At 42.3% G+C, this 288,358-nt stretch overlaps 1 protein-coding gene and 1 pseudogene across 1 annotated transcript; one reads left to right on the top strand and one right to left on the bottom strand.

Annotated features, from left to right (window-relative positions):
* Positions 1-47,552: 47,552 nt before the first annotated feature.
* LOC139410049 (contactin-associated protein-like 4) lies at positions 47,553-247,195 on the top strand. The gene is made up of 24 exons (XM_071155484.1): positions 47,553-47,760; positions 83,711-83,821; positions 108,298-108,491; positions 110,888-111,035; positions 139,150-139,359; positions 153,557-153,738; positions 154,784-154,924; positions 159,230-159,530; positions 159,785-159,934; positions 160,880-161,051; positions 184,696-184,802; positions 189,434-189,553; positions 195,921-196,118; positions 197,205-197,361; positions 199,902-200,029; positions 200,985-201,155; positions 204,289-204,510; positions 226,096-226,335; positions 227,459-227,689; positions 233,479-233,612; positions 237,350-237,437; positions 242,609-242,827; positions 243,304-243,375; positions 245,626-247,195. Exons 1-24 carry the CDS (start codon positions 47,676-47,678, stop codon positions 245,823-245,825), a joined length of 3,981 nt encoding a protein of 1,326 aa, XP_071011585.1. The 5' UTR covers positions 47,553-47,675; the 3' UTR covers positions 245,826-247,195.
* An 18,649-nt stretch (positions 247,196-265,844) lies between these two features.
* LOC139409694 (piggyBac transposable element-derived protein 4-like) overlaps positions 265,845-288,358 on the bottom strand; it is a 24,179-nt pseudogene continuing 1,665 nt past the window's right edge.

The following is a 288,358-nucleotide window of genomic DNA, read 5'->3' as shown; positions in this document are numbered from 1 at the left end:
TTATCTTGGCAAAGTCGCAGTTGTAAATGAGAACTTGTTCTCAACTGGCCGACCTGGTTAAATAAAGGTGAAATACAATTCAAATACTCTGTTATTTTTTGTTATTTCCTTGTTCATTTTAATAAATATGGACACATACCACACTGGACATTGGTCCTCACCTTCTTCCACCAACAACGGCCGTTACATCCGATGAGAAAGATATACTTTTCTCCCGGGAACAGGCCCAGATCCACTTCATTTGCGTGAAGAAAAGACGGAGGACGCAGATCAGGCTGCCTTTTGAGAATCCATAGGTGAGCGAGTAAACTCCCATTGGCATCAATTCTACTTGCTAACATGCAATCATTGAAAAATAAAAAGAATGACCTACGATTACAATTATCCTACCAACAGGACATTAAGAACTGTAACATTTTATGATTCACAGAGTAGTAGCTGAACGACGACACGGACAAGACCTGGAGGGGTTTTCAATGCAATTGCAGAACAGAGAAGCTACGTCTGGTAAGACGAGGGGTGGGGTGTGTCTTTTAGTCATTAACAACTGGTGAGCAATATCAAATATTAAAGAAGTCTCGAGGTATTGCTCACCTGAGGAATAGTACCTTACGATAAGCTGTAGACCACACTATCTACCAAGAGAGTTCTCATCTAGACTCTAGACAACCTTTACTCCACACACAGAGATGCATACTAAGCTCTCCCCTGCCCTCCATTTGGCAAATCTGACCATAATTCTATCCTCCTGATTCCTGCTTACAAGCAAAAAATAAAGCAGGAAGTACCAGTGACTCTTTCAATACAGAAGTGGTCAGATGGCGCGGATGCTACGCAACAGGACTGTTTTGCTAGCACAGACTGGAATATGTTCCATTATTCATCCAACGGCATTGAGGTGTATACCACCTCAGTCATCGGCTTCATCAATAAGTGCATTAATGACGTCATCCCCACAGTGACCGTACATATCCCAACCAGAAGCCATGGATTACAAGCAACATCCACATCGAGCTAAAGGCTAGAGCTGCCGCTTTCAAGGAGCGAGACACTAATCCGGACGCCTATAAGAAATCCCACTATGCCCTCAGACGAACCATCAAACAAGCAAAGCGTCAATACAGGATTTAAATTGAATCCTACATCCCCGGCTCTGACGCTCGTCGGATGTAGCAGGGCTTGAAAACTATTACGGACTACAAAGGGAAACCCAGACGTGAGCTGCCCAGTGACGCAAGCTTACAAGACAAGCTAAATGCCTTTTTGTGCTTGCTTCGAGGGAAGCAACACTGAAGAATGCACGAGAGCACCAGCTAATCTGGATGACTGTCTGATAACGCTCTTGGTAGCCGATGTGAGCAAGACCTTTAACAGGTCAACATTCACAAAGACGAGGGGCCAGATGGGTTACCAGGACGTGTACTCAAAGCATGCGCGGACCAACTGACAAGTGTCTTCACTGACATTTTCAACGTCTCCCTGACTGAGTCTGTAACACCTGCATGTTTCAAGCAGACCACCATTGTTCCTGTGCCCAAGGAAGCAAAGGTAACCTGCCTAAATGAATACCGCCACGTATCACCCACGTCGGTAACCATGAAGTGCTTAGAAAGGCTGGTCATGGCTCACGTCAACCTCATCCTCCCGGATACCCTAGATCCACTCCAATTTGCATACCGCCCCAACAGATCCACAGATGACGCAATCTCAATCACACTCCACACGGCCCTTTCCCACCTGGACAAAACCTATGTGAGAATACTGTTCATTGACTACAGCTCAGCATTGAACACCATAGTGCCCACAAAGCTCATTACTAAGCTAAGGACCCTGGGACTAAACACCTCCCCATGCAACTGGATCCTGGACTTCCTGATGGGCTGCCCCCAGGTGGTAAAGGTAGGCAACAACACATCAGTGTGGCAGATCCTCAACACTGGGGCCCCTCAGGGGTGTGTACTTAGTCCCTTCCTGTACTCTTTGTTCACCCATGACTGCGTGGCCAAACACGACTCCAACACCATTAAGTTTGCTGACGACACAACAATTGTAGGCCTGATCACAGACAATGATGAGACAGCCTATAGGGAGGATGTCAGAAAACTGGCTGTGTGGTGCCAGGACAACAACCTCTCCCTCAATGTGAGCAAGACAAAGGAGCTGATCATGGACTACAGGAAAAGGTGGCCCAAACAGGCCCCCATTAACATCAACCGGGCTGTAGGGGAGCTGGTCGAGAGTTTCAAGTTCCTTGGTGTCCACATCACCAATGATCTATCATGGTTCAAACACACAAAGACAGTTATGAAGAGGGCACGACAAAACCTTTTCCCCCTCAGGAGACTGAAAAGATTTGGCCTGGGTCCCCAGATCCTCAAAACGTTCTACAGCTGCACCAGAGAGCATTCTGACCAGTTGTATCACTGCCTGGTATGGCAACTGCTCATTATCTGACCGTAAGGCGATACAGAGGGTAGTGCGTAAGGCCCAGTACATCACTGGGGCCAAGCTTCCTGCAATCCAGGACCTATATAATAGGCAGTATCAGAGGAGAGCCCATAAAATTGTCAGAGACTCCTGTCACCCAAGTCATTGACTGTTTTCTCTGCTACTGCATGGCAAGCGATACCGGAGCCCCAAGTCTAAGACCAAAAGGCTCCTTAACAGCTTCTACCCCAAATCCATAAGACTACTGAACAATTAATCAAATGGCCACCAGACCATTACATTGACCCACTCCTCCGTTTGCATTGTACACTGCTGCTACTCGCTGTTTATTATCTATGCATAGTCACTTTACCCCTACCTACATGTACAAAATACCTCTAACCTGTACCCCCACACACTGACTGTTTGTTTGACTGATTGTTACGTTACTGTGTTACATTTTATAATTGTTTTACTTAAAATGTTTCAAGTTTCATGATCTGAAATAAAAGATGCCAGAAATCTACCATAAGCTACAAAATCTTATTTCTCTTCAATTTTGTGCAAACATTTCTTTACATTCCTGTTAGTGAGCATTTCTCCTTTGCCAAGATAATCCATCCACCTGACAGGTGTGGCATATCAAGAAGCTGATTAAACAGCATGATCATTACACAGTTTCTTGTGCTGGGGACAATACAAGATCACTCTAAAATGTGCAGTTTTGTCAAACAATGCCAATGAGAAGGACAAGAAAGTAGTCAAGACGACTAATTTGATTATAAGCCTCATCCATGTATTTGTATTTATTAAGGATCCCCATTAGCCAAGACAGCTACTCTTCCTGGGGTCCAGCAACATTAAGGCAGTTGTATACAGTTTAAAATATTACAGGTGTATTTTTATCTTTTTTTTTTTTACACCTGATTCTACTGCTTGCATCAGTTACCTGATGTGGAATATAGTTCCGTATGGCCATGGCTCTACATAGCGCTGCATGCCTCCCATAGTCTGTTCTTGACTTGGGGATTGTGAAAAGACCTTTGGTGGCATGTCTTGTGGGGTATGCAAGGGTGTCCGAGCTGTGTGCTCGTAGTTTCAACAGACAACTTTGGTGAATTCAGCCTATCAACACTTCCTACCAAAACAATTAGTGATGAAGTCAATCTCTCCTCCACTTTGAGCCATAGGATATGTACATGCATATTATTAATGTTAGCTCTTCGTGTAAATTTAAAGCCAGCCGTGCTGCCCTGTTCTGAGCCAATTGTAATTTTTCGAGGTTCCTCTTTTTGGAACATGACCACATGACTGAACAGTAGTCCAGGTATGACAAAACTAGAGCCTGTAGAACCTGCCTTGCTGATATTGTTGGTAAAAAAAGATATTATGGACAGACTTCTCCCCATTTTAGCTACTTTTGTATCAACATGTTTTGACCATGACAGTTCCTCAACCTGCTCAATTTCCACATTACTTAATACAATATTTAGTTGAGGTTTAGTCTTTAGTGAATTGGTTTGTCCCAAATACAATGCTTTAAGTTTTTGAAATATTTAGAACTAACTTATTCCTTGTCACCCATTCTGAAACTAACTGCAGCTCTTTGTTAAGTGTTGCAGTGATTTCACTCTGTAGTAGCTGACGTGTATAGTGTTGCGTCATCTACATACTGGGTTTATTCAAGGCCAGTGGCATGTCATTAGTAAAGATTGAAAAAAGTACAGCTGACCTGGGGAAATCCTGATTCTACCTGGATTCTGTTGGAGAGATTTCCATTAAAGAACACCCTCTGTGTTATGTTAGACTGGTAACTCTTTATCCAAAATATAGCAGGGGGTGTAAAGCCATAACACATATGTTTTTCCATCAGCAGACTTTGATTGATAATGTTAAAAGCTGCACTGAATTCAAACAAAACAGCTCCCTCAGTATTTTTATCATCAATTTCTCTCAGCCAATCATCAGTCATTTGTGTAAGTGCCGTGCTTAAGAGTATGAACTTCCCTATGGGCCTGCTGAAAGTCTGTTGTCATTTTGTTTACAGTAAAATCTGTTATTATCCAAAAGCATATTCAAAAGGATCCACCTACCTTTCTGGTCTTTATTGTTAATTAACATCACCCCTTTTGAATTTCTTTGCCCATGACAGACATACAGTTCTCCCTCCCAATCCCTTTTCCATACATCAACATCTATGGCTGTAGACTGGGTTTCCTTTAAACAATTAGTATTATATTCCTTCTCTTTTAACCAAGTAAGGACTGATTGTCTTTTTTATAATCTGCTAGACCAAATCCTTTTTTCTGAGTAGACCACACACAGCTCTCCCCATCCCAGTAAGGATGCATCATCTGTCGTTAATACCCTCGTAAACCCTCTGCAACAGCAGTCGCGGGTCCCTCCAAGGAGTCAATAACCTTAGGCACGACAGGGATACCTTGAGCAACCGATGGCAGTGGCAAGATGCGTCCAGATGCATAGCAATCACCCTGCACTGAAATAGACACATGAACAGAAGTCCCAGATGCACCACAGATATCATACAGGCCATCAGATCCAATAACCACAGGCACAAGAGAAAAGTGCCCAAACTGAAACCGTGACAGACAGAGCTGGAATGTGACACTCCTCTTTTGGGACAAAAACGCATGATTCAGAACTGAGTCCAGACAGAGACCGAGTGACATTGAATGCGCTGAGCCGGAGTCAAACAACTTTTCTTGTGATACACTATGAACCCCAGAGACTGAATATGGGAAACCAGTGTGGCAGTGTGGAGCGCCACCTGTTCCCTCGACTCCACTATGACCAGCCAATCGTCCAGATACAGTATGCCAATACTCTGATCCCCTGGCACCACACCATTTAAAAGGTGCGGGCGATAGGGAGAGCCCGAAAGGCAGGACCAGAAACTCATAGACCACAACCTTTAAATTAAACCTCAGAAATTGTCTGTGGAGGAGGATGTATAGCCACATGAAATTACGCATTCCTTCAGATCTATGGACATGAAACAATCGCTGGGATGCACCAACTGAAATAGCCAGTGAAGTGTGAGCACTGAAGTGTGACAACTTGCAAACCTTGAGGTGCTTGATTAAAACACGCAAGTCCAGGATGGGACGCAAAGTTTCATCACTCTTAGGAACTAGCTAAGAAATTATGGCCGTACCAACTGCTCTGATGCCTGCTTTTGAAGGAGAGAGGACCTCGGGGACAATTGAGGTAATGACACCATGAAAAGGAGGAAGCCTACAGCAAACTGCAGTCCATACCCATTTGTAAAACTGTGCATGCCCACCACTGGATAGAGTACACTGCCAGTCTCCCATACATTATCTCCTGAAGGGGCAGAGCACCACACTGAGAACTGGGATAATTTGTTTTTACTGTTGTGGTTGTTTTCATATCCACCACTCTTGACAACCGTGTGTCTGAATGTGGGGAAGAAACTGTGTTTACTATGCCCCCGCCTGGACAATACCGCACTCTCTATACCCCTGAACACAGAGGAACCTTGGTTAGAAACAATTTGTGGTACCGGCGTTCTGATACCCGGCCCACACCGGGTTTGGAAACTTTGGCAAGCAGTAACTTGCCCCCATTGACAGAGTCACTTGGGAGCACTGTTGCCATAGTAAATGCTTGGGGAGCAGGGCCCAGAGAACACGCCCCCTTCCCCGGCCTCCAGATATGGTCACAAAGTCTGCTTCTTCCCCTGTGCTGTGGAAGAATCCGCTTCCCCCCCGCTCTCTTTTGACCCAGCATGGTGTCTGTGCCAAGACCTCTGCCGCTGCCCAGAAGCACTAAGGTGGTTAAAAACAGTCCTCTAAGGCGCCTCCTGGCCCGGGGCAACCCACCTCTGGCCTGGACCCTTTCCTTCCTAAACCCCGCAAAATATTACTGTGGGAAAACGACCTGTAGAGCTGCGTCCTGTTTTTCTTTCTCCTCGAAACGGGCCTGTATAGACCTCATAGGCAAGCCAAGCAACCTTCTTGGCGAAACTGGCTCATCCAAATCAGTGGAGGCTGCTGAGAGGAAGACGGCTCATAATAAATGGTGGGAATGGAGCTAATGAAATGGCATCAAACAAATGGAACCCATGTATTTGATATACACTGAACAAAAATATATGTAAAGTGTTGGTCCCATGTTTCATTTTCCATAAGCACAAAAAGCTTATTTAGCTCAAATCTTTTAACATTCCTGTTAGTGAGCGTTTTCCATCCACCTGACAGGTGTGGCATATCAAGAAGTTGATTAAACAGCATGATCATTACACAGATGCACCTTGTGCTGAGGACAATAAAAGGCCACTAAAATGTTCAGTTTTGTCACACAACACAATGAGACAGATGTCTAAACTCTTGACGGAGCATGCAATTGGCATGCTGACTGCAGGAATGTCCATCAGAGCTGTTGCCAGAGACCTCCACATACGGCTTTTTCACCTGAGGGATCGTCTGAGGGGGAGAGTATTTATTTCTCTAATAAAGGCCTTTTGTTGGGAAAAACTGATTCTGATTGGCTCGGCCTAGCTCCCCAGTTGGTGTGCCTGGCTACCAGCACTTTGTCTCCTTGAAACCGGAGACAAAGGGCTGCGATACATAGGTTTAGTCCTAGACACATGAAAAGTGGGATGTATACAGAGAATGTGGGCCTACAGAAGTTCAACAGCAGAGGGGCTAAGGACCTTAGAGATAGGGAAAAGGTCCAATAAAATGGGGGGGAGAGTTTGCGGGACTCCACCATGAGGGGCAGATCCCGAGTGGACAGCCATACCCTCTGCCCAAGATGGTAGCGAGGAGCAGGGGTCCAGTAGTGGTCCACCTGTCATCGATACCTCTCTTCTTGAGAAGAGAGGCCGGGGCTCTCTTCCAGGTACAGCAACAGACTAACATCCAGGCAGAAGGTATGCTGACCTCTTCCTCTAGGAAGAGTGGGGGATGATATCCCAGGGAACAATCAAAAGGTGAGAAACATAACATATTCCACACCCAAGAGTTGCTGGCTCCAGGTGGTGGGATTGGTGGAGATGAGGCAGCAAAGAGTCGTCTCCGGGTCCTGATTAGCTCGCTCCGACTGGCCGTTAGACTGGGGATGAAAACCAGAGGACAGGCTGGCCTTTGACCCAATGAGGGTGCAGAATGCCTTCCAGAACCGGGACGAGAACTGAGGACCGCGATCGGAGACCATGTCAACCGGCGGTCCATGGATCCAGACCATGTGCTGCACAATGATTTGGGCATCTCCTTAGCTGAGGGCAACTTAGGAAGGGGAAAAAAATGGGCAGCGTTGGACAACCTGTTGCCATCTGACGGAGGGAGGCCCATGACGTAGTCCAAGGATATATGGGACCAGGGGTGGTGAGGGACAGTGAATGGTTGAAGGAGGACAACCGGAGCTTCTGCAGAGTCTTATTTTGTGCACACACAGTAAAGGAGGCAACGAACGCAGAGACGTCAGGAACCATTGTGTGCCACCAAAAATGTTGTCGCACGAAAGTCCAGATCTGACAGGAGCCAGGATGACAGGTGTGTCTCGAGGAATGTGCCCAGAACAGGAGCACGGTAGAGTCCGGGACAAACATCCGGTAGTAGCGGGACTGCACAAACGTGAGAGTGCATCAGGCTTCACATTCTTGGATCCCAGGCGGTAGGAGATAGTGAAATGGAAACAAGTGAATAACAGGGCCCATCTAGCCTGCCTGGAGTTGAGGCACTTGGCGGGGTGGAGATATTCCAGGTTCCTATGGTCCGTCCACACCTCCACTCCTTCAACACCATCTTGACAGCGAGTAATTCTCGATTTCTCACATCATAGTTCGTCTCAATGGGGTTAAGGCAATGGGAAAGGAAGGAGCAGGGATGCATCTTCTGGTCCTGGGCAGAACACTGTGACAGGACAGCCCCCACTCCGACATCCGAGGCGTCAACCTCTACCATGAACTGATGGGAGTTGTAGTGAATTGCTGCTTGAGATCTGAGAACGCCCGGTCAGCTGCTGGAGACCATATGAATGGAACCTTGGGAGAGGTAAGTGCAGAGATGGGGGAAGCAAGGGTGCTGTAACCCCGAACGAAACAACGGTAGAAATCGGCAAACCCCAAGAAATGTTGCAGCTGCACTCGATGTGGGTTGAGGCCAATCCACCACTGCTCTCACCTTGTCAGGGTCTATCTGAATATTCCCTACAGCGATGACGTATCCTACGAAGGAGATGGCGGAGCAATAGAACTCACATTTCTCCACCTTCACGAAAAGCTGGTTCTCTAGGAGACGCTGGACCTGTCGGCCATGGAGGACATGCTGTTGAGCTGACTGTGAATAGGTGAGGATGTCGTTGAGGTAGACAAACACAAATCAGTTCAACATGTCTCGGAACACATCATTGACCAGGGCCAAGAACACTGCGGTAAGATTGGTCAGTCTGAACAGCATCCCCAGGTTCTCGTGGTGCCTGCTAGCTGTGTTAAAGGCAGTCTTCCAATCATACACTTCCATCGCTTTGGTCAGGGAAAAAAGTTGCCCCCGAGGTGGTGTGGTGCCCAGGAGAAGGTGGAAAGAAGAGATGTGGCAGAGTTGAAAACCTCCTGTAAGTTCTGTTTTCCACGGGAATGGAGGAGAGGAGAAATCCAAGGTTTTTCTCAAGCCAGCAGGGAGACGTCCCGGGGCAGGTGGTGCCGACTTCAGACAATGAGCATGGCAAAACAGGCTCCAACCCGTAGCCCAGTCGATAAGTGGATTGTGCCTCTGGAGCCATGAAAACCCCAAAACCATGGGTACATGAGGTGACTCCAGGATCAGAAACTGCATGGATTCAATGTAATTGCCTGGCACTCGCAAGTGTATAGGAACCGTATTGTGGTTGACTCTTCCAGTAGAGAGCCCATCCAGCGCGCTGATGTCCAACGGAATGGAAAGGAATTGAGTGGAGATGCCCAGCTCCGACACCAGTGTAGTGTCCATAAAGCGCTCGTCACCCCCAGAGTCAATGAGCACCCGGATGGATTTGGACTGGCCTCCCCACAAAAAGGGTAGCATAGAGGGGGTTACGAGTTCCTACTGATGAGCCTGGTCTTTTATTGGGCAGGTAGATAAGAAATGTCCCTTAGCTCCACAATACTGACAGCTCTTGGTGTTAAGTCTGTGTAAGTGCTAAGCAGGAGACAATCTAGCCCTGCCCAGTTGCATGGGTTCCAGAGGAGGTGAGTCGGCAGCCCTCTGTGATTCCCAAGAGAACACGGGTGACAACGGATTCACTCAGCAATGTAGACTTCTGGGATTTCAGGGATCCCCCTGAGGCGAGGTGGAAATCGAGGATGAGAAAGGGCGACAGGGAAGATATTCCTGTAGCCGCCCATCGATCCGGATGGTCAAGGCTATGAGGGAGTCGAGGTCCATGGGCAGCTCCCGGGCAGCGAGCACCTCTTTATCACCTCTGATAATCCGTGAAGGAACATGTCGAACAAGGAGCAGCTTACAAGCAGCCTCTCTCCCGGACAGCGGAAAATCGAACACCTTATGTACCTCTGCCACTAACTCCTACAGACTGAGGCAAATGGAGGACTCTTGCTCCCACACTGCTGTAACCCAGCAAAAGGTAAGTCATGGCAGGCAGAGGGTCATAATCCAAATCAGAGCCAGGCAGGTACAGGACAGCGGGCATGGTCAGGACAGGCAGAAAGGTCAGAACTGGGAAGACCAAGAAAAAAAAACTAGGGCACATGAAACAAACAAGGGAACACGCTGGTAGGACTTGACGGGACAAGAAAAACAGACAACGCAGGTATAAATACACAGGGGATAATGAGGGGAGATGGGAGACACCTGGTGGGGGGTGGAGACGAGCACAATGACAGGTGAAAAAGATCAGGGTGTGATACCAAGTTGTTGGGACTATATGTCAAATGACATGGTACGGGCACAGCCATGGGTGTGCCTGGGATGCAGGCACACCCATGGCTGTGCCCCTACCATGTCATTTGAAATTCATAGATTAGGGCCTAATGAATTTATTTCAATTTACTGATTAATTTATATGAACTGTAACTTTTATGAACTGTAACTCATCAACATCTTTGAAATTGTTGCTTGTTGCGTTTAAATTTTTGTTCAGCACATTTGATACCACTCCACTCATTCTGTTCCAGCCATTACCACGAGCCCAACCTCCCCAATGGTGGTATTTTGGTATTTTTAAATCACTGATGAAAGATCTTGAGACTGATTCCCTGACCTGTCAATGTTTTTAATTTACTGTTTTTGATTTTGTTATACTCTTGTGAATTGTATGGTTTTTAATAGATTACTTGTAGTTTTTCATGTTGTTTATGTAATATTTTATATATATATATATATATATAAATTAAAACCACCCTCCTCCTGTGATCCAAATACAGTCGAAGTCAGAAGTTTACATACACTTAGGTTGGAGTCATTAAAACTCATTTTTCAACCACTCCACAAATTTCTTGTTAACAAACTATAGTTTTGGCAAGTCGGTTAGGACATCTACTTTGTGCATGACACAATTAATTGTTCCAATAATTGCTTACAGACATGTTATTTCACTTATAATTGACTATCACAAATACAGTAGGCCAGAAGTTTACATTAACTAAGATGACTGTGCCTTTTGTCGTGGAAATTTCCTCTATTTACCAAATCATGAGAGCAAACCACACACAAGTCAGAGTTAGTTATCAAAGTCCATCTTTAATTATATGAGCTCTATCACAACCCTGTGACTCTCAGATCAATTCAGTGTCTATCAACGAATTCTCTGAGAGTCCCTTACACATTGCAACTGAGATCCTTTAATTAGCAAAGACACACACATAGCCAGACAGCATAGGCATAACTCATCGTTCAGCTTTGTCTCCCAAACTATGCTCTTCTCTCAAACTCAGAACCATAAACCAATCCTCCATATCAACAGGCATATATCAAATCCATCCTATCTTGACAAGATCACAGAGACACACTGACTGGCACACAGACATCTCCCCTCTCTCTGGCCCAAGCAACTTAGTCTTGACATAAAACAGATGCTGCAACCCCGCCACAGTATTATACAAAAATAACATTCTGATGAGAAGTAACTTACAAACATATGATGAATATAAAACATCTTACCTATGTTACCAACCAATTCTGATTATTCCCCAACACTTTAAACAGCTTGGAAAATTCCAGAAAATGATGTCATGGCTTTAGAAGCTATAATAGGCTAATTCAACCCAGTGCACCTTTGCTTGATACCATGGGAAAATCAAAAGAAATCAGCGAAGACCTCAGAAAAAAAATTGTAGACCTCCACAAGTCTGGTTCATCCTTGGGACCAATTTCCAAATGCCTGAATGTACCACATTCATCTGTACAAACAATAGTACGCAAGTATAAACTCCATGGGACCATGCAGTCGTCATACCGCTCAGGAAGGAGACGCGTTCTATTATTGATGAATGTACTTTAGTGTAAAAAGTGAAAATTAATCCCAGAACAACAGCAAAGGACCTTGTGAAGATGCTGGAGGAAACAGGTAAAAAAATATATCTATATCCACAGTAAAACAAGTCCTTTATCAACATAACCTGAAAGACTACTCAGTAACAAAGAAGCCACTGCTCTAAAACCTCTATAACAAAGCCAGACTACGGTTTGCAAATGTCCTGGTCTGATGAAACAAAAATAGAACTGTTTGGCCATAATGACCATCGTTGGGTTTGGAGGAAAAAGGGGGAGGCTTACAAGCTGAAGAACACGATCCCAACCGTGAAGCATGGGGTGGCAGCATCATGTTGTGGGGGTGCTTTGCTGCAGGAGGGACTGGTGCACTTCACAAAATAGATGGCGTCCCAGGGAAGGAAAATGATGTGGATATATTGAAGCAACATCTAAAGATATCAGTCAGGAAGTTAAAGCTTGGTCGCAAATGGGTCTTCCAAATGGACAATGACCCCAAGCACACTTCCAAAGTTGTGGCAAAATGGCCTAAGGACAACAAAATCAAGGTATTGGAGTGACCATCACAAAGCCCTGACCTCAATCCCATAGAAAATTTGTGGGCAGAACTGAAAAAGCGTATGCAAGCAAAATGTCCTACAAACCTGACTCAGTTACACCAGCTCTGTCAGGAGGAATGGGCCAAAATTCACTCAACTTATTGTGGGAAGCTTGTGGAAGGCTACCCAAACCGCTTGACCCAAGTTAAACAATGTAAAGGCAATGCTACCAAAAAACAATTGAGTGTATGTAGACCTCTGACCCACTGGGAATGAGAAATAAAAATAAATGAAAGCTGAAATAAATCATTCTCTCTACAATTATTCTGACATTTCACATTCTTAAAATAAACTGGTGATCCTAACTGACCTGGAATTTTTACTAGGATTAAATGTCAGGAATTGTGAAAAACTGAGTTTAAATATATTTGGCTAAGGTGTATGTAAACTTCCGACTTCAACTGTACATCCGCCTGTCCCGCTCAGGAATCCGGGACAACGTCAGAACATGCTTAAGGGCGTTGACTCCTTGCCACTCCCAGTAGGGTCTGTGGTGCAACAGCTAGAGCCCTAACCCTTCTCCGTAGGGTTTCTGTTCGCCTCAGAGCCTATCAGCAGGTTGTGTTGTGCACCTAGCCCTTCTCACTAGGTTCAGTGTGGTGTGCGCCTCAGAGTACCTGGAACACTAGAATGAGGTCACAGTGGGTTAGTCGCTCTGCTGAACGGGCCGCTGGCTGTGATGAATTACTGGTCCGGAGGGCCAATGCCATTTTTCCCTTCATGTCAAGGCCTGTCAAGTCACAGACACAGGCTGTTTATTTAGCATCCCACCAACAGTCTGGAAGGTGGATTGTGGCTTAGCTGACCTGAGGCTAAGCTGTGGGAATGACTGAAACTGGCTGCTAACAGGGTGTTCTCATGATCAGAGCTCACAAAATCTACTAGACAGGCCATTCGGAATGGTTATAGAGATCAATATCTTTTTTGACTATTATTGTATGCTGTTCTGCTACTTTTGAAAAAAAAAACCTCTTCCATCCCCAAACACAATATTTCTCCAAATATTGGTACTCTGACACATACTAAGGCTTTTTAGTAAAGGGAAGTGTAGGGTAACACTGTATATTAGCTTGATGCATAATACATTTGAAACACCTGCATTTTTTGTAAATGGCTCCTTGCGGTACAGTACATTCACAAAAGTGAAAAAGCATGTATATTCCAGTATCTACAGTGTAATGAGGCCGTCACTGTCGGTCATCATTGTAAATAAGAATTTGTTCTTACTGACTTTCCTAGTTAACTAAAAGTTAAATAATTTCATTTAAAAAAAAGATCAATAGGATACCTTTGAGGATATTGTATTACTCAATGGAGGTTGTGTACTGCACTTCATTGGCACAGTATATACTGTACTTAGTTGTGCTCGGTACCTGTCATAATTAATGCCTGCTAAAATTGAGAAAAACAACTATTAAGACTATATCTATATCAACCAGACTATTTTTATAATTGAAGTTAAATGCAGTGTTAATTTTGCCACTATTTTTGTCATTTGAATAATTATTGAGTCTAGGTATTGTCAAAATTACAAAAACAGTCGGCCATTTTAGTCCACTACTGTAAATGCCCTTTCTTTTTAGTCATATTTTAGTCACATTTTTATGGCCTCATTAACCTATTACATGTAAATCACTGACTTCCATGTGCAGTAACATGCCTTGTCCTATCAACATATATACATCTTATCGCAAGATTGTTTTCCCAACAGCCACATAAGCAGAACACATTGCTCTATAGCGGATTAAAAAAAATCACAACTTTGACAGGTCTCCAGGCTAACATTTTCCCAAGTGCCACCAACATTTTCAGTGGCACCTATTCAACACTTTTATAAGCCATAAAATGTGTGTTCTGCCTACTTCCACTAGAGCTACAACCAGCACTGCAATGAATGAGTTGGAAAGTGTATCGATAGGCTTGCATTGTTGTTGTTATTAGCGGCTTGAATATTTCACTCTCTCTGGTCATGGGAGTAACAATTTTATTTTATTTAACCTTTATTTAACTAGGCAAGTCAGTTTAAGAACAAATTCTTATTTTCAATGACAGCCTGCCCCTGAACTGCCTGTTCAGGGGCAGAACGACAGATTTTTACCTTGTGTGCTCGGGGATTTGAACTTGCAACCTTTCGGTTACTAGTCCAATGCTCTAACCACTAGGCTACCCTGCCTCCCCCATGAATTTGTGCATGAGGCAGAAATTGAGTTTTGCCATCAGCTGGAAGATGGTGTCCATTTTTGGTCAGTGTCTGCTGCACTTTGCCTCTGCTGAGACTGACTATCAGATGCAGGTTCCATCAGCCCAGAAAAAAGGCGAATTATTTAAATATATGCTCACTCAGCTGTGCCTCACAAGTAATATAACAACTGACCAGTGTGATCATATAGCCTGAGATAAAACAATACATTGGCAAGGCAATTCAAGCAAATCCAATGATTTGTTTAGGGCCTACTCCACAAACTTCATTATAAAAGTACTGTTTTAAACAGGTCAATTTTGCACATTCTTACTTTTTTTAAAGTCTTGTTAAAACTCCTTATGACTGCAATCCCGTAAACAGGAGCGATATGACAACAGCCAGTGAAAGTGCAGGGCGCCAATTTCAAAACATCAAAAAATCTCCTAATTAAAATTCCTCAAACATACATGTATCTCATACCATTTTAAAGCTAATCTTGTTGTTAATCCCACCACAGTGTCTGATTTCAAATATGCTTTACAGCAAAAGCACCACAAACGATTATATTAGGTCACCACATAGCCACAGAAAAACACAACCATTTTTCCAGCAAAAGATTTCAGCCAGAGTCACAAAAACCACAAATAGATAAAATTAATCACTGACCTTTGATCATCTTCATCAGATGACACTCATAGGACTTCATGTTACACAATACACATATTATTTTGTTTGATAAAACATTAATATTTATCAAAATATGAGTTTACATTGGTGTATTACATTCACTAGTTCCAAAAACATCCAGTGATTTTGCATAGCCACATCATTCAACAGAAATACTCGTCACAAATGTAGATAATATTACAAGTTATACACATGGAATTATACATATACCTCTCCTTAATGCAACCGCTGTGTCAGATTCTAAAAAAACTTTATGGAAAAAGAAACCCATGCAATAATCTGAGATGGCGCTCAGAAGTAAAAGTCACAATAGCCGCAACGATGGCGTCAACATAAACAAGAAATTACATGCTAAATATTCCCTTACCTTTGATGATCTACATCAGAAAGCACTCCAGGAATCCCAGGTCCACAATAAATGTTTGTTTTGTTTGATAATGTCTGTTATTTATGTCCAAATACCTTCTTTTGTTAGCGCGTTTGGTATACACATCCAAACGCTGATTCTGGTCAGCTTTACATCGGACAAAAACTTCAAAAAGTTATATTACAGGACGAAGAAACATTTCAAACTAAGTACAGAATATATCATTAGGGTGTTTTTAACATATAGCTTTAAAAAAGTTTTAATTATTCCTTCGTGTCTTCATGAGCAATGGAACGCAAGTGAATACCATGAGGAATGCGCGTGATCAGAAAATGGCTGACTGCCAGACATCTGATAGATTCTGCTCTCATTCACTCCCACAACACCGTAGAAGTCTCATTCAAATTTATATTGATGGTTGACATCTAGTGGAACCCCTAGGCAGTGCAACATCAATATCTCAAGGGGATTTCATTGGGGACTCTGGTGAATACATACAAAGCTCAGATTTCTCACTTCCTGTTTTGATTTCTCCTCAGGATTTTGCCTGCCATATGAGTTCTGTTATACTCACAGACATCATTCAAACAGTTTTAGAAACTTTAGAGTGTTTTCTATCCAATACTAATAATAATATGCATATATTAGCAACAGACTGAGGAGCAGGCCGTTTACTTTGGGCAACTTATTCATCCAAGCTACTCAATACTGCCCCCCAGCCATAAGAAGTTAAAAAGAATCTGAAACGTAGATCTCAGCTTGCTTCTCGACTCAAAAGGTTGGTGACCACTGCTTTAGACTGTGTAATAGACTAATGAGATGGTAGGCTGTTCAAAAAAATACACTATATACAAAGTATGTGGACACCCCGTCAAATTTGTGGATTCGGCTATTTCAGCCACACCCGTTGCCGACTGGTGTATAAAATCGAGCACACAGCCATGCAATCACCATAGACAAACATTGGCAGTAGAATGAACTTACTAAAGAGCTCAGGGACTTGGCAGCGTCATAGGATACCACCTTTCCAACAAGTCAGTTCGTGTCAGAGGAAGGCCCTAAAAATTATCAAGACTCTAGCCACCCTCGTCATACTGTTCTCTCTGCTACCACACAGCAAGCGGCACCGGACCGCCAAGTCTAGGTCCAAGAGGCTTCTAAACAGCTTCTATCCCCAAGCATATAAGACTCATGAAAAGCTCATCAAATGGCTACCCAGACTGTTTGCATTGCTCCCCCCCCATGCTGCTGCTACTCTGTTATTATCGATGCATAGCCACTTTAATACCTCTACCTACATGTACATATTTACCTCAATTACCTCGACACCGGTGCCACCCGCACATTGACTCTGTACCGGTACCCCCTGTATATAGCCCCGCTACTGTTATTTACTGCTGCTCTTCAATTCATTTGTTATTCTTACCTCTTACTTTTTTAGGGATTTTTTAAAAATTGCATTGTTGGTTAAGGGCTTGTTAGTAAGCACTTCACTGTAAGGTCTACTACACCTGTTGTATTCAGCGAATGTGACAAATACAATTTGATTTGTTAAGCTCGCTGCCTCTGGAGCAGTGAAAACGTGTTCTCTGGAGTGATGAATCACGCTTCACTATCTGGCAGTCGACGGTCAAATCTGAGTTTGGAGGATGCCAGGAGTGTAACGGTTTTCTTCCTGGGAAGGAGAGGCGGACCAAAATGCAGCGTGGTTATTTATAAACATCTTTAATGAAACATGAAACCGTGAACACTATACAAAATAAGAAACTGTGTAAAAACCAAAACAGTCCTAACTGGTGCAAACCACAGAGACAGGAACAATCACCCACCAGATACCTAAAGAATATGGCTGCCTAAAACAAATCAAAATAAAATCAAATTTATTTATATAGCCCTTCGTACATCAGCTGATATCTCAAAGTGCTGTACAGAAACCCAGCCTAAAACCCCAAACAGCAAGCCTAAAAATGTCAAAAAATGGTTCCCAATCAGAGACAACGATAAACACCTGCCTCTGAATGAGAACCACTCCAGGCAACCATAGACTTACCTAGAACACTCAACTGAACACAACCCCATAGACTACAAAACAAGACACATAAATCACCCATGTCACACCTTGGCCTAACCAAAATAATTAAGAAAACACACAATACTAAGGCCAGAGCGTGACAAGGAGATTGTGCAACATATGCCCATTATTCTTTTCAAATGTCTTCAATCTCTGTCAAATTGGTTGTTGATCATGGCTAGACAACCATTTTCAGGTTTTGCCATAGATTTTCAAGTAGATTTAAGTCAAACTGTAACTTGGCCACTCAGCAACATTCACTGTCTTCTTGAAAAGATACTCCTGTGTTGATTTGGCTTTGTGTTTTATGTTATTGTCCTGCTGAAAGGTGAATTCATCTCCCAGTGTCTGGTGGAAAGCAGACTTACGGGTTTTGCTCTAAGATCTTGGTTGCGCTTAGCTCCATTCCATTTCTTTTTTATCCTAAAAAACCCTCGTCCTTAACGATTACAAGCATACCCATAACATGATTCAGCCACCACTATGCTTAAACATATGAGGAGAGTGGTACTCAGTAATGTACATTGTGCCCTTGGCCTGAAAGGATGGAACTTCGATATGTAGCTAGATGTAGAATGCTAATGTTCAATTCATGCATTTAGCTGTTGAAATTCCTTTTTGGGTGCGGGGAGAATGCCCTCGGACCCCCTATTGGCTTTCGGCTAAGCCGCCAATATCTTCATATCCTAGCCCTTGGTGTTTCGCAAATATTTTCATCACTAATTTTAGTTGATTGATGAAATTAACACTGAAACAATACAGTATTTCTGTACTGTAGGTCTGTGCTCTTAGTTAGTGCATTACTTTTGACCTGGGCTCATGGGATCTGGGACTCTGGTTGAAAGTAATTCACTAGGGAATAGGGTGCCATTTAGGATGCACATACATCTTTCCATACTATACAGCTGTTGCTTCTCCATGTTGTTCCTATTCTTGGCTAATCCCTACAAAATATTCTCTACTTCTCTCTTTCAAGAGTAATGTTCACATTGCAGGTGATACTTAGTTCTAGCCTGGTCCAAGGTATGTTTGTGCGGTTGGCAAAATTGTCATAACAATGACCTTAGTAGTTGGCAAGACAGTACAAACAGATCTTGGACCAGGCTATGTTAGTTCACTGTAGGAATAGGAAACTCCAGGTAGATATTGCAATCTACTTCTATTCAAAATACCTTTGTGATGAAAAGTTTATTTCCTATGCTGTTGCTGTTTTCATCTGTGAGGAAAGAGAGTTAGTAGTCATGGACCAGAGTGAGGCTCAGTCTCGCTCTGGTGTCGGCTAATCCACGCTTTAAGAGTGCTAATCCTTGACATGGAGAGTTATGCTAGCCTCTTTGGCGTGTTGAATCAACAAGTAATAACATTGTTGAAGGGCTTATATGATTCTGCCAGTTTGTTGAACTCCTGCTAAAAAAGTCAAGGGAAAATTGGAAAGTAAGAGACCCCTAGCAACACAAACAAATAGGATTACCTAGGGGTGTTATTTTTTGGGGGTAAATATCACGGTTGACTAGTTACTGTGACTTATGATTTCAAAGTAGAGTTCGCTAGACAAACTCTTAAGGATATCAAGGTGGTTAAATGAGAAGCTGGGAACAGGGGTTGTTGGTGGCTGGGCATCATGAATACAGATTTCCCTTTTGTAATAGGCTGTAACCCCACAAGTGTGTGTTTTTTTCTTTCACAATTAAATCTTATCATTGTTGTGCTATTGCTGTCGATTGCTATCCACTTTTGTTACATCTGACAACCTTTTTACTGGTCAAGCACTTAATCATGGAGAGGTATCTTTTTTGGGGTAATTTAAATATTGACTAGCTTTCATCAGGCTGCCAACTCAAGAAAAAGCTTAAAACTGTAACTGATAACTGCAACCTGGTTTGGATTATCAGTCAACCTACCAGGGTAGTTACAATGCATTTGAAAAGTATTCAGGCCCCTTCACTTTTTCCACATTTTGTTACGTTACAGCCTTATCTTAAAATTGATTAAATTATTTTTTTTCCTCATCAGTCTAAACACAATACCCCTTAATGATGAAGTGAAAACAGGTATTTCAATTTTTTTGCACATTAATTACAAATACAAAAAATAAATACCTAATTTACCTAAGTATTCAGACCCTTTGCTATGTGACTCAAAATTGAGCTCAGGTGCATCCTGTTTCCATTGATCACCCTTGAGATGTTTCTACAACTTGATTGGAGTCCACCTGTGGTAAATTCAATTTATTGGACATGATTTGGAAAGGTACCACTTTTGACAGTACATGTCAGTGCAAAAACCAAGCCATGAGGTCGAAGGAATAGTCCATAAAGCTCAGAGGCAGGATTGTGTTGAGGCACAGATCTGGGGAAGGGTACCAAAACATGTGTTCAGTATTGAAGTTCCCCAAGAACACAGTGGCCTCCATCATTCCTAAATGGAAGAAGTTTGGAAGCACCAACACTCTTCCTAGAGCTGGCCACCTCAAAATGAGTAATCAGTGGAGAAGAGCCTTGGTCAGGGAGGTGACCAAGAACCGGATGGTCACTCTGATAGAGCTCCAGAGTTCCTCTATGGAGATGGGAGAACTTTTCAGAAGGACAACCATCTCTGCAGCACAACACCAATCAGGCCATTATGGTAGAGTGGCCAGACGGAAGCCACTCCTCAGTTAAAGCCACATGACAGCACGCTTGGAGTTTGCCAAAAGGCACATAAACAAGATTTTCTGGTCTGATGAAACCAATATTGAACTCTTTGGCCTGAGTGTCACATCTGGAAGAAACCAGGCACTGCCCATCACCTAGCCAATACCATCCCTACGGTGAGGCATAGTGGTGGCAGCATCATGCTGTGGGGACATTTTTAAACGACAGGGACTGGGAGACTGGTCAGGATCGAGGGAAAGATGAACCAAGCAAAGTACAGAGATCTTTGATGAAAACCTGCTCCAAAGCTTTCAGGACCTCAGACTGGGGCGAAGGTTCACCTTCCAACAGGACAACGACCCTAAGCACACAGCCACAACAACACAGGAGTGGCTTAGGTGGCCTAGCCAGAGCCCAGACTTAAACCTGATCGAACATCTCTGAAGAGACCTGAATATAGCTTTGCAGCGACGCTCCCCATCCAATCTGAAGGAGCTTGAGAGGATCTGCAGAGAATAATGGGAGAAACCCTCCAAATACAGCTGTGCCAAGCTTGTAGGATCATACCCCAAGAAGACTCAAGGCTTTAATCACTGCCAAAGGTAGTTCAACAATGTACTGAGTAAAGGGTCTGAATTCTTATGTAAATGTCATATTTCATTCTTTATTGTTTTATACATTTACAAAAAAATCTAAAACCTGTTTTCGCTTTGTCAATATGGGGTATTGTGTGTAGATTGATGAGGATTTAAAAAATATATATTTTAGAATAAGGCAGTAATGTAACAAAATGTGGGAAAAGTGTAGGGCTCTGAATACTTTCTAAATGCACTGCACCAACAGCACAGTAATGAAATCCTCAACATGTATTGACCACATATTTTCTAATGCTGCAGAAATGTGCTTTAAAGCAGTATCCAAATACATTGGATGTAGTGATCACAATATAGTAGCCATATCTAGGAAAACCGAAGTTCCAAAGCCTGGGCCTAATGTAGTGTATAAGAGATCATAAAATACGTTTTGAAGTGAATTCTATGTTGTTGGTGTAAATACATTTTTTGACACATTTATGAAAGGGCTTGTCCCAGCTACTAATAGGCATGCACCAATTACGAAAATGACTGTTGAAATGGCTAAATCCAGGGGATTGTTGAGGAAGTGACAAATTGCATGGTTGAGAGGGACGAGGCAAAATAAATGGCAAATAAGTCTTGCTTATTATACACAACCGATTGGCAAACATACTGCAAATTGAGAAATCACGTGACTAAACTGAATAAAAAGAAGAAACTACGCTATGCAAACAAAGATAAATAACAAATAATGATAGTAAAAAGCTTTGGAGCACCTTAAAGGAAATGAAGGTGAGTCAAATTGCTCATTCATCACAAAACCCACTGATATTGCCAACTACTTTAACTATTTTTCATTGGAAAGATTAGCAAACATTGGCATGACATGCCAGCAAAATATTCTGACACTACACATCCAAGTATAACTGATAAATTAGGAAAGATAAGCATTTTGAGTGAGTGTTGGAGAATTGAAAAAAATATTGTTCTCTATCATAAATTACTAGCCACCGGGGTCTGACAACTTGGATGGAAAATGACTCAGGATAATAGCGGATGATATTGCCACTCCTATATGCCATGTATTCAATCTAAGCGTACTAGAAAGTGTGTGCCCTCAGGCCTGGAGTGAAGCAAAAGTAATTCCGTTACTGGCTCAAATAGCCAACCAATCAGCCTGTTGCCAACCCCTTGTAAACTTTTAGAAAAATTGTGTTTGACCAGATACAATGCCTTTTTACTGTAAACAAATTGACAACAGACTTTCAGCATGCTTATAGGAAGGACATTCAACAAGCACAGCACCTACACAAATGACTGATGATTGGCTGAGAGAAATTGATGATGAAAAGATTGTGGGAGCTGTTTATTTAAACTTTAGTGCGGATTTTGACATTATTTATCAAGACATTTCTGTGTTACGGCTTAACACCCATTCCTTTTATAGTGGATAAAGAGTTACCTGTCTAACAGAACACAGAGGGTGAATCTGTAATGGAAGCCTCTCCAAAATAATCCAGGTAGAATCAGGAATTGCACAGGGCAGCTGTCTAGGCCACTTACTTTTTTCAATCTTTACTAATGACATGCCACTGGCCTTCAGTAAAGCCAGTGTGGCTATGTATGTGGAGGACTTAACACAATACATGTCAGCTACTACAGTGAGTGTAATCGTTGCAACACTTAAAGACCTGCAAATAGTTTCAGAATGGGTGGAATAAGGAACAAGTGAGTCCTACATATTTCAAAAAACTTAAAGCATTGTATTTGGCACAAATCATTCACTAAACCATAAACCTCAACTAAAACTTGTAATAAATAATGTGGAAATTAGCAAGTTGAGGTGACTAAACTGCTTGGAGTAACTCTGGATTGTTAACTGTCATGGTAAAAACATGTTGATACAACAGTAGCTAAAATGGCCATAATAAAGCGCTGCTCTGCCTTTTTAACAACACTATCAACAAGGCAGGTCCTACCTACAGCCTCTAGTTTTGTCACATCTGGACTACTGTTCAGTCGTGTGGTCAGGTGCCACAGAGGGACCTCGCAAAATTACAATTGGCTCAGAACTGGGCAGCACGGCTGGCATTTAAATGTACACGGAGAGCTAACATTAATAATATGCACCGAGGTGTCTGTTTAAACTACTTGCACACAGCTCGGACACCCATGCCACCAAAGGTCACAATCCCCAAGTCAAGAACAGACTATGGGAGGCACACAGAACTACATAGAGCCATGCCTACATGGAACTATAAGTCACATCAGGTAACTGATGCAAGCAGTAGAATACACCTAATGGAACAGCAGGGACTGTGAAGAGACACACACAGTCATACATACACATGATAAGACACTCACTCCACACACACGTACATATGGATGTTGTATTGTAAATATGTGGTGGTGGAGAGTGGCCTGAGGGAACACACTGAATGTGTTGGGTAAGGTGTTATGAAATGTAATGGCATGTAATATTGTAAACTGTATGTAACTGTCTTATGTTTCTGGACCCCATGAAGAGTAGCTGCTGCCTTGGCAGCAACTAATGTGGATTCATAATAAATACAAATGGAGAGAGGAACCATAAGCTGACCAACCTCACTGGAAAAGAAAACCCCCTAACTGTACCGGTGGATCCATTTCCTATGTTGAGTTATTGATACCTTAACACAATGATGTGGAGGCAACAAATACAGTCATATGGACTATATCCCGCTAAATCTCAAAAACCTTGTACAGTGGCCTATAGCACCATCATCTAACAACTATACCACCAAGAGCTCTGGACCTCCTAGGTCAGACATGTCCAATTCAATTCCTACTGTTTTGTCATGACTCCTGTGAGGTTATAGTGGGTCCGCGCTACAGTGCCCTCTCTCCATCTCACAGATGGGGAAAGGAAAAACTTTGAAGTTTGTGGAAATATTAAATTAATTTAGGAGAATGTAACACATTAGATCGGGTAAAGATAATTTTCATCATCTTTGAAATGCAAGAGAAAGGTCATATTATATTGCAGTTTAGGCGCAATGTAGATGTTGGCCACTAGATGGCAGCAGTGTGTGCGCAAAGTTTCAGATTGATCCAGTGAAGCATTGCAATACTGCACAGTATTTTGTATCAAGTCGGCCCAAATGTGCTGAATTGGTCATTTGATATATTTTTAAGTACATAACCATAGAGAACATACAACAATGATATGGTAATAAAACACTTAAGTTTACACACTACCAGGAATGTCATACATGATGGATCATTAGCTTATAGACTTATAACTTTCACACATCTAGATGGCCGGGTGGGGTGGGTGTGGAGCCAGAGACAGCAGGGGTTCAAACTGTAGAACCCAATTCCTACATTTAAATATAAAAATGAATTTTATCAACAAAAAAAAATGCAACATTTTATCTCTGGATCCCTCAGGATGACAAATCAGAGCAAGATTACTGAATGTAAGTACATTATTTACCTTCAGAGGTGAATGTATCCAACCAGTTGGCGTGATAAAAGTGTTTTGTTGTTGTGCACTCTCCTCAAACAATAGTATGGTATTTTTTCACTGTAATAGCTACTGTGAATTGGACAGCGCAGTTAGATTAACAAAATGTAAGCTTTCTGGCCATATAAGACATGTCTATGTCCTGGAAAGTTTGCTGTTACTCACACCGTCATTCTAGTCATATTAGCGCAAGTTAGTGCACGTTAGCATCAACTGTCCCGGTATAGGGTAACCGATCTCGTAGAGGCTAGCTAGCTGTGTTTGCTGTACCTAAAATGTACTGTAGTCTAGCGTTATAGCTAGCTAACTACCCTAGCGAGCCTCAGTGCCTCTCATTAGGAGAAAAACTGGATAAATGTTTTGATGATGGCAGAGAGTAAAGGACTGACATAGGCTTGATGACTCATTCATCTTAGAGTAACTATACCTTTGTTGTAGAGCTAGTTAGCTAGCTAACATGTGTCTGTGCAATGTCTCATATTCTACACCATGCTGCTACAATTCACTGCACACTTTTCAGCTGCTAGTTTTGATAGCTATGTCTCTTAAAGTAAACAACAAAACAACTTAGAAGATGGCGAATGGTGAAGCTTCTTTGGTTTTGTTCAAGTGTAAGTAGGTTGTTCTCCTTAATGATCACAACTATTTCATCGTACATCTTTGAAAACAGATTTGCAGCCTGCTGGCGTGCCTTTAGCTAGCTTATGTGCTTAAGTAGGACTAGAAGTTATAATTGTTAGAACAGTTCTGTTATCTACGGGGATACTTTCTGTTGATCGACAACTAACATTAGCCTAGTTAGCAAGCTAGCTAGGTTTATTGCACATAACCTTTTAATGTGAAAGTAATGGTAAGCTGCGTTCATTACTGTTTCACTTTGGCACTCCAATTTAATAAAGTATGTGGCAGTCTAGCTACAGAAAGTTCACACAACTCTACTTTGGTAATGTTTTGGTTAATGTTGTACTTCATCTTATGTCTTTTCAGGATCTACGTGTAGGAGTGTGAGCAGGAGGGGCAGCTGTCACCTGCATGGGTGAAAAATAAGTGAGAGAACTCTAAGCATGTATGTTATCTTGATATTTATTGCTGTGCTTACATCTATTTCCTATGCTTCACTGGCACATCCATGTAAGTGTCAACATATACATGTTAGAAAGGTACAAGTATTCCAAATACATTTACTGCAATTGGCATAATACCTTTAATAGGGCTTTACATGTAGTAGGTGTGGTGCTGAAAGCTATCCTTTTCCTCATTTTTCAATAGTTGAAAGCTCCCCCCACCAGAGTCAGCACGGAGAGAGGGGAGGCCACAGCCACATCCTGGATGTGTGATGGACGAGGCGCTGCAAGGGCTGCCACTCTATCACACCACTAGTCATTATCTCCTCATCCTCCCAAGGTGCAGCTGTGGGCTCCTCTCCCTCCCAGAACGGTCAAGATATGGATGGGAGAAGGAGGTGACTGCCACATTGAAAAGTGTTTCTTGTTTGTAATAAACCTTTCAAACCAAGACGATTGTCCACCAACTTTAGCATCTGGCCAACTTTTTGCAGACTTTTCTTTATATATGAAAGGTATTGCCAGCGACAAAGCCTGTATTATTATTTCCAACAACTGACCTAGTCATGATTGCGGTAAAGTTCTGCCTACGGCATAGGATGAAATGTAGCCGTAATGCTGAGGCGGCATTGGCACGCACTACGCTCTTAAACTCTTGATGGTTGCGCCCACCACTACTATCCTTCTGGCAGTTCTAAAATTCACAGTTCTCAACCACAACTGGATGGATCAATAAAGAATAACTGAGGGAATAAATTAAGAAAATATTGGAATAAAGTAGGCTAATGCAATTGAATGCATCAAATTGTTGCTTACTGGTACTCCCAAAGTCATCCTTTTGATATTGACATTTGAAGCAATAGCCTATCCTCATGTGCTCAAATATTTCAGCACCGTTTTGCGCTACTTTGAGACAAGTGTGAGGACTTCATTGATAAATCAATCAATGTCAGCTATTTCTTGGATATAATCTCTGTTTCGATATAGGTTAGGTTACAATTAGACTGTGGAAATGTTAGCTAAATTGAGGTGAGAGCTGCTCATTATCATCTTGTCTAGTTGGCTCATTTATTAGCACTGATCAGAACATTTTGCCAGCATGTTATGTAGCTTGGCAAGTGGATTATTTAGCTCTTTACACGCAGTTGCTTAGTAGCCTAGGCCTACTCTCGACCAAAAGCCTGTGACTTGTTTTAATCAATCAATATGATTTGGTTTCACTGAATCTCTGTCTGTATACAGTGCATTCGGAAAGTATTCAGGCCCCTTAAAAATGGTCCACATTTTGTTACATTACAGCCTTATTCTGAAATTGATTAAATTATTTCTCCCCCCCTCATCAATCTACACGCAATACTCTATAATGACTAAGTGTCACAGCTTTCTTCCTGGGAAGGAGAGGCGGACCAAAACGCAACGTGGTTATAGTTCATGGCTCTTTAATAAGAAAACTCAAACATGAACAAACTACAAAACAATAAACGTGAAAACCATAAGTCCTAACTGGTGCATAAAACACAAAGACAGGAAACAATCACCCACAAAATACCCAAAGAGTATGGCTGCCTAAATATGGTTCCCAATCAGAGACAACAATAAACACCTGCCTCTGATTGAGAACCAATCTAGGCAACCATAGACTTACCTAGACAACTAAACTGAACACAAACCCATAAATGTACAAAAAACCCTAGACAAGACAAAAACACATAAATCACCCATATCACACCCTGGCCTAACCAAAATAATAAAGAAAACAAAGATAATTAAGGCCAGGGCGTGACACTAAGCAAAAACAGGTTTAATATCTTTAGTATTCAGACCTACAGCCTCGAGTCTTCTTGGGTATTATGCTACAAGCTTGTCATTAATTAAGATGGCGACGAAGAGGATGGCTGACATTTTTGCATGCTCCTAACCAACGGTGCTATTTTGTTAGTTTTATTGCATTATTTGTAACTTATTTTGTATATAATGTTGCTTCTACTGTCTCTTATGACCGAAAATATCTTCTGGACATCAGAACTGGGATTACTCACCTTGAACTGGAAGAAGCCTTCTGAGAATTCTCAGGCGCGCAAGAGTAAACTCCCACTGCTATCCGTTCTATTGGCTAACGTGCAATCATCATTGGAAAATAAAGTTGATGACCTAGATTAAGATTATCCTACCAACGGGACATTAAAAACTGTAATATCTTATGTTTCACCGAGGGGTGGCTAAAAGACGACACAGATAATATAGAGCTGGCGGGATTTTCCATGTACCGGCAGAACAGAGAAGCTACGTCTGGTAAGACAAGGGGTGGGGGTGTGTGTCTAACAGCTGGTGCGCAATGTCTAATATTAAAGAAGTCTCGAGGTATTGCTCGCCTGAGGTAGAATACCTTATGATAAGCTGTAGACCACACTATCTACCAAAAGAGTTCTCATCTATATTATTCGTAGCCGTCTATTTGCCACCACAGACCAATGCTGGAACTAAGACCACACTCAACCAACTATATAAGGCCATAGCGAACAACAAAATGCTCATCCAGAAGCAGCACTCCTAGTGGCCGGGGTCTTTAATGCATTCAAACATAAATCAGTTTTACAAAAAATTTACCAGCATGTCACGTGCAACCAGAGGGGAAAAAAACTCTAGACCACCTTTACTCCACACAAAGAGATGCATAAAAAGCTCTCCCCGTCCTCCTTTTGGCAAATCTAACCACAATTCTATCCTCCTGATTCCGGCTTACAAGCAAAAACTAAAGCAGGAAGTACAAGTGACTCGCTCAATACGGAAGTGGTCAGATGGTGTGGATGCTATGCTACAGGACTGTTTCGCTAGCACAGACTGGAATATGTCCCGGGATTCAATCAATGGCATTGAGGAGTATACGACCTCAGTCATTGGCATAATCAATAAGTGCATCGATGATGTCGTCCCCACAGTGACTGTACGTACATATTCCAAACAGAAGCCATTGAGCTAAAGGCTAGAGCTGCCACTTTCAAGGAGCGGGACACTAATCTGGACACTTATAAGAAATCCCGCTATGCCCTCAGACGAACCATTAAACAAGCAAACCGTCAATACATGGTCACCGGACTATTTACATTGACACCCCACCAGTATATAGCCTCGTTATTGTTATTTTATTGTGTTACCTTTTATTATTTTTTGATTTTAGTTTATTTGGTAAATATTTTCTTAACTCATCTTGAACTGCACTGTTGGTTAATTCTTACGGCTAGGGGTTACGCTGAAAAGGCAGAGCGCGAGATTTAAAAATATTTTTTTGAAATATGTAACTTTCATACATTCACAAGTGCAATACACCAAATTAAAGCTTAACTTCTTGTTAACCTGTTTGGGATAGGGGGCAGCATTTTCACGTTTGGATGAAAAGCATGCCCAGGGTAAACTTCCTGCTACTCAGTCCCAGAAGCTAATATGTGCATATTATAAGTAGTATTGGATAGAAAACACTCTGAAGTTTCTAAAACTGTTTGAATGATGTCTGTGAGTATAACAGAACTCTTATGGCAGGTGAAAAGCTGAGAAAAATCCAACCAGGAAGTGGGAAATCTGAGGTCTGTAGTTTTTCAACTCATTGCCTATCAAATATACAGTGTCTATGGGGTCATATTGCACTTCCTAAGGCTTCCACTAGATGTCAACAGTCTTTAGAACATTGTTTGAGGCTTCTACTGTGAAGTGGGGGCGAATGAGAGCTGATTCAACCAGAGGGCTACCAGAGTGGCATGAGCTGATCACGCGCCCACACGTGAGAGCGACCTGCGTTCCATTGCAATTCTAAAGACAAAGGAATTCTCTGGTTGGAACATTATTGAAGATTTATGTTAAAAACATCCTAAATATTGATTCTATTTTGACATGTTTCTAAGAACTGTAATATAACTTTTTGAACTTTCCGTCTGAACTTTCGCCTGGACTTGCCTGCGCCTCGTGAGTTTGGATTTGTTTCCCAAATGCGCTAACAAAATGGACTTTATCGAACAAAACAAAAATGTATTGTGGGACTGGGATTCCTGGGAGTGCATTCTGATGAAGATCATCAAATGTAAGTGAATATTTATAACGCTTTTTCTGACTTTTACTGACTACACAACATGGCGGGTATTTGCATGGCTTGTTTTTGTGTCTGAGTGCGGTACTCAGATGATTGAATGGTTTACTTTTTCCGTTAAGCTTTTTTAAAATCTGACACAGTGTCACGTCCTGACCTTAGTTCATTTTTTTATGTCTCTATTTTAGGTTGGTCAGGGCATGAGTTGGGGTGGGATTTCTATGTTTTGTTCTATGTTTGTATTTCTATGTGTTTGGCCTGGTATGGTTCCCAATCAGAGGCAGCTGTCAATCGTTGTCTCTGATTCAGAACCATACTTAGGCAGCCTGGTCTCGCCCTTGAGTTGTAGGTAGTTGTTTTCTGTTTTGTATCTGTACCAGACAGAACTGTTTCGGTTTCGTTTATTCACGTTGTTGGTTTTTGTATTTTTCAGTGTTCTATTAAAATATTATGAACACGTACCACGCTGCACCTTTGTCCTCACTTTCTTCCACCTACGATGATCGTTACACACAGCGGTTGCATTAAGGATAATTATATCTATAATTCTGTGCATAATACTTGTATCTTTTATCAAAGTTTAAATTGATGTGGCTCTGAAAATTCGCTGATGTTTTTGAGGCACAACATTACTGACCATAAAGCACCAATGTAAACTGAGATTTTTTGATATAAATATGAACTTTATCGAACAAAACATACATGTATTGTGTAACATGAAGTCCTATGAGTGCCATCTGATGAAGATCATCAAAGGTTAGTGATTAATTTGATCTTCTTTTCTGCTTTTTGTGACTCTCTTTGGCTGGAAAATGGCTGTATGTGCTTTTGTGACTAGGCTCTGACCTAACATAATCATATGGTGTGCTTTCGCTGTAAAGCCTTTTTGAAATCGGACACGATGGGTAGATTAAGGGCTTGTAAGTAAGCATTTCCTGGTAAGGTATTCGGCGCATGTGACAAATAAAATTTGACTTGATTTGATACCTGAACTTGGGGAGTGGTCCTGAGCGCTCTGGAGCAGGTTTTCATCAAGGATCTCTATGTACTTTGCTCCCTTTATCTTTCCCTTGATCCTGGCTAGTCTCCCAGTCCCTACCACAGAAAAACATCCCCACAGTCCTTTAGGTGCCTTTTGGCAAACTCCAAGAGGGCTGTCAAGCGCCTTTAACTGAGGAGTGGCTTCCGTCTGGCAACTACCATAAATGCCTGATTGGTGTAGTGGTGCAGAGATGGTTGTCCATCTGGAAGGTTCTCCCATCTCCAACGAGGAATCTGGAGCTCTGTCAGAGTAACTATCGGGATCTTGGTCACCTCCCTGACCAAGGCCCTTCTCCCCCGATTGCTCATTTTGGCCAGGTGGCTAGCTCTAGGAAGAGTCTTGGTGGTTCCAATCTTCTTCCATTCAAGAATGATGGAGGCCACTGTGTTCTTGGGGACCTTCATTGCTGTAGAAATTTTTGGTACCTTTCCCCAGATCTGTGCCTTGACGCAGTCCTATCTCGGAACTAGCAATTAAATATTCACTTACTTTTCTTATCTTCCTCTGATTTGTCATCCAAAGGGTCCCAGCTATAACATGCAGTGTCATTTTGTTAGATAAAATCCTTCTTTATATCCCAAAAAGTCAGTTTAGTTTGCCCCATCGATTTGAGTAATCCACTCGTTCAACGTACAGAGAAAATGATCTGAAAATCTACCCCTAAACTTTGTTTCAACAAGTCAAAATATGTTTCTGTTTACTCATCGGATACCCTAAAATGTAATCAAACTATAATATTTCTTACGGAAAGAAGTATGTTCAATAGGAATCCGATTTTAGCAGGTGCGTCCTGTCTTCATCGCGTGCGCACACAAATTTCCAAGACTGTGTCCCTGTACTAAAACTGATATTTCTTATTCCTTTTGGAAGTTACAAGCCTGAAACCTTGAACATAGACTGCTCACACCCTGTGGAAGCCATATGAATTCATCGGATGGGGCCACAGTGTCTCCTGACCCCTCCTGTCTCAGCCTCCAGTATTTATGCTGCAGTAGTTTATGTGTCGGGGGGCTAGGGTCAGTTTGTTATATCTGGAGTACTTCTCCTGTCCTATCCGGTGTCCTGTGTGAATTTAAGTATGCTCTCTCTAATTCTCTCTTTCTCTCTTTATTTCTCTCTCTCGGAGGACCTGAGCCCTAGGACCATGCCTCAGGACTACCTGACATGATGACTCCTTGCTGTCCCCAGTCCACCTGGCCGTGCTGCTGCTCCAGTTTCAACTGTTCTGCCTGTGATTATTATTATTTGACCATGCTGGTCATTTATGAACATTTTAACATCTTGGCATGTTCTGTTATAATCTCCACCCGGCACAGCCAGAAGATGACTGGCCACCCCACATAGCCTGGTTCCTCTCTAGGTTTCTTCCTAGGTTTTGGCCTTTCTAGGGAGTTTTTCCTAGCCACCTTGCTTCTACACCTGCATTGATTGCTGTGTGGGGTTTTAGACTGGGTTTCTGTACAGCACTTTGAGATATCAGCTGATGTACGAAGGGCTATATAAATACATTTGATTTGAATTGCATCCTGGGAGCTAGAATTCAGTATGCCCCTATACTTTCCATTGTAAGAGTATGGGCTCTCTCCCCCAAAATATTCTGGTTGGTTTTTCTTTGGATTTTCTACTACCATATCTATTGTGTTATATTATCCTACATTATTTAAAAAATTCTACAAACTTCAGTGTTTTCTTTCCAATTGTACCAATTATATGCATATCCTGGCTTCCAGGCCTGAGCAACAACAGTTTACTTTGGGCACGTCATTCAGGCGGAATTTGAGAAAAAAGGGCCTAGCCCTAAGAAATTTTAAGGGGTAACATTTAAATGTCTTGGAATGGCTTAGTCAAAGCCCAGACCTCAATCCAATTGAGCTGTGGTATGACTTAAAGATTGCTGTACATCATCCAACTTGAAGGAGCTGGAGCACTTTTGCCTTGAAGAATGGACAAAAATCCCAGTGGCTAGATGTGCCAAGCTTATAGAGATACTTTCAGCTGTAATTGCTGCAAAAGGTGGCACTACAAAGTATTGACTTTGGAGTGGGGGTGAATAGCTATGCACGCTCAAGTTTTCCGTTTTTTTGCCTTATGTCTTGTGTATTTCACAAAAAAAAAATTGCATCTTCAAAGTGGTAGACATGTTGCGTAAATCAAATGATACACACCCCTAAAAAATCTATTTTAATTCCAGGTTGTAAGGCAACAAAATAGGAAAAATGCCAAGGGGGTGAATACTTTCGCAAGCCACTGTCCGAACATGAGACTCACATGCTTTGAAAATATAGATTTCTATTATTTCTATCAATATCATGATGTACTGTAGATACTCACAATATAAGACTCTACGCCTGCTCCATAACAAAGCGGAGTGGAGGTAGAAAAGAGATGAAACGTTGATCAAAAAGGCATACGTTTGCCTTGGGCTCTGTTTCAAAACATCACATATGACAGCAGTTCCACAAGTTGCTGTGACAAATGTTTTGTGGGAAAAAATATTATTTGTGTTTTATTATATGTCATTATGTTCTAGTCAGGGTGTCTTGTCTGTTTAATTAACAAAATAACTATCCATTTCATTTGCATGGCACAGCCATGTATCCTAAAAAATATGATATGTTTTATTAATCTAACAATGTTTCGAAGGACCTGCCTAAAACCAGTCAACAATAGATTTATTTTTGATGGTGTATAGTCTATGGATTTATTTAGATAAACGTCCTTGGCCTCCTGAGTGGCACAATAGTCTAAGGCACTGCTTCACAGTGTTGCAGGTTCGGGTGCCATTACTTGGCTCATTGCGCTCTAGCGACTCCTTGTGGTGGGCACCTGCAGGCTGACTTCGGTCATCATCTGAAAGCTGTTTCCTCCAACACATTGGTTAAGTGGGCGGGTGTTAAGAAGAGCAGTTTGGTGGGTCATGAGGAAGTTAGACTCGACCTTTGCCTCTCCCAAGCCCGTTTGGGATTTATTTAGTTAAGTAGAGTTGCTGCGATGAGACAAGTTCATAATCATGAAAAGAAGGGTGTAAAAAAAAATATTTTAAAAGTATCATAATAATAGACATCATCTCCCACTCCTAAACTTGCCCGCATGTGCACGAAAGATATAAAAGGCGAATCCTGGCAATGTGGTAAAAATGGGACTTTTTGATTTTTTTTTTCTTCAGGAAACATATACCGTAAAGTCTTTCTGTAAATGGTTTAATAAAATGAAATATTTGATACCGGTACATCCACTGTTGGTGTATTTTACTTTCAACATTCAAAAAGGCACTCACTCATCTGAGCTATTTTGTTTCAGGTGCATGGTAACACAATTAGACAAGTTGAAAGAAAAAAGAAAGCTGCACACTGCTCTTGCTAGTATAACTACTTCATTGAAGATCAAGTGTCCGCCGCTTGGCCTTCGTCAGAGCTTTATACTCTACTTAACTAAATAAATCATATTTGGTATAATAATGACTACATTTCTGTAGCATTTTTTAAAATAATCTCAAAGCGCAAAAGCCAAAAACAAACAAGCCATACACAATCATAAGTAGCCTAGCTCTAGTTGGCTACAGCCAGCAGAGACCAAGTCTTGCATCCTCCAAAGATGCAGAGGGAGAGTTCATGGTTTGATCAGTGGAAGGAGGTCAGGAAGATGTTCGATGAAGATATAGTCTAGTGACAATCTTGTAGATGCCTAGCTACTCTGGGAACCAGCCTGTGCCGTGTGGACACTGGACTTCTCCTTCACAATGTATGGCACCACTTGAGTGATGCCTCAGCACCTCTGGGCACCAGAAAGCTCTTCATTACGACCCCTCTGCCCTCAGCACTGCATTCCTCTACTGCATCTCCCATTCCTCTCCAGCCTCAGGTGACTCTTCAATCAATACATGCATAGGCCCCACGGTAATGTCCTAATTTGGAGACTGTTTTTTCAACAAACAAAAAAAATGTTTGTGTGTGAGTGGAACAGCAATTTACACCACTTCTGTAGAATCACCCGTATCACTTTCCTGTAGAATAAATATTTTGTATAGAATACACACCAACACAACACATGTGTACATAATACATATGTTTCTGTATTACAGTTCTACCAAGTATTCATACCACTGATATACTTTATGAGCTGTTTTGACTGAAAATAAGCATGTAAGTAAGGTCATTTTGATTTTGTACACAGTCATACCTAGTTAGAACCAGTTAGAACTATATATGAGTACATAAGGGGCTTCATTTCTGCAGATCATCTGTCTTTCTGGTCAAAATCACTGATACAGGTCCCCTTCCATCTCTGAGGATATGTATAACGTTTAATATTATATCTCCAGAGACAACCTGGATTCAAATCAAATCAAATCAAATCAAATGTATTTATATAGCCCTTCGTACATCAGCTGATATCTCAAAGTGCTATACAGAAACCCAGCCTAAAACCGCAAACAGCAAGCAATGCAGGTGTAGAAGCACGGTGGCTAGGAAAAACTCCCTAGAAAGGCCAAAACCTAGGAAGAAACCTAGAGAGGAACCAGGCTATGTGGGGTGGCCAGTCCTCTTCTGGCTGTGCCGGGTGGAGATTATAACAGAACATGGCCAAGATGTTCAAATGTTCATACATGACCAGCATGGTCCAATAATAATAAGGCAGAACAGTTGAAACTGGAGCAGCAGCACGGCAAGGTGGACTGGGGACAGCAAGGAGTCATCATGTCAGGTAGTCCTGAGGCATGGTCCTAGGGCTCAGGTCCTCCGAGAGAGAGAAAGAAAGAGAGAAAGAGAGAATTAGAGAGAGCACACTTAAATTCACTTAGGACAGGAGAAGAACTGCAGATATAACAAACTGACCCTAGCACCCCGACACATAAACTACTGCAGCATAAATACTGGAGGCTGAGACAGGAGGGGTCAGGAGACACTGTGGCCCCATCTGAGGACACCCCCGGACAGGGCCAAACAGGAAGGATATAACCCCACCCACTTTGCCAAAGCACAGCCCCCACACCACTAGAGGGATATCTTCAACCACCAACTTACCATCCTGAGACAAGGCCGAGTATAGCCCACAAAGATCTGCCAACCCAGACAGGAAGATCACATCAGTGACTCAACCCACTCAAGTGACGCACCCCTCCCAGGGACGGTATGAAAGAGCCCCAGTAAGCCAGTGACTCAGCCCCTGTAATAGGGTTAGAGGCAGAGAATCCCAGTGGAAAGAGGAGAACCGGCCAGGCAGAGACAGCAAGGGCGGTTCGTTGCTCCAGAGCCTTTCCGTTCACCTTCCCACTCCTGGGCCAGACTACACTCAATCATATGACCCACTGAAGAGATGAGTCTTCAGTAAAGACTTAAAGGTTGAGCCCGAGTTTGCGTCTCTTACATGGGTAGGCAGACCATTCCATAAAAATTGAGCTCTATAGGAGAAAGCCCTGCCTCCAGCTGTTTGCTTAGAAATTCTAGGGACAATTAGGAGGCCTGCATCTTGTGACCGTAGCATACGTGTAGATATGTACGGCAGGACCAAATCAGAGCGATAGGTAGGAGCAAGCCCATTAAATGCTTTGTAGGTTAGCAGTAAAACCTTGAAATCAGCCCTTGCCTTGACAGGAAGCCAGTGTAGGGAGGCTAGCACTGGAGTAATATGATCAAATGTTTTGGTTCTAGTCATGATTCTAGCAGCCGTATTTAGCACTAACTGTAGTTTATTTAGTGCTTTATCCGGGTAGCCGGAAAGTAGAGCATTGCAGTAGTCTAACCTAGAAGTGACAAAAGCATGGATTAATTGTTTTGCATCATTTTTGGACAGAAAGTTTCTAATTTTTGCAATGTTACGTAGATGGAAAAAAGCTGTCCTTGAAATGGTCTTGATATGTTCTTCAAAAGAGAGATCAGGGTCCAGAGTAAGGCCGAGGTCCTTCACAGTTTTATTTTAGACGACTGTACAACCATTAAGATTAATTGTCAGATTCAACAGAAGATCTCTTTGTTTCTTGGGACCTAGAACAAGCATCTCTGTTTTGTCCGAGTTCAAAAGTAGAACGTTTGCAGCCATCCACTTCCTTATGTCTGAAACACATGCTTCTAGCGAGGGCAATTTTGGGGCTTCACCATGTTTCATTGAAATGTACAGCTGTGTGTCATCCGCATAGCAGTGAAAGTTAACATTATGTTTTCGAATGACATCCCCAAGAGGTAAAATACACTGCTCAAAAAAATAAAGGGAACACTTAAACAACACAATGTAACTCCAAGTCAATCACACTTCTGTGAAATTAAACTTAGTTTAGTTGGAATAGGGTCCAGTATGCAGCTTGAAGGTTTAGAGGCCATGACTAGAAGCTCAAAAGACGAAAACGTCTTCTTTCTTTTTTTTTTGTAAATTGAAATTTGCTATCGTAAATGTTAGCAACACCTCCGCCTTTGCGGGATGCATGGGGGATATGGTCACTAGTGTAGCCAGGAGGCGAGGCCTCATTTAACACAGTAAATTCATCAGGCTTAAGCCATGTTTCAGTCAGGCCAATCACATCAAGATTATGATCAGTAATTAGTTCAAATTCAAATAAATACTTTTTTAGATTTGCCTTAGAATAACTACTTTTCAGAAGATACATACCAATACAGCTCTCTGTGTAGATTCAGAGCATATCTGAGTTCTGTATTGCAGTTCTATCAAGTATGTGTACCATTGACAGACTTTTAATACCATATGCACAGACATAAGGTCATTTTAGTTCTGTACACATTCATACAATACGTGGTATAGAAAAGTACAATTTTAGGCGAGTACATGGGGAGCTATATTTGGTCAAAATCACTGATACAGATCCCGCTCCACCCTCTGGTGGTAGGGATAACTTGTTATTTATTATGTCTCCAGAGAAATCTAAATTCAAATAAAGGTCCTATCTATCAAATTACTATAGAATGATTTAGGGGTTTTTGGCTGCGGTCAAAATGACACTAAAGGACACCATTTTTTTCCGAGTCAATGTTGATACAGAAACAATAAACAATTATTTATATTTATTAGGAACAAGATGATTGACAAAGTCAAGAAAAATGTGAAGAATAAACCAACTTTGGGCTATGATCAAAATATGCAGTCAGTAGTATGTGTCACACCCTGATCTAGTTCAACTGTTCTTGTGATTGTCTCCACCCCCTCCAGGTGTCACACATCTTCCCCATTATCCCCTGGGTATTTAAACCTGTGTTTTCTGTCTGTCTGTGCCAGTTTGTTTTGTATGTTCCAAGTCAACCCGCGTGTTTTTCCCTGTGCGCCGCCTGCCTTTTCTACTCTCTTTTGCTAGTCCTCCCGGTTTTGACCCTTGTCTGTTTTCTGGACTCTGTACCCACCTGCCTGACCATTCTGTCTGCCCTGATCTTGAGCCTGCCTGCCACACTGTAGCTCATGGACTCTGAACTGGTTTTGACCTTTTGCAGGTCCATGACCATTCTCTTGCCTGCCCCTTTTGGATTATTAATAAATATCAAAGACTCAAACCATCTGTCTCCCGTGTCAGCATCTGGGTCTCGCCTTGTGCCATTATAGTATGAGGGTTAAAGAGGCAATCTGAGATAGGTACATCCTTTTTTTGATTGTTCAATTATTTATATATAGCCATTGATTCTTGAAGGCTGTAATGTAACCCCACCAGAACCAAAAATATAACCTTGCTTTATGCCATTGTAAGTAATTGTAAAGCAACTATAATTTTGATCTCATGGATGGCCAGCCTCCATATGTGAGAGTCCTTGCATCTATGTATTTAAGAGTAAAGGTATCCCATAATATGACTTATCTTATAATTATGACTTATCTCAAAATTATGACTTACTATCTATTCGTGGTCTGATTTTTTATTTTTTTTGTGATGGGGGGCAGTGGAGGGAACGGGCTTCCATAGATCTCCATGGCTACAGTACCATGTACAACCCATACAGAGCAGCAGCTGTGCAACAACTACTTCAAACTCTCTCACTCTGACTCCGCAGGTCAAGGTCATGACCTTGGGAGAAACAAATATTTAATGGGTTATAAAAGGTTCAGTAACTGTTGTGATTCTGTTTGAGGACTTCAATACGTCCTCTTGACTACCCAGGTTCACAATAAAATGGTATATTTTCATACACAGTAACGTACACAGAAATTCACTCGTGGCCAAAAGCTTTGAGAATGACACAAATATTAATTTTCAGAACGTTTGCTGCTTCAGCGTCTTTAGATATTTCTGTCAGATGTTACTATGGAATACTGAAGTATAATTACCACTATTTCATAAGTGTCAAAGGCTTTTATTGACAATTACTTGAAGTTGATGCAAAGAGTCAATATTTGCAGTGTTGACCCTTCTTTTTCAAGACCTCTGCAATCTGCCCTGGCATGCTGTCAATTAACTTCTGGGCCACATCCTGACTGATGGCAGCCCATTCGTGCATAATCAATGCTTGGAGTTTGTCAGAATTTGTGGGTTTTTGTTTGTCCACCAGCCTCTTGAGGATTGACCACACGTTTTTCAATGGGATTAAGGTCTGGGGAGTTTCCTGGCCATGGACCCAAAGTGCCAATGTTTTGTTCCCCAAGCCACTTAGTTATCACGTTTGCCTTCCATCATGCTGGAAAAGGCATTGTTCATCACCAAATGGTTCCTGGATGGTTGGGAGAAGTTGCTCTCGGAGGATGTGTTGGTACCATTCTTTATTCATGGCTGTGTTCTTACGCAAAATTGTGAGTGAGCCCACTCCCTTGTCTGAGAAGCAACCCAACACATGAATGGTCTCAGGATGCTTTACTGTTGGCATGACACAGGACTGATAGTATGACACAGGACTGATGGTAGCGCTCACCTTGTCTTCTCCGGACATGCTTTTTTCTGGATGCCCCAAACAATTGGAAAGGGGATTCATCAGAGAAAATGACTTTACCCCAGTCCTCAGCAGTCCAATCCCTGTACCTATTGCAGAATATCTGTCTGTCCCTGATGTTTTTCCTGTAGAGAAGTGGCTTCTTTGCTGCCCTTCTTGACACCAGGCCATCCTCCAAAAGTCTTCACCTCACTGTGGGTGCAGATGCACTCACACCTGCCTGCTGCCATTCCTGAGCAAGCTCTGTACTGCTGGTGCCCTGATCCCGCAGCTGAATCAACTTTAGGAGACAGCCCTGGTGCTTGCTGGACTTTCTTGGGTGCCCTGAAGCCTTCTTCACAACAATTGAACCGCTCTCCTTGGAGCTCTTGATAATCCAACAAATGGCTGATTTAGGTGCAATCTTACTGGCTGCAATATCCTTGCCTGTGAAGCCCTTTTGGTGCAACGCAATGATGACGGCACGTGTTTCCTTGCAGGTAACCAAAGGTTGACAGAGGAAGAACAATGATTCCAAGCACCACCCTCCTTTTGAAGATTCCAGTCTGTTATTCGAACTCAATCAGCATGACAGAGTGATCTCCAGCCGTGTCCTTGTCAACACTCACACCTGTGTTAACGAGAGAATCACTGACATGATGTCAGCTAGTCCTTTTGTGGCAGGGCTGAAATGCAGTGGAAATATTTTTTGGGGGGATTCAGTTCATTTGCATGGCAAAGAGGGACTTTTCAATTCATCTGATCACTCTTCATAACATTCTAGAGTATATGCAAATTGCCATCATACAAACTGAGGCAGCAGACTTTGTGAAAATGAATATTTGTGTCATTCTCAAAACGTTTGGCCACGACTGTAGACCCTAAAAGGGTTATTCAGTTGTCCCCATAGAAGAACCCTTTGAAGAACCCTTTTTGGTTCTAGGTAGAACTTTTTTGTGTTACATGTAGATCCTTTTCCACAGAGAGATCTACATGGAACCAAAAAGGGTACTTTAGGAACTATTTTTTTCTAAGTGTACTGTATACTGTAACCATAGCTATTGAACTTCACTATAAACCATTTATCCCACCATTTAGGTCTATCTTAGATAAGGAAAGTATATGAAAGTGAGTACATTTGAATATACAGCCTCATTTAGAGTGAGCCTTCTATAGAGTTTGAGGGGGAAGTTTGTCAGGGCTCGTTGCTGTAAACCGACTGGACCCCACTGCTCTAGCTAAGCATCAGCTGCTCAACTACCTAATCTCACACCCCCCTCTCCTTGAACAGCAAAGTAGCGTCATAAATTACTGTACTAGATTCCTCTGGCTTTATTTCCTTTCCTTGTGTTCGCTGAATTGTGGTCCCATGAATTTATTAAGCCTGTAAAAGGCCACATTCAGTTAGTCTACAAATTGCAGACAGTCTCCTTCTCGCCATACATTTAGTGGTTCTCTGCCCCTGACTGTCTCTTATCAGGTCACATCACAATGACCTCCCCTGTTGAAATAAAGCAGTTAATTTACAGTACGTTCGGTAAAAACACAAGGACCTTCGCTTCCAAACCCATGATTTACTCCTTATTGTTCCTGAGTTCCGACATACCGAGTAGAGGTGCTAGAAACGCCTTGATCTCTGAAACTCTACGCTCTTACAGAAATGGATACTTTTCAGCTAACTGGCTAAGCACATTCTTCTATGTCAGTTCATAAATATACAACACAGTAACAACACAGGACAACTGCACAAGTCTTTGCCAGGGTGATACAACAAAAACACAACAATACACAGCACAGCACAGACTAGCTGGTACAGAGAGGGGATGTGAAGCAGAATAAGTGTGCATCGATCGTCATCGATCATAGAGGGGTTCAATTTAGTATGCAAACAAAGACAAGGTTGAAACCAGTGGACTGCTTTAGAACAGCTGCCAAGCCAAATGACTCATTCACTAAAGGAAACAACCAAACTAACTAATGGCAAAACTAGCGTCTCTACAATGCGTGAGCCTAATTTCCGCTTAATTATTCCATAACAAAGAACTCCTTCAAATTATTGTACCTATCATACTTTTGTTGATTTTCTTTACATGAACTCACGTTTCATATGTGAAAAGACCTTAGATCCGAAACATTTGAATACATCATACAAAGGACTTAAACCCGAATCCTAACATATTTAGACTTCTGATAGCACACTACATGAGGAAGGTGCCGATAGGAAGTTTTGCACTGTCTGATTTGCATTATTGCACTCTGAGCAAGATTATGAGTATTTTTATGGTTATTCGCAAAAAAGCTACCAGCATAATCAAGCAGGCGGGATTACTTCTAAATTTGTAAAGATTTGGAAGTACTGTATGCTATATTTGTTTGAGTTTGAAGGCATTTTGTCCAAATGGCTTAGCTGAAGAGCTTCTTTAACAATGTTCTATTGAAGAAGATTTTGAGGCACAAATCTACCAACAAATCCTGAGTAAATGTTTTCTGAATGAATATTCAATTTCATATGTAAACTGTTCCCAAGTTTACATTTATTAAACTTGTGTGAAATGTAAATGAGTAGAGATGAATGTAGGCATACCAAATGTAGATCAAAGACAACATTTGGATGTATACATATGCATTAGCTACTGTATGTTTTCTCAGAGATATCTCCAATGCAATCTTAGAGATATTTTCTGTCTTTGTTGTCCAACTTATTTTACAGAGCAAAGCCGTTTCGTATAGCAACCAGTTTTCCTTCCATTCCACAGAGTTTAAACAAAACTGCTCCATACTCCTTGTTACGAAACCATTTAGCCTCAATTACTAACACTCCTAAAACTAAAGGTGTGTGTATATTGTCCACTATAACACTCCATCTTGCCCACTCTTAGGCAGAAAGCCCTTTACTAATTCACATTCTACTCACATCTCTCTTTTTTTAGGACCCTTTTCAACATCTTTGTTCTATGGGATGGGGAGTTACCATGGGAAATGGACATCTGAAGGTGAAAAAACAACAACCTTGATGCCGAAAACAAAGATAGGCAGCCCAGTATGTACGTATTGTTACAGGACTCACTTATTTTAATTCCACCAGTTACTCTGACTGTTTGAGTAGGAAACTCCTCCATTACCACTTGTATGAGTGTGCATTGCAATTATACACTGTGATACATTCACAGTGTGGCTTTAAGGCATGCAAATAGATATCAATAAAGAGATTTGATACTGCTGTTTGTACAAATGAGCCTTGTTGTTCTCTGAATCACCTTAGCATTTGTTGTAGTGATTAATTTATTACTAAATCAACTACAGGCAAACGATTAGGAACTCAATGTAAATATCAATATCAATGCAACAACACAAGCTGAGACACAATATCTTAGAAATGTCCTGGATATTGTCGACACAGGAGGCTGGAAAAGGTTTGGATTTAATCTAGTTGAAAAATAGAAAATTAAATGTGTATTGAGCTGTATATAAATATGTTATACATTCTACACATGAGTAGAGAGGTTTTCCCAAGCCAGCTACAATATCTTGCTGGAAAAATCGAACCCTTTGGGCTTCCCAGTCTTAGATTAGAAATAGTGGGTGCATCCAAAATGGCACCCTCTACCCTAAGTGGTGCACTGCATTTGACCAGGGCCAATAGGGATGCATCCAGTGACTTGTACTCACACCCACAAACATATAGTCTACACAGATTCCTCATACTAACCTATATTGCACATACAGCCAATGAGGTGCTGCTAGTCACATACAAGGTAATATGAAACTAGAAAAGGGAATATCCTCTACTTCCAAAGCTGATTTTATATCTCCCCAACATTCTTTCCCAGGTCATATAAAGGAAATCCTACATGGGGAAACAAGATTTACACGGGGTTGAATCAAGAGAGTGGAATTTTTAAACATTTCCGAGGCGTATTTATCCAAAGATGGAAGTACTAGTACCAAATAGATAGACAGAGCTGCATCATGAAACAAGAGACACAAACATTAATCGTCAAGTGATTTCCCACACCATGGTAATAAAAGGAGAGTTCTGTCTTTGAATTGACAAAAGCTGGTCAGTATAAAGGCGTTTTGGTATTGTGGAGGCACGTCACTCAAACACAGTGATGCGTTTCCATTGACATAATTCAGTCTTTAGTAAGTACAGCAAATGGCTGGAAGCTCAGGTTCTCCCTGTCCGTCAGTCAGAATCCCATGTATTGTACAAAAGCCTTTTACCTGCCAGGACATCCGATACGGCAATTAAATAGCCCAGTGATTCCTGTATGTAAGTGTAGTCTGTCAGCGGTGCAATGGGGTGTGATGATTAGGGCTTGTGTGTGCGTGTGTGCGTGTGTTTGAAACCCATCCCTCCTAGGCAGCGGCCTCAATACAAAAGGTACATTATTCCGTGTCGTCTTTGTCTCAGTGAGCTCTCAACATAACGGTTTATTGGCCTGTATTATAATTAGTTAGTCTATAAATACGTTATGAGTTTGTGTAACTCCTTTGTGTGTGACGAATTCAAATGTTTTGGATGCAAGCCCTTTAAGTCTTTTACCCTTTTAACATATGAACTGTGAAATCATGTGAATGAAACCTGAGGAAAAAATGGTTCAATGGGGGAAGCAACAGGCTTGACCTAAAAGTACAATACTACAAATTGTCTTCATCCCAACAATACAGTGTGTTCTCTTTTATGTCTGTGGGTGTAAGGCGTATACAGTTTGTAGGCTACTGTCTGTCTGTTTGTGTCCATGGGGGTTGGCTCTAAGGCACATTTGCACAGCTATATTCCATACGTCGTCTTTCAGTATATCATCTCCAAAAGAATGTGCTGGAGGTCTTTCTCAGATGATGGATGAACTATGTGGCAGCAAAGCAGTGTCTTTACCATTATTACCATAGAAATGCTACTTGATAGCATCTCTCCCACCAGTGGAATTGTTGTTTTTATGTTAGATGTAATATGACAGGGGTGGAGTTGTTGCTTTACAAAGAGATGGAATATATACAGTATTATAATCAAAGGCATAAGTGCTATTGCTGTGTGTGTGTGTGTGTGTGTGTGTGTGTGTGTGTGTGTGTGTGTGCGTGCGTGCGTGCGTGCGTGCGTGCGTGCGTGCGTGTGTGTGTGTGTGTCAAGTTTTGGTGCAGGTGGCCAAAAAACGCATTAAACGGTATTATGGATGACCCAGCTAGGACATTTGTTTTTTTGAGCTGGCTGCAGACAATGCATTATGTCACTGAACTATTCTCCATGTCCTACAAATTAACGGTAAAATTAAACAAAATAAATATAAATACTTACTTTGTTTGTCCTTACAGTTTTAGAGGTGTTCATGTTTCCTGGTTTAGTTGGAGAGTGAGGGGATTCGATTAAGCTATCCGATTAAGCCGCTGGGTTATATTGTGTACAATGCAGCAGGGTGCATCGTTCAGAAACATACAACACATTTTGTCCCATAAAACACACTGAACAAAATATACACTCAACATGAGAAGTGTTAGTCTCATCTACCATGAGCTGAAATAAAAGATCCCACAAATGTTCCATGCAAGCAAAAAGCTCATTTCTCAAAAATGTGTTTACATCCCTGTTAGTGAGCATTTTAGAGAATTTGGCAGTATGTCCAACTGGCCTCACAACCGCAGACCACGTGTACCCACGCCAGCCAAGGATGTCAATGGTGTGAACGGACTGACCCATGGTGGCGGTGGGGTTACGGTATGGACAGGCAAAAGCTAAGGACAATGAACACAATTGCATTTTATCGATGGCAATTTAAATGCACAGAGATACCGTGATGAGATCTTGAGGCCCATTGTCATGCCATTCATCTGCTGCCAGCCATCACCTCATGTTTCAGCATGATCAGTGGTGTAAATAACTTAAGTATAAATACTTTGAAGTACTACTTATGTTCTATTTTGGGGTATCTGTACAACTTTTACTTTAATGTACTTTTTACTCCATGCATTTTCCCTGACACCCAAAAGTACTCGTTACATTTTGAATGGCTAGCAGGACAGGAAAATGGTCCAATTCATGCACTTATCAAGAGAACATCCCTGGTCATCCCTATTGCCTCTGATCTGGCGGACTCACTAAACACAAATGCTTCTTTTAGAAATGATGTCTGAGTGTTGGAGTGTGCCCCTGGTTATCTGTAAATAAATAAAAACTATAAAATGGTGCCATCTGGTTTGTTTAATTTAGGGAATTTGAAGTAATTTATACTTTTAATTTTACTTTCAATACTTAAATATTTTAGCAATCACAGTTACTTTTGATACTTAATTATATTTAAATCCAAATACTTTTAGATTTTTACTGAAGTAGTATTTTACTGGGTGACTTTCACTTTTACTTGAATAATTTTCTATTACGGTATCTTTACTTTTACTCAAGTATGACAATTTAATACTTTTTCCACCACTGAGGATGATAATGCATGGCCCCATGTCACAAAGATCTCTACACAGTTACTGGAAGCTGAACATATCCAGTTCTTCCATGGCCTGCTTACTCGCCAGACATGTCACCAATTGAGCATGTTTGGAATGTTCTGGCTCGACATGTAAGACACTGTGTGCCAGTTCCCGCCAATATCCAGCAACTTCGCACAACCATTGAAGAGGAGCGGGACAACATTCCACGGGCCACAATCAACAGCTTGATCAACTCTATGCCAAGGAGATGTTTTGCACTGCATGATACAAATGGTGATCACACCAGATACTGATCCACAAATACTATTTTGTTTTTAAGGTGTCTCTGACCAACAGATGCATATCTGTATTTCTAGTCATATGAAATCCATAGATTACGACCTAAAGAATTAATTTCAATTTAAATCTACTGATTTCCATATGTGAACTGTAACTCAGTAAAATCTTTGTAATTGCTGCATGTTGCGTTTATATTTTATTTTGTGTATATGTTCAAATTTTCTAACTAATTGTCATTGGGAAGGCAGATAAAGGGGTTTTATGAAAAGCAATCACTTTTGCATGTGAAAACACAGAATCTTACGTTACTCCACGTGCTTAACCCAGCGTCGCCTTCCGCCAGAACTGGGCACCCGGCTCACCCCCAGGAGGTAGCTTGAATGCATAATTTGTTTTAATGCCGAGCTAAATAAGGCAATATCGGACCTCTAATACAGGACTAGTAAAGGCCCAATGCACTACTTTTGTCATAATATTTGTATTTATTTATTTTGATTTATGTTTTATTCCTACCAAGACAACATTGAATTTAACTAGTGGCCTAGTTACATTTTTGTCTTAAATCGGTTTGAAAAAAATCTATGGCAAGACTTGAAAATGGCTGTCTAGCGACGATCAACAACTAACTTGACAGAGGTTGAAGAATTTTTTGAAGGATGTGCAGATATTGTACAATCCAGGTGTGCAGAGCTCTTTGAGACTTACCCAGAAAGACACACAGCTGTAATCGCTGACAAAGGTGATTCTACTGTAGCAGTATTGACTCAGGGGGGTGAATGCTTATCTAACAAAGATAGGTTAGTGTGTTATTTTTCATATTTTTTTCTGAGTATTTTGTGTGTGTCGTTGACAACAAAAAAAGACAATTAAATCCATGTTAATCCCACTTTGTAACACAACAAAATTTGGAAAAAAGTAAAGGGGTGTGAATACTTTCTGAAGGAAATGTATACAAAAACCGTCCTCCATGCCTCCTCACAGCCACCGCCCAACTCTCATTACAATAACAACTCATACAGTAGTTCAGGCTAAATGTTGGGCTAAATGATGTCACCATACCTGTAACTGAGACGCAGCGCCAGAAGTTAGTTAAATAGAAGGCAAAATTCAGCCTATGAATTTTTGGTCTTAAAGGCATTGCTTAGTGGACACTTTAAAAGCTGCTGACTTAACGCCAACAGAGGCTGGGGCTGTAGAGGTGTGTCTCAGCCTGCTCTCTCACTCTCTCTCTGAGCACTCCACAAGGAATGCATTCAACTGTTCCTCCTCGAGTCGGACTCGGCAGCAGTTGGATGGCGTGAGCAGCAGAGAACTGCACAGGACAGAGCAGACGCACAGGCAGCAAACAGAGGCGCGTGATTAATTGACGAATCTAGAGGACAGGACAGGGCTCTGTCCTCCAGTAGCATCCTTTCGTTTCAAACATGGATTTGGAGACCAGAAGACACACTGAAATGCTTTTACAGCTAGCAGTCCTTTTCTGCTGTTCATATGGGGCAATTGGAAAAGGTGAGCACCGTGTGTTTTCTCCACACACGCACACACCGTTGCCGACCTGCTGCTTGAGTGCATGGAGAGGGATGGAGTGGAATTTGCAGTATTGGCATTTTAAAGACAATACGTTTTTTTCTCAGCTTTGTGTAGCCTACTTTGCATGTATGTAGTCCGTGTGATTTAATATAGTGGCTTATGTTTTACTTTCATTATGTCTACCTTGACGAGGGATATTCGCCAAGACTACTTTTTTTGACAGATTGCCACTGTCAGCAGTGACATTATTGCTATTTATTCGTTTGGACACCCACAATCCTCTGTAGTTAATGTGTTAAACCTCTTTTGCTGAGTGCTTAAATATGTTTTCCAGAATAATTTATTGCCCACCCTGTCATTGATTAAACTGAGCTTTCCCCTTAGCCATGTGTGTAGGATACCGGCAGTTGATGATGATGCTGCTTTCACTTGACAGAAATGCGCAGCAAGCACATCCCGTGTGTCAAAGCGAAACATGGACTGGACTATCCGAGTTTGCAGTGCAGGGCAGAGCAGTGTACTACAATGTAGTAGCTGTTGTTATTATTATATCCCTGTGGTTAAGTGGAATGGTTATGGTATCAGTGCTTACTCACGCAAATTGTACTTGCTACAACAAATACGCCAGCGGGTAGGCTACAACTAGACAGTTCAGGATATACCATTCGATAAAGACTAATTTCACAAACATGGCAAATGCACATAATAGCCTATAGTTTGAGTTAACCAACATCCATATGGGAAATTGATGTATTATTTTCACTTTATAGGCTGGATTTTCCAAATACTGCGTAAAATGCACTGAAGAAGGTATTTTGAACGGGTTTCCACGGAACGGTGTGTGTGTGAATAAGAACGAACTGGTCTAGTAAACTGGTGCGTAAACGAACCCTCTCTGTACACCAGTGCCGAGCACAGCACAATGTGATTCCGGCTGATTCCCTTCAAAGGTGGATGACTTCACTGAAACCAGTGCTTTGGTTTTACGGGCATGATCCACAAAATGTGTGTGCGTGTGTGTGTCTCTCTCTCTCTCTCTCTCTCTCTCTCTCTCTCTCTCTCTCTCTCTCTCGCTCTCTCGCTCTCTCTGTGTGTGTATATGTTTGTGTGTGTATACCAGATTAAGCGAGGGAGACATGTTCATTGCATCAATCTTAATGCATTACAGGATGTAGGCAACTACAGATGTCAAGAAAACAGAATTTCAGAGACAATGGAAGATACAAAAACATTTGTGTGTGTGTGTGTGCGAGCATGTGCGTATGTGTGTTTGTGTCTGTGTCTGTGTGTTTACGTGCACACATGTGTGTGTATGAGAGAGAGAGAGAGAGAGTTTGGTGGTTGGAACTGTAATGAGATGCATCTGTATTGTAATTGGAGCAGATGGTTGTAAACTTTGCAAGCCCCTGGCCCTCCACTTCGCTGCCCGCACTGCTCTGCTACTCAGTGCCCTCATGTCCCAAATGGCACCCTATTCCCTATATAGTGCGCTACTTTTTACCAGGGCTCATAGAACTCTGGTCAAAAGTAGTGCAGTATGTAGGAAATAGGTTGTCGTTGGGGACACAGAGTCTGCTGCTGTTTCACGGACACTGCCTGATCCCCCCCCACACACACACACACACACACACACACACACACACACACACACACACACACACACACACACACACACACACACACAGGCCTATTATAAGGGGTCAAACATAAATGACAAAAATATTAGTGACATTCTAATTTAACGGAAATACACTTTATAGTGATATGCAACTTTGTTCTGCCTGACAAGTGCATATGTTGATGCTAATTACTCAACTTTGTCCTCATTTTGCCTCATGCTTTGCTTACAGTTGAAGTTGGAAGTTTTCCTACAGTTAGGTTGGAGTCATTAAAACTTGTTTTTGAACCACTCCACACATTTCTTGTTAACAAACTATAGTTTGGGCAAGTCGGTTAGGACATCTACTTTGTGCTTGACACAAGTAATTTTTCCAACAATTGTTTACAGATAAATTATTTCACTTATAATTCACTGTATCACAAATCCAGTGGGTCAGAAGTTTACATACACTAGGTTGACTGTGCCTTTAAACAGCTTGGAAAATTCCAGAAAATTATGTCATGTCTTTTAGACGCTTCTGATAGGCTAATTGACATCATTTGAGTCAATTGGAGGTATACCTGTGGATATATTTCAAGGCCTACCTTCCAACTCAGTGCCTCTTTGCTTGACATCATGGGAAACTCAAAAGAAATAAGCCAAGACCTCAGAAAGAAAATTGTAGACTTCCACAAATCTGGTTCATCCTTGGGAGCAATTTCCAAACGCCTGAAGGTACCACGTTCATCTGTACAAGCAATAGTACGCAAGTATAAACACCATGGGACCATGCAGCCATCATACCGCTCAGGAAGGAGACACGTTCTGTCTCCTAGAGATTAATGTACTTTGGTGCAAATCAATCCCAGAACAACAGCAGAGGACCTTGTGAAGATGCTGGAGGAAACCGGCACAAAAGTATCTATATCCACAGTAAAACGAGTCCTATATCTACATAACCTGAAAGGCCGTTCAGCAAGGAAGAAACCACTGCTCCAAAACTGCCATAAAAAAGCCAGACTATGGTTTGCAACTGCACATGGAGACAAAGATCGTACTTTTTGGAGAAATCTCCTCTGGTCTGATGAAACAAAAATAGAACAGTTTGGCCACAGTGACCATCGTTATGTTTGGAGGAAAAAGGGGGAGGCCTGCAAGCCGAAGAACACCATCCGAACCTTGAAGCATGGGGGTGCAGCATCATGTTGTGGGGGTGCTTTGCTGCAGGAGGGACTGGTGCACTTCACAAAATAGATGGCATCATGAGGCAGGAAAATTTGGTGGATATATTGAAGCAACATCTCAAGACATTAGTTAGGAAGTTAAAGCTTGGTCGCAAAAGGGTCTTACAATTGGACAATGACCCCAAGCATACTTCCAAAGTTGTGGCAAAATGGCTTAAGGACAACAAAATCAAGGTATTGGAGAGGCCATCACAAAGCCCTGACCTCAATCCCGTAGAAAACTTGTGGGCAGAACTGAAAAAACGTGTGCGAGCAAGGAGACCTAGAAACCTGACTCAGTTACACCAGCTCTGTCAGGGGGAATGGGTCAAAATTCACCCAATTTATTGTGGGAAGCTTGTGGAAGGCTACCCGAAACGTTTGACCCAAGTTAACAATGTAGAGGCAATGCTACCAAATACTAATTGAGTGTATGTAAACTTCTGACCCACTGGGAATGTAATGAAAGAAATAAAAGCTGAAATATATCATTCTCTCTACTGTTATTCACATTCTTAAAATAAAGTGGTGATCCTAACTGACCCAAGACAGGGAATTTTTACTCAGATTAAATGTCAGAAATTGTGAAAAATTAGTTGAAATGTACACTGCTCAAAAAAAATAAAGGGAACACTAAAATAACACATCCTAGATCTGAATGAATGAAATATTCTTATTAAATACTTTTTTCTTTACATAGTTGAATGTGCTGACAACAAAATCACACAAAAATTATCAATGGAAATCAAATTGATCAACCCATGGAGGTCTGGATTTGGAGTCACACTCAAAATTAAAGTGGAAAACCACACTACAGGCTGATCCAACTTTGATGTAATGTCCTTAAAACAAGTCAAAATGAGGCTCAGTAGGGTGTGTGGCCTCCACGTGCCTGTATGACCTCCCTACAACGCCTGGGCATGCTCCTGATGAGGTGGCGGATGGTCTCCTGAGGGATCTCCTCCCAGACCTGGACTAAAGCATCCGCCAACTCCTGGACAGTCTGTGGTGGATGGAGCGAGACGTGATGTCCCAAATGTGCTCAATTGGATTCAGGTCTGGGGAACGGGCGGGCCAGTCCATAGCATCAATGCCTTCCTCTTGCAGGAACTGCTGACACACTCCAGCCACATGAGGTCTAGCATTATCTTGCATTAGGAGGAACCCAGGGCAAACCGCACCAGCATATGGTCTCACAAGGGGTCTGAGGATCTCATCTCGGTACCTAATGGCAGTCAGGCTACCTCTGACGAGCACATGGAGGGCTGTGCGGCCCCCCAAAGAAATGCCACCCCACACCATGACTGACCCACCGCCAAACCGGTCATGCTGAAGGATGTTGCAGGCAGCAGAACGTTCTCCACAGCGTCTCCAGACTCTGTCACATGTGCTCAGTGTGAACCTGCTTTCATCTGTGAAGAGCACAGGGCGCCAGTGGCGAATTTGCCAATCTTGGTGTTCTCTGGCAAATGCCAAACGTCCTGCACGGTGTTGGGCTGTAAGCACAACCCCCACCTGTGGACGTCAGGCCCTCGTACCACCCTCATGGAGTCTGTTTCTGACCGTTTGAGCAGACACATGCACATTTGTGGCCTGCTGGAGGTCATTTTACAGGGCTCTGGCAGTGCTCCTCCTGCTCCTCCTTGCACAAAAGGCGGAGGTAGCGGTCCTGCTGCTGGGTTGTTGCCCTCCTACGGCCTCCTCCACGTCTCCTGATGTACTGGCCTGTCTCCTGGTAGCGCCTCCATGCTCTGGACACTACGCTGACAGACACAGCAAACCTTCTTGCCACAGCTCGCATTGATGTCCCATCCTGGATGAGCTGCATTACCTGAGCCACTTGTGTGGGTTGTAGACTCCGTCTCATGCTACCACTAGAGTGAAAGCACCGCCAGCATTCAAAAGTGACCAAAACATCAGCCAGGAAGCATAGGAACTGAGAAGTGGTCTGTGGTCAACCACCTGCAGTACCACTCCTTTATTGTGGGTGTCTTGCTAATTGCCTATAATTTCCACCTGTTGTCTATTTCATTTGCACAACAGCATGTGAAATGTATTGTCATTCAGTGTTGCTTCCTAAGTGGACAGTTTGATTTCACAGAAGTGTGATTGACTTGGAGTTACATTGTGTTCTTTAAGTGTTCCCTTTATTTTTTTGAGCAGTGTTTTTGGCAAAGGTGTATGTAAACTTCCGACTTCAACTGTATCTTGTTAGCTGTATTCTAAATGTATCACCTGGCTGCTATCACCAGTCCATGGCCATCTGCAGATGGAGAAGACGTTTGCGTCACAAGGGTACCCTGTAGTGCACTGCCTTTGACCAAGGCCCATTGGGTTCCAGTCAAAAGTAGTGCACTATGTAGGGAATATAGTGCCATTTGGGACATAGCCCAGGACTTTGATGTTTGATGCGTATTGACAGGATGTATCATCAAACAACTTGCTGGCTCATCATACACTGCCTGCATATGACTGAGTAGTCCGTTCAGTAGTCTGTAGTTTTCATGAGAGGGCCGGCCCTCCACTGTGAATTTAAGGCCCTGTGTGGCTCAGTTGGGAAGAGTGGGTTGCTAGCAATGCAAATGTTTTGGATTAAATTCTCGTAGCGATCACATACACATATTGCATGAGTAGCTGTTCATTTCATCAGAGGGTCTGTATACTGTACTGCCTGTTGTGTAAGGATGCATATCCCTAATATATTCTGAGGTTATTTCATGAGAGCATCTGCCCTCGCCCTCCACTGTCAGGTTAAGGTCTACTATATGCGGTTTGTGAGGTTGTCCATATTATACTGTATGCTGTAGAAGATGCGTATCTCTAAAATATTCGGAGGCTATTTCATGAGAGCATCTGCACTCGACCTCCACTATCAGGTGAAGGTCTCCCTGGCTGGTTATGCTGTTTATAGGGAAGTTGGGGGGGGGGGGGGGGGTACTGCACAGTGTACTGTGTATTGTATAAGGACTAGAGTATCCCTAAATTATTTCTGAGGCTACCCTCTTATCTATGAGAGCATCAGGCTTAATCAGAGCTCTGAGTATTTTGATAGAAACCCCAAGACGAGAGAGAACACTACATAAGCAGGGCTGTAGCCTCTGTAGCCAGGGGTAGAATCTAAGTAGTTCTCAGCTGGGGACCCACAGTTGACTGTTTATAGTTCACTCGTTCGAGTGACCCATTTTCACCCTGAATTTTTTTTTTATGCATCTACCCAGCGTCCTTTACAATTAAGAGCCCAAAACACAGCTATGTGAATCACTTCTATTCCATATGGGATGAATAATTAATGAAGTTGATGCACAACTCAAGTTTGTTTTTTATATGACCCAATATATAATACGGTAAACATGAGACAAGTTCATATAATCACAATAATGAGTTGAGAAGGTGGACTTCTCTGCATTGCCCTGGTGATAAACCATGCGAAGAGCCTCTCGTAGAAGCATTGCTCTGTTAGCAGTGGTGGTACAGTACATTAGTTTACCATCTGTGTGTGTATGTGTGAGAGACAGAGAGACAGAGAGACAGAAAGAGAGAGATGGGGAGAGAGAGAGATGGAGAGAAAGAAAGACAGGGTGGGAGGGACAGAGAAGGAGGTAGAGAGAGAGAGAGAGAGAGAGAGAGAGGACAATATCTCCTAATCTCTTTAACAGCTCACAGTAAACAGACAGAAAGTGATTGAGAGTTGATAATCCTGCATCTCTCCTCTCGTTAACACAAAACTCATATGAGCGCCATCATTTTTTCATGGACAGATATAAAGGGTCCGTCCATCGATACAGAGTCCGTCCGTCCGTCCCTTCCCCTCTGTGGATCTGGAGTCAGTGGAGCACTCCTCCTAATCATGGCCTAATGGCAGATTACACCATCTCACTTGCCAGACTCATGTCGCTCCAGGGTCTTTATTAAGCTTCATAACTGATGTCGGTAGACTTTTTCGTCAGACTATACAGGCAACATAATGAATTACAGTGGACCAGCGAGGGCAGGAGCATACCATTCGCGGAGATGCCTACTTTGGCTGTGAGTCAGCTGAATGTGTCCCCAAGGTGCTTAGGAACAAGCAGAGAGTTTGGCTTGTGATTGAGGCTGCAGGGAACTTTTTATTTCTCTAATTTAGACTGTTAGCATCCCAAATGCTACCCTATTCCCTATATTGCATTACTTTTTACCAGGGCCCATAGGGCTCTAGTCAAAAGTAGTGCACTATGTAGGGAATAGGGTGCCATTTGCGACAGAGCCTTAGACTTCAGGCAATGACACCCTCCTCATCCACTCTACCTCGACTATTTCCCACAGACAGGGGTTATTAATCAATTAAATAAATATGCCAGGATTGGAAATTATGTATATTTGACCAGTAAACCGACCATCCGGGTGCTTCATAGCTTCAAATGCAGCACACAGCTCCCTGCCTCATCGGAATTTATTAACTTTTCAATGAGCTGGTTGTTTGTATTGTGAAGAACATAAAGCAGGGAATAAAAGCAATTTGGTGCAAATGTCTGTGTGACGTACATATTTCCCTGAAAAGCCCATTGTCCATTATGATTCATGAGAGAGGTGGCGTCTTATAGAGGCTGAATGACAGAAGGGGGAAGTGGATAGCGAGGAGAGAATAAATCGGCCTCATATTTCTTCTTTACTGTAATTTATGAAAATGCGTGTTGGAGAAGTCGAGGCATGAATTGGATCTTATGAAGTCAAGGTTGCACAATGGTAGCGGCGGGTAGCGCTGGTCGTTTTTACCGTGTGAACTTGAGGCTGGCTCTGGCAGTCATGAATCTAGGTTATTAACGGCGAGAGTAGTGTTTAAGCAAGGAAATTGACATAAAACGGCAGTCCATCTATCTTTGATTCTGACCCATGCAATTCTGTATTAGCTCAAGGCATTATTCTTCAAAAAAACTGGAACCCTCAAAATGAACACATTCATCACACAGCCCTCATCATCGTAGATGAGTTGGTACTGGACCAAATATCTGTCACGGTGGCACTGTTAGCACATGGTGTGTCCCAACTGTGCTCTCAGCTTATGTTAGCTTCAGTTCTACTTTGCAGTCATAACTAGAATATTCAACCTTGCTTCTACAGATTAGGCTGGATTTGTTTCACATTCATACAGTTATCATTCAACACCTGATTTGCTTAGGCTTATTTTCCATTTTCAATCATGTATGTACATTTGACAGGGTATGCTTTCTAAATGGCACCCTATTCCCTATTTAGTGCACTATTTTTTAACTGGGCCCACAGGAATAGGGTGCTATTTGGGATTGGGACACTGAGACAGGGATAAAGCACGGGTGTGCTATCTCCCATTTAGCCATTTGCTATCATTCACCTACCGTTCACCCAGCAGCTATCAGTACTACACTCCTGTATTTGCAGTTGAGCTAGGTGATGTAATTTGTGGAAGTGAACCACTGTAACTATAATGAACCTGTGGCCAGAAAAATCTTTCAATCATCTTGTGTTCAACAACAACAGGGCTATTGTTACATAGCTGATATTGTTCTTGTTGCCTGCTGTTGTTTGCAATGATTAAAGCATTGACCTTAAATGTCATGTCCAAGTCACCTGGCAGAAAGACATAGAATCATCAAAGTAATGATCAGATTGACAGATAAGTTCCTGATACAGTATCTGTTCTGTCATTTCTATTCATTATTGTAGATAATTCCCACTGGCAATGGTGCTGTTCCACTGTTATCACATCTCACACCTTACTCCACACATTCCCTGACATTGGCAGAGAGACTGAGGGATCATAAATTGTGTCCCCAAACTCCCAGTGACCTCTGTGACCTGGCCACTGATAGGTTGCTAGGGTCAGGTGGTTGCTGGGAGCCGGACAACCGACAGTACTCTGACCTGCTCAGGTCACACAGCCTCCTCAGTTTCTCTTCAAGTGGACATGTGTGATGGAGTGTGTGGACAGAAGTGAGTTGGTGTAACTATTGTAACTTGTGTGTCTATTGTTTACTGTTGTAACTATTATTAGTTGGTCATAGTAGTTGTGCTTTGTGTTATACAGTCCTTGCTTATGCTATAGTTTTATACACTCCTTCATTTGTCAATACCATTATTGCTCTCATTGTGCTATCATATTGTGTACAGACTATTCATTGCATTCATGTCCTCGGGAAATATAGTTCCTTAATGTGCGTAACTCTCTGCGAAGTCGCCTTATTCCTCTGACCGGGAAACATGTCAGTGAGTCACAGACCAGCCCAACTGGAGAGCCCTCTCTTTCAATTATTTAGTTTAGTCATTCGTATTAAAGGCTACAGTCAGGAGCCTTATGTAGAGAACAGAGTTTGACGTCCGAGGAGGTGTCGTGGAAAGACAATTTTGCAGCTCTAGGAGGACAATGGAAGATAATAGAAATGCTTCTTTATTGTTAAAAGCATTGGTTTTAACATAAAATAAGCATTTTATGAAGTTCCACTGTTGAAATAGTTGTTGAATTTCATAATATAATATATGCCATTTAGCAGGTGCTTTGATCCAAAGCAAAGTGGCTTAAAGGCGCTGCATAGGCAATGCGTCGTCTGCATTGACCATGCAGCATTTGCGGTGATACGGCCTCTGCGGAAGTCAGGGCAGAAGTTGAGCAGAGCCGTTGTGAAGGTATTTGTCAAGGAAGTGTGTTTGTGTTTATGCAGGACCTCCCATGTCAATGCGGAGCTCTACGGAGCCCTCCACATTGTTACAAAATTTGTGAGGCGCACGGCGATGCGGTACAGAGCTCCATTTGTCTTCTGTCGCACACAACCCTTATGGCGCCTCCGACCATGTTTTCAGATCAAGCAGTCATGCGTGCAAACATTTTACGCTCAGGTGGTCTCAGGAATCAAACCTACTATCCTTGCGTTTGAAGTTGATAAAAATGTGTTTTTGGTAAAACCAACACGCTTCGGGTCCAAAGTAGCGGCACTGTTCCTTTCCCATTGAGCAGTTGTATTGGAAAGGGCAGAGAAGAAGGAGAATCGGCAGAATGCGAATTACAGGGAGGCCGGGGGGGGGGGCGGGGGGGGGGGGATAAACCCCCCTGAATGAGAGATGAGCTTCCCTAAATGTAACAAAAATCTAACATAGGGGGTGATCTCTAAATAATGTTATTATTTAAAAATTATAATTTTTTGTTAAAAATACATATGAAAATAAAAGCTTTTTCCAAACTAAACGAAAACCACCCACCTCTGTGTCATGTGTCTGCATTTGTCATCTCCGGACAGTCCCATATTTCAGCTCCTTTTCAGGTGTCCGGACTTTTCTTCCTACAAAAAAGGTCCCTTTGTCAGCAAGACGCATCAGTTAATTCAGGCTATAAGAGTGCAGACCCCAATGACAACTGCCAAATGTCATTACACTTTTTGGTGTTTTGTAACCGATTTCTCCTTCCATTCATCAAATGGTGTGAGTGCAAAGTGCACTGTCTGGATGCTGGAATTATTTTGGAGTGTACGAACAGGCTAATAAAAAAAAAATTAAGTGATTTGTTTGACAATAAGATGAAAACGTCATGACTGACAGTGTTCATACCTGATTAAAAGGTAATGCATTTTTTTTACCGGTTAATTGCATGTCTTTACTATACGGCCATCACTATAAATATAGTTAATTTGCACTCTGAGAATCGGTCAGCGCATCTTGCCTTGCCTGGTGGTCACCCTCCGGCTCCCAGCCCTTCACTGACACATTCTGAGCTCGTACCCCCATTTCACTCCCCAGTGGTTCCCTCGGGAAGCCCAGGCAGAAAGGCTGACCCAGTGCCAAATCTAGGTCAGAACTTTAAAAAAGGAACCCTCTTCTTCCAGCTCTGTTCTCTTCTCTTCTCTTGAGTGCTCTACAAGCTCCTGGTGCTAAAAAGGTCAGGGGACTTCCAGATACATGGGGCCCTGGCTACCAACAGTTGGTTAGGCCTGTCGATTCTGCTCATTGCCTGAAACTGTTCAGCATGTATTCTCTGTCTACACTGATGTGGTACCTTTACTGTCTTTGTTGGACCGTCTGGGTGAGAGGTTGGGGGTTGGTAATGTGGTTTAGTAGAATGAGGTTGGCTCATTAAAGAGAGAGTCAAATATCCTCTCCCTCTCCCTCTCCTATTCTCATCTGCTCAATTCTGAGCATTCTGTAAACCGTATCTGAACACACCAAGCCCAGGTGTACCACTGCTCCGTGTGGAGGGCAGGCACCTAAATATTTTATGAGTTACCTCAGGCTCCCCAAAAGACTTCATTTGTAAACATGACTGGGCGGTGAGTTAGTCTGACCTTCTGATGAGATTTCCGATCAGCATCATCATAGGCTCAAAGCTAAGCCGTGATCATGGCTACAGATAGAAGCAGGGTTGTGGTTCAACAAAGACTCTGTGAACCGGTATCTTCTCGATCCCCTGAATACAAAATAACCGAAGGTAAGGAGAAGAGGGCGTACAGTACTCAGAGAGAACTATCGCCCATTGACTGACAGTCAGCCACAGTCTGTGCACCCGTGAATTCATATGTGTGTGTATTTGAGTGTAGTCTAGAATTGCCCCATATAACCAAGTGATGGATCTAGAATTGGTTTCAGATTAATTAATTGAATACAGGGCATTACTCCCTGTATTCACTCCCGGGGTCCCCCAAACCCCTTCAACACATGCACTCTCCATTCCTCATTAGCTCTGTGCTAGTATAGTACAGTACAGTGGAGTGGAATAGCACATCCAGGGGACCTTCTGTTTTAATGAAAGGCTTGTTCTGGATTCTGAATAATAACAAGAGACTTGCTTGGGCCTAGAAACACGAGCAATTGACAATAGTCTGGTGGAAATCTGTCCGTTGGTCTGATGAGTCCAAATTTGAGATTTTTGGTTTGATCAACCATGTCTTAGTGAGACGCAGAGTAGGTGAACGGATGATCTCCACATGTGTTTTTCCCTCGTGAAGCAGTGAGGAAGAGATATGATGGTGTGGGCAAAGGGTGGCTACTTTGAAGAATCTTGTTGAACACTTTTGGTTACTACATGATTCCGAATGTGTTATTTAATAGTTTTTTCTTTACTATTATTCTACGTAGAACATAGTAAAAATATATATGAGAATCGAGGACCATGATCAGAGACAATGTCGATAGGGAGTCCATGGATTCGGAAGATGTGCTTCACCATGAGCTTGGCCGTCTTCTTGGCTGAGGGTAACTTGGGGAGAGGGATGAAATGGGCGGATTTAGAGAACCTATCTACAACCATCAGGATAGTGGTGTAGTCATTAGATGGTGGAAGCCCAGTTTTTCAAAATCCAGGGAAATATGGGACCAGGGGCGATGAGGAACAGGGATGGATTGGCTGAAGGAGGCCAGACGGAGCTTGCCGCGGAGTCTTATTCTGGGCACATACGTGCATGCGGCGATGAAGGCCGAGACGTCAGGAACCATGGTGGGCCACCAGAAGCGTTTTCGGAGGAATGCCAGGATTTGACGGGAGCCAGGATGACAGCTAAGCCTTTCAGAAATGAGCCCATTCCAGGACCTGAGACCGGGCTGAATCAGGGAAGAACATCCAGTTAGCCGGGCCCCCCACAGGGTAGGGAGGATGGTCTCAGAGTCAGAGGGTGTGGCAGTGGAAGTGTAAAGGCGAGAGAGGACGTTCGGCTTCACATTCTTGGACCCTGGATGGTGAAGTTGAACCTGGTGAATAACAGAGCGCAGCAGTCCTGCCTAGAGTCAAGGCGCTTGGCTGTGCGGAGATATTCTAAATTCTTATGGTCAGTCCACACCAAAAATGGATGTGCCCCTTCCAGCCAGTGCCTCCACTATACCTAGCTCAGATACCAGAGTAGCGTCCATGAAACTCTCATCAGCCCCAGAGTCAATAAGCACCCAGAGGGATTTAGACCCACAGCAGGATAACATGAAAGGGAGTACGAGTAATGGGAGTTAGAACATTCCCTGTATGACCCACCATGGTACTCTTACCTAGCTGATGAGTCTGGTCTTTCACTGGACAGGCAGATTTGTAATGCCCTGTAGCACCACAATACAGGCAACTGTTGGAGGAGTTAAGCCTCTGTAGTTGTTCCTGAGGTGATAACCTAATTCTACCCTGTTGTGTAGGCACCGTAGTAAATGAGTCGCTCGTTCCTGTAGATTTCCGAAGAAGCTTGGGTGCCTTTGGATCCTCCCGGAAATGCAGGCCTCGGGGACTTCCGGGATTCTTTGGGGGCGAGCAAGCAGTCGTAGACATACGAGTGGAGCCGAAAAACAGACCTCCTCTCTCTCCTGCGCTCCTGTAGACGTCCGTTGATCCTTATTGTTAAGGCTATGAGGAAGTCGAGGGGTAACTCCCGAGCTGCGATCTCATCTTTAATCTCCTCGGATAGTCAATGAAGTATGTATCGAACAGAGAATCCGGGTTCCAGGCACTCTCGGCAGCCATGGTGCGAAAGTCTACTGCATAGTCTGCCACGCTAATGGGGTTCTTGGCGTAATCTGAGTATCTTTTGGGCCGCCTCTCTCCCAGAAACCAGAGAATAGAATACCTTCCTCACCTCCGCCACGAAATCCTCCAAACGAAGGTAAATGGCAGATTGTTGCTCCCAAACCGCCGTAGCCCAGGAGAGCGCCCTACCATACATTAGCGTTTTAAGATACGCTATTCTCGAACGGCCAAAAGGAATTAAGAGGGCTGCAGCTCAAAGGTGAGGGAGCACTGGGAAAGAAACGCCTGACAGGTTCCAAGGAGGGCGAGAACAGGCAGAAGTTCATTAACCAGGTCAGAGTCCAAAAGATACAGGGCGGCAGGCAGGCTAGAGGTCAGGGCAGGCTGAAGGGTCAGGCAGGCAGGCTCAGTGTCAGGGCAGACAAAAGGTCAGACCCGGAAAGACTAGAAAAACAGAGACTAAGTAAAACACGCTGGTTGACTTGACAAGACGAACTGGCAACAGACAAACGGAGAACACAGGTATAAATACACTGGGGATAATGGTTGACACCTGGAGGGGGATGGAGACAAGCACATAGACAGGTGAAACAGATCAGGGCGTGACAGGATCAAGATCCCTGTTGCCTAAATTGGTATTTGTGCACTTCCGGTAATACCGTATACCTCGGTATGGTACAGAAACGGTATGGTGGTATGAAAATCTGGATACATCCTAACTCTAGTTTGTTTGCCTCTGGTGATTATCAGTTGGTACACAGGCATATCTCAACACTGGAAAAACACACTGACACGGCAACTGTACAACACATGAAGCAAGATGGATTACAATAAAATGCATTAGATAAAATATGCACTTAGATGAAAAATATGAGAAAGTGCAGCTTGAGGGAAATGTGACATCTTTGAGGAGAAGGGGGGAAAAAACATGCCAAATATTGGTGGAGAGTGATGGCATTTTCCCCTTTACTGTATTAAATGTTACACATACGATATGGAATGCATTGACTGTTTTGTGTGATGGTATATGATCGTCATTTATCCCTTTGAGGCTTTACTGCTGAAAGACCCTATCAGTGCCAGACCCGAGTTCAAATACTATTTGAAGTCTTTCAAATACTACTGATTATTTGCTTTAGCCTGCCTGGCGTGTCAGGTGGTCGGGGTTTGCAGTTTTCAATCTTTTCTATTGATTCTATTGTAGCAGGAAGCGAGCTCAAAAAAGCACATTTAAAGTATTTGATGTATTTTAAATAGTATTTGAATCCATGCAGGTCTGCTCATTGTGTTTTGTTTAGTTGCTATCCCAGTGCTCCAGCCCTGCAGAAAGACTGTGGTGTCAGTCACGGGGGATAAATTATCTTTTTAAAGCAGTAGTGCTAATAGTTTAGTACAGTGGTCACCAACCTTTTGTCAAGATTTTTTCTGAGGCAAAATGCAAGCCGAGATCTACCCCTCTTTTTTAAACATGAATTAAATGTAAGCCTATGCAACATTAACCAATTAAAAACAGTTCTGTAGCAATGAGGTTTCTGCAGTAGAATATAGGCCCAATACATTATCGCTACACTACAGTTGAAGTCGGAAATGTACATACACCTTAGCCAAATACATTTCAACTAAGTTTTTCACAATTCCTGACATTTAATCCGAGTAGAAATTCCCTGTCTTAGGTCAGTTAGGATCACCACTGTATTTTAAGAATGTGAATTGTCAGGATAATAGTAGAGATAATGATTTATTTCAGCTTTTATTTCTTTCATTACATTCCCAGTGCATCGGAAGTTTACATTCACTCAATTAGTATTTGGTAGCATTGCCTTTAAATTGTTTAACTTGGGTCAAATGTTTCGGGTAGCTTTCCACAAGCTTCCCACAACAAGTTGGGTGAATTTTGGCCCATTCCTCCTGACAGAGCTGGTGTAACTGAGTCAGGTTTGTAGGCCTCCTTGCTCACACACGCTTTTTCAGTTCTGCCCACACATTTTCTATAGGATTGAAGTCAGGGCTTTGTGATGGCCTTAAGCCATTTTGCCACAACTTTGGAAGTATGCTTGGGGTCATTGTCCATTTGGAAGACCCATTTGCGAGCAAGCTTTAACTTCCTGACTGATGTCTTGAGATGTTGCTTCAATATATCCACCAAATTTTCCTGCCTCATGATGCCATCTATTTTGTGAAGTGCACCAGTCCCTCCTGCAGCAAAGCACCCCCACAACATGATTCTGCCACCCCCGTGCTTCACGGTTGGGATGGTGTTCTTTGGTTTGCAGGTCTCCCCCTTGTTCGTCAAAACAGAGCGATGGTCATTATGGCCTCAAGTTATGTTTTTATTTTTGTTTCATCAGACCAGAGGACATTTCTCCAAAAGTACGATCTTTGTCCCTATATGCAGTTGCAAACCGTAGTCTGGCTTTTTTATGGCGGTTTTGGAGCAGTGGCTTCTTTCAGGTTGTGTCGACATAGGACTCGTTTTTACTGTGGATATAGATACTTTTGTACCTGTTTCCCCCAGCATCTTCACAAGGTCCTTTGCTGTTCTGAGATTGATTTGTACTTTTCGCACCAAAGTATGTTCATCTCTAGGAGACAGAACGTGTCTCCATCCTGAGCGGTATGATGGCTGCGTGGTCCAATGGTGTTTATACTTATGTATTATTGTTTGTACAGATGAACGTGGTACCTTCAGGCATTTGGAAATTGCTCCCAAGGATGAACCAGACTTGTGGAGGTCTACAATTTTTTTCTGAGGTCTTGGCTGATTTCATTTGATTTTTCCATGATGTCAAGCAAAGAGGCACTGAGTTTGAAGGTAGGCCTTGAAATACATCCACAGATACACCTCCAATTGACAAGAATTATGTCAATTAGCCTATTAGAAGCTTCTAAAGACATTATATAATTTTCTGGAATTTTCCAAGCTGTTTAAAGGCACAGTCAACTTAGTGTATGTAAACTTCCGACTTCAACTGTATGGTTGAATTGCCCTGCCAGTGTTGTTCTTCTCAGGCCATTTTGAAATGATATATGTATAAAAAATGGTTTATGATCACACTGGTAGTAGATCAATTGTTGTATTACTTCTGAGGCACATCTAAGTGAGCAAAATATTATGCCCAGGACGTGAGCAGAGCAACAGGCCCAACCCCCACTATTTCACCCGCCCAATCGCCAACCTGCGACCTAAGAGGTATGTATCAGATGCTCAATGTGCTCTATTCACACCTACTGGGACGGTCTGGTCCCAAACCACACAAAAACAACATTATACAATATGGAACACAAAGCTTTGACTATTTCATCCTGGATATGATATATAAAAGGTCTGAGGTCATCTGTAGTAACCATAGTTTTGATGTCTTCATTATTATTCTACAAAATAAAAAGCCTTTAAAGAGCAGGTGTCCAAACGTTTGACTGGTACTGTATATATACTGCTCAAAAAATAAAGGGAACACTAAAATAACACATCCTAGATATGAATGAATGAAATAATATTTTTAAATATTTTTTTCTTTACATAGTTGAATGTGCTGACAACAAAATCACACAAAAATGATCAATGGAAATCAAATTTATCAACCCATGGAGGTCTGGAATTGGAGTGGCACTCAAAATTAAAGTGGATAACCACACTACAGGCTGATCCAACTTTGATGTAATGTCCTTAAAACAAGTCAAAATGAGGCTCAGTAGTGTGTGTGGCATCCACGTGCCTGTATGACCTCCCTACAACGTCTGGGCATGCCCCTGATGAGGTGGCGGATGGTCTCCTGAGGGATCTCCTCCCAGACCTGGACTAAAGCATCCGCCAACTCCTGGACAGTCTGTGGTGGATGGAGCGAGACATGATGTCCCATGATGTCCTAGATAGCATCAATGCCTTCCTAATGGCAGTCAGGCTACCTCTGGCGAGCACATGGAGGGCTGTGCGGCCCCCCAAAGAAATGCCACCCCACACCATGACTGACCCACCGCCAAACCGGTCATGCTGGAGGATGTTGCAGGCAGCAGAACGTTATCCACGGCGTCTCCAGACTCTGTCACATCTGTCACGTGCTCAGTGTGAACCTGCTTTCATCTGTGAAGAGCACAGGGCGCCAGTAGCGAATTTGCCAATCTTGGTGTTCTCTGGCAAATGCCAAACGTCCTGCACGGTGTTGGGCTGTAAGCACAACCCCCATCTGTGGACGTCGGGCCCTCATACCACCCTCATGGAGTCTGTTTCTGACTGTTTGAGCAGACACATGCGCATTTGTGGCCTGCTGGAGGTCATTTTGCAGGGCTCTGGCAGTGCTCCTCCTGCTCCTCCTTGCACAAAGGCGGAGGTAGCGGTCCTGCTGCTGGGTTGTTGCCCTCCTACGGCCTTCTCCACGTCTCCTGATGTACTGGCCTGTCTCCTGGTAGCGCCTCCATGCTCTGGACACTACGCTGACAGACACAGCAAACCTTCTTGCCACAGCTCGCATTGATGTGCCATCCTGGATGAGCTGCACTACCTGAGCCACTTGTGTGGGTTGTAGACTCCGTCTCATGCTACCACTAGAGTGAAAGCACCGCCAGCATTCAAAAGTGACCAAAACATCAGCCAGGAAGCATAGGAACTGAGAAGTGGTCTGTGGTCACCACCTGCAGAACCACTCCTTTATTGGGGGTGTCTTGCTAATTGCCTATAATTTCCACTTGTTGTCTATTCCATTTGCACAACAGCATGTGAAATGTATTGTCAATCAGTGTTGCTTCCTAAGTGGACAGATTGATTTCACAGAAGTGTGATTGACTTTGAGTTACATTGTGTTGTTTAAGTGTTCCCTTTATTTTTTTGAGCAGTGTATATACACTACCGTCAACAGTTTGGGGTTATTTAGATATTACCTTGTTTTTGACTATGGGATGCTAGCCTCATAGGCAGAGTTCCTCTGTCCAGTGTCTGTGTTCTTTTGCCCATATTAATCTTTTATTTTTATTGGTCAGTTTTTAATTTCATCTTTATTTAACCAGGTAGGCTAGAACAAGATCTCATTTGCAACTGTGACCTGTCCAAGATGTAGCAAAGCAGTTCAACACATAAAACAACAGAGTTACACATAGAATAAACAAACATGCAATCAATAATACAGTAGGAAAATCTATATAAAGCATGTGCAAATGAGGTAGGATAAGAAAGGTAAGGCAATATATAGGCCATGGTGGCAAATTAATTACAATATAGCAATTAAACACTGGAATGGTAGGATGTGCATAGGATGAATGTGCAAGTTGAGATACTGGGGTGCAAAGGAGCAAGATAAATAAATAAATACAGTATGGGGATGAGGTAGATTGCATGGGCTATTTACAAATTAGATATGTACAGGTGCAGTGATCTGTGAGTTGCTCTGATAGCTGGTGCTTAAAGCTAGTGAGGGAGGTAAGAGTCTCCAGCTTCAGAGATTTTTTGCAGTTCGTTCCAGTCAATGGCAGCAGAGAACTCTAAGGAGAGGCGGCCAAAGGAAGAATTGGCTTTGGGTGTGACCAGTGAGATATACCTGCTGGAGCGTGTGCTACGGGTGGGTGCTGCTATGGTGAACAGTGAGCTGAGATAAGTTAGGGCTTTACCTAGCAGAGACTTGTAGATGACCTGGTGTCATGCCCTGACCTTAGAGAGCCGTTTTATTTCTCTATTTGGTTAGGTCAGGGTGTGATGTGGGGTGGGCATGTTATGTTTTTTATTTCTATGTTTTGGCCGGGTATGGTTTCTCAATCAGGGAAAGCTGTCTATCGTTGTCTCAGATTGGGAATCATACTTAGGCAGCCTGTTTTGCCACCTTAGGTTGTGGGATGTTGTTTTTTGTTAGCTCTCTCCTACAGAACGTGACGTCCGTTGTTATTTTGTTTAGTGTTCTGAGAAATAAAGAATCATGAACACGTACCACGCTGCACCTTGGTCCACTTCTTCCGACGGGTGTTACACCTGGAGCCAATGGGTTTGGCGACGACTATGAAGCGAGAGCCAGCCAATGAGAGCATACAGGTCACAGTGGTGGGTAGTATATGGGGCTTTGGTGACAAAACAGATGGCACTGTGATAGACTGTATCCAATTTGTTGAGTAGAGTGTTGGAGGCTATTTTGTAAATGACATCGCCAAAGTCGAGGATCGATAGGATGGTCAGTTTTACGAGGGTATGTTGGCAGCATGGGTGAAGGATGCATTGTTGCGATATAGGAAGCCAATTCTAGATTTAATTTTGGATTGGAGATGTTTAATGTGAGTCTGGAAGGAGACTTTACAGTCTAATCAGACACCTAGTTATTTGTAGTTGTCCACATATTCTAAATCAGAACCGTCCGGAGTACTGATGCTGAACGGGCGGGCAGGTGCGGGCAGCGATCGGTTGAAGAGCATGCGTTTAGTTTTACTTGCATTTAAGAGCAGTTGGAGGCCACGGAAGGAGAGTTGTATAGCATTGAAGTTCATCTGGAGGTTAGTTAACACAGTGTCCAACCAAGGGCCATTGATGTATACAGAGAAGAGAGTCGGCCCGAGAATTTAACCTTGTGGCACCCCCATAGTGACTGCCAGAGGTCCGGACAACAGACCCTCCGATTTGACATACTGAACTCTATCGGAGAAGTAGTTGGTGAACCAAGCGTGGCAATCATTTGAGAAACCAAGGCTGTTGAGTCTGCCAATAAGAATGTTGTAATTGACAGAGTCGAAAGCTTTGGCCAGGTCGATGAATACGGCTGCACAGTAATGTCTTATCGATGACGGTTATGATATCATTTAGGACCTTGAGCGTGGCTGAGGTGCACCCATGAAAATAAAAGAGAGCCGCACACTCTAAGAGCTCAGATGCAAAAATGTAATACCAACGTTGACAGTCAAGCTGTCTTCATCAGGGTATAATCACAAACACTGCGGGATGACTCGTTTATATAGTGTCAAAAGACACAGGTGTCTGTAATCATGGCACATGAGGTGCACCCATGACCAGCTCGGAAACCAGATTGCATAGCGAAGAAGGTACGGTGAGATTCGAAATGGTCGGTAATCTGTTAACTTGGCTTTCAAAGACCTTAGAAAGGCAGGGTAGAATAGATATAGGTATGTAGCAGTTTAGTTCTATAGTGTCTTCCCCTTTGAAGAGGGGGATGACCGCAGCAGCTTTCCAATCTATGGGAATCTCAGACGATACGAAAGAGGTTGAACTGGCTAGTAATAGGGGTTGCAACAATTTCGTCAGATCATTTTAGAAAGAGAGGGTCCAGATTGTCTAGCCCGGCTGATTTGTAGGGGTCCAGATTTTGCAGCTCTTTCAGAACATCAGCTATCTGGATTTAGGTGAAGGACAAGTGGGGGAGGTTTGGGCGAGTTGCTGTGTGGAGCGCAAGGCTGTTGACCGTGGGAGGGGTAGCCAGATGGAAAGCATGGCCAGCCATAGAAAAATGCTTATTGAAATTCTCGATTATTGTGGATTTATCGGTGGTGTCAGTGTTTCCTAGCCTCAGTGCAGTGGGCAGCTGGGAGGAGGTGCTCTTATTCTCCATGGACTTTACAGTGTCCCAAAACTTTTGGGAATTTGTGCTGCAGGATGCAAATTTCTGTTTGATAAAGTTAACCTTTGCTTTCCACACTGACTGTGTATATTGGTTACTAACTTCCCTGAAAAGTTGCATGTCGCAGAGGCTATTCAATGCTAATGCAGTACGCCACAGGATGTTTTTGTGTTGGTCAAGGGCAGTCAAGTTTGGAGTGAACCAAGGCTATATGTGTTCTTAGTTCTACATTTTTTGAATGGGGCATGCTTATTGAAGATGGTGTGGAAAGCACTTTTAAAGAATAACCAGGCATCCTCTACTGACGGTATGAGGTCAATATCCTTCCATTATTTCTGCCTCATGCACCAATTCATGTTGTTACTCCTATGACGAGAGAAAGTTTAATTTTCCACAATATTAAAAAAGACACAAGTCAGTAATAATAACAATGCAAGCTTATCGAAAACTGCTATACTCAGTCATTGAAGTATGAGTGGAAGTATGAAGAAGGTGCATTTTATGGCATATAAAAGTGTTGAACAGTGTTGACAGTGCTGAATAACCAAAACACGAACGTACTAATAAAAACAGCATCTCTTTTGTCACGTTCGTTATAATGATGATACCAAGGCCCAGCGTGGTATACGTACATTCTTATTTATAACCTCTTGAATCTAGGGGGCAATATTTTCATTTTTGGAAAAATAACGTCCCCAAAGTAAACGGGCTATTTTGTCAGGACAAGGTGCTAGAATATGCATATAATTGACAGCTTAGGATAGAAAACACTCTAAAGTTTCCAAAACTGTAAAAATATTGTCTGTGAGTATAACAGAACTGATATTGCAGGCGAAAGCCTGAGAAAAATCCAATCAGGAAGTGACTCTTATTTAGAAACCTCTGCGTTCCTATGCGTCCCTATTGAGCAGTGAAAGGGATATCAACCAGATTCCTTTTTCTATGGCTTCCCTAATGTGTCTAGTGTCACAATACATAGTTTCAGGCTTTTATTTTGAAAAATGAGCCTGAACGTCAACATTGCGTCAGTGGTCAGCTGAAGTCTCTCAGAGTGTTTTGTGCGTAAAGGACAAATGCATCCATTGTTTCTCTCGCGCCTACTAAGAAGCCACCAGTCCCGGTTGATATATTATCGAATAGATATTTGAAAAACACCTTGAGGATTGATTATAAATAACGTTTGCCATGTTTCTGTCGATATTATGGAGCTAATTTGGAATATTTTTCGGCGTTGTCGAGACCGCAATTTCCGGTCGATTTCTCAGCCAATCGTGAAGAACAAACGGAGCTATTTCGCCTACAAAAATAATATTTTTGGAAAAAAGGAACATTTGCTATCTAACTGGGAGTCTCGTGAGTGAAAACATCCGAAGCTCATAAAAGGTAAACCATTTAATTTGATTGCTTTTCTGATTTACGTGACCAGGTTGCCTGCTGCTAGCTAGGCATAATGCTATGCTAGGATATCAATAAACTTACACAAATGCTTGTCTTGCTTTGGCTGTAAAGCATATTTTCAAAATCTGAGATGACAGGGTGATTAACAAAAGGCTAAGCTGTGTTTCAATATATTTCACTTGTTTCATGAACATGAATATTTTCTAGTAATATTTATGTCCGTTGCGTTATGCTAATTAGTGTCAGTTGATGACAACGCTCCCGGACCCGGGATGGGTAGTATCAAGAGAATGAACACTGAACAAAATAACAAAACAAACCGTGAAGCAATCCAAACGAGTGCTGACAGGCAACTACACGTAGACAAGATCCCACAAACACCAAGGGGAAATGGCTACCTAAATATGATCCCCAATCAGAGACAACAATAAACAGCTGTCTCTGATTGAGAACCATATCAGGCCAACATAGAAATACAAAACCCCCTAGACCACATATGTCAGAGTCAAGGCCCGCGGGCCACATCCGGCCCGCAAGAAGGTTTTTTACGGCCCCTGGGATGATCTTGATTTATTATTAGAACCGGCCCGCAGCAAGCCGGCAGCCCGCAGATCTTTTACACGCACCAATACTACATTTCCCACAATGCAAAGGTGACGCACCGAGCAGTAGGCTGCTTCATTTCAATATTTATTGGCACAGCAGTCGTCAGCATCACAGTAAAATTAACTTTCAGATACCCATCAAAAATGGCAAAACGGAAGGTGGATACTGAGAACCGGGGGTTTCAAACAAGGTGGGAGTCGGAGTATATGTTCACGAAGGTAGCTGGAAAACCTGTGTGTCTTCTGTGTGGAGAAAGTGTGGCGGTACTGAAAGAGTATAATCTGAGACGACATTATGAAACGAAACACGCGGACAAAAACAAGAATATGGACATGGAACAAAGGCTACAAAAGGCAGAGGAATTAAAACGAGGCCTCAAATCTCGACAGGCTCTGTTCAAAAAAGCCAAATCACAAGGCCAGGCTGCTGTCAAGGCCAGTTTTATTTTGGCAGAAGAGATCGCTAAATCAGCCCGGCCATTTACGGAGGGGGATTTCATCAAAAACTGCATGATTAAAGTTTGTGACGAAGTTTGCCCAGAAAAAAGGCAACTCTTTTTAAATGTGAGTCTGAGCAGAAACACCATTGCCGAGAGAGTAGACCAGTTGTCCATCAATCTAAAAGAGCAGCTTGTGAAAAAGGGAAAAGATTTTATTGCATATTCCTTGGCTGTGGATGAGAGCACCGACATTTCTGACATTGCCCAGTTGTCAATTTTCATCCGCGGAGTGGACTCCAACCTAAGCGTGACAGAGGAGTTTTTGGCTTTACGTCCTATGCATGGCACAACTACGGGGCATGATTTGTATGAAGAGGTGTCAAGATGTGTAAATGAGATGGAGCTGCCTTGGGAAAAACTCGTGGGTTTGACAACCGACGGAGCACCTGCGATGTGTGGACACAGGAGCGGACTGGTGGCGAAGATACGGGAAAAGATGCAAGAGGAAAACGCGACAGGTGAGCTGACAGCTTATCATTGTATCATACACCAGGAAGCGTTGTGCGGTAAAGCCTTGAAAATGGAGCATGTAATGAGCATCATCACGCGCACAGTTAACTTTATCAGAGCCAAAGGTTTGAATCACCGCCAGTTCAAGGCATTTCTGACGGAGTTAGAAACGGAGCATGGTGATTTGCCTTATCACACAGAGGTGCGATGGCTAAGCCAGGGAAAGGTGCTTCAAAGATGTTTCGAGCTTCGTGAGGAGATTTGTCTGTTCTTGGACAGCAAAGGGAAAGACACAACACAACTCCGAGACGAAATGTTTCTGTGTGAAATGGCTTTTCTGTGTGACATTACGAGTCATCTGAATGCAATAAACTTGCAGCTGCAGGGTCGGGATCGTGTCATCTCTGATATGTACAGTACAGTGAAGGCATTTAAAACCAAACTGACTCTGTGGGAGACGCAGATGCGGAAAGAAAATTTGAGCCACTTTCCCAGCTGCCAGACCATGAAAGAGAAGCTCTCTACCAGTGCGTTCCCGAGCACACAGTTGGCTGATAAAATAGGTATGCTTACCACTGACTTTCGACGCCGATTTGCTGACTTTGAAGCACAAAAAAGCAGGTTGGAACTGCTCGGTAACCCATTTGCTGTTGACGTGGAAAGCTCACCACCAAACCTCCAAATGGAGTTGATTGACCTCCAATGCAATGATGCACTGAGGGAAAAATATGCGGCAGTGGGTGCTGCGGAGTTTGCCCGTTTCCTCCCCGGCACAATGCCCCAGCTGCGCATCCAGGCTGCTCAAACGTTGTCTATGTTTGGCAGCACATACCTGTGTGAACAACTGTTTTCTTTGATGAACCTGAACAAAACATCACACAGAAGTCGACTTACTGCTGAACACCTCCACTCAATTCTGAGGATTTCTTCAGCTCAGAGCCTTACCCCGAACATTGATGAACTTGTGGAAAAGATGGGACACCACCAAGTATCACCCTCAACCTCAAACAAGTGAACATTACTGTGCAATCACATATTTAGAGTTTTTACTCAGTTCAAGTTTAAAAGTTAAAATGTAATATTTGTTTTCACTGCATGTTACTTCTCCTTAAACAAAGTGTTGTTTTTGATTAATAGATTTTTGCACTTTATTTTTTTGTATTTCAATCCAATTATATTTTAAAAATATTTCAGTTGAGTGGATGATAGAAAATTGCTATTATTGTTTTTTCTTTGAAGTAAATTTAGCCCACTTTTGCTAAAATAGAAAATATAGTCTACTGATGGTGCCTTGAATACCGGTTTCTTTCATTTAATGTTCATGTTATGGGGATATTTATATAAAGGAAATTTGTCTTTTGTGTCTGTTGAAAATTAAAGATTACTGACAGAGCCATAAGAAAATATTGCTTTATTTATCTGATCATATTGTAATATATTTGTTAGGTTTTCAGTAGGTTCAATTAGGTTCACTAGACTATATGCGTCATTTAAAATTTTTTCAATGAACATTCGAACAGTCCGGCCCTCGTCTTGTAGCTGATTTTTTTATTTGGCCCTCCGTCCATTTGACTTTGACACCCCTGCCCTAGACCTACAACAGCACTAGACATACAAAAACCCTAGACATTACAAAAACTAGCGTATCTACCCTAGTCACATCCTGACCTAACCAAAATATAAAGAAAACAGAAATATCTAAGGTCAGGGAGTGACATCTTTACTGTATTCGTTGAGTCTCTCGCCTGTTATGATTTTAAAAGTTTTGAAATCTCACAATATCAACTTTGCTGTGCATTCAAGGTTTCTTTTTACAGTCAACGGCTTGAGGAAACTGTGCACACACAGTGATCTGAGCTATCGGATTGACCAGCACTAGGCCTATAGGTGCACTTGATTTGCTCTCTGGATCTGCCGGATAGGCAGAGTTCTACCTTCAGGCACATGAAATGCGCTTTCCTTCCAGGCGCAAGGGCCAATGAAAACAGCGCTAAATAATAAAAAATAAAACAATTAAATAAATAGGAATCGTTGTTTTTTCCACAGAAATGCTTGGTGATCGACTAGGAATGCCTTGGATCGACTGGTTGGTGACCACGGGTATAGTGTGTCCTGTGGAATAGACCTATACCTATCACCTGGATCAAAGCTGTCACTTCTTTTATGGTCACTCTGGAGAAAGTACACTGTTCACCCACACACCAGACCACAGTGCAGAGGATGGACATTGGAGGCTTATGTCAAATGTAAGCGCTGTAGTGGGAGAATGACTATATATCACAAGACAGGTGTATCTTCATGTCTTCTTCATGTCTAAGCCAGGCCCATCACAGAGGAGTAGAGGTGAAGGGAGGGCAGGACCCAGCTGGCTGCAATAATGGTTGAAAACATCTTAGTATGTTTCCCAAATGGCACCCTATTCTCTTAATAGTGCACTACTTTTGACCCGGGCCTAGGGCACTAAAGGGAAAAGGGTGTCATCTGGGCCAAATCCTTAGTCTCGTTGCTGGGTTATAGAGCATCTTAGTTTCTTTTTGATTACCCATTCTTGGTAACTATTAGCAGTGGTGTGTATTCATTGATGCCAAGGGAAGGCAGGCTTCCCCTCTCTTTATGTTTTATAATTTTCCTTGAATTCCCAAGAGGATTAATGTATCTCACAGGAGAAAGCATCCGAGTGAGCGAAACAGCTCCCTTCTGTCTCTCTATGTGTAGGCCATCTATCTGATGCTGTCTGGTCCAAACGAGTATGACATTGTTACTTCCTGTAGCATTGAAGGCAAGGGAAGCCAGCGAATATTTGGCCTCCCTTGATAAAAAAAGTATTAAAAAATGTGCCAATCAGCATTGAGCTAAACTGAGCGAGATTAACTGTGAATGGTCCTGGCGCACCAAAGGAAGTGTCAAGCCAGCTTGCATTGTTGAATTGTTGTGTCTCGTTGTGTTGTTGTCCTCCGGTGTCTAGCTAGCTAGTTAGCTAAAATGATCCCTTTCCTAAATTAGACATGGATGGAGATAGGGATTTGGACTTGTGGTTTTACTTAATTCTCCGTACTGGCTAATGATTATAACTGTGATTCTGATCCAACCATTAATTCATACATTGTTGTGCCCCTGGCCTGAGAGAATGGAGTTTCAACATGTAGCTAGATGTAGAAGGCTAATGTTAACTAGCTAACTTTGCCCATGAATCAAAGTTAGGCTAGGGAGCAAGCATTTTAGCCAACAACAAATAACATGTTTCGTTAACATGAAAGAGAGGAGGATGGCATTGGCATTTCTCTACAAGTAGGGTGAGTCAACATCTTTTTCTACTTGCACGAACACGCACACACACAGAAATCAGAACCATGGGCAGCCAGATCATAGTTAGCTTACGTTGATTGGACTCAATTGTTTTTGGTATCTTTTAGTTGTCAATGTATTAGACTAAGCAGAGGTGATTTGATGATGTTGAAATGATGGTGGAATAGTGGAGGCTGCTCCTGATTTCTTTGTGACTGGCAGTAACTCTCTGTGGTTCTAAATCAATAGTTGCTTAGTTGTTCAAAAATGTTGGAAACATTAACTTGCTTGACCATGCTGTGTAGGTCATGCAACTGTCTGTTACACACAATATGCTTTGTGGACTTCACTGGACAGAGGTTGCTATCCGGTTTTGTGATAAAACAAAGGTGTAGTTGAATTTATTATTATTGTCTCGGCTGCAAGGCATATGAATCAACAGGTATTGTTTTAAAGGGGGGGAGGGCTTGGCTTCCCTAGTGATTTTACCCCCACACCGCTACTGACTATTAGTATAAGGGAAGTTACCTGAATGATTTTTGCTGTAATCTTCATTAGCATGATAGCAAGGCAAAGTGTTGCAGTCAGTGAATGTTCCTTGGTGTGGCTGTTCTCTAATAATAAATGTGTTTGAACCCAATCACGTGAGTGACAGCCTTGCAGCTGCTGCCTGCTTGTTTCAACTCTGTGTCTGCGTGGTATTGTAAAGAGAGTTAAGACTGGCAGACTGACAGATTCAGGATAAAGAGTTTTAAAAAAAAATCATCCTCCCATTGATCGTAGCCCTCTCTGATTACATTTATCTTGGCTGTGGTCAACCTTAGTGCTACAGTATGGTGTTATTATTGTTTTCATATCATTTCAAAGATGAAGATTGCTTGTTTGGTGAACTGAGCATGGTTTATCCATGGATGTGGATAGCTATTGTCAGCTATTGTTAACTATTGTCTTGCTGCATTGTTTAACTGGATAATTTTGGTGGAAGCTGAAGTTAGGAGGCGTCACAAGGATGCCAGGTGTGTTTGCTGGAGGCTACAGCGATGAGGATCAAACACCTCTCTCTTTGTGTTTGTTAGCGCATCAGTACACACACACACACAGTTTGTTAGCGCATCAGTACACACACACACGCACACAAACATAGTTTGTTAGCGCATCAGTACACACACACACGCACACAAACACAGTTTGTTAGCGCAGTAGCAGAGCTTCAGCTTGCCATTTGACAGCTTCCAGAGAGGAAAGGGAGAGAGGGAGAGGGAGACAGAGAGAGAGAGAGAGAGAGAGAGAGAGAGAGAGAGAGAGAGAGAGAGAGAGGGGGAGACAGAGAGACTGCTGGGAGAGGTATCTGACTGAGCAGCAGTAAATGAGAAGTTAGAGGAGAGCTAGCGAACATTTCTGTCTATTAGTGCCAGTAACAACAACATCAGAGAGAGAGAGAGAGAGAGAGAGCCCTGTTTGCTTGCTCACAGTTACAGACACTCTGATTATGCTTCTGTAGTTTAGTGCAGCTATCCTTGTGTGTGTGTGTGTGTGTGTATGTGCGTGCACGTAACTGCTGCAAAGCAAATGACCTCTGAAACATAGCAGGGTTCCACTACAGATTGGAGAATTGGGGCTTGATAATGCCCCATTACAGGCTGCAGCTATCATAACATCTCAATGATTGGATAGTTTTGCTCTGGAGAGCCAGATCTTGCTTTTGTGTAATAGCAGTCAATGACAGTTCACAGATCACACTACAAGGCAGTTTGCAGGCCCATTAGTACATTATTTAATGCTCACTCACCACTATTTCTGCAGAGCCATCCTGTGCTCATGTAACAGTCCCTCTCCTCGCCCCAACCTGGGCTTGAAACGGGGACCCTCTGCACACATTGACAACAGTCACTCTATAAGCATGGTTACTTATCGCTCCACAAACGCCACGGTCTTTGCAAAGCAAGGGAAACAACTGCAGTACTTCAAGGTCTCAGAGTGAGTGATGTCTCCGATTTAAACGCTACTAGCGCGCACCGCTAGTTAGCTAGCCGTTTCAAACTGGTCACAAACATGCTGCAGAGAAAGGTACTGGTCACTCAGTTTTTTTTTCTTCAAAAGCCATAGACGGGATTAAAGTTGATTATCCATGTTTTTGACTAACTTGACTTTTGTGAACTTTTTCCCTTTGGAGAGCAGAAGTCATTCACAAACTTCCTCCATCGGTTCCATATTCAGACGTATTTTTTTCGAAATTAACTTCTGGCATTTTGTATTATTGTAGATGTACCAGTAGAGTATCTTTTGGGGCCAATATGTAAAACAAGGTCTAATAAGTACATTTTTATTATTTGGACATTTCTTTCCCTGTGGAGGTTGGTTATGCATGTATTTCACTCTACAGAAGCTTCTAGCTGCTCTACTTCCTGTGGCAGTCGGTGCAAATGTTATAGGATGTGTCCTATGGCACTCTCTTCCCTATATAGTGCACTACTTTTGACAAGAGCCTATAGGGAATAGGGTGCTATTTGAGATGCAAGTACTACTAACCACATTGTGCTAGCTGGCCACAAGCACAATCTGGCTCTCCCTCTCTCTCAATCTTGCCAATTCATTCCCTGCCAGAGGAACAAGCTAATTTACTGAAGCACCCCTGAAAAGTCACTACATTCAGTTAACAAAGGGGTCTGCACATTTTTTTTGCCCAGGGACCCCCACCCAGGTATATCAGCAACCCTGTATATATATTTGTTTTTAAGTACAAAACATCTTATTACCTGATGAATGATATTGGAAAGGAGAATTAATCAACATTTGGTAGATAGTTTTTCATAATTTTTACCTCCCGATATAATAATTGAAAGAGGAAGTGTTAACTCTAACATAGCCTATTAGCTAGAAATGTAACTCCTAACACATTTTTGTTAATAACCGCTGTTTAGCTGGATAAACAAAGGTTAGCTGTCACACCCTAATCTGTTTCACCTGTCCTTGTTATTGTCTCCACCCTCTTCAGGTGTTGCTTGTTTTGCCCAGTGTATTTATCCCCGTGTTTTCTGTCTCTCTGTGCCAGTTCGTTCGTCTTGTATGTTTCCAAGTCAACCAGCGTTTTTTTCCCATTCTCCTGCTTTTGCTATTTCTCCTTTTTCTAGTCCTCTTGGTTTTGACCCTTGCCTGTTTCTGGACTCTGTACCATTCTGCCTGCCTTGGCCTCGAGCCTGCCTGCCACTCTGTACCTCCTGGACTCCGATCTGGTTTTGACCTTTTGCCTGTCCACGACCATTCTCTTGCCTACCCCTTTGGATTAATAAACACCTAAGACTCCAACCATCTGCCCCCTGTGTCTGCATCTGGGTCTCACCTTGAGTTATGATAGTTAGCCAATTGTTGGGAAAATGTATGTCCATGTCAAGAAAGCTTAACAGCAGCCAGCAGCACTTGAAGCAACTGGTACTCACGGGTGCTTTTTCAAAGCCTATGTCAGGTACTCCAGTGAGTGTATTTAGCTCCAATTAGGGTAATTTTCTCAATATTAGCAGTTGAGAAATAAAATCATTAGAAAGAAGATATTCTCCTCCTTTCTACTGTAGGTGTGTATACTGAACAAAAATATAAACTTACAGTTCATATAAGAAAATCAATCAATTGAAATACATTCATTAGGCCCTTATCTATGGATTTCACATGACTGGGAATACAGATATGTTGGTCACAGATACCTTAAAAAAAGGTAGGGATGTGGATCAGAAAACCAGTCAGTATCTGGTGTGACCAGCATTTGCCTCATGCAATGCCACACATGTCCTTCGCATAGAGTTGATCAAGCTGTTAATTGTGGCCTGTGGAATGTTGTCCCAGTCCTATTCAATGGCTGTGCAAAGTTGCTGGATATTCGCGGGACCTGGAACACACTGTTGTACGCGTCGATCCAGAGTATCCCAAACTTTCTCAATTGGTGACACATCTGGCGAGTATGCAGATGGAAGAACTGGGCCATTTTCAGCTTCCAGGAATTTGTCTACAGAGCCTGCGAGATGGGGCCATAAAGGTGGCGGATGAATGGCACAACAATGGGCCTCAGGATCTCGTCATGGTATCTCTGTGCATTCAAATTGCCATCGATAAAGGGCAATTGTGTTTGTTGTCCGTAGCTTATGCCTGCCCATACCATAACCCCACCGCCACCACAGGGCACTCTGTTCACCATTTTGACATCAGCAAACTGCTTGCACACACAACGCCATACACGTGGCGTTCTGTTTTGAGGCCAGTTGAACATATTCTCTAAAACAATGTTGGAGGCGACTTAAGGTAGAGGAATGAACAGAAAATTATCTGGCAACAGCTCTGGTGGACATTCTTGCAGTCAGCATACCAATTTCACCCTCCCTCAAAACTTGAGACATCTGTGGCATTGTGTTGTGTGACAAAACTGCACATTTTAGAGTGGCCTTTTATTGTTCCCAGTACAAGGTGCACCTGTGTAATGATCATGCTGTTTAATTGGCTTCTTCGTATGCCACACCTGTCAGGTGGATAGATTATCTTGGCAAAGGATACATGCTCACTAACAGGGATGTAAAGAAAATTTAAAAAAAAAAGTTTTTTTGTGTTTATGGATCATTTCTGGGATATTTTATTTCAGCTCATGAAGCATGGGACTAACGCTCAGTCAGTGTAATTCAAAATTAATTTTCTGTATTTATAAAAGCATTTTAAGAAAAATGTACTTTTAGAGAAAAAAATAAAAATACATTGCGGATCCCCTGCAGTAGGGGTCAGCGGACTACAGGTTGAATACCCCTGGCACATTAGGTTGGGTGTGTGTAGTTATCGTTCTGCTCTTCAATCTGTCTGGAGACTGAGACTATAGGCCCCATGGGTCAAAATAGAGTGGAACCAAGTTGTGTAGAATAGAACGGAAAAACAGAGTACTGCGCTTTAGTTTGAATTGTTTGTGTTCCATGACCTAATTCCATTCCACAAACAAGCATTTTATTGGCCCTCATTAGGGTATATGTCTGCCAAATGCAGTATGGTCTGAATTGTTTTACATATCCAAAAGACACACAGTGAATATGACTGAACTCTTGGAGTCGTGGAGTTCAGTCCAGTGCCTTGCCAAGGGTATGGTTTCTTATCCATACTGTTTTTATATTTGTTGCTTGTGAAGGTGATGCATCATCTTCATCAGTAGTCACTCTCTATTTCCATCATCTTGACTGTGGGCAGATTGTTATTCCAGCAAAATGTGAAATGGGACACAGTAGATGTACAGTAGCCTGTCTCACTCTATCGGCTGGAGCTCCTGCCAAGGATCAGTCCTGTATCAATAGTGATTTAAACACTTCTGGTGGGTTCTGACGCCACTGACACTCCCCGAGAAGTACTACTTTGAACGAGGTAATGACTGCATCGCAATTGGCACTCTATTCCCTATACGACTTTTGACCAGGGCCCATAGCGCACTATATAGGGAATAGGCTGCCATATTGGGACGCACCCATTATCTAAGGTAGTAAGTAGTGTTATGTAGCGAAGCGTTATAGAGAATCCAGCTAATTATTACATATATTGTGTTTCTAAGACAAAACAAAACATTACCTTCGTAGTTAAGTGTTGTTTTGGGATAGAGCTAGCTGAAGGAATGAGGTGCAGTAGGCATATTTTTGCGAAGGTGGCTCTAGCACAAGGGATGGTGAGTTTTCCATCATGGATGCAAACAACCAGATATTCAGCATTTACCTACAATTTCTGACTCCGCACAACGGACGTCTGTGCACGACTGATCACAGAGTCAGTCAGAGACGTGGGTAACGGCACTGAAATGCCAAACTCTGAACGCCGATAAATGGCTCTTGTGTTTTCAAACGCTCTGCTCTTTCTGTCAAGTAGTTTTCAACGAGAACTCTCATTAGTGATTTTCAACTTAGCTTTTACTCCTCTGCTCTGTTCTTTGGAGTGCACTTTCCCATTTCCCACTCTAAAACACTATAATTGAAAAGCTTTTCACACTGAATACTCAACAAACAACCCTAATCTAGTCATTGAGAGACAGGGAATGTAGTTTGGTCATGAGGAGAGCATGTGTGCACTACTGATAAGAGGTTCGGCAAGCTGGTTTTTCTAGCATTATCTAGTTGAAATGTCATCATCTAAAATGCTATTTGGAGAACAGCAAAAACAAGCAAAACTTACCTCAGCCATTATCACATTGATTGAGGTGAGTGAAGCTACAGCAACCAATCTACAAAAACGTAGACTATTAGCTGTACAATTAGCCCCTAAACATTAACTCACATTAACTCAGCATTGGGTTTGAAAACTATAATTTAATAAGTACGTACATTAAGGTAAACAAATATGTTTGCTGTACATAACTTTTTTTGTTGCAGTTTTATATCTAATTTCCTGCAATTCTACATATTTGTGACCGACTGGCTCGAATCTGTCTTATGTAACAACATTTGAAATCGTGTTTTTTACATTGGATAAAAGTAGAGACCCAGAGCTAGGAAATGGTATATCATACACTACAGTTGAGGAACAATGGGAAAGTTATTATTCTTTGAACGTTGATAAACTTGTAATCCAACTTTTCAGAAAATGGCCCTTGAATATTTTGGTTCACCTACTGGAGAGCCCTTCTTTGTCTACACCCATTCAACATTGTTCACACCCTCTTAAGCCTTAGCCCCACCTATCTCTTTAAGGATTCACATGTGAGGGCACTCACAGAGTGAGTACAGTAGTGTACTAAACAACCAGTTTTCAAGACTAAAGATTGATGTATACTACGTCTATCGACATGTCTGTATAAAGTTGTTGCAGTGACATCATTGTTGTTGTGAAGAAGTATAAACACAAAAACAACAGATTGCATGATATCAGCAGCCTGACGGTCCAAAATAGCATAACTGGTGTATTTGAACACCAATAAACCGTTTTAAAAATGAATTTAGTTTACGTCAATCTAGAAAACCAGGCAACTAAAAGCAACTTTCTTAACAAAGTTTTGGTTTGTTCCTGGCTTGTTAGCTAGCTAACGTTAATTCCAAACACACCAAGACAGTTGCGAAGAGGGCACGACAAAACATATTCCCCCTCAAGAGACTGAAAATATTTGGCATGGGTCCTCAAAGGTTCTACAGCTGCACCATCGAGAGCATCCTGACGGTTTGCATCACTGCCTGGTATGGCATCTGCTCGGCCTCTGACCGCTAGGCACTACAGAGGGTAGTGAGTACGGCCCAGTACATCAGTAAATAGCCTAAAGTTAAGGCTATCTTTCAAACAAATGTAAAAGTATTTATTCAACCTTAACATGAGAAACACATCCGTGGCCACATGTTGAGGTTACTTTAAGTATACTGTAAACGTCTTATGTAATCGTAGAAAGTGTACATGTTCGAGATAGCATGCAAAAGTTCGCAGGTCTGTGGAGATCTTCACAATTGCTATAATAATCTGTACAGAATCTCGAACAACGTTGATCACTTGCACTATGTACTTTTAATGTATTCTCAAGTGCAATCCAGTTTTTTTTTGTTGTACTGTTGGATGAAGCACAATGATAACACATTAAGTTGTTGTATAAATCCAACATATCTGGCATTGTATTCCCATTTGAACTTGTGCTTTTAAATGGTTGAAAGTGCAGTGGTAGCACATGTATATGAAAACTAAGGGCTCGATTCAATCCGTATCACCAAAGTTCAGCGCTATAGCGCGATTGAAATTTAAAGGCAACGTTCCCACATTTGTGGAGACCGCATTCATTGCAAACACTCCATATGTCAGCTCAATCGGATATTACCTTTACATTTCAGGCGCACTATAGCGCAGAATTTTGGCGAATCGAGCCCTAAATCCCGAATCAGACATTGTTTTCCCATTTGGAATTTGGTTGTGCTTTTAGGTCGTTGAAAGCATAGTGATAACACATTGAGCATTCAACAAACATCTGGCTGTCTTTTTGAGTGGGTGAATAAAGGTTGAAATCTCATTGGTCAACATCTCAAACAAATATTACCCACATTTCCACATAGTCATTAGCATACCACCCTGCATACCACTGCTGGCTTGCATTTGAAGCTAAGCAGGGTTGGTCCTGGTCAGTTCCTGGATGGGAGACCAGATGCTGCTGGAAGTGGTGTTGGAGGGCCAGTAGGAGGCACTCTTTCTTCTGGTCTAAAAAAATAATATCCCAATGCCCCAGGGCAGTGATTGGGGACACTGCCCTGTGTAGGGTGCCGTCTTTCGGAAGGGACGTTAAACAGGTGTCCTGACTCTCTGAGGTCATTAAAGATCCCATGGCACTTATCGTAAGAGTAGGGGTGTTAACCCCGGTGTCCTGGCTAAATTCCCATTATGGCCCTCAAACTATCACGGTCACCTAATAATCCCCAGTTTACAATTGGCTCATTCATCCCCCTCCTCTCCCCTGTAACTATTCCCCAGGTCATTGCTGCAAATGAGAATGTGTTCTCAGTCAACTTCTCTGGTAAAATAACAGATAAATAAAAAATACATTGAAATTACGTGGTGTGACCAGAGGGATGGGACTCATGCACACATTTGTGAAGGTGTTGGAACATAACAATGTGATCTGCACTCTAGTGATTTTAGTTATTATTAGCATCACTTCAATGGTGTCATTGGTGCGTAGTATTGCTGCTGGCAGAGAGCAGTAACAGCGTGTGAAATGGTGGTCGACATGGTGATCAAATTGTGACAAAATGGAAAATAGTGTCTCTGAAATTGCTTTAAACATGGTTCCTCCCTGATGATGTTTTAGACTACACCTCTGAATCATTTGGAAATACTGTACTAATAATAACGTTACTAATAGTTCAGAGATCACCTGTGATTGTAAAACCTAACCCTGTCCTTTGTGTTTCCCTGTTTGCTTGACAGACAGCTGTGATGGCCCACTGGTGTCCAGCCTGCCCCAGTCCTCCTTCAGAAGCTCATCACAGTTATCCAACAGCCATGGACCCGGCTTTGCCAAAGTAAACAGGAGAGATGGTGAGTACTGGACTTTTGACACATTTGCCTGATATGGACACTGTATTGATTGTAGGATTCCTTAGTATCTCCACTGTTATTTCGAGCCTGTATTCCGGCCGTACACAGTGGGCTGCTGTGTTGTGGTGCTCAGATGCTCATTGCGGAGAGGGAGAGAGAGGGTTGGATTCCCCACAGGACTGTGCATAGAGAACATCAAAGGCAGGTTTCGTTTCAGCAGCAGCAGCAGTAGCGCAGGAACCAGATCCCTTTTTTTAACTGAATTCCCTTGCTGGTGACTTCAGTTTGAGAAAGGAAGGAGAGAGAGAGACAGAGAGCTGCTGTTACCTCGTCCCCAGCGGGTCGCCTACAGTAGGTAGATATTGGAATACTACATTACAAGCCCCAGTGCAAGGTCACCCTTCTTTACCTTTGCAATGCATCTGAATTCATCCAGAAAAAAAATCAAAATGGGATTGGTTGGTTTTGTTGGTTGGTTTGGATGCTGAATGCTGATAGAATGGTATCCTTTTATTGCTTAGACGGGAAAATGCTATCACGGTGGTTCTTTGTATGAATGTTTTAAAACTGGTAGGGTTGATCTATTTTGTGGTTTAACCAACCTTGAAAGCAGAAACTCAGATGGGAATAGGAGGGATTTTTAGCAGGCACATAACAGGATCTGTGCACATGATTTTCTTCAACTGTGAGACCAAAGCAATCTAAGCTTGTTGGATGCTTCTTCTAAGCTGTCTTTGATGGCTGTAGCAGTAAGCACACTGTTGGTTTTTCACTATTCCCATCTGAGTTGAGCTGAGTGAAGTGGATCAATAGGTGTCTAAAACTGTCTATGGTATTATCAGTTTGGTATAATGTATTTCTCTGTGTTTGACCATGATGAAGTTGTATCAGTCAGGTTAACTGTTTTTATTCATATCAGATAATATATGCACCAGAGCAAAGCTGTATGAAATTACTATATGTTGCTACACAATAAAACAGGTGGTTCTGTGCCAAATAAGGCTCTATAAGAGCTATGCTCATACAGTTTTAAACAGAACCTTTATGGTGCTATAAAGAACCCTTTCCTAATCCCCTTAAGGATCCAACCCTTTTTTTCAATTTTCCTCTAAAATTACATACCTAAATCTAACTGCCTGTAGCTCAGGATCTGAAGCAAGGATATGCATATTATTGATACCATTCAAAAAAGTAACACTTTGAAGTTTGTGGAAATGTGAAAGTAATGTAGGAGAATATAACACATTAGATCTGGTAAAATATGATACAATGAAAAAAAACATGCTTTCTTTTGTAAATAAAATTGTACCATCTTTGAAATGCAAGAGAGGGGCCATAATGTATTATTCTAGGACAGGAGCAATGTAGGTTTTGGCCACTAGATGGCACAAGTGTATTTGCAAAGTTTTAGACTGATCCAATGAACAATCGTATATCTTTTCAAAAGGCACATTTAGGCAAAAGACTACACAGATATGCCCCTTTTTTTTTATTTAACCATAATTTAACTAGGATGGTCAGTTAAGAACAAATTCTTATTTACAATGACGGCCTACCAAAAGGCAAAAGGCCTTCTGTGGGGACAGGGGCTGGGATTAACAAAAGATACAACACAACACTACATAAAGAGAGACCTAAGATAACAACATAGCAAGGCGGCAACACATGACAACACAGCATGTTAGCAACACAACATGACAACAACATGATAGCAACACATGATAGCAGCACAAAACATGGTACAAACATTATTGGGCACAGACAACAGCACAAAGGGCAAGAAAGTAGAGACAACAATACATCACGCAAAGCAGCCACAGCTGTCAGTAAGAGTGTCCATGATTGAATGAAGAGATTGATATAAAACTGTCCAGTTTGAGTGTTTGTTGCTGCAGCAAACTGAAAAGACGAGCGACCCAGGGATGTGTGTGCTTTGGGGCTCTTTAACAGAATGTGACTGGCGGAACGGATGTTGTATGTGGACGATGAGGGCTGTAGTAGATATCTCAGATGGGGGGAGTGAGGCCTAAGAGGGTTTTATAAATAAGCATCAACCAGTGGGTCTTGCGATGGGTATACAGAGATGGCCAGTTTACAGAGGAGTATAGAGTGCAGTGGTGTATCCTATAAGGAGCATTGGTGGAAAATCTGATGGCCGAATGGTAAAGAACATCTAGCCGCTCGAGATCACCCTTACCTGCAATCTATAAATGATGTCTCCGTAATCTACCATGGGTAGGATGGTCATCCGAATCAGGGTTAGTTTGGCAGCTGGGGTGAAAGAGGAGCGATTACGATAGAGGAAACCAAGTCTAGATTTAACTTTAGCCTGCAGCTTTGATATGTGCTGAGAGAAGGACAGTGTACTGTCTAGCCATACATAAGTACTTGTATGAGGTGACTACCTCAAGCTCTAAACTCTCAGAGGTAGTCATCACACCTGTGGGGAGAAGGGCATTCTTCTTACCAAACCACATGACCTTTGTTTTGGAGGTGTTCAGAACAAGGTTAAGGGTGGAGAAAGCTTGTTGGACACTAAGAAAGCTTTGTTGTAGATATTTAACACAGGACAGCGATCCTGTAGAGCAGGGGTGTCAAAGTCAAATGGACGGAGGGCCAAATAAAAAAATCAGCTACAAGACGAGGGCCGGACTGTTCGAATGTTCATTGAAAAATTTTTAAATGACGCATATAGTCTAGTGAACCTAATTGAACCTACTGAAAACCTAACAAATATATTACAATATGATCAGATAAATAAAGCAATATTTTCTTATGGCTCTGTCAGTAATCTTTAATTTTCAACAGACACAAAAGACAAATTTCCTTTATATAAATATCCCCATAACATGAACATTAAATGAAAGAAACCGGTATTCAATCAGTAGACTATATTTTCTATTTTAGCAAAAGTGGGCTAAATTTACTTCAAAGAAAAAACAATAATAGCAATTTTCTATCATCCACTCAACTGAAATATTTTTAAAATATAATTGGATTGAAATACAAAAAAATAAAGTGCAAAAATCTATTAATCAAAAACAACACTTTGTTTAAGGAGAAGTAACATGCAGTGAAAACAAATATTAAATTTTAACTTTTAAACTTGAACTGAGTAAAAACTCTAAATATGTGATTGCACAGTAATGTTCACTTGTTTGAGGTTGAGGGTGATACTTGGTGGTGTCCCATCTTTTCCACAAGTTCATCAATGTTCGGGGTAAGGCTCTGAGCTGAAGAAATCCTCAGAATTGAGTGGAGGTGTTCAGCAGTAAGTCGACTTCTGTGTGATGTTTTGTTCAGGTTCATCAAAGAAAACAGTTGTTCACACAGGTATGTGCTGCCAAACATAGACAACGTTTGAGCAGCCTGGATGCGCAGCTGGGGCATTGTGCCGGGGAGGAAACGGGCGAACTCCGCAGCACCCACTGCCGCATATTTTGCCCTCAGTGCATCATTGCATTGGAGGTCAATCAACTCCATTTGGAGGTTTGGTGGTGAGCTTTCCACGTCAACAGCAAATGGGTTACCGAGCAGTTCCAACCTGCTTTTTTGTGCTTCAAAGTCAGCAAATCGGCGTCGAAAGTCAGCGGCAAGCATACCTATTTTATCAGCCAACTGTGTGCTCGGGAACGCACTGGTAGAGAGCTTCTCTTTCATGGTCTGGCAGCTGGGAAAGTGGCTCAAATTTTCTTTCCGCATCTGCGTCTCCCACAGAGTCAGTTTGGTTTTAAATGCCTTCACTGTACTGTACATATCAGAGATGACACGATCCCGACCCTGCAGCTGCAAGTTTATTGCATTCAGATGACTCGTAATGTCACACAGAAAAGCCATTTCACACAGAAACATTTCGTCTCGGAGTTGTGTTGTGTCTTTCCCTTTGCTGTCCAAGAACAGACAAATCTCCTCACGAAGCTCGAAACATCTTTGAAGCACCTTTCCCTGGCTTAGCCATCGCACCTCTGTGTGATAAGGCAAATCACCATGCTCCGTTTCTAACTCCGTCAGAAATGCCTTGAACTGGCGGTGATTCAAACCTTTGGCTCTGATAAAGTTAACTGTGCGCGTGATGATGCTCATTACATGCTCCATTTTCAAGGCTTTACCGCACAACGCTTCCTGGTGTATGATACAATGATAAGCTGTCAGCTCACCTGTCGCGTTTTCCTCTTGCATCTTTTCCCGTATCTTCGCCACCAGTCCGCTCCTGTGTCCACACATCGCAGGTGCTCCGTCGGTTGTCAAACCCACGAGTTTTTCCCAAGGCAGCTCCATCTCATTTACACATCTTGACACCTCTTCATACAAATCATGCCCCGTAGTTGTGCCATGCATAGGACGTAAAGCCAAAAACTCCTCTGTCACGCTTAGGTTGGAGTCCACTCCGCGGATGAAAATTGACAACTGGGCAATGTCAGAAATGTCGGTGCTCTCATCCACAGCCAAGGAATATGCAATAAAATCTTTTCCCTTTTTCACAAGCTGCTCTTTTAGATTGATGGACAACTGGTCTACTCTCTCGGCAATGGTGTTTCTGCTCAGACTCACATTTAAAAAGAGTTGCCTTTTTTCTGGGCAAACTTCGTCACAAACTTTAATCATGCAGTTTTTGATGAAATCCCCCTCCGTAAATGGCCGGGCTGATTTAGCGATCTCTTCTGCCAAAATAAAACTGGCCTTGACAGCAGCCTGGCCTTGTGATTTGGCTTTTTTGAACAGAGCCTGTCGAGATTTGAGGCCTCGTTTTAATTCCTCTGCCTTTTGTAGCCTTTGTTCCATGTCCATATTCTTGTTTTTGTCCGCGTGTTTCGTTTCATAATGTCGTCTCAGATTATACTCTTTCAGTACCGCCACACTTTCTCCACACAGAAGACACACAGGTTTTCCAGCTACCTTCGTGAACATATACTCCGACTCCCACCTTGTTTGAAACCCCCGGTTCTCAGTATCCACCTTCCGTTTTGCCATTTTTGATGGGTATCTGAAAGTTAATTTTACTGTGATGCTGACGACTGCTGTGCCAATAAATATTGAAATGAAGCAGCCTACTGCTCGGTGCGTCACCTTTGCATTGTGGGAAATGTAGTATTGGTGCGTGTAAAAGATCTGCGGGCTGCCGGCTTGCTGCGGGCCGGTTCTAATAATAAATCAAGATCATCCCAGGGGCCGTAAAAAACCTTCTTGCGGGCCGGATGTGGCCCGCGGGCCTTGACTCTGACATATGTGCTGTAGAGGTTTTAAGAACTATTAAAAAAAGGCTCTGCTATGGTTACAACCTGTTCTGGTGCTGTTTAGAACCCTTAATGGTTATTTATAGAATTTTTGTGGATAATAGTTCTATAAAGAACCTTTCACAGTCTCAAAGATTCTACAAATAACTCTCTGGGTGTATCATGTGTCAGGTAAGACCCAAGTGCAGACTGTGTAGAAGTAACAATGTTTATTGTACCTCAGCCACGCTCAAGGTACTAAACGATATCATAACCGCCATCGATAAAAGACAGTACTGTGCAGCCGTCTTCATAGACCTTGCCAAGGCTTTCGACTCTGTCAATCACCGTATTCTTATCGGCAGACTCAGTAGCCTCGGTTTTTCGGATGACTGCCTTGCCTGGTTCACCAATTACTTTGCAGACAGAGTTCAGTGTGTCAAATCGGAGGGCATGCTGTCCGGTCCTCTGGCAGTCTCTATGGGGGTGCCACAGGGTTCAATTCTCGGGCCGACTCTTTTCTCTGTATATATCAATGATGTTTCTCATGCTGCGGGCGATTCCCTGATCCACCTCTACGCAGACGACACCATTCTATATACTTCCGGCCCGTCCTTGGACACTGTGCTATCTAACCTCCAAACGAGCTTCAATGCCATACAGCACTCCTTCCGTGGCCTCCAACTGCTCTTAAACGCTAGTAAAACCAAATGCATGCTTTTCAACCGTTCGCTGCCTGCACCCGCACGCCTGACCAGCATCACCACCCTGGATGGTTCCGACCTTGAATATGTGGACATCTATAAGTACCTAGGTGTCTGGCTAGACTCTAAACTCTCCTTCCAGACCCATATCCAACATCTCCAATCGAAAATCAAATCAAGAGTCGGCTTTCTATTCCGCAACAAAGCCTCCTTCACTCACGCCGCCAAACTTACCCTAGTAAAACTGACTATCCTACCGATCCTCGACTTCGGCGACGTCATCTACAAAATTGCTTCCAACACTCTACTCAGCAAACTGGATGCAGTTTATCACAGTGCCATCCGTTTTGTCACCAAAGCACCTTATACCACCCACCACTGCAACTTGTATGCTCTAGTCGGCTGGCCCTCGCTACATATTCGTCGCCAGACCCACTGGCTCCAGGTCATCTACAAGTCCATGCTAGGTAAAGCTCCGCCTTATCTCAGTTCACTGGTTACGATGGCAACACCCATCCGTAGCACGCGCTCCAGCAGGTGTATCTCACTGATCATCCCTAAAGCCAACACCTCATTTGGCCGCCTTTCGTTCCAGTTCTCTGCTGCCTGTGACTGGAACGAATTGCAAAAATCGCTGAAGTTGGAGACTTTTATCTCCCTCACCAACTTCAAACATCTGCTATCCGAGCAGCTAACCGATCGCTGCAGCTGTACATAGTCTATTGGTAAATAGCCCACCCATTTTCACCTACCTCATCCCCATACTGTTTTTATTTATTTATTTTTATTTTTCTGCTCTTTTGCACACCAATCTCTACCTGTACATAACCATCTGATCATTTATCACTCCAGTGTTAATCTGCATAATTGTAATTATTTGCCTACCTTCTCATGCCTTTTGCACACAATGTATATATAGACTCCCCTTTTTTCTACTGTGTTATTGACTTGTTAATTGTTTACTCCATGTGTAACTCTGTGTTGTCTGTTCACACTGCTATGCCTTATCTTGGCCAGGTCGCAGTTGCAAATGAGAACTTGTTCTCAACTAGCCTACCTGGTTAAATAAAGGTGAAATAAAAAAAAAATAAAAAAATAAAAATTGTAACAACTGGGGCAGGCAAACGACAGGTCAAGGCAGGCAGGGGTCGATAATGCAGAGTAGTGGGTCAGGGTACAGGATGGCAGACAGGCCCAGGGGTCAGGTCAGGCAGAGGTCGGCAATCCAGAGTAGGGGCAAAGGTACAGGACGGCAGGCAGAGTGGTCAGGCAGGCGGGCTCGGAGTCAGCACAGGCAAGGGTCAAAACCAGGAGGTCGAGAAAAGAGAGACTGGAAAAAGCAGGCGCTGAGACAACCCGCTGGTAGGCTTGAACAAACAAGACGAATTGGCACAGACAGACAGAAAAGACAGGTATAAATACCCAGAGTATCTGTTGGGAAGATGGGCGACACCTGGAGGGGGGTGGAGACAAGCACAAGGACAGGTGAAACAGATCAGGGCGTGACAGGTTGAACATTTCTCCCTCTCATGTAATGTTGGAGTATGTCATCGGTTGTTTACATGGCAGAGGTTACATGGTTGTTGCCTCTCAACAACCACTCTTCTATTTGACCTTTGACCACTTTTTAAGGTCACACTCTGTTCTTTATGTGACTGGAGGAGGATCTAGCATGGCATCGCAAAGTATTGAAACAGTGATGTTAATTACAAAATGCACTAGATGACAATATCCCAGTTGTTCTAAGAAGAAATCAATGAATCAATTAATGGATGCATCTAATTTACATCTCTGTCTGGAAAATGTAACACTCAGCATCCTCTAGTGTTTCTCAGAGGATATTCACATTACTGATTCAATTTGCTGACTAAATGAACAGTGGTAACTGTCAAAAGCTTCATAATCTTGCCCTCTGTTCAGTTCTACTGGTATAATATCTTCTCTGTTAATTATTAAGAATGGTCTTTTGTGATCTGACAACTAAGTTGATTGAAATAGTGAATGAAATACTTCCATTCACTAATTATAGTCAGAGAACAGCAACATGAGAACAGTGGTGATAGGATTGCATACAGTATATAGTCTGTAAGGTTATTGTGTATGAACATATCAAAATGGTCCATTGACTGATCCATGCAAATTATATTGTTTGTCCTCAGACTGTCCTCAGAGTCGATTGGTTGGTTCCCCTCTCTAGTCAATAATATAATATAAAAATACATTTAATTTACCAGACGCTTGTATTCAAAGCGACTTCCTGTCATGCGTGCCTACATTTTACATATGGGTGGTCCAGGAATCGAACGCACAACCCTGACGTTACAAGCCTCATGCTCTACCATCTGAGCTTCAAATTAGAATTAGAATGCTATTCAGGCCCACAATTCTGCACTTTCACTTACACACACACACACCAACCCACCAACTATTCTACACATGCTGTGATCAGATATGTGCCATGTCCATGCAATCCAAGGTTGTGTAGAAACATCAAAAACCCATTGAGATCCAGTCAGGATCAGATCTGGTTAAACCCGCTCCCTAGGGGGACAAGAACACATTATGGCAGGCCAGGTTTTGATCTCCCTCTGACTTCTATTTTCTCCCTGTCACGCTCTCGTTCTTTCCTCCAATAAAACATAATTTGTTTACTTAGTTCAACCCAGTTTCTCTCTCGCTTTCCTCCCCCTCTCCCTATATCTCTCTCTCCCTCTATCTATCTATCCCTCCCTCCCTCTCCCGTTCTCTCATTACCTTTCCATTCCCTCCCTCCTCTTCTCTCTTTCATACCTATTCTGCTCTCTCTCCCTTTCCCCCCTTCTCTCTTTCTAATAACTTTTCTCTCTCCTTTTCCCTTTCTCATTCCCTCCCTCTCATCATCACTGCCCTGTCCCCTTGAATGCAGCAACGGTGTGTTTAATTCTAATTATGAGTTACTCTGTCTCCAGTTTAAAAGGGAAACTTCACCACTAGACACTATTTGGGGTGTTTTTCCAGTATCCCTACATAGTTATGACTGACGAGAGGTGTTTCAGACATAATTAGGTACCATAGAGGTATTCTTTTATTTATGCGGTGGGAGACCGCAAAATGAATGGAGTCCTGTTTTGTAGCAATTATTGTGGGCTTTGTGTTTCACCGATTGCACGATCACGCTAGAAGTGAGTAGATATGGTTGTCCTTGTTCAATAGAGCCATTGGACAATAGAGCCATGGTTGTCCTTGTTCAATGGAGCCATTGGACAGTAGAGCCATGGTTGTCCTTGTTCAATGGAGCCATTGCTATGTGCCACGACATTGCAACGTATCTAGGTTGACTCATTTTCCCAGGCCTTGTAAAGACTACAGACTGACGGGAGTCCTGCTTCCTTTTCCAATTGTGTTCCCACCCGCGAAAGGCAGGCTTATCAAAACGGGGTCGGTATTAGTTTCACAGGTTCACGGGGAGCTATGTTACCGTGCACCGTCTATCCGAGATTGCTATCACTATCACAGTGCAGGTGCATTTATACAGAGACTTGATTACACACAGGTGGATTGTATTTATCATCATTAGTCATTTAGGTCAACATTGGATCATTCAGAGATCCTCACTGAACTTCTGGAGAGAGTTTGCTGCACTGAAAGTAAAGGGGCTGAATAATTTTGCACGCCCAATTTTTCAGTTTTTGATTTGTTAAAAAAGTTTGAAATATCCAATAAATGTTGTTCCACTTCATGATTGTGTCCCACTTGTTGTTGATTCTTCACAAAAAAATACAGTTTTATATATTTATGTTTGAATCCTGAAATGTGGCAAAAGGTCGCAAAGTTCAAGGGGGCCGAATACTTTCGCAAGGCACTGTACGTGTATCAAATGGTGACAGGTGTGTGTAATGATGGCTCTTGAGCGCCAGAGAGGGGGAGCAGGAGCAGGCGTGACACCTACAACATCAGTCTAACTGAATGTGGATATTATGTTGGCAGAATGTTTTAGGCAGGGTCCTGAATGTTCTTCAGCTGGTCTGGCAGAACTTCATGAGCTCCATTGACCTTGGACTCATAGACTATACACTTTGGCTCTTGCCAGCATTGTGCAGTCAAAGATGATTTAGACTAGTTCCTGGTGCTGCAGATGTTGATGGGATTGGACTCTGTAAATAGAACACACAGGCCAGTCACTTGCAGTAGTTCGCTAGTTAACGGTTAGATACGGTCCGGCGGGCTGTAGCTAACGAAATCTAACGTAGCTATCGTTAGCTTGCAAAGTAACCAATGGAATGTTACCTCAGCAGCCTGTGCTTGCTTGAGGTTTTCACATCCAGTTACTGAACACCATACCATGAATAAACTTTACAGTTGTTTAATAGTTCTTCGCAATCTGATGTTCTACTAAAGAGTGGCTGGTCCCGTAAGGAACATTAGCTACCTGTTGACTCTCATTCTCAACTGGAACCATCTTGACAGGGGCTGTACTACATCCTGAAATCACTATGAATTCTGGATATTGTGGTTTGCTTACAAGCAGGAAATGTAGATGGTCCATTTCTACCGGAAATGTAGATATTAATAATATATTAATGGAGATATACAGTGTCGAAGAATTTCGGACAACTTCAGTTCATGCCCTCGCCAAATATCCCCTCGCCAGGTAATCACTTTCTAAAAAGATCAAATTAGATTTTAAATTGAAATTAAAACCCATTCATTGAAATTAACTAAGAACTATTGGCTAATCACATATTGATCTATTTCCCACTCCTGTTTCATGGTCTGATGGTCTCTCCATGTATTTGGTCTGGTGAACATTTACCTTAACTGGCAGCTCAGCCAGATGCCAGCTTGGAAAGTCCTATCAGCGTTGTATTGGCCTAATTATGTTGCAATTAAACCTCCCTAATTCCGCCCGGTGTTTTCCCTCTGACGATCTGCCATGCTATTCATATGGCCATTATTGGAGGGTTTATGTCACCCAAGACCCCGCACCCTAAATGGTTCTCTATTTCTCATTAATTTGCTAGCAGGTGGAAAAACAGTACATAATTGATGAGAGAGTCACCCGTTCATTAGACACGCATCTGTTCTTCGCTAAAAAGCTGGTACAACTTGCCAAAGTCATGTCGGCCATGATTTCCCCATGTCTTCTCTTAAAGAGAGAGAGAGCAGCACAGACCAGGCCTGAAATAGGTTCTTAACAGAGCTGTGTGCATACCAAATGGTATCCTGCTCCCTATATAGTGCCCTACTCCCTATACAGAAGTGTCCAGTGCGAGAGAGGCAGGTTGAGGTTACCATAGTCAGAGTTGTACAGAAGGTGTTGTATGCTTAGGCAGTGAAGAAAGTAGAGGATTTTATTTATTTATTTATTTTACCTTTATTTAACTAGGCAAGTCAGTTAAGAACGAATTCTTATTTTCAATGACGGCCTAGGAACAGTGGGTTAACTGCCTGTTCAGGGGCAGAACGACAGATTTGTACCTTATCAGCTCGGGGATTTGAACTTGAACTTGCAACCTTCCGGTTACTAGTCCAACGCTCTAACCACTAGGCTACCCTGCCGGGTAAAGGGTGAGGGATCCTAAGAGGTTCCCGGTGAATAGTAAAAGTATTTTGCCAGTACAAAGTGATAGGCCTACGAATGAAATGTGCTTCAGTAAGATTGACTTTTTAGCATTCAATGCCATGGTTACCAACTGTACTGTAGAAATGGAACATAATTCACAGAAAAGGTGTTGTGATGGCAGCTGCAGAGAAGTACTTTGGTTTATGAGATTATACTGCAGACGAGTTACAGGGTGTGTTGAATGGTAGTGTCCCGTCCTCCCAGGCCGTTGACCTGGTGTGGGATCAGGTAAGGCCAAAGTAGTGGAATGGGGTGGTGGGTTTTTAATGAGTCTAGGGTTAGTTGGCAGGGCACTTTTCTTCATTTTCTCTTTTTCCTGTTTTTGTATCACAAAGTGTAAAGGACTTACACTCCAGTCCAGTTGGTGGCGGTAATGCACCTTTTCATTGCAAACCGCTATCTAAAAATCACAGAAGAAGACGCAAATAGGTTGTCATTTTGGAATCATCCCATAACAGGAAGAGAATGATTTGAACCTGTCATACACAACATAACCAAATCTAAAGAGAAAAGTATGAAGTGTAGGGATTACAGAGCTTAGCATGTCTTTCGAAGAGGATAAAAATAGATTTGGGCTTGGAAAAGTTTAATATTTTCAGAAGGAGTTGGGTAATTGGATAAGGGAGGAGGATGGAGGGACAGAGAAAGGAGGTTGAAAAGATTGAGGGAGGTAGCGGATGGGTTTGAATCTGTTGAAGCTAGCAATAACAATGTTCAAACAGAGTTAGCTGGTTGCCAGTTTTAGTTCAGGAGGTGAAATAGAAGGGGAAGAAAGTGTTGTGAGGAGTTTGAGCCTTGCATTGATGGACCTAGTTATGATGAAGATATGTTTGGTCCAGTAGGAGTGACATTTTTGGAGAAGTGGATCTTTGCCTTTTGGCAGATCCATTTGTGATTTCAGGGTGTGTGGGAAAGGAGCTGGGTGCACCTGTTGTGGACTTGTGATATTTGTTTGTGTTTCTTCTGACCAGAGGGAGGTAGCGGATGGGTTGGCAGACCAATCTGGACTCATCTGGCAGTATGTCCAACCCATCCTTTATCTCAGCCGATCATGGCTAGTGGGAAGGTTCCTGGCTTTTTCCGTGGCTATTAGACTTGTAATTTAACAATTTTATTTGTACTTACAGATGGCACACAAGCATACAGTGTAGATAATCCGGGTAGCCTCAGATAATATCGACATAAACACTGATTCGGTGAGTGAGTTTTTATAAGGAAGTGCATAGGAGATGTTGTACCCACCTTGACATTTAAAACTTACCCTAACCAGAAACCGTGGATAGATGGCGGCTTTCTTGCAAAACTCAAAGTGCGAACCACTGCATTTGACAATGGAAAGATGACATGGATTATGGCCGAATACAAACAGTGTAGTTATTCCCTCCACAAGGCAATCAAACAAGTGAAATGTCAGTATAGAGACAAAGTGGAGTCGCAATTCAACGGCTCAGACACGAGACTTATGTGGCAGGGTCTACAGACAATCACGGACTACAAAAAGAAAACCAGACACTTCACGGACACCAACGTCTTGCTTCCAGACAAACTAAACATCTTCCTTACCCACTTTGAGGATAATACAGTGCCACCGACGTGGTCTGCTACCAAGGTCTGTGGGCTCTCCTTTTCAGAGTAAGATATTTAAATGTGTTAACCCTTGCAAGGTTGCCAGCCCAGATGGCATTCCTAAGCGCGTCCTCAGAGCATGCGCAGACCAGCTGGCTGGTGTGTTTCCAGACATATTCAATCTCTCCCTATCCCAGTCTGTTGTTCCCACATACTTCAAGATGGCCACCATTGTTCCTGTACCCAAGAAGGCAAAGGTAACTGAAATAAATGACTATCGCCCGTAGCACTCACTTCTGTCATCATGAAGTGAGTGCTTTGAGAGGCTTGTCAAGGATCATATCACCTCCACCTTACCTGTCACCCTAGACCCACTTCAATTTGCTTACCGCCCCAATAGGTCTACAGACGATGCAATCGCCATCACACAGAACACTGCCCTATCCCATCTGGACAAGAGGAATGCCTATGTAAGAATGCTGTTCATTGACAATAGCTCAGCATTCAACACCGTAGTACCCTCAAAGCTCATCATTAAGCTAGAGGCCCTGGGTCTCAACCCCTCCCTGTGCAATTGGGTCCTGGACTTCCTGACGGGCCGCCTCAGGTGCTGAAGGTAGGAAACAACATCTCCACTTCGCTGCTCAACACTGGGGCCCCACAAGGGTGCGTGCTCAGCCCCCTTCTGTACGCCCTGTTCACCCATGACTGCGTGGCCTTGCACGCCTCCAGCTCAATCATCAAGTTTGCAGATGACACTACAGTAGTAGGCTTGATTACTAACAATGATGAGACAGGCTACAGGGAGGAGGTGAGGGCACACGGAGTGTGGTGTCAGCAAAAAGACCTCTCAATCAACATCAACAAAACAAAGGAGATGATCGTGGGCTTCAGGAAACAGCAGAGGGAGCACCCCCCATATCCACATAGACGGGACAGCAGTAGAGAAGGTGGAAAGTTCCTCGGCGTACAATTCACTGACAAACTGAAATGGTCCACCCACACAGACAAGTGTGGTGAAGAAGGCACAACAGCGCCTCTTCAACCGCAGGAGGCTGAAGAAATTTGGCTTGTCACCTAAACACTCACAAACTTTTACAGCTGCACAATTGAGAGCATCCTGTCAAGCTGCATCACCGCCTGGTACAGCAACTGCACTGCCCACAACTAAGGCTCTCCAGAGGGTGGTGCGGTCTGCACAACGCATCACCGGGGGCAAACTACCTGCAATCCAGGACACCTACAGCACCCGATGTCACAGGAAGGCCAAAAAGATCAGCAAGGACAACAACCACCCGAGCCACTGCCTATTCACCCCGCTACCATTCAGAAGGTGAGGTCAGTACAAATCAAATCAAATTTATTTATATAGCCCTTCGTACATCAGCTGATATCTCAAAGTGATGTACAGAAACCCAGCCTAAAACCCCAAACAGCAAGCAATGCAGGTGTAGAAGCACGGTGGCTAGGAAAAACTCCCTAGAAAGGCCAAAACCTAGGAAGAAACCTAGAGAGGAACCAGGCTATGTGGGGTGGCCAGTCCTCTTCTGGCTGTGCCGGGTGGTCGAATAATAATAAGGCAGAACAGTTGAAACTGGAGCAGCAGCACGGTCAGGTGGACTGGGGACAGCAAGGAGTCATCATGTCAGGTAGTCCTGGGGCATGGTCCTAGGGCTCAGGTCCTCCGAGAGAGAGAAAGAAAGAGAGAATTAGAGAGAGCATATGTGGGGTGGCCAGTCCTCTTCTGGCTGTGCCGGGTGGAGATTATAACAGAACATGGCCAAGGTGTTCAAATGTTCATAAATGACCAGCATGGTCGAATAATAATAAGGCAGAACAGTTGAAACTGGAGCAGCAGCACGGCCAGGTGGACTGGGGACAGCAAGGAGTCATCATGTCAGGTAGTCCTGGGGCAATGTCCTAGGGCTCAGGTGCTCCGAGAGAGATAAAGAAAGAGAGAATTAGAGAGAGCATATGTGGGGTTACAGATGCATCAAAGCTGGGACTGAGAGACTGAGAAACCACTTCTTTCTCAAGGCCATCAGACTGTTGAACAGCCATCCCTAACGCAGAGAGGCTTCTGCCTATATATAGACTTGAAATCATTGGCCACTTTAATAAACGGATGACTAGTCACCTTAATAATGCCACTTTAATAATGTTTAAATATCTTGCATTACTCATCTCATAAGTATATACTGTATTTTATACCATCTATTGCATCTTGCCTATGCCGCTCTGTCATTGCTCATCCATATATTTATATGTACAGTATATATTTCTATTCCATTCATTTGCTTAGATTTGTGTGTATTAGGTAGTTGTTGTTGAGCTGTTAGATTACATGTTTAGATATTGCAGCACTGTCGGAACTAGAAGCACAAGCAATTCGTTGCACTCGCAATAACATATGCTAACCATGTGTATGTGAGCAATAAAATTTGATTTGATTTGAAAGTTCACATGTTCCACATGTTTTTCTCCTGTGAAGTAGTTTCGTGCAACATACTGTATACCGCATGGCAAGCGGTACCGGAGCTCCAAGTCTAGGTCCAATAGGCTTCGAAACAGCTTCTACCCCCAAGCCATAAGACTCCTGAACATCTAATCAAACACCTACCCAGACTAATTGCCCCCCCCCACCCTCTTTACACCATGCTACTCTCTGTTGTTGTCATCTATGCGTAGTCACTTCAATAACTCTACCTACATGTACGTACTACCACAAACTAACCAGTGCCCCCTCACATTGACTCTGTACCGGTACTGACCTTAGAGATCCTTATTATTCTCTATGTGTAGTTAGGTCAGGCTGTGACTTGGGTGGGAAAATCTATGTTTTCTATTTCTTTGTGTTTTTTGGCTGAGTATGGTTCCCAATCAGAGGAAGCTGTCTATCGTTGTCTCTGATTGGGGATCATATAGAAGTTGTAATTTTCCTTTTTGGTTTTGTGGGATCTTATTTTCTGTATAGTTTATTTTTCCTTACAGAATTGTGCACTTTCGTCTTTGTTTGTTGCTTTAGGCATGACAAGCTTTACGTTCGGTTTATGTTCATTGTTTTTTCCCGGTGTTACGTTTTCAAATAAAGAGCGAATGTACGCCTACCACGCTGCACCTTGGTCCTCTCATTTATCATCCGAAGTCGAGCGTAACAGGTACCTGGTACAGGTACCCTGTTTATAGTCTCGCTATTGTTGTTTTACTGCTGCACTTTAATTACTTGTTACTTTTGTCTCTTATTATTTGTTTTTTTTAAACTGCATTGTTGGTTGGGGGCTAGTAAGTAAGCATTTCGTTGTAAGGTCTACTACACCTGTTGTATTAGGTGCATGTGACCAATAAAAATTTATTTTTGATTTGAGATTGACATTATAGAAATGTTACACTGTTTGGCTACAGCAAGTGCTGTAGGGTAAAATATTACACTTGTCACATTTTTTTGCTCACGGAAAACTTATGGTTAATTTAAGTGTTGATTTTAGAGAAAATATGATTTCCTACTGATATTGTTTCATGTGTTGATGTAAATGGGCAGCAGCACAGCGGTGGTTTAATGCCCACGTCCATGACACTTCATTAACCCTAATAACCATGCACAGCAGTGGTGGCCAGTGCCGTTTAAGATGAGGGAGGACGATATAACATTTTTGATGAGCATGGCCTTATTTCTACTACAGCATATTGGATGACTGCCATTCATATTCCATTCACCCAGCTCAATGTAACATCGATAGGTTTAGGCTACTACATGACTCAAATGTTCCTTATACCCATCATAAGATTGCTACAACCTAGCCTATGTATGAAAGTTTATAATTTAGGTGCAAATTTGAGTAATCAAGGTGACAGACATTGACATAATCTTGCCTGCATCTAGCTGATCTATGGTGTAATCATTAGTCCAACAGTTGCAAACGAGAGTTCTATTGGACAAATTCAGGTGTGTTTATCCCCGTTTCATTCTGTTTGCTTCCATTTAAGAAACTCTTTTCAACAGAATCAGCAGAAAGAATACACCCTTGTTCACATGCAAACACAGGTCACTTTCATAACAGCCATATACAAACAGCATGATCCCTTTAATCGCTTGATAATTCCATATCGCATCTATGCACTCTCCTCCTCTCACCTTTTCCCTTTGCTTGTGGATTTCAGTGCAGAACACATCAGCTCTCTGACCAGTCGAAAAAACCTTTCCAAGCTAAACCTTCATATCACAACCGCTAACCCTTACTCACAGCCTACATAGTTGTCACCATATTAGCTAACGTCAAGTCAACATAGCTACTAGAACTAATGCATTAGTAAACCCGCTACAATCATGTACAGTGTACAGTTAGCAAGCAGTTTAGCAGTTACACCGGTAGGCCCTGGTGGCAATGAATTAATAAAACCAAAAGCTTACCTTGACCTGGAAGAGTTTCCGTGTTGGATAGCCATAGCCAGCTAGGTAACATAGCATCTCTCTCTGATTTGAGCTGGGTGTTTCAGTAGGCTAAGCTGCATTCGCTAGCTAAGTACACTACCGTTCAAAAGTTTGGGGTCACTTAGAGATGTCCTTGTTTTTGAAGGAAAAGCACATTTATTGTCCATTAAATAAAATAAAATGGATCAGAAATACAGTGTACACATTGTTAATGTTGTAAATGACGATTGTACCTGGAAGCGGCTGTTTTTTTAATGGAATATCTACATAGGCGTACAGAGGCCCATTATCAGCAACCATCACTCCTGTGTTCCAATGGCACACTCTGTTAGCTAATCCAAGTTTATAATTTTAAAAGGCTAATTGATCATTAGCAAACCATTATGCAATTATGTTAGCACAGCTGAAAACTGTTGTTCTGATTAAAGAAGCAATAAAACTGGTCTTCTTTAGACTAGTTGAGTATCTGGAGCATCAGCATTTGTGGGTTCGATTACAGGTTCAAAATGGCCAGAAACAAATAACTTTCTTCTGGAACTCGTCAGTCTATTCTTGTTCTGAGAAATGAAGGCTATTCCATGTGAGAAATTGCCAAGAAACTGAAGATCTCGTACAACGCTGTACACTACTCCCTTCACAGAACACTGCAATCTGGCTCTAACCAGAATAGAAAGAGGAGTGGGATGCCCCATGAACATCTGAGCAAGAGGACAAGTACATTAGAGTGTATAGTTTGAGAAACAGATGCCTCACAAGTCCTCAACTAACAGCTTCCTTAAATAGTACCCGCAAAACACCAGTGTCAATGTCAGCAGTGAAGAGGCAACTACGGGATGCTGGCCTTCTAGGCAGAGTTCCTCTGTCCAATGTCTGTGTTCTTTTGCCCATCTTAATATTTTCTTGTAATTGGCCAGTCTGAGATGTGGCTTTTTCTTTGTAACTGCCTAGAAGGCCAGCATCCCGGAGTCGCCTCTTCACGGTTGACATTGAGACTGGTGTTTTGCGGGTACTATTTAAATTGAGGACTTGTGAGGCGTCTGTTTCTTAAACTAGACACTAGACACACAGTAACACTTGACATCAAGTCCAGATACATGTGTATACATGTCTACATGTGTAGTAATGTTGTAATGTTGATTATGACAATAGCAACATTGTTGTTACATAGGACTTTGGAAATTGCTTTATAATTGCATAATAATGGATAAATTACATAAGTGGAATAAGGAACAGTCACTATTAGCTCATTGCTTTGCAATTAAAATGCAATGACCAAAGTATTATGTAACAACATGCTAATAAACTTTTTCTCAAAGTAATTACAGTTTTATATCACAGGCACAACCACAGTTTAATGTTAAGTGTTACTGAGAATATGAACAGTTACAAAATATGGCTATTAAGTGTCAACAGGAAACTAAATATCCCAAAACTGCCTTCTTGAATCAACTACAGCCAATGTGTTTGAAACAAGAGCACTTACCCTCAGATGGAGAAGATGTTCAAAGTTGTTTTTCTAAGCATCCAACTTGCTGTTTTGTAATGTTTGCAAATGGCTTTGATTTACTGTGCAGTATGTTCAGGTATTGTAAAATGTATTGCAGCTTTTGACCTTTTCAATGACGTGTTGAAAGAGTCATGCAGTAGTTGAGCATCAAAACGTATTTATATACTCTACTAAAATATCAATGCAACATGTGAAGTGTTTGTCCCATTTTTCATGAGTTGAAATTAAAGATCTCAGAAATGTTCCATATGCACAAAAATATAATTTCTCAAATTCTGTGCACAAATTTGTTAACATCCTTATTATCATCCCTATTAGTGAGCATTTCTCATTTGCCAAGATAATCCATCCACCTGTCACGCCCTGGCCTTAGAAATCCTTTTTATTCTCTAATTTGGTTAGGTCAGGGTGTGATTTGAGTGGGCATTCTAGTTTGTCTGTTTCTTTGTTGGCTGGGTATGGTTCACAATCAGAGGCAGCTGTCTATCGTTGTCTCTGATTGGGAATCATACTTAGGCAGTCTTTTTCCCACCTCTGTTTGTGGGTAATTATTTGTTTTCTGTGTGTGTTTGTGTGCGCAACAGTTGCGTCACGTTCGGTTTCTGTTTACCTGTTGTTTTGTGAAGGTTTCACTTTATTAAAGATGTGGAACTACATGCACGCTGCGCCTTGGCTCATTTATGACAAGGAGTTTGAAGACTGTGAACGTGACACCACCTGACATGTGGCAAATCAAGAAGCTGATTTAACAGCATGATCATTACACAGTTGCCGCTTAATGCTGGGGACAATAAAAGGCCACTTAAAATATGCAGTTTTGTTACACAACACAATGCCACAGATGTCTCAAGTTTTGAGGGAGCGTGCAATTGGCATGCTGACTTCAGAAATTTCCAACAGAGCTGTTGCCAGATAATTGTATGTTAATTTCTCTACCATAAGCCACCTGCAACGTTGTTGTAGAGCATTTGGCAGTACATCCAAATGTCCATACAGCCATAGACCACGTGTAACCAGGACCTCCACATACGGCTTTTTCACCTGCGGGATCGTCTAAGGGAGGGGGAGGGGGTGTGCTGAGGATTATTTCTGTCTGTAATAAAGCGCTTTTGTGGAAAAAACATATTCTGATTGGCTGGGCCTGACTCCCCAGTGGGTGGGACTATGCCCTCCCAGGCCCACCCATGGTTGCGCCCTGCTCAGTCATGTGAAATCCATAGATTTGGCGCTAATGAATTTGACTGATTTCCTTCTATGAACTCTAACTCAGTAAAATCTTTGAAATTGTTGCATGTTGAGTTTATATTTTTGTTCAGTATACTTATCTTTACAAAATATCATTGGCTAATTAGTTTAACTTAATTTTGTACACCTGGGGCAATGGACATTAAAACCTCACATCAATCCCATTTTTCAATTTTTGCCTAAAATGACATACCCAAATCTAACTGTCTGTAGCTCAGGACCTGAAGCAAGGATATGCATATTCTTGATACTATTTGAAAGGAAACACTTTGAAGTTTGTGGAAATGTGAAATGAATGTTGGAGAAAATAACACATTAGATCTGGTAGAAGATAAAACAAAGAGAAACAATGCGTTTTTTGTACCGTCTTCGAAATGCAAGAATTTAAGCTTTCTGCACATATCAGACATGTCTATGTCCTAGGAAATGTTCATCTTACTTACAACCTCACGGTAATGACATTAGCCTACGTTAGCTTAACCGTCCCTTGGGGGGGGACACCGATCCTGTAGAGGTTGTTTAAGGAGAATTTATAAAATGTACAGATTGAAATGTATTGTGTAGCTCAAATATGATTGTCAGATAGATTGGAAAAGTTTAGGAGATTGTGTGTGCTCTATTAATTATATTTCTATTTTCAACATGACGTTCCAGATACAGCCCTGCCATTAATTGAAGGAAGCCAATCCAATAGTTTCAGAGAAGTAGTCACTTCCTGAGATATGTATTCAAATACTTTTTTTAGTTGTTACTTTCTGAGATCTTTATTCCAATAGTTTTAAAAAGTAGTAATTTTTGGGGATCTGTATTTAAAAATTTGTTGTTACCTCCAAAATAACTATTTGTTCCCCTGCAAATTTGTTTTACTTTTCAGAAAGTACAATTAAAACTATAGTTATCCCAGTTCTTCTTCCCAGCAGCCATGAATAGACACACGAGCCCTCCTGTTAAGAATTGCCCATTTTTAAGACAGAATAAAACACACGAATGTGTTAACTGCTTGTGAGAATGAGAGATAAAAACTGAGAAACGTGCTTCCAAATTGCACTCTGTCCCCTATAGAATGCCCTACTGTTGGTACTGTTGGTACCCTATACACTACTCTTGACCTGGGCCAGGGCCCATTTGGGATGAATACTCTGTCTTTGTCTTCTGTCTTTGTAGGTGGATTCCTTCCTGGTATTGTGTACTCTTCTACTCTTTGTTCCCCCCTGCATGTTGTCTATTCCATCGCCAGTATTGAGCAAAGGTCAATGTGTTTGCTCTCTGCCTCTCATCGCTGTGTCAATGGCAGCATCTGTCTGCTACTAAAGTTAAGTACTTATTCAACCTGGCCTTTCGCTGCCTCTCGTCCTAAATGCCAACACATACGGGCAGCGTGTTGTCTTGCCCCTGAACAGACAGACAGTATGAGTGGAACCAATAGGCGGTCATATAAACAATAAAAGTAGGATAATGAATATAAATAACTACCAACTCATTCACTTCGCATTCAGATAAGGAATGAAACATAGCTTAGTGTACAACATCTAAACATGTACATTGTGTGAGTGTATGTAGTATGTCCTAGATTATCTTTATCGTCCTTATTTAGTTTGCTGCAGGTGTGAGGTGCTGAAGGATGTAATTCAATAGAACCTTACATGTTGTCTACATAGTATGGGTATTGTGCTGGTGCACACTTTGGGAGAAGTGTGGAGAATCTGGTCCCTATGTCTCCTACCAGTTCCTGGAGAGTTTTTGCGTCAGCTTAGTTAGATGACATCGTCTTTGCAAATGTTAAGTGGCCTTTAACCTCTGTGTTTTTGTGTTGGTTACTTCAAAGGCTCTGTGTGTCTCTCTGTATAGAGTAAGGCCCACTGCAGGTTATTGGGACATTTCTATTCCCAGCTGCGGTGTGACTAGTTTCGGTCCTCTAGCTGTGTTGTGTCTTTGGGGCGGCCCTGCTGGAAGCCTGGGTACCTCCTCTAAACTCCTCTCTGCTCCCACTCCGTCCATCTGGTGTTGCCCGACTCAGCATTTTCTACTTCCCCTCTGTCACAGACATTAGCACACCTCTCATCCTGTGGTCCCTTCTTTCTCACGATGGTGTCTTCATTCTACAGTGCTATTTCATCACTCCTCCTCCTCCTCCTCCTCCTCCTCCTCCTCCTCCTCATGTCTCTCTTTGGCTACCCCCTCTCTCTCCCTCCTCCTGGCTCCTGCAGAAGCCAAAGACCTGTTCCTGTTCCACAGCCTGTTGTGTGGTTTCATGGAACAGGACACTTTGCTGATTCGATTGCTCTATTTTTTCTATCTACATTTACATTTGGTCGTTCAGCAGACGCTCTTATCCAGAACGTGCATTCAACTAAGGTAGGTAAGGTAAGACAACCATATATCACAGTCATTGCAAGTAGGGGATTGTCATTACATCTAGGGGATTGACTCTAAACCCTACTGCAGTCATACCCAGAGCTCCAGTTTGAGTGGTTACTTTATTTTGAATCCAATGATGTGACTTGAAATGTCACGGAGGACTTTTCTGCACATTTAAACCAGTCTGCTGCATCACTGGAGCTGCTCTGCTTTGTCATATGAATATAATTGTATCATGTGTTTGCTACTGGCAAATGGAGAGTGACTGCTTGCTCATATATGAGCCTTGAATACCAATGATACCTGAGAAGAATGTATCCCATGAGCACATCACCTGATGTTGGATCATTCTTCCTCGTTTTGCTACCAGCTCTGTAATGGATGTTGATGTGTTTAGGTTCAATGTCGTTGTGCAAGGCTGCTATATTCCCAGAGATGATATACAGTGCACTGTACAGAATCTGTTAATTGAATATGTACAGTGAGTATACAAAACATTCATTGACATAGACAGACCAGGTGAATCTAGGTGAAAGCTATGATCCCTTATAAATGTCACTTGTTACATCCACTTCAATCAGTGTAGATGAAGGGTTAATTGGAAAATCCGGTGTTTCTATGTCAAAGGTTTTTGTTATATTTCAGTCTTCTGTGATGTGTATATAAAGTGTAATATTGGGATGCAAACTAAAAATGGAATACATTTCAACTCTATATCTGACATGGTACAAGTGTCTTCTTTTTTTAAGCACATAACCACGTGTGTGAGGTGTATACTTTTGTTTTAAAGAAGATTTGTTTAAGACTACCAAGAAACACTCTCTGACCCTAATTTAGCACACTGCAGTAAAAGGTTATTAAAGTATGATTTTTTAAGCCTTGAGACAAATGAGACATGGATTGTGTATGTGTGCCATTCAGAGGGTGAATGGGAAAGACAAAACATTTAAGTGCCGTTGAACAGGGTATGGTAGTAGGTGCCAGGCTCACGGGTGCATTTTAATATTAGGAAGGTGTTCCTAATGTTTGGTTAATTCAGTGTATGTCATATGTGCTACAATACTATAGGATACTAGACTGCTACCAAACTGGAGTATGCACAACCTTATCGTATGCTGTTTGTGTTGACAGGTTTATCTAAAGCCCATTTGTTTCTTTTAAAAAAACGAAAGTCCATCCCCTGAGCTATAAGGTCACCCATATGTTAAAAACACACTTTCCCAAACGGTTTCCCTCAAAAGTGTATTGCTCCTCTCATAGAGTTGACAATATAATGATGGGCACCATCAGCGGGTTACCTGGCCTATTCACAGGGGGTCCGTGGGAAGACTCATAAGAATATAGACCTAACGATCAGTTGCACATGAGGGGGTACTTCAAGCAGAGCAAAATGTGCTTGGGGTAAAATGACCAAAAAACAGTTGAGAACCATTGAGTTATGTAATACTCAATGGTCACTCATAAACAAATACACATTATCACACTATCCTCCTCAAAGTTTATGCCTGTTCTTACAGGGTTTGTGATAACACTTTATTTTGACATGCCCCCTATGCTCAACAAACTACCGATAGACTATCATTGACAATAAGTTACATGATGTTGGATGTGTAACTATGCCTGTGCGTGTTCCTTCTGTCATAAGGCCGGTTTCCCAGACGCCTAGTCTTGGACTGAAAACCATTCTCAATGGAATCACCATTGGAAATGCTTTTAATGTCCACGATTAGGCTTAAACTTTGTCCGGGAAACTGCCCCTTTGTGTCTGTGTGTGTCTGTTCCTCTTCTCATAGAGTTAGTTTATAATGTATTGAGTTACCATATCTGGGATCCCTGTGTGTTTTTCCTTCAGGTGCCGGAGGCTGGGCTCCTGTAGAGTCTAATAAGTACCAGTGGTTGGAGGTGGACCTGGGGGAGCGAACGGAGATCACAGCCGTGGCCACGCAGGGTCGCTACGGCAGTTCAGACTGGGTCTCCTCCTTCCTCCTCATGTTCAGCGACACGGGACGCAACTGGAAACAGTACCGCCAGGAGGATAGCATCGGGGTAAGTCTCCGTGGGCAACCTTGACTAGTGTGCATTGTAGGTAATCATACCTGGAAGACAGTGTCAGGGTCAGGGGGCAACCTTGACTGGTTGAAGTCATTTAAACCAAGACAGCATTGGGGTGAGTCACTGAGCAAAGACCATATGGCTGCATCTGAAATTGCACCCTGTGGCACCCTTATGCTACGTTTGACCAGGGCTAGCCTCTGCTCCTAGGCTTCGCTCACGTTGTGGTGAGGTGAAAGCCTGCAGCAGAGGCTAGACCAGGGCCCATGGACTATGGTCAAAAGTAGTGCACTATATAGGAATAGGGTGCCATTTCAGACGCTGCCATGTACACCATGTAGCCAAACTCTCAAATAGCCTCATAAGCGTCCTTTCACTGTCAATGAATAATAGATGAATCACTGGAAGGCAGGAAAAGCCCAGCTTAGCTCTATATTGTTGGCTGAGAGAATTGTTGGATATAGCTGCATTTTAGTGGGTTGCCATCCTTGTTATGTGCTTTTTTTACTAAATAGCATTCTGTTAATTTTAGCTGACATGAGGAAGAGAGAATTAAAAAGATTGTCAAAAAGAAAATTCTGATTTCACAACATATGTGCATACAGTCCTCTTCTGTACTCACAGTTTGACAACGCATATTTTGAAGTACTTGGCATCACATTTCTACACATTCTCATCAATCCTAAGAACCTCTTAGAGGGTTTTAAACTCTAGTTGACAGCAGGAGTCTACTATCAGTACCAGTCACAAGTCCTGGTACGTGTTTTTTGTTTCCTCAGACCGGGCTTAATAAGTTTGAGTTTAAGGGATGAGTGTTATTCTCTTTCTCTTCTATGAGCGAAGGCTTGTCTGACGGGGGCAGGCGTTGGAGGGATTTGCACCTTGACTCAGGCATATTTCAAAGGGACACCTCCCTCCCGGAGCAAATGAGATGCACTTATGGGAACACACACACACACACAAATAAGATGCAGCTTACTGAGCTTTCTTAGCAGAAAACAGTGGAATTTGTTGGGCTTAACATTTTGCTTCACCAGACGCACGGCTCATCCGCTCTCTTCAAAGACGATGATGATGCTGCTTCTCAGCCCTCCAAATTATGCAACAACACTATACAGGTGTGACAAGCTTGTAGCGTCATACCCAAGAACACTTGAGGCTGTAATCGCTGCCAAAGGTGCAGAAAGTACTGAGTAAAGGGTCTGAATACTTATGTAAATGTGATATTTCAGTTTCTAAAAACCTGTTTTTGCTTTGTCATTATGGGGTGTTCTGTGTAGATTGATGAGGGAAAAAAACGATTTAATACATTTTAGAATAAGGCTGTTAACGTAACAAAATGTGGAAACTTTCCGAATGCACTTTATCGTCTCCCCTAGCCAACATGAAAGGGAGCTACTGGCCTGGCTCTTGTCTATCTCACAATAATAGTTAGGACGTTAACAGTGTTAATTGGGTATTTCACCCTTATTTTAGCGTGTGAACCACCAATTAACTGGAGTGTCAACTTCAAAGGTAGGATGGAAAACTCCTAGGGGATGAACCCATTATTTATCCATCTTAATGAGAGACAGGGGCTGTGTCCCAAATGGTACCATGTTCCGTATTTAGTGCACTACTTTTGACCAGGGACCATACACAGCACTAGTCAAAAGTAGTACACTAAATAGGTAATAGCATTCCATTTGGGACACGGCCAGGGAACAGGAGGAGAGGACAAATAATAGAACACAATACTGCTATGTAATATGTGCATGTCTTATTAGAAACATAAGTTAGGATCAGAGAGGTTAACGACGCTCATTACTCAAATAGTAGACCTAAGTATTTGCCAGCAAACATGAGACGGAAAGAGCATCAGTATTACATTTCTTATTAATCTCATCAGTAACAAACCCCTTTCAGAACCCACTTTATCAATGTGGCCACATGCTCTTCTCAATAGGTGGAGGCAAAGCTATTGGGAGCATTCATCAGTGTGGGAGTATCTATTTTTATTTCATGAAAAAAAAGTGGGTTTGCCAAAGCAGTGGAGGAGGGTGGAAGGAGCTGTAGGAGGACAGGATTATTGTAATGGCTGGAATGGAATGGTATCAAACACGTCAAACATATGGAAAGCACATGTCTGTCTCAGTTCCATGAATTCCATTCCAGCCATTACAAGTTGCCCGTCCTCCTATATCTCTTCCTACCAGCCTCCTCTGACCCAAAGAAGAAAAACAATCATATCATACAGTGGTAAATCAGGTAGTGCATATGGTAACTCCTTATTTGGATAGTCCCAAATAGACGGTTTGTAGATGTTCAACTAACTGTCAACAACATTTCAATGAACTATCCATTAACCCTAACCCTCTCTGTATATTTGTGCCCTCTTTGTGTTTCTCCAGGCATTCACTGGAAACAGCAATGCAGACAGTGTGGTGCAGTTCAAACTGCAGCAGCCAGTCTTTGCCAGGTTCCTACGGTTACTTCCTCTAGACTGGAACCCTAACGGGAGGATAGGCCTGAGGCTGGAGGCCTATGGATGCCCTTACAGTAAGTACAACCAGGGGGCGTGGACAGGACATCATTTCCTTATTGCAATGAGATTACTCTAATCTGGTTGTATTGATGTCATTGCAACCAGTTTTGCCCCCAGGGTATTTTTTCCATTATTAAACTAGGAAAGAAACTACTGTAGGTGTACATGTACTAACAGCTTTTTTCTTAAGATGAGCCAACAAACAATATGCGAAAGTTGAATCTATTTTATTTTCACTGTTGTCATTTCTGTCTCGCACAGACATATGCATACTCTGGCAGCTAGGCCTCTGTTTCTCCCTCAGTCCAACAACCTATCCCTGGATTGTTTTTTAATCAGTCCACCATGTAGAGTGATGATTTATGAGTTGTATTACATTAATATATGAATTGTTTTTTTGTTCTTTTTGTAGGTGGCACTAGTGGGAGGAAATGTATTATGAAATAAATGAGAGAGGACAGAGTGGATGTGTTTTGATATGTTATATTTTGTTTTGAATGAATATACGTGAGAACAGATGGTTTCACTCTCAAAACAATTAGTGTCCAGGGTTTGTTTATACTTATTGATAGTGAATTTATCTGACTTTTGGGTATGGAATTACAATCTGGAATTTTTTGTTTTAAACATTCAGTGAGTGCTACCCGTGCTATAATTGTTCTACAGCCCAATTCAAATAAATTGTTGTATTTGGTCATTTTTCTGTAATGACCATGTAATCAGTAACCATGTAAAGTAAATGCCAGGGAAGTAGCCTTGTAAAACAGTGTTACAGAAATTACAATATATTATACACTGAGTTTACCAAACATTAGGAACACCTTCCTATTGAGTTGCAACCCCCACTTTTGCCCTCAGAACATCCTCAATGTATCGGGGCATGAACTCTACAAGGTGTCGATAGCGTTCCACAGGGATGCTGGCCCATGTTGACTCCAATGCTTCCCCCAGTTGTGTCAAGTTGGTTGGATGTCCTTTTGGTAGTGGACCATTCTTGATACACACGGAAAACTGTTGAGCGAGAAAAACCCAGCAGCGTTGCAGTTGTTGACACAAACCTGTTTTGTCTTGTCCATCCATTTATCTCAAGGCTTAAAAATCCTTATTTAAACTGCCTCATCCCCTTCATCAACACCGACTGAAGTGGATTTAACAAGTGACATCAATAAGGGATTATAGATTTCATCTGGATTCATCTGGTCAGTCAATGACATGGAAAGATCAAGTGTTCGTATTGTTTACAGCAGTATACTCAGTGTATATTAAAGTATGTACGGCAGTGATTTGAACACCCCAGCCAGAGGCCATTCTGAGCCCCCCCCACCTCAAAATAATAGGGATTTATTTATAGTAAAGACATGTCATTGAACTGTAAAGTGCCATGAACATAACCAGTCATGATGTTCTCATCTGATTGTCAAACAAATCACTTCAGATCTCTTCGCACGTTCATCCAAAATAATTCCAGCATCCGAACAGGACACTGGCAAACTTTCGTTCAATTTGCAAGTGGCTGAAAATATCTCACCATAGAAAGCAACCGAGCAAGCGACACAGCACCCCTCTGTTTTATTAAATGTAGCCCATGTATCTGATGCTGGCTGGACAAAAAAAGTATGACATTTTTGGCCAGGCAGCATCCGATACATGGGCTACGCCAGAGTTCCCCAAAGTCGGTCCGCGGGACCCGAAGTGCTTGAAGAATTTTAAAAAGAATAATATACAAATATTGTACAATCCAGGTATGCAAAGCTCTTAGAGGTTTACCAAGAAAGACTCACATCTATAATCACTGCCAACGGTAACATATTATATTTTAAACATTTGCATGTAGTCAATCTAGGTCTTTAATGTCCTTGTTTTAAAAGAACAATCCTGTATATATTTCTTAACTTATGGGGTTGAATACTTATCTAATCAACATATATTCGTTTTATTTTTCATATTTTTTTTTACAAAGGTTGTATTTTTTTCCCCACTTTGACATTACAGCGTATTGTGTAGATCGTTGACAAAAAAATTACAATTAAGTCCATTTTAATCCCATGTTGTAACACAACAAAATGTGGAAAAAGTCAAGGGGTGTGTAACGGCAGATTTCCTCCTCTTCGTCTGAAGAGGAGTAAGGATCGGACCAAGATGTGGCGTGGTAAGTGTTCATGACGAATTTTAATAAGAAAAGCCTGAACACTATGAAATACAAAACAATAAATGATAACATGAAATAAACCAAACCGAAACAGTCCTGTGTGGCACAAACACTGACACAGGAAACAAACACCCACAAACCAACAGTGAAACCCAGGCTACCTAGGTATGATTCTCAATCAGAGACAACTAACGACACCTGCCTCTGATTGAGAACCATACTAGGCCGAAACAGAAACCCAAACATAAAAACACCGAACATAGACTGCCTACCCCAACTCACGCCCTGACCATACTAAATAAAGACAAAACAAAGGAAAATAAAGGTCAGAACGTGACAGGGTGTGAATACTTTCTGAAGTCACTTTGTCCTTTGCCTGTGCCTTGACAACGATGTCAGTATTATCAGCAGCACCTGTCTTTTTACTGAAGAAATGCGTATTCTATCCCCCTAAAGTCTAAGGGCCCAGGGCTGGGTTTCTAGTAAACTAGCATAAGGAATTGTTTTAATATACCAAGGATCATTTAGCTATTGAAATTTGAATGTTGGACCCTGTAGGTATACAAACTCGCTCTCTCTCTAATTCAATTCAATTTAAGGGGCTTTATTGGCATGGGAAACATATGTTTACATTGCCAAAGCAAGTGAAATAGATAATAAACACAAGTGAAAAAAAGAACAGTGAATGTTACATTCACAAAAGTTCCTAAAGAATAAAGACATTTCAAATGTCATATTATGTCTATACACAGTTTTGTAAGGATGTACAAATAGTTAAAGTACAAAAGGGAAAATACATAAACATAAATATAGGATGTATTTACAATGGGGTTTGTTCTTCACTGGTTCATACACTGCATTTGAGGAACAGTGGGAAAGTAATTCTACTTTGAAAGTTGATAAACTTGTAACCTCACCTTTTGAGAAATTTGCCCTATAATGTTTTGAGAAATTTGCCTTAAACTGGAGAGCTCTTCTTTGTCTACACCCATTCAGCATCATTCACACCCTCTTAAGCTTTAGCCCCCACCCAAACTTTGACCATTTTACTCGCCCTAGCAGAGCTGGTTAGGCTATTTTTATATTATCCAGAGCGTTGGTGACTGTAACTGTGCTGCTGGCAACAATTTAATTACGCTTTTTAGCCGACATTTACCGGCCACATTCAATGGGTGTTTAGCATTCATAAATGTATCAGTTAATCTGCACTCTGGCACACAGATGAGAGTGCTCTGAAATCGGAGTAGGTGAATTTACCAACGCACCCGAAATGGTTACTTGCATAGTGGAGTCTTTTGTTAAGACATGTAGCTAGCTAGCTAGCTAAACAATGAACCATAACCCCAACTCATGACATTACTACCCTGCATGAATTCTCAAGTAGCTAACCAACCAGTTTTAATGTTAGCTAGCTAATATTAGGCTATAATTAGCCAAGCAAATGGCTCTGAGATACAAATAATAAGACCATACACGTAACGTTAACTAGTGAGCCAGCCAGCTAGCTAACAGTCCACTTGAATGCAATCCGGAGATTAGTGTTTTCTCCATATTCTTAGCTATCATACTCGAATTCCACTTATTTCTACTTCCAGAAAGTGGAGAGCAACACAGTTTTACTACGCAATTCATTAAAAAAAGCTGCATTTTTACAGGATTACCAACACATACTGACCAGCTCAAATCCGACCAATCCAAACTCATCTCTCGGCATTTCCAGCCCACTCATTACCTCAGCCAATCATAGCTAGCGGGAAGGTTTCTGTCTTTTTCTGTGGCTAAACCAACTAGGCTCGTAATTTAACATTTTTTTTTTTACAGATGGCATACAAGTTTGTTATTAAGGCACATGAAAGTTCACATGTTCGAGAAGGCATTTCTGCCAAAAAACGCATTTGTCACATTCGTCGTAACAAGGAGACCAAGGCGCAGCGGGATTGGAATACATTCGCCTTTTATTAAAACGAAGAACACTTAAACAAACTAACAAAACAACAAAACGAACATGACACTATAAACAACTAGTGCTGACATGCAACTACACAGAGACAATAACCCATAAAACCAAAATGGAAAATGACGATAAACAGCTGTCTCTGATTGGGAACCAATTCAGGCCACCATAGACCTACATATACCTAGACATAACAAAACCCCATAGATATACAAAAAACCCTAGACAAGACTAAAACACACATACCACCCTCGTCATACCCTGACCTAACCAAAATAATAAAGAAAACAAAGATAACTAAGGTCAGGGCGTGACAGTATTTGGATTAAAAAAAAATCTCCAGGTTCTTTTCTCTGTAGGTGATGGCTTTTGGGAATCGCTTCCTTTTAGGTACTTGTAGAATTATGAAGTCTATTTTCTGGATTTTTATCATTACCGGGTATCGGCCTAATTCTACTCTGCATTAATTATTTAGTGTTTTACGTTGTACACGGAGGATATTTTTGCAGTCTCAATTTGGTGTTTGTCTCATTTTGTCCATTTTGTCCTGCAGTTCATTCAATGAAATTGGAGAATCCACTGGGCTCTGGTAGTTTTTAATAGTTGATTCTAAGACTTGTATTTGATCATGATATGATTTTGCTGTTTGTGCTTTGTTATAGAGCCAATAAGACTGGATAAGTGGTTTTTCCATACATCTGGATAAATAACTATTCGTGTTGTTTGTTTAGAGTTTTCAAATTTTTCAAATAAGTGGTTATATTCTATGGATTCTTCAATTACATTGACCTGATTTCTGACGTGCTGTTCCTTCTTTTTCCATGGTGTATTTCTGTATTGTTTTAGTAGTTCACAATAGTGAAGGCGTAGGCTCAGGTTTTCTCGGTCTCTATGTCAAATCATATCAAATTGTATTGGTCACATGCAGATGTTATTGCGAGTGTAGCGAAATGCTTGTGCTTCTAGTGCCAACAGTTCAGCAATATCTAACATGTAATCTAACAATTCCACAACAACAACCTAGTACACACAAATCTAAGTAAAATAATGGAATAAGAATATGTACAAATGAATATATGGATAAGCAATGCCAGAGCGGCATAGGCAAGATGCAATAGATGGTATATAAAATACATGGTATATAAAATACAGTACATACACTTCCGCTCAAAAGTTGGGGGTGACTTAAAAATATCCTGGTTTTTGAAAGAGAAGCACATTTTTTGTAAAATAATGACATCAAATTGAACTGCATTCGCTAGCTAAGTGCACTACCGTTCAAAAGTTTGGGGTCACTTAGAGATGTCCTTGTTTTTGAAGGAAAAGCATTTATTGTCCATCAAATTGATCAGAAATACAGTGTAGACATTGTTAATGTTGTAAATGACTATTGTAGCTGGAAATGGCAGATATTTTATGGAATGTCTACATAGGCGTAGAGAGGCCCATTATCATCAACATCACTCCTGTGTTCTAATGGCACGATGTGTTAGCTAATCCAAGTTTATAATTTTAAAAGGCTAATTGATCAATAGAAAACCCTGTTTGTAATTATGTTAGCACAGCTGAAAACTGTTGTCCTGAATAAAGAAGCAATAAAACTGGCCTTTAGACTAGTTGTGTATCTGGAGCATCAGCATTTGTGGGTTCGATTACAGGCTCAAAATGTCTAGAAACAAAGTTATTTCTTCTCAGTCTATTCTTGTTCTGAGAAATGAAGGCTATTCCATGTGAGACATTTCCAAGAATCTGAATATCTCGTACAACGCTGTGTACTATTCCCTTCACAGAACAGTGCAAACTGGCTCAAACCAGAATAGAAAGAGGAGTGGGATGCCCCGGTGCACAACTGAGCAAGAGAACATTAGAGTATCTAGTTTGAGAAAAAGATGCCTCACAAGTCCTCAACTGACAGCTTCATTAAATAGTACCCACAAAACACCAGTCTCAATGTCAACAGTGAAGAGGTGACTCCGGGATGCTGGCCTTCTAGGCGGAGTTCCTCTACCCAGTGTTTGTGTTCTTTTTCCCATCTTAATCACTTTTTTGGCCAGTCTGAGATATGGCTTTTTCTTTGCATCTCTGCCTAGAAAGTTGTCCTTGATTATCTTTTTGGCCTTTCTGTGACATTGGTGCTGTAGGTGTACTGGAGGCCAGGTAGTTTGCCCCCGATGATGCAGACCGCACCACCCTCTGGAGAGCCTTGCGGTTGTGGCTGGTGCAGTTGCCGTACCAGGCGGCGATATAGCCCGACAGGATGCTTTCAATTGTGAATCTGTAAAAGTTTGTGAGGGTTTGGGTGACAAGCCAAATTTATTCAGCCTCCTGAGGTTCTCCACACTGTCTGTGTGGGTGGACCATTTAAGGTTTTCTGTGATGTGTACACTGAGAAACTTAAAACTTTCCACCTTCTCCACTGCTGTCCTGTTGTGGATAGGGGGGTGCTCCCTCTGCTGTTTCCTGAAGTCCACAATCATCTCCTTTGTGTTGTTGACATTGAGTGAAAGGTTGTTTTCCTGACACCACACTCCGAGTGCCCTCACCTCCTCTCTGTAGGCTGTCTCGTCGTTGTTTGTAATCAAGCCTACTACTGTTGTGTTGTCTGCAAACTTGATGATTGAGTTGGAGGCTTGCATGGCCATGCAGTCACCCTTGTGGGCCCCCAGTGTTGAATATCAGTGAAGTGGGGCGGCCCGTCAGGAAGTCCAGGACCCAATTGCACTGGGTGGGGTCGAGACCCAGGGCCTCAAGCTTAATGATGAGTTTGGAGGGTACTATGGTGTTGAATGCTAAGCTAAAGTCAAGGAACAGCGTTCTTAATAGGTATTCCTCTTGTCCAGATGGGATAGGGCAGTGTGCAGAGTGATGGCGATTGCATCGTCTTTGGGGGGGGTAAGCAAATTGAAGTGGGTCTAGGGTGAAATGTAAGTTGGAGGTGATATGATCCTTGGCTAGTGTCTCAAAGCACTTCATGATGACAGAAGTGATTGCTATATGGCGATAGTCATTTAGTTGTTACCTTTTCCTTCTTGGGTACAGGAACAATCGTGGCCATCTTGAAGCATATGGGAACAGCAGACTGGTATAGGGAGAGATTAAATATGGCCATAAACATACCAGCCAGCTGGTCTGCGCTTGCTTTGAGGACACGGCTAGGGATGCCGTCTGGGCAGCGGCCTTGCAAGGGTTAACACGTTTAAATATCTGCCACGGAGAAGGAGAGCCTACAGACCTTGGTAGCCAGCCGCGTCTGTGGCACTGCATTATCCTCAAAATTGGCAAAGAAGGTGTTTAGTTTGTTTGGACGCAAGACGTCGGTGTCCGTGATGTGGCTGGTTTTCCTTTTTGTAGTCCGTGATTCTCTGTAGAACATGCCACATACGTTTCATGTCTGAGCCATTGAATTGCTACTCCACTTGGTTTCTAAACTGACCTTTCACTTGTTTGATTGCCTTGCAGAGGGAATAACTACACTGTTTGTATTCAGCCATATTCCCAATCACCTTTCCATGTTTAAATGCGATGGTTTGCTCTTTCAGTTTTGCGTGAAGTCCGCCATCTATCCACGGTTTCTGGTTAGGGTATGTTTTAATAGACAACATTTCCAATACAGTTCCTTAAAAACTCACTCACCAAATCAGCGTATACTTCAATATTATTCTCTGAGGCTTCCCGGAACATGTCCCAGTCCGTTTGATCAAAACAATCTTGAAGCGTGGATTCCGATTGGTCAGACCAGTGTTGAATTGTCCTTAGCGTCCAGTTTGAGTTTCTGCCTATAGGAAGGGAGAAGCAAAGTGAAGTCATGGTTAGATTTTCCAAAAGGAGGGCGGGAGAAGGCCTTGTGTGCATCGCGGAAGTTAGAGTAGCAGTGATCCAGTGTTTTACCAGCACGAGTGCTAAAGACAATATGCTGACAGAATTTAGGTAGCCTTGTTTTCCTATTTGCTTTGTTAAAATCCCCAACTACAATAAATGCAGCCTCAGGATATATGGTTTCCAGTTTGCATAAGTCCAGTGACGTTCCTTGAGGGCATGGTATCGGCTTGAGGGGGGATATACACGGCTGTGACAATAACCGAGGAGAATTCCCTTGGGAGATAATATGGTCGGCATTTGATTGTGAGGAATTCTATGTCAGGTGAACAAAAGGACTTGAGTTCCTGTATGTTGTTACAATTACACCATTAGACGTTAATCATGAAACATACACCCCCCATCCTTCTTCCCGAGAGATGATTATTCCTGTTGGCGTGTCGCACAAAGAATCCAGGTGGCTGTACCGACTCCGACAGAATATTCCGAGAGAGCCATGTTTCCGTGAAACAGAGTATGTTACAATCCATGATGTCTCTTTGGAATGCAACCATTGTCCTAATTTCGTCTACCTTGTTATCTAGAGACTGGACAGTAACGAGTAATATACTCGGAAGAGGTGGGTGGTGTTCGGCGCATCTCAAGTCTGACTAGAAGACCGCTGCATCTACTTCTTCTTTGGCGGCGTTGTTTTGGGTCAGCTTCTGGAATCAGTTCAAATGTCCTAGGTGGTTCGGACAAAGGATCTTCTTCGGGAAAGTCGAATTCCTGGTTGGAGTGCTGGTAAGTTGACGTCACGATGATATCCAATAGTTCTTCCCGGCTGAATGCAATAACACTTAATATTTTCTGGGCTAACAATGTAAGAAATAATACATTAAAAAAAACAAAATACTGCAAAGTTAGAAGTGAGGCAGGCTAGAAGTGAGGCAGCGCTCTTTGTTGGTGCCATCTTTTTGGTTGGATAGGTTTCTCAATTTCTTTCTCAGGTTTTTGCATTCTTCATCAAACCATTTGTCATCGTTGTTGATTTGCTTAGGTTGTCTGCTTGAAATTATGGGATTTGATAGGGAATCTGAGAGGTCAAATATGCTGTTTAGGTTTTCTACTGCCAAGTTTACAACTTCACTATTACTGTTAAAACTTTTGTCCAGGAAATTGTCTATTTGTTGCCTATTTGTTTTTTGGTAGATTTCCACACTATTTTCCTTCCATCTATAGCATTTCTTAATATTATTCAGTTCATTTGGCTTTGATACCTCATGATTGAGGATAGCTCTGTTCAAGTAGAGTGTGATTTGCTGTGATCTGCGGACTGACTGAATGCTTTAAGAGACGCTGAGTTGAGGTCACGGATAAAGTAGTCTACAGTACTACTGCCAAGAGATGAGCTATATGTGTACCTACCATAGGAGTCCCCTCGAAGCATACCATTGACTATGCACATACCCAGTGTCCGACAGAGCTGCAGGAGTTGTGAACCGTTTTTGTTGGTTGTGTTGTCGTAGTTGTGTCTATGGGGGCATGTGGGGGGGGAATCAAAATCAAATCAAATTGTATTTGTCACATGCGCCGAATACAACAGCTTACTTACAAGCCCTTAACCAACGATGCAGTTTTAAGAAAATACTAACAAAAAAGAGTAAGAGATAACAATAACAAATTATTAAAGAGCAGCAGTAAATAACAATAGCGGGGATATATACAGGGGTTACCAGTATAGAGTCAATGTGCGAGGGCACCGGTGTTGAGGAAATTGAGGTAATATGTACTTGTAGGTAGAGTTTTTATGCATAGCTAATATTTGAGAGTAGCAGCAGCATTCCAGAAGGGGGGAGGGGGAAATACAAATAGTCTGGGTAGCCATTTCATTAGCTGTTCAGGATACTTATGGCTTTGGGGGTAGAAGCTATTTAGGAGCCTCTTGGACCTAGACTTGGCGCTCCGGTACTGCTTGCCGTGCGGATGCAGTCTATGACTAGGATGGCTGCAGTCTGACAGTTTTTAGGGCTTTCCTCTGACACCGCCTGGTATAGAGATCCTGGATGGCAGGAAGCTTGGTCCCAGGGATGTACTGGGCCGTATGCTCTACCCTCTGTAGTGCCTTGCGGTTGGAAGCCGAGCAGTTGCCATACCAAGCAGTGACGCAACCCGTAAGGATGCTCTTGATGGTGCAGCTGTAAAATCTTTTGAGAATCTGAGGACCCATGCCAAATCTTTTCAGTCTATTGAGGGGGAATAGGTTTTGTCATGCCCTCTTTACGACTGTCTTGGTGTGCTTGGACTATGTTAGTTTGTTGGTGATGTGAACACCAAGGAACTTGAAGCTCTCAACCTGCTCCACTACAGCCCTGCCGATGAGAATGGGGGCGTGCTCGGTCCTGCTTTTCCTGTAGTCCACAATCATCTCCTTTGTCTTGATGACGCTGAGGGAGATGTTGTTGTCCGTGCACCACTCGATCAGGTCTCTGACCTCCTCCCTATAGACTGTCTCATCATTGTGGGTGATCAGGCCTACCACTGTTGTCATCAGCAAACTAAATGTGTTTGGAGTCGTGCCTGGCCGTGCAGTTATGAGTGAACAGGGAGTGCAGGAGGGTACTGAGCACGCACCCCTGAGGGGTGGTGTTGATGTGAGTCATGACCAGCCTTTCAAAGCATTGTGTTGAGGTTCAGCGTGGGTGATGTGTTGTTACCTACCCTTACCACCTGCAGGCGGCCTGTCAGGAATCCAGGATCCATTTGCAGAGGGAGGTGTTTAGTCCCAGGGTCCTTAGCTTAGTGATGAGCTTTTGGGGCATTGTGGTGATGAAAGCTGACCTGTAGTCAATGAATAGCATTCTCACATAGGCGTTCCTTTTGTCCAGGTGTGAAAGGGCAGTGTGGAGTTCATCATCTGTGGATCTGTTGGTGTGGTATGCAAATTGGAGTGGGTCTAGAGTTTCTGGGATAATGGTGTTGATGTGAGTCATGACCAGCCTTTCAAAGCATTTCATGGCTACAGACGTGACCTTAGTGTTCTTGGGAACAGGGACTATGGTGGTCTGCTTGAAACATGTTTATATTACAGACTCAGACAGGGAGAGGTTGAAAATGTCAGTGAAGACACTTGCCAGTTGGTCAGCGAATGCTCGGCGTACACTGCGGCTTGTGAATGTTGACCTGTTTAAAGGTCTTACTCACATCTGCTGCAGAGAGCGTGATCACACAGTCGATGCTCTCATGTATGTTTCAGTGTTACTTGCCTCAAAGCGAGCATAGAAGTCATTTAGCTCGTCTGGTAAGCTTCTGTCACTGGGCAGCTCTCGGCTGTGTAGTCTGTAATAGTTTGCAGGCCCTGACACATCCGATGAGTTTCGGAGCCGGTGTAGTACATTTTGATCTTAGTCCTGTATTGATGCTTTGCCTGTTTGATGGTTCGTCGGACGGCATAGCGGTATTTCTTATAAGCTTCCGGGTTAGAATCCCGCTCCTTGAAAGCTGTATCTCTACCCTTTAGCTCAGTGCTAATGTTGCCTGTAATCCATGGCTTCTGGTTGGGTTATGTATGTACAGTGACTGTGGGGATGACGTCCTCGATGCACTTATTGATAAAACAAGTGACTGGTGTGGTGTACTCCTCAATGCCATCGGAAGAATCCCGGGAACATATTCCAGTCTGTGCTAGAAAAACAGTCCCGTAGTTTAGCATTTGCTTCATCTGACCACTTTTTTATAGACTGGTCACTGGTGCTTCCTGCTTTAATTTTTGCTTGTAAGCAGGAATCAGGAGGATAGAATTATGGTCAGATTTGCCAAATGGAGGGAGAGGGAGAGCTCTCTGTGTGCGGAGTAATGGTGGTCAAGAATTGTTTTCCCTCTGGATGCACATTTAACATGCTGTTTCCCTGCAATAAACTCCCCGGCCACTAGGAGCGACGCCTCTGGATGAGTGTTTTCCTGTTTGCTTATGGCGGTATACATCTCATTGACTGTGGTTTTAGTGCCAGCATCAGTCTGTGGTGGTATGTAGACAGCTACGAAAAATACATATGAAAACTCTCTAGGTAGATAGTGTGGTCTACAGATTATCATGAGATACTCTACCTCAGGCGAACAAAACCTCAAGACTTCCTTAGATATCATGCACCAGCTGTTGTTTACATAAATGCATAGGCCCCCGCCCCGTGTCATACCAGAGGCTGCTGTTCTGTCCTACCGATAGAGTGTATAACCCGCCATGTATGTTCTTAATGTCGTCGATCAACCATGACACAGTGAAACATAAGATATTACCGTTTTTAATGCCCCATTGGTAGGATAAACGTGCTTTCAGTTCGTCCCATTTATTTCCAGCGATTGAACGTTAGCTAGCAGGACGGACTGCAAGGACAAATTTGCCACTCGTCGCCTGATCCTCACAAGGCACCCCGATCTCTTTCAGTGAAATCTCGGTTTCCTTCTCCAGTGAATAACAGGGATCTGGCATGGTTGGGTGTCTGTATTAGATCCCTCCTGTCCGACTCACTGAAGAAGAACTCTTCGTCCAGTTTGAGGTGAGCAATCGTAGTTCTGTTGTCCAGAAGCTCTTTTCGGTCATAAGAGATGGTAACAGCAACATTATGTACAAAACAAGTTATGAACAACGCAAGAAAAAAATAATAATTGCATGGTTGGTTAAGAGCCCCCTCCTGTACTCCCAGTTCAACCACGACTGCGTGGCCATGCAAGCCTCCAACTCAATCATCAAGTTTGCAGACAACACAACAGTAGTAGGCTTGATTACCAATAATGACGAGACAGCATACAGGGAGGAGGTGAGGGCTCTCGGAGTGTGGTGTCAGGAAAATAACCTCTCACTCAACATCAATAAAACAAAGGAGATGATCGTGGACTTCAGGAAACAGCAGAGGGAGCACTCCCCTATCCACATCGACGGGACAGCAGTAGAGAAGGTGGAAAGTTTTAAGTTCCTTGGCTCGTAATCATCCAGAAGGCGAGGTCAGTACAGGTGTATCAAAGCTGGGACCGAGAGACTGAAAAACAGCTTCTATCTAAAGGCCATCAGACTGTTAACAGCCATCACTAGCACAGAGAGGCTGCTGCCTATATACAGACTTGAAATCATTGGTCACTTTAATAAATGGAACACTAGTCACTTTAATAACAACACTTTAACAATGTTTACATATCTTGCATTACTCATCTCATATGTATATACTGTATTCTATACTATATATTGCATCTTAGCCTATACAACTCTGACATTGCTCATCCATATATTTACATATTATTTTTCCATTCCTTTACTTAGATGTGTGTGTATTAGGTTTTTGTTGTGGAATTGTTAAATATATTACTTGATAGATATTGCTGCACTGTCAGAATTATAAGCATAAATATTTCGCTACACTCGCAATAACATCTGCTAACCATGTGTATGTGACCAATAAATTTGATTTGATATAGGTAGCATACATGAGGAAATTGTTCTCTGTTGAGATAATTTCCTTATTCATTTCTAGCCTGATGTAAAATGTTCCTCTTTTGATTAATTTAATACAGTGGGTTATGTCTGCTCTATTCCAAATTAGCATACCCTCTGAGTCTCCTCTGTTTAACACCGGGTAGTTTGGTGGATGGGACTTCCAGCTCTCTGTAACTTAGAGGGCAACCAGTGGGTCTGTCTCCTTTAAACCATGTTTCTTGTAAGATAACAATGTCTGTATTTCAAATTTCTTTGAGGAAGTCTGTGTTCCTGCTCTTTAGGCCAAAGGAAGATGACCTTGTATATTCCAGGACGAGATTGAAACACAAAGCTTTTACTTAGTGTCTGGTATTGTTTTTGTGTGGTTTAGGCCTGGACCATCATAGTAGGTGTAAGCAGATTGTGTTGAGCATCTTAGGTCACCGGATGGGGCTTGGGCGGGAGTAATAGTGGGGGTTGGGCCTGTTGCTCTGCTTACGGCCTGGGCATATGTTCTGCTGTCATATTGAGGTCCTTGTTGCAGGGGCGGGGTCATGGGGTGGGCAGAAGGGGCATTGGTCTGATATGGGGACTTATATAGGGTGTGGCTAGGGTTTGCTTGGGGTGGTCGTAGCTGGTTTTGGATGTGGCTGGTGATGCTGTGGTCTGGGTGTAGGTCCTCTTGGCGTGGGTTCTCTCGGTGCAGGTCCTTCAGGAGGGGGTCTGGCAGGTCTGGGGGGTGTCTCGCTGGTCTGAGCGGGGTGTCCGTTGCTCTGTTGCTCCAGTGTGTGGTGCTGGGGCTAGGGTTGAGGGTGACTTCCTTCAGGGTCCTGGCAAAAGTTGGGATTGCTGCTTTGTAGAGGTGGACTTGGTCGTAAAGGCTGTTCAAGTCAAGGGTGGAGTGTTGGGCCAGGTAAGATTAGGTTTTGAGGTGCTTGCGTTCACTCGCCTTATGGTGGCAAGGTGAAAGTATTTTTGTGGTAGCAGGGTGGAGATAACCACTAGTGCATTGGGGAAAGTGGAAGAAACCTTTTCAATCACTCCCTTGAGTGCTTTTGCCTCAATTTCCTGCTGGGCCCTCAAGTCATTTGTGCCCATGTGAATTATGATGTGGCTGGGGGACCCTAGTCTGTCCTCTGATAACAGCTCCAGGCCATGTCTAATGTTTGGGCACCAGAGTTTAGCCACTTTGTGTTTGGGAAAAATAGTATCCTCTTGAATATATTTGCCTTTTGAATCCATGAGGAACACAATCTCTGGCTTTTGTGTGTCCTCAGTGGATTTATTATTATTTATTTTATTTTTTTATTGAACCTTTATTTAACTAGACAAGTCAGTTAAGAACAAACCTTAACCCAGGTGATGCTGTGCCAATTGTGCGCCGCCCTATGGGACTCCCAATCACATCCGGTTGTGATACAGCCTGGAATCGATCCAGGGTCTGTAGTGAAATCTCTAGCACTGAGAGGCAGTGCCTTAGACCGCTGCGCCATTCGGGGGGGGGGGGGGGGGGGGGACTATGCTCTCTGTCATACCTCAGCTTTCTGATCTTGTCCTTCAGTGCCATGTGTGCCTCTTCAAGTTCTCTCACCTCAGTCTGTAGAGCATCCATCTCTCTCAGACAGTCATCCATCTCCACCTTCTGTCCTCCTGGTCTTGTTAGGGGGTGTTGTTGTGCTGGTCTGTTTTGTGGGCTTGTCCTGTTTGTATTGTGTGGGCTAGCTCTCTGAACTCCACCATGTCTCTCTCCAGCTCTGTGAATTTATCTCCTCACTGATGGAGGAGCAGTGCAGTTATGGGACCAGGGTGTGTTCAGTGCTGGGAGGATGACAATCCTCGTCTGCAGGACAGTTTGAAGAGGTGTGATCAGACTCACTCAGGATGGGGGAGTCATCACAGAGAGAGAGCTTTTCCTGCTGTGCTCTCTCTTTAATCCCATAAAAGTTCTGCTGGAACTGCATGAGGATGCCCTGCACCATTAGTGTACCAGACTTGTACACATGTCTGGATTGTCCTTGAAGAGCTTTTTTTTGCAGGGATATTTTTAATTTCCATGAGGTACTGCATTGTAATGACCTCTGGACATGGATAAGCCATTGGGGCTTCATAGGCCTCTACATTTGGGCAGGGGGGGGAGGGGGCTAAGAAACTCTCCTGCCATTGTGGGGCTCAAGAGTTTACACAACGGACTTCACACTTCAGTGCTAATTGAAATTGCTGCTGGGTCTGTTCTGTCCTAGCAGCTTGGTAGCTTAGTATACATATTTACTTAGCTTTATGTAACAAAATGACCTACTCTTTGGTTTCAGAAGTAGCTTCAGACTGAATATTACTCACTCAGTTTTGTGTTGGATGGTATTTCCAGGTTCCGCTGTGTTTCTTCTGCAGTTTTTGGTTTGTTAGAAGTTTTTTCTTGATAGTCCTTGGTAGTAATAATCCATTTAGCACATTTAAAAAAAAATCAAGGTTTTAGTAATGGAATTTTAATATGGATTAAAGGTTTTAATGTTGAGGTTAGTATCCTGTATAAATCCTTCTAAAAAAGGAAAGTTTATCTACATTTATCCAACTCTAATTCTATCTTCTTTGCAGAAGAACTCAGGAGCTCTCTTCCTCTCTCTCAATTCAATTTTCTTTATCGTTATTGTCTTTACCGGAGAAAAATACCAAAGAATGCACTCTCTTCCACACGCTTGGAAACACTACAGCCAAAATGGGAGACATTTAGAAAAACTACAATTTCTGGCTAATTTTTCCAAAAACTAGCCTGAAACTCTTTCTAAAGACTGTTGACATCTAGTGGAAGCCATAGGAACTGAAATCTGGGAGGACTTGGCCTTATAATAAAAGTGGTAGCCATTGAAAATTGTGGAAGGCTGAATTTTCTTTGGGGGGGGGGGGGGGGGTGGTTTGTCCTCGGGGTTTCGCTTGCCATATCAGTTCTGTTATACCCACATACATCATTTTAACAGTTTTAGAAATGTTTGAGTGTTTTCTATAGTTTACTTTGGGCACGCGTTTCATCCGGATGTCAAAATACTGCCCCCTAGCCCAAGAGAGGTTAAACCCTTTACTATGAAGATCTGTGAAGTTATTTGGATTTTTACTAATTATCTTTGAAAGACAGGGTCCTTGAAAAGGGATGTTTCTTTTATTGCTGAGATTATAATTGTTCATGCGATGTTTTAGTATAAATCCAATTTGGCTTTTACTCAAGACATTGTGCTTATTAACCTCTCTGGGATATGTGGAACGCTAGCGTCCCACCTGGCCAAAAGCCAATGAAAATGCAGAGCGCCAAAATTAAATAAATTACTATAAAAATCAAACTTTCATGAAATCACACATGTAAGATACCAAATTAAAGCTACACGTATTGTGAATCCAGATTTCAAAAGGCTTTTCGGCGAAAGCAAACTATGCTATTATCTGAGGGTAGCACCTCCATAAACAAAGAGAGAACATATTTCAACCCTGCAGGCGTGACACAAAACGCAGCAATAAAAATATAATTCATGCCTTACCTTTGACGAGCTTCTTCTGTTGGCACTCCAATATGTCCCATAAACATCACAAATGGTCCTTTTGTTCGATTAATTCCGTCGATATATATCCAAAATGTCCATTTATTTGGCGCGTTTGATCCAGAAAAACACCGGTTCCAACTTGCGCAACGTGACTACAAAATATCTCAAAAGGTACCTGTAAACTTTGCCAAAACATTTCAAATTACTTTTGTAATACATTATTATAACATTACAGAAAACCTTGCCCAGGTTACTGTTCACACAAATGCCTCTGTAATTGTTAGGTTCAAATTTGTCTCCGTTCTTAAAGATTGGGTTTATGAGTCCTTGATTCCAGATGTCAGGGAAATAACCTACACTCAGGATCAAATTAAACCGTTTTAAAATAGCCAATTGACATTTTGCGCTAATGAATTTGAGCATCTCATTTAGGATGCCATCAGGTCCGCATGCTTTTTACATTTGAGGGACTGAAGTTTCTTATAGAGCTCCTGGTCAGTAATTGGGGAGTCCAATGGATTTTGATAGGCCTTTATAGCTTTCCATTCAACTTCTAATGAATTTTTGTGTCACTTTGAACTGTGTTGTAGAGTGTTTTAAAATGGGTTGTCCATATGTCACTATTTTGTATCTCTAGTTCCTCTTGTTTTGATTTTTAGATTATTTTCAAATTTTGCCAGAAGTTGTTTGTTTATGGACTCCTCCGCTGCTTGTTGTTGTACTGTGCTTTTTTGGTTATGAGTGTAAATTTCTAGAGTTTTAAAGTCTCACAGTAATGAAGGCGTACTTCACCATTATTTGGGTCTCTGTACTTTTGGTTTGATAGTGTCCTAAGTTCTTTCCTAATAGTTATACAATCTGCTTCAAACCAGTTGTCCTCTGTGGTCTTTTTTGTTATCAATTTCAGTTGTGCTTCTTTTGCCGTTTGCCTGAATATATAGTTGATGTTTTCTACTGCTAACCTTCTTTACTGTGAGTGGATGTGGTATCCAGAAAGTTATCTAAGAGAGAGTTATCTCCTCTGAGTAATATGGGGATTCTGAGTGGGGATACAGTGCCTTGCGAAAGTATTCGGGGCCCCCTTGAACTTTGCGACCTTTTGCCACATTTCAGGCTTCAAACATAAAGATATAAAACTGTATTTTTTTGTGAAGAATCAACAACAAGTGGGACACAATCATGAAGTGGAACGACATTTATTGGATATTTCAAACTTTTTTAACAAATAAAAAACTGAAAAATTGGGCGTGCAAAATTATTCAGCCCCCTTAAGTTAATACTTTGTAGCGCCACCTTTTGCTGCGATTACAGCTGTAAGTCGCTTGGGGTATGTCTCTATCAGTTTTGCACATCGAGAGACTGAAATTTTTTCCCATTCCTCCTTGCAAAACAGCTCGCGCTCAGTGAGGTTGGATGGAGAGCATTTGTGAACAGCAGTTTTCAGTTCTTTCCACAGATTCTCAATTGGATTCAGGTCTGGACTTTGACTTGGCCATTCTAACACCTGGATATGTTTATTTTTGAACCATTCCATTGTAGATTTTGCTTTATGTTTTGGATCATTGTCTTGTTGGAAGACAAATCTCCGTCCCAGTCTCAGGTCTTTTGCAGACTCCATCAGGTTTTCTTCCAGAATTGTCCTGTATTTGGCTCCATCCATCTTCCCATCAATTTTAACCATCTTCCCTGTCCCTGCTGAAGAAAATCAGGCCCAAACCATGATGCTGCCACCACCATGTTTGACAGTGGGGATGGTGTGTTCAGGGTGATGTGCTGTGTTGCTTTTACGCCAAACATAACGTTTTGCATTGTTGCCAAAAAGTTCAATTTTGATTTCATCTGACCAGAGCACCTTCTTCCACATGTTTGGTGTGTCTCCCAGGTGGCTTGTGGCAAACTTTAAACAACACTTTTTATGGATATCTTTAAGAAATGGCTTTCTTCTTGCCACTCTTCCATAAAGGCCAGATTTGTGCAATATACTGATAGACTGATTGTTGTCCTATGGACAGAGTCTCCCACCTCAGCTGTAGATCTCTGCAGTTCATCCAGAGTGATCATGGGCCTCTTGGCTGCATCTCTGATCAGTCTTCTCCTTGTATGAGCTGAAAGTTTAGAGGGACGGCCAGGTCTTGGTAGATTTGCAGTGGTCTGATACTCCTTCCATTTCAATATTATCGCTTGCACAGTGCTCCTTGGGATGTTTAAAGCTTGGGAAATCTTTTTGTATCCAAATCCGGCTTTAAACTTCTTCACAACAGTATCTCGGACCTGCCTGGTGTGTTCCTTGTTCTTCATGATGCTCTCTGCGCTTTTAACGGACCTCTGAGACTATCACAGTGCAGGTGCATTTATACGGAGACTTGATTACACACAGGTGGATTGTATTTATCATCATTAGTCATTTAGGTCAACATTGGATCATTCAGAGATCCTCACTGAACTTCTGGAGAGAGTTTGCTGCACTGAAAGTAAAGGGGCTGAATAATTTTGTTAAAAAAGTTTGAAATATCCAATAAATGTCGTTCCACTTCATGATTGTGTCCCACTTGTTGTTGATTCTTCACAAAAAAAATACAGTTTTATATCTTTATGTTTGAAGCCTGAAATGTGGCAAAAGGTCGCAAAGTTCAAGGGGGCCGAATACTTTCGCAAGGCACTTTATATATTGCGCAAAGGAACACATTTTTTTTCTGTCAGTACAAATTATTTTTTCAGTTTGATCCAGTTGTGATATTTACCAATTTTGAGGGGATCAATTCGATTTTGTAGTCGAATTTGTACCAAATGATCAATCCTCCAGAGTCTCTGCCTCTATTGACAGAGCTGTGTTTCTATGACGACTCAATTACCTTGTATCCTGTGGGACAGTAAGTGACAACGTCTGCTTTACACCATGTCTCCTGCAGGACGATGACGTCAACATCTTAAAAATATTTTTGGAACTCCAATGCTAAACTCTTCAGTCCAAAGGTTGATGAGTTTAGGCCCTGAATGTTCCACATGTTAACTGATAGCGATTTCATGTTGCAAGAAGAAAGAATAGCACAGTCAGAAGTTGTTAAGAATGTGATGAACAGGATAACAGCAAACAGTTGCTGTATATATATACACCGTGTATATATATATACTCATTGAACAAGTAAACTTTTAGTTCAACAGGTGTGTGTGTGTGTGCGTTTAGTGCAGATGTACTGTTTAATCTCACTCAATCCTACAGGGTTCTCTTGTCCTCTGAGGACCTCCGCATAGCTGCGCTGGTCCTGCTGTTGTGCCCGGTGGAGTGGAGGGGGGCCAGGTCTGGGCAGGGGGGCTTCCTGTCTGGTCTGGTAGAGGTGGTGGTCTGGTGCAGGTTAGTAGGCTGGGCCCGGTCCAGTCTGGCTAAGCCGATGGAAGTGGTGATGCTCTGGTGGAGGGTAGGACCTGTGGGGTGTGCTGGGTCTGGTGGGGCGTTGAAGGGGCCTGGGGCTCCTTGGTGGTGCAGTGGTCTGGTAGGGTTCTCTGGGGGGTCCTCTGTCCAGTGCGGCATGGGGTGTTTGTCTACCAAGTGTCACACCCTTTAGAGACTTGGCAAACATTCTTACTGTCTGCTTCCTCAGGTAGGAGTGGTCGTGCAGATGCTCTGTAGTGATTGTTGGGTGAGCAATGTGCATATTCGGGAGTAGTCCACACCCTCTGACGTCAGCGTTAAGTTTCTGAATGGTATGGGAATTAAAGTCTTTGCGGGGTGGCAGAGTGGAGATGGTGATGTGGGAGTTGGGGAACCACTCAAAGGCCCTCTCTGCTACTCTGTTGACCAGGCTGCCTACTCTCTCCTGCTCCTCTCGCAGGTTGTGGGGGCCGGTGTGAATAATAATGTGGCCTGGTGTGCCAAAGTCAGGCTGGGACCGGATGTGGAGTGCATCCTGTGTTTTTGGGCACCATATTTTGGACACCTTATGGTGCGGGAAGAGTTTGGCCACCTCAGTGGGTTTTACCAGAGTAGTGGGTTTACGGTGTGGGGCTTGGAAACAGGGTCTGTGTACGTGGTGGGGGGGGGGGGGGGGGTGTCAGGGGGCCCAGGAAGCTTCTCTCTGTAGTTGGTGTCCCCGCTTCCTTGTTGACTGGGGGTGTGAGTAAAGGGTGGTTGGTATGGGAAGGGGTTGTGGATGAGAGTGGGTCAGTGGAGGTGTTAGGGGTGGTGAAGGGCTGCAGCTTCTCTCTGGGTGTCACGGCCATCAAAAGAAGTGGACCAAAGTACAGCGTAGTGAGCGTACAGTTTATTCTATTTTAAAATGTCGCCAACAAAACAACTAACGAAAGAAACAACCGTGAAGCTTACAGGGCTAAGTGCCACAAACAAAGATAACTACCCACCCTGAAAGGAGGGAAAAAGGGCTACCTAAGTATGATTCCCAATCAGAGACAATGATAGACAGTTGTCCCTGATTGTGAACCATACCCGGTTCACCATACCCAAAACCATACCCAAAACATAGAAATAAAGAAACCTAGAAAACAAAAAATAGAATGCCCACCCCACATCACACCCTGACCTAACCAAATAGAGAAATAAAACGGCTCTCTAAGATCAGGGCGTGACACTGGGAGGCTCTAGAGTATGTTCTCTATGCTCTAACTCAAATCAAATCAAATTGATTTAAATAGCCCTTCGTACATCAGCTGATATCTCAAAGTGCTGTACAGAAACCCAGCCTAAAACCCCAAACAGCAAGCAATGCAGGTGTAGAAGCACGGTGGCTGGGAAAAACTCCCTAGAAAGGCCAAAACCTAGGAAGAAACCTAGAGAGGAACCAGGCTATGAGGGGTGGCCAGTCCTCTTCTGGCTGTGCCGGGTGGAGATTATAACAGAGCATGGCCAAGATGTTCAAATGTTCATAAATGACCAGCATGGTCAAATAATAATAATCACAGTAGTTGTCGAGGGTGCAGCAAGTCAGCACCTCAGGAGTAAATGTCAGTTGGCTTTTCATAGCCGATCATTAAGAGTATCTCTACCGCTCCTGCTGTCTCTAGAGAGTTGAAAACAGCAGGTCTGGGACAGGTAGCACGTCCGGTGAACAGGTCAGGATTCCATAGCCGCAGACAGAACAGTTGAAACTGGAGCAGCAGCACGGCCAGGTGGACTGGGGACAGCAAGGAGTCATCATGCCAGGTAGTCCTGAGGCATGGTCCTAGGGCTCAGGTCCTCCAATTGAAAGAGAGAAAGAGAGAATTAGAGAGAGCATACTTAAATTCACACAGGACACCGGATAAGACAGGAGAAGTACTCCAGATGTAACAAACTGACCCTAGCCCCCCGACACATAAACTACTGCAGCATAAATACTGGAGGCTGAGACAGGAGGGGTCAGGAGACACTGTGACCTCCTTTGCCATCTCCTCCTTTACCTGCACTAGTTCTCTCCTCATGGTGGCCTTTACCTCCTCAAGCGCTGTGGTAAGGCTCTGTCTCAGCTCCTGGACAGAGTTCTTCAGGTGGGTCCTGCACTGATTGATCTGGCCCTGAAGAAGCTCTGTGTCTGGGCTGGAGGTGGTGTAGCTCGGGGGCTGCTCCTTCAGCAGGCTGATGGTGGTGTGATCTTGGCTCTGGTGGTCGTAGGCAGGCAGGGGGGAGGATAGACCTGTTGTGTGGGTCTGGGCTCCTGCTGTTGGAGAGTTCGTGGGTCTTTTTTGGTTTTCGCTCTTCTTTAGTGTGGAGAAGTCCTGCACAAAATAGCTAAGTGCAGCCTCACTGCCCTGGACCATGACAGTTCCGTTCTGGTACATGTTTACCGTCAGAAACCTGTTTTCCTTATCCTTCTTGCTGTCCTCAAAAATGTGGATTTGTCTTCTCTTGCAGATGCCTTTCTTTGTCTTGCAGCTGAAATGCCTGGTTACCGCTGTATGCCAGGCAGTAGGGTGGTCTGTGTAAAATAACAGGTTTGGAACAGTCCTGTTGCATGAGCAGTCCGCAAACAGTTTCCGGGTTCTCCCTCAGAATTCTGTGTTTAAAATGGATTCTTTCCTTCTCTGATTTGATTTCTGCTGGAAATTATTTAAAAAAATAGGGGGAAAGTCGCTCAGTCACTGCTGCTGCTGGTGCTGCTAGCGCTGCCTCATTGGCCATGTTGATATGGTTACCACCAGCAAACAGTTGGAGCTAAAGTAAGCTAGCTGACACATTTATATTTGGCTAGCTAGCGCGATTAAGATTGGTTTTTTAACTCACTCTCGTGTCAATCTTTTCCTCCTGTTATGATCTTCAGTTGTACAATTTGATTGCCTATGCATTTTTTGCAATTTAGTCTTGTTAATCTCACTCTTAACAACCAGAATGTTATAACAGGTCAGGAGCTGTTCTCCTGCATGACTTCTCTCATTCTCTCTCTGTCTCTCTCTCTACTGAAAACATCAAACTATTACATATTTGAGATTCTTCAAAGTAGCCACCCTTTGCCTTGATGATAGCTTTGCATACTCTTGGCATTCTCTCAACCAGCTTCATGAGGTAGTGATCTGGAATGCATTGTTAAAAGTTAATTTCTTCTTAATGCGTTTGAGCAAATCAGTTGTGTTTTGACATGTTATGAGTGGTTACAGCAGAAAGCCCTATCTGGTAAAATACAACATCCATGTTATGACAAGCTCAAATAAGCATAGAGAAACAACAGTCCATCATTACTTTAAGACATGAAGGTCAGTCAATCCAGAACATTTTAAGAACTTTGAAAGTTTCTTCAAGTGCAGTCGCAAAAACCATTGAGCGCTATGATGAAACTGGTTCACATGAGGATCGCCACAGGAAAGGAAGATCCGGAGTTACCTCTGCTACAGAGGATAAGATCCTTAGAGTTACCAGCCTCATAAATTGCAGCCCAAATCAATGCTTCACAGAGTTCAAGTAGCAGACACATCTCAACACGAGCAATGGACATTAGATCAGTGGAAATCTGTTCTTCGTCTGATGAGTCCAAATGTGAGATTTTTGGTAGATGCAGAGTAGGTGAACGGATGATCTCCACATGTGTGGTTCCCACCGTGAAGTATGGACAAGGAGGTTTGATGGTGTGGGGGTGCTTTGCTGTTTAAGGGCTATTTGACCAGGGAGAGTGATGGATGCTGCATCAGTTGACATGACCTCCACAATCACCCGATCTCAACCCAATTTAGATGGTTTGGAATGAGTTGAACCGCGGAGTGAAGGAAATGTAGCCAACAAGTGCTCAGCATATATGGGAACTCCTTCAAGACTGTTGGAAGAGTATTCCTCATGAAGCTGGTTGAGAGAATGCCATATATATATATATATATATATATATATATATATATATATATACACACACACAAACACACACACACACACACACACACACACACACACACACACACATACACACACACATACATACATACATACATACATACATATACACACTACCATTCAAAAGTTTGAGGTCACTTAGAAATGTCTTTGTTTTTGTGGGTACTATTTAAAGAAGCTGCCAGTTGAGGACTTGTGAGACATCTGTTTCTCAAACTAGACACTAATGTACTTGTCCTCTTTCTCAGTTGTGCACCGGGGCACCCCACTCCTCTTTCTATTCTGGTTAGAGCCAGTTTGCGCTGTTCTGTGAAGGGAGTAGTACACAGCATTGTATGAGATCTTCAGTTTCTTGGAAATTTCTCGCATGGAATAGCCTTCATTTCTCAGAACAAGAATAGACTGACGGGTTTCAGAAGAAAGTTATTTGTTGAGCCTGTAATCGAACCCACAAATGATGATGCTCCAGATACTCAACTAGTCTAAATAAGGCCAACTTTATTGCTTCTTTAATCAGGACAACAGTTTTCAGCTGTGCTAACATAATTGCAAAATTATTTTCTAACACAACGTTCCATTGGAACACAGGAGTGATGGTTGCTGATAATGGGCCTCTCTACGCCTATATAACTATTCCATCAAAAATCTGCAGTTTCCAGCTACAATAGGCATTTACAACATTAACAATGTCTACACTGTATTTCTGATCAATTTGATGCTATGGACAAAAAAAACACTTTTCTTTCACAAACAAGGACATTTCTTAGTGATCTCAAACTTTTGAACGGTAGAGTACATCTGATTAAACATTGAATTTGTCCTTAATCGTATTAGTCCATAGAATAACAGATTCAAACATGAAAAAATTGTCAAAGATGAAATTACAAGGAAGTATGTTTTGATAATAAAAAAATTGAAAAGTAATTTATCGAGGAATTATCCGTATACCTCTTGATGTGGAAACGCCCTACTCATCATCGGATCGTTTGCGGTGGTCGGGTGAGGCGGACAGGGCTTTTGTTCACCTGAGGGCTCTGTTTACCTCGGCTCCCGTGCTGGCCCATCCAGGTCCCTATTTGGCGTTCATAGTGGAGGTGGACGCGTCCGAGGCTAGGATAGGAGCCGTGCTCTCTCAGGGCTCCGGTACGCCACCGAAGCGCCGCCTCTGTGCCTTCTTCTCGAAGAAGCTCAGCCCGGCGGAGCGAAACTATTACGTGGGGGATCGGGAGCTGTTGGCTGTTGTCAAGGCTTTGAAGGCATGGAGACATTGGCTGGAGGGGGCTAAACACCCTTTCCTCATCTGGACTGACCACCGCAATCTGGAGTACATCAGGGCAGCGAGGAGACTGAACCCTCGCCAGGCAAGGTGGGCCATGTTTTTCACCCGTTTTGTTTTTTCCCTTTCCTACAGACCAGGTTCCCAAAACGTGAAGGCAAAATGATTTTCTAAAATGATTTTCTACACAACGTTCCACTGTCCCAACTGTATGACACAGAGGAGCGGCCCATGGATCCCACTCCCATACTCCCGGCCTCCTGCCTGATGGTGGCGGTAGTGTGGCAGCTGGACATTGAGCAGGCGTTACCTGCAGAGCCCGATCCCCTCCAGTATCCTGCTGGTCGTCTGTACGTTCCATCTACTGTCCGTGACCGGTTGATCTATTGGGCCCACACGTCAACCTCCTCTGGTCATCCTGCGATCGGTCGGACGGTGCACTGTTTGGTTGGGAAGCACTGGTGGCCTACCTTGGCCAAGGACGTGGGTTTATGTTTCCTCCTGCTCTGTGTGCGCCCAGTGTAAGGCTCCTAGGCACCTGCCCAGAGGGAAACTACCTTGGTCGCACCTGTCAGTCGATTCCCCCCCCACAGGGAAACACCACGATCCTGGTCGTTGTGGATCGGTTCTCTAAGTCCTGCTGTCTCCTCCCTCTGATTAATGGGCAGGTGGGAGAGTGAACCAGGATGTGGGCAAGTTTCTGCGGTCGTATTGCCAGGATCGGCTGGGGGAGTGGGCAGCGTTCGTGCCCTGGGCCGAGATGGCTCAGAACTCGCTCCGCCACTCATCCACTAACCTCTCCCCCTTCCAGTGCGTACTGGGATACCAGCCGGTTCTGGTGCCGTGGCATCAGAGTCAGACCGAGGCTCCTGCAGTGGACGTCTGGTTCAGGTGCATGGAGGAGACATGGGACGCCGCCCATGTTCACCTCCAGCTGGCCGTACTGCGCCAGAAAACCAGCGCAGACCGTCACCACAGTGACCCGAAACCTGCCCCTCCACCTGCCCTGCCGAAAGCTGGGTCCGCGGTTTGTGGGGCCATTTAAAGTACTGAGGAGAGAGAACAAGGTTTGTTATAGGTTACAGCTACCCCTGATTACCATATTAACCCCTCGTTCCATGTGTCTCTCCTCAGGCCGGTGGTGGTTGGCTCGCTCCAGCAGTCTGAGGTGCGGGAGGTTCCTCCGCCCCCTCGATGGGGCCCCGGCGTACTCCGTTCGCTCTATACTGGAGGCATCGGGCATCGGGCGAGGGGCCTTCAGTACCTCGTGGGGTGGGAGGGGTACGGTCCTTAGGAGAGGTTCTGGGTTCCAGTGGAGGACGTGTTGGACCCTTCAATGATGCGGGAGTTCCACCGTCTCCGTCTGGATCGCCCTGCGCCTCGCCCTCCGGGTCGTCCCCAAGGCCGGCGTCGGTGCGCTGCTGGAACCGCGTGTCAAGGGGGTTACTGTCACGACTTCCGCCGGAGTCGGGTCCTCTCCTTGTTCGGGCGGCCCTCGGCGGTCGGCCTTCTAGCCATCATCGATCCACTTTTCATTTTCCATGTGTTTTGTCTTGCTTTTCCTCACACCTGGTTTCAATTCCCTCAATTACTTGTATATTTAACCCTCTGTTCCCCCCCATGTCTTTGTGTGGGATTGTTTATTATAGTGCTTGTGCACGTACCCCGTGAGCTCACGACGGGTTATTTTTGTGCCTATTTATCTTCTTGTTCTGGATGCCGTTGGTTTTGCATAATAAATCTCTGGTTATCACCCAGTTCTGCTCTCCTGCGCCTGACTTCTCTGTCGCCAATTACGCACCCGCTGCAGTCATATTAGTGTGTAGCCCAAACCGCTCTTATGCTACAGACATTTTTTGTGAGAAGACCGATTTTCTGTATGTGTTCTTGTCTGACAAACACCACTGTAGCTCAGCCACCTTCTATCACAGATATGGAAGACCAACATTGGCGTATGCGTTGGATTTAGACGCAGCCTATACAAAAACAGATATCTCTAGCTTAAACAGAGGGATTTCATTTGATGTTACTACGCCTCAAACGGAGAAATTATTTTTTATACAAAAATATATATAATAATAAATATGCCCAGCTCATGAGGCCCATTGATGATGTGAGGCCTCTTTTGCCTCATGGTATATCCCCCACTGTACATTACCAACAATATAAATAAGATCAAATATAAGATAAATGATCAAATGTGTCAGTACCCTCATATTAAAGTGTTCTTAATCGCAGGTCTTCAATCATTGAAGTGGTTTGATGTGTGAGGGACAAAGGCTACCCCGCTTCATTAGAAGCAGTTAAGTATGGAGAAATTAGCTTCTTATCTGAATCTCACTCAACCAGCACACACTGGAGTCTATAATGTATAGCTAATAGCTAATGAAAATACTGAACACTCTGAATGACCACCACTTTGAGACTGAATCACCTCATCATGCCTCTACTATTCTCTTAAGTGGTTTAAATTCAGTTATTCCAGTTGGTTTACAACTAGAACTGAAAATAATGTATGCGTTTGTCTTTCTGCTGAATATGCATTTCTACTCTCCTAGTGCAGAATCTTGCTGTAATGTAATCTCTTGTTTGCAGAGTCTGATTGTACTACATCCTACTGTAGAATCTTTACTTATGAATACGTTTTTTTTTTGCAGAGTCTGATGTGGCAAGTTTTGACGGCAGCGGCTGCTTGCTCTACAGGTTCAGCCCCAACCCAACACCAATTCGAACAGCCAAAGACAGTATCTCTCTGAAGTTCAAAACCCTGCAGAACTCTGGGACACTGATACACACAGAGGGACAACACGATCGCAGCCTCACGCTGGAGTTGCACAAAGGAACACTTTTACTCCACCTCAGAAAAGGTACAGTACTAATCACAGTACCATCCCATAATCTCCTACAGCGTCTACTCTACTTTTTATGCGATGTATGGTTTTCACAGTTAGGCACGTGTTTAGTGCCGACTCAGCGGTTTCAGGAGATTAGCGTACTGTAGTAAATACGATACATTGACTACTTAGTACGTACAGCACAGCAGAGCCGGAAAAGAAAGTTTGAAGTGGGGCTGAACTTCAAGTGGGTACTGTGTTGTCTGGGAGCCAGCTTGTCGAAGGCATCGACATATGCTACACCTCTTAGCAGGACCATCTGTCTATTGCATACTACACCTCCCAGCTTGCCCTCCTCCTGGCCCTCCTCCCAGCCTTGCTCAGCCTAGCGCTCCACTAGGATAGAAGGAGGGCAGGAGAGACACCTCTCTCTCTGTCTCTACAGGGAGGTTAGTGCTTAGTGCAGATCTACTTTACTAAAATTTTACGGAGCGTACAAGACACACACACACACGCACACACAGAGCACATGGAGCACACAGAGCACATGCATGCAAGCACGCACACTGTAGTGCAGATGTACTGTCAGCACATTAAGCATGTCTAATACTCTGTTGGCCTACATAAGATTGTTGAGACAGTTAAGATAATTTAGGGGCATAACAATATACTTACTGAATTATTTAGGTCAGGATACCTTGTTGCTGGATATGGTAGTTTGCTGTATACTGTAGTTGGTTAGGATATCTAATCCCAAAACCCAATAAAGGGTCTTTATAATGATGCTCTGTTATTCATTAGTAGTGGTAGACCTAAAAATTTAACTGGACAATATTTTTCTGGAAAGACATGATTTTCAAAATAGAAGGATGGGGAAAAGAGAAAGCAAGTGGATCTGTGCCAAAAACAGAATAAAAGGTAAAAACCAATCATCGTATATCAAACTACTTGAGAGGATCAAATTGCCTGCTGGACTAAATCAATCAAAATGGCCATAGGCTACAGTATCTATCATCGTGATTTATTTTTTTCAAATTCCATGTTACAGTGCATTGATGACTGAGGCCTAACTGAAGACGGTTGTGAGACCACAATCTATTTGAGTGACAAAGATGTTTGAGCATTTCATTTCTGGTGGAAGTAGATACTTACACACCTGGATAGGCAGGCACTCTTGTCTGAGCATAGTGTGGACATTTCAAAAGTCTGTTTGTAGGAGTTTATACCCATTTATGATTTAACATTTATTTGACCAGGTTTTCCCATTGAGGTCAAAATACCTCCTCCATATATCTCTTCCAACAATAGCTTATAGGCACTCCCTCTAGGCAGTTCTAGGTTGGGTTCACTCTCTAGAGCAGGGCAAAGACCGGCCCAGGGGCCGTATGCGGCGACCTGATTCAAAAAGAATTTGCGATTAGTCAAGTTTTGAAAAACGTATTTTGTCATTCAAATTGAAAAACTTTGATTTAACTCCCACCGCTTGTGGGACATTTATTTTGAAGGCCCGTATAAATAACAACTGCACGAGGACAGACAGTGACTGACAGGCTGGCGCACACGTCAAAGTTACAAATGGCGGCTAACTATAATTTGTGCAAAGGATTTCAAAGAAAAGGAAAGTAGACAATGAATGTAGGGTGTCCCAGAAAGAGTGGACATCAACATGTCTTTATTGAGGTATCAGGGAAATGTAGGGTGTCCCAGAAAGAGTGGACATCAACATGTCTTTATTGAGGTATCAGGGAAAGCTGTGTGCCTAGTGTGCAAAGAGAGCGTCGCTGTCTTGAAAGACTACAACTTGTCAAGACACTTCCAGACGAAGCATGCAGAGAGATATAGGAATACGTCTTCTGAGCAGGGGGCAAGTGGATCGAAAGAGTTGCTTTCTCAGTTGCAAAAGCAGCAAGGACTTTTCACAAAACTGCATTCAGCAAACAACGGAATTGCGAGAGCTCGCTATATACCACAAAATTGCTAAACATAGCAAGCCATTCGATGAGGCTGAATTTATTAAAGAATGTTTAATTGACTCTGGAGCAATACTTTGCCCTGACAAGAAAGAGCGGTTTGAAAATGTTTCCCTGTCAAGACAAACAGTGACACGGCGTGTTGAGGACATTGCAGAGAATATGGAACAACAGTTGAAAGACAAGGTAAAGGATTTCACCTATTTCTCCTGGGCCCTGGATGAGAGCAGTGATGCACGTGACACGGCGCAGTTGTTGATATTATTACGAGGCATAACCCCAGAGACTTTGACATTACAGAGGAGCTTGCCTCAGTGCAGTCAATGAAATTGGGAAATATTTGTTGGAGGAGGTTAATAAGTGTGTGGCAAAGCTGGGACTGAGTTTTGAAAAGTTATCCAGTGTGACCACTGATAGGCGCCTAACCTTGACCGGAAAAAACATTGGCTTTTTGAAAAGGATACAAGATCAAGTAGCTGAGTTGAACCCAGATCAGAAAATTATTTTCCTGCAATGCATTATTCATTAGGAGGTGCTCTGTAAATGTGTTCTGAAAATAAGCCATGTTGTGGATACAGTCACTAAAGTGATACACTTCATAAGAGCAAAATCTTTAAACCACAGGCAGTTTGTCTCACTGTTTGAAGAGACAGAGTCGGGTGATGCAAATCTCCCCTAGCACACAAACACGAGATGGCTGAGTTTGAGGAAGGTGCTTAAAAGGGTGTGGGACCTGAAGTCGGAGACTGCTGAGTTTTTGCAAATGAAAGGAAAATATGTGGATTTCCCTCAACTGCAACATAAAGAATGGTTGGCTGATTTTGCCTTCTCCGTGGACATCATAGCCCTCATGAATGAACAGAATTCCAAACTACAAGTGAAGGGCCTTTTTGCACATCAGATGTACAGCCTTGTCAAAGCCTCCAAGGGAAATTTACCTGCAACTTGAGCTTATCAATTTTCAGTCTCATACAGTGATTGGAGAACTATTCAAAAGAATGTCACTGACAAGGTTCTATGCATCTCTCGATGACTTTCCAAAGATTAGGAGTCATGCTCAGAAGATGTTTGTACTGTTTGGGTCAACCTACGTATGTGAACAGACATGTTCAGTGATGAAATATAAGAAGTCAAGGCACAGATCATCTCTTACTGACTCTCACCTCTCAGCAATCCTGCGCATACCCGTTAACAAGAGTTCGGTCCGTGGTGCTGAATGTACAGTGTACTTTTCCCTCTGTGTAGTTCATTGCATGTTTAATAATGAAAATACCTACCAAAAGGAGAACACCGATGTGGTTTATTTCTGTGCTTGTTAAAAAAAAGTAAAATAAGTGGCCTATCTGGACGTGATTTCCAGTAGATATATCTGTCAACACAGTCATACACATGATGTATACTCCTGTAATATGATTCTGGCCCGCGATGGCAAAAAAATATATTCTAATTTGGTCCTCCATGGAAAATAATTGCCCAGGCCTGCTCTAGAGCCTAGAGTCTACGTATTGCCTTTTCTGTTCTATCTTAGAGCCCTGCCACCTGCTCGCCCCCCGACACCTCTCCAACAAACTGAATTCAAACTGAATTCCCTCAACAGCAGTTTCATTTCCCTTGCAATCGCTGTTTTCCTCTCCACCCTGTGATTGAATCGAGCTGATTGTCAAAGTGCTGACAGTAAAACCGCAGTTCAGCTCTGTCATTTGAAAGGAAAGCTCAGAGGGAGAAAATTAAAACCATCCGTCGTTTATGACGGGACGAGAGATTACATGTTATTCTGCTTATCCTGACATGGACCGGCGCTGACAAAAGCAATGTGTCTCCAACTCAATCAAAGTGCTTGTCTGAAACGCACTCCATCTCCGTATTTGACGTCACTTCACTGTTTTCCTCTTTCCCTCTTGTCATTCATCAGGCTTTTTCGCATTTTTATCCCAATCCTCACCCCTCTCCCTCTCCCCCTCGCTCTCTTTCCAATTTGCTTCTCATGCAGTAATGTGCCATTTGCAGTTGTATCCTTTCTGTCTGCTCTGTCTGTCTCTGCTACTCTTCCTCTCCGTGCCACCCCACCCCTGACATGAATGTAACGTTGTGTCTATTTCGTCCGTCTGCTGCTTCCTCTGCTTGATAACAATGCTGGGTCAAATTGGCACGATCTCTTGAAATACAGCATGATTTCATTTGACACAGGTGCTCTCTTCTGTTCTCTGTCTGTATCTCTGTCTGTCTGTCTGTCTCTCTCTGGGCCTTGCAGTTTGTAGACTGTGTAATTTAGGTCAGTACCTCTGACTGTGTGTTAGCCCTGAAGCTATGGTGCAAACAGCCATTTTACACGCGTTAAATCCTGAAATGAAACAGTCCCAATACAGGAAAGCATTGAGATTGAGTCCTCTATACAGGATGGTAAAAGTGCCTTGAAAGCATCAGACATCCAATATGCCATTAGTAACTGGAGCATACTGTACCTCTCGTACCCACAACGCTGATGTATGTCACAATATTACAATAACAATGTAGAGGAGACGGAGATGGTTATCTGGGGGATTGTCCTCTCCTCTCTCTACTACTATAACGGGTGTCATTCCCCTGTCAAGACGCTTTCTCTGCACAGTTTCTGTTATCGTGATGGCTAGCTTGAAGTGAAACGCGATAGTCGCCTTGTGGTGTCCCCCAAATGGCACCCTATTCCCTATAGTGCACACTGCCCAATGGGCGCTGGTCAAAAGTAGTGCACTATATAAGGGATAGGGTGCCATTTGAGACGCGCCGCCCCGTGTTCTTTCTCTTTGAGGTAATCAGTGAGTGCCGTTTGTCAGAGTAGTTTTCACCACAAAGGGCCTTGTCATGGCTGTGTGAGGTAGTGTGAGGAGGGATGGCAGGCCATTCTTTCTCCATCCACTCCTCAGTGGATTGGGAAAGGAGAGATTTACAGTGCTGTAGGGGCACACTGCACTTTAAAGCTGTTACTAAACTGGCTCTGGCAGAAACCCGCATGGAGAACTTGTAGAAAACATGTGCTACTACTATAGTACCAACTTCATCTGCTCTGTGAGTTACATTCAAATGCACGCTCAAACAAACACATGTTCATACTCTACAGCTTCATTGTGAAATTCCATAAACCCCTACATACCAGTTGTTGAGGGAAACAACCAAACCACTCTCGCGCCTTACATCATGCCCATACAGACATCAAAACACTCAAATACAGTATCCATGTACGAGCGCACACATACACACAGTGTCAACGAAGCTTTGGAAAAGGCTTTTCATGAGTCAACACTGTGCAGCCAACATGAACCAAGGCTGCAGTGCTCACATTGAAAAACATAGGCAGTTCCACGACCAAGGCACAGACAGACAGTCACAGGCTGTTTGCAGCCACTTCGCAGCCCGTGCGTGAAAATGAATGAAACAAATGGGCTTGCCAAGATTTATGTCCAGTATCCAAAACCATTCCATTTCCTTTGTAGTTTACATTCATCAAAATGTTGGTTTATATTGTGCCCCACTGGCTCATATTTCATCCCAAATCTTAACTGTCATCTGTAATATTTATTGGATGCAAATATACGAGGGTCATTGTATCCAACAGAGTTACAAATATGTCAACCGTAAATATTGTAAAGGTACTGTAAATGCGTAGAGGTATATTAAGGGTTGTTTTGTGAACTAAAATCTAAAAGCGTTTTGCTCTGGCCAATTTAAGGAGTCTTTGGTACATTATTGGACTAGCCTTTACTCCAAAATGAAACACATTTGAGTAATCCCCTTTGAGTGTGGACTGCCTTATTATGCATACTGGATAGATTGGTTACCTTAATAAGTTAGCTAAAAAAAAAATCTATCCACCAGTCTGGGACAGAATGTACAGCTCTAGTCAAATTCATTCCACCGAGGGCCGGCAGGTTTTTGCTCCACACTTGTACTTGATTGATTAATTAAGGTCACTAAATTAGTGAGGAACTCCCCTCGCCAAGTTGTCTAGGTCTTAATTGAAAGGAAAAAGCAAAAACCTGCAGAAACTCAACCCTCTGTGGAATGAGTTTGAGATTTCAGGTATCCCAAATTAAGCACTGGGTAGCAGCAGGAACAGGGTTGGAGAGCCCATGGCACATGGAGTTTGAGTGGAATATCACCTGTCGCTTAGCGAGAGCATGCTCCTCAAACAGTGGTTGATGCATGGAGCGAAATAAGTGTTTTTATATTCATTTCTCAGCTGCTCATATATCAAGCACATGCTCCGCTATAAAACCGAAGTAGCCTACCCGGCATCATTGAAAAACAGACCGGGAAAGTGTGCTCCACCCATTCCCTATTCGAGTGCATACAAATGACATGTCATTTTGTTCCCCCCTGCCTCTGTTCTTGCCCATTTGATAGTGAGACTTTCTAAATTTAAACCAATTTGACATATTACTAAAGACAATATTACATTGAGAATAGTCTGAAGGATGAAAATATGTTCACTTGAGGAGAGAACAGCTGTGCAGCCCGAGGCAAGGGACACAGTGCAAGCTTTTTTCGTTGTTGTTGATTTTCTCAAATTATCAATAGCCTATAGTCGGATGATGCAGCCCATATATGTTTGGAATTCTAAGGTTTGTGTCAACTAAAGCTGCTAAATATCTCTAAATCTAGTATATATGACCTGTTTCAAATTATCACTTTTATGTTCAACGTAGCCACTATATATGCAAACTCGCTCCGGGAATGGGGAAAAATATCCTTTTTACTTTATTCAGCTATGTTAAATTCTATTCTTCTTACTATAAAATCATATAATATAAAAATAATGGCATGGGACTTATAAGCATATCTTGTCAGCTAAATGAACAAGCCTACATCCTATGGCATGGAATATAGCCAGATAACATACAGTAGGCCAACTCATATTTTGTTCATCTGAACAGTGGCGCAACTTTCACTGGGGATGGGGGAACATGTCCCCCCCACATTAGGCTGTCTGGAGTGTTTATCCTTCAAAAAAAAAAAGAATTATATCAATGTAATTGTCTGCATAATTTCCAATCCCACATATATGTCACGCCCTGATCTGTTTCACCTGTCCTTGTGATTGTCTCCACCCTCTCCAGGTGTTGCTGATTTTCCCAAGTGTATTTATCCCTGTGTTTCCTTTCTCTCTGTGCCAGTTCGTCTTGTATGTTTCCAAGTCAACCAGCATTTTTGCCGTTCTCCTGCTTTTTGCATTCTCCTTTTTCTAGTCCTCCCGGTTTTGACCCTTGCCTGTTTCTGGACTCTGTACCTGCCTGCCTGACCATTCTGCCTGCCTGGACCACGAGCCTGTCTGCCACTCTGTACCTCCTGGACTCTGATCTGGTTTTGACCTTTTTGTCTGTCTATGACCATTCTCCTGCCTATGCCTTTGGATTATTAAACATTGTAAGACTCCAACCATCTGCCTCCTGTGCCTGCATTTGGGTCTCGCCCTTTTGTAAATCTAATCTAGCTCAGTGTCTAGCTCTATATTTTAGTTTATTATTTCCCCTAACCCTACCACCCCTCCCCTAACCCTACTACCCCTCCCCTAATTGGAGTAAATGAATGGATAAACTATTCTTAGGCTTCTACATCCAGCTTATACATACTCTATACATTTTACAGACAGGATATTTTACATTAGTTATCTTTTGTTTGTTTTTAGTCCCAGCCTTCATCATCTGGTTTAAACATCTCTAGAGACTATATCTCTCTCATCATTACTCAATGCCTAGGTTTACCTCCAATGTACTCACATCCTACCTTACCTTTGTCTGTACACTATGCCTTGAATCTATGCTATCGTGCCCAGAAACCTGCTCTTTTTACTCTCTGTTCCGAACGTGTTAGATGGCCAGTTCGTATAGCCTTTAGCCGTACCCTTATCCTACTTCTCCTCTGATCCTCTGGTGATGTGGAGGTTAATCCAGGTCCTGCCACCCCCCCAGGTGCTCTCATTTGTTGACTTCTGTAACTGTAAAAGTTTCATGCATGTTAACATTAGAAGCCTACTCCCTAAGTTTGTTTTACTCACTGCTTTAGCACACTCTGCCAACCCAGATGTCTTAGCCGTGTCTGAATCCTGGCTTAGGAAAACCACCAAAAACCCTGAAATCTCCATCGCTAACTATAACGTTTTCCGCCAAGATAGAACTGCCAAAAGGGGCAGTGTTGCAATCTACTGCAAATATAGTAATACAGAACTCTGCAGGCTATCTAAGTCTGTACCCAAACAATTTGAGCTTCTACTTCTAAAAATGCACCTTTCCAGAAACAAGTCTCTCACTGTTGCCGCTTGCTGTAGACCTCCCTCTGCCCCCAGCTGTGCCTTCGATACACCCCGGCCATCCTACAATCTAAGCTTGATGCCCTCAATCTCACACAAATTATCAATGAACCTACCAGGTACAACCCCAAATCAGTAAACACGGGCACCCTCATAGATGTCATCCTAACTAACTCGTCCTCCAAATACGACTCTGCTGTTTTCAATCAAAATCTCAGTGATCACTGCCTCATTGCCTGCATCTGTAATGGGTCTGCAACCAAACGACCACCCCTCATCACTGTCAAACGCTCCCTGAAACACTTCTGCGAGCAGGCCTTTCTAATCGACATGGCCGGGGTATCCTGGAATGACATTGACCTCATCCCGTCAGTAGATGATGCCTGGCTATTCTTTAAAAGTGCCTTCCTCACGATCTTAAATAAGCATGCCCCTCTCAATAAGCATGCCTCTTTCACTCCAGACCTGTCTGCCCTCATCGAATAGCCCCCGTGATGTGCAACTTTTCAGGGAAGTTAGGAACAAATATACACAGGCAGTTAGGCAAGCTTTTTCAAACAGAAATTTGCATCCTGTAGTACTAACTCAAAAAAGTTCTGGGACACTGTAAAGTCCATGGAGAATAAGAGCACCTCCTCCCAGCTGCCCACTAAGGCTAGGAAACACTGTCACCACCGATAAATCCACTATAATTCGAGAATTTCAATAAGCATTTCTCTACGGCTGGCCATGCTTTCCACATGGCTACCCCTACCCCGGTCAACTGCCCGGCAGCCTCCACAGCAACTCACCAAAGCCCCCACCATTTCTCCTTTACCCAAATCCAGATAGCTGCTGTTCTGAAAGAGCTGCAAAATCTGGACCCCTTACAAATCAGCCGGGCTAGACAATCTGGACCCTCTCTTTCTAAACGTATCTGCCGAAATTGTTGCAACCCCTATTACTAGCCTGTTCTACTCTCTTTCGTATCGTCTGAGATTCCCAAAGATTGCAAAGCTGCCACGGTAATCCCCCTCTTCAAAGGGGGTGACACTCTAGACCCAAACTGCTACAGACCTATATCTATCCTACCCTGTCTTTCTAAGGTCTTTGAAAGCCAAGTTAACAAACAGATCACTGACCATTTTGAATCCCACCATACCTTCTCCGCAATGCAATCTGGTTTCAGAGCTAGTCATGGGTGCACCTCAGCAACGCTCAAGGTTCTAAACGACATCATAACCGCCATTGATAAGAGACATTACTGTGCAGCCGTATTCATCGACCTGGACAAGGCTTTTGACTCTGTCAATCACAATATTCTTATTGGCAGACTCGAAAGCCTTGGTTTCTCAAATGATTGCCTCGCCTGGTTTACCAACTACTTCTCTGATAGAGTTCAGTGTGTCAAATCGGAGGGCCTGTTGTCTGAACCTCTGACAGTGTCTATGGGTGTGCCACAGGGTTCAATTCTCGGGCCGACTCTCTTTCCTGTATACATCAATGATGTTGCTCTTGCTGCTGGTGATTCTCTGATCCACCTCTACGCAGACGACACCATTCTGTATCCTTCTGGCTCCTTCTTGGACACTTTGTTAACTAACCTCCAGACGAGCTTCAATGCCATACAACTCTCCTTCTGTGGCGTCCACCTGCTCTTAAACACAAGTAAAACGAAATGCATGCTATTCAATCGTTCACTGCCCACACCTGCTCGCCCGTCCAGCATCCCTACTCTGGACGGCTCTGATTTAGAATACGTGGACAACTACAAATAGCTGGGAGTCTGGTTAGACATAATTAAATCTAGAATTGGCTTCCTATATCGCAACAAAGCATCCTTCACTTATGCTGCCAAACATACCCTCATAAAACTGACCATCCTACCGATCCTGGACTTTGGTGATGTCATCTATAAAATAGCCTCCGAGTGTCCAGTCTATAACAGTGCCATCCGTTTTGTCACCAAAGCCCCATACACTACCCACCATTGCGACCTGTACGCTCTCGTTTGTGTGTCCTCGCTTCATACTCGTCGCCAAACCCACTGGCTACAGGTTATCTACAAGTCTCTGCTAGGTAAAGCCCCGCCTTATCTCAGCTCACTGGTCACCATAGCAGCACCCACTCGTAGCACATGCTGCAGCAGGTATATCTCACTGGTCACCCCAAAAGCCAATTCCTCCTTTGGTCGTCTTTCCTCCCAGTTCTCTGCTGCCCATGACTGGAACGAATTGCAAAAATCTCTCTCTCTCACATCTCCCTCACTAGCTTTAAGCACCAGCTGTCAGAGCAGCTTACAGATCACTGCACCTGTACATAGCCCATCTGTAAACAGCCCATCTATCTACCTACCTCATCACCATACTGGTATTTATTTATTTATTTTGCTCCATGCACCCCAGTATCTCTACTTGCACATTCATCTTCTGCCGATCTACCATTCCAGTGTTTAATTGCTATATTGTAATTACTTCGCCACCATGGCCTATTTATTTCCTTAACTTACCTCATTTGCACTCACTGTATATATACTTTTTGTTTTCTTTTGTTCTACTGTATTATTGACTGTATGTTTTGTTTATTCCATGTGTAACTCTGTGTTGTTGTATGTGTCGAATTGCTACGCTTTATCTTGGCCAGGTCGCTGTTGCAAATGAGAACTTGTTCTCAACTAGCCTACCTGGTTAAATAAAGGTGAAAAAATACCCTCAACCCCTTCCATCTATCTCTGAAGACCATCCAGTTTTGATTTCTATCTGCCATATATTTTTCCACTGTGTTGTGACGCGTCACAAAAATTCTGCACCTTTCTATTCTCATAGTTTCTACTGATTGTAAATTAAAGAGACAACATTTTGCTAAGAGTATTATATTATTGATCGATTGACTTTGACTTTTCAAATCACCCAGCAGTGCCATTTGCAAAGTTAGCTCCAAGTAAATGTTGCAGTTTTTCAGCCATTCCTGAACCTGCGACCAAAACCAAGTTTCATATGGGAAGTACCAACGATGGTTATATCCTTCATGTATTCTATTGGTTGCAAGAATTTTGTATAATTAAAGTGAAAAATTCTAAGTTTTGAATCCGGCGTGGTTTTGTGGTACATCGAAAATCTATTCCCAAAATATTTTGCAACCTGTATGGTGCAGCTGTCAATTTTTTGGTCCTTAAATAAAACTGGTATACTTTTTTATTTTTCACAGTTTTCTATAGCCAATTTTTGCATTTAATACAGGGCCGACAGACAATTTCCTTACCTTTTTCCCCTTTCCACTTGCCTCCTCCATTTTTTGCGGTAATGCTGCCATCAGTTGGTTGTAATTTTGAAACCGGCAGTCTTTTTTTTGAGACCGGCAGTCTATAATACTAAGTCAGAGCAATTATATGGCAACAAGCCTTGCCCTCATCATTCTTAATGACTTTAACCTTTCTGTCAATGATACATGTAGACCAGAGGAGGCTGGTGGGAGGAGCCCATCCTCCTTTAGCTCCTTCCACCAGCAACTGATGTAGACCTGCAGGATTATTTTCCTGCTGTAGCAAACTGTATCTAATTAAGATCCTACATCTGAATTTGAGCCAATTTGCTACAGCAGGAACATAATCATGCAGCAACAGGAAATTTGAATTATTATGTGGATTATAATTAATGGACATTTGTGTAGGTGTTGATAGATTTTTAGTTGGGGCAAATCAAGTCTGACATTTCTAAGTGGGAATTACAAACTTTAGAAGCCTTTTTGAAACACAAACACACTACAAGTTTGCATTTCCTGCTTTGCAGGACCATTCTCAGCAACAAAATATCGAATTAAGATCCTACATCTCTAGATATTATTATTTATTGCCCTAATTGGTAATCTGATTTAAAGTTGCAGAAAACGACGGTAACATAATTGCATAAATACAATTAAATTATTCTCTTTTCAGGCTGTCCCCCTGAGTATTCCAGTTTATTCTCCAGTAAATATAATGACATTAAATAAACCAGATCTTTCAGACACAAAGCATTCGCTACCCCATCAACGGAGAGTTATGGCTTTTATGGTTGCCTCTTTATATAAGAGCTCTGCATTTCCTTGGTCAACAGCAGACATATACAGGTAACTGATAAAATAATGGAAACAATTGAGTAAATGAGGGATACAAAGTATATTGAATGCATGTGCTTCCACACAGGTGTGGTTCCTGAGTTGATTAAGCAATTAACATCCCATTATGCTTAGGGTTATTATTTTGGTCATTATTTTGGCTACCATGGCTATGCCCCCATAGGATGACAATGCCCCCATCCACAGGACACGAGTCGTACCCGAATGATTTGATGAGCAGGAAAACGATGTTAACCAATAAAACAATTTAACCCTTACGGGACATTCTGGAGCAGTGCCCGAGAAAGTGTTTTCCCATCAACAAAATGAATTCTGGAATTTCTCTTCGAAAAAAAATGGTTTCTCATCCCCACAATAGAGTTCTAGGCACTTGTAGAATATATGCCAAGGTGCATTTAAGCTTTTCTGGTTTGTGGTGGCCCAACATCCTATTAAGACACTTTATGTTGATGTTTCCTTTATTTTGGCACCTACCTGAACATAAAAAGGCTGTTTTCAGATGGCCGTCTCTGCAAATGACTTTGTGTAGAATATATCATATGTAGAAAGATGCTGTACCTTGCTGTGTGCTCATTGTCATCTGTTTTTCTATTTATATTCCCAAAATGTCTTCTTTAACATCACTGTACCCGAGCAGATGTTCACCAGCATGGTTCATTGAAATGTTGTGTCTCAAATGGGTCTTGGTCAAAAGGGTACCATTTGGGATGTATCCTGGGTTTTGGAATTCCTGTTTATAACAGCACTGCTCTTAATTACAAAGTTATCCGTGCTTAGATCTTGACACTGTGAGATAGCGACAACCTCGTCCAATCTTACCCTCTGAAAGATTGATCACGAGGAGAGTTGTTAAAGTTTGACACCAGAGCAAAATAATGTGTTTTTAAGACTCTAACTCTGCCACGAGACTCCTCCCTCACATCTGCTCACGGGGATTAGTTGTGGGCCTTAGAGCACCCTACTCCCTATGTACAGTAGTGCACTACTTTTGACCAGAGCTCTATTGGCCCTGGTCAAAAGTAATGCTCTAAATAGTGAATAGGGCTATTTGGGAGGCACCCTAGGTATAGGCCACACTGCCTTGGTGACGGAATAAGTTTGCAGCTCAGTTAATCAATACCAATAAACTGATATTTATTTGTTTGTTAGGCTCGCCCTCAAAACCTCTTCATCGTGCCCCATCCCCATCTCTTCTCAACTAATCTGACATCATACAAATAACATCTACATAATTAATGTGTTAAAGTGACACACATTCGTAATTTCCAGAGGTCCGTGCAGCATGCAATCTCTGTTAATGATGTTGTTGCCTCTGTTTGATTCTCAAATGGCACCCTATTCCTTATGCAGAGCATGTGTTTTATGGGCTCTGGTCAAAATTAGTGCACTGTGTAGGGACTAGGGCGCACACAAATCTCCTGTCGGAGGTTCAATTAACTGTCTATTGTATTTTAAAACATTGAAACACTGAGTAGTTAAGATCTTTGCACTATTCAACTTTTTTCCCCTGAGTCACTTCGGTTGACTGCTTGGAAGTCATGTTGCTTGATAGATTGAGTAGTTGACTGGCGCCTCTCTTACTGCTATTTGTATCTCTTGAATATTTCAGTATGTGGTGACCTAAACACTGAAAACCAGTTGTTGCTTGTGGCAATTTACCTGGGAGGATGAGCTCATATTAATAGCTGGAATGGTTTCAAAAACACATCAAAAACATGGGTTCCATGTGTACGATACCATTCTGTTTGTTCCATTCCAGTCATAACTATGAACCATCCTCCCCTCACCAGCCTCCACTGCTGGAAACATTCCTTCTTCTAGCATTGCTTGTCCTAGAAAGGAGAACGCTTTCACTTCTACCAGACTCTGTGTTGTATTCTAGGTAAAAGTGCCTCTCCTGGTCCTGAGAGCCACACGGTCGTGTCACTGGGTAGTCTTCTAGATGACCAGCAATGGCACCATGTAGCCATCGAGCGCGTTAGCGGCCATGTCAACTTCACAGTGGATAAAAGCACTCAGCAGATCCAGGTCCCTGCAGAACTCAGTCCTTTTGAGATAAACGAGGTGTGTTGTATGTGACCTGTTCCTCAAATCATTCCACAGATACATAGACACACACACACACACACACACACACACACACACACACAGCCATTCCTGCATTCTCTCATGCTCTCCCAAATAGCATGCACCATTTGTCTCCAACAGATGTGCTCACAGATACTGTACAATGTACACACACAGGGGAGACACACACAGGGGAGACACACACACAAACAATAAAACCTATATGTTTTAGTAATAGAGTTGTAGCTTTCTATAACGGATGTCTAATAGCCACTGAATTCCCTACAAGAGTGATTCATCCAAGGCCATACAAAATAATATTCTAATCAATAACAGTCAAATTACCAAATTGCCCTCAAGTGGCCTCATGGGAGGAATGGTAACATTTTTCATAATTATTTTATCTTTATGCCCAAAATCCACTATTTCTATGTCAAAAAGTTTTGTTATATTTGTCTTCTGTGATCTATATAAAGTGTCAAATTGGAATTCAAACTCAAAGTTGAATACATTTCAGCTCTATCTGACATGGTGCAGGTATCTTCCTTCTTTAAGCCCATAACCATGTGTGTGAGGTGTAGATTTTTGTTTCAAAGTAGATTTGTTTAAGACTACCAAGAAACACTCTGTGTGCCCCTGATTTAGCCCATTTCAGTTAAAGGTTAACCCGACCTCCATGTAATATTTCTAGACTGTTTTCAATAAATGGGAGTTGGAAATCATTTTCTATTGAAATTGAAACACAATTCACTTCTGGTCATAGTCTATGTAAGACCTACTGAGACAGTTATGTGTACAGTGCCATTGTTGACCCTACCTAAATACACAACATCTGATCATTACTTCACTTTACTTTAATGTGATAGTGACTTACTTTACTTGGCCTTTTATTACTTCCTAAATATCGGTCATTGATGAACCACTTCCAATCCTATTCTATCACCACTAGTTCAAGCATGTTCCTATGTCATAGTCGCTTGCCATGATAATGTAGGTAAGAACATTTTAGAATGTTAACATTGGCTGGATGTTCTTTCACAAGATAAGCTTTGGTGGCGTCCAGTGCCATGGAACACAGATGGTTCTGTCCAGGAGGAACTTCCATGGGTGTCTTGAGAACCTTCTCTGGAATGAGGTGAACGTCAATGATCTGGCCAAGCAGCGCCAGAAGGTCTCCATCACGGTATGTTACCTCAGCCTTGGTCGTACAGTGCAGTGTTTCCCAACTCCAGTCCTCCAGTACCCCCAACAGCACACATTTTTTGTTATAGCCCCAGAGAAGCACACCTGATTCAATTTGTCAACTAATCATCAAGCTCTCATTGAGTTTGTCTGGGGCTACAACAAAAATGTGTGCTGTTGGAGGTTCTGGTATAGTGCACATCGGAAAAAAATTTCATTTGTGCACTAGTTCAGGTAGTCCCTTCCCGTATTAAAATACGTTTTCATCTGTTTGGTGTTTAGAGAATACGACCCTGGGGAACTTTGGATGGTTTGTACTGTGCGTATCCTCTGACCTGGTTTCAAGTAGTATTTGTTTTCTTTCAAATACAGTAGTTGACCTTGATTGGGTTTGACTGGCTGTGACAATAGAACAAGTGGAATAGTCCAAAACTGCAAATGTATTTAAAAAAGAACAGATATTTGAGCCCAGGTCAGTTTCTGTGTGGTGATATATTGAGCTGTATTTTTTGGAGTTGCATTGGAAAATAACAAACATCCTCAACTGTTTGAGGTTTGGAAAGTGCTTGCACCCTGCTTTAACCTGACAAAGAGTTGTGTATATATGGGACAGCTGTTGTAGTCAACACTAGGGCTGGCACCCCCCAAGAAAGCTAACAGCTGACTGAAGACGGGACGGTCAGGCATTTTTGCGGTTGAGTCTATTTCTGCCATAACATGGACTCTTAACAACATGAGGAAACTTTGTTACTTACTTTCTGAAACAAGCACACAAGTCTTTGGTTTCTCCCACAATGAAGTAGAGCACAGAAATAGAATTATTAAAACTGGCTTGGAACCTCTAACCCTGACAATTTGACTGGTAAACTCATGGGTACACTCGCAATGGCTGCCTGGTATTGTGATGCAAAAATGTCCATGGTTGTGTAGAATGTTTTTTTTTCAAATGATGTTAACTGATGCATTGAATTAGGATTTAGAACACTTACATTTTATTTAACCTTTATTTGATCTCATACTGAGACCAATGTTTATTTAACAGGTGAGCCCTGAATGACATAAATGACCGAAATTAAACACATCACAAATGAAAGCAGAAAGGAAAAACACAGTCCTAAAAAACAATAAGGTCCTTAGTCAGCGTTCTGAATCGCCCTAGAGGCACCAGAACATCAAGTTTAAGAACAGTTTGAAGATTGTTCCACAAATAAGGTGCAAAAAAAAAAAAAAAGCTGACTTACTTAACTCAGTAGAGACCAAAGTAATTTCCAGAGTTAGCCGTCCATGAGACAGGGTGTGGTAGCTTGTATGTCTAAAGTTTAGTAATGATATTATGGGACTATTTGTAAAAGGGCATTATTAAAAATGATAGTGTATCAAGCTACGTGACATCAAAGAGGGCTTTTCTGATGTAGAATGCAGTGATGAGTACTAAAATTGTTGGCGGTAATAAAGCGCTATGATAAACGCGATCTAACGGCTTTAACGACGTGGCAGCTGCGTTCATATAGATGTGGACACGGTCTAGGAGCATCGACTGAATAATCTGCGACCTGCTATATAACAAGATTTCTATAGAAGCCCATTTTTATTCTCAGCTTCTACTAACTTCAACTAACTCGTCAATATGCTTTTTAAAAGACAGCTTTTCATCTATCCAGACGCTCAGATATTTGTAAGCAGGGACACACGATCAATATGTACACCATCCAAACTACATATGCTTAAATCATCTGATTTATTTTTTATGTGCTCTAGAGAATAACATATACTTTGTTTTACCGGCATCCAGTACAGGTCAATAAAGTTTTTCTGTAATACTATGAAGGCAGACTGTAGTTCAGATAGAGCCTAGTCAACTGTGGGGGCAATAGCATTCAAAACAGTATCATCGGCATACAATGCAGGTTACAATTTTTTTAGAGACAAGTCGATATTGTTAATGTAATGTATTAAAAACTACAGGACTCAGAATCGATCCCTACGGGACACCTTTCATAATATCCAGGAAACCTGATTTAACACCTTCTGTAGAAATACACTGAGTTCCTCCTGTCAAGTCATTTTTAAACCATTTATGTGCAGGCTGATCTAGGCCAATTGAGGAAAGCCTCTGAATTAGCAGTGAGTGATCAACAGTATCGAAAGCCTTTGACAGGTCAATGAATAGGGCAAAATGTTGCCTTTTATCCATACAGTTAACCACATCATTTGTAACTAGGGATGCAGCAGTGATAGTGCTATGACCTGGTCTAAAAACCCGACTGATATTCATTTTAGAATAGATTTCAAAGATATGAAAGTTCTTAGCTGAGAATTAATCAAGGATTCTAATAATTTAGCGAGGCAATAATGTTTAGAAATAGGCCAATAATTATTTAGTACCAGATATATTTGTCAGGTAAAAAATATGGGTTAATGATTCAGCAATCAGGGGGGGGGGGGGCAGAGAGCTGCAGCAAAAATGGATCAAGCAAATCCGCCCCAGCGGATTTTTTTTATTACCTCAATCTTAAGCAAGGCATCTAACACATCACTGTAGTAAATTGTTGAAATTAAAATAAAGATTAACTATGAAGTTGACAGATTAACCGTTGAGTCAGCTAGAGGCTGATTGACTGACCAGGGTCAATTAAACCACTGTTTAAAAAGCCTGCCGAGATAAAAATGATGATTAATAGCCTCACTTATCCCATTCTTCTCAGTTATGATACCAGAGTAAGACAGACCTTGCTTATGCAGGGACGAAGAGGAATTTGTAAACTTCAGTTAATTTGCTGTTTTCTGAAATTTAGAAAGATCACCAGCAGAGTCAAAGATGGAGCTGAAAAACTAGAGATGCCAAGAGTGTGCAAAGCTGTCATCAAGGCAAAGGATGGCTACTTTGATTTGTTTAACACTTTTTTGGTTACTACATGATTCCATATGTTATTTAATAGTTTTGATGTCTTCACTATTATTCTACAATTCTGCAAAATAGTAAAAATAAAGAAAAACCCTTGAATGAGTATGTGTGTCCAAAATTTTTCTTAAACGAGATCGTACATCTGTTTCTCAATTGTCTGAAAGATTGCCAGCACATGCAGTCAAGAGCGGAGTAAAAATGAAGTAAATAAAAATGAAAGAATGCTATTCAAGAAGTTATTACGGTGACATTGTTAATTTGCTGTCATCTAAAATGCTATGACCGTCACAGCCCTACTCAATACAAAAATGGGTTATTTTCATGTTGATTGGTCCATTAATTAATTCAACAAATCCATGATGAGTATGGTATATGGAGCAGAGAGTCTTCTTTTGTGGAGCTAAATCCCTCTAGATGGTATTTAGCTCTCTCTTGAACACATTTCCATCTTGTAAATGATTACCTTAACCACTCCAACATGAAGTAGGGAGAAATGAGAAAGAATCCGCGTGGAAAAGATTTTTAGGTTTTGCACTGAAAAGAATAAACACCCTCAATCTAAAAAAGAGATTATCAGTAGCCAGAGATGAGACAGTACCACTTGTTTCAATGTAATAAGGATGTTAATGAGGGTAATGATTTCATTTAAAAAAACTAAAGAAAGACAGCCAGCCAAAGGATTATACTTTAAGGACATAACATTTTCTTTGTCATTTGTCTGGGCCTGAAGTTTCTGTTCAGTACTGTAGCACACTGTAAGCACTTTACACTACATGTGTTGCTGCATATCACTGTGACTGCTACTGTTTCCCTCTTGCAGTTACTGAACAGCAAAGCCAAACTGCTATAAAGATACCCTGATATCCCTTTGGGCTAGACAGTACTGTAATACATCACTTTTGCTGCCTCAGCAAGGGACCCTGAAACCTTCATTTCTACCAGTATCCAACAACAATGGCCAACATACTAGATGTCCAAACCGTACTCTCAGACACACAGACAGCCTGCATTCATTACTTCAGAAATCTGCATTTAACTAACCTGTTTAAATCCTAACTGAATGCTGTGCTCACCGTTGTTTTAGCTGAAGCAAAACAATGGTTGAGCGCAGCACTCAGTATGGTTTAGCCAGTTTAGCTTTTGACACCAGTCCTCTTTGTTTGCTCTGCTAATGTCCTGAGACCATGTCACTATAAGTTTGAGGTCTCTCATTATGATAATATGTATTATGAATGTCCTCCTTCAGGAAATGTAGCTGATTAGCTCAATCTCTTCTATTGCTATTCACGATTTACTCAGGTCAGATGTCCCTTAGCTTTATTTCACCTTCTTGCTGAGGTCTAATTAATATTTATGTTTTTCATATTTCAGTATTATTATTGATTTTTTTTTCTTCTTTAGGGCAATGTGACCTTTACTTGTGCTGAGCCGGTCTCCGTCCCAGTGACGTTCGCTGGCACCCAGAGTTTCCTCCAGTTGCCGGGTGCAGCTCTACAGCAGAGAGACGCCGGTGGCGGCGGGGTTGCCTTGGTGGCGGTTGGTGTGGCGATCAGCCTGCAGTTCCGGACCTGGAACAGAGCGGGCCTTCTGTTAACCTTTGACCTCCAGCAGCAGGTGGGGAGCCTGTGGCTCTACCTGAGCGAGACCAGAGTCCGGCTGCAGATACACAAGGCTGGCAGGATACTACTGGACGTTGTCACAGGTCAGATCAATAGTAACATCTGGTTGACGTTTTATTTTTTGTGTTCCATGTGCTGTTTTTATTTCAGGAAATAACAGTCTTATTACCCTAGATCACTGGTTAATCACTAATCACTGGAAAAGTAAAACGTCCTTGTTGCGCCCTAAGACTTTGTTATGCGGGAATATCGAGTTATCTGAGAGCAGCTTACTGTTGTGAAACACTGACTCTTGCACATTGTTGTTGTGTATGTTCTGTGTATGTTCTGTCTATAGGGTTTGGTCTGAACGACGGCCAGTGGCATTCAGTAGACCTGACTGCAAGAAGAGGTCGTCTGACCATCACTGTGGATAAAGAGGAAAGCTCCACAGCTCATGCCAGCCCATCTTTCCCTGTGGTGTCAGGAAACAACCTCTTCTTTGGAGGTAAGAGAGAGCAACACACTTACATCAGACATTGGACCCCAAGTTTTTCTTGACTGTGTCACATGACCAGGAAAAACTCTGGGCCCTAAGTGTAAATACTGCTTGGATTTCCAAGGACTAACCCTAATTTTAGTTAGATAGGCAAGTGTAACTTTGACTACTGTTGGTGCATAAATGTATCAAGATTTGAATTGGACCAGTAGCGTTTGATCTCAGGGCTTAGTGCAAAGAAGCATATAACTTCTTAACCAGACTGCAGGATCTGTCCTCCTCCAATTTAGCTTCCTTTAGAGCAGTGTTTCTCTGTTTGGCTTCTGAGCTGCTCTCTGTCCCCCTCTCCTCTCACCGCTCCTCCTCCTAATCCTCCTCTTCCATCTCTTTAGCTCTTCTCAGTTCTCTCTGTTCTGCTTCTGAGCTGTTCTCTCTGTCCTCCTCTCTTCTCGCCTCTCCTCCCCTCCTCCTCTTGCTCCTCCTCATCCTCCTTCTCATCTTTAGCGCCCTTCATTTCTCCATCAGTTCTGCTTCTGAGCTGGTCTTTCTGTCCCTCTCCTCGCCTCCTCTCAGCAAAGGCTCTTCAGCAGGCTTGTCATGCCATTTAATTACCTTTAGCCAGCAGTGTAACCAGAGAGCCAAGCAGGCAGGCAGCACCAGCTCAGTGTCCACGGTCTAAACACACTCGAAACCAGGCAGAATAACACTTATACTTAGAAAATCTCCTGTGTTCAACACTTGGCCTTGAGCTTGACTTGTGCTATATGGTATTTTTTCTAGACAATCATGAATATACTCTGCTTCGCTACTGTATGAACAATGTACATTCATATATGATACCACATATCTACGCAATTCTTTATCATGGGGTAATGGCCTTAATTGCCACCTGTCTTCTGTAAGTCCTACTAGGCAATGGCTATTGATTGATGGCTATCGTTTGGTCTAACACAGGTTGCCCGGATAGCAAGAATAACCAGGAGTGCAGAAACCCTTTCAACGTGTTCCAAGGTTGTATGAGACACATCCGTGTGGATAACAATGCTGTGGATCTGATCAAGGTGCAACAGATGCTGATAGGAAACTACAGCGACCTGCAGATTGACATGTGTGGAATCATCGACAGGTCAGTACAATAAACCACTCCTTGATTGGATTGTTACTAGGGTTTCAAAACTTTCCCAAAAGTCCAGGTTTTCCTGAAAGTCTGGTGGAAGGATTCACAGATTTCCTGTTTATTCCCTGCTGATTGCAGGAATCTTCTAACCGGGATTCTGGAAAACCTAGGCATTTTGGGAAAAGTATCGGCATTTTGTAACCTTAAAAATACTTTTACCAATGCATTATCTTCCTGGGTTCACACACATACACCCAAACTTGATACAACTTGTACAAGGTACACTGACAAACTGAGTGTGTGGACTATTGGATGAACTTATTATGAAAGCTCCTGATTCAACTTCGTGAGTGTGTACATTTTGGAGATACTGTATTTGCTAGATGTAGTTCTGTGTTGATTTGAAGATTTTTTTTTCTTCAATTAAATGTTTAGGTTACACGTTTGATTTTGCTAGACAGAGAACTCTGTGTGCATTGTTTGCTTGTCACTCGAACGCTTACCTATTAAATCCTAAGATCTTCTCCTCTGCTTCTTTTGATTGTTTTCTCACCTAACTTTATAAGAAGTGGAACCTTTTTTGAGATGAGATGTGCTATTTTGACAATACAATTTATTTACAATACAACAGTGGAAAGTGAAAGGGAGAGATTACACCACCATGTTGTGTCACACAGATGAGGAATCAGCAGAAGGTACAAGATGGGTCCCATATGAAATATGGAAATATGGAAATATAGACTTATTGTTCAGTGGAGGCCATAGTTTGGAAATAAGCACTGTCACGTTCCCTGCAGAATACGATTTGTTACAATTATGTCATTGCTTCGGCTGCCCTGTCAACTTTAAGCTGTAGTTTAGTTTAGAGCGATTGGTTTGTTTCTTATTCCCGTCTCTTCGCTTGTCTTTCTTTGGCTTTACGTTGCTATCCGTTTGGTCAGTATCTCCCATCGCCTTCCTCTTATATTGTCATTGCCGTTACGGCCATTATCATCAAAGTCATCATCATCAAAGTCATCATCATTTTTATCCCCCATTATCATTCTTATCATCACCACCCTCATACTAGTCGTCACCATGACTGCAATCACCCCTCCACTATCACCATCTATCAGTATTGTTATTGTGTGCATCCCAAATGGCACCCTTTTCACTATATAGTGCACTACTTCTGACCATAGACCCTGGCCTGGCCGCATAATAGGGAATAGGGTGGGTGCTATTTGGGATGCAGACATTGTTATCTTCATCTTCGCCATAGTTCTTCCCGTTATCCACCATCTATTCCAGATCGCATTTGATATGAAAGAGACAGCGAGTCAAAGCCACCAAAGAGCAGAGCTAATGGATTACTGTCGGCTTCCTCCACGCCCAAATAGGAAAACAATTAATGGGACAATTATCTACTCTCCTTGTGGCCATACATACTCTCACACACAAACACACACACACACACAGTTGTAGCTATGTCTGTCTGTACTGCTTCTACATAGTCATCAAAGAGAGAGAGAGAAATATCTCCTGCTTCACTGATTTTAATTGAATATCTGCACATTTGTAAATGTATCCTATTATTTCATTGTCCCCCACAATGAAATCAGGGAGGGGACTGTAAACTAGGGTGAATGATGTATTTTGCCATGGAGATCTGGCATTTACAAAATTACTCTGATTGGCCCAAGGTGTGTGTGTGTGTGTGTACGGTGCATTCAGAAAGTATTCACACCCCTTGAATTTTTCCACATTTTGTTGTGTTACAGCCTGAATTTAAAATGGAGTACATTAAGATTGTTTCAGCTGCCTAGACACAATACTCGCTTATAAAACGATATACAGTATATTATAGGGATGTGGTAGCCTAGCCTACTGGTGATGTTAAACAGTTGAGATCTGATATGCTGCGTAACGCAAGACGAGACGTAGGCCAATGTCATAGGCCAGGGATGGGCAACTTTGATAGGGGTAGGGGCCACAACAAATCACAACTCATCACGAGGGGCAGCAGTTGCTTACGTACTGCATACCCAACCAAATATTCCAAGATTTTCATAAAACAGCCTCACATATGTGATCTCTCATTTCTGCACCACAAAAGTTTGCGCAAGGCAAAAGAGTAGGTTAGGTGTGCTTCAATTACTCATTCAGGGCAGCAGACTGCAGGCGTGTAGAGCTACCTGAGCGCACCGGAGCTTCGCTCTGCCACTTCTCACAATGGTGCTTGTTTACTAAAGTTAGATCAAAGCTGAATCAATGTCGTGTTTTCGGAAAGCATTCAGACCCCTTGACTTTTTCCACATTTTATGTTACAACCTTATTCTAAAATGGATTAAACCATTTTTTCCCCTCATCAATCTACACACAATACCCCATAATGACAAAGCAAAAACAGGTTTTTAGAAATGTCAGCAAATGTTTAAAAATATTGCATTTACATAGGTAATCAGACCCTTTACTCAGTACTTTGTTGAAGCACCTTTGTCAGCGATTACTGCCTCGAGTCTTCTTGGATACAGCTTGGCACACCTGTATTTGGGGAGTTTCTCCCATTCTTCTCTGCAGATCCTCTCAAGCTCTCTCAGGTTGGATGGGGAGCATCACTGCTCAGATGTTTTCAGGTCTCTCCAGAGATGTTCGATCGGGTTCAAGTCCGGGCTCTGTCTGGGCTACTCAAGGACATTCAGAGACTTATCCCGAAGCCACTCCTGCGTTGTCTTGCCTGTGTGCCAGTTTTCCTCCAGACCTCATGCTTGACATCCAGGCCAAAGAGCTCAATCTTGGTTTCATCCAACCTGATAATCTTATTTCTTATGTCTGAGAATCCTTTAGGTACCTTTTGGTAAACTCCAAGAGGCTTCCGTCTGGACACTCTACCATAAAGGCCTGATTGGTGGAGTGCTGCAGAGATGGTTGTCCTTCTGGAAGGTTCTCCCATCTCCACAGACAAACTTTGGAGCTCTGTCAGAGTGACCGTCGGGTTCTTGGTCATGTCCCTGACTAAGGCCCTTCTCCCCCGATTGCTCAGTGTGGCCGGGCGGCCAGCTCTAGGAAGAGTCTTGGTGGTTCCAAACTTCTTCCATTTAAGAATGATGGGGGTCAGTGTGTTCTTGGAGACCTTCAATGCTGCAGAAGTCTTTTGGTACCCTTCCCCAGATCTGTACCTCAACACAATCCTGTCTCGGAGCTCTACAGACAATTCCTTCGTCCTCATGGCTTGGTTTTTCCTGCACTGTAAACTGTGGGACCTTATATAGGCAGGTGTGAGCCTTTCCAAATCATATCCAATCAGTTGAATTTACCACAGGTGGCCTCCAATCAAGTTGTAGAAACATCTCAAGGATGATCAATGGAAACAGGATGCACCTGAGCTCAATTTCGAGGCACATAGCAAAGGGTCTGAATTCTTATGTAAATGTAATATATCAGTGTATCAGTGTAAATTTTCTAAAAACCTACTTTGGCTTTGTCATTATGAGGTATTGTGTGTAGATTGATGTGGAAAATCATTTAGCTCTGTAACGTAACCGGTTTAAATACTTTCTGAATGCACTGACAGCCCTTCAAATGATTGGATTCAGCTATTTCAGCCACACCCGTTGCTGACAGGTGTATAAAATCGAGCACACAGCCTTGCAATCTCCACAGACAGACAATGGCAGTAGAATGGCCAGTACTGAAGAGCTCAGTGACTTTCAATGTGGCACCGTCATAGGATGCCACCTTTCCAACAAGTCAGTTCGTAAAATTTCTGCCCTGCAAGAGTTTCCCCGGTCAACTGTAAGTGTTGTTATTGTGAAGGGGAAATGTCTAGGAGCAACAACAGCTCAGCTGTGAAGTGGTAGGCCACACAAGCTCACAGAATGTTACCACCGAGTGGTGTAAAGCTCACCACGATTGGAATCTGGAGCAGTGGAAAAGCCTTCTCTGGAGTGATGAATCACGCTTCACCATCTGGCAATCTGGATATATATCTGGATATATATATGAGGATATTAGGAGAGCGCTACCTGCCCCAATGCATAGTGCCAACTGTACAGTTTGGTGGAGGAAGATTACTGGTCTGGGGCTGTTTTTCATGGTTCGGGCTAGGCCCCTTAATTCCAGTGAAGGGAAATCTTAACGCTACAGCATAAAATGACATTTTAAATGATTCTGTGATTCCAACTTTGTGGCAATAGTTTGGGAAAGGCCCTTTCCTGTTTCAGCATGGCAATGCCCCTGTTTACAAAGCGAGGTCCATATAGAAATGGTTTGTTAAGATTGGTGTACTTGAGAGCCCTGATCTCAACCCCATCGAACACCTTTGGGATGAATTGGAACGCCGACTGCAAGTCAGGCCTAATCGCCCAACATCAGTGCCCGACCTAACGTATGCTCTTGTGGCTGAATGCAAGCAAGTCCCCGCAGCAATGTTCTTACATTTAGTGGAAAGGCTTCCCAGAGGAGTGGAGGCTGTTATAGCAGCAAAGGGGGTACCAACTCCATATTAATGCCCATGATTTTGGAATGAGATGTTTGACGAGCAGGTGTTCACATACAATGGCAACCATGCACAACATACTTGTATGACTGTGTCTTTTCATATACCACTCAGTGAAATACCTGTACGATATTTATAGTAAGTTGTACTTGGAGAAAATCGGAACTCACTAAAATGAAAATGGATGGCCCTCCTTTCAGTAAAATATATTTTTATCCGACCGTCCCTGAACACTTGAAAAAAAACAAGTGACCCTCCCCTATACCCAAAGTAATAATTAAAACATAAAGAGGATTCCAGAGAACATGCCTACCATTAACCCTCACTTATAGGACAGACCAGAGCAATAGATATGCTGTTTTAAAAATTACATGACAACGTGCAAACATTACATGGCAAAGTGACAATTTGTATAGGGCTTAGAGCTGCTGGCCAGAAGGTTGTGGGTTTGCCGACCACCATGGATAAGGGTAGGGGTAAAAAATATCTCCTTTCAAAAAAGCATTGCATGAATCTATCATTGCATTTGTGGGTCTGAGAAGAAGTAGCCTTTTATAAACGCATTATATATCTCCTTGACTATAAAAGGTTGTAACTCAATCTCTGAATGTCATAGAGATGGCCCAAATATATCCCCATATGCATCAGAGTCACGTTGTTCTCGGGTACTTTGTTTACAGCAAAAAGCATTGCGGACTACAGCGCTGTTATAGTTTGCTTTGTATAATCTGCCTCATTTTTTATTCTCCTAAATGGTATACTTACAAGGGGTAGGTAGGTACACCATTACAAGGGGTAGCTATGCTTTTTGCTATTTTATTTAACAAAAGGTATGGCGTACCCGCACATACCCCCTTCAATTTGAGCCCTGGCTTTAACTTGACACACCAAGCCCTTCACTGACACATTAATATTTAAAGAGTCCATGGGGGGGTGGAGGAATTGGCTGACAAATCTATGGATAGCAGCCTATACTTTTGTCTGTCAAACAGGTAGGCCTACCTCTTATTTCTTAAATAGGAAGAAATCGGCTCCAACACAAAGTCCTCTTGTTGTTAGCAGAGACTAATTAAAATGAACACTCTTCAAATTAATTACGCCTTCTCTAATTAGCGTCCACGTTCTGTAAACTTCAAACTGTCCCTTATGTGTTAGTAAACAGGCAGTCAGAGAGGGGTTTGGGATTTTCTTTTTTCACTGGACAGAATCACATAGTAAAAATGTTTCCAGCCAGCAGAAATAACGTTTTCATCTTCTAACTCCATTTAACAGACATTACTGTGGTGTAATGTTAGGGGAGGGGGGGTGAAATAATTTATTGATAACCACAACTTTCTTCTCATTTCAGTGGAACTTATTACATCTGCAGGCGCGTATGTGTGCGTGTTGGCACGTGCGAATGTGCGCATGTTTGTGTGTCAGCTGTAGAGAGAAACCGACAAGAGTCTAACAGATAGGTTGAAAAAATGACAAAATTTAATGGTACCGTGCATATCCATCAAATTATATTATTTTATTTAAAAATAATTTTAATAATAATTTTTCTCCCCAATTCCATGGTATCCATTTGTTGTAGTAGCTACTATCTTGTCTCATTGCTACAACTCCCGTACGGACTCGGGAGAGACGATACACAACCCAACCTGCTTCTTAACACAGCACGCATCCAACCCGGAAGCCAGCCGCACCAATGTGCCTGAGGAAACACTGTGTACCTGGCAACCTTGGTTAGCACGCACTGCGCCCGGCCCGCCACAGGAGTCGCTGGTGCGCGATGAGACAAGGACATCCCTACCGACCAAGCCCTCCCTAACCCGGACGACGCTAGGCCAATTGTGCGTCGCCCCATGGACCTCCCGGTCACGGCCGGTTACGACAGAGCCTGGGCGCGAACCCAGAGTTTCTGATGGCACAGCTGGCGCTGCAGTACAGCGCCCTTAACCACTGCGCCACCCGGGAGGCTCATCAAATTATATTCAACCATATCTAATGAGTGCCACACATTTCAGTACTATCTATTAAACATTAGGAAAATTGTTAGATTCAAACACCAAGGACCGCTTTCCCAGACACAGACTACACTGACAGTGTTGCCTTAAAAGCATTTTCAATGGACCTTCTCAGCTGAGCATGCCTATCAGTCCAGGAAAAATGCTTAGGCCTGGATTTAATCAGATCGAGCATTAACCAGCGTTGGCCATTGGCCGACATCCACATAGCAGATGTGGCGGTGTTGGAGGTGCAACTGCTGTATGAACTAACATATCGGTGAGCGGCTGCTCTCATGTGTCACAAACCACTCCCTTTACTTATTATCCCTACTGCGTTAAAAGTTCAAAACAGCACTATCGATGTTGGAAATAGCCTAATGACTCAAATGTCGAAACATAATTCATTTGAATTTGGATTGGGGGATTTATGCATAGTAGTCTAATTAGAGTGTTTGAACGTCTAATTTGGCTGCATGGGATTTGTCATATACTCGGGTGTGGTTATACTCGAGTGTTGTTTCGCTGCATCCAATAGCAGTGTCTGTGGTAAGGCAACACAAGGAGCCGATTGTGGATTTGGCAGCACTGACGCAGTTCCACCTCCGATACTGCCAAAACAGCGCTATGCAGATGTCAATCTGATTGAATCCAGCACTTAATCTGGGTTCAGAAACCTGGCCTGAAAACCTGAAAAATTGTGTGCTAAAATAAAAATATAATGTTTGACAAGCCTGCTGACTAGGTTATATTCTAGAAGTGAATTTCAGGGTGGTGGAAGGGGCAAATTCTGCATAGTCCACACTTTTTTAAAAAAAATCTTGATACATGTGTTCTTGGATCGCTCTACCCCAGTGGTGTCAAAAATATGTCCTGCGAGGTGTTCCAATTAGGCCCGCAGGTGGTTTGAGTATTGTTGGGGAGAGGACAAACTCAATATGCTTTAAAATTACTAAAACCAAATCGAAAAAGTATAGAAATGATAATGGACCAGTGGAGGCTCCTCAGAGGAGGAAGGGGAGGACCATCCTCCTCAGTGAATTTCATAAAAATAAAAATAGTGAAACAATAAAAAAGGTAGCCTTTTTACATACAACGAAACTAAATATATTCACGTCACCAAATAATTGATTGATAATCCCCATCAAAATCCATAATTTTAACTGCATTGGATGTGTCTACATCCATCGCATCCGCCGATGTCGCACTTCCTCATCTGCGGTGAAAGGTGACAGAGCTAGAGCAGTGTTTGTCAGAACATGAGACATCCCGAAAATCAATCTTCTAACCTGCCTCACCCAATATGATACGGAACCGCTATTATTTGTCATTTTTAGACTTTATAGCAAGAACCACAGCCATCAGAAGCTAACCAGCTAATTAGCTACAAGCGATTTAGTCATTGTTAGCCTCTGCTAGCGGCCTTTATCTTCTGCACAGGTACCAGCCCTTTTTTAAAATATATATTTTTTTTTGCCTGGATAATACTCGCCAGCCTACCAGTAACAGACTCTCACTCCACTACAACGCCTGATTCCTTCCGTAATCCCTGGACCATTCCCCTGATCTTCACAGCTAGCTAACACCCACCGAGTTACACAGTACTGAAGCTATCCGTGAGGCCCACCTCCCGGCCTACTCAGTTGTTCACCCGGACTCCACCCAAACACGGCTAGAACACTCTATTCCACCGTATCCTTGCCTTAAGCTCTGGACTTTGGCACCGGATCACCGCTGCTACCGAGTGGCTATAGTGGCTAACGCCTCTGCCCCGAAGCTAGCACCAGTTAGCCGTGAGCCAGGCGCATCTCCCGGATAGAAAACTAAATTACTACAACTACAATACCTCTTTCGCCACCTGGCTTGGATCCTTAGTCGACAGGTCTGCCGACGAATACACCATCCACTGTGCCTTCAACCGGCTTCCGTCGGAGCAGACGCTTCTACTAGCCCCTGGCTACTAACTTTAAACGCTGCGTCGCCCGCGTGCTAGCGTGGTAACGACTACTCCGCGGCCTCCCCGTTCTATTGCTGCCCCCTGGACCCTATGATCACTTGGCTACATAGCTGATGCCCGCTGGACTGTCCATTAATCACGGTACTCCATTGTGTTTATATATATATTTTTTTTATTTTATTTTATTTGGTGTTTATCTGCCGGCCCCAGCCGCGAACTCATGCTCTCTGTGTAGTTAACCGCCCCTCTGCCCATTCATCTCCATTTTACCTGTTGTTTTAGCTTATTAGCTGTTGTTGTTGTCTTAGCTAGCTCTCCAAATCAACACGTGATTACTTTATGCCTCGCTGTATGTCTCTCTCATATGTCAATATGCCTTGTATACTTTTGTTTAGGTTAGTTATCATTGTTTTAGTTTACAATGGCCCCCCTTTCCACTCATTATACCTCTGATACCTCCTTTGTCCCACCTCCCACACATGCGGTGACCTCACCCATTATAACCAGCTTATCCAGAGATACAACCTCTCTTATCATCACTCAGTGCCTGGGCTTACCCGCACCCCACCATACCCCTGTCTGCACATTATGCCCTGAATCTATTCTACCACGCCCAGAAATCTGCTCCTTTAATCTTTGTCCCCAACGCTCTAGGCGACCAGTTTTGATAGACTTTAGCCGTACCCTCATCCTACTCCTCCTCTGTTCCTCGGGTGATGTGTAGGTAAACCCAGGCGCCACGTGTCCCCAGGCACCCTCATTGGTTGACTTCTGTGATCGTAAAAACCTTGTTTTCATGCATGTCAACATCAGAAGCCTCCTCCTTAAGTTTGTTTTACTCACTGCTTTAGCACACTCCGCCAACTCTGATGTCCTTGCCGATTCTGAATCCTGGCTTAGGAAGGCCTGGCTTAGGAAGGCCACCAACAATTCTGAGATTTCCATACCCAGCTACAACATTTTCCGTCAAGATAGAACTGCCAAAGGGGGAGGAGTTGCAATCTACTGCAGGGAGAGCCTGCAAAGTTCTGTCATACTTTCCAGGTCTATACCAAACAGTTTGAACTTATAATTAAAAAAATTAACCTCTCCAGAAATAAGTCTCTTACTGTTGCCGCCTGCTATCGACCTCCCTCCGTTCGTAGCTGTGCCCTGGACACCATTTGTGAATTGATCGCCCCCCATCTAGCTTCACAATTTGTTCTGTTAGGTGACCTAAACTGGGATATGCTTAACACCCCTGCAATCCTACAATCTAAGCTAGATGCCCTCAATCTCACACAAATTATCAGGAACTCACCAGGTACAACCCTAAATACGTAAACATGGGCACCCTCATAGACATTATCCTGACCAACTTGCCCTCCAAATACACCTCCTCTGTTTTCAATCAGGATCTCAACGATCACTGACTCATTGCCTGTATCCTCTATGGGTCCGCGGTCAAACGACCACCCCTCATCACTGTCAAACGCTCCCTAAAACACTTCTGCGAGCAGGCCTTTCTAATCGACCTGGCCCGGGTATCCTGGAAGGATATTGACCTCATCCCGTCAGTCGAGGATGCCTGGTCATTCTTTAAAAGTAATTTCCTCACCATCTTAGATAAGCATGCCCCGTTGAAAAAATGCAGAATTAAGAACAGATATAGCCCTTGGTTCACTCCAGACCTGACTGCCCTTGACCAGTACAAAAACATCCTGTGGTGGACTGCCATAGCATCGAATAGTCCCCACGATATGCAACTGTTCAGGGAAGTCAGGAACCAATACACTCAGTCAGTCAGGAAAGCAAAGGCTAGCTTTTTCAAGCAGAAATTCGCATCCTGTAGCTCTAACTCCAAAAGGTTTTGGGACACTGTAAAGTCCATGGAGAACAAGAGCACCTCCTCCCAGCTGCCCACTGCACTGAGGCTAGGTAACACGGTCACCGCTGATGAATCCATGATAATCTGAAATTTCAATAAACATTTCTCAATGGCTGGCCATGCCTTCCTCCTGGCTAGTCTAACCGGCCAGGGCATGTTGTCCGGACCTCTGGCAGTCTCTATGGGGGTACCACAGGGTTCAATTCTTGGGCCGACTCTTTTCTCTGTATATATCAATGATGTCGCTCTTGCCTGATCCACCTCTATGCAAACGACACCATTTTGTATACTTCTGGCCCTTCCTTGGACACTGTGCTAATTAACCTCCAATCCAAAATCAAATCTAGAATCTGCTTTCTATTTTGCAACAAAGCCTCCTTCACTCACGCCGCCAAACTTACCCTAGTAAAACTGACTATCCTACCGATCCACGACTTCGGTGATGTCATCTACAAAATAGCTTCCAACACTCTACTCAGCAAACTGGATGCAGTCTATCACGGTGCCATCCGTTTTGTTACCAAATCACCTTATACCACTCACCACTGCGACCTGTATGCTCTAGTCGGCTGGCCCTCGCTACATATTCGTTGCCAGACCCACTGACTCCAGGTCATCTATAAGTCTATGCTAGGTAAAGCTCCGCCTTATCTCAGTTCACTGGTCACGATAACAACAACCACCCGTAGCACACGTTCCAGCAGGTATATCTCACTGATCATCCCCAAAGCCAACACCTCATTTGGCCGCCTTTCCTTTCAGTTCTCTACTGCCAGTGACTGGAACGAATTGCAAAAATCTCTGAAGTTGGAGACTTTTATTTCCCTCACCAACTTTAAACATCAACTATCTGAGCAGCTAACCGATCACTGCAGCTGTACATAGTCCATCTGTAAATATGCCACCAAATCTACCTATCTCATCCCCAAACTGTTTTTATTTTATTTACTTTTCTGCTCTTTTGCACACCAGTATCTATACTTGCACATCATCATCTGCTCATTTATCACACCAGTGTTAATCTGCTAAATTGTAATTATTCGCTCCTATGGCCTATTTATTGCCTACCTCCTCATGCCTTTTGCACACACTGTATATAGACTTTCCTTTCTCTACTGTGTCATTGACTTGTTTGTGTTATTGGCTTGTTTATTGTTTACTCCATGTGTAACTCTGTGTTGTTCTCTGTGTCACACTGTTTTACTTTATCTTGGACAGGTCGCAGTTGCAAATGAGAACTTGTTCTCAACTAGCCTACCTGGTTAAATAAAGGTGAAATACAATAAAATAAATAATGAAAATGTCTGTACTGTCCAAGCGGTTTGACCTACAAACTTATGACCACTCTATGGAAAGGGGAGACTCTCACGAACACGACGGTGGTCTCCATTTTGCTCTACGGCCGCCCACAAGTGTCAGAGAACTCGTCGGAAGTCGGTACTGTTGATGTGCCAACTTCTGTTTTATTGCGCACAAACCATTTGGGCTACAAGCTAATGTGACCCCACTGTGAAAAGGGGAGATTTTCACAAAAACTATCTTTTCAATTTTGCTCTATGACCCCCACAGAGAGGACTGATCTGAAGGTAACCAGTACCGGTTTAAAAAAATGAATGGATGTATGAAGGTAGTTTCGAAAAAAACGTTTACAGTACCAGTCAAAAGTTTGGACATACCTACTCATTCAAGGGTTTTTATTTAGATTATTTTCTACATTGTAGAATAATAGTGAAGACATCAAAACTATGAAATAACACATATGGAATCATGTAGTAACAAAAAAAAGTGTTAAACAAATCTAAATATATTTTATATTTGACAAATCTAAATATATTTTATATTTGACATTCTTCAAAGTTGCCACTTTGCCTTGATGACAGCTTTGCACACTCTTGTCATCTCTTAACCAGCTTCATGAAGAATGCTTTTCCAACAGTCTTAAAGGACCAATCTCAATTGGGTTGAGTTTGGGTGATTATGGAGGGCATCACTCTCCTTGGTCAAATAGCCCTTACACAGCCTGGAGGTGTGTTTTGGGTCCTTTTCCTGTTGAAAAACAAATGATAGTCCCACTAAGCGCAAACCAGATGGGATGGCGTATCGTTGCAGAATGCTGTGGTAGCCATGCTGGTTAAGTGTGCCTTGAAATCTAAATAAAGAACTGACAGTGTCACCAAAAAAGCACCATCACACCTCCTCCATGCTTCACAGTGGAAACCACACATGCAGAGATCATCCATTCACCTACTCTGCGTCTCACAAAGACACAGTGGTTGCAACCAAAAATCTCAAATTTGGACTCATCAGACCAAAGGACAGACTTCCACCGGTCTAATGTCCAATGCTTGTGTTTCTTGGCCCAAGCAAGTCTCTTCTCGTTATCGGTGTCCTTTAGTAGTGATTTCTATGCAGCAATTTGACCATGAAGGCCTGATTCACATAGTCTCCTCTGAACAGTTGATGTTAAAATATGACTGTTACTTGAACTCTCTGAAGTACTTATTTGGGCTGCAATCTGAGGGGCAGTTAACCCTAACCCTAATGAACTTGTCCTCTGCAGCAGAGGTAACTCTGGATCTTCCTTTCCTGTGGCGGTCCTCATGAGAACCGGTTTCCCCAGAGCTCTTGATGGTTTTTGCGACTGCACTTGAAGAAACTTTCAAAGTTCTTGAAATTTTCCGGATTGACTGTCATTTCTCTTTGATTATTTGAGCTGTTCTTGTCATAATATGGACTTGGTATTTTACCAAATAGGGCTATCCTCTGTATATCACCCCTCGCTTGTCACAGCACAACTGATTGGCTCAAACGCATTAAGAAGGAAAGGAATTCCACAAATGGACTCTTAAGGAAGGAATTATACAATGATCAAATGGATCATGCTGTTTTTATGTGGCTGCTTTGAAAGTGAACTGTGTTTGCATGTGATCAGGGGTGTATTCATTCTGCTGATTCTATTGAAAAACTTTTCTTAAACGGAACGAAACAGGGATACACATTCTCGAATTTGTTCAATAGAAACTCTCGTTTGCAACTTTTGGACTAATGATTACACCCTAGATCAGCTAGATGCAGGCAAGAGTGTGCATTACGGTATTGAATGTGTCACTGTCTGTCACCTTGATTACTCAAATTTTCTTATCGACCTGTGCCCCTACGTTGTTAACTTTCATTTATAGGCTATTTTGAAGCAACCTCATCATGGGTATAGGGACAATTTGAGTATCATGTAGTAGCCTAAACCTATCAATATTATATTGACCTTGGTAATTGAAATTTGAATGACAGCCATCCAATATGCTGTAATGGAAATAAGGCCATGCTCATCTTAAACAGCCCCGACCGCCACTGTAATGGACCTATATTTATACCGTTTCTTGACTGTCCAGTTAGCTAATAATCACTGGACAGTCAGGGAGCATAGAAAATTCCAAAAACGAGGAATAGAGGATAATTCTTTGCAAACTGTGACTGCAAGGAAATATAAGCAATTGTCAGTTCGGCCCTCCCGGGACCTTATTGAAGACCGAATGCTGCCCCCAGGGCAAAATGAGTATGACACTCCTGCTCTACCCCCTACCGCTGTTACGTAACTTCACTCTCTCCACATTGTAAATATGAACGCCTGTGTGATGCTGTTGCTCTGCTGCTTGTCAGGAAGGACGAAGAAATGAATACGAGAAAAGGGGAGTAGCGATAGTGTGTGTGTGTGTTTGTGTGAGAGAGGGGGAGAGGGAGTTAATTTGTGTGTGTGTGTGTGTGTGTGTGTGTGTGTGTGTGTGTGTGTGTGTGTGTGTGTGTGTGTGTCTGTGTGTGTGTGTGTGTGTGAGTGCGCTGCAATTTGTGCCTGCATGTGGAAGCTAGAGGGGGAGCGCTGTTTTTAGCTGACTCAATGTCCCTTTGGTCTGTGTGACACCTTTGCGTGTTGAAAGTGCTCCTTCGATAAATTAACAGGCATAAACAGTGCATAGAGTATATACTGAAATAATGGAGCCAATGTTGACATGTCAGGCAGGCATGCGGCACACACCATTACTTTATGACACAGAGCGTGCGTGTGTGAGTGTGTGCGTGCGTGTGTGTGTGTGCATGACAAAGGGAATAAGGCAGTAGCACAAAGCTGGTAGCTAAGCCTGATGAGTGGATAGGGGAATTGAATAATTTATAATGCACAGTGATTTTAGTCTGCGCTCTCTCTAGGTTTGCAAGCTACCTAAATCTATAAAAAGATCCAGTTTCTCAGGAACAGAGAACAGGCACGATCGGGTCCATTGCCACCTCGCCTTATGCAGTAAGAATTGGAGATGTGTTGATGTCACTAATATACACTGCAAACATATATTTATCTTAAGATCTTAATCACCATAATGATTACCATTCTGGTAAATTTTCCAGATTTCCACCCCATAATTGTCTCACTTAATTGTATTTATTATGTAGTGAAAATTACTTCCACTCTATTGTGTAGTTATTCCACTCTTACCGATTACTAGCTAATTGCCTATAATTCCCCATAGCATTCGCTCGTATTGCCATTCATGTATATTACTTCACCCCCTGCAGAGCTGCTTTTGTTTTGTTTTCCCATTGGCTCCGCAGCAGAGGCTACTGCATTGTATAGCCAGGTTATCTATGGCTGCTGTGGGTTTTGGATGAAATTTGCTGTATCCAGACATGCCCTTACACAGTGGTGGAAAAAGTTCCCAATTTTCATGCTTGAGTAAATGTAAAGATAACTAAATAGAAAATGACTAAAGTAAAAGTGAAAGTCACCCAGTGAAATATTTCTTGAGTAAAAGTCTAAAAGTATTTGGTTTTAAATATACTTAAGTATCAAAAGTAAATGTAATTGCTCAAATATAATATCAAAAGTAAAAGTATAAATCACTCCCCATTCCTTATATTAAGCAAACCAGACGGGATAATTAAAAATATATATTATTTAAGGATAGCCAGGGGCACACTCATACACTCAGACATAATTTACAAGCAAAGCATTTGTGTTTAGTCAGTCCGTCAGATCAGAGGCATTAGGGATGACTAGGGATATTCTCTTCAGAAGTGTGTGAATTTGACCATTTTCCTGTCCTGCTAAGCATTCGAAATGTAACGAGTACTTTTGGGTGTCAGGGAAAATGTATGGAGTAAAAAGTACATAATTTTCTTTAGGAATGTAGTGAAGTAAAAGTTGTCATAGATGTAAAGAACAGATACCCCAAAAAATTACTTAAGCATTTTTACTTAGGTACTATACACCACTGCCCTTACAACAAAAAGACATGAAAGAATCACATGAAAAAAAACACATGATTTTCGGACACAGCACAGATTGATGGGTACACTTCCTGTTTTGGTCCTATGAGAACACTCGCAATGGCCGCAAGTCCACCCATTACCCCATAATTGACTTGAATAGGGACACCTGTTCTATTCATTCTAATTCTATGGCAGCACATGCAGTCAGGAACAAAAGAAAGGAAAAAATATTTGTCAAAACATAGATATCTTTTATTACGGAGACCGCAGTCATTTGGCTGGCAAATTACCGTCACCCCAATTTGAACTCAGGTCTGGCTGTATTTTGCTGCATCGAGGAGTGTTGGACCAGTGAGTTTGGCCTGTCAGCTTCCAGAGATCACACCCCAAGTTGCATCACGATCTCACCCTTAATATGCATTTACATTTTCCTGAATTAGCAAATTAGAGCAGATGGAGCTATCAAACTATATAGACTTCCTGTATTTTGTTTCAATCAAAGCACATTCTGCCTTGTGGTGCACGCTGTTTAGTTTTGGATGCATTATATACAAATATTTGTTTACTTTTCAGCTAACCATCCTTAAATCTCATTAAATAAATGTTTTGGTGTAACAGTAACGTTATACTATCCTATTACAATGCATTCGGAAAGTATTCGAACCCCTTGACTTCTTCCACATTTTGTTACATTACAGCCTTATTCTAAAATGGATTAAATAGTTTTTTCCCCCTCATGAATCTGCACACAATACCCCATAATGACAAAGCATAAACAGGTTTGCCAAGCATCACGTCTGGAGGAAACCTGGCACAATCCCGACGGTGAAGCATGGTGGTTGCAGCATCATGCTGTGGGGATGTTTTTCAGCGGCAGGGACTGGGAGACTACTCAGGATCTATAGAAAGATGAATGGAGCAAAGTACAGAGAGATCCTTGATGAAAACCTGCTCCATAGCGCTCAGGACCTCAGACTAGGGTTCACCTTCCAACAGGACAATGACACTAAGCACACAGCCAAGACAATGCAGGATTGGCTTCGGGATAAGTCTCTGAATGTCCTTGAGTGGCCCAGCCAAAGCCCGGACTTGAACCCGATCAAACATCTCTGGAGGGACCTGAAAATAACTGTGCAACGACGCTCCCCATCCAACCTTAGAGAGCTTCAGAGTATCTGCAGAGAAGAATGGGAGAAACTCCCCAAATACAGGTGTGCCAAGATTGTAGTGTCATACCCAAAAAGACTTGAGGCTGTAATCGCTGACGAAAACCTGTTTTTGCTCCTGTCATTATGGGATATTTATTGTGTACATGGGGAAAATGGTTTAATCCATGGTAGAATAAGGCTGTAACGGTACAACATGTGGATAAAAGTCAACGCCTCTGAATACTTTCCGAAAGCACTGTATATTTGGTTATGTGATGTAGAATGCTAATTCATCATTATGTGATCTTCCAATACATTTATTCAGCTAACTTTAGTAAACAAGCACCATTGTGAGAAGTGGCAGAGCGAAGCTCCGGTGCGCTCAGGCAGCACTACACGCCTGCAGTTTGATGCCCTTTAGGAGCAATTGAAACACATCTAGCCTACTCTTTTGCCTCATGCAACATTTGGTGATGCAGAAATGAGAGACCACATACATCTGTGGATCTTTATGAAAATCTTGGAGTTTTGGGGTGGTTATGCAGACCCGGAAGCAACTGCTGCCCCTCATAATGAGTTCTGATTTTTTATTTTTTATTTTCTATCAAAGTTGCCCATCCCTGGCCTATGACATTGGCCTACGTCTCATCTTGCGCTGCGCAGAATATCAGATCGCAACAACGATTGGAGAAGTGTTTAACATCACCAGCAGGCTAGGCTATCACAGTCATTAGCGCAAAATACAGGTCGGAATGTCTGACTTTAATACTGGGCAAATTAAATCAACCTTTTTTTTTCTTATTTAGTGGTGTTTTAATGTGTTGATAAAGTGCTGGACATGATTGTTTGACTGGGACAAAGGGCCAATTGCGGGACTGTCCCGCATAGTCCTTGACATGGGGTCACTCTACCTGTCTCCTTCAGGGCCCTTGTCAGGCTCAGCTGCCTCTTGAAGACAAACTACAGTTCAGACACCAGTGAATGACGACTAAGAAAACAACACGGTAGCCTACACTGTTGTTTCTCCCGGCCTGCTGTGCCTGTCTCTCAGCCGGTGACTTTTCCACCCTGTGACATGGCTATATTTGTGACCTCTCTGTGATTGGGGTCACGATGCAAGAGGCTTAGCCTGCCGAGGGCTGGGCTGGAGGTAGCATCAGGGCCAGGGAGAGAGGGGGTTATAAGTAGCAGAGGGTGCCTAGCTGTGCCAACCTCCTGTCACCCTGTCTGTGAGCTACTGTGGCATACTGTCCTGGAGCAGGTTCTCTCTCTCTCCCACTGCCCAGAAGGGGATACAAATATATACTTTCTTGGTTCCCATCACACTGTTTAGGGGAATGAGTTTATTTACTTTGTAGCTCATTGAAGTCCTTTGTAGGACATTCTAGCAAACTTTTCTCTTTAAGGTTCTTCACCAGGGGGGTTCAGTGACATGGCTGTGAACTGTAATGACTTGGAGTCACGTTGAGTACAGTTGGATGGACACAGCGCGTGATGATATACATTGCAATTATATACACCAGCCAAGTGTCTCTTTGTATTGGATAAACCCGCCAGACCCCGTTCTTTCAGCATCAGACCCCGCTCTTGTCTTGCAGATGAAGACAGACATCCCTAACCCCATTCCCACTTTCCAAATACATTTCAACAATCTCCTCAACCCCTGGCACCGTTCTATCATAAGGGGTTTTATCTGCTGTACCCATCACCCATCACTCTTCACATTCCATACACGTTTAATTGCAACATTTAACAACACAACAGCGCCTCTTCAACCTCAGGAGGCTGAAGAAATTTGGCTTGGCCCCCTGAGCAACGGCCTGTTCACCCCGCTACCATCTAGAAGGCGGAGACAGTACAGGTGCATCATAGCTGGGACCGAGAGACTGAAAAACAGGTTGTATCCCCAGGCTGTTAAACAGCTGGCCTCCGCCCGGTACCCTGCCCTGATCCTTACACACTGTCCCTAGCCGGTCACCACCCAGTACTCTACCCTGCACCTTAGAGATTGTTCCCCTATGTTCATAGAGTCATTGAACACTGGTCATTTTAATAATGTTTACATACTGTTCTACCCTCTTCACATGTATTGTATATACTGTATTCTAACCATGGCTCATCCTACTACTACTATATACAGTATATATATTCCGGACTCGTTCTATTACGGCTCACTGATATTGCTTCATTTCTTGTTTTTTTTCTTCTTTTAACTTTTTGGATTATACTATACAGTGCCTTGCGAAAGTATTCGGCCCCCTTGAACTTTGCGACCTTTTGCCACATTTCAGGCTTCAAACATAAAGATATAAAACTGTATTTTTTTGTGAAGAATCAACAACAAGTGGGACACAATCATGAAGTGGAACGACATTTATTGGATATTTCAAACTTTTTTAACAAATCAAAAACTGAAAAATTGGGCGTGCAAAATTATTCAGCCCCTTTACTTTCAGTGCAGCAAACTCTCTCCAGAAGTTCAGTGAGGATCTCTGAATGATCCAATGTTGACCTAAATGACTAATGATGATAAATACAATCCACCTGTGTGTAATCAAGTCTCCGTATAAATGCACCTGCACTGTGATAGTCTCAGAGGTCCGTTAAAAGCGCAGAGAGCATCATGAAGAACAAGGAACACACCAGGCAGGTCTGAGATACTGTTGTGAAGAAGTTTAAAGCCGGATTTGGATACAAAAAGATTTCCCAACCTTTAAACATCCCAAGGAGCACTGTGCAAGGGATAATATTGAAATGGAAGGAGTATCAGACCACTGCAAATCTACCAAGACCTGGCCGTCCCTCTAAACTTTCAGCTCATACAAGGAGAAGACTGATCAGAGATGCAGCGAAGAGGCCCATGATCACTCTGGATGAACTGCAGAGATCTACAGCTGAGGTGGGAGACTCTGTCCATAGGACAACAATCAGTCGTATATTGCACAAATCTGGCCTTTATGGAAGAGTGGCAAGAAGAAAGCCATTTTTTAAAGATATCCATAAAAAGTGTTGTTTAAAGTTTGCCACAATTCACCTGGGAGACACACCAAACATGTGGAAGAAGGTGCTCTGGTCAGATTAAACCAAAATTGAACTTTTTGGCAACAATGCAAAACGTTATGTTTGGCGTAAAAGCAACACAGCTCATCACACTGAACACACCATCCCCACTGTCAAACATGGTGGTGGCAGCATCATGGTTTGGGCCTGCTTTTCTTCAGCAGGGACAGGGAAGATGGTTAAAATTGATGGGAAGATGGATGGAGCCAAATACAGGAAACCTGATGGAGTCTGCAAAAGACCTGAGACTGGGACGGAGATTTGTCTTCCAACAAGACAATGATCCAAAACATAAAGCAAAATCTACAATGAAATGGTTCAAAAATAAACATATTCAGGTGTTAGAATGGCCAAGTCAAAGTCCAGACCTGAATCCAATCGAGAATCTGTGGAAAGAACTGAAAACTGCTGTTCACAAATGCTCTCCATCCAACCTCACTGAGCTCGAGCTGTTTTGCAAGGAGGAATGGGAAAAAATGTCAGTCTCTCGATGTGCAAAACTGATAGAGACATACCCCAAGCGACTTACAGCTGTAATCGCAGCAAAAGGTGACGCTACAAAGTATTAACTTAAGGGGGCTGAATAATTTTGCACGCCCAATTTTTCAGTTTTTGATTTGTTAAAAAAGTTTTAAATATCCAATAAATGTCGTTCCACTTCATGAATGTGTCCCACTTGTTGTTGATTCTTCACAAAAAAATACAGTTTTATATCTTTATGTTTGAAGCCTGAAATGTGGCAAAAGGTCGCAAAGTTCAAGGGGGCCGAATACTTTCGCAAGGCACTGTATGTGTTTTGTTATTTTTAGGTATTACTGCACTGCTGGAGCATAAGCATCTGCAAATTGGTAAATGTGTAAGTCTATGTAAACTTTGATTTCAGTTTGATTTGTTTGTGAACCAGGCATTGTCAGCCCTGTGTTGTGACACCATTCCTTCATATGATTCTGACTTGACAGCTATCATTCAGTCAGTGATGGTTGGGACAGACAGGTGTGCGCGTGTCTGTGTGTCTGACTGTCTCCAAGTCTCAGAGCTCTGAGCAGTTGACCACCTGAACGCACAATGTCATAAAAGGGACTGTTATTAACAAGAGAATGTTACCTGCCTGCAGGCATTTACATGTGTGCCTGAGAAGAAAGCTTGCCATGTGAACAGCAGGCTGCGGTGAGAGATATTGTGTGTGTGTGTGTGTGTGCGCGCTCGCATTTGAGAGAGAGGAAGATAATGCGTGCATGAGGCAGCAGGCAGCAGTGAGAGCGTGAGGCATCCTGTGAAATCCTGTGATTCAGCTCAGTGGCTGTCCTGGAATCAATTCCAGTCAGGCCAGGCAGACGAATGTGTCTCAGGCTGTGCTGCTGGGTTGAGGATGATGGGGACGGCTGGCAGGATGTCCTCCCTCCTTCACATGCCATTTTAAATCTTTATCTTAGAGAGAACAGTGTTAGAAGGCAACCGTTTCATTCTCAGCCTGAAATATGTTCTCTCATTCCGTTTTTGTCGGGAAGGGCTCAAAATCAGTACCCATGTGTCATTTAGAGCCTATAGCTACAAAATGCACACACATACGCTACTGTTCAAAAGTTTGGGGTCACTTAAATCATTTGCAAAATGTATAGGAAATATAGTCAAGACGTTGACAATGAATAATGATTTTTAATTAAAATAATATATGTGTCCTTCAAGCTTTGCTTTCGTCAAAGAATCCTCCATTTGCAGCAATTACAGCCTTGCAGACCTTTAGCATTCTAGTTGTGAATTTGTTGAGGTAATCTGAAGATATTTCACCCCCTGCTTCTTGAAGCACCTTCCACAAGTTGTTTTGGCTTGATGGGCAGTTCTTATGTACCATACGGTCAAGCAGCTCCCACAACAGCTCAATAGGGTTGAGATTCGATGACTGTGCTGGCCAATCCATTATAGACAGAATACCAGCTGACTGCTTCTTCCCTAAATAGTTGTTGCATAGTTTGGAGCTGTGCTTTGGGTCATTGTCCTGTTGTAGGATGAATTTGGCTCCAATTAAGCGTCATCCACAGGGTATGGCATTGCAAAATGAAGTGATAGCCTTCCTTCTTTAAGATCCCTTTTATCCTGTACAAATCTCCCACTTTACCACCACCAAAGCACCCCCAGCCCATCACATTGCCTCCACTATGCTTGACAGATGGCGTCAAGCACTCCTCCAGCATCTTTTCATTTTTTTCTGCGTCTCACGAATGTTCTTTGTGATCCGAACACCTCAAACTTAGATTTGTCTGTCCATAACACTTTTTTCCAATCTCCGTCTGTCCAGTGTCTGTGTTCTTTTGCACATCTTAATCTTTTATTTTTATTGGCCAGTCTGAGATATGGCTTTTTCTTTGCATCTCTGCCTAGAAGGCCGGCATCCCGGAGTCGCGCCTTCACTGTTGACGTTGAGACTGGTGTTTTGCGGGTACTATTTAATGAAGCTGCCAGTTGAAGATTTGTGAGGTGTCTGTTTCTTAAACTAGACACTCTAAAGTACTTGTCCTCTTGCTCAGTTGTGTACCGGGGCACAACTGGTTAGCGCAAACTGGTTAGAGCCAGTTTGCGCTGTTTTGTGAAGGGAGTAGTACACAGCGTTGTATGAGATCTTCAGTTTCTTGGCAATTTCTTGCATGGAATAGCCTTCCTTTCTCAGAACAAGAATAGACTGATGAGTTTCAGAAGAAATTACTTTGTTTCCGGCATTTTGAGCCTGTAATTGAACCCATAAATGCTGATGCTCCAGATATTCAACTAGTCTAAAGAATGCCAGTTTTATTGCTTCCTTAATTATCAATTAGGCTTTTAAAATGATTAAATCGGATTAGCTAACACAATATGCCATTGGAACACAGGAGAGATGGTTGCTGACAATGGGCCTCTGTACGCCTATGTTAATATTCCATAAAAAAAATCAGCCGTTTTTAGCTCCAATTGTCATTTACAACATTAACAATGTCTACACTGCATTTCTCATCAATTTGATGTTATTTGAATGGACAAAAAAAAAAGTGCTTTTCTTTCAAAAACAAGGACATTTCTAAGTGACCCCAAACTTTTGAACGGTAGTGTATATGGTAACGTAGGCTACAAAAAGGTATGCATCATGAAACACGTACATCTCCGCACACGTGACTTTTTTTATACTGTTTTCAGAGAATGGGAATGCAATTATAATGGTGCCCATTATTCATTTTCAGAACTGACCATTTGAAAGGAGAACAATTCCCTTCATGTCAGGAATGGACATTATAATGTCCACCTGTGCTGAACAGTCCTTGGGGATACTTGAGGATAGAGAGGTGTAGATCAGCTCAAGTAAAAGGACACTGAACCAAAAGCTGATGCACTTATCTTAAAGCACGGTATCATAAAGGACATAAAGACATATTTATTCCGGGACATTCACAGGACATTCACAGCACGTCAAACAACGATTGTATTTAGTCAGATATGCCTTTCTGAGAAAGTAGTTTGCGGTGACCGTACAGCATTTCCTGTGATACGGCCTCTGCAGAAGTCAGGGCATTCATACTTCTTGCACTTTGCGGAGCAGAGCAGAGCTGTCATGAAGGAAGATGCCGAGGAAGTGAGTTTGTGTTTATTACAGGACCTCCAGCCCCCACCTACCGTCAACCAATCATGTCAATACGGAGCTACACGGAGCCCTCCGCATTGTTACAAACTTTGGGAGGCACATGGCGATGCAGTACGGAGCTCGATTTGGCCTCTGGAAGCCTCCAGAGGCTCCGCAATTGCATCCACACCCTCCATAGCAAGCATAAATTGTCTTTAACTCTTGAAAGTGTACTTGAATCCTTCAAAATATACATGCACATTTTTGACCTTTTGGAAATCTGTGGTGAATAAATATCTCTCTTCTCTTTTCAGATGCTCTCCAAGCCATTGTGAACACGGGGGGAGATGCACTCAGTCTTGGAGTACCTTCCATTGCAATTGCTCTAACACAGGCTACAGTGGAGCAACATGTCACAGCTGTAAGAGGCCTTTTCTGTATCTTCTGTGTTTGTTTTTTGTATCTGAAGAATATATGCAGTACATGCCTGTATGTTTCTGTATGACTAAACTGGACTAAGCAGAAACACTGTCAAGAGGATAATGTGTTTGTTCAGCATACATGCACAGTGAAACAGTCCGTTGAATTCAAGGTCAAATGCCTTATCTGTGATGCAGCAATGCCAGAACCTCTTGACAAAGCCACACCATAGATAAGGAATAGGACAAAGCCTTTAATGATGCTTCTCTCTCTCTCGCTGCAACCCGGGTCATCGTAAATTGTGTGGAAGAAGATTAAAACTTGAAATTAAGCCATTTGAAAGTCAAACATAATCACCTCACCATTTAACACGTTCACACTAGAGTTGCGCTGAAAGTGAGGTGGTGGTGGAGACAAAGAAAGGACTAGCAACGATTGCCTCTGTATGTATAATTAGATTTGAGCAGAGACCCAGATCAATCACAGGAAGTGTTTCAGGTGAGGAGGAAATAAGACATTTACGAGATTGGAGGTGTCATGTGTGACTAAACTGTTAAAGGATGTTACTTATTCTGTTCTGTCTGGAGGGGAGGGTTTGTATTGTTTCAAATGTGTACACACACATCTAATGACTTGCAGGGTACAAAGAAATGTCTGACGAAGACCTTCGAGTCAAAAGGTTGCACAACAAAACAACAGGAGCATTCATCAGTGTGCGGCACAGGAGTTTGGTGGTGGCACTCATTGGAGAGGATGTGCTCGTGATAATGGTTGGAGCGGAATAGGTGGAATGGTATCAAGTACATCAAGCACATCGTTTCCATGTGTTTGATACCATTCCATCGCTCCATTCCGGACATTATTATGAGCCGCCCTCCCCTCAGCAGCCTCCTGTGCTGTATCTGTGCTTTATTTCATGAGCGGTCTGTACTATGCAAGGTCAATGTGTTCTAGTTACAGAACAGAAGGGTTTCATAGTGCTGTTCATGGCGACCCACCACAGGGTGCACATTTTGTTCCTGTCCAGAACTAACAAATCTTATTCAACGAATCACCTTGATTATCAAGCCCTTGATTAGCTGCAAGTGTGTGTGCTGGGCAAGAACAAAGGATCAACTAAGGAACCCAGCTGGTTTGTGTAACAGTGAAAGAGGGGGGGATAGCAAATTCTTTAGTGACGAGGAACACTCACCTGGATGCATCCTCCGGTTAACATTGTTATTATTATAGCCTTGTATTCATTATTTATCAGTCAGCCAGGCCCACTAGCCATTATCCAGGAGCTATTCAGAATTGTATGGACTGGGATACACAGTGTGTGTGTCTGAAATGGCATCCTATTCCCTATATAGTGCACTTCTTTTGAGCAGGATCCATAGGACTCTGTACAAAAAGAGTGCACTATACAGGAAAAAGGGTACCATTATGGACGCAGTCAAGAGAAACAGCAACATCTGCAGTGATGGGGCCTGCGTTCCTTTGGGACACCAGCTAGCACCCTTTATTCTGGCATGCAATGGTTTTCTGTGCGTTTCCTTTCAAATAATGACGGTGAGCACATCAATAATGTAACAACATCCGCAACAACAGAACAGACAGCTGGCACACAAAGCTACCGTAGAGGATAAAGCAGAGTGGAAAGAGAGATGGCCCAAGATAAAGAGCGCCTTTTGCGGTTCTGTGTCTTTGGCAGCATTGCTGTTTGGCAAACACCAACATGCCTCAGTACAGTAGTGTCTTGGAATATAAAAGTTTGTCTTTGTGTATAAGTGTGTTGTGTTGGCACGCCCAACATGCCTAGGTGTCTTAGATTAGAATATGAAGAAAAATATATATAATAATGATTTGTGTACTATATGTGCATGTTATGTATTCTGTGAGTTAGTTATTCATTCACAAATGTGAATGCGTTATGGACTATCACTGGACAGTCCTTGCCACCCGAAAGGCTGAAAACTGTGTCGAGGTTTTGATATACAGTATGGTCCCTATTTTCCTTTTCATGCCAAATCATGTCCAAATCACACTGAAGTATAAAAAAATGACTAACTCAATTAAGTTACTTGAAAATGTTTTGTACAGCATTTACATATACAGTTGAAGTCGGAAGTTCACATACACTTAGGTTGGAGTCATTAAAACTTGTTTTTCAACCACTCCACAAATTTCCAAACTATAGTTTTGGCAAGTCGGTTAGGACATCTACTTTGTGCATTACACAAGTAATTTTTTCCAACAATTGTTTACAGAAAGGTTATTTCACTTATAATTCACTGTTTCGCAAATTCAGTGGGTCAGAAGTTTACATACACTAAGTTGACTGTGCCTTTAAACAGCTTGGAAAATTCCAGAAAATTATGTCATGGCTTTAGAAGCTTCTGATGATTCTGGTAATTGACATAATTTGAGTCAATTGGAGTTGTACCTGTGGATGTATTTCAAGGCCTACCTTCAAACTCAGTGCATCTTTGCTTGACATCATGGGAAAATCAAAAGAAATCAGCCAAGACCTCAGAAAACAAATTGTAGACCTCCACAAGTCTGGTTCATCCTTGTGAGCAATTTCCAAATGCCTGAAGGTACCACAGTACGCAAGTATAAACACCATGGGACCACACAGTCGTCATACCTCTCAGGAAGGAGACGCGTTCTGTCTCATAGAGATTAATGTACGTTGGTGCGAAAAGGACAAATCAATCCCAGAACAATGGCAAAGGACCTTGTTAAGATGCTGGAGGAAACAGGTACAAAACTATCTATATCCACAGTAAAACGAGTCCTATAACGACATAACCTGAAAGGCGGCTCAGCAAGGAAGAAGCCACTGCTCTAAAACTGCCATAAAAAAGCCAGTCTATTGTTTGCAACTGCACATGGGAACAAAGATCCTACTTTTTGGAGAAATGTCTTCTGGTCTGATGAAACAAAAATAGAACTGTTTGGCTATAATGACCCTCGTTATGTTTGGAGGAAAAAGGGGGAGGCCTGCAAGCCGAAGAACACCATCACAACCATGAAGCAAGGGGGTGGCAGGATCATGTTGTGGGGGTGCTTTGGTCTGGAAGTTAAAGCTTGGTCGCAAATTGGACTTCCAAATGAACAGTGACCCCAAGCATACTTCCAAAGTTGTGGCAAAATGTCTTAAGGACAACAAAGTCAAGGTATTGGAGTGGCCATCACAAAGCCCTGACCTCAATTGTGGGCATAACTGAAAAAGCATGTGTGAGCAAGGAGGAATGGGCCAAAATTCACCCAACTTATTGTGGAAAGCTTGTGCAAGGTTACCCTAAATGTTTGACCCAAGTTAAACAATTTAAAGGCAATGCTACTAAATACTAATTGAGTGTATGTAAACTTCTGACCCACTGGGAATGTGATGAAATAAATAAAAGCTGAAATCAATCATTCTCTCTACTATTATTCTAACATTTCACATTCTTAAAATAAAGTGGTGATCCTAACTGAACTAAGACAGGAAATTTGTACTCGGATTAAATGTCAGGAATTGTGAAAAACTGAGCTGAAATGTATGTGTAAACTATGTAAACTTCTGACTTCAACTGTAGGTATTCCTCTTATCTAGGTGGGTGAGGGCAGTGTGGAGTGCAATTGAGATTGTGTTGTCTAAGTATCTGTTGGGGCGGTATGCAAATTGAAGTGGGTCTAGAGTGTCTGGGAGGATAGAGTTGTGTGCCATAACCAGCCTTTCAAAGCACTTAACGATTACAGATGTGAGTGCTACAGGGCAGTAGACATTGTGGCATGAAGCATTGGAGATCTTGGGAACAGGAATAATGGTATTCATCTTAAGACCTGGGGATTAAAGACCGGGACAAGGAGAGGGTGAAAATAACCGTGACTGTGCCTTCCAGTTGACCTGCACATGCTCTGAGAATGTGCCCTGGAATACCGTCCAGCCCTGCTGCCGTTCAAGTAGCACCAGTCCTCTGGGTCGGTAGGTGCCCTCACGCACGTTACGGTGTTGTACTGTCGAAGTGTGCATAAAATATATGGAGTCTGGAAGAGAGGCATCGTTGGGCCCGATTGTGGTTGGGTCTTCCTTTGTATTGCTTGGACTGTAGCCCCCGCCACACATGGCGGGCGTCAGGGCCTGTGTAGTATGATTCCACCTTACTCCTATATTATCCTTTTGTTCGTTGGATGACTCTGAGGTTGTTGTCGGACTTATTGTTGCTGTCCTCTATTGGAGCCTCAGGTTTGTCTGCGATAACCCTGTGCGCGGTAGCCCTGTCCTTTAGTTTAGCGCCAAAATCTGTGTTAACCCGGGGATTTTGATTGGGGAAGCAGCAAACTTTCACTGTGCGGACAATGCAAAGCATTCCTGTAGCATAATCTCCGATTCTGATGGTCATTTCTCAACGGGGCGAGTCACAGGTATTTCCTGTTTGAGCTTCTCCTTGTATACAGTAAGCAGGAGTACCAAGTCATGATCTGATTTGCCGAATAGCGGACAAGGGAGGGCCTTGTATGCTTGCTGTGGGTAGAGTGTGTGTGTGTGTGTGTGTGTGTGTGTGTGTGTGTGTACACATTTTTGTTAATCATTTCAGTCAGTACTCATTTCAGTTAGGGTTTAGCAGTAAGTAACCTGAGTATTTGTTTTCTCCTCCTCAGCCGTCTATGAGCAGTCATGTGAAGTGTACAAACACAAGGGCAATACAACAGGGCTGTATTACATAGACGTGGATGGAAGCGGCCTGATCAAGCCACAGCTGATTTATTGCAACATGACAGGTAAGCCACACTCACACTCACAGACACACACACACATCAAACACTCCCACAAGGTGTGGGGGCCCATGGGCTATATCAACTCAGCAAACAAATAAACGTCTGTGTAAAGAAACTGTGCTTATTTTCAGCGAACTTAACATGTGTAAGTATTTGTATAAACATAATACTCAACAACTGAGACATAAACTGAACAAGTTCCAGACATGTGACTAACAGAAATGGAATAATGTGTCCCTGAACAAAGGGGGGTCCAAATCAAAAGTAACAGTCAGTATCTGGTGTGGCCACCAGCTGCATTAAGTACTGCAGTGCATCTCCTCCTCATGGACTGCACCAGATTTGCCAGTTCTTGCTGTGAGATGTTACCCCACTCTTCCACCAAGGCACCTGCAAGTTCCCGGACATTTCTGGGGGGAATAGCCCTAGCCCTCACCCTCCGATCCAACAGGTTCCAGACGTGCTCAATGGGATTGAGATCCGGGCTCTTCGCTGGCCATGGCAGCACTAATATTCCTGTCTTGCAGGAAATCATGCACAGAATGAGCAGTATGGCTGGTGGCATTGTCATGCTGGAGGGTCATGCCAGGATGAGCCTGCAGGAAGGGTATCACATGAGGGAGGAGGATGTCTTCCCTGTAATGCACAGTGTTGAGATTGCCTGCAATGACAACAAGCTCAGTCCGATGATGCTGTGACACACCGTCCTAGACCATGATGGACCCTCTACCTCCAAATCCATCCCGCTGTAGAGTACAGGCCTCGGTGTATCTGTCATTCCTTTGACAATAAACGCGAATCCAACCATCACCCCTGGTGAGACAAAACTGCACCTCGTCAGTGAAGAGCACTTTTTTTCAGTACTGTCTGGTCCAGCGACGGTGGGTTTGTGCCCATAGGCGACGGTGTTGCCGGTGATGTCTGGTGAGGACCTGCCTTGCAACAGGCCTACACGTCCTCAGTCCAGCCTCTCTCAGCCTATTGCGGACAGTCTGAGCACTGATGGAGGAATTGTGCGTTCCTGGTGTAACTCAGGCAGTTGTTGTTGCCATCCTTTGTTGCCATCCTGTCTCGCAGGTGTGATGTTCGGATGTACCGATCCTGTGCAGGTGTTGTTACACGTGGTCTGTCACTGCGAGGACGATCAGCTGTCCGTCCTGTCTCCCTGTAGCGCTGTCTTAGGCGTCTCACAGTATGAACATTGTAATTTATTGCCCTGGCAACATCTGCAGTCCTCATGCCTCCTTGCAGCATTCCTAAGGCACATTAACGTAGATGAGCAGGGACCCTGGTCGTCTTTCTTTTGTGGTTTTCCTGAGTTAGTAGAAAAGCCTCTTTAGTGTCCTAAGTTTTCATAACTCTGACCTTAATTGCCTACTGTCTGTAAGCTGTTTGTGTCTTAACGACCGTTCCACAAGTGCATGTTCTTTAATTGTTTATGGTTCATTGAACAAGCATGGTAAACAGTGTTTAAACCCAATAGAATGAAGATCTGTGAAATTATTTGGATTTTTACAAATTATCTTTGAAAGACAGCGTCCTGAAAAAGGGACGTTTCTTTCTTTGCTGAGTTTATATACTATATATATATGTATATACAGTGGGGCCAAAAAAATATAGATTTTGGTTTCGGAGATTTGGGGTCCCCCTCGAGGCCCCCCTGCTCCAAATAGCAATAAACATGTTGTAGTTATGTGACTATCATTAATTCATGTGATGACTGCTATTTATCAAATAATGACCTACTATGTTTAATTGATACTCAATTAAATTAATCATGTAACAATTAACTCATTAGGAATTTGGAGCACCACGGGAAAAGTTATTTAACGAGTTACTATCTCCCAATTTAAACTCTGAAAATACAAAAATACCTCTTACGTCAATAACAGTACATTTTTCATTATTACCTCATCAGTCTCATTCTGAACATTGCACAATTCTTGGATATTTGCACGAACCCTAACCTAAGTGATGAATCAGCGATACACAAATTGGCTTAATTATTTATTTACTAACTAACTAAATCATCACACAGAATATGTAAACACACACAGCATAGGTTATTGATTACATACATAATACAATGAAAACCTTTCCCTAGTGGACCTAACAAAGCATGACTGTTTGGTTACACAATGGAAAGGGAGGGGTATGTAAGGAAACGGGGAGACAGAGTCTCAAATTATCATACATACACTTAGAAGCTATACTCATGGGAATATGAATTCTTTGCACATGAACAACCACTCATTCAGAAAATAAATGCAATGTATATATTTACTCATAGATGTCTTCATCATCTCTCTGTTGATCTCGATGGTTCTATTGGAAGTGGTTTGATGTAAGTCTCTGGTTGTCCACCAGAAGTCACAATTTCCTTCTTAGTTGTAGGCTTCTTTTGTTCTTGAGTGTTCGTTAGAATAGATACTTCAGATGGTACCACACGTTGGTGAGAGGGATCTGTCTTCCCTCTCGTCTTTAGTCAAATGTCCGAGACTACTTTACATGCACAGTCTTTTTAACCATTTCAACTTCTCTGGTCTCAATGGTTGATTATTCAGGGTACAGCTAGGACCACTTTACACGCCGGCAGCAATCCGGCATGTATTGGTCTAATGTTAATTTCATTAGTGAGTCCTTTTAAGCACTCTGGTCTAAGGGGCGTTCCATCACGCCGACACAATGTCTGTGCTCACGTGGGCGTGGTTAATGACTGATTTATATGAAAAGCCATTATCTCATTTAGAAGGCTAAAATCACATTGCTATCTTCACAAAAGTATTGTCATACTTAATCATATATTTTATACAACATTTAGATGCAATCCTGACAACTAGAATGTGTACACCCTCAGAGATACAGTTATTTAGTTATACCATCCTTGATATCACAAAATAATAAACACTTTGACAGGATTGTTCATTATCCCCACTGGCCATTTCCCACATTATTTATGTTAGAAATATTGTTTCATTATCAACTTTTGGATGTTGGAGTTTTGGTGGCAGTCTAACAAACGATTTTCACACAAACTTCAGAGCTAATTAAACCACTGGATGACGAGCTACAGCAGGGTTTCCATGCATACATTATGACCACTGCATGACTAGTTAGGGTTTCCCTGCATACATTACCTTTCTCCATACATTAGTACATTGCATACATAACCACTGGCAGCACCGTGACTGTTCTTTTAGTTTCTACCATTGCCTAATGTATACAGATGTTGAATCTTAATTTGAGCCAGTTTGCTAGCAGGAAAATAATCCTGCAGCAACAGGAAATTTGAATTATTCTGTGGATTATAATTAATGACATTTTTGTATGGGTTGATACATACAAATCAAGTCTGAAATTTCAAAGTGGAAATTACAAAATTCTGAAACCCTTTTTAAGCCTCAAATACACTATATATACACTGCTCAAAAAAATAAAGGGAACACTAAAATAACACATCCTAGATCTGAATGAATGAAATATTCTTATTAAATACTTTTTTCTTTACATAGTTGAATGTGCTGACAACAAAATCACACAAAAATGATCAATGGAAATCAAATGTATTAACCCATGGAGGTCTGGATTTGGAGTCACACTCCAAATTAAAGTCGAAAACCACACTACAGGCTGATCCAACTTTGATGTGATGTCCTTAATTAAAACAAGTCAAAATGAGGCTCAGTAGTGTGTGTGGCCTCCCTACAACACCTGGGCATGCTCCTGATGAGGTGGCGGATGGTCTCCTGAGGGATCTCCTCCCAGACCTGGACTAAAGCATCCGCCAACTCCTGGACAGTCTGTGGTGCAATGTGGCGTTGGTGAATGGAGCGAGACGTGATGTCCCAGATGTGCTCAATTGGATTCAGGTCTGGGGAACGGGCGGGCCCGTCCATAGCATCAATGCCTTCCTTTTGCAGGAACTGCTGACACACTCCAGCCACATGAGACCTAGCATTGTCTTGCATTAGGAGGAACCCAGGGCCAACCGCACCAGCATATGGTCTCACAAGGGGTCTGAGGATCTCATCTCGGTACCTAATGGCAGTCAGGCTACCACTGGCGAGCACATGGAGGGCTGTGCGGCCCCCCAAAGAAATGCCACCCCACACCATGACTGACCCACTGCCAAACCGGTCATGCTGGAGGATGTTGCAGGCAGCAGAACGTTCTCCACGGCGTCTCCAGACTCGTCTGTCACATGTGCTCAGTGTGAACCTGCTCTCATCTGTGAAGAGCACAGAGCGCCAGTGGCGAATTTGCCAATCTTGGTGTTCTCTGGCAAATGCCAAACGTCCTGCACGGTGTTGGGCTGTAAGCACAACCCCCACCTGTGGACGTCGGGCCCTCATACCACCCTAACGGAGTCTGTTTCTGACCGTTAGAGCAGACATATGCCCATTTGTGGCCTGCTGGAGGTCATTTTGCAGGGCTCTGGCAGTGCTCTTCCTGCTCCTCCTTGCACAAAGGCGGAGGTAGCGGTCCTGCTGCTGGGTTGTTGCCCTCCTACGGCCTCCTCCATGTCTCCTGATGTACTGGCCTGTCTCCTGGTAGCGCTTCCATGCTCTGGACACTACGCTGACAGACACAGCAAACCTTCTTGCCACAGCTCGCATTGATGTCCCATCCTGGATGAGCTGCACTACCTGAGCCATTTGTGTGGGTTGTAGACTCCGTCTCATGCTACCACTAGAGTGAAAGCACCGCCAGCATTCAAAATTGACCAAAACATCAGCCAGGAAGCATAGGAACTGAGAAGTGGTCTGTGGTTGCCACCTGCAGAACCACTCCTTTATTGGGGGTGTCTTGCTAATTGCCTATAATTTCCACCTGTTGTCTATTCCATTTGCACAACAGCATGTGAAATGTATTGTCAATCAGTGTTGCTTCCTAAGTGGATAGTTTGATTTCACAGAAGTGTGATTGACTTGGAGTTACATTGTGTTGTTTAAGTGTTCCCTTTATTTTTTTGAGCAGTGTACAAAACTATGTGGACACCCCTTCAAATTAGTGGATTTTGCTATTTCAGCCACACCCATTGCTGACAGGTGTATACATTGGAGCACACAGCCACGCAATCTCCATAGACAAACATTGGCAGTAGAATAACCTTACTGAAGAGAAGAACTTGACTTCACAGTGCCCAAACCTCAACCCCATCGAACACCTTTGGGGTGAATTGGAACGCCGACTGCTAGACTGGCCTAATCGGCCAACATCAGTTCCCGACCACAGTACTGCTAGTGGCTGTATGGAAGCATGTCCCCGCAGCAATGTTCCAACATCTAGTAGAACGCCTTCCCAGAAGAGTGTAGGCTGTTAGAGCAGCAAAGTGGGGTACAACTAAATGGCCACCTACACTGGTGTATGGTACTGGCTTATTGCCCCCCAGTGGCGCTTTAGCTACAGTATCTCTCTCACTGACGGAAAGAGATCGACACGTTTAGGGTGCAGTTGATGGCTCTCAGTAAGTAAGCTGTAGCTGCCTGCCTTCCCTACAGGACACCTACACCAGGTGTTGCAGGAGGGCCAAAAAGATCATCAGGGACCCCAGTCACCCAAGTCATGCTCTGTTCTCCTCGTTTCAATCCTTGAGACGCGGGCAGTACAGGAGCATCATGGCAAAGACTTGAAGACTGGCCAATAGTTTCTACCCTCAAACCATCAGGTTGCTGAATCCCACGCTACTACCCTGAGTGAAAACGTTTGGGAACCCCTGACTTACCTTACCTGCTGCTCCTCGTAGGGACATCCTTCACCCCCCCCCCCCCCCCCCCCCCCACACAGACTTTTACTCTGCCCCCACCCCAATTACATGAATCACTGATGAAGGTGCCAATATGTATAGTTTAGATTTTTTTCTTTTAATTGTTATTGTTTTTATTTCACTTGGTCCCCACACCCCCTCAATGGTCATGCTGCTACCCCTATGGTAATTCCCCCCCACACCCCTCAACAGTCTTTAATCTGCCTCCACCCCAATGGACATTTATTCATTCTTCCCTGCTACAGTTGTTATGATGTATGTATATAGGGCTATTTCTATTGTTGTTGTTTTATGACTATTTTCATTATTTTATTTCACTTAGTCCTGCATGTTGTACCCTGCAATCACACCTACAACCACTTCCATGTGACTATTAAACACTCTGAAACTGAATCTGAATCTCTGGGTGGGATCCCAGATCATCTAACAGAATTCCAATCCTTCAGGGCTGGCACCAGCAGCTATCGGAATCATCTCATCTTCCCACCCACCCCATCCCTATTTTTCAGAGTGTCTTTGTTATCATTAATATTTGCATAATGATGTAAAATGATCTTAGGGGCTCCCCTCCATTTCTCTCTCTCTCTCTCTCTTCTCCTGCAGATAAAACGTGGATGGTGATCCAACACAATAACACGGAGCTAACCAAATTAAAGGCCTCCTCTGGGATAAATCAGCATTTAGCCTATTTTAACTATTCGGCCGATGCGGAACAGCTCGGAGCCATAATTACCCAGGCGGAGCACTGCGAGCAGGAAGTCTTCTACCACTGTAGAAAGTCACGCCTCTTAAACACACCAGGTAAGCCCTTTTATTAACAGTATTGATCCCAGCCAGCCATAAAGGTCAGAATGATTAAAAAGCTGCTCACTGGGTCGGCTGTGAGTCGGTGCATGCGTCCCAAATGGCTCCCTATTCCTTATTTCCCTATCAGGGCCCATAGGTCTCTGGCCAAAAGTACTGCACTATATAGGAAACTAGGTGCCATTTGGGAGACACTCTGTGAAAGAGAGTGCTGCACGCCACACGCAGAGCTTAAGCAGACGTCACAATTGAATTATTATGCTCTTTGTTGCAAACTAATTTAGGTTTGGAGGGGAGATGTACTTTCTTTGAGTAATGTATGTAGGCCTAACGCCATTGTGTTGTGATAGAATATTCACAATTTCTGGAAATGCTACATGTTCATGCACTGAGTGAGTTAGCTTTTAGCAGATTTTATTTGTTTTTTGTTGGTGTGTCATTGGTGTTTGCCATGTGGTATTCATTTGTAGTTTTGTCAACCTTGTAATTACTATTTTAGACCTGCAAATGAACATGAAACGAGGCAACGCACAGCTTCACAGAGTAATTGCTGTCCATTAGCTGTCTCGTTACTGTAGAGGCTGACTGAGAGAAGAGGAAAACGATGTCAAAGCTAAATAACTCATGCTGGAAAATGTCAAATGAAGAATAATGAGGGGAGCGTGATCAGACAAGTGTTGGGAGCCCTTTGGAGTCTATACTGCTTTTTTTGTGGAGGTCCGAAACTGGTGACTTAACCATTCTCTATCAAACACTCTCGCTCTCCTCTTGTTCCAGTCGTTTTGTGGAAAGTGCATCTGTTATATATCATCAGTGTTGTCATTGCAAATAGCACTTATTGGTCTCTAGGTAAAACACACCTTGTCCGATCTGTTTAGAAGACATTTGCAATACCTTGAGCTTAATGTTTTTACATTAGAGCCCAACAAGTTTTGGAGTCTGTAGGGTTTTTGAATAAGTGTGTGTGTGTGTGTGTGTGTGTGTGTGTGTGTGTGTGTGTGTGTGTGTGTGTGTGTGTGTGTGTGTGTGTGTGTGTGTGTGTGTGTGTGTGTGTGTGTGTGTGTGTGTGTGTGTGTTCCTCAGATGGATCTCCGTTCACTTGGTGGGTGGGACGTACAGACGAGCCCCAGACGTACTGGGGCGGGGCAGTACCAGGGAGCCAGCAGTGTGGCTGCGGTCTTCAGGGTAACTGCATCGACTCAGACCACTACTGCAATTGTGACGCTGACCGCAAAGAATGGTACAATACCATCACCAATTACGACTCTCATTCTGTATATTTTTCCGTTGTTCTTTCGCTCCCTCTTTTTTCCTCATTCTTCCCCGCTCTTCTTCTCTCTCGCTCACTTTGTTTATTTCTTCTCCTGAATGGCAATCACAATTACTCTTCAGCTCCTTTACCCCATCCTTTCCTATGTATTTTCCTCCCTTACCCTCTTTCCTATATACTGTTTGGTTCCTTATACTGTATATGTTTGGTACTCTATATGAACTCTACTGACTGAGATTCGCCATTCAATATTTAATCTTATTCAGAAAGGGCCTTGTTCTCTCGCCGGCATTTATATTTTTAGATATAATTTTATAGCCTGCAAGAACTCAAACAGCATCTGAAAGTAAAAATGAACATAATCTGGATGATGTTTGTTAGTATTTGCACAATTTCCTTTTCTATTTCCTATTCTAAAGTTGTTATGGACTGCAGACATGGATTCAAATCAGTGGAGGCTGGTGAGGGGAGGACGGCTCATAATAATGGCTGGAACGAAGCAAATGGAATGGCATCAAACACATGGTTTCCATGTGTAGCTTAGTATTTGATACCATTTGACTCTTTCCGCTCCAGCCATAACCACAAGCCCGCCCTCCCCAGTTCAGGTACCACCAACCTCTTGTGGTTCAAATAATATTTGTTTTTTCAAATACTTTGAGTGCTTGATTGAGCCTGCCTGGTGGTGTTAGATGTGATAGGTTTGCACTTTTGGGACTATTTCATTGCTTCCAATAAACCAGGTCAATCAGTTGCATCTAAAGTATACTAAGAAAAATATAAACGCAACATGTAAAGTATTGATTGGTCTCGTGTTTCATGACGTGAAATAAACGATTCCAGAAATGTTCCATACACACAAAAAGCTTATTTCTCTCAAATATTGTGCATATTTGCTAGGCATATCAAGAAGCTGATTAAACAGCATGATCATTACAAAGGTGCGCCTTGTGTTGGGGACAATAAAAGGCCACTCTAAAATGTGCTGTTTTGTCACACAACACAATGCCACATGTGTCTGCAGTTTTGAGTGAGCATGCAATTGGCATGCTGACTGCAGGAATGTTTACCAGAGCTGTTGCCCAATAATTTAATGTTAATTTCTCTGCCATAAGCCGCTTCTAATGTCGTTTTAGAGAATTTGTCAGTGTAACCACGCCAGCCCAGGACCTCCCTATCCGGCTTCTTCACCGGCGGGATGGTCTGAGACAAGGCACTCGGACAGCTGATTACACTGTAGGTTTGCACAACCGAAAGATTTCTGCACAAACTGTCAGAAACCGTCTCAGGGAAGCTCATCTGCATTCTCGTCATCCTCACCAGGGTCTTGACCTGACTGCAGTTTGGCGTCGTAACCGATTTCAGAAGACAAATGCTCAACTTTGATGGCCACTGGCACACTGGAGAAGTGTGCTCTTCATGAATGAATCCCGGTTTCAACTGTACCATGTAGATGGTAGACAACATGTATGGCGTCGTCTGGGCGAGCGGTTTGCTGATGTCAACGTTGTGAACAGAGTGCCCCATGGTGGTAGTGGGATTATGGTAAGGGCATGCATAAGCTACAGACAAAGAACATAAATTGCATTTTATCGATGGCAATTTGAATGCACAGAGATACCGTGACAAGATCCTGAGGACCATTGTTGTGCCATCACCTCATGTTTCAGAATGATAATGCACAGCCCTATGTCACAAGGATCTGCACACAATTCCTGGAAACTGAACATTTCAGCATGCTCACCAGACGTCACCCATTGAGCATGTTTGGGATGCTCTGAATCGACATATACGACAGCGTGTTCCAGTTCCAGCCAATATCCAGCAACTTCGCACAGCTATTGAAGAGGAGGCACAGGGCAACAGTCAACAGCCTGATCAACTCTATGCAAAGGAGATGTGTCGCACTGCATGAGGCAAATGGTGGTCACACCAGATATTGACTGGTATTCTGATCCACGCCCCTACTTTTTTTAAAAGGTATCTGTGACCAACAGATGCATATCTGTATTCCCAGTCATGTGAAATCCATAGATTACGGCCTAATTTATTTATTTCAATTGACTGATTTCTTTATATGAACTGTAAAATCTTTGAAATTGTTGCATTTTGTGTTTATATTTTTGTTCAGTGTATTTAAAAGATACGAGATACAAGTACTATTTGAACACAGGTCTGATGGACTAAACAGTTTTTTTTACGTTGTACGTTGTTACTATGTTGTTGTAACGCATACCACCTCTCTTATTTCGCAAGTTTACGTTTATTGTGCTGGAGGGTGAACTAAGCGATTTCCCCTTTGATCGGCCAGCTGCAAAGTCGAAATTGCCTATATTGTAAAAATGAAGGAAAACAAAAATGTGTTTAGTGTTAGGTATTAGGGTTAGCAGTGTGGTTATGGTTAGGTTTAAAATCAGATTTTATGACTGTGGTTGTGTCAGCTAGTGACCACTCTACCTGCAGAACAAGATTCATGATGAAAAATGCTAACCTGCCCTGATTTCCAACAGGGCTGCTGACTCTGGCCTGCTCATCCATAAGGAGAATCTACCAGTCAGATGGGTGGTGGTGGGGGATATACAGAGGCCTGAATCAGAGGCAGCCTATAGAGTCAGCCCACTTAGATGTCATGGCGACAGTAAGTACCAAGTGATAAAATAATAAAGATAAAGTGTGTGACTATCTATACTCCCAATGATTTATTGGACAGCACTAACATTTTGGCACACAGTGCCTTCCTGTGTGTGGGTTAGATAGTAAGTATAATGTCAATCAGTCATTTTACTGTATCAGTCTATTATTTACTCCATTACTGACCCTCCCCAGATACATTGACTGGGTCATACTGAATACTGTATGCTTGCTTTTGATATGTCAGTCTATCAGTTAATCTATCCGTTCATTATGTCCTATATGGAAATGGAGTATGTGCAGTACACACAGGCTGTGATTCAAACAAATGCAGAGAAACGACCTGCGCATAGCAATAGACTACCAGCTGCTTTACTCTGAGTTCTCAGCTTAGTCATTCGTTCCACACCTGTTTGATGGTAGTGCGACATTCTCTTCCTCTCGCACTCTGGTTAGGCACGTCGTCTAATTATGTGTAGGGAAATACCACATTAGCAGAATTGAAACAAAAACAATAATGTTCTCTCTTCTATGTTGTTATGCTGATGGCAGTAGGTAGTCGTTTTTGTTAATCACGCAATAATGAAATAATCCCCATCTCTTTGTTATTCCTAATTGCAGCCTTGGTTACCTACAAATATTACTCTTAGTAAATTAGACGTAAATGGGGTAAACGATGGTGGAATATTATTAAGACTAATTAGTAGAAACGGTTGGCTTGTTTATGTGCCTGACAGTCTCAATGGATCATTGTAATGGACTGAGTTGGGGACAGTATACTCTTATTTAATTCTCAGTCTATTTAGACCCTTTTTGCAATTAGCAACCTTTTGCTCAAGGATTGGTGCATACAATATCTACAACAGCATAGAAGACAACAAAAAAAACATAACTGTATAAAAGTATAAACAGTCAACATTTTAATTCATATATATTATTTGCCTCATTTTTTTTTTTTTTAGAGAACTTCTGGAACGCAGCGTTCTTCAACAAAGAGACATCGTACCTGCACTTCCCCACGTTCCACGGAGAGCTCAGTGCAGACATCTCCTTCCTGTTCAAAACCACCGCCTCTTCAGGGGTCTTCCTGGAAAACCTGGGCATTAAAGACTTCATACGGGTTGAACTCAGCTGTAAGTAAAGTGAATGATACCACCGTGGAGAGAATGCTTGACTATGGTTCATGATCAAGTGTTTCGGTGCAGGGTTCAAAAAGGCATATAGACTAGGAAAGGAGAAGCTGCACTCACTAAAATTCACTGAACTTCTGCGGAGAGACCATGGCATTCATCTTGAATGTAATAGGTCCTGAATTTGGCTTACAATTGCTTGAGTGCAATACACATCTTCCAAAGGTGTTAGGCACAAGTTAGCTTGAATGCAATAAGGCCTTAACATCTTTGAATGGTGTTAGCTTGATTTAGTTTGAATGCAATGCACATCCTCTTCGACCATGATGTTAGAAAATGATTCAGCTCGAATGCAATACACATCTCCGAATAGTCTTATAACATTATTTGGCTTGAATGCATCACATCATCTTTCTTCGTGGCATTGAACATGATTTGGCTTATTAGGTCAGCTCATTGTCAGAGATATTTGCAGTTGCAGAGATTGTAAAGCTCTAATAACTCTGAACGGTGCTTTCTATTGGTCTATTTGTGAAGCAGCGGTAAAGCGTGAAACTCCTTTTCTGAGACGACATATGATAGAGAGAGTCTGCGGCGCTACACAGACATCATGAGCATACTCTCCTTGGGGAAATTATGGGACTGCCATTGTTAAAGCGAAGCACAGACTTTGGAGCTGATATACTTAATTTATGTTGACTCTTGTTTAGATAGAACTGCATTATTATGGGTCCGGAGTAAGAAGTTTTGTCTCTAAATGATGGTCTGGCGCTGTGACTGTTATTGTTTCATATGCCTTCTCCTGGTCCCATGACAACTAATCCGCACTCTGGTAGAATCCCCATGAGCCTTTGCAATTGGAGGATGCCGACTTAGGAGGGAAGAAGCCTTTTCTATTCTGTATTGTCAAGACTGATTTTTTTGGACATCTGTAGCGGAATGTTAACACTGTTGTCGCGGTGCTAGATGTTATTGTCTATAGAGACAATAGCCAGGGGTGATGGATGGGAGTCCTGCATAGAGAGACCTTCCAGGGTGCAGGGGTATGTTCCTGCTGTAATGACCCATTCTACAGATGTAGGATCTTAATTTGAGCCAGTTTTCTACAGCAGAATAATTATCCCGCAGAAAATTTGAATTATTATGTGGATTATAATTAATGTGGATTATTGATACATTCTTCGTAAGTGAAAATCAAGCCTGAAATTAAACTTAAACTTCAGAAGCCTTTTTAAACCTCAAATACACTACAAGTTTTACATTTCCTGCATCGCATGATTGTTTTCCTGCGACAGGGTGATCAAATTACGATCCTATATCTGTACACATCACTGACATCACAGAGCTTGATTATAGCCCCTGAATCCCACCAGACTGAATTACTGGGGACACGGCATGACATGTACCTATTGTACAGAGAGACGTGTCTATTGTTGTGAGGTCACAGCCATACCATGTTATCTATTGAGCATCCATGTAGACTAGTAACGGTTGCACAGCTGACTCTTCAGGCTTAATCAAAGTATATCCTATGGAAATAGAACAATTTACATTCACCCCCTAATTTATTGAACTGTGAATGTGGATGCTATTTTTTAACCTTACCATTGCCGTCACATTCCCTCAGACAAAGTGTGTGCTTGTGGGTGCGTTGGCATTGGTGTGTGTGTGTCTTCTTAAGAGGCAGAAGGGGAAGCTAGCTGTGCAGTGAATACTAAAGAGATCAGAATAGATGATTAGCTTTTTCACAGAGTTTTTGTCGCCGCTATGCAGACCAGAGAAGTGTTTGATGACAAACTCTGGCCCTGGCCTCAGCTTCCTATGCACAGTGGTGTGTGTGTGTGTGTGTGTGTGTGTGTGTGTGTGTGTGTGTGTGTGTGTGTGTGTGTGTGTGTGTGTGTGTGTGTGTGTGTGTGTGTGTGCGCATTTGTGTGCTGCCCTGAGCTCTTCCAAAATCCTATTCATTAACATGATCCATTCAGATAAGATCCCATCATCCTACAGATGGGCAGGCAGGAGGAGCATCAATTACACAGCCCTGTATGAACATATGCGCTGAATGAATGAAAAATGCCTGACAAATGTTTTCAAGGGGGGAAAAAGACAGATAGCTACTGCATAGTGGAGCCAACTGCCAGGTCAGCAATGGATGTTTTTGTTGTAAATTATATTTTGGATGTGACAACATCAGGAACACCTGCTCTTTCCATGACTGACCAGGTGAATCCAGGTGAAAGCTATGATCCCTTATTGATGTCACGTGAAATCCACTTCAATTAGTGGTAGATGAAGGGGAAGGAGACAGGTTAAATAATGATTTTTAAGCCTTGAGACAATTGACACATGGATTGTGTACTGTATGTGTGCCATTCAGAGGGTGAATGGGCAAGACAAAATATTTGAGTGCCATTGAACGGGGTATGATAGTAGGTGCCGATTTAAGTGTGTCAAGAACTGTTGCGCTGCTGGGTATTTTACGCTCAATAGTTTTCGGTGTGTATCAAGAATGGTCCACTACCCAAAGAACATCCAACCATCTTGAGACAACTGTGGGAATTATTGGAGTCAACATGGGTCATCATCCCTGTGGAATGCTTTCGACACCTTGTAGTCCATGCTCCGATAAATTGAGGATGTTCTGAGGACATGTCCCTAATGTTTTGTACACTCAGTGTATACATGTGATGATAGATCTCGGGGAGAGTAGAACTGGAACACAATGTTGTAAGGCCACTTTGTACTGGTATTGGCATGTCAACACCTCATATTTCTTTATTCTGTTGATACTCAAGGTCAAAGCAACCACCACATTCAAGCAACAATGCTTCACAGAAAAGTGAAATAAAAGAAAGTCATATGATCTTGTCTGAGCAGTGAAAGTTATTATGTTGTCAGGTTTCGCTCGCAGGGGCCAGATGAGGATTTTTAAAGACATCGGAAATAAAATGTCCGGAAAATATTGAGATGTCCAGGGGGTTTAATTCTGGTGTCATTTGATAGTTATTTGGCTGTAAAAAGCTCTGCTGCTACTCTCTGCTAGTGGGATATTTAACCACCCATCCAAATGCTACTCATCTGGTGTGTCTGACCATCTCTCCTTTTCTCCCCCATCCTCCTTTCTCCATCCCTCCCACAGCTCCGATGGAGGTCGTCTTCTCGTTTGACGTGGGCAATGGCCCCTTTGAGGTGCGTGTGGAGACGGGCGGCATGGCGCTAAATGACGACAGGTGGCACCGCGTTCGAGCGGAGCGGAACGTGAAAGAGGCTTCACTGTGTGTGGACTCTTTCCCGGGCACCACACAGAAGGCCCCCGCCGACGGTCACATCCATCTGCAACTCAACAGCCAATTATTTGTAGGTAGGAAAATCCAGCTGCTTCAGGCTGCTACATCTCCCTCATTAGAGGAATGGAAAAACACCAGACCTGGGTTCAAATGCTATTCAAAATGTTTCAAATACTTTGAGTGTTTGCTCTCGCCTAATCTCTCGTGGACAGACTATGTAAACATAAATGGTACTGTGTATTTGTCATGATACAATGGAATGCGTGAGATAACGAGCAGCATTAGTTCCAGTGCTTTGGACAAATCACGATTTCGCAGATGTTAGTATCTTTGAATTCCGGAAGAGGAAGGGACATTTGGCCCATAGACTTACCCGTAACTTGAAAAAAATAGTGAGGGTGGAGCTCTTCGTCCCGGTTCAGATCCTCGTTCTCTCTCTTCTCTTGTATGTATGGATCCAGAACTTAACCGAGATTATCTTTAGCCTGCCCTGTGAGTGCCAGATAGGTGGGGTTTACAGTTTTGAGGCTATTCTATTGGTCCATTAAACCAGACAAGCTAAATCAAGCACATACAGTGCATTCAGAAAGTATTCAGATCCCCTCACTTTTTCCACATTTTGTTACAGCTTTATTCAAAAATGAAATTGTTTTTTCCCCTCATCAATCTACACACAATACCCCATAATAACAATGCAAAAACTGTTTATTTTTTATTTTTTACAAATTTATAAAAAATAATTCAGTCCCAGTATTTTGTTGAAGCACCTTTGCGATTACAGCCTTGAGTCTTCTTGAGTATGACGCTAACAAGCTTGGCACACCTGTATTTGTGGAGTTTCTCCCATTCTTCTCTGCAGATCCTCTCAAGCTCTCTCAGGTTGGATGGGGAGTGTCGCTGCACAGCTATTGTCAGGTCTTTCCAGAGATGTTCGATCAGGTTCAAGTCCAGGCTCTGGCTGGGCCACTCAAGGACATTCAGAGACATGTCCCGAAGCCACTCCTGTGTTGTCTTGGCTGTGTGCTTAGGGTCGTTGTCCTTTTGGAAGTTGAGGTGAGTCTGAGGTCCTGAGCGCTCTGGAGCACGTTTTCATTAAGGATCTCTCTGTACTTTGCTCCGTTAATCTTTTACTCGATCCTGACTAGTCTCCCAGTCCCTGCAGCTGAAAAACATCCCCACAGCATAATGCTGCCACCATCATCCTTCACCGTAGTGATGGTGCCAGGTTTACTCCAGACGTGACACTTGGCATTCAGGCCAAGGTGTTCAGTCTTGTTTTCATCATTCCAGAGAATCTTGTTTCTCATGGTCTGAGAGTCCGTTAGGTGCCTTTTGGCAAACTCCAAGCGGGCTATCATGTGCTTTTTACTGAGGAGTGGCTTCTGTCTGGCCACTCTACCATAAAGGCCTGATTTGTGGAGTGCTGGTAGGCTCTCCCATCTCCACAGAGGAACTCTGGAATTGTGTCAGAGAGACCATCGGTTCTTGGTCACCTCCCTGTCTTGGTGGTTCCAAACTTCTTCCATTTAAAATCAAAATCAAATCAAATCAAATCAAATTTTATTTGTCACATACACATGGTTAGCAGATGTTAATGCGAGTGTAGCGAAATGCTTGTGCTTCTAGTTCCGACAATGCAGTAATAACAAGTAATCTAACTAACAATTCCAAAACTACTGTCTTGTACACAGTGTAAGGGGATAAAGAATATGTACATAAGGATATATGAATGAGTGATGGTACAGAGCAGCATAGGCAAGATACAGTAGATGGTATCGAGTACAGTATGTACAAATGAGATGAGTATGTAAACAATGTGGCATAGTTTAAAGTGGCTAGTGATACATGTATTACATAAGGATACAGTCGATGATATAGAGTACAGTATATACGTATGCATATGAGATGAATAATGTAGGGTAAGTAACATTATATAAGGTAGCATTGTTTAAAGTGGCTAGTGATATATTTACATCATTTCCCATCAATTCCCATTATTAAAGTGGCTGGAGTTGAGTCAGTGTCAGTGTGTTGGCAGCAGCCACTCAGTGTTAGTGGTGGCAGTTTAACAGTCTGATGGCCTTGAGATAGAAGCTGTTTTTCAGTCTCTCGGTCCCAGCTTTGATGCACCTGTACTGACCTCGCCTTCTGGATGATAGCGGGGTGAACAGGCAGTGGCTCGGGTGGTTGATGTCCTTGATGATCTTTATGGCCTTCCTGTGACATCGGGTGGTGTAGGTGTCCTGGAGGGCAGGTAGTTTGCCCCCGGTGATGCGTTGTGCAGACCTCACTACCCTCTGGAGAGCCTTACGGTTGAGGGCGGTGCAGTTGCCATACCAGGCGGTGATACAGCCCGCCAGGATGCTCTCGATTGTGCATCTGTAGAAGTTTGTGAGTGTTTTTGGTGACAAGCCGAATTTCTTCAGCCTCCTGAGGTTGATGCTGTCTGTGTGAGTGGACCAATTCAGTTTGTCTGTGATGTGTATGCCGAGGAACTTAAAACTTGCTACCCTCTCCACCACTGTTCCATCGATGTGGATAGGGGGGTGTTCCCTCTGCTGTTTCCTGAAGTCCACAATCATCTCCTTAGTTTTGTTGACGTTGAGTGTGCGGTTATTTTCCTGACACCACACTCCGAGGGCCCTCACCTCCTCCCTGTAGGCCGTCTCGTCATTGTTGGTAATCAAGCCTACCACTGTTGTGTCGTCCGCAAACTTGATGATTGAGTTGGAGGCGTGCGTGGCCACGCAGTCGTGGGTGAACAGGGAGTACAGGAGAGGGCTCAGAACGCACCCTTGTGGGGCCCCAGTGTTGAGGATCAGCGGGGAGGAGATGTTGTTGCCTACCCTCACCACCTGGGGGCGGCCCGTCAGGAAGTCCAGTACCCAGTTGCACAGGGCGGGGTCGAGACCCAGGGTCTCGAGCTTGATGACGAGCTTGGAGGGTACTATGGTGTTGAATGCCGAGCTGTAGTCGATGAACAGCATTCTCACATAGGTATTCCTCTTGTCCAGATGGGTTAGGGCAGTGTGCAGTGTGGTTGAGATTGCATCGTCTGTGGACCTATTTGGGCGGTAAGCAAATTGGAGTGGGTCTAGGGTGTCAGGTAGGGTGGAGGTGATATGGTCCTTGACTAGTCTCTCAAAGCACTTCATGATGACGGATGTGAGTGCTACGGGGCGGTAGTCGTTTAGCTCAGTTACCTTAGCTTTCTTGGGAACAGGAACAATGGTGGCCCTCTTGAAGCATGTGGGAACAGCAGACTGGTATAGGGATTGATTGAATATGTCCGTAAACACACCGGCCAGCTGGTCTGCGCATGCTCTGAGGGCGCGGCTGGGGATGCCGTCTGGGCCTGCAGCCTTGCGAGGGTTAAAACGTTTAAATGTCTTACTCACCTCGGCTGCAGTGAAGGAGAGACCGCATGTTTTCGTTGCAGGCCGTGTCAGTGGCACTGTATTGTCCTCAAAGCGGGCAAAAAAGTGATTTAGTCTGCCTGGGAGCAAGACATCCTGGTCCGTGACTGGGCTGGATTTCTTCCTGTAGTCCGTGATTGACTGTAGACCCTGCCACATGCCTCTTGTGTCTGAGCCGTTGAATTGAGATTCTACTTTGTCTCTGTACTGGCGCTTAGCTTGTTTGATAGCCTTGCGGAGGGAATAGCTGCACTGTTTGTATTCGGTCATGTTACCAGACACCTTGCCCTGATTAAAAGCAGTGGTTCGCGCTTTCAGTTTCACACGAATGCTGCCATCAATCCACGGTTTCTGGTTAGGGAATGTTTTAATCGTTGCTATGGGAACGACATCTTCAACGCACGTTCTAATGAAGTCGCACACCGAATCGGCGTATTCGTCAATGTTGTTATCTGACGCAATACGAAACATCTCCCAGTCCACGTGATGGAAGCAGTCTTGGCGTGTGGAGTCAGCTTGGTCGGACCAGCGTTGGACAGACCTCAGCGTGGGAGCCTCTTGTTTTAGTTTCTGTCTGTAGGCAGGGATCAACAAAATGGAGTCGTGGTCAGCTTTTCCGAAAGGGGGGCGGGGCAGGGCCTTATATGCGTCGCGGAAGTTAGAGTAACAATGATCCAAGGTCTTTCCACCCCTGGTTGCGCAATCGATATGCTGATAAAATTTAGGAAATTTAGGAATGATAGAAGCCACTGAGTTCTTGGGCACCTTCAATGCTTCAGACATTTGTTGGTACCCTTCCCCAGATCTGTGCCTCAACACAATCCTCTCGGAGCTGTACGGACAATTCCTTCCACCTCATGGTTTTTGCTCTGACATGCACTGTCCACATTGGGACCTTATATAGACATGTGTGTGTCTTTCCAAAAGATTGTCCAATCAATTGAATTTACCACAGGTGGACTCCAATCAATTTGTAGAAACATTTCAAGGATGATCAATGGAAACTATATTTTGAGTCTCATAGCAAAGTGTCTGAATATTTATGTAAACAAGGAATTTCTGTTTTATTTTTAATAAATTAGCTACATTTTCTAAACTTGTTTTCGCTTTGCCATTATGGGGTATTGTGTGTAGATTGTAGAAGAATCAATAATTAATTGTTGAGTAAGGCTGTAACGTATCAAAATGTAACATATCAAAATGTGGAATAAGTGTGGAAAAAAGTCAAAGGGTCTGAATACTTTCTGAATGCACTGTATAAAAGTATTTGAAATGATTTCAAATATAATTTGAATCCTGGTTCTACCAGAGAAAAATAACACCTTCCTAATATTGAGTTTGTCGGGGAATGGACTCTACAAGGTGTTGAAAGCATTCCACAGAGATGCTGGCCCATGTCTACTCCAATGCTTCCCACAGTTGGCTGGATGTCCTTTGGTTGGTGGACCGTTCTTGATACACACGGGAAACTATTGAGCATGAGAAACCCAGCAGTGTTGCAGTTCTTAACACAAACTGATTCGCCTGGCACCTTCTACCATACCCTATTCAATGGCACTTAAATCTTTGGTCTTGCCCATTCACCCTCTGAATGGCACACATACACAATACGTGTCTCAATTGTCTCAAGGTTTAAAAATCCTTCTCGAACGTGTCTCCCCTCCTCCCCTTCATCTACACTGATTGAAGTGTATTTAACAAGAGACATCAATAAGAGATCATTGCTTTCACCTGGATTCACCTGGTCAGTCTATGCAATGGAGAGAGCAGGTGTTCATAATGTTTTCTACATCCACCAGCCTTACCCACACTTAGAATCAAAGGGAGGGGACGGGACGTCTGTCATTTGTAAGTCGATGGATTAACGTCTACTTTAGCGTTCTCCCAAATGGCACCCTATTCCCTAGTGTACCCACTGGCCTTGGTCAAAATAAGTGCACTACATAGGGAATAGGGTGTCATTTGGGACACAAACTTTGAGTTGGGGCACAATGTGATTTGGTTTGCTCTGCCAGTGGTTAACAGAGACTCAAGTAACGATAACGGTAATTCCAGATTAAATTGGTGTGTGAAATATTGCGCAATTTCTATTCCTTTTTCAAGTTTTTAAGTACTGTACAGCATAGTTCATATGTGAAGTAGGTACTTAGGAGAAGAAGGCCAAGCTTCTAATAGTAAGATGCAGTGGATTTTTAAAATTTATTTTACCTTTATTTAACTAGGCAAGTCAGTTAAGAACAAATTCTTATTTACAATGATGGCCTAGGAACAGTGGGTTAACTGCTTTTTCCAGGGCAGAACGACAGATTTTTACCTTGTCAGCTCAGGGATTTGAACTAGAACCCTTTTAGTTACTGGCCCAATGCTCTAACCACTAAGCTACCTGCCACCTATCGAGCAGCCTCCATCACATTATTGGCAAAATGCCATTCCTCTGTGGTTTCCTATTCAATGTGCAAGTGCTGAGCTGACTGTTTCCTGAACAATAATCACATTCAATAAATAACCATGAATCACGCTGCTGATGGGCTTTGGATCATGCGGTTCTACAGTAGGAGAGTGTGTGTGTACGTGTGTACGTGTGTACGTGTGTGCAAGCCCTCCAATTATTTTTGTATATTTTTTCACACTAAACGTTATCAGATCTTCAACCAAAACCTAAAATTAAATAAAGGGAACCTGAGTGAACAAATAACACAAATGTGGTACTTATTTCATTTATTTAATGAACAAAGTTATGCAATGCCCCTGTGTAAAAAGGTCCCCCTTACACTCGATAACTGGTTGCGCCATCTTTAGCTGTTATGACTACAACCAAAAGCTTCCTGTCCTAAAAATGATCCTAAAAATGATCCTAAAAATGGTCCTAAAAATGATCAAAGACTTCGGCCACCCAAGTCATAGACCGTTCTCGGCAAAAGGACACTTGACTAACTTGACTTGACACTTGACTAACCTCAACTAGAAACAATAATGTGTAGACTATCACATCAGAAGCTCTATTTTCCCAAAATGCTCCTGAATGACTTCTACCCCTTCAAAGACTATTGAACAGTTTACCAAATGGCTAGCTGGACTATTTTCGTTGACCCACTTTATTTTTTTACACAGGCTCTGCACACTCACTGGACTCTACCCACACACATACTACACTGACTCTCCAACACACGCTCGCACGCTCGGACGCACACACACACACACACACACACACACACACACACACACACACACACACACACACACACACACACACACACACACACACACACACACACACCAGTCAAAAGTTTGGAAACACCTACTCATTCAAGGGATTTTCTTTACTTTTTACTCTTTTCTACATGGTAGAGTAATATTGAAGACATCAAAACTATAAAATAACACATATGTAATCATGTAGTAACCAAAAAAATGTTAAACAAATCAAAATATATGTGAGATTCTTGAAAGTAGCCACCCTTTGCCTTGATGATAGCTTTACACTATCACGTTTCAGGTTTGACCCAGATGCAGACAGGAAGTTAAGTGATGCAGGCCCCCTTGAACTTTGCGACCTTTTGCCACATTTCAGGCTTCAAACATAAAGATATAAAACTGTATTTTTTGTGAAGAATCAACAACAAGTGGGACACAATAATGAAGTGGAACGACATTTATTGGATATTTCAAACTTTTTTAACAAATCAAAAACGGAAAAATTGGGCGTGCAAAATTATTCAGCCCCCTTAAGTTAATACTTTGTAGCGGCACCTTTTGCTGTGATTACAGCTGTAAGTCGCTTGGGGTATGTCTCTATCAGTTTTGCACATCGAGAGACTGAATTTTTTTCCCATTCCTACTTGCAAAACAGCTCGAGCTCAGTGGGGTTGGATGGAGAATATTTGTGAACAGCAGTTTTCAGTTCTTTCCACAGATTCTCGATTGGATTCAGGTCTTGACTTTGACTTGGCCATTCTAACACCTGGATATGTTTATTTTTGAACCATTCCATTGTAGATTTTGCTTTATGTTTTGGATCATTGTCTTGTTGGAAGACAAATCTCCGTCCCAGTCTCAGGTCTTTTGCAGACTCCATCAGGTTTTCTTCCAGAATGGTCCTGTATTTGGCTCCATCCATCTTCCCATCAATTTTAACCATCTTCCCTGTCCCTGCTGAAGAAAAGCATGATGCTGCCACCACCATGTTTGACAGTGGGGATGGTGTGTTCAGCTGTGTTGCTTTTACGCCAAACATAACGTTTTGCATTGTTGCCAAAAAGTTCAATTTTGGTTTCATCTGACCAGAGCACCTTCTTCCACATGTTTGGTGTGTCTCCCAGGTGGCATGTGGCAAACTTTAAACGACACTTTTTATGGATATCTTTAAGAAATGTCTTTCTTCTTGCCACTCTTCCATAAAGGCCAGATTTGTGCAATATACGACTGATTGTTGTCCTATGGACAGAGTCTCCCACCTCAGCTGTAGATCTCTGCAGTTCATCCAGAGTGATCATGGGCCTCTTGGCTGCATCTCTGATCAGTCTTCTCCTTGTATGAGCTGAAAGTTTAGAGGGACGGCCAGGTCTTGGTAGATTTGCAGTGGTCTGATACTCCTTCCATTTCAATATTATCGCTTGCACAGTGCTCCTTGGGATGTTTAAAGCTTGGGAAATCTTTTTGTATCCAAATCCGGCTTTAAACTTCTTCACAACAGTATCTCGGACCTGCCTGGTGTGTTCCTTGTTCTTCATGATGCTCTCTGCGCTTTTAACGGACCTCTGAGACTATCACAGTGCAGGTGCATTTATACAGAGACTTGATTACACACAGGTGGATTGTATTTATCATCATTAGTCATTTAGGTCAACATTGGATCATTCAGAGATCCTCACTGAACTTCTGGAGAGAGTTTGCTGCACTGAAAATAAATGGGCTGAATAATTTTGCACGCCCAATTTTTCAGTTTTTGATTTGTTAAAAAAAGTTTGAAATATCCAATAAATGTCGTTCCACTTCATGATTGTGTCCCACTTGATGTTGATTCTTCACAAAAAAATACAGTTTTATATCTTTGTGTTTGAAGCCTGAAATGTGGCAAAAGGTCGCAAAGTTCAAGGGGGCCGAATACTTTCGCAAGGCACTGTATATACCGGCCTGCTATAGAACCCCAATGTCAGGGGACAGGTCTTTAATTTACGGGTCAATGACCCGCCCGTGCACGGTTTTCGGCGTGGTACCTTCGGACAGCAGGGACAGGTATTGGAATCTGGCTCGAAGGACCAAATTGTTATGAGAATTATGTTCTGAATGTTCATAACCCAATTCAATTAAACTACTCAGTCTGCAACCCAGAATTTTTAAGATATTGGTTGAAATGAAACAGACGGAGGCCCAGCTACTATAGTCAGAAAGTTTATTTATGAGAGCGCTGGTTAGTTGTACAAAACCATTCATTTTATACTGGCTTCTTACACACATACTTTCACAGACAAACAGACTCCTTACACACATACTTTCACACACAAACACACATACTATCCTACTACACAGCCAACAAAGATTAGGGGAGACTGTGAGAATCACTCCCCATTCTCCCTCAAGATAGTGAGACCGTGGGAAGTACTTCCTGTCCTTTCCTCAATCTCTCAGAGGCCCCTAGCCAGGTCGGCACCGAATTCTGCTGAGACAGTCTGTGTTTAAGATACTATAAAGACATATTGTACAGGTCTATTGCTTTACCCTAATTCTGACTAGAACTACACATTTATTATAATTTCACTGACTAAAACTACACAAATCATTACTAATCATTTTATGATTCTAATCAATTTCATACAATTATATGATTTCAGGGTGGAATATTCTAATCATTAATTTAAACATATAAATTCCATTCACACCATCCCTGAGAATAAGGCATATAACATCATGCCTGGAGTTCACAAAAAGTCACGTGAGAGCACAAGGCAAAATATTATGTGTTCTGATGAGACAAAAAATCAACTATTTGGCCTGAATACAAATCGTGATGTCTGGAGAAGTCCAGGCACAGCTCATAATCCATCTAACACCATCCCTACCATGAACCATGGTGGTGGCAGCATCATGCTATGGAGATGCTTTTCAGTGGCAGGGACTGGGTGACTGGTAAGGATAGAGGGAACAATGAATGTAGCCAAATAAAGTTAAATCCTTGAGGAGAACCTGCTTCAGAGTGCAAAGGACCTTAGACTGGGGCAAAGATATACATGACAAAGACCCCAAGCCTATAGCCAAAGCAATACTGGAATGGCTTCATAGCAAGAATGTGAACGTCCTTGAGTGGCCCAGATTTGAATCCCATTGGAAATATGTGTAAAGGCTTGAAGATTGCTGGTCAGAGCTTGAGAAGATATGCAAGGAAAAATGGGCGAAAATCCTCAAATCCAGATGTGAAAATATGCTACAGACATACCCAAGAAGACAATTCAATGCTGTAATTGCCACCAAAGGTGCTTCTACAAAGTATTGACTTGGGAATACTTTTTTAAATGAGATGTTTTTGTATTTCATTTTCAATATATATATTTTTTTAATTCTAAAAACATATTTTCACTTTGTCATTATGGGTTATTGTGTGTAGATGGGTGAGAATTATTTTTTGTATCAATTTTGAATTCCGGCTGTAACAACAAAATGTGTAATAAGTCAAAGGGTATCAATATTTTCTGAAGTCACTGTATAAGAAAGTATAACAAATGTGATTTGAATATTTTGTAAAGTACATATGACACTTCAACCTAAAACATTTGAATTGAATATGTCTTAAAACCTCTTACTTCTACCCCCTCCTTTTTCGAACATTCTGTTAAAAATCGCGCAACTTTTCAGCGTCCTGCTACTCATGCCAGGAATATAGTATATGCATATGATTAGTATGTGTGGATAGAAAACACTCTGAAGTTTCTAAAACTGGTTAAATCACGGCTGTGACTATAACAGATCGTGTGTTTCATTGAAAAACGCAAGAAAAACTGCTCTCTGAAAGCTAAAAATAATTTCCATAAGTCACTTCCATGGGTTGTTAAAAGAGGACAAAATTTAATATCGACCTGCATGCAATTCATACAAATTCCACACGATGTCGCCATTGTCGTCATTTTCAATTGAATTTTTTGTTGGAAATCCATCTATCTGGCTTCCGTTTCTTCCAGTCTCCACCCGGATGTTGTTAATGTGGACATTGGCAGCCATTGATTTGCAAACGAGGAGCTATTGAATATACATCGCCCTGTAATCATTTTGATAGATTATAAACGTTTACTAATACCTAAAGTTGGATTACAAAAGGATTTCGAAGTGTTTTGTGAAAGTTTATCGTCGACTTTTTTAATTTAAAAAAATTACGCAGCGTTTAAAAACGATGTTTTTTTCTGAATGACACAGCTTCCATAGAAAGCTATTTTGGGTATATATGGACCGATTTAAACGAAAAAAAGACCCAATAGTGATGTTTATGGGGCATATAGGAGTGCCAAGAAAGAAGCTCGTCAAAGGTAATGAATGCTTTATATTTTATTTCTGCGTTTTGTGCTGCGTCGGATAAGCAGAGTCTTTGTTTACGTCGCATTCAGGCATTTTCAGGTGGTGCATGCTATCAGATAATAGCTTCTCATGCTTTCGCCGAAAAGCATTTTAAAAATCTGACTTGTTGGCTAGGTTCACAACGAGTGTAGCTTTAATTCAATACCCTGCTTGTGAATTTTGATCAAGGTTTGAGTTTTAACGAGTACATTTAGCATTTAGCGTAGCGCATTTGCATTTCCAGGTGCCTACTTGAGACATATGCGTCTCAAGTAGAGTCAAGAAGTTAATTATACATGACAGTAAGCCTATAAAAATGTGGTTAAATATTTTGTAAAGAACACTTCAAATCTGCGGTATCATCAAACATACAGGTAACTGCCAAAATAAAGGAAACACAAAGTGTATAAAACTGTATTTCCACAAGAAATTGCATCATTTGGTGTTTTTTTGATGGTGGTGGAAAACGCTGTCACAGGCAACACTCCAGAATCTCCCAAAGTATTCAATTGGGTTGAGATCGAGTTACTGAAATGGCCATGGCATATGGTTTACATCGTTTTAACGTTTATAAACACATTTAGTGACACCTCGTGCACTGTGGATGTGGGCATGGCCATGGTAGCCAAAATCATGTGCAACTGGTTCTGCCCATAATTTTTATACATGACCCTTAGCATGATGTGATATTAATTGCTTAGGAACCACACCAGTGTGGAAGCACCTGCATTCAATATATTTTGCATCTCTCATTTACTGAAGTGTTTCCTTTATTTTGGCAATTACATGTTTACTGTGTGTTCATAGTTATAGTGCCTTCAGAAAGTATTCATACCCCATGACTTATTCCACATTTTGTTGTGTTACAGTCTGAATATTTTTTTATTTTTTAAATAAACCATCTACACACAATACTCCATAATGACAAAGCAACAGACATACATAAAACAAATATAAAATGTCTTATCAAACACAAACTTGGAACATATGTGTCCAAAACTAGAAATAAGCTGAACTATTTACAAATGGCATTTGTGTTTTGTGCATGTCATGATAGTCTTTGAAGCATTAAATCCAAGATGGCGTAGCAGCCTTTTGTCTTCATCTTGTATCCCGTGTATATATCTTTTTACATATTTGTTTTATTTTTCTTAACCCCAACTTCAACATATTCTCCTGCAACCCACCTCACCCAGTGTGGTATGGATCTGCAATTTTCTTTATTTTAGAACCAGAACCCCCAAAAGTAGCTAGCCAGCTAACTAGCTACTAGCTAGTAGTCAGCTAGCCACTGCTAGCGGTCATCAGCTAACATTTAGCCAGGACAACTCCTGCCAGTCTGTACAGCGTGTTTCAACCCAGAGCTTATCGGACTCTTTTTTTCTCCATATCACTGGATTCCTACAGCAAGCTCTGAACCTCTTCACCTGGATCATCGCATCTAGCTAGCTGCTATCCGATTGGCTTCTCCTGGCTAACGTCTTTGTCCTGAAGCAAGCACCAATTAGCCTGGTGCTAGCCTATGCTAGGCCCATCTCCCTGCTAGCTGAAGAGGAGGAGAGGAGAAGAGGTTTTTAGCAGGCTCCTTCATCGCGACATCCCCTGAATGCCCATCTGCTAGCCTGCTAGCCGTGGCCCGCTAGCTGTCTAGAGCATACCGGATTGTTAGCTGAAGTGGTCCATCAGACAATTTCTTTGGCTACTATACCTATTTTGCCAATTAGCCTGGATCCTTTTACTTCACGGACCCCTGCTGATCCATCACAGCTGGTCTCCCAACGTAACCGCACGAGGGGGCTACAACAACAGACTTCTTCCGTCGCGACCACCCTCTAAGGCCAATCCCCCAGCCCGCTAGCTGTTCTGAATCGCCGTGTCTCCAGCCCGCCTAGCTACTCAGTGGACCCTATGATCACTTGGCTACGCATGCCTCTCCCTAATGTCAACATGCCTTGTCCATTGCTGTTTTGGTTAGTGTTATTGTCTTATTTCACTGTACAGCCTCCAACCGTGCTCGATATGCCTCAGCTAACCCTCTTGTCCCACCTCCCACACATGCGGTGACCTCACCTGGTTTAATTGATGTCCCTAGAGACAATACCTCTCTCATCGTCACTCAATGCCTAGGTTTACCTCAACTGTATTCACATCCTACCATACCATTGTCTGTACATTGAATCTATTCTTCTGTGCCCAGAAACCTGCTTCTTTTACTCTCTGTTCCGAACGTACTAGACGACCAGTTCTTATAGCCCTTGGCCGTACCCTTATCCTACTCCTCCTCTGGTGATGTAGAGGTTAATCCAGGCCCTACAGTGCCTTGTTCCACTCCCATTCCCCAAGCCCTCTCATTTGTTGACTTCTGTAACTGTAAAAGCCTTGGTTTCATGCATGTTAACATCAGAAGCCTCCTCCCTAAGTTTGTTTTATTCACTGCTTTAGCACACTCTGCCAACCCGGATGTCCTGGCTGTGTTTGAATCCTGGCTTAGGAAGGCCACCAAGAACCCTGAAATTTCCATCCCTAACTATAATATTTTCTGACAAGATAGAACTGCCAAAGGGGGCGGAGTTGCAATCTACTGCAGAGATAGCTTGCAGAGTTCTGTCTTAGTATCCAGGTCTGTGCCCAAACATTTTATTTTTATTTTTATCTATCTTTCCTGAAACAAGTCTCTCACCGTTGCCGCTTGCTATAGACGAACTTCTGCCCCAAGCTGTGCCCTGGACACCATATGTGAATTGATTGCCCCCCATCTATGTTCAGAGCTCGTGCTGTTAGGTGACCTAAACTGGGACATGCTTAATAACTTCTTATGGTATAGGAGACGGTTGCATCCCACGTGGGCAAAACACAGGGAAAATGCAGCGCGGCAAATAAAAAAAAAGGATATACAAATCTAACTTTTATTAAATCACACATATAAGATACTCAATTAAAGCTACACTCGTTGTGAATCCAGCCAACATGTCAGATTTTTAAAAGGCTTTTCGGCGAAAGCATAAGAAGCTATTATCTGATGATAGCACAATAGTAAACAAAGAGGGTAGCATATTTCAAACCTGCAGGCGCTACACAAAGCGCAGAAATAAAATATAAAACATGCATTACCTTTGACGAGCTTCTTTTGTTGGCACTCCAATATGTCCCATAAACATCACAATTGGTCCTTTTGTTCGATTAATTCTGTCCATATATATCCAAATATCAATGTATTTGACGCGTTTGATCCAGAAAAAAACAGTCTCCAAAAAACGCAACGTCAAAAAGTTGCCTATGAACTTTGACAAAATATTTCAAACTACTTTTGTAATACAACTTTATGTATTTTTAAACGTTAATTATCGATCAAATTGTAGACGGGTCTATCTGTGTTCAATACAGGAAGACAACAAACCAACGCTACTTTTCACGTCTTGCGCACTCTCAACAGTGTTACCCAGTTCCTAGATGGCCTACTTCTTCATTGCACAAACGAATAACCTCAAACAAACTCCAAAGACTGGTGACATCCAGCGGAAGCGGTAGGAACTGAAAACAGGTTCCTAAGAAATATCATTTGCCAATGAGATCTCAGTGAACAGACAGAGACCAAAAAAAAGAAATTCTGAACGGTTAGTCCTCTGGGTTTTGCCTGCTACATAAATTCTGTTATACTCACAGACGTGATTCAAACAGTTTTAGAAACCTCAGAGTGTTCTATCCAAATCTAATAATAATATGCATATCTTATATTCCTGGCATGAGTAGCAGGAAGTTGAAATTGGACACGCTATTTATCCAAAAGTGAAAATGCTGCCCCCTATTCCCTAAGAAGTTAACAGCCATCCTACAATCCTAAACTTGATGCCCTCAATCTCACACAAATTATCAATTAACCTACCAGGTACAACCCCAAATCCTTAAACACAAGGCACCCTCATAGATATCATCCTAACCAACCTGCCCTCCAAATACACCTCTGCTGTCTTCAACCAGGATCTCAGCGGTTTCTCAATCCAGGGTTTCTGGTTGGGGAATGTTTTAATAGACGCTGTGGGTACAACATCCCCGATGCACTTGCTAATAAACCCACTCACCGAATCATCGTATTCATCAATGTTGTTGTTCGATGCTATGCGGAACATATCCCAGTCCACGTGATCGTTGCAATCTTGGAATCCGATTGGTCGGAACAGCGTTGAACAGACCTGAGCGTGGGTGCTTCCTGTTTTAGTTTCTGTCTATAAACTGGGAGCAACTAAATGGAGCCATGGTCAGCTTTTTTAAAAGGAGGGTGGGGGAGAGCCTTTTTTGCGTTGCGAAAGTTAGAATGACTATGATCTAGGGTTTTGCCAGCCCAGGTCACTCAATCGATATGCTGATATAATTTAGGGAGCCTTGTTTTCAGATTAGCCTTGTTAAAATCCCCAGCTACAATAAATGCCGCCTCAGGAGCCTTTCGAATCCCACCGTACCTTCTCCACTATATAATCTGGTTTCTAAGCTGGTCATGGGTGCATCTCAGCCATGCTCAAGGTCCTAAACGATATCATAAGCGCCATCGATAAGAGACAATACTGTGCAGCTGTATTCATCGACCTGGCCATGGCTTTCGACTCTGTCAATCACCACATTCTTATCTGCAGACTCAACAGCCTTGGTTTCTCAAATGACTGCCTCGCTTGGTTCACCAACTACTTCTCAGACAGAGTTTAGTGTGTCAAATCACAGGGCCTGTTGTCCGGACCTCTGGCAGTCTCTATCGGGGTGCCACAGGGTTAAATTCTCGGGCCGACTCTTTTCTCTGTATATGTCAATGATGTCGCTCTTGCTGCTGGTGATTCTCTGATCCACCTCTACGCAGACGACACCATTTTGTATACTTCTGGCCCCTCTTTCGACACTGTGTTAACTAACCTCCAGACGTGCTTCAATGCCATACAACTCTCCTTTCGTGGCCTCCAACTGCTCTTAAATGCAAGTAAAACTAAATGCATGCTCTTCAACCAATCGCTGCCCGCACCTGCCCGCCCGTCCAGCATCACCACTCTGGACGGTTCTGACTTAGAATATGTGGACATCTACAAATACCTAGGTGTCTGGTTAGACTGTAAACTCTCCTTCCAGACCCACATCAAACATCTCCAATCCAAAATTAAATCTAGAATCGGCTTCCTATTTCGCAAACAAAAGCATCCTTCATTCATGCTGCCAAACATATCCTCGTAAAACTGACTATCCTGCCGATCCTTGACTTCGGCGATGTCATTTGCAAAATAGCCTCCAACACTCTACTCAGGAAACGGGATGCAGTCTATCACAGTGCCATTCGTTTTGTCACCAAAGCCCCATACACTACCCGCCACTGCAACCTGTATGCTCTCGTTGGCTGGCCCTTGCTTCACATTCGTTGCCAAACCCACTGGCTTCAGGTCATCTATAAGTTTTTGCTAAGTAAAGCCCCACCTTATCTCAGCTCACTGGTCACCATAGCAGCACCCACCCGTAGCACGTGCTGCAGCAGGTATATTTCACTGGTCACCACCAAAGCCAATTCCTCCTTCGGCCACCTTTCCTTACAGTTCTCTGCTGCCAATGACTGGAACGAGTTACAAAAATCACTGAAGCTGGAGACCCATATCTCCCTCACTAACTTTAAGTTCCAGCTGTCAGAGCAGCTCACAGGTCACTGCACCTGTACATAGCCCATCTGTAAATAGCCCATCCAACTACCTCATCCCCATACTGTTATTTATTTATTTGCTCCTTTGCACCCAAGTGTTTCTCTACTTGCACATTCATCTTCTGCACATCTATCACTCCAGTGTTTAATTGCTACATTTTAATTATTTCACCACTATGGCCTATTAATTGCCTTACCTCCCTAATCTTACCTCATTTGCACACACTGTATACATACTTTTTTACTCTATTGTGTTATTGACTGTATGTTTGTTTATTCCATGTAGAACTCTGTGTTGTTGTTTGTGTCGCACTGCTTTGCTTTATCTTAGCCAGGTCGCAGTTGTAAATGAGAACTTGTTCTCAACTAGCCTACCTGGTTAAATAAAGGTGAAATAAATAAATAAATAAAAGTCCCTCTGTGCCAGGAAACAAAAAGCGAACTGGCATTTCAGACAGAAAATCTGTCATTTTTCCCTTTTTCCCCCTTTGTTTTGTGCAATGCTCACAGTTCCTCCATCTGTCGTTTGGCATGTGTGTGTGTTGAGCATGGTTACTTCCCTAGTGTCCTTCCATTTAACAAAAAGCAGCTTGTTAGTCCTGATCCAACGTAAGGTCCCCCTCTCCACTGTCTTTGTCATGTCGTCTACCTTGGTCTTGGGGAAACCGATTTTGTTTGGACGAATGGTGCCACAAGCACTATGAAAAGCATGGGACTATAGTCCCAGTCAAACATTTGGACACACCTACTCATTCAAGGGTTTTTCCTTTTACTATTTTCTGCATTGTAGAATAATAATTAAGACGTCAACACTATCTGTTATGCGCAAAGATAAAGTAATTTAGTGGGCATTCGATGTTTCCATTAAGTCATACATCATCAAATAACATGGCAATATGCTAGATTTGTTCCTACCAACCTAAGGATTAATTTGATACCCCCCATGTAGCTATAGCTCAAACACAGACCAAATCGAAGTTTACCTTCTAAGATGTTTGGTAAAAACGTTGTGTAAAATAAACATTTTGACTCTCGGGCTGGTGATCAATAACGGTAGGTCACAGCCATTTAGATAAGATCATCCTCATGATCTGCGGAGTCCCAGCTTCCGATGTGTATCAATGTATTCCGTGTTTATTTTGTTTATGCTTCACAACGTTAAACGGAATGTAGGTAGCAGCCATCTTGAAATGAGGTCATCGGCTCGAGCTGCCCTTATAAATCCGTATGCCCATATATGGTAAGAAGTCACCAAAGATTTGAAGGCACCGATCAATAGCCAACATACTCAGCGTTTCGGAAACGCCATGCTTTTACAGATAGGGGCTACCGTTCTCATACTATACTACATTTAGAAAAAAAATCATCTAACAGAGTCCCTAAATATGGGAAATTTACATTTAAGATATTTTTACTTCCTAGGAACCCCAGGAGGTTTTCTTCCCCATAGGGCATCTTGATATGGTCCCCCACTGGTAACCATTCTCTAGGATTACTGGCTAAAGACATTCCTCACATCAATATTCATTCAAATACCCGGTCTCTGTCTCTTCCCCGAAGCCACTGTTTGTTTTTCCTCCAAAGTGGGTGTTTGCAGATATGACAAGAAAAAATAAAACATATTTGCTTGGTGATAAAGTATTCTACTGCAGCCTGGTTTTCCTTGTGTTTCCTTTCTTTAATCATTAGAATATGGTCTCAGGCGAAAACAGACTGAAGACCAGCACAATGACACTGATAGGCTGAATATGAGGTTGCGTAAAGGTTTATCAGAGCCTGTCAGAAGGCAATAGGACGTTATGAAATGAAATCATACATTTGCTTAGAGATAACAGTCTGTGTATTGAAAAAGTATTTGCTCCATTTCTGATTTTCTAGACGTTTGCATATTTCTTGACCAGGGCCGGCCCTGGTACAAATCCCTTGGGCAGACATTTGATTTCCATATTTTTTTGTTTTACCTTTATTTGACTAGGCAAGTCAGATAAGAACAAATTCCTATTTACATGACGGCCTACTGGGGAACTGCCTTGTTCAGGGGCAGAATGACAGATTGTTACCTTGTCTTCTCGAGGATTCGATCCAGCAACCACTAGGCTACCTGCTGCCCCTTAAGGTACCTCCTATAGGCTATATAAAAACACAAATAATATTATTAAGTGTTTCATAAATTGTATTCGTGGAGGGTCTATGTTACAACTATGAAACAGAAAGCATTGGTGTTGGAACCTGGTAGGCTATACGCTTATTTTTATAAATAAAATACAAATAAAACAAATACCCCAACCACTAAGATGCACGGTCAGCAAGATGCATAGTAAAATGACGAAAACATTAGTAGCCTAAATATCATTACAAGCACCACGTGTGCTTGATAATAGTGAAAATAATCACAATATAAATAATAGCATTATGAATATGTGTTAATATGATAGTCAAAAAGTAAATTATAAGTTGGCGCATGTACATGTCACATAGCCTGAACAACGAAAGCCGCTGAGTGCGTAGCTCATTTTATTTCTTGCTTGAGATGTAGGGACTGCTTATCAGTGATGACATTTGGTGCTGATAATAATTCATAGAATTCTCAAGGGCTTGTTCTATTCCCAACCAGTGCCTTCCTCGCTCCTGTCTCAACGATTTCATTTGGTGGTGACCTGGGCACAGTTCTGTCTTTTTTTTTGCAGTTAGGCCCTGGAGGTGTCGGTTCCGGTTGAGGCTCAGAATCAGAAGAATACTCATCAGAGATGTCATCGTGATTTATTTATTCCCCACCGTCAGAGTTGTTTTCATTCAGATTTTGTAGCAACGCTAACGAGTGCATCCATTTGTCTTGGTCTTCTTACCATTGTAAATTACGCACGCCCTCACTGTGTATTCCAATTAAGCCAGAGTAGACTGATTAGAATAGATGAATACAATAGAATGGCCCGCCCTGTTCTTCATTCACAATTGGTGATTACATAATTATGAATCGTTCGCTTCCCCTCTCTCATCAACTCATCCCATTCTCCCCATCATACTTTAGCCTACTTCATTTATTTTATCTCTTTTTATAGGCCTATGTCTGAAATTAGTCACTTTCGGTTCAACTTTGAGGCAATTATCGGAGTGATTTTCAACTGGACAGACATCTTTAACTCTCCGGAGAAGGAGGGGAGCAGCCCCTACTTTCATGAGACAGAGGTGCAATGGGAGAAACCATGTAAAAAATGACATGCCCTCCTAAAACTGTCGATAACACCAGTTCTGTTTGTGATGTTAAGATTCTAACAATGACAGAATTTACATAACCAGTCAAAAGTTTGGAGACCTACTCCAAGGATTTTCTTTATTTTTACTATTTTCTACATTGTAGAATAATAGTGAAGACATCAAAACTGTGACATTACACATATGGAATCATGTAGTAACCAAAAATGTGTTAAACAAAGCTGTCATCAAGGAAAAGTGTGGCTACTTTGAATAATCTCATTTGTTTAACACCTTTTTGGTTACTACATGATTCCATGTGTGTTATTTAATAGGTTTTATGTCTTCTCTATTATTCTACGATGTAGAAAATAGTACAAATAAAGAAAAGTATGTGTCCACATTTTTGACTGGTATTATAGATTTGTTTAGGAAAAGTCAAAGATTGTCTTTAAAAATGGCGTAGTAATAAATTGTTTTAAATTCATGAGCAGTCCAAATGACTGCTTTAGTGGTTCTATTGTGGGTTTTATAGTAATGACATGTAGCCTAATTTAACTGTGATAATGTATTAGCCTATCTTTTAAACACACTGACTTTCACCTGAGCTTCCTAATGTCATGTTTTCCTTTTAAGTGTTTTTATTCTCTGACAGTTTTTATCTCCACACTTATACTCTCTCTCTCTCTCTCTCTCTCTCTCTTTCTCTCTCCCTCTCCGCCAGTTTCTGTCTTTCTCTCTCACTCATCCCCCCTCGCTCTCTCTCTCGCTCTCTCTTTCTCTCACTCGTACTCCCTCTCTCTCTCTCAAATCAAATCTCTCTCTCTTTCTCTCTCTGTGACAGCATTTCTCTGCTTTTCCTGCTCCAGTGGCCCAAACGCACTGGCTTCTCCTCTCCTCAGGGATTTGTCTCGGCTCACTGTTCCACTTTCCTGGAATCATGAGCTCATTCTGATGCACAATTACCCAAACATGATTAAATCCCACCGGACAGTTACCCAAAGTCTGCTCTGCGATGACCAAATTACAGTTTATTCCAACTCAACTAGCTTAAGCGTATTCAATAACATTTGATTTGACAACTACCTTAGAAACGCTTTTACATTGTAGTGTAAGTTTGCTTTAAAAAATCCACGTTTTCCGTTTCAGCATCAGTTAATGTTCCGTCTACAATGACCAAGTGACATTTTATTCAACAGTTTATAGAAGGAAATATTTTTTTACATTCCATTTGACCAAGAATTTGACAATACAGTACCTAAGAAATGGATTGTCGTGCTGATTTGCTTCAATCATATTTGACCAAAGGGTTGACACAACCCACCTAAAAAATGTTTTAACATTGTAGTGCTGCTTAAAAAAAACATTATAATCAGGTTTTCAGTTTGAATCAGAATGCCAATTGTACTCGTAGAGAGCCAGAATGCCTTGCCTTGCAGGGGGAAAGGCTCATTGATTCTTTGTTGCAAAAAGCCTTGCATGAACTCCAAGAACAATTTCAGCTGCCAGCTCTGAAGGATGGGGGGTTGCCAGAAAGAAGAGCGAGAGAAGAAAAGGAGATGGAGGTTAGCAGCCAGAGCAGTGGCAGCAGACAGACAGCTGATCAAATTCAACTCCCTGAATGCGTTTTCCACTCTCAACTTTGTTTTCATCGCCCTGTCATCGTTTAAATGACTTCTGTTCTTTAAAAAAAAGTGTTGACAAATGTGCGCTCCCACGAGCGACGGGCGGGTGACATGTCAAATAACTCTGGTACTGTAGCCCTGCGTGCCCCATCACACTGAAGAAGATAAAAGAACAGATAAAAAAACAGGAACAATGCATTTTGTGTTGTTTCTTGGCAGGTGGCACTGCTTCCAGGATGAAAGGTTTCCTGGGTTGTATCCGCTCGCTGCAACTGAACGGGAGGACTCTGGACCTGGAGGAGAGGGCTAAGATTACGCCTGGGGTGAGTCCGGGCTGCCCGGGACACTGCAGCAGCTACGGGCATCTGTGCCAGAACCAGGCGAGGTGTGTGGAGAGGTACAATGGCTTCTCCTGCGACTGTGGCCTCTCCGCCTACGCAGGCCCCTTCTGCCAGAGAGGTAAATAGACTAGGAGCATCACCTCGACCTCAGCCTCTGAGCTTTTGAGGTTCTTCTGATCAACTCACTTGCCTCTGGGCGATCAGCCATGTGAGAGGATGTACGTCAGTCCCAATTCACTCCATAATCCTCCTCTTTGGCCCCAACCCTTTCGATTTCTGCAGATAAGGTGGAAGCAATGTGGAGGAAGCTTCACCACTTTACTGCGTATACAGTACTTGTCTCTGACCATTTAGATCTAGCTGCATACATCTAACAAGGGTTAGAGGGAGGATAGGAACAATTTGGGACCAGCTGGTGGAGCTTATATTTGTGCAATCAACAAAAACACAGAGGCCATACTGTATTACAGTACAAGACTAATGTTAGAACTGTTGGTAGATTGTAAAGCTATATGTTTTTTGTTGATGGTTCTGCTGCTGTCTGAGAGTTTATTTCATTCCTTTATTATAAGGCTAATAGATATGGTTACCTCTTCGTCACTTCCTACCAAGGAGTGAAAATACCTTCCAGAACAGCCATTTAGAAAGTGGTGCATACAGTACTAAATGAGAACCATCAAAAGGTCAAGAATTGATATTATTTTAGAGGGCCCTCATATTGAGCTCGAGGTCAAACATTACTTTACAAGTTCTTACCAGCTGTGTGCATTAGCTCCATCAAGAGCTTGATACAGGAGTGTTTCTGTACATCCTTGGATGTCTCTGAGTCATCGCCATCAAGAATGGTGATGCAGGAGGGACGATTTGTACAATTTAAAAAAATTCATAAGAATGACTTGGACCACTTCCTGGTTAGAACATCCGCAGTCGCCATGCCACAATGCCACAGTGGTAGACTGTTGAGCATTAAATAGAGTATTGTTCTGTATGTAACATGCTGATTGTATGGTTTTATTTACAGTATGTCTGTTAAAAATAAATTGCAAATATGAACAAAGGCATAGATTGTTAAATAAATTAAAGTTTTTAAGTTGTTAATAGAGTTTACTCATGGACAGAATGTTAACAGATGTTGAACAAAGTGCAAAACTGTTCTATCACAACGTGGAACGATTGGCCTGTTCAATTCAAACCCCCCAAAATAACCACAAACTCCTCTATTCTGCTTTCCCAACCTCCAGAGGTCTCTGCTTACTTCAAACCTGGGACATCAGTCCAGTACACGTTCAAGGAGCCGTACGAGCTGACTAGAAACACCAGCACTCAGTCCCAGTCCTCCTCCATCTACTCTGACCTGACGCTACGAGGAGAGAATGTCTCGTTTAGCTTCAGAACCACACAGAGCCCTGCGTTACTTCTCTACATCTGCTCCTACTACAGAGAGTACCTGGCTGTGCTGCTCAACAGGAATGGTAAGAAGCAGAGAGATTAAAAAATAAAAAATAAAAATAAATGTTAAAGAAAATATTTTCTGCCGTTTTTAAACATTTCAATGATTCGAAGTAACACACCTTTATTTAGCATTTACTGTACAGAGTGAATACAAATCTCTGTGTCAGCTTGTAGGGTCTATAAAGATCTGAAAAATAACGGACAAATCAAGTAACGTCAAGGTGTACATCTATAGTCATTTAGGAACGAAATATTACTACGTCTAGAAAGGTTATTAACAGCAACTGTAAGAGAGAGAGAGAGAGAGAGAGATATCATTGTTAGAAAGCAGGTCCTAATCTGGCTGCTCCTTTCCTTCCACTAGCACCTTTAACAGAATTCATTTGGATTCATTTGAGTCTCCAATTCCCCGTAGACACCAGGCCTGTCAGACACTATTGCCTCCCCAATTCATGCACAGTAAATTGTTAAGGCATTGTCTGTCTTTCTAGGAGAGCACAAGCAAGACCTCTCAGGAGCAGTGAGAGGATAGGACAAAAATGTATATTTTTTTAAAGGGGCAATCAGCAGTTCCTATATTCATGTTTGGACTTGTAAATCAATGATATGTGACCATTTATTCATGAAGAATATAAATGCCTCATGAGCTTAGTTCAACTGTCGCACCCCATCAGATTTGCCACCAATGCACCTTATAGGACACATCACTGCGCTCTCTATTCTCCTCTGTAAACTGGTAATGTCTGTGTATCCGTCGCAATACCCACTGGTTGATGCTTATTTATAAGCCTCACTCCCCCCTATCTGAGATACCTACTGCAGCCCTCATCCTCCACAAACCTCACCCATTCACATTCTGTTAAACGCCCACAAATCAAATCAAAGTTTATTTGTCATGAGCGCCGAATACTGTGAAATGCTTACTTACAGGCTCTAACCAATGGTGCGGGGGAAAAAAGGTGTGTGTGTGTGTGTGTAGGTAAGTAAAGAAATAAATAATACAACAGTAAAAATACATTTGAACAAAAGAGTAGCAAAGCTATATACAGACACCTGTTAGTCAGGCTTATTGAGGTAGTATGTACATGTAGGTATCGTTAAAGTGACTATGCATATATGATGAACAGAGAGTAGCAGAAGCGTAAAAAGAGGGGTTGGTGGGTGGTGGGACACAATGCAGATAGTCTGGTTAGCCAATGTGCGGGAGCACTGGTTGGTCGGGCCAATTTAGGTAGGATGTACATGAATGTATAGATAAAGTGACTATGCATATAAGATAAACAGAGAGTAGCAACAGCGTAAAAGAGGGATTGGGGGGGCACACAATGCAAATAGTCCAGGTAAGCATTTGGTTACCTCTTCAGGAGTTTTATGGCTTGGGGGTAAAAACTGTTGAGAAGCCTTTTGGTCCTGGACTTGGCACTCCAGTACCGCTTGCCATGCGGTAGTAGAGAGAACAGTCTATAACTGGGGTGGCTGGGGTCTTTGACAATTTTTAGGGCCTTCCTCTGACACCGCCTGGTGCAGAGGTCCTGGATGGCAGGCAGCTTTGCCCCAGTGATGTACTGGGCTGTACGCACTACCCTCTGAAGTGCCTTGCGGTCGGAGGCCGAACAATTGCCGTACCAGGCAGTGATGCAACCGGTCAGGATGCTCTCAATGTTGCAGCTGTAGAACCTTTTGAGGATCTCAGGACCCATGCCAAATCGTTTTAGTTTCCTGAGGGGGAATAAGCTTTTTTGTGCCCTCTTCACGACTGTCTTGTTGTGTTTGGACCAATCTCGTTTGTTGTTGATGTGGACAGCAAGGAATTTGAAACTCTCAACCAAAGCACATACATCATTGGGTCGCTCCTCTTTTCAGTTTGCTGCAGCTAGCAACTGGACCAAGCTGTAAAGAATACTCAAACTGGACAGTTTTATCTCCATCTCTTCATTCAAAGACTCAATCATGGACACTCTTACTGACAGTTGTGGCTGCTTCGCGTGATGTAGTGTTTTCTCTACCTTGCCTTTTGTGCTGTTGTCTGTGCCCAATAATGTTTATACCATGTTTTGTGCTGCTACCATGTTTTGCTGCTGCCATGTTGTGTTGCTAACATGTTGTTGTCATGGTGTGTTGCTACCATGCTGGGTTGTCATGTGTTACTGTCATTCTATGTTGTCGTCATAGGTCTCTCTTTATGTAGTGTTGTGGTGTCGCTCTTGTCGTGATGTGTGTTTTGTCCTATGTTTGAATTTCAATTACATTTATAATCCCAGCCCCCGTCCCCGCAGGGGGCCTTTTGGTAAGCCGTCATTGTAAATAAGAATTTGTTCTTAACTTACCTAGTTAAATAAAAAAATAAAAATCTGAATGGTCCCTGTCCAGTTATATGATTTGTTTCTTAGTCCTATGGTACAAATCATGTCATGGCTCAAATACTCCTATCCTTGCAGTGCCTCAGTAATTGTGAACTATCTGATACGATTGCCCTCTGCTTAAATCAAAAAAATGTGTCCTCCACACTTATTCAATAGAATTGTTTCATTTGTCCTATTGCGCAAATCGTTTGTCTATTCTAGCCCTTATAAATGTTTTTTTTTTACTGGATGTGTGTAAAAAATATATATATATATTCAAATAACAAATACATTGTCTGCTCAAAGTGTACAATTCCACCTTGGTATGAAGTGATCATTTGTGTGCAGCAGCATCAATAAGGGTGTGTTGTCTTAAGAGGTGCAATACATTTCAATACAATACAATACATTTCCAATCTCCCCATTCATTTGAATGTGAATGTTGTTGTTTTTTCCGAGATGACTGACGACACCAACACGACCGTGCATTACTCAGAGCCCCTCGGATACTTAATTCCTTCCAAATTACAAAAATAAATTTGATTTAATATCTCTGTTATTGATAGGGAATTAGAGATGAATCCTCTTAGTAGCTGAATGCTTTGTAGGCTTATGTTATGAAATCAGTCACTGTAGCCTTGAACATTGAGGAATTTTCCTTGAAATGCTACAGTATAAACAACAATTTGCCGGGTACATCGTGAACGCTCCCCACATGGTAGCGATATTGTTCAGTGGCTGTCTGCATTTTAATGACAGTGATATTGTTACATGTCTGTCACAGTCTACATTTAACCTTTTACTGCAGTGGGCTAAATCAGGGTCACAAATCTACTTTGAAACAAAATTATACACCTCACACACATGGTAATGGACTTAAAAAAAGAAGACACCTGCACCATGTCAGATATAGAGTTGAAATGTATTCAATTTTTAGTTTGCATCCCAATATTACACTTTATATACATCACAGAAGACTGTAATATAAAAAAAACGCTCGACATGGAAACACCAGATTTTCAGCAGGTTTTGGAGAAAATGTTTATTAATTAATTATGACTAGGTAATTTGACAGCAGGAAAGGGCTACATGGTTTTTATTGTTACGGTATACAAGTTATATCTCTATATAATTCTGAAGGTTACCTGGATATTATATTGAAGTGATATTAAAGGTATGTCTCTACACTGAGTGTACCACACATTAGGAACACCTACCTAATATTGAGTTGCACTCCCTTTTGCCCCCAGAACGGCTTTAATTTGTTGGGGCATAGACTCTACAAGGTGTCGAAAGTGTTCCACCGGGATGCTGGCCCAGGTTGACCCCAATGCTTCCCACAGTTGTGTCAAGTTGGCTGGATGTCCTTTGTGTGGTGGACCATTCTTGATACACACGGGAAACTCTTGAGCGTAAAAAAAACACAGCAACGTTGCAGTTCTTGACACACTCAAACCGGTGTGCCTGGCACCTAGTACCATACATATGCTCAAAATTGTTCAAGCTGTACATTTGGTGGGGAATCATTGATGGACAGCAATATTCAAATGTTGTCTCTGATTTTTAAGGAAATGTTAAGACTAAACCAATCAGGAACATTCAAATTGTTGCTAAGAAGGCAGAAAAATGAGAAGACGTTTAGGGGTGTGTAGACTTTCACTAGCGACTGTCTCACTCGAAGGTTAGCTACCTGGCTGTTTTATAGACGTGATATTAAAGTTATGGATTTTGATATCTCTCTAAGGTTATCTGGATGTTATATAGAAGTGACGTTAAAGTTATAAACTCAGCCAAAAAATAAATGCCCCTTTTTCAGTACCCTGTCTTTCAAAGATAATTTGTAAAAATCAAAATAACTTCACAGATCTTCATTGTAAAGAGTTTAAACACTGTTTCCCATGCGTGTTCAATGACCAATAAACAATTAATGAACATGCACCTGTGGAACGATTGACAAGACAGTAACAGCTTCACGACGGTGGACAATTAAAGTCACAGTTATGAAAACCTAGGACACTAAAGAGGCCTTTCTACTGACTCTGAAAACACCAAAAGAAAGATGCCCATTGTCCCTGCTCATTTCTGCATGAACGTGTCTTAGGCATACTGCAAGGAGGCATGAGGACTGCAGATGTGCCAGGGCAATAAATTGCAATGTCCGTACTGTGAGACTCCTAAGACAGCGCTACAGGGAGACAAGACGGACAGCTGATCATCCTCGCAGTGGCAGACCACGTGTAACACCACCTGCACATGATCTGTACATCCGAACATCACACATGTGGGACAGGTACAGGATAGGAACAACAACTGCCCAAGTTACACCAGGAACGCACAATCCCTCTATCAGTGCTCAGACTGTCCGCAATAGGCTGAGAGAGGCTGGACTGAGGGCTTGTAAGCCTGTTGTAAGGCAGGTCCTCACCAGACATCACCGGCAACAATGTCGCCTATGGGCACAAACCCACCGTCGCTGGACCATACAGGACTGGCAAAAAGTGCTCTTCACTGACGAGTCGCGGTTTTGTCTCACCAGGGGTGATGGTCGGATTCACATTTATCGTTGAAGGAATGAGCGTTAAACCGAGGCCTGTACTCTGGAGCCGGATCAATTTTGAGGTGGAGGGTCCGTCATGATCTGGGTTGGTGTGTCACAGCATCATCGGACTGAGCTTGTTGTCATTGCAGGCAATCTCAATGCAGTGCGTTACAGGGAAGACATCCTCCTCCCTCATGTGGTACCCTTCCTGCAGGCTCATCCTGACATGACCCTCCAACATGACAATGCCACCAACCATACTGCTCGTTCTGTGCGTGATTTCCTGCAAGACAGGAATGTCAGTGTTCTGCCATGGCCAGCGAAGAGCTCGGATCTCAATCCCATTGAGAACGTCTGGGACCTGTTGGATCGGAGGGTGAGGGCTAGGGCCATTCCCCCCAGAAATGTCCAGGAACTTGCAGGTTCCTTGGTGGAAGAGTAACATCTCACAGCAAGAACGGGCAAATCTGGTGCAATACATGAGGAGATGCACTGCACTACTTAATACAGCTGGTGGCCACACCAGATACTGACTGTTACTTTTGATTTTGACCCTGCTTTGTTCAGGGACACATTATTCAATTTCTGTCAGTCACATGTCTGTGGAACTTGTTCAGTTTATGTCTCAGTTGGTGAATCTTATGTTCATACAAATACTTACACATGTTAAGTTTGTTGAAAATGAATGCAGTTGACAGTGAGAGGACGTTTATTTTTTTGCTGAGTTTATATTTATCACTTGAAAGGTACCTGGATGTTAAGTAGACGTGATATTAAAGTTATGTCTTTATATATCTCTCAATGGCTACCTGGACGTTAAATATACGATAGTGTATATTACAGATGTGTCTCTATATCTCCTGAAGGTTACCTGGACTTTAAATAGAAGTTACTGTATATTCAAGTTTTGTCTCTATATCTCCTGAAGGTTACCTGGATGTTAAATACAAGCTGCAGAACAGTAGAGATGCTGAGGTATTCAGGACCAGCATTAGGAACTTGGCCAATGGACAACTTCACAGAGTCTCCATCAGGAGGATATCAGAGACTGTCAGTGTTCAGGTAATTTATTTTGTCACTATTAATGTAACTTATTCTCATTCAAAACAAAGACATACTCAGCAGTTACAGTGCATTCGGAAAGTATTCAGACCCCTTGACTTTTTCGACATTTTGTTACATTACAGCCTTATTCTAAAATCTATCTACATATAATACCCCATAATGACAAAACAAAAAGAGGTTTTTAGAAAAACATAAAATGAATATCACATTTACATAAGACCCTTTACAAAGGTGCTTTGTTGAAGCACCTTTGGCAGTGATTACAGCCTCGAGTCTTCTTGGGTATGACGCTACGATATTGGCACACCTGTATTTGGGGAGTTTGTCCCATTCTTCTCTGCAGATCCTTTTCATAATCGGTTGGGTTGGATGGGGAGCGTTGCTGCACAGCTATTTTCAGGTCTCTCCAGAGATGTTCGATCGGGTTCAAGTCCAGGCTCTGGCGCGGCCACTCAAGGACATTCAGAGACTTGTCCCAAAGCCACTCCTCCCCCAATTGATCAGTTTGGCTGGGCGGCCAGCTCTAGGAAGAGTCTTGGTGGTTCCAAACTTCTTCCATTTGAGAATGATGGAGGCCACTGTGTTCTTGGGGACCTTCAATGCTGCAGAAATGTTTTGGTACAGTTCCCCAGGTCTGTGCCTCGACACAACCCTGTCTCAGAGCTCTACGGACAATTCTTTAGACCTCATGGCTTGGTTTTTGATCTGACCTTATATAGACAAGTGTGTACCTTTCCAAATCATGTCCAATCAATTGAATTTACCACAAGTGGACTCCAATCAAGTTGTAGAAACATCTCAAGGATGATCAATGGAAACAGGATGCACCTGAGCTCCATTTCGAGTCTCATAGCAAAGGGTCTAAAATACATACACTACCGTTCAAAAGTTTGGGGTCACTTAGAAATTCCCTTGTTTTTGAAAATAATGTATAATGAAAATAATGTAAATAATTGTCCATTAAAATAACATCAAATTGATCAGAATACCGTGTGGACATTGTTAATGTTGTAAATGACTATTGTAACTGGAAACGGCTGACTTTTTATGGAATATGTACATAGGTGTACAGATACCCATTATCAGCAACCATCACTTCTGTGTTCCAATAGCACGTTGTGTTAGCTACTCCAAGTTTAGCATTTTAAAAGACTAGTTGATCATTAGAAAACCCTTCTGCAATTATGTCAGCACAGCTTAAAACTGTCAACAGTGAAGAGGCGACTCCGGGATGCTGGCCTTCTCGGACGAGTTCCTCTGTCTAGTGTCTGTGTTATTTTGCCCATTTTAATCTTTTCTTTTTATTGGCCAGTCTGAGATATGGCTTTTTGTTTGCAACTCTGCCTAGAAGGCTAGCATCCCAGAGTCGTCTCTTCACTGTTGACGCTGAGACTGGTGTTTTGCGGGTACTATTTAATTAAGCTGCCGGTTGAGGACTTGTGAGGCATCTGTTTCTCAAACTAGACACTCTAATGTACTTGTCCTCTTGCTCAGTTGTGCACCGGGGCATCCCACTCTTTCTATTCTGGTTAGAGCCAGTTTGCAGTGTTCTGTGAAGGGAGCAGTGCATAGCGTTGTACGAGATCTTCAGTTTCTTGGCAATTTCTCGCATGGAATAGCCTTAATTTCTCAGAACAAGAATAGACTTGATGAGGAAAGATATTTGTTTCTGGTCATTTTGAGCCTGTAATCTAACCCACAAATGCTGATGCTCCAGACACTCAACTAGTCTAAAGAAGGCCAGTTTTATTGCTTCTTTAATCAAGACAACAGTTTTCAGCTCCACTGTATTGCTGATCAATTTGATGTTATTTTAATGGACAATAAAATTGCATTTCTTTCAAAAACAAGGACATTTCTAAGTGACCCCAAACTTTTGAGCGGTAGTGTCTGTAAATAAGGTTTTCTGTTTTTTATTTGTAATACATTTGCAAAAATGTCTAATAACCTGTTTTCACTTCATCATTATGGGAGATTGTGTGTATATTGGTGAGGGATAAAATATATTTGATTCATTTTAGAATAAGCCTGAAACGTAACAAAATGTGGATAAAGGGATAGGGTCTGAATACTTTCCGAATGCACTGTACCTTAGCGCAGTGGTTCTCTCATGGGGTGCTAGTACTCCTTGGGGTACCTGGCCTATCCACAAGGTGTACTTGGGAAGATTCATAAGAACATAGTCCTGATGATTGGTTGTACATGAGGAGGTAATGCAAGCAGAGCAAAATGTAATTGAGTATAGCATAACCTAAAAAGATTCAGAACCACTTTCTTTTTGAAAGTCAGCAAGAGGCAAGTATAGACAAGTAGGTCTATATGCACTATATCTACACTGCTGAGCTGTAAATTTAAGTGTGTACATGTTAGCAGTGTGGGATCTGTGTCGTGGTCAGTGAAAGTAATTAAGAAATGAAAGAACATCACTCCCAGCCGATTTAGATATACAGTGAGATGTGATACAACTTGAGTGTGGTGGGATGAAGAGTGATGCAGGTTTTGCATACCGTAGTTCTGCTTCTTAAGACTGCAACTATCATGAAGTCAAAGTCCTTTGTCAACATCACAGTAAGCGACAACCCTAGGCTTGTGTTGCAGAGCTGTACATATTCAGAATGCACAGACACATTCCAACTCTCAGCCATTAAGCGGCCACACTCATTCACAATTTAAAGACATTTCGGGCAACATGAATGTCTCTGAAGAAGAAAGGGTGGAGAAAAGGAATAGGATAGAGAAGAGTATAAAGAAATCAATAGAAGTTTAAAATGTACAGTCGTCTTCCGAAGGGGTTGAAATCTGTGAGGAGACTGGCAGAATATTTTTTACATTTCATGAGTTGTAACACCAAAGTTGGTTGTCATTCTTCTCAGCCATTCTTCGAAAGACACACTTGGACAGCAAATTGATTTTTTTCCCATATATAGTAAACATGATTAATTAGATCATTCCAAATTTCTGTTCAGCATTGCCCTGATGTGAACGGAACCTGCCACTCTAGTTAACATGATATTAACCCCACTGCAGCACCCGTAGCTATTTTTAATTACAGTGTAAAGTTCTTAACTAAGCACTCTTCATTACAAATTGAAGATCAAGGCTTGCTGGGTATTTCCTGAAACAATCCAGGTAAAGTGTTTTTAAAAGCAGGGATCAACCCTTCTTTGAGGATTTGAACTACAGTACAGAAATCCAACTGTAACGGCAAGACCATACAAACACGCATATTTAGACACCCCATTTATGCACCTCGTAATGAAAGAGTGCATGTCCAATATGTGGGAATAATGTAATGCACTAGACTTCCATATAATTCTCATAGTGGACAACACTCGTTACTTCCATGCTTCTGACCACCCAACAACATGTTCGAGTCTGACTACGTCAACAACAAAAAAATCTATTTTGTTAAGCTACTGTTTGGCATTCTCAGCTAAACTGCATCAATTAGTGTACACTTCGAGTAGTAATCACATTTTCAATAATGTAAGTTCAACTCGAAAATCTGTCCAAGCTCTAGTACTACATTCCTTTTTTAATTGAATGGCAGAGACTGAACAGCCAAGCAATGATGTGTTTAAAGTACTTTGAAGAGCAGGGTTTAATTAAAACACTCTAAATGGAAGAGTACATTCTCCATCATCTGAAACATGAAAGTGTAAATTGTCTTTTTTTTTATCCCCAATTTGACTATTCAACAAAGTGTTTACAGGTTCTATTTTGCTTTTTTTTAGATTGACCAGCACAGAAGGGAAGACTTCAATCTCACATCTGATACAGAATTCAATGCTATCAAGTCAGTTGTCCTTGGGAAAGTGCAAGGTGAGAAATATACCGATGTACGATCTTAATTTGATCACTCTTTTGTTGCTGATAATTTTCCTGCACAGCAGGAAATGCAAACTTCTAGTGTATTCAAAGTTTAAACAGGCTTCAAAAGATTGTAATTTCCACTTTAACATGAAAAATACTTAATGGAAAATGTATCAACCCTTACAAAAAAATGGCCATTAATTATAATCCACATAATAATTCACATGTCCTGTTGCTGCATGATTATTTTTATGCTGTAGAAAACTGGCTCAAATAAAGACCCTACATCTGTATGACAGGATTATTAAAATGATGAAGGAGAAAAGAATGCTGAAAGGTGTTTGGCCGTGTCTCTCGAACACAGGACTAAAGAGCTGGTTACAATCCCACTCACCAGAAGCTTTTATATAAAATAGAAATATGAGTGGAATCATGATGTATTATTACGTGACTTTTAGTGCTATGTAGGAGGATGATAATCTGCTGGGGCAAATGCACATGTATTACAGTATTGTTTGTTCAGTCAGGCAATCAAAATTCGACATGACATGTTATGATTGGTGCATGTCTGTTTACTTAAAGTCTGAATAATATCGGCTTTATGCATTGTTATTGTCTATCACCTGCTTCAGAAATAGGGCACTTTATGCAGGTCTAATACCAATGTATTTGCTTCAAAATAGGACGTCTGTTTTCAATAGTAATGAGGAATGATTGAAAGGAACAGATGCAAATACAGCAGTTGCAGTCTAGTGCATTCTGAAACATTTTAACAAACAGAACAAGTAAAATAATGCTCTCATACTAGGCCAACCTACAGTGTATGTCAGATGCAAACCATTTCAATTAATCTGTGACAATGTCAAGAATGTCACAATGACAAAGTCATACAGTAGCTACTGTGACATTGTTATTGACTTCTTTATGACCTTTCAAGAAGCTCCATTAGTCTAAAATCGGAATAATCCAGTATAGCTCTGGGCTATAATGACATGTGGGGCTAAGGGGTCTGCTCTCTGGTCATGTGGGACACACACACCACACACGCGCACACAGACACAGCTCAGTGTTTTAACACCATAGTGCCCACAAAGCTCATCACTAAGCTAAGGACCCTGGAACTTAACACCTCCCTCCGCAACTGGATCCTGGACTTCCTGACAGGCTGCCGCCATGTGGTAAGGGTAGCCTATAACACATCTACCACGCTGATCCTCAACACGGGAGCCCTTCAGGGGTGTGTGCTTAATCCCCTCCTGTACTCCCTGTTCACCCACGACTGCGTGGCCAAGCACGACTTCAAAAGCATCATTAAGTTTGCCGACAACACAGCGGTGGTAGGCCTGATCACCGACAACAATGAGACAGCCTATAGGGAGCAGGTCAGAGACCTGACAGTGTGGTTCCAGGACAACAACCTCTCCCTCAACGTGGTCAAGACAAAGGAGATGATTATAGACTACAGGAAAAGGAGGGCCGAGCACTCCCCCATTCACATCGACGCGGCTGTAGTGGAGCAGGTCGAGAGCTTCAAGTTCCTTGGTGTCCAAATCAACAACAAGCTATCATGGGCCAAGGACACCAAGACAGTCGTGAAGAGGGCACAACAATGCCTATTCCCACTCAGGAGACCAGAATATTTGGCATGGGTCCTCAGATCCTCAAAAAGTTGTACAGCTGCACCATCGAGAGCATGGTTGCATCACTGCCTGGTATGGCAACTGCACGACATCCGACCACAAGGCACTACAGAGGGTAGTGCATACGGCCAAGCTTCCTGCCATCCAGGACCTCTATACCAGGCGGTGACAGAGGAAGGCTCCAAAATCGTCAAAGCCTCCAGTCACCCAAGTCACAGACTGTATTCCCTGCTACCTCGCAGTAAGCGGTACCGGAGCGCCAAGTCTAGGTCCAAAATGCTCCCTACAGCTTCTACTGTACACCCAAGCCATACGACTGTTGAACAATTAATCAAATGGCTACCGGGACTATTTGCATTAACGCCTGCATTAGCTGCTGCTACTTGCTGTTTATTATCTATGAATAGTCACTTTACCCCTACCTACAGTACCAGTCAAAAGTTTGGACACACCTACTCATTCAAGGGTTTTTCTTTATTTGTCTATTTCCTACATTGTAGCATATTAGTGAAGACATCAAAACTATGAAATAACACACATGGAATCATGTAGTAACCAAAAAAGTGTTAAACAAATCAAAATATATGTTATATTTTATATTCTTCAAAGTAGCCACCCTTTGCCTTGATGACAGTTTTCTACAATATTGGCATTCTCTCAACCGGCTTCACCTGTAATGCTTTTCCAACAGTCTTGAAGGAGTTCCCACATATGCTGAGCACTTGTTGGCTGCTTATCCTTCACTTTGAGGTCCAACTCATCCCAAACCATCTTAATTGGGTTAAGGTCAGGTGATTGTGGAGGCCAGGTCATCTGATGCAGCACTCCATCACTCTCCCTCTTGGTCAAATAGCCCTTACACAGCCTGGAGGTGTGATTTGGGTCATTGTCCTGTTGAAAAACAAATGATAGTCCCACTAAGTGCAAACCAGATGGGATGGCGTATTGCTGCAGAATGCTGTGGTAGCCATGCTGGTTAAGTGTGCCTACTAAATTAATCACTAGCATTGTCACCAGCAAAGCACTCCCAAAATATCAAATTTCCTCCTCCATGCTTCACGGTGGGAACCACACATGCGGAGATCATCCATTCACTCACTCTGCGTCTCACAAAGACACATCAGTTGGAACCAAAAATGTAACATTTTAAACACCGGTTTAATGTCCATTGCTCGTGTTTCTTGGCCCAAGCAAGTCTCTTCTTGTTATTAGTGTCCTTTAGTAGTGGTTTCTTTGCAGAAATTCGACCATGAAGGCCTGATTCAAGCAGTCCCCTCTGAACAGTTGATGTTGAGATGTGTCTGTTACTTGAACTCTGTGACGCATTTATTTGGGTTGCAATTTCTGAGGCTTGTAACTCTAAGGACCGTCCGTATCCTCTGCAGCAGAGGTAACTCTGGGTCTTCCTTTCCTGTGGCGGTCCTCATGAGAGCCAGTTTAATCATATCGCTTGATGGTTTTTGCGACTGCACTTGAAGAAACTTTAAAAGTTTCCAGATTGACTGACCTTCATGTCTAATGATGGACTGTTGTTTCTCTTTGCTTATTTGCCATAATATGGACTTGGTATTTTACAAAATAGAGCTATCTTCTGTATACCACCCCGACCTTGTCACAACACAGCTGTTTGGCTCAAACACATTAAAAAGGAAATAAATTCCACTATTTAACTTTAACAAGGCACACTTGTTAATTGAAATGCATTCCAATTGACTACCTCATGAAGCTGGTTGAGAGAATGCCAAGTGTGCAAAGCTGTCATCAAGGCAAAGGGTGGCTACTTTTATGAATCTCACAAATAAAATATTTTTTTACACTTTTTTGGTTATTACATGATTCCATGTGTGTTATTTCATAGTTTTGATGTCTTCACTATTATTTTACAAGGTAGAAAATAGTAAAAATAAAGAAAAACCCTTGAATGAGTATGTGTGTCCAAACTTTTGACTGTTACTGTACATGTACATATTACCTCAGTCTTACCTGTACCCCTGAACATTGACTCGGTACTGGTACCCCCTGTATATGGCCTTGTTATTGTTATTTTATTGTGTTACTTTTTTTTACTTTAGTTTTTTTCAAACCTGAGGCAGACAGTCCTTTAATATTTTCTGAACTCTTGTTTTTCTTAAAACTGCGTTGTTGGTTAAGGGATTGTAAGTAAGAATTTCACGGTAAGGTCGACAACTGTTGTCTACAGCGCATGTGGCAAATACAATTTGATTTGACACACACACACACACACACACACACACACACAGAGAGAGAGAGACGGAGCTCTATGGGAGTGTAGTGTATCTCAGATGACCTGAACCATGTTAACACGTGACCAGGTCCTCGCTCTTCTCTAACCCCTCCACCCTGCCGCAGTCTGTGTGTCATATCAGGATCAAAGAGCTGGCATGGAAGTGGTTTCAGTGTCCTTCCCAGCAACACCTGTCATCAATCACACTAACAAATTGACCTGTAATGAATGCAGAGGGGAGGGTGAGAGGAGTAGGAGAGGGGGAATGGGGTAGAGAGAGAGAGAGAGAGAGAGGAGTAGGAGAGAGACAGGGAGAGTCACAATGAGACTAGGTAGAGAGGGCGCGATAAAGAGAGAGCCACTCAGAGAGTGAGTGAGCGAGAGAGGGGATAAAGGCAGAGAGGGAGAGTGAGTAGGAGAGAGTCAGAGAAAGAAGGAGAGAGAAAGATGAGAGTATATCAATGAGGTCTGACAGGAGAAATAGCTATCTGGCTGTTGTAAGAAGGAAGGATACCTTCAGGATACAGTAGCAGTGTGATACAACGTGATGCTGTACAATGCCATCAGCTCACTGCCTTTAAGAGCACTTATAACCATGCAAATTCCCATCATAAAAATGCATAGTCATTGTCATTTGGAAGAGACAGTAACCCAGTTTCCCTGGCAAACATAGGGTTTCACTGGATCCAAGCCAGTCAAATGGAGGCAGTGTTTCTGGAGTCTCTCATTATCTTCTTTATGTCTAGATTCAGATTAAGAGTGTTTAATAGTACAGGGTTGCAGGTGTGATTGCAGTGTCCAGTGAAAATCTTAGGCTCTGAGCTCGAACATGCAGGACTAAATGAAATAAAATAATACATCATAACAACTGTGGCAGTGATTAATAAATAAACGTCCATTGGGGTGGAGGCAGATTAGACTGTTGAGGGGGGGGGTGACCATAAAGGGAGCAGCATGACCGATGAGGATGTGTGGGGACCAACTGAAAGAAAAATATCTATAATATACATATTAACAACTACAATAGTGTTGAATATCGTTGATGTGGGGGGAGGATGTCCCTAGGAGGAGCAGCATGTAAGGTAAGTGACCGTTGGGGGGGAAATGTCAATAGGGGGAGTAGCAGCTATTGTTAGCTGTCAATGAATTAGACTATCTGCCAAATCAATCAATAATACACTGAGAGAGAGCAGTGGATCCTACTCCTTTTACCCTAGACGATCACTATACCGGATCTCACTGACTGTTTCTGCATTTTTGTGTGTGCGTGCGTGCGTATGCGTTTGTGTGTTAAGAGTCTGGTGAGCTGGATCCAGAGATTGCCAGGCTAAACTCCCTGGGTTTCAGTGGCTGTCTGTCGGTGGTCCAGTTTAACTCCATCACTCCACTGAAGGCAGCGCTACTCTACCCAAACACCAGCCCAGTCATAGTGACAGGACCCCTAGCTGAGTCCACCTGTGGTTCCTCATCTCCAGCCAATACCTACCCAGCCGAAACCACACACCCCCTATCAGGTAAGAGGGGAGGATTCAAGTTATCCTTAGCTATTCTGGTGGGTGGAGTCTTTGGTGAAGGGCGGGACTCTCTCTCTTTCTGTTTGAGTGCTTTTTGTTTTGCTTTAACTCCACTTGAGAATCTCCACTTTTTTTCTGAACTGCTTTTCAAACTTTATCAAGGGCCCATTTAATGAGTACACCATCTTCCTTGATCATTAACTGAGAATGGAACTGATTACACTGTGGCAGATTAGTTAATTAATTTCTCCGAGAGAGATTTCTCATTTGCATCATCTTTCTTTCGTGGGCATCCTCATGCAGTTTATGACTGAGGGCGTAGTATTAAATGAACCCTGCATAGACTGATGATGACTTCTGCTACTGATTCCCTCTCTCTCTCTTTTGTCTTTCTTATCCTTCATTTTCTCCTCTATCTCTATTTCTTTTTCTGCTGTCTCTCGCTCTCTGTCTTTCTCTGCATCTCTCTGTTGTAGACCATTCAGGTACAGTAGGTACTGGTGAGCCTATAGTTAACGCAATCAAGAGTGACTCTGCATTGATTGGAGGTAACAGGAACATGTTTCTCATGTCACAATAAACCATAGTTGTATTTAGTGAAACAACATAATGGCAGGTATTAAATTATCCTGGTCAAAATAGAGAACGTTTGTCCTCCCGGGTGGCGCAGTGGTCTAAGGCACTGCACCGCAGTGCTAGCTGTGCCTCCAGAGATTCTGGGTTCGAGTCCAGGCTCTGTTGCAGCCGGCCGCGACCGGGAGACACATGGGGCGGCACACAATTGGCACAGAGTCGTCCGGGTTAGGGAGGGTTTGGCCGGCAGGGATATCCTTGTCTCATCGCGCACTAGCAACTCCTGTGGTGGGCCGGCCGCAGTGCACGCTGACCAGGTCGTCAGGTGTATGGTGTTTCTTCCGACACATTGGTGCGGCTGGCTTCCGGGTTGGATGGGCATTGTGTCAAGAAGAAGTACGGCTTGCCTCTCCCGTGTCCGTACGGGCGATGCGACAAGACTGTAACTACTACCAATTGGATAAAAATAAAAATAGAGAACGTTGAGGCTCACTTGCAAAATACACTCTGTAATTTTGGGACACTGAAGCATTTTTTTCTTCTTAAAACAAGAAGTATTTCAAAAGGGAAATCAAATGACTATGAGGTTAAAGTGCAGACTGTCAGCTTTAATTTTCATCCAAATTTGGTGAACCGTTTACAAATTACATAATGAGTGCTGATGGACATAATATCATACCCCTCAAAAAATGCTAACCTACACTGTTATTGTAATGGTGCGAGGTTCTTGGGGGTATGATATTTGTGCGACTGTAACTTTGTAACTCATCATTATTCACGATTCATTCAGGATGATCTGAGATCACGATAGCATCCACATTTAATGTAGAAGTGTTTATAAACACATTCTATTGTTATTTACAATAAAAGTTACTCCAAAATGACACAATACATTATTTAGCATTCATTTCTATTGGGCACAAAATAATCTGAAACACAACCAAAACAAAGAGCAAATGCATCTAACAAATGTGTAGAGTGACAAGCTTGATGTAATCATTGGGTGCTATGAATATTGGAACAAATATCATTTTTTACTACTTGAATACACAAATAAGTGAATTTGTCCCAATACTTTTGCTCCCCTAAAATGGGTGCACTATGCACAAAAAGTGATGTCATTTCTATACCCGAAATAGATGACAATACCCTCAAATTAAAGCTGACAGTCTGCACTTTAACCACAAATCATGTTTTGAGTTCAAATCCAAACTTTTGGAGTATAGAGCCAAAATAAGAAAAAATGCTTCACTGTCCCAATAATTACAGAGGGCACTGTATTAGTTTTTCTCAGAGACAACACTGTATAATTCCAATTTTAATTAAATAAATGAAATATTTCAGCAATTGATATGGCATATTTGCAGCATCACATCACACAAACTTTTAAGCGACCATCGCCACAGACTCAAAGTCAAGGTTGATTAATTCCCATCCGTTACAATTGCTGGAATGTAGAAAGTAGTTCAAAGTCGTCCTTATACAGGCTGATTCAGTGCCAAATGCACAAAGGACACCAAAACTAATTAAACGTTTAAATAAATTATTTGCTGATTAAGGAACTTTTTACAGCTATCTTCAAATACTTTGTCATTTTAAAACCACTGTAATATACCATTGAATTGGGTCTGGCCGTACTCTGGCTTCCTAATATGATATATCATTTTCTCTTGATAATGAAATGCACCATGCATAGCATAGCAGTGTACAAGGACTGTAGCTAAGGTTTATGAAATGAATGCCTGTGACATTTGCGAGAATTGAACTGGATTTCTTTGTGCCGTGCCTTGCACAGAGAGGAACCACGGCTTTCAGAAGCTTGCGTAATGCCTTTTTAGAGTTTAGATTAGCAACAGAAATCAGACAGGCTGGGTAATAGCAATGAAATACCCACAGGATACATTGCCATATTATTTCTGTTAAGGCTCCCATGCCATAGACAGATTTCACAGAGCAAAACGTGGAGTTGAGAAAGGCATTCATGTGGTCTCAAAGCCACTGTGCTTTCTCTGTCTTTGCTTCTGAAACCCATGCAGATGTCACAGTTACACAATGTATCATAATTGGTTGCTAGTTAGAATTCTTTAGTTGTTCTCCAAAAAAGACTATTCTCTTGTCAAAGTGCATTTTTTTCTGTAACAACATAAGGAATAGTGAATGTGAATTCATTTTGATTCAAAATAAGTGCCTTGTTTCGTAACTCAATATTTTGTACTCCTCTGCAGGTGTGATTGCTGTAGTGATATTTGTGATTCTGTCTGCGTTGGCAGTAATGGTAAGGTTCCTGTATCGACGGAAAGAGACGTTCCACAGCCAAGAACCCAAAAGCATCAAACCTGAGGCAGACAGTCCCGATTACCCTTTCCACAGCGAGCCCACCTCACAGAACGTACTAAGTGAAAACCAAAAGGAGTATTTCATATAGCTCCATCTGTCCACCCCCGGACTTTCTCAATTTTTGACTTATCCAGTGAATCTGATTAAGGAAGTACAGAAATGCCTTCCAAGCCCTAGAGACATTAATTACAGTCACAGTGCATTACACACATGCAGTAAAAGACCCTCAGCAACAGTCAAAACAAGATGGCTGACCAAAATGTGGAGAAGATAAAAAAAATATCCGATCAATTCGTCCATGTATTGTTTTTTCTTGTTTTACTGGGTGTTGTTTTTTTATATACTACACTGAACAAAAATATAAACACAACGTGTAAAGTGTTGGTTCCATGTTTCATGAGCTGAAATAAGAGCCCATAAATGTTCCATACGCACAAAAAGCTTGTTTCTCTGAAATGTTGTGCACAACTTTGTTTACTTCCCTGTTAATGAGCATTTCTCCTTTGTCAAGATAAACCATTCACCTGACAGGTGTGGCATATCAAGAAGCTGATTAAACCGCATGATTATTACACAGGTGCACTTTGGGACAATAAAAGGCCACTAAGATGTGCAGTTTTGTCACATAACACAATGCCACAGATGTCTCAAGTTTTGAGGGAGTGTGCAATTGGCATTTAATGTTAATTTCTCAACAATAAGTTGCCTCCAACATCACTTTTGAAGAATTTACAGTACGTTCAACCAGCCTCACAACCGCAGAGCATGTGTATGGCATCGTGTGTGCAAGCAGTTTGCTGATGTCAACGTTGTGAACAGAGTGCTCCATTGTGATGGTGGGATTATGGTATAGGCGGGCATAAACTACGGACAACGAACACAATTGTATTTTATCAAGTGGCAATTTGAATGCAACAAAATACCCTGAAGAGATCCTGAGGCCCATTTTTTTTTTAATGTATCTGTGACTAAAAGATGCATATCTGTATTCCCGGTTATGTGAAATCCATAGATTAGGGCCGAATGAATTTATTTAAATTGACTGATTTTCTCATATGAACTGTAACTCAGTAAAATCAATGAAATTGTTGCATGTTGTGTATATATTTTTGTTCAGTACAGGTACTGGTGATATGACACAGAAGTGTTAATGATATAGACATTGAAAGGTGTTGATACTGTCATTCATGGGACTGTAAATATTCTTAAAAATGTAAATGTTGAATTAATTAATGTCTTTATAACAATTGCTGTCTAATATTCTTCTCCGGTGATACAATACCTAAAAGATGATAATAACATACACTAGAGGGATTTATATGTACCTGCAGTATGGTTATGAAGATGAAAATAAATGTTTGGACTATTGAGTTGAAAATATTTTGCTATTATATTGATTAATGTTGGCTTCATGTAGTGTTAACATGTCTGAGCCATGCAGAATCCCTCTAAAGTACACTCCACATATAGTACTGTGTATTTACATATTTCCAATATGGCACACCAACTTTCTCTGGTACCACAGTAAAAGCATCAGATCAAACCAATCTACCAAAATACATATAACCCTTTAGAAATGGGTATGACTCAAGCAGAGGGGTGGGGGGAATCCCCCCCATCCCCCCTACAATTTGCACCCTGCATAGCAATGATAATTGAACAAATAACAATAACGAAAATTCCACTGACAAAACTTGTATGTTAATACAGTATTATGTTCCATTTTGGGGGGGGACTTTTCTGTACTTCAGACAGTTCCTTTGCAAGCATTACCTGTAATTTTATGTGCTTTCTTTGCATTATCCTGGACAAAAATAAAGCATTACCATTTAAACACTGCTTCCTTACCTCCCGCAGGTAGACCCCTTTAACAGATCAAGTTCTCAGAAAATCCAGAAGTCAAAACACAAGGCTTGCTCTAAAATATTCTGTCTGATTGTTACCTTCCTTTTAATGACGACGCAGGAGAAGTATTTAATACTTTTTAAAATGCTAATCTCTAGGAAAATACATGGTTTGGTTTGCCTGACAGACAGACAGTTCGGGTGGCATAGTGATTCACAGGTAACAAGGGGATAATCAGAGGAAAGTAATCTGTGAGACGCTGACAGAGAAGAAGAGAAGACATCTGATGAAATGGTAGCACTTCAGTTTACAGTGCTGAAATAACGGTAACGTCTGGACAACAAGGGAATAAGACTGCAATGAACAGGTAAGAACACTTTAATAATCTGTTAGTAGTTTGTATGTAGCTGCTAAATACTGATGTAAAGTGATGTGAATTTTCCTTTTTGCTATGAAACAATTATTAATTACTGAAGAATTACCAATAATAGAGGCTAATAAGCAGAAGTTATGTAGTAAGTATTTAAGGCCATGACAAGGTGAAAAATCTGTTTATGTGCCCTTGAGTAAGGCACTGAACCCTAATTTGCTACAGGGGTATTGTACTTCTATGGCTGACCCTGAAAAACATCACATTTCGCTGCACCTATCCAATGTATGTGACAATAAAAACATCTTTACTTGTATTTTTTTGTAATTCAGAACTATTTTATTCAGACTATCTAAGAATATTACTGTTACTAGTAGCTAGCTCTGGTCCACACTAGCTTTGGTCCAGGGCATAGCTAGTAACTCTGGTCCACTCTAGCTCTGGTCTAGGGCATAGCTCGTAGCTAGCTAGCTCTGGTCCGCAATAACTTGCATTATTGTCCTGACCCAGGGTGTAGCCAGTAGCTAGCTAGATAGCTCTGATCCGCACTAACTAGCTCTGGTCCAGAGTGTTGCTAGTAGATTAAGAGAGCTCGCCTGCACTAGCTCTGATCCAGGGTGTATCTAATAGCTAGGTAGCTAACTTTGGTCCAGCTCTCATCCAAAATGTAGCTAGTAGTTAGCTAGCTCTGGGCCGCACTAATTAGCTCTGGTCTAGCTCTGGTCTGCACTAATTAGCCCTGGTCCAGGACGTAGCTAGTAGCTACCTAGCTCTGGTCCGAACTAGCGCTGATCCTCACTAGCTCTGGTCCAGAGCGTAGCTAGCTACTTAGCTAGTAGATAGCTAGCTAGTTAGTAACTAACTCTCTTAATCTACTAGCAACACTCTGGACCAGAGCTAGTTAGTAACTAGCTAGTAGCTACGCTAGTAGCTATCAAAAATATTACTGTTGATTACTTTTGAATAATAGTACTTAAGATAATTAAATATTTTTCATGTTTTCTAACAAATGTATTATATGAGTCTGCTTCGATGCTTGCTGAGGAGAGGTGTGTGCAGCATGGAAAGGCTTGCCATTTAATGTAATTGGCTTTGCACTGCAATTTATTCACTGTAGGTATTTCATCTCATCCAGTAATAAAAGACCAGAACCACTAGCAGTGTGTCCTGGTTCCAGTCAATCTACATGCACCACAACACAATGCAGGTCCAAAGCCAGAAAGCGCGGTAAGCAGTGCATTCAAACATACTGTAGGCCCAGACCAGTTACACTAACAGTAAATTAAGTTCAATTTATGAACATAGTAGCTTAATTACTTGTGACTGTGTCAATCTGTCTGGGCAGAAATTGCATGAAATGAAGTCTGATATAACTAAAAGTAAAGTTATAAAGAAAGACAGTGAGGTACACAGAAACTATGGTGAAACTATTAAGAAAACTGTAGGCTATTACACTATTATTTATCATTAGGCATGTCAGAGGCTTGAAAAATGAGCGAATGGATTTGAAAGCGGGTGGTATAGCCCACCCTCCAAAATGCCATGTGGCTAAACGAGAACACTGACATTTTGCCAAGGCAGAGATGAATGGCCCACACCGAGACGCGCACGGACAGCAATGGATGCATAAATTCTGGCCTAATGACAATCGCCAAATGTCATTACACTTTGTGGTGTTTTGTGTAGCAGATGTCTCTTTCCATTCACCACTGTTTGGAGGATGGAAATATGTTGTGAGTGGATGAACCTGCACGGGTAGCCTAGTAAAGGAGCCCTTTTAAGTGATTGACAATCAGATGAAAACATAATGGCTGGTTGTGTTTACTCCACAATAAAAGTTCATACATTTTAAAAGCTGAATGACAAATCTTTACGACTACACTCTTGGAAAAAAGGTGCTTTGGTTTGTCCCCATTGGGGAACCCTTATTGGTGCTTTGTAGAACCCTTTGCACAGAAACCTCTATGTAGGGCTCTTCAAAGAACCCCCTGTATATGGTCCTAACTAGATCCCTCTATGAAGGGTTCTGCATAAAAAACTCTATGAAGGGATCTACTAAGAACCCTTTTATCTTTGGACGGCTCTTCCTACTGCAAAAACATGCCATGCTATTGTTTGAGGAGAGCTCCAAACAACGAAACACTTTTTTCATGTTTGATAAAGGTGAAATGTGTACTTACATTCTGAAATCTTGCTCTGATTTATCATCCAAAAGGTCCCAGAGAAAATGAAAAAAAAATGAAGTGTCATTTTGTTGGATAAAATCATTTTTCATATCCTAAAAATGTCCATATAGCATGCACGATCGATTTTGTATTTCCACTCGTTCAATTTGCAAAGAAAGGAATCTGTGAAATTCTAACCCTAAATATAATTTCAACCAGTCAAATCAGGCCTGCAAATCAGGCCTGCAAGTCACATTATGCTGGCTGGCCACGTGATGTGTCATTCCTATTCGAATCCAGCCATAGTTAGCATATCCAACAAGTGTAATTGTTAATCCCCCACAACCTGCATTCAGAATGACTGCCAGGTTAGGGAAGTCTGAACACTGAGACTACCTCAATCATTTAAACTGGAACAACCATCTAAGTAATGGGTGCCATAAAACCAACAGATTGGATTAGTTCAGAAAACGGTATGTTATTTATCTTTGTGTAGCATAAAATGTATTAACCAATCAATTTAAACACAAATAAAACAGTAAAACGAACATTTCAGAAAATCGCACTGCAATAGAGCATGCTGGGAAATATTTTATACAGTATGGTTCTATGTAGAACCCTTCTTGCCTTTCAAAGAAACCTAAATACCTCCCAAAGAATCATCAAAGAACCCTTTCTCCCAAAACCCTTTTTTTAAGATGTTAAATGTTCTAGGTAGAACCCTTAAGTATCCTTGTCTTCCAAAAAGGGTTCTTCTGATCAAAACGGTTGTTGGTAGAGCCCTATCCCTTTTGGAACCCTTTTTTCAAAGAGTGTAGACCCACAGAGATCCTATTGAATTAATAGAGATTTTATTTCTACATCTATGACTAAATGCGTGCTCACATTGCCAATATATACTCCAAACACCAACTTCGAGGGCGTTGTACATTTTATGCAACGGGTAACCCACATATTCAAATATTGATTGACATATTAAAAAAATAAACGTTATTTTGTTTAATTTATTCATATTATTTCATCCTTCCGTAAGATATAGTCCCGACACAAATCTAGTGTTGCTCTGTGTCTATGGATTGAACCCAGTTGTTCGTTCTAAATGTTCCTTTGCCATACTGGCTATCTCTTGCTTGCTAGCTAGCTATCTACGGCTAAACTTACAGTCACGTCAAACAGTGTATCCAGAATAACAATGAAGTAGCTGCATTTGCATTTGTTTAAGTTGTTTTCTAGTGAAATTTATTTGGACACATTCATAACAATGTGGTAATGAGGTGCGATTGCACCTGGCATTAAAATGCGCTCTCTCGTCACAACATTGTTGTTTGAGAGCTAGCCAACAACACAGCTAACACAATCACTAAAGCTGGAAAGACTGTAAACTAGCTGCACTTTGTTTTGCTTTAACTGTTTTCTATTGGCAGTTATTTGTATAAATCCATAAAAATGATGCTGATTCATGATTTCGACTGGCTTAGAAAAGCTGCCTACCTGTCTGTCTCATCCTGTTCATTAATATGGGACAGCTGGAGATCGAATTTGAATATGGAAACAATGTTGTAAATGTCGGAGAGACAGACGGCAAGGTTTATACAAGTCTCCTCTGTTAAAAACTAAAGGTTAGTCTGAAAGAAATGTGAGATAATGTCTAGATGCTTCTTATAGTGGGCTGATGAGAGATTGCGCAGTCAGCTGGAACAGATTAAATAGGCATTTTATCATAGATTTATCCGGTGGTAACTTAAGGGCCACAGAAACTATGGTGAAACTATTACAAAAGTTTAGCCCCCTCAAGCCAATGTTTCCACTCCTTCAGAGCCTTGACCACAGCCAACAGCTCCTGGTTCCCCACGTCATAGTTTCACTCTGCCGGGCTGAGCTTCTTCGAGAAGAAGGCACAGGGGCGGAGCTTCGGTGGAGTACCCGAGCGCTGAGAGAGCACGGCTCCTATCCCAGCCTCGGACGCGACCACCTCCATTATGAACGCCAAAGAGGGATCCGGGTGGGCCAGCACGGGAGCCGAGGTAAACAGAGCCCTCAGGTGACCAAAAGCCCTGTCTGCCTCGGCCGACCACTGCAAACGAACCGGGGCCCCCTTCAGCAGTGAGGTAATGGGAGCCACTACCTGAACAAAACCCTGGATAAACCTCCGGTAGTAATTGGCAAACCCGAGGAACTGCTGCACTTCCTTTACCGTGGTGGGAGTCGGCCAATTACGCATGGCTGAAATGCGTTCACTCTACATCTCCTTTGGAAGAACAGGCATTTCTCAGACGTACAGGTCATGCTCCAGCAGTCGACCAAGCACCCTGCACACCAGAGACACATGCTCGGCTCGTGTAGCAGAGTATATAAGAATGTCATCAATATACACCCCTACACCCTGCCCTTGCAGGTCCTGGAAAATCTTGTCTACAAAGGCTTAGAAGACTGATGGAGCTTTCATCAACCCGTACGGCATGACGAGGTACTCATAATGCCCTGAGGTCGTACTGAACACCGTCTTCCACTCGTCTCCCTCCCGGATACGCACCAGGTTGTAAGCACTCCTGAGATCTTGTTTGGGGAAGAAGCACGCCCCATGAATTGACTCAAGGTAGCGGGTAACTGTACCTCACCGTGATCTGATTTAGGCCTCGGTAGTCAATACACGGGCGCTGACCTCCCTCCTTCTTCTTCACAAAAAAGAAACTCGAGGAGGCGGGTGAAGTGGAGGACCAAATGTACCCCTGACGCAGGGATTCGGAGACATATGTTTCCATAGCCACCATCTACGCCTGTGAGAGGGGATACACGTGACTCCTGGGAAGTGCAGCGTCGACCAGGAGATTTATCGCACAATCGCCCAATCGATGGGGTAGTAATTGAGTCACATTCTTTTTGGAGAAGGCGAGAGCCAAATCGGCATATTCAGGGGAAATGCGCACGGTGGAGACCTGGTCTGGACTTTCCACCGTAGTAGCACCAACGGAAACCCCTAAACACCTCCCCGAGCACTCTCGCAACCACCCCGTGAGAGCCCTCCGTTGCCAAGAAACAGTGGGGTCATGACAAGCTAACCAGAGTAGGCCTAGCACCATGGGAAACGCAGGAGAGTCAATGAGGAAGAGACTGATTCTCTTCTTGGGACCCTGTGTCACCATACCCAGAGGACCGGTGGCCTCCCTAATTAACCCTGACTCTAATGGTCGACTGTCTAAGGCGTGAGTGGGGAAGGGCACAGCCACAGGAACAATGGGGATCCCTAAACTAAGAGCAAACGATCTGTCTATAAAATTCCCAGCCACGCCTGAATCGATGAGCGCCCTATGCTGGGAATCCGGGGGAAACTCAGGAAAATAAATATACAAAAACATGTCTGCAACAGAGGGCTCTGGGTGAGAAGGGTGCCGGCTCACCTGGGATGACGCCAGAGTGCCCTGCCTGCTGCCTCGAACCCCAGAGGAACCAACCCGGCATTGACCGGCAGTGTAACCTCTGCGGCCACAGATTGTGCACGAGCCGGAACCTCCTCCAGTCTCCCTATGCACCTCCCAACTCCAAGGGCACCGGAGCGGTGGTGCTGGGGGATGTAACCGACAGAATCCGATCTGGACGTCCGCGGCTGGCCAGCAGGTTATCCAGCCGAATGGACAGGTCCACCAGCTGGTCGAAGGTGAGGGTGGTGTCCCTGCAGGCCAACTCCCGACGGACGTCCTCGCACAAACTGCAGCGATAGTGGTCGATCAGGGCCATATCGTTCCCATCCCGCGACGGCGGCCAGGGTCCAAAAAAACATGGCGAACTCATGGGCGCTCCTCGTCCCCTGCCTCAGATTGAAGAGAAATCCTCAAAATGGTCCAGCGCCGCATCTCCTTCTCCCCAAACGGCGTTGGCCCACTCCAAGGATTTCCCAGAGAGGCACGAGACGAGGGCGGACACCTTCTCAGGACCTGAAGGAGCCGGGGGGCGGTTGCCAGGTAGAGATCGAGCTGCAACAGGAATCCCTGGCAGCGTGCAGCCGTCTCGTCATAATCCCGGGCGATTACCATAAACCAGGGCAAGACGAATCCCACTGGGACCGGGTGAAGGGGGGACGAGTAGTGGAGGCCCTGGTTGTGCTGGTGGAGGCACTGGAGGAACTCCCTATCTCTCCCAGCGGTCCATAGTTTGGACAACACGGTCCATGGCGGAATCAAGATAGTGGAGCATTGCCGCATGCTCCCGGACGCGCTCCTCCACCCCTATTCCAGTTGCACCTGCTCCTGCTGACTCCATATTCTGGTGTGGGATTCTGTAAGATGTGCGTAACTGGTGGCAGGGAAGTCAGACGCAGGAGAGCAGAACTAGGTAATAGCCGGAGCAGTTTAATTGCAAAACCAACAGCATCAAGAATAACATGACATGGGTACAAAACCTGACGTGCACCAGTTAACATGTGCACAAGCACTTACAATAAACATTCCCACACAAAGACATGGGGGGAACAGAGGGTTAAATATACAACAAGTAATTGGGGGAATTGAAACCAGGTGTGAGGAAAAACAAGACAAAACACATGGAAAATTACAAGTGGATCGATGATGGTTAGAAGACCGGCGATGCCGACCGACGAGCGCCACTCGATCAAGGAGAGGCCCTAACTTCGGCAGAAGTCGTGACATTAACACTGGAGTGATAAATATGCAGATGATGATGTGCAAGAAGAAATACAAAATGGCTTAAGGACAACAAAGTCAAGGTATTGGACTGGCCATCACAAAGCCCAGATCTCCATCCTGTAGAAAGATTGTGGGCAGAATTGAAAATGCGTTTGCCAGCAAGGAGGCCTACAAACCTGATTCAGTTACACCAGCTCTGTCAGGAGGAATGAGTCAAAATTCCCCCAACCTATTGTGGGAAGCTTGTGGAAGGCTACGCAAAACGTTTGACCCAAGTTAAACAATTTAAAAGCAATGCTATCAAATACTAATTGAGTGTATGTAAACTTCTGACCCACTGGGAATGTGATGAAAGAAATAAAAGCTGAAATAATTAATTCTCTCTAATATTATCCTGACATTTCACATTCTTCAAATCATCTGGTGATCCTAACTGGCCTAAAACAGGGAATTTTTACTATGATTAAATGTCAGGAATTGTTTAAAACTGAGTTTAAATATATTTGGCTAAGGTGTATGTGAACTTCCGACTTCAACTGTGTGTTTTACAGTGGTACATATGAAAAAGCTTCCAATGAAAGAACACCCCCACCTCTCTCATGGTTTAAACCATTTATTTCTATGCTGCCTTGCTATCCACTCAGTAGTGCTGAATATCAGCCTCAGTTGAGCTCCTTTACTCATAGATTTTCCTTTGTGCTTCCTCATTTTAGCCATTTGTTTGCTAAGGAGCCATAAAAAAATTGCCTTTATTCCAATGCATTAGATTTATATATATGTTGCATTATTATTGTTTGCTTTTGTCAGTCAGCTGTTTAGAGTGCTCATTGCTTTGTTTTCCAGGTGTACGCTGGTACTGGTGTTCTCCGTGTCTAGAAGTAGTAGACCATTTATTTAGCTTTATTATTTTCAATCAATATTTGTTTTCTTTCCTGGATCAGCTGATGATGGTTGACAAAATCACTAGACAAGTAGCCTACAACTAGACACCAATGCGCATCCAATCCATCCAACAAATACACATTAATGACAGTAGGCCTATAGTTGACTCTTTCGGTTAGAAGCATTCGATTTTGCAGTGGCATAGGCAATATTTTGGATTTTTGTGCCCATGAGAACGGTTTTCACAGCAAAACATAGTAAAATGTTACACAGGCATAGTTATACATATAGTGCATTTTCCATAATCTCCAAGATCCATAATTCGTACAGGGTTTAAATTCAATGTTCTAATCCAATTGTTAAATACTTAATAATGGCAAATAACACTGTAATAAATGTAATTAATGTAAGGAAAGAAAGTGTTTTATGTCACACGAGTGTTTTACAGTATGTCACAAGACTCCAAGCATTAACTCATGAATAATGGACAACTCATGATCTAGGGTGATTCAACTCATGCGTTATATTGAATGTATGCTACCTATTCTGCGTGTGCTCATGTGTTTAAAATTGCCTTGGCTGAGAGAGTAGTCTATCGGCAGCATCATTTTTATTTTTTTATTTTATTTTTCTAACCTTCATTTAACTAGACAAGTCAGTTAAGAACAAATTTATATTTACAATGATGGCCTACACTGGCCAAACCCTAACCCGGATGACTCTGATCGGACTCCCGATCACGACCAGTTGTGATACAGCATGGGATCGAACCAGGGTCTGTAGTGACGCCTCTAGCACTATGGTGCAGCAGTGCCTTAGACTGCTGCACCACTTGGGGGTAAACAGAAGTAAAAGCTGTTTTACCCACCTTCTTCATAAAAAGCACTGAAAGTATAGGGAGCGGGACTTTTTCACACATCGACCAACAATCAGAGTTTACCCACCAATATTTTTGTACCACTACACATTTGCTACTGGTAGGCCTATTTGAAGTTCCTGGTAATACACATTGTAACCTAGTCTAGTAAGTTAACCATGTATGTTGGGGTGACCGCCTGTTTTTTCTGGGACAGTTTCAGGCCCATTTCAGGTGTCCGGACTTTTCAGGCTACAAAAAAGGTACATTTCTCAGCAAGATATAATGCAGGCCTAATCAATGGCAGTAGGCATACTTTTTGGTGTTTTGTAACAGATGTCTATTTCCATTCATCAAATGGTGTGTGTATACATGCAGTTGGAATGCTGGAATTATTTTTGAGTGGACAAACATGCAACAGTAGCCTACTTTTTTAAGTGATTTGTTTGACAATCAACTGCAAATATCACAACTGGTTGTGTTCATGCCACATTTAAAGGGAATTCATTTTAAAAGTTTAAATGCAGTCTTTATTATTATGCCCATAAAAAATGTTGTGCAAGCGCGTGTGAACTCAATACAGACCCCCCCCCGCGCCCCCCGGACATCATGGTGTAATTCACACTCTAACTAAAACTATGGTTAAACTATAAAGACATGACCAGTAAGTAATTACTTAAGTACAGTGTTGAAATAACTGGGTGCCAACCGGAAAGTAATAGGAAACAACAGCGGAACAAGATGGAAACAAGACAGCAATGGCAAGGTAACTACCCAGCTACAAGCAAAGACCCAAAAGGTACGTTTTGAGGTTGACCCACATACAGTATGATGTAGTATGATGTAGTTTCGTAAACATTTCTTTCTACGAAAGTTCCAAGTACATTCTTAATAAGTACGGAGAAGGGTGAAATGGCCTTAAATGCTTACTACATAACTTCTGCTTATTAGCCTCTATTATTGATAGTTCTTCAGTGATTAATAATTGTTTCTACATAGCAACCAGGAAAATTGTATTCACTTCATACAAGTACTTAGTGGCTACATGCTAACTATTAACGGGTTAATCCCGCGTCTTATTTCCCTTGTTGTTTCCTATTACTTTCTGGACTTTACCTTGTTATTTCATCACTGTAAGCTAAACTGCTACTCCTGGAGCACATAGTTTTTTAATTGGAAGACTTGTGAAAACATCAATGTTATTTTTCTCCACAGTGCTTCTTTCGGTCAAGTGAGATTTTCCAGAGTTTTTAACATTGTATGAATGGTCATTAATATCTAAAAGAAATGGTTGAAGAGAGGTGTCCATTAGGCGGCTGTTCTACTGCACTCACAGTCACACTCATGCTGCTGCCAGAAGACTTCTCTCTATCGCCAAATGGTCAAGTCCAATTATAAAAGATCTCCACTGCGTTATGTAGTAGGGCAGAGTGTTACACAATACCACCTTGTGTCCCAAATGGCACCCTATTCTCTTTGGAGTGCATTACTTTTGATCAGGGCCTACAGGGCTATGGTCAAAAGTAATACACTATATAGGAAATGTGGTGCCATTTGGGAAACAAATGTCCACAGAGAGTGGATTCTAAAATACCTGTGAACAGGACAGATGGACAGCTAATATTGAGTCTCTGCCTAGTATCGCTTTATTCAGTATAAAGACCCTCACACTCCCATTGGTATGTTAGGGCAGGATGTTACCCCATTTCAATGACTATAGGACCACAGAGCGTGCAATCTAAGGGCTCTAATTCAATCTGTAAAGTTGAAGGGTTAAAGATTCTGTGATAGTAATGTAAAGGTAATTTCTGATTGAGCCGACATATGCGGCGTATACCATGAATGCAGTCTCTGCTAACGTGGGAACATTACCTTTACATTTCAATCAAGCTATAAAGCTGAACTTCCGCGATGTGGATTGAAAAGAGCCCTAAAACACCTATGTATAGAAACAGCATATTGAGTCTCTGCCTAATCAGTAAAACATATATATATTTTTTTTACATCCTTGTGGTTCAAAGTGACACAGTGTGTCACTTTGAACTTCTTACTGCAATATGCCTGTGGATAGATTAACGCGGAGGAGTGAAGGCATCTGTTCTGATTCATTGGACTAGCTGTGTATACCGTTCAAGAAACAAATATACAGTATCTGAAGTTTGAGGGGTATTAAAGGTTTACTCTTTTTTCTTTACTTAGTTTTGACTTGTTTTATACTGTTTGGGATTGAACTGAACACTGCTCAACGTAACTATAATGTAATTATGCATATTGGTAATTAACAGTTTAATGTCAGTGAGATGTCATTCTATTCAGGTTAATTTTAAATAAAACATGTTTTTATTTAATATTAAAACATACAATCTACCTGCAGTGAAGCTGCTCAACATTTACATTACATTCAGTTATCTGACAGACTCCCATCCAGAGTGACCCACAGGAGAAACTAGGGTCAAGTCCCCCCTCCCAAGAGCACATCGACAGATCTCCCACCAAGTCGAAAAGGGGGAACCAAACCAGCGACCTATCGGCCACCGGTCCAAGCTCCCAACCGCCAGGCCACCAACTATCCAAGACCCCCCACAGTTCCCCGGGAGCTGCCCTTCAACCATCCAAGACCCAGCCCCAAATAAAAAACCTCTCCCTCCATTCACCGCCCCCAAACCCCCCCTCCAAGCCACCATCCCCCAATGCACCAACAACCAACAAAATGAACAAAAGAGAGAAAATAAATAAAGGAAAACAAGAACATAAAACAACGATGCAGAAACAAAAGAGATCAAGGGAATCAAACATTTGAGTGCATGTGTATGTCTGTCCGTGTGTGTGCACATGGGCATTTGAATGCGAGTGTGTGTATATGCATGTGTACACTCATACAAGCACCTGCGTGGCATCAGCCTCAGGCAAACAGGCATTGGATGTAACAGCGTTGCCCCTCAGTGTCATTCAAACATAGTTTTTTTGTGTTTATTTTTACTTTATTTGTTACTTTTATCTTTGACCGTCATTCTATCCCCCTCCCAGCAACTCCACTCCCACTAGTCTCCAGTTCCACATCTCATCCCTCAGTTTCCTACTGCCCATCCCACGTATTTCTGCTGGCCACCCTCTTCACAATTTCTACTCTTCATTTATCTTTCCACTCTGCTGTGACTTTTAACATTCAATTTGAATATACACTGTTCAAAAAAATAAAGGGAACACTTAAACAACACAATGTATCTCCAAGTCAATCACACTTCTGTGAAATCAAACTGCCCACTTAGGAAGCAACACTGATTGACAATAAATTTCCCATGCTGTTGTGCAAATGGAATAGACAACAGGTGGAAATTATAGGCAATTAGCAAGACACCCCCAATAAAGGAGTGGTTCTGCAGGTGGTGACCACAGACCACTTCTCAGTTCCTATGCTTCCTGGCTGATGTTTTGGTCACTTTTGAATGCTGGCGGTGCTTTCACTCTAGTGGTAGCATGAGATGGAGTCGACAACCCACACAAATGGCTCAGGTAGTGCAGCTCATCCAAGATGGCACATCAATGCGAGCTGTGGCAAGAAGGTTTGCTGTGTCTGTCAGCGTAGTGTCCAGAGCATGGAGGCGCTACCAGGAGACAGGCCAGTAAATCAGGAGACGTGGAGGAGGCCGTAGGAGGGCAACAACCCAGCAGCAGGACCGCTACCTCCGCCTTTGTGCAAGGAGGAGCAGGAGGAGCACTGCCAGAGCCCTGCAAAATGACCTCCAGCATGCCACAAATGTGCGTGTGTCTGCTCAAACGGTCAGAAACAGACTCCATGAGGGTGGTATGAGGGCCCGACGTCCACAGGTGGGGGTTGTGCTTACAGCCCAACACCGTGCAGGACGTTTGGCATTTGCCAGAGAACACCAAGATTGGCAAATTCGCCACTGGCGCCCTGTGCTCTTCACAGATGAAAGCAGGTTCACACTGAGCACATGTGACAGACGTGACAGCCTGGAGACGCCGTGGAGTACGTTCTGCTGCCTGCAACATCCTCCAGCATGACCGGTTTGGTGGTGGGTCAGTCATGGTGTGGGGTGGCATTTCTTTGGGGGGCAGCACAGCCCTCCATGTGCTCGCCAGAGGTAGCCTGACTGCCATTAGCTACCGAAACGAGATCCTCAGACCCCTTGTGAGACCATATGCTGGTGCGGTTGGCCCTGGGTTCCTCATAATGCAAGACAATGCTAGACCTCATGTGGCTGGAGTGTGTCAGCAGTTCCTGCAAGAGGAAGGCATTGATGCTATGGACTGGCCCGCCCGTTCCCCAGACCTGAATCCAATTGAGCACATCTGGGACATTATGTCTCGCTCCATCCACCGAAAGTTGCACCACAGACTGTCCAGGAGTTGGAGGATGCTTTAGTCCAGGTCTGGGATGAGATCCCTCAGGAAACCATCCGCCACCTCATCAGGAGCATGCCCAGGCGTTGTAGGGAGGTCATACAGGCACGTGGAGGCCACACACCCTACTGAGCCTCATTTTTACTTGTTTTAAGGACATTACATCAAAGTTGGATCAGCCTGTAGCGTGGTTTTCTACTTTAATTTTGAGTGTGACTCCAAATCCAGAGCTCCATGGGTTGATAAATTTGATTTCCATTGATTATTTTTGTGTGATTTTGTTGTCAGCACATTCATATATGTAAAGACAAAAAGTATTTAATAAGAATATTCCATTCAGATCTAGGATGTGTTATTTTAGTGTTCCCTTTATTTTTTGAGCAGTGTATCTAATCGAATAGAATCCACAGTTTGCGAGTTGAAGAGAAATACTTTTACTAAGAGTATTAGTATATTAGTAATTGACTGACCAGGTCTCTCCAGATCTCCCAACAATGCTATTTCTTGGGTCAATTTTATTCAGCTTGTTTTGATTAAAAAGTACAGTATATCCTGTCCAATAAAATGTAATATTGATTTTAAATAAAAAAACGTTTTTAAAGCGGAACTTGAAGTGTTTTTAATGGCCTGCCATGGCAGACAATAACCCAGAACAGATGGCTAAATGCTTGACTGTCACCAAGTCCACATGCTGAGAGCCAGACTCAAGAAACAAACTGACGGACACTCAGAGAGGTCTGTTCAGAGGATAACTGAGTTATGATAAGACTGGCGCTGGCATATGTTCCTCATGTACTGTACATCTAAGATCTATACCAGCACAGAAATCTCAGATTTTTTATTGATAAGCTAGCTAATTGGAAGCAGCTAATTGATTAAAACGTTGAAGAAATGTACTGCCGAATGCACGATGTGTAGGCGGTTAATGAGAGTTGGAGAGTGTCTTCTCTTTGCATAGGGTAGCTGTAAGGAGAACGATATAAAGCCCCTTTTTAGTCTTTTGATGTATGAAGAAACCATAACATTGACCTTTCAGTACTAGTTACAGGTAACTACCAAAAAAAGGAAACACCAACATAAAGTGTCTTAAGGGCATTGGGCCACTATGAGCTGCCAGAACAGCTTCAATACACCTTGGCATAGATTCTACAAGTGTCTGGGACTCTACTGGAGGCACGCAACACCATTCTTCCACAATAAATTCCATAATGTGTTGTTTTGTTGATTGCGGTGGATAACATTGTCTTAGGCGCCACTCCAGAATCTCCCATAAGTGTTCAGTTGTCTTGAGATATGGTGACACAACCAATCACGCGCGTGTGCACACACACACCCACACTTTAAACCTATGCATCTTTGAAACCCCTCTTTCAATGTCACTGAGATCTCTTCTTCAAGCCATGGTAGACAAAATAATAGGCAATTGGGCATTTTTATACATGGTATCCTAATTGTTTAATTAAACCACTAGAGTTGATGTCTGTGCCCCTGCAGAAATATAATTAGCATAATAAAAATATATATTTTGCATGGGCGAGTCTCAATCCACCGCATCCGCCGGTGTCGGCCTACAGCGACACCAGCTACAGCGGTGTTTTTCAGATCAGGATACATCTGTAGTGTCAGAATGGTTTGGCCTACAAACTAATATGGATAGAGGAGACTCTCGCAAACATGATGGTGTTCTGTTCTCTGTTTTGCTCTGCGACCCCCACGAGGGTAAGGTGATTCTGAAGTCGGCACAACGGATCTGCCAACTTCGGTCTGCAGTGTACAAACAGTTTGGGATACACACTAGTGTGAGCCCATTGCTCTAGGACGCCCACAAGCCTCACAAGACTCGCCTGAAGGCAGCCCAGCACAAGTTTTAAAAAATGAATGGAAATACTGTATATATGGAACTACTTTAGTGCCAAAGAAAGGGGTTATATATGGGTTAAACAATATAAATAGTTTCCTGAACTATCTTATATCTCTCAGATATAATGCAGATACTTCAAAACATACTTCCATTTTATTTATTTTTTGACTATCTGTTTTGCCATGTATGAATATGTTATTCAATGCATTTCTATGGGTTAATAGCAGTGAGGCCAAATAAAATGTTTCATCAATTAATTGTACTAGATCCTTGCTATGACCTTTTAAAAACAATTCCATATGTAAGCTTAGTAGAAACTCAGCCTCAGCCTCGAAATCCTCTGTATTTTCAAATATTGCATCATGTTATGGGTATGCTTGTCACCAGCAGGGACTGGGGAATTTATCAGGATCAAAATAAATATGAAAGTATGAAAGCTAAGTCCAAGTAAAGTGTTCAAGGAAAACCAGCCTCAGTCTTCTGAAAACCCTGGGGTAGAGTTTTATTTTTAATTGGGACAATTACACAAATTGTAATGCCTAAGACACACCAGAATGGCTTTCCAATAGGTGTTGAGAGTTACTTAGTGCTTGAAAAATCAGAGACAAGGTTTGAATATTGCTGTCCATCAGCGAGTCCCAACCAAATTTACTGAGCCTGAGCAATTTTTACAAAAACAATGTATAAATGTAAGAGTTGTGAAAAATTAGTAGAATCTTATTTTACCTTTATTTAACTAGGCAAGTCAGTTAAGAACAAATTATTATTTTCAGTGACAACCTAGGAACAGTGGGTTAACTGCCTTGTTCAGGGGCAGAACAACAGATTTTTACCATGTCACATCATGGATTCAATTTTGCAACCTTTCAGTTACAAGTCCAATGCTCTAACCACTAGGCTACCTACCTAGCACACATGGCTGCAAAGGTGCTTCCACCAAATATTAACTTTTTCTTTAACTTAAGGTTGAGTAGATCAGTAGGAAAATAAATATATTGATTCCCTTTTGAGATAAAATTTTAAGCTATCAATTTAGGCAGCAAAATGTGAAGACTGTGCCAGGGGTTTGTAGACTTTCACTACTGATTGTATAACGGCTTTGGTAGCATTGATAGCCTGGAATGCTGAGAGCAGGACAGTAAAATGGCACCCTATTCCCTATGTAGTGCACACATTTTGACCAGGGTCCATAGGGCAGTGCAGAGTGCCATTTGGGAACCAACCTCTATCTGTATGCATAAACACAATACTGCTTAAGATGCACCTCACTGCAGGTTGCTTAGGTGTCCTAATATTTGGAGCAAAATCAAGTTTCTCAGCAATTAAACACAGACTATATTTTGACCTAGAGCCAGGGGCGAGATAATACTGCTAGATTCCACATTCCAAGATTCCAATTTTACAGTAACCAATCATTGATTAGAGTTGTATACATGCCTCCGATTTCTACCTGGTCACACAATCAAATCCCTTCATCAGGGTTGTGTCCCAAATTTCACCCTATTCCCTGTTTAATGCACTCCTTTTGACCAGAGCTCTATCAAAAGTAGTGCACTAAATAGGGAAAAGGGTGCCACAATTACTTTGCCATTAGTGATGATGTAGATGTAGATATAATGGGTGAGAATGTTTACGATTCATGTAGTATTTAGTGTGGAAAAACAACTCGTAGCAAGAAAATAGATTAGTAATTTTGATCAGTATCTTAAGAGGTTTGGTTCAGAGTTCTGTTTGGAGAAGGGACATTGTATAATGGCAAGTGCGGTTGATGTTTTGTTTTCTTTGCAGACTGTTTTGATGAGCACAGCTTGCAGGTGTGAGTTCCAGCTCTTTATCAGGTGTTGTGACTATCTCAAGTGGTGTAGCGGGGCCTGTGAAGTGGGTATACTCTAGTTTTGCAACAAAAAAATCTGAACGCTATGCCCGGTAAAGGAATGGTGCCCTACGAGAAAAATTCTATGCGAAACAGTGACACACTGAATGACCTAAAATTATAAATCGCATATTGGTCTTTCACAGTCAGGCCAAGCCAAGCTGTACTGTGCAAATAGACTAAAAGTAGGCCTACTATTGAAACAGATACATTAGGTTGTCAACTAAGTCAGAAATTCCCAGGTTTCAGATTTCTGACATTTTATACTTATTTAATAGAAAAATAACCCAACTGGATCTTCTAAGTCTACAGCAATGCTTAAATCACATCAGGAGACCACTTTTGATGTCTGAGAAAAACATATTTTTAGTGTAGTTCCCTTTTAATTCAAGTGTTCAGGCATCTAGCACTGTTGTTTGGTTAGTGGTGTTTCTGTAGCACATGAGAGGGCGCTTGCGAAACAAATGGCCACTGTATTGATGCAAATAATCATGATATCATTCTACTTTGTAGCTAGTTAGCATTTTATTGAGAAGATTTTTAGGAAAACCTTTCCATCTACCATAAGATGGTTAGGCTTATCATTACCTATCGTTATCAGCATCTACGCCTACACATAGGGGCTCAAAGAATATGTTATGTTTTTAAAATCCTAAAACACCAAATAAGGACTACCTCTATATAAATTAGGCCATCATCACTCTCAATCGGAAATGATATTCTTCACATTTTACGGCTGAAATATGCATGCTGCATCTGCATGCCAACAATTGATCCCAATCAGTTTCGTGGGAATATGCATTTCGATCTTAATGATGTAAGTAGTCTAAATACTGTTAAGTTGAATTTTAGAGCAAAAGGAGTTAAGACGCTACACTTCCACCTATATTTTGTTTAAATCAAAGCACATGTTAGCCTAGTGTCCCGCGCTATTGAGTTCAGATCTCAAAAGAAAAACATAATATGTAGCCTACTTTAATTTTATGGTGTTTTTGGTAGAGCAGTAGCGAGCCTAAAGTTATAGAGTCTAAAGTTATACTATGCTATTACAATCAATTTGTTATGTAGAATACTAATGATTCATTAAGTGATCCTGCGAGACATATTGATTCAAATTGAATTTAAACTTTATTAAATCAGCACCATTCTGAGAAGTGACAGAGCATCGACTGCACAACCCGTGAATAAAGGATAAATAAATAACTAAAGGTGACCAGACTGGACATAGAGTATGAGCTGTCTGAAATATGTCAAGTGTGGCTGACCTGGGAGGCAGTCAGCACCTGTTTGTCAATCTGGTGGACAGCAGACAGACATAGCAGAGAGAAAACAGTGCTAACATCACAGCTCAGGTGTTGCAGAGCAGGGGGGACCACTACTTCAAGGAACAACTACTTCAAGGTCTCAGAGCGAGTGACGTCATCAATCGAAACGCTATTAGAGTACACCAGCTAGCCATTTCACCTCGGTTACACTCACCCCCCTTTTGACCTCCTCCTTTTCCGCAGAAACCAGTGATCCGGGTCAACAGCATCAATGTAACAGTACAGCTTCCGTCCCTCTCCTCGCCCCAACCTGGGCTCGAACCAGGGACCCTCTGCACACATCAAGTCACTCTCGAAGCATCGTTACCTATCGCTCCACAAAAGCCATGGCCCTTGCAGAGCAAGGGGAACAACTACTTCAAGGTCTCAAAGCGAGTGACGTCACCGATTGAAACACTATTAGCGCGTACCACCGCTAACTAGCTAGCCATTTCACATTGGTAACACTCACACCCATTTTGACATCCTCCTTTTCCGCAGCAACCAGTGATCCAGGTCAACAGCATCAATGTAACAGTATAGCTTCCGTCCCTCTCCTCACCCCAACCTGGGCTCAAACCAGGGACCCTCTGCACACATCAACCACAGTCACTCACGAAGCATCGTTACCCATCGCGCCACAATAGCCTCGGCTCTTGTAGAGCACGGTCTCAGAGCGAGTGACACCACCGATCGAAACCCTATTAGCGCGCACCACCGCTAACTAGCTAGCCATTTCACATCGGTTACACATGCAAAGACCCAGATGCAGACACCGGAGGCAGATAGTGCGAGTCTCAGAGTTTTTTTCAACACAAGGGGCAGGCAATCGGTAGGTCAAGGCTGGCAAAGAGTCGCAATCCAAATCAGAGTCAGGCAGGTATAGAACAGCAGGCAGGATCAGGACAGGCAAAAAGGTCAGAACTGGGAAGACTAAGAAAAGCAACAACTAGAGCACAGGGACCACACTGGTAAGACTTGACGGGACAAGACTAACTGGCAACAGACGAATAGAAAACGCAGGTATAAATACACATGAGGTAATGGGAGACACCTGGTGGGGGTTGGAGACAATCACAAGACAGGTGAAACAGATCAGGATGTGACAGCTACCTGCTCATGATATAGCACATCAGTCAAGTTTATGAATAGAGTATGAACAAAGAGTATGAACATAGGGCATTCTGTATAAACTTACAACACAACCAAACATGCTGACATATAGGGTAGGGGTTCATTCCAATTGAACTTGAAATTCCAATTAAATAGTGTCAATACATTCTTGCAGCTCCCACATTCCATTCCACTTCTTATTGGGTTTAATTTTTGTTTGACTTCTGGCCTGTCGCAATGCTTTGATAACTAAGGGATGAAGGAGATGTCGCTAAATATGGATATACATTTGTTACAATTACTAAATGACATTGACAGAATTTAAAAGCTACAGCAAGGCCTTGGTGAGAAAAATTGATAAAAAATGTAAAACAAGTGTTTACCCATAGCATTACTGCCACAAAGTTGATTATTTTTCATTGAAACAACATGGCTGGTTGTTTGCTCTGTGTGTATTTGATGTGTAGTTGGTTGGCTTTGTTAGTTAGCAAGCTGAGATAAATATTTGCTTAAGTTGGCTAGCTAGCTAGCTTGCTAATACTGTTTTGAGGAGAACAGGCTAACTCCCTGTAGAATCTAGACAAGAAGGGATGGGGAAGAAAATCAGAAGTGCAGCTGCTTCCATCTGGCTATTGCAATGCTCCAGTCAGAGATAAAAAGGTACAATTTCTCAAATGATATCTTGCACTGCTTTTCCTGAAAATGTCTATCTGATAAAGCTAGCTAGTTGTTGTTTTAATGCGATGTCAATTAAATGTTACAGCCACAACATCATGATCAAGTAGTCATACATCTATAGACCAGCGAGGCAGTAAGCCTATAAATAACAACTAGCTAGTTATTTCAGATAGACATTTTCAGGAAAAGCAGGGAGAGAGCAACCTAGTAGTAGTAACATTATTATTAGAAACCAACACGTGTATAATCTGTATCTGTATTATATTCCATATTCTTTTTTAAATCTATTTGTACTGTATTGTTATCTGTAACATGTACAGATCATCAGCATGAAGAAGACGACTTTAGGATGATGAATTGGTACAATAGTATGCTAATTGGTTAGATAATCCTATAAGAAAACCAAAAGTCCAAAAGCTCATGTCTCTATCATAATCCATTCAAAAGTTATTTGAGTTTTCTTATCCGTGTGTCTCCCCCGAGCCCCTGGTCATGCTGCTGATCCCGTGCTTCTGGCTCGACTGCAGTTGTGGACCCCTGGCCTGATTTCACCGGGCGTGCTACCTTGTTCCGAACCCCTGCTGAACGAGCTCAGCCAGGTAGTCACTGTGCTTCTGCCTCTGCATTGCATGCTCTTTCGAGTTTTAGGCTGGTTATCTGTAAAGCACTTTGTGACACCTGCTGATGTAAAACAAAACAAAAGTATTGTGAAAAAGAAATGTGATTAATAATGAAACCACTCATTGTCTCAAACGAGTTCGCAAAACATGCACACAGTGTTTGTAGGCCTATGTGCCACATGTACCTGTCCTGGTTAACTTGAGTTCCACTTCCGTCTGTTGTAGCTTGGTGCGTGGCCCAGGAGCTTTTCTCTGTGCACCATGGACCTGTATAAGCTGCTCAGATCTTGCCAGGCGGTCATATAAGTGTGAGTACCTCCCACCATGTGTTTATTCAAGCGTCATCATGAAACCATAACAATATTCATGCATTTGTAAAAAGAACTGTGAGTATTGTGTTGGGGCTGTATATCTTTATTTTTGGAAATGTGAATTTATATCTGATCTGTCCTACATTTGAACTATTCTCTAGGATGACTTACATCCATCATTATCCATGACTACCACCACTTGTAATCAATCCACCACCACTTTTCTAATGAACACTCCTCCTCAAGCAGCATACTCAACTTGCATTTATGATTCATATTCCCTTTTGTCATTAACAGCTTCTACACATCATGGCAACATGCTTGACTGAAACATCTTTCACCATGTCTATAGACTTTATGGGGGTGATGCTGTTGCCCATCAGATTTTAAAAAATGATGCTGATATGTAAAAGTTATAAATTAGGAAGATGGTGCTTTTCAGAATGACATTTTAACGACTGTTGATGTTCACAGAACTCTCCTAATGCTATGTTGAACGAGAACCACAGATGCAGGGAGAGGAAAACAGACAGCTTCTCTCTACCACACCTTCAAACAAAATTGTATTTGTCGCATGCGCCGAATACAACAGGTGTAGGTAGACCTTACTGTGAAATGTTAACCGATAATGCAGTTCAAGAAATAGAGTTAAGAAAATATTTACTAAATAAACTAAAGTAAAAAATAAAATAACAATAACAAGGATATATAAAGGGTGTACCGATACCGAATCAATGTGTGGGGGTACATGTTAGTCAACTTAATTTGTACTAGGTAGGGGTAAAGTGACTATGCATAGACAATAAACAGTGAGTAGCAGCAGTGTAAAATCAATGTAAATAGTCTGGGTGGCCATTTGATTCATTGTTCAGCATTCTTTTGACTTGGGGGTAGAAGCTGTTAAGGAGCCATTTGGACCTAAACTTGTTGCTCGGGTACTGCTTGCCGTGTGGTAGCAGAGAGAACAGTCTATGACTTGGGTGACTGGAGTCTCTGACATTTTTTTTGGCCTTCCTCTGACACCACCTAGTATATAGGTCCTGGATGGCAGGAAGCTTGGCCCCAGTGATGCACTGGGCTGTACGCACTACCCTCTGTAGCGCCATACGGCTGGAATCCGAGCAGCGGTCTAAGGCACTGATCAGTGCTAGAGGCATCACTACAGTTCGATCCCGGGCTGTGTCGCAGCCGGCCGCCACCGGGAGACCCATGGGGCGGTTCACAATTGGTCCAGTGTCGTCAGGGATAGGGGAGGGTTTGGCCGGCTGGGATGTCCTTGTTCCATCGCACTCTAGCGACTCCTTGTGGCAGCCGGGCGCATGAATGCTGGCTTCAGTCGCCAGCTGCACGGTGTTTCCTCCAAAACATTGGTGTGACTGGCTTCTGGGTTAAGTGAGCAGTGTGTCAAGAAGCAGTACGGCTTGGCGAGGTCGTGTTTTGGAGGACGCATGGCTCTCGACCTTCACCTCTCCCGAGTCAGCACAGGAGTTGCAGCGATAGGACAAGACTGTAACTACAAACTGGATTAAATAGTATTTAAGAGAATGCCAACAGTGTGCAAAGCTATTATCAAGGCAAAGGGTGACTACTTTGAAGAATCTCTAATGTAGATGAGATATTTTTTTATTTTTTGTTATTATATATATTTTTTTGCCTTTACCTCCCTTATCTCATCTCATTTGCTCACATCGTATATAGACTTGTTTATATTGTATTATTGACTGTATGTTTGTTTTACTCCATGTGTAACTCTGTGTCGTTGTATGTGTCGAACTGCTTTGCTTTATCTTGGCCAGGTCGCAATTGTAAATGAGAACTTGTTCTCAACTTGCCTAACTGGTTAAATAAAGGTGAAATAAAATAAAATATATATATTTTTTTCTGTATTTCACTTTCAATACATTTTTCAAACAATTCTAAAAACATGTTTTCACTTTGTCATTATGAGGTATTGTTTTCTCTCACCCATCTACACACAATCTATTTCATCTATTTTAAATGCAGCCTGTAATTTCACAAAATGTGGAATAAATCAAGGGGTTTGAATACTTTCTGATAGGCACTGTATCTCGGCTTTCTGAACAGTGACAAGATCCCCCGAGGGCATTGAATTTGTGGAATTGTTGGGGATGATAATGAATTCTTGTAATTTACCTATCTCTGAATTCAAAGACTGATCTGGAATTTGCGTGTATTCAAATGGCATTTGCAGGGAAATGGAATATAATGACGAAATGAACCCCAACCCTACTGTATACTGCACAGTACATAGCTCCAACTGCAATGTAGGCTGCTCTTGACTCGACCACAGTTGGTAACCCGTGTTGCATTTTATCCTGTTTGACATACTGCAGGGAAATAACCTGACATACCTTGCAATTATCACTGAAAATACCTAATTAAGGCGTGTATGTGTCTCTCAATACCCTAGCGCCCCCATTTGTCTGATAACCTGTCACTAGACGATGTAGCCATGTCCAACATTTTGTTAGCAATTTTGATTTACTACGTATCAAAGTGTTTTGCCTGTAGACTCTGGCATCTGAATTGCAGAGCTGTTTTCACACGCCTGCCTCATACAAGACAACAACAAAGCAAGTCATGTAATACTCAGCATGACATTAAATGATAGACAATGGCTGAAGGAGGCCAGGGAATATTTTTTTATGGTGGACAAGGAGATAAATATCTACAACATGTGAACAAAAGTGCCTGCTTAGAGTACTACAAGATGGGAACAAATTCAAAGTCAGATGGGGAAGTCTATAAGGAACAACAGAGTAGAGGTCCAGTAAATTTTGCATTATGTGAAATAATAGATTGAAAAAGTCCCATTTGTCATTACCATCAAATGATTATCATAAATAAAAACCATAGGGTAATTCTGTGCACCTCAGGAAATGTGTATATATCATACTGAGTGTTAATTACTTAATTGTTAATTAATGTTATCCCTTTTTCTTCCATAATGGCACTTATATGTCACCTCTGGAATAGTCAAGGGACCATTATAGGATATTTATGGTGGTTCAAGTCGTGAATTCTGATTGGTTTCAATCGCATTCCAGCGGGTGTCTATTTCACAAGTTACCACCGGCTAAATCTATGACGTTGAAATGGCTATTTATTCTGTTCCGTCTAACTGTGCAATCCACTGTCTCATCAGCCCTGCCAGGAAATGTGTAAACTTGATCTCCACTATAAAAAGTGTCTAGACGTTATCTGCCATTTCTTTAGACTAGCAATTGGTTTTCAATCTTAGAGATTTGTTTAAACCTTGCTGTCTGTCTCTCCGACCTATTGAAACAATAATGAATTGCGATCTCCACCATCCAATATGAAGTGGATGTGTCCGAACGACACTGACAGAAAATTGAGCTGGTTGTCATAGCAACATACACAACTTTTTTTCTGTTGACTGGCTAAATCGATACTATGTAGCGAAAACTAAAACGGATGAGTGGAACATTTATTTTGATATTTTCGGCGGCATGACTATGGGTGAATGGGAAAAAGAGATAATAACAATAATACCCAGGCATGCAGATTTGGAGGATACTGCATTGAATGACCTAGAGAAAAGCCGCAACGAAAAAAACACAGTTAAGATTAGAAACTGGGCTGTTCGTTGCTTCGAGGGCTAGCTAGCAGAGAAGAAAAAAGTTGTTGACTTCAAAACTGTCACTAAGGAAGAGCTTAACATCCTTTTCCGACAGTTTTATGGAAATGTACGAAATGGGAAGAGGGAAAGTACAGCATAAGTAGCTAACTGGCACTCCGTAGTGGGCTCAACCAGTTTCAAATGACCCACCCATCGATCACAGCTGGTGCCTTATGAAGGACTCTGAATTTACCACCACAAATCATGTATTTCTTGGCAACATCAAACAGCAAAGAAGGCAAGGAAAATATATCACAATCCACCCTCCCATCACCGGTAAGGACATGGACTAGCTCCAAAACTCCCAGGCTCTGAATCCCAGGAACACAAAGGGATCTGGTCCAGAAAGTGTGGTTCAACCTCCAGTTACATCGAAGAGGAAAAGACAACTGTCTGTTCCTCTCTCAAACAGACAACTGTCTGTTTCTCACTCTCAGATACACCACTCTCGCATATAAAGAGAGGCCACAAAGAATAATCTGGACCCAAGGAAGACTTTGTCTCGGGCCTAACAACACCTGTGCCAATATATCCAACAAACACCGGATTCTCGGGCATTATCACTTAATTAGACCCCTTCTCCCTCTGCAAAACCTCTTCATAAAGAATGAGAGAGAGAGAGAGAGAGAGAGAGAGAGAGAGAGAGAGAGGCAAACGCCAAAAGAAGCACAACTGAAATAGATAAAAAGCAAACCAAAAAAAGACTACAGATGACAACGGGCTTGATACAGACTGTAAAATTATCAGGAAAAGACTTAGAACACTAACCAACCAAAAGTACAGCAACCCAAATAATGGTGAAATACACCTTCATTACTGTGGACTTACAAAAAACTCTATAAACATACACTCAGAACCAAAAAAGCACAGTACAACAGCAAGCAACTAACACTAATTGAGGAGTCCATAAACACAAACAACATCTGGAAAAATTGGGGGGAAAAAAACAAAAAATTGAAACATTTGGAATTAGCAATACAAAAATGGTGACACGTGGACAACCCATTTTAAAACACTCTACAACACCATTCAAACGCAGGACAATGCCAAATTCATCAGAAGTTGAATGGATTAGAAAAAGCTATAAAGGACATTCAAAATCCATTGGACTCTCCAATTACTGACCAGGAGTTCTATGAGAAACTTCAGGCCCTCATATTTAAAAAAGTCTGCGGACCTGATGGCATCCTAAATGAAATGCTCAAATTCACAAGTACAACATTTGAATTGGCTATATTAAAACTGTTTAATTTGCTCCTGAGTGTAGGTTGTTTCTCTGACATTTGGAATCAAGGACTCCTAACCCCAATCTTTAAGAACTGAGACAAATTTAACACAAACAATTACAGAGGCATGTGTGGGATCAGTAACCTGTGGAAGGTTTTTTGAAGTATTATAAATGTAAGAGTTCTAAACTTCATTAGTAAGCACAATGTCTTGTGTAAAAGCCTAATTGGATTTACACCAAAACATCGCACGACCGTTCATATTTACACCCTACACACCCTGATAGATAAACATGTCCAACTAAATAATACCAAAAAAGCATTTGATTATATTTGGCATACAGGACTGTTCTACAAAGTTAGTGAAAGTGGATTAAAGGGGGAAAACATATGACATAATTAAACCATTGTATACTGGCAATATGGGCAGCATCAAAATTGGCAAGAAAATAACGTAACTCTTTAACCAGGGGCTGGGCCGTCGCCAGGGTTGCAATCTGTGTCCCGATCTTCAATATTTACATTAACGAATTGTCCACTATTCTAAAAAAGTTCTCAGCCCCTGGTATTAGTCTCCACAATTCAGAGGTTAAATGCCTGGTTTTGGCAGATGGCCTGTGCCTGCTGTCAACCACGCACATGGCCTACATCAAAGCCTGGACCAGTAAAACCCCAAAAATACATAAATAATGATTTTCGAGAGAAGATCCAGATCTCAAAGAATTAGACCAAACTTCTCAGTTGTTACAAAATATATAGAGCACTGCACAAACTATAATTATTGAGGTTAAAAAAATAAACCCAACTGGACACCTAAATGAATCAGTGAATGAACTAAGAGAGAAAGCACGTAGGGCATTCTACGCCATTTAAAAACACATACAAATTGAAATAAAATTAGGCTAAAACCAATTGAATGTGTCATTGAACTAATTGCACTTTATGGCAGCGAGGTGTGGGGTCCGCATGCAAGATTTCACTCAATGGGATGAACACCCCATCTAAACCCTGCAGACAGAGTTCTGTAAGATTCTCCTACATGTCCAGAGTAAAACTACAAACAATGCATGCAGGGCAGAATTAGGCCAATATCCACTGGTAATAAAAACTCAATCGTCTAAAATAAAGTGGTTCCCTTTCATTTCATTACCAAGCCCTGCAACACCAAGAGCTGAGCAAAGAAAATAGTCTCCTCATCCAGTAGGTCCTGGAGCTGAATTCACATACCTGTTCTACTAACACACTGTCACGCCCTGGCCTTAGTATTCTGTGTTTTCTTTATTATTTTGGTTAGGCCAGGGTGTGACATGGGTGATTATGTGTTTGTCTTGTCTAGGGGTTTTGTAGATTGATGGGGTTGTGTTCAGGTAAGTCCATGGTTGCCTAGAGTGGTTCTCAGTCAGAGGCAGGTGTTTATCGTTGTCTCTGATTGGGAACCATATTTAGGCAGCCATATTCTTTGAGTATTTCGTGGGTGATTGTTTCCTGTCTTTGTGTTTTGCACCAGTCAGGACTGTTTCGGTTTTTCCACGTTTTCTTGTTTTGTATATGGTAATTGTTCACGTTATCATCTTTATTAAAGATGTTCAACCACAACCACGCAGCATTTTGGTCCTTCTCTCCTTCCCAGGAAGAAAACCGTAACACACACAAACAAGGCTGCATGAGATTTATCTTATTGTGACTCCGTGCAGCCAATGGTAATGTCCGTTTTGGGTATAATGCTAGGAGCTGTCTGTGGATTTGACAGCTCTAACATAGTTCCACCTCCGACATTGTCAAAACAAACGCTATAGAGATGTCAGCTAAAGCAGTTCTATGGCTGATGTAAGACATTACTCAACATTAAATTGTTATACATTATTTATAGGCAACAGAATGTGAAGGGAATGAATTCTGCCAGACAGTGCAAGAAATAATGGAATAAATAATAACTTGCAAAAGTTAGTTAACAATATTCCACTAGAGTATGTCTGTGCTCGTTAATAATGTCTTGCACGCAGTAGCTTGGAGTTTCCAACTTTTACAGCACTTGCAAGGGCAGTCTTTTCTGGGCTGAGTGTGTGAATGTAGTTTACTTTCTTTTTTAAAGAACTTGACAATGTAGGTCACAGGTTAAGTTATCATAAAAAATACAGACATTTTCTGAGGAAGGAAGGTCTGACTTTAAAATGTTTTAGCAGCAATCAGCTACACCAATTAGCAAGGGTGTTTTGACAATTCACATGGATTCAAATACCTTTTTATTCAAATCAATACACTTTCCGTGTGAAATTAATGTAGAATATAGTCCTCTCACAGACATGGTTTCATTTCTGTGTTCTCATTCTCCGGTCACGTCTTAGACCCTACTTCACTTCTGATTTCAGCACAGAAGGAGAATATTTCATGCAGTATATTGCTGTGTAATCGTTCACATTTTGCTTTTAAACTGAATGAGATGGTGACTTCTGTCTTCAAAGGGAGCTAGTCAACCATCTCAAGTCTAGAGTCCCTGTGGCACAGAGAACTCTGCTTCACAGCATGACACTTACTTTATCATGGCATGACAGACTGCCGCATATTAAATGATTATCAAAAACATAATTCTTTGTATGGAGAATTCTCTGATAGAGACTAAAAGTTTACAGGAATAAAACAATAACACAGGTGCAAACTAATGTTTATTAAATTTACCGTTGAGAAAACAATCTGTCCGACTATGATGTTTCGGCTCCATTTAATAACCAGGGAAACAAAATACATATTGTGACGAGCTTTGCCATTTCCAAGCGCTTTTTTGTCTTCTGTTTTTATAACATTAACTACTTTTCCTCCCCAATATGTTAATGTGCGTCTACAGTAAGTCCCCCACGATTTAAACTTTCTGCCCTGAAAAGAACAAAAAACCAATAACATCAAAATAGATTGCTAACTTATATAATCTTAAATCACTGCTTAAAACACCAGAACACAATGTTGATAATATGAGCGGTGCCAGTAACTCAGGATAAAGTACAGGATATTGAGAAAAAGCTATTGACATGGGTCTTTTTCCGACTCCACACTAAGTAAAACATAAACCCTTGTGTAGTCTTAACATTCTGTTTACTCGTCAAAAAACGAGTAAACAAGCGTCAAAAATGACCCGCCTTCACTAAACCCCTAAAATAAAGCCCCATGAAGAAACAACCTGTCATTCATCACTAACTTGATGAATATCTGGGTGTTCCCTCTTCACAATGCAGAAAGACTGCATTTAAACAGTGGACACCACTCATTTTTATTACAACACACCTATCATAATTGTTTTCTTTACTAAAGTAGAGGTTTATTTATTGCTAAAGGTACTGTATAGGTGTAAACATTTTTTTTTTTTAGCAAGAGATAGTACTTATATAGCCTAAGAAAGTAGCAGAAATGTACAGAAAGTAGTTTTAAATGCATTTTATTGAAGGGAAACAAAAACAGTCTTGAACTTTTTTGGCAACATAGTGATATGTTCCTATATACTGTACAATGAGTAATTCAACTACAAAATACTAGTCTTCACCCATTTTTTTGAACCATTGCCCCCACCCACAAGGTGTATAAACAACTACAATGATAAGAATAAAATAAGATAATAGAAACAAAACACAAATGTGAAGAACAGAAATCAATCAACTCTAATTTGCACATATAGGACAGTATGCTTCAGTATGTTTCTCACATGTACAGCACATAGTATTTGTTTTACAGTCCTTCTTTGGGGGCTGAATTGGCATCTCCTCCACTTGCCTGCCCCAGCTGCAGCCTCAGGTTGATCAGGACCAGATTCAGCCCCCTGAACAGCTTTCACAAACGCTGCAGAGGCTGCTGTGCGGGGGAGGCGCTCCCTTCTTTGAATGTGTGGGTTTACTAGTGCCTTTCCCAGCTGCTCCAGGAACACCCTCCTCTTGTTTTGCTTATCAGGCATCCAGGTAGGGTTGATCTTGTTCCATATCACGAAGGCATTGTATGATGATGTTATGGAACATGTTAACATCACAAAGTTATGGAAGATGATCAGGGGCCAGCGGGCAGTCATCTTCCTGCAGCTATAAGTTCCAATCACCTTGTCCAGGTTGTCCACGCCTCCTTTTTTTGTGGTTGTAGTCCAGGATGATGGCTGGCTGGCTTCCTGTTCTAACGATCACTGATCTCAGCCGTTTTGTGCTGTGTGCTTAGGAAGATCACATTCTTGTTCCTCTTTGGGAGGTAAGAGACTAGAGTGGTGGTGGGGGTGAAGGCAAACTTTAATGAGAAGGTATCTCTCCCCCTTGTTGCGAGGAGTGCAGGGGGAGCTCAGGCTTGTTCTTTCTAACTGTGCCAACCATGGTGATCTTCCTCTTCAGGAGCTGCTGGCTGAGTTCACAAGAGGTAAAGCAATTGTTGCATGTGACATTGTGCCCCCTCAGTCCATCTGTCACATCAAGCACAACCTGCATCCCCTGGTTCTTCTCCGGGCCTCCATTGGTCGGCTTCCCTGTGTAGGCTTGCATCTTCCAAGCGTAGCTGAATTGTGCGTCACAGGCCACCCATATCTCGATGCCATACTTTGCTGGCTTGCTGCGCATATACTGCCGGAAAGGACAGTGACCTTTTGACAAAAGAGATTACTATCAGTAATTAGTACCCCTTGACTTATTCCACATTTTATTATGTTACAGCCTGAATTTAAAAATATATATATATCTCACACAATACCACATAATGACAAAACGTATTGAAAATGAAATACAGAAATATATAACTTACATAAGTATTCACACCACTGAGTCAATACATGTTAGAATCACCTTTGGCATCGATTACAGCTGTGAGTCTTTCTGGGAAAGTCTCTAAGAGCTTTGCACACCTGGATTGTACAATATTTGCATATTATTTATTTTTATTCTTCAAGCTCTGTCAAGTTGGTTGTTGATCATAGCTAGACAGCCATTTTCAAGTCATGCCATGGATTTTCAAGCAGATTTAAGTCAAAACTGTAACATAACCAACCAGGAATATTCAATGTCATGTTGGTATTCAACTCCAGTATACAAGTAGCCTTGTGTTTTAGGCTATTGTCCTGCTGAAAGGTGCATTTGTCTCCCATTGCCTTGTTGGAAAGCAGACTGAACCAGGTTTTCCTCTACGACTTTGCCTGTGCTTAGCTCTATTCTGTTGATTTTTATCCCCCAAAACTCCCAAGTCATTGCTGATGACAAGCCTACCCAAAAACATGATGCTTGAAAATATGAGGAGTGGTACTCAGTGATTGTGTGGTGTTGGATTTGCCCCAAATATAACGCTTTGTATTCAGGACATAAAGTTGTTTTCTTAACCACATTTTTTGCAGTTTTACTTTAATGCCTTATTGCAAACAGGATGCATGTTATGGAAGACATTTCATTATGCACTGGCTTACTTTTTTTCACTCTGTCATTTTGGTTAGTATTGTGGAGTAATTACATTGTTGTTGATCCATCCTCAGTTTTCTCCTATCACAGCCATTAAAATCTGTAACTGTTTTAGTCACTGTTGGCCTAGTGGTGAAATCCCTGAGTGATTTCCTTACTCGCCAACAACTGAATTAGGAAGGACGCCTGTATCTTTGTAGTGACTGGGTGTATTGATACACCATCCAAAGTGCAATTAATAACTTCACCACGCTCAAATGGATATGCAATGTTTGGTTTAAATTTGTTTACCCATCTACCAATAGTTGCGCTCCTTTGCGAAGCATTGGAAAATCTCCCTTGTCTGTGGTTGAATCTTTGTTTGAAATTCACTTCTCGACTGAGGGGCCTTACAGGTAATTGTATGTACGGGTACAGAGATGAGGTAGTCATTAAAAAAATCATGGTAAACACTTTATTGCACACAGCGTGAGTCCATGCACATAATTATGTGACTTGTTAAGCACATTTGTACTCCTGATCCTCAACTTTGGCAATACCCTACTCATGGAAACTGGATGCAGTCTATCACAGTGACATCCGTTCTGTTACCAAAGCCCCTTATACCACCCACCACTGCGACCTGTATGCTCTAGTCGGCTGGCCCTCGCTACATATTCGTCGCCAGACCCACTGGCTCCAGGTCATCTACAGTGCCTTGCGAAAGTATTCGGCCCCCTTGAACTTTGCGACCTTTTGCCACATTTCAGGCTTCAAACATAAAGATATAAAACTGTAATTTTTTGTGAAGAATCAACAACAAGTGGGACACAATCATGAAGTGGAACGACATTTATTGGATATTTCAAACTTTTTTAACAAATCAAAAACTGAAAAATTGGGCGTGCAAAATTATTCAGCCCCTTTACTTTCAGTGCAGCAAACTCTATCCAGAAGTTCAGTGAGGATCTCTGAATGATCCAATGTTGACCTAAATGACTAATGATGATAAATACAATCCATCTGTGTGTAATCAAGTCTCCGTATAAATGCACCTGCACTGTGATAGTCTCAGAGGTCCGTTAAAAGCGCAGAGAGCATCATGAAGAACAAGGAACACACCAGGCAGGTCCGAGATACTGTTAAAGTATCTGTGAAGAAGTTTAAAGCCGGATTTGGATACAAAAAGATTTCCCAAGCTTTAAACATCCCAAGGAGCACTGTGCAAGCGATAATATTGAAATGGAAGGAGTATCAGACCACTGCAAATCTACCAAGACCTGGCCATCCCTCTAAACTTTCAGCTCATACAAGGAGAAGACTGATCAGAGATGCAGCCAAGAGGCCCATGATCACTCTGGATGAACTGCAGAGATCTACAGCTGAGGTGGGAGACTCTGTCCATAGGACAACAATCAGTCGTATATTGCACAAATCTGGCCTTTATGGAAGAGTGGCAAGAAGAAAGCCATTTCTTAAAGATATCCATAAAAAGTGTTGTTTAAAGTTTGCCACAAGCCACCTGGGAGACACACCAAACATGTGGAAGAAGGTGCTCTGGTCAGATGAAACCAAAATTGAACTTTTTGGCAACAATGCAAAACGTTATGTTTGGCGTAAAAGCAACACAGCTGAACACACCATCCCCACTGTCAAACATGGTGGTGGCAGCATCATGGTTTGGGCCTGCTTTTCTTCAGCAGGGACAGGGAAGATGGTTAAAATTGATGGGAAGATGGATGGAGCCAAATACAGGACCATTCTGGAAGAAAACCTGATGGAGTCTGCAAAAGACCTGAGACTGGGACGGAGATTTGTCTTCCAACAAGACAATGATCCAAAACATAAAGCAAAATCTACAATGGAATGGTTCAAAAATAAACATATCCAGGTGTTAGAATGGCCAAGTCAAAGTCAAGACCTGAATCCAATCGAGAATCTGTGGAAAGAACTGAAAACTGCTGTTCACAAATGCTCTCCATCCAACCTCACTGAGCTCAAGCTGTTTTGCAAGGTGGAATGGGAAAAAATGTCAGTCTCTCGATGTGCAAAACTGATAGAGACATACCCCAAGCGACTTACAGCTGTAATCGCAGCAAAAGGTGGCGCTACAAAGTATTAACTTAAGGGGGCTGAATAATTTTGCACGCCCAATTTTTCAGTTTTTGCTTTGTTAAAAAAGTTTGAAATATCCAAAAAATGTCGTTCCACTTCATGATTGTGTCCCACTTGTTGTTGATTCTTCACAAAAAAATACAGTTTTATATCTTTATGTTTGAAGCCTGAAATGTGGCAAAAGGTCGCAAAGTTCAACGGGGCCGAATACTTTCGCAAGGCACTGTATAAGTGTATATGCTAGGTAAAGCTCCGCCTTATCTCAGCTCACTGGTCACGATAACAACACCCACCCGTAGCACGCGCTCCAGCAGGTACAGTATTTCTCACTGGTCATCCCCAAAGCCAACACCTCTTTGGCCGCCTTTCTTTCAAGTTCTCTGCTGCCAATGACTGGAACGAATTGCAAAAATCACTGCAGCTGGAGACTTATATTTCCCTCACTAACTTTAAACATCAGCTATCTGAGCAGCTAACCGATCGCTGCAGCTGTACATAGCCCATCTGTAAATAGCACACCCAATCTAAATCAAATCAAAATCAAATCAAATGTATTTATATAGCCCTTCGTACATCAGCTGATATCTCAAAGTGCTGTACAGAAACCCAGCCTAAAACCCCAAACAGCAAGCAATGCAGGTGTAGAAGCACGGTGGCTAGGAAAAACTCCATAGAAAGGCCAAAACCTAGGAAGAAACCTAGAGAGGAACCAGGCTATGTGGGGTGGCCAGTCCTCTTCTGGCTGTGCCGGGTGGAGATTATAACAGAACATGGCCAATATGTTAAAATGTTCATAAATGACCAGCATGGTCCAATAATAATAAGGCAGAACAGTTGAAACTGGAGCAGCAGCACAGCCAGGTGGACTGGGGACAGCAAGGAGTCATCATGTCAGGTAGTCCTGAGGCATGGTTCTAGGGCTCAGGTCCTCCAAGAAAGAGAGAAAGAGAGAATTAGAGAGAGCACACTTAAATTCACACAGGACACCGAATAGGACAGGGGAAGTACTCCAGATATAACAAACTGACCCTAGCCCCCCGACACATAAACTACTGCAGCATAAATACTGGAGGCTGAGACAGGAGGGGTCGGGAGACACTGTGGCCCCATCTGAGGACAGTCCCGGACAGGGCCAAACAGGAAGGATATAACCCCACCCACTTTGCCAAAGCACAGTCCCCACACCACTAGAGGGATATCTTCAACCACCAACTTACCATCCTGAGACAAGGCTGAGTATAGCCCACAAAGATCTCCGCCACGGCACAACCCAAGGGGGGTTACCTACCTCATCCCCATATTCTGCTCTGTTGCACACCTGTTGTACACCAGTATTTCTACTTGCACATCATCATCTACTCATCTATCACTCCAGTGTTAATTTGCTAAATTGTAATTATTCCGCTACTATGGCCTATTTATTGCCTTTCCTCCTCACGCCATTCGCACACACTGTATATCGGCATTATTTTTTTCTATTGTGTTATTGTTCATTCCATGTGTAACACTGTGTTGTTGTTTGTTCGCACTGCTTTGCTTTATCTTGGCCAGGACGCAGTTGTAAATGAGAACTTGTTCTCAACTAGCCTACCTGGTTAAATAAAGGTGAGATAAAAAAAATATGCTTGCCCTAACAAAGGGGTTGAATACTTATTGACTCAAGACATTTCAGCTTTTCATTTTTAATTCATTTGTACAAAAATTCTAAAAACATAATTCCACTTTGAAATTATGGGGTATTGTGTGTTGGCCAGTGACACAAAACACGGAAACATTCAAAGGGGGGTGAATACTTTCTGAAGACACTGTAAGTGTGTAGTGCAGTAAGGAAGGGTCTTTAGTTTTGTGTACTGTAAGTCCCTGTATAAGGCAGCCTATTCCCATCCCTGCACCATCTCTGCAACCTGCTGTGCTTATGCAAGTGTGTAAGGCAGCAAGGTAGGGTCGTTAGTCTTGCGTAAGTCCTTGTAATGGCAGCCTGAGCCTGTAGCATTAGCAGGCAAGGCCCATCAATCATAATGATGTGCGAGTAAGCCAGGAGACCCCTGAGACTGATCCTAGTAAGACCTAGCTGATCTCTTCCCTGCCTTGTCCATGCCTCTAACGGACTAGGAGGATGCTAAGTGTAAGTAGTGTACTTTACCACACCACATAAGAGGCACAATTTTAAACTGGTTGCCTATCTGGAGGTTTGTACGCTCTCAATTCCCCTCAGCAGTCCCCACTTCTACAAATACCCATGAGGTAGTTCGCTGAAGCCCCCCAGTGACTGGGGAACTCTGGGGAAGTAATCTATTTACTGTGGAGCGTCTGTGCTTCTCCTCTCTCTATAATTCTCTACCATTCTCTCTTTCTATAGCTCTCTCTATCATTCTCTCTCTCTAACATTCTCTTTCTCTATCGTTCTCTCTTTCTTTCTATTCCCCTCACGTGATATACTGCAGCTTTGTGATAACTCTCTCCAAGCTGGCATTAATAGTCAAGCAGAATACATTTACATAATGTTGGATATTATATGAAACATATTTTTGCTGTTCACACCCTGTGGATCCCATGGGTGTGTCTCAAATGACACACTATTGCTTACACCAGTGGCGAGTTTTAGCATGCCAGCAAAGACACTACACAACGCAACACTAAACAATACATTAATTGCACTATAATGGTGACAAATAGTGCCCACAAACTGTTAGGGCCTATATAAAGCTGTCCCAACATCAGAGCTTTCTTTTCAGCACCATGGAGTGAATCCTTACCACGACTTACACCTGGCTATCAGCGGAGCCTTGTCTGGCAGCGAAACAGATCATTCAGCCTCATTTACTGCCTTTAAAAAAAAACCAGCTGATATGGCTGACTCACTTCAACAAATGTGGTTTCAACTGACAATTGAGAGGTACAAACTATGGCATAAGGGGACGACGAGCGGATAAGAGGCAATCCATAATTTCGATTAAGACATTAATGAGCAAGCTAAGACGGACGTAATCAATATAACTATTTGTTCAGCACTGTTGAAATGTACAGCGACAGAATTCAGAACACGGGCCGTTCTTACAGTATCTTCCCTGTACACCAAGTCAGAACTGTAAGATAAATAAAGGGGGCATAAAAGCAGACAATGAAAGGTCTTATAATATTCAATGATTACATTTCTCTAAAACAGGCTATAGACTACAGTAAATGTGCACCACCAAGTCAGAACAGTAGTTATGAGGGGGAAAGGTACACAATTATTAGGGTGAGGCACATCTACTACTAACAGCTTACTACAGAACATACACTTGATATTACTTTCTTAGCTACAGTATACATACCTCGCTGGCATATTACATCATTTTTGCAGCAGCATACAATACATGTTTGGACTCACCTTGTTGTGTTGTGCTAACTTGAACAGGAGATTGGCATGGCGGTCCTTCTTGTTGGCAAATTTTGTCATCAAACTTTGTCATCAAAGTCTGGCATTCTCAGGATTTATGGAACTTTTAAGACAACTGGGAAATCATGACGTCAGTTGTCTTCAGGTCGGAGCTCTAGAAAGAGGCCGACATGGAATTCCGAGTTGGATAAAAGATTAAAAAGTATTTTCAATTTTTTTTCAGAGTTCCCAGTTGTCTTGAACACGGCAGAAGTCATGCTGGATTGACAGCATGTCCAATGTATTCAACCTTTTCTGGTCCATGGCATGTAAATGTTTATAATTTTAAGCTTGGAAAAGAGACCCTTAAACTCAGACTTGGACCAAACACCCACTCCACTGAATAGCAGGCTAGTGATTGCTTGCAGCGCTTGCAGTTAGCCACTGATTCGTTCCAAACCACTCATTGTTGAATTTGCAATTTCCAACTTGTGTAATGTTTATGTCCAATGACCAATGAGCACCGATACGTTTTATCGATAATTTATCTTCATATGACAAGGATTAAAATGGATTTGCCAGTAGATTGTTGACGTGATTCCTGAAGATGACTGCTTGTCTAGCTTGCTAGCTAAGATTTTGATGTTGACCTGATCAGTCCAATCAAAGCTACGGTAGAGATAACTTGATTTGATGTCATTTTATCTGTGGCCAATGATTTTGAGCCTTCTTGGATGGGCACTTCTAATGTAATTCTATGGCAGCACCCTATGGGCTTGAATTTTCTAGCCCTCCCCGTAGATTTTGTGATGACTTAGTGTCCACATGCATGACAGAACGCTGAGCCAATCCTGGCACAACTAGAGAACATTACCAACCCCTACGCTCCATATTTTCTAATGGCTACCCCATCACCACAGAAAGCACTGAGCTAGTCTGAAACACCTGCATTTTGGAGCTGCCTTACTCAAGGACACAAAAAAAGAGACCAAGTTTGTATGCAGCTTTATTAACTCAATGATGATTTTTACATTGTTTGCAAACTGATACATGACACGTATTAATGCCCAAATGCGGGTGTGATTCAAAACAGGTGCGGCTCTGCCCCACCTGCCCTGAATTACGTGTCACCACAGTAGTGCACCACTTTTGGCCAGGGAATAGGGAACATATATGTATGTGTCTTATGAGCAGTTCATATCTATGGGATGCATACATTGCTCCTGCATTTTAAAGGCAGTCAGTGACCTTTCTAAAATTGGTAATTTGCTGCTCTGCATAGTGCACCAGGCAATACTCTGCTGTGCCTCAAGTACCTCTTTATAATGAACCAGCAGGTAGCCTAGCAGTTAAGAGTGTTTGGCCAGTAACAAAAAGGTTGCTGGCTTGAATCCCGAGCCGTACTCTTCTGTCCTTGAGCAATGCAGTTAACCCCCAACGAAAACTGCTTCCCGTGCGCTGATGATGTTGATCAAGATAGTCCCTTGCACCGCTTTGATTCAGAGGTTGGGTTAAATGTGGAAGACACATTTTGGTTGAATTAATTCAGTTGTGCAACTGACGAGGTATCCCCTTTCCACTTTTATTCATGTATGTGACAGGCAGCAATATAGGTCTGTCACGCTGCTGCTTCACAACTGTATCTGTGCTGTACACCTTTCCTTATTAATAGGAGCAATACATCACTCTTTTACATTGTTATATCCTTTCAGAAGCAACTGTTCTGACATAACCCCTTACCTAGATAGGACATTTACATTTAAAATGCTAAATAATGAGAGGACTATGTTGAATGCGTGCTATTCATTGGTATTGTTCCCCTGTTTTAAATAACGTCACTGTAGGTCATGTTAATCTTCACGTCATACTTCTAAAGATACAGTGATGACTTTCAAAACACCTGAATATTTACTTTCCAAAGACCAGTGATGACTTTTAAAAGACCATTGTTTTTCCACCTGAGTGACCAAATGGTAATAGACCTATCCCCTTCCCCAATTTAAATGAACATGACATTGCCATGCAGTATAACAATAATGAATGATGTTACAGGTATTGATATTACTCTAATAGCATTAGTTTACTTCCTGATTTATTTATCAAGGCTCAGGAGAAGACCCAGATGCAGACAGTTTCGAGTAACACAAGTTTATTACAGAAACAGGGGGTCAGGCAAAGGACAGGTCAAGGACAGGCAGAGGTTAGTAATCCGGGGGGGGGGGGGGGGGGGTGACAAGGTACAGAATGGCAAGCAGGCTCAGGGTCAGGTCAGCCAGAATGGTCAAAACCGGGAAAACAGGAACTAGAGAAAGACAGGAGCACGGGAAAAACGCTGGTAGGCTTGACGGAACAAAACAAACTGGCAGCAGACAAACAGAGAACACAGGGGATAATGGGGAAGACGGGCGACACCTGGAGTGGGGTGGAGACGAGCACAAAGGCGGGGGAAACAGATGAAGGTGTGACAATATTAATATATTCATCATGGTTAGATTTCACAGTAGCCAACTGTTGAATGGTAATTGAATGTAATATGCACCACAGTCGAGTCAATTGTCAACCGAAATGCCCCAGAATAAATGGAGCCACATATGATTGAGGTTAGTTGATTACAGCAGCGTCCCCCCTCCTCTCATATAAAATGAAACGGGATGAGAGAGAGAGTGAGTGGGCTGAATCTTCAATGCCATGTTTCTCTGTATACCAAAGGTGGGCAGACATAATTACTGCTGGTCCGCTATCTGATTAGCCATCTCATGAGACACAATGGTACAGTGAAAACATCTCCACGCACCGACCAATTACAAATGACACCACAGACCTCCGTTGTCAGTTTGTATCCATCATAATCCCCCTGCGCAATGTGCCGGGACGATCAACGTGACGTTTATTAATGCAAAATATGCTGAATAACACGACTCTGCCGGCCCTGCCGTCGCCTCTCTGTTGAGCTTAAAGCCCCTCCTCAGTGTCAGTCGGTTTGCCAGTTGGTGCAAGGGGAAGCTGGGATGCAGAGACAGAACGGGGGAAAGGGTTTGTCAGGGATCAGTAGGGTCAGTTGTTATGAGTCAAGACGTTCAAACTTGGCCCGGTTTCCCAGTAGCGATGGAATTTAGGCTTAGGAATGTTTTAATGATGCATCTTTCCGACGATGGTCGAAGATGTAACATGCGTTTCCCAAAACACCACGCAGAGGTCATCGCTAAGTGCGTCGTTGGAGCATGTGTCGATACTGACAGTAGCCTACAAGTAGCAAAATATAACTAAATTGATTGAACATGAAATGTATTTAAATATGATTGAAATAGACCTATAGCTGTTTATATTTTAATGCAGTCATCTCAGTTTTCATTGTAAACATATTTTTATACGTTGCTTATTTGTGTCAATTGAAAATACTTCGTTCAGAAGTTATCGGCACAGAGAGACAGATAAACCATGTGATTCTTTGTTTAGCAGAGATCTTCTGTGTATAAAGTAACGTGTGAGGGCAAAAAAGCAACTAACAACGCACTTGGCTGTTCTACGAATGGTCTGAGGCAGGCGTTAGATTACGAGTGTTTTCAAGTGCAACATTAATAACGATGGTTGTGGGAAAAAGCTCGGAGATTTAACAACACTCCTACAAAAGTTCTAATGAACTTAGCCTTAAGATGCTTTGGGAAACGGGGAGAGGCCCTGAACAGTAACTCCAACAGAGTTTACTTAATGACTTGTACTACGTCCTACTGGTGCTAAGAGGCTTCCCTATGGGAGGGAGTGACTCATCTTTGTGCTGCAGGATCTAAGATACAGTAGTATTGGAATTACAAGTTAATAGAGCTGTAATATGGGCATGTTGTATTTGTTACTGTTTAGCGTATTTGTAGTCAGGCAGCTCACACATACTTTATTAAACTGTTCTAGGTAGCATGCCGATAAACTGTTTAAACACAGCCAAAGGTCTTGTTCATAAAAAAACTTACTGAAGTGAAGTGTGGAGGATACATTATAC

This window comes from Oncorhynchus clarkii, chromosome 5 (assembly GCF_045791955.1).
Source record: "Oncorhynchus clarkii lewisi isolate Uvic-CL-2024 chromosome 5, UVic_Ocla_1.0, whole genome shotgun sequence".
NCBI lineage: Eukaryota > Metazoa > Chordata > Actinopteri > Salmoniformes > Salmonidae > Oncorhynchus > Oncorhynchus clarkii.
Note: the sequence above shows the minus strand (reverse complement) of the source record. Positions and strands in the feature narration are given on the sequence as shown.

Excerpts from the sequence above, each read along its gene's own strand:
- LOC139410049 (XM_071155484.1), top strand. The coding sequence starts at position 47,676 with ATGGATTTGGAGACCAGAAGACACACTGAAATGCTTTTACAGCTAGCA. Across the intron at positions 83,822-108,297 it reads CAAAGTAAACAGGAGAGATG|GTGCCGGAGGCTGGGCTCCT; the intron begins GTGAGTACTGGA and ends TTTTTCCTTCAG. Across the intron at positions 139,360-153,556 it reads TTTACTCCACCTCAGAAAAG|GTAAAAGTGCCTCTCCTGGT; the intron begins GTACAGTACTAA and ends GTTGTATTCTAG.